This window comes from Terrapene carolina, unplaced genomic scaffold (assembly GCF_002925995.2).
Source record: "Terrapene carolina triunguis isolate 2854851 unplaced genomic scaffold, T_m_triunguis-2.0 Scaffold238, whole genome shotgun sequence".
Taxonomy (NCBI): Eukaryota; Metazoa; Chordata; order Testudines; family Emydidae; genus Terrapene; species Terrapene triunguis.
The window spans coordinates 18,093,572-18,336,856 of NW_020664589.1; the positions used below are offsets into that span (position 1 = coordinate 18,093,572).

Sequence of the window (243,285 nt, forward strand, 5' to 3'; positions counted from 1 at the left end):
CTTCCTCCATCCCTGCACACCCTCCTCCCTACCCCACCGCCATCCCCCTCCCTTCATCCCTACCCCCCCTCCTCCCTACCCCACCGCCATCCCCCTCCCCACCCCCTTCCTCCATGCCTGCACACCCCCTCCTCCCTACCCCACCGTCACCCCCCCTTCTCCATCCCTACACCCCCTCCTCCCTACCCCACCGCCATCCCCCCTCCTTCCTCCATCCCTGCACACCCCCTCCTCCTCCCACACCTGGGGGGCGGGGCAGCACAGTTCAGTGCAGGGCCTCCACCGCCGGGGCTGGAGAGAGTGGCGGGTGGGATCTCCGCACACTGGGGGGCGGAGGGGGGCAGGAGGGAGCCTGATCTGATGGGGCCGCAGAGGTAGGAAGTGGCCGGGGAGCAGCTCTGCTGCACGCGCCTCTCCCTGGGGAAAGCAGCGGCCCCCAGCTCCCCACGCTCCGGGGCCCCACTTCAACCACCCGCACTGCCCCAGCGCTGCCCGGTGGGGCTGGATGTCCGGGGAGAAGGCAAAGGGGTCAGACTGGCTGAGCTGAGGCACTAGCTAGAGCCGCGTGGCCAGAACCAGAGGCGGGTGGCGCTGGGCATCTGCTGCGGAGGGTTTCTGGGCTCGGCGCTTTGCATTCTGCCCTAATCTACCCAGCGCAGCCTTTCTAGCCGGCTGTTGCACATGGTTGCTGAGCCCCAGAGGAGGTTCCAGAGGAGGAAAGGGGCCTTATTTCCTGCAGCCAATGTCCTAGCTCAGTGGCTCTCAACCTCGCCACACTCCTGCCCTTTCAGGGCTCCGGTTTGTCTTGCAGACTCCAGGTTTCACCTCACTTTAAAACGACTTGCTTACAAAATCAGACAAAACCATACGGAAGTGTCACTGCCGCCCGGGCACGGGGAAATTGCTGACTCATTTTGTCTGTGTGAAAGTGTAGTTTGTCCTGAGTTCGCTAGTGCTCCTTATGTAGCCGGCTGTAAAACGAGGCAAATCTCCAGAGGAGCTGATGTACCCCCGGAAGACCTCGGCCTGCCCCTGGTTGAGAACCGCTCTTCTCGCCTGCCCTCCCCTCGATGGATTGATGAGTCTGGAGGCAGAGCTGGGCAGAGGAGCCAGGTGAGGTAAAGCGGAATGAGGTACAATTACCTCAGTGCTTGAGAGGCAGAAAACAAAGCGTAGGAATAAAGGCTCGATCTCCTCACGGCAAAAGGCGAGCGGCTCTGGGGCCTGGCACTGCCCTGCTGGACCCTGCCTTGCTTAACAGCGTTACCGGGTGTCTGGCAAAGAGGGTGAATAGTGAGGGGGCAACACCTGCAGCTTCCACAGAATGTCCCGTTCGCGGAGCTCTGGCCTGGTGCGATTCACGGTGGCGGGCGGGATTCGGAGCGGACACGGGCAGCGCAAGGCCCCACTGGACAGATGAATTTGAATGAATCCTACGAGGTTTCTGGGAACTCGCTCCGGAGAAGCCCCTGGGTGTCAGGGTGGAAAGCGCAGCGCCAACAGCAGCTGAATGGACAGCGGGGGCCAGGACAAAGGTTAGGGTGTAAAAGGGGTGAGACGGGAAAGTAGCGCTGAACACATGACAACAGCATTGTAGAGTCAATGGTACATCCCCCCCCCGGATATTGCGAGCAGTTATGGCTACGCCGTCTCAATACGCAGAGCAGAAACAGGAGGGTTGCCGGGATTGGGAACAAACACGCCCCAGTGCAGACCTGGGTTCGAAATTCATTAGGGGACACTGGAAAAATAGGCCTGACTAGAGAGCGGAGAGCTAAGAGGGGAAACCAAACATGATCTCGAAAAGGTCCGGGCTCTGCTGCCCTTTCTCATCACACAAGAACAAGGGGGACAGCCAATGAAAATAAGAAGGGATGTTTTAAAAACTGATGAATGGAAGGGCTTTTCGAAACAATGCACACTTCGTTAGCCTGTGGAACTCCTTGCCACCACAAGCCACTGAAGCCCAGGCTTTAGAAGGATTTAGCGGAGAATTCGTTTATAGCCCCTACATGTTTTATCCCATCGAATATAACAGGTTCTCCTGAGCCGCGGACGTGACTGTCGTGCTTGGGGCAAAAGGCGTCGCAGCCTGGGCCTAGGGAGGAACTAGGGGGCGGCGATTCATTAACTGCTCTCGAAGGGGTCCTGGCCGCTGGCGGAGGTAGGATTTGGCCAGCAGAGGAGCGGGTCCCTGTTTTCCTAGGAGAGCTCGGTTGTGAGGCGTGCGCCCTTCTGGCGATGCCCAGCCCACCAGTGCGGCAGGTCACTGGTGTCCGGCTGCCCCTGGGGAGGTGGCGGGGCCAAGCCGCGCCCCGCCGCGCCCTCTGTGCGCACCGGCCTTGCGGCGCTAGGCGGAGCCTGCCCGGAGAGCGATGGGGGGTGATCCCAGCCCAAACAGGCGGCGTCCCGCTGCCCTGCGGCTCCCCGGCGCGGTCCGGGTGCCTGCGGGGCGCTGGCCCGAAAGCAGCTGCTCTCCGGGGAGGCGATGCTGCGCTCAGGAGATTCTGCGGGTTTGCGCCCAGCAGCTCTAAGCCTTTAACCACAGCAATGGAGTCGTTCCTCCAGCCCCCCGGACAGCGACACAGCCCGGCGCAGCCGGGGCGCCCGGGAGTCACTCGGCGCCGCCCCGGGGTTTCTGGCGCTCCCCCGGGAAGCTCCGACGGGCCTGGCGAGGCTGCGTTCCTGCCCCGGAGCGGCTGCGGTGCCGCAGGAAGCGCGCACAGAGATAGCATCGCTCCGGTGTGTCAACGCGCCCCCGCCTTCATTAAAACACTGTCTGTCGAGCGCTCGCCCGCGCGGCCTGGTTTCATGCGGCAGTGCCCGGCCTTGGCCTCGGCGTGTCCCTCGGGCCCGCTTCTCTTCCCGTTCAAGCCAGCGGGAGTTTCGCCATTAGCTTTGGGCCTGATCCCAGCGAAGACTTCGCTGGTCTTCGAACTAGTTCCTCTGGTGGGGGAGGATTGGCATGTAGCGTGCCAGCTCCTCTGGCACGGATCTGGCCCTTGACTGGCACTGGCAGACTTCCCCTCCCCTGCAGAGCCATGGCCAGGGCTGGAATTATCCAGTAACGGACCAGGAGTGTTTGTAGCCTGGTTGTGAGCTCCTGGTCACGCTGCCTCCCCAGGAAACCAGCGCCGCTGGGATGCGAGCGATGTCCCGTCCGAGGGGGGCAGATCCTCTGGCGGTGTAAGCTGGTGGAGCTCCATAGCCTACTGAGAGGATTCAAGGGTTTGGCTGCTGGCTCTCTGCATAGGGAGAGTTTCCCCAGGGGCCTAGCCTGGCGCCTCCCTCGCTCCTGACCCCAACTTCAGCAAGCTCTGCCTGAGAAAGGCCCTCGATATAACACCAGGTGTCTTGTAACTCCCGGGGAGGGGGGTGCCTGATGGGGTGCCCGGGCGGCACCTCAGGGCCCACCCTGTGCCCTTCGGCCTGGCCAGGACCCACTGGGCCAGCGCACGGAGGGTGGGGCAGTCCAGGTCAGACCTGGCGCTGGCCGGGAGGCAGGACGGGCAGGAGGGAGCAGGACAGAATCACAGAAGATCAGGGTTGGAAGGGACCTCAGGAGGTCATCTAGTCCCACCCCCTGCTCAAAGCAGGACCAAGCCCCAACCAAATCATCCCAGCCAGGGCTTTGTCAAGCCGGGCCTTAAAAACCTCTAAGGAAGGAGATTCCACCACCTCCCTCGGGAACCCATTCCAGTGCTTCACCACCCTCCTAGAACAAGGAGCAATGGTTTTAAGTTGTAGTGTGGGGGGGTCTAGGTTGGATACTAGGAAACACTGTCCTCTGCTCCCCTAGGACCCTTCACATGACCGCTCCATCCCCCAACTCGCAGGAGCCGGGGCCGGTGGGGTTTGCGGAGCAGGCGCCAGGGGCTTCACCGGCCCCAGTCCCTCTAATTAGCCAAACGCCGTGTCCCCGGAGTCAGGGGCCGCTGCCAACCCCTGCCCTCGGCTCTAACCCTGCGCGGTGTCCGGGCCCGAGCCCCGGGCTCGCTGCGAACGGGCGCTGCTCGGCCGGACCCAGGCCCTCGTTTTGTTCACAACCATCATTTGCGTAGAGGAGCGAGTGACTCTAGGGCTCGGGCATTGGTAACGGCAGCTTCGCGGCTTGTTTACACGTGTCCCTCAGTCGGAGGGAAACCGGAGCTGGCGGATTATTCGTTGCCAATGACGGAGCTCGTTTCGGGTCAGAATTTACCGCAGCAGATTTTAATTGGTAGGAAACGTAACCCTGAAGATCCCTATTTACTCGGCAAACCGTTTCACACCTTTCAGCTAGGGCTGTCCCGGCCCGGTGAGGTGTGAGTGGGCACCTATGGCCCATGGCCCGGTTTCTTCTGCGTGATTGGGTGACAGCTGTTTTCTATGTGCTCATTTGTAAAATGTAGTGGTCTGTGGCCTGAGCACTGGGTCGTGCAGCCGTGGGCTCGGTTCCGCGTGGGTAGGGGCAGTGTCGGAGGGCCGGGCGGTGAGAATTAGTCACAGCGAGGTGCACGAAAGGGAGCTGGAAGGAAGGTTGCAGCCTGGGAGAAGATCGCGGGATTGGGGCTGTCGAGGCGCTGCTGGGCTTTAGAGCGCCGGGGAAGTTTGGAGCAATGTCCAGTGAAAAGGGAATGGAAATACCCTCCAGCGCCATTGTTAACAGGAGCTGGGGGAGGGTCCGACTCACGTCTGGGGAGTGAAGGGAGCTTGTCTCTGGTCTCTAATGGGACTTGTCCGCTTGCACCGGGCCGGGTGGCCGCCCAGGAGAAATGCTCCGCAGGGTGCAGGGTGCAGAGCGGAGCAGGGGCGGACACAGAGGTTTGGGTCAGAGGCCCCCGTCAGAAAGCCCGGGGGAGCCGTAGCAACACCTGGTCTGGTGCCGGGTCAGAGGCTTTCTCGGTTTCCACAAAAATCCCCTTTTCTTGAAGGTTTCATAACTCAACAGGGAGGGACAGCCCCGTCGGTCGGGTCCCGGGCACTGGCGGGACGGATTTCCGACGTGTCTGGCGGAGTGCTAGACGGAGTCTTACCGCGTTTACACGTAGGCGGCTGGCCGCCAGAGCTCCGGCAGTTCGCTTTGTGTGAGGGTTTTCCCAGGCAGCGCCGCTCCCGGTTCCCTGTCACTGTTCCGTGTGAATTACTGAAGCGTCTGCAGGGAGAAAGTGGGAGCCCAAACTCTGTATCTTCCTTTCTCCAGCGCAGACAATGGGTGTGGACGCCGAGCAAAGGGGGGAGCTGGGGTGGGTCCAGGACCCAGACACGGAGCTGACACGGCCCCGTGCAATCCGTATCGGGTCGGGCTGCGCGAGCAGCGGACTCGGCCAGGGGACAGCAAGGAGCACTAAAGGAAGCTATTGGACAGGGAAATGAAATAGGACGAAAAGTTAAAGTAACTCGACGGGTCCGATGGAGCCGGACAGCGCCGACGTGCGCTGCCCGGCCCCAGGCCCTGGGGGGCGGAGGCGGGAGGAGCTCGGCCCAGCGGAGCCCCTGGTTCTGCTCAGTTCAGGACGGAGCCGTGGCATTGCTAATGCTGCAGTTAGTGCCCTGGCATGCTCGGTCCCTGCTCCCTTCGGCACTTGCCTCTGCCTTGGAAAGGCCGGAAGGACCTGCAGCGCCGCAGCAGCATCTAACGACAGCCGGTTCAATCAGCCCGTGGCTGCCCACCCCGCCCGCCAGACTCCGAGTGGAAATGCGGAGTCACCCCAGATAACAATGAGCCCGGCCCCAGAACCAGGTAAAGGCTCCCCAGCCAGGCCTATCCTGCAGCCGGCCAGGAGAGGGCAGAGTGCACACAAGTCAGCCCACACCGGGGCCCAGAGGGTTAGACAACTACAAAGGCAACAACCAGAGCGGAGGCTAATAACACACACACAGAGCAGAGACTAATAACACACACACACACACACACACCAGAGACTAATACACACACACACACACACACAGCAGAGACTAATGGCACACACACACACAGCAGGAAGCTCATAGTAGACCCAAAGCAAGAAACTAATGGCACAAACACAGAGAGGAGGAAGCTAATGTACACAGAGAGAGAGAGAGCAGGAAGCTAATGTGTACACACACACACACACAGAGCAGGAAGCTAATGCACACACAGAGAGAGAGAGAGAGCAGGAAGCTAATGGCGCACCCACACAAACCCACATAGTAGGAGGCTCATGGCGTATACACAACACACACAGAGATGTAAGAGGCTAATGGCGCACCCACACACCACACAGACACACGCGTGCAGCAGGCTCATGGCGCACCCACATATGCACAAGTTTCACTCGCCACGAAGGCTCCTGCGGCACAGCCCGGGTCGGTAACACGGGCCCGGGTCGGTAACACGGGCCCGGGTCGGTAACACGGGCCCAGACCGGTCTCACTCGTTCTTGTCTTAGCGGCCTCGGGAAAGATGCTCCGAATTGTGTGTTTCTCGCCCAACTCCCAGCAGAGCGGCGAGCCCTGCCCGGTCCCTACACACAGCGCCGGGGCGCACACACAGCGGCTTGGGCCAGGCTTCCTTTGGTTTTAATTCGATGATGGATTTTTGTGTTTTAATGGTTTGATTTTAGTTACAGACTTTGAATGAACCGCCTTCGAATCCAGGCGGCCGGCCGGGCAGAACACGGCCTGTGTAATAGTCACACGCGGGGAGACGGTAACAATTACAGAATTTGGTCTGATTTCTGTCGGAAAAGTGACCCCGACCAGAGCCGGAATTAACTGGACGGCTGCGAGCCGGACCGGGGAGGTTCCCCTTTCCCTCTGACCTCTCCCGCCGCCCAGTTGCGGAGTTTTAATTCGAAGTTAGGGAAACTCTTGGAGTGAGGCGAGACCGGCTTTAGTTTTCCTCGCCATTGTAGGAGATAATTGTGGCTGGAGTCGGGCGAGCAGCCCCCGGCAGGATGGGAACCGTAAACAATTAATGCCAACGAATAGCTCTTTCTGCGCGGCGGAGCTCTGAAATCCAAGCAGCTTCCAGAGTTAAATAACCCAGGATTAGCTGCAGCGGGTTCCAGCGTTAAATTGTCCAAGCCAAAACCCAACGAGCCCAAACCCCTTCCCGAAAGACTGAGCTAAACCATAATCGTGCATTCCGGCGCGAAACCGGCGTGCGAAGGGCTTTGCCTGCAGAGGCCCAAACGGAGCAGCCAGTGGCGGCCCTTAGCACTTGTCCTGCTCACTAAATACCGGCGTGTTGGGAACCCGACAGACCAGCGCTCGGGCCCTTCCCTCGCCGCCACCGCAACCCCCAGCACGGGAACAAACCCATCGAATTGTCGCCGCCGGGCCCGGCTCGCCCCGGGGACGGGAGGGGGTCGCTTGCCGCGCAAAGCAAGGGGGGCTGGGGCGGCAGCCGACCCTGACACCCGCACGACGCCGCAGCATTATTTTGTCTTGTATTGTTTGCGCGTTTCCCGTTCAAACAGTGGCCACACGCCCGTGATTCAGAGCAGCCCGGTGTCCAGGCGAGCCCGGCGCAGCACGGGCCGCGCTCCCTGGTTCCGACGCTGCCCCGGGGAGCCGGCACTGCGGGGCCGTGTGGCCGCGCTCGGCCATTCCCAACGTGCGGAAATAAAGACCCGAAAATATCCGCCGGCCGCGCCAAGCACGGCTCGCGGGGAAGGTGTAAACGCGCCCGAATCGGCCCCTGGATTCGCCGCGCCGCAGCCCGCGGGCCGGGCTCCCCGGCGATCGAGGCGGGGAAGGGCCGCAGGGAACTAACGCCTCTCCCCTGCCCTAGTGACTCCGCTCCCCACGAACGCGCAGGGCACCCCGCAGCTCCCCGGCCCCGAGGTGACTAGCTCCGCCTGCGGCCCGTCGCCAGGCCCTCGGGCCTCCTGCTCCGGCAGCTGCGGCTCTCCAGCTGCATTAGCCCGGGACCCTGAATCCCTCTGAAGCCAGGCAGCGCAGGGCCGAGCCCCAGCCGGTGCCGGCTGGGCTAAGGCCACGGGAGGGGCGCAGAGCCCTGGTCCCCAGCAACCCAGCCCAGCGCTGCGTCGGCTGCAGAGGGATGCGCTCGGGTTCCTCTCCAAAGGCGGCCCAGGCGGGCAGGAGCCCGGCTCGCCGCGCAGGCCAGGCCGTGCGGGATCTGCTGGCATTTCAGCTGGCAGCCCGGGCCGGGGGACGCAGGTTCCCGGGCACGGGGCTCTGGGGTCGATCGGGGTCAGCCCGGCCTCCGACTGTGGCGCGGGGAGAGCCCCGCGGGAGCTGTGTCTGTGTCTCCTGCCAGGCCCCCAGCCCGGCTCTGCCCGCAGCCAGCCGCACAGCCACCGCTCCCCGGCGCACAGCCAGGGCTCCTTAGCGGGCGGCCGTCCGTGCTGCGCTCCGGCAGGGTCCGCGGGGAGGTGCGGCTCTCTGCCAGCGCCTCTCGGCCGGGCCCGCCGCCAAGGGACCGCGGCTCAGGTGCCAGGACAGGGCAGGGGCGCCTGTGTCCGGCAAGGAGCAGCCAGCGCCAGCCCGCCGCGGCTCTGTTGGGGGCAGGCCCCGCTGTTAACACCTCCCCAGCCAGCGTCCCCCCCGGCACAGCTGCTCCCCACACGGGTGCCAGCCCCGGGGGAGAGCCGGGGGCGTGGGCCCCTGGCCGGGCTGCGGAGGGCTGAGGCAGGCCCGGGGTCCCGGACACGCGTGGGGGGAGAGGCTCCTGCAGCCGGTGCCTCTGGGACACGCGCGCTCGGGCTGGCCGTGGGGCAAACCCAAGCCCAGTCCCAAGCCGCGAGGCGCAGCTACATACCCCAGGACAGGCGGGAGAGCCCGGGGCGCGCTGCCCGCGCGGGGCGCTAACTCGAGTGGGACGCTCCAGGCAGCTCTGGTCACTCTGCCCCCGGGGGGGTGGGAAGTCGCAGGGCCACTAGCCCCGGCCGGGGCGCTCCCGAGAGCGCAGTCCCGGAGTGACGCGGCCCCGGCCCTGGCCACCCCGAGCCCGCGCACCTGGGCGCCCGCGGGGGGCTGCGGGGGCTCGCTCCGCGACGGCACTATTTGACGTCGAGGAGACGGATCACCGCGGCGCAGCGATACCAGGAGCGCCAATGGAGTTCAAATGTCAGCAAGTTTGAGGAGGGGTGAGGCGGCTGCACGGGTGGGTGTGTTCCTCCGCCGCAGCCCCGCTCTAAACGGAGCGGCTCCTCGGGACGCGGCTGGGCACAGTGACTGGGGAGCGCCCGGGGAGCCCGGCCGCCTCTGCCCTGGATCTCCCGCGGCGCCCGCCGGCCCCTGCCCCGGGGAGGGCCCCGCCCCGGCCCCGGCCCCGGCCCGCCGGCAGGTGACCCCCGGCCGCCGGCTGGAGCAGGACCTGACCCGATGGGCAGCAGCCTCCGCTCCGGCCCCTGCCCCGCGTCTGCGCCCGGGAACGCGCCGCGTGTCCCCCCGCTCAGCTCCCGCCTCCCCGCTGCAGCGGGTCCCGCAGCCCGGCCCGCCCCGGCCGCCTGACGCCCGCCCGGGCCGCCCATGGATGTCGCCGCCGGCCCCGAGTCCCTGGACCGCTGCTTCGGCCGGGGCCCGCCGGACCGCGCCGAGATGCTGGACGGCATCAAAATGGAAGATCACCCGCTGCGCTCGGGCGCTGCCACCCTGGGCGTGCTGCTGGGTGAGTCGGGCTGTGCCCGGGGCCGGGCTGCGGGGCGCAGCTGCGGGGCGCTGGGGAACAGCCTCTCCCCCCGCACGGGCGGGCGCGGGGCTTCACTCGTGGCTTTGGCGGGAGGCTGGTTTTTAAATGACCGAAAACAAACTATTGCTTCAAAGCGAATGCGGAGCCGAGCGCGGATTGCCGGGGCGTTGCGGGGCGGCCCGGGCGGGCTGCGACTCGCCGCACGCACTTTGCGGGCTGTGCGGTGACCCCGCGTAATGTGTTTGCAACTTCCCGGGGCGGGTTTGGGTGGAGAAGCGAGTCGCGAGCAGGGAAGCGGGGCCGCGAGCCGAGCCTGCCCGGCGCAAACGAAATCGCGTCGATTGAAGTTCGCTTCGCGCTGCTGTTTCATGGGAGCCGGTCCTGGGGAAGGGGGGATCCCGGACCCCCGGGCCGAGCTGCGGCAGCGCCCCGCTTGGCAGAGCCCGTGCTGGGGCGTTTCGGGGGCCATCTCCGCATGCCGCTCACATCCCTCTTTGCTGTTTCCTAGGGTCAGAGTGTCAGAACCAGGCGGTTTGCGAGGGCTGCCAGCGGCCGATCTCAGACCGTTTTCTGATGAGAGTGAACGAATCTTCCTGGCACGAAGAGTGTTTGCAGTGTGCAGTGTGTCAACAAGCCCTCACCACCAGCTGCTACTTCCGGGATCGAAAACTGTACTGCAAACAGGACTACCAACAGTAAGGCACCCTTCTCCCTTGCCCCGCACGCCTGCCCCCCGGGCGCCCGGGCCCCGTGCTCGCCGGGCCATACGCGCCTGCCGGGCCTTGCACTGGGCAGAGGGGACGGAACAGGCTGCCCAGGGTCCCCGGGAGCCTCTCACCGAGCTCTGCCGCCTTGTTGGGAAACGCCAAAAAGTTTTCAAACGAAAACCAGAAAAAGCCCCTAATGGTGCGGTGATCCGAGAGCGCCCCGCCACGGACCGCGCGCCCGGACCCCAGAGCGATTCGTTACGGGTTCAAATGGCCACGCTAGAAATGCGGGTTACTAGCCACGGATAAGAAGTTAAATACTCCGCTGCCATTTAGCAAAGGGAGTTTGAATCGGGTGGTTTTATAAATGTTAAATAACACCTCGGTTGGTGTCCGAGTGACAAGGGGGTTATTTAGCTAGCGCCCCAGCTAAATTCGAGCTCAAATCGTTTGAAATTTGTGCCGGTAATTCGTAGCGTTTTTATTGAAATGCGCCGCGGGTAAATAATTCTAGGATTTAAAAACAGAAATGCCCTTTCAGTAAAACATTTCCCGCACGGCAGTTTTGGGTATTTGGAAGAATTTAATCTTGGTTCTAAAATCAGTTTGTTCCAAACGTTATTAACAAAACTCGAAATAAATCAGACCGCGGGCCGCTAAAGTTGGGAAGGTGCAAAACGCCCGGGAGAGCCCGGGGCACGGGGCTTGCTCTGGGAGCGGTGTCATCTCGGGGAGGCGTTTAACAAACGGGATTTGTGGTTGGATTTTTAACACAGGAATTAAACCCGAGTAATCGGGCTGTTGGGTGAAGTGTTAGTTGGATTTTTAACTGGCCTTTTGTTGCGAGATAACGAAAAATCGTTCCTAAGAAACCGTGCGAAGTATCAGCAGCCCCGTGTTGTCATTAGAGAAAAACAAGCAAACTCCGGGGAAGGCTGCACGGGCAGAGCCGGCGCTGAGTGCAGGGGGCTGCCGAGCGAGCCCGTCGGTGCAGAGAGACCCAAGCGTGTTTGCTCACCTGGCTAAAGGGACAGAAAGTGGCTGGTCTCCAGCCCTGCCTCCCTGGACGTTACCGGGGGAATCGCCCCGGTGCCCTCGGCCGCCCAGCACAACCCCCCCGAGGGACCGCAGCGGCGGATCGGCTCAAACACACAGACCCGCAGGCAGCGGCCCCTGCCCGAGGGCAGGTTCCTGCCAAGCTCCCACCTGCTGCGCTCCGCCCGGGGCAGCGCGGCCCGCGGGCCGGTCCCCGCTAGCGCGGGAATGAGCAGCGGGCCGGGGCAGCGGACGGGCCGGTGTTCACAGCCCCCAGCTCGACCCGACTCCTGCCCGGGCTCGGTAGGCCTGGCTCCCGCCTGCCGGCCGGCTTCGCCCCTCTGGGCCGGGCCACGGAGCGGGCGGGCGGGCTGCAGGGTCCCCCGGCCCCCGGGGACAGCGCTAGGCCCCAGGCCGACCCTTCATAGCGCCCGGTGCGGCGGCTCAGCCCGAGCCCCCGGGCCCCGGGGACAGACCCGGGCGCAGCTGGGCCGGGCTCGGGTCACTGCCGCTGTCTGGGCGCTCGCTCGCCCCGCTGCGTATGGGCCCTGCCCGCCGGGCGGTCCTGCCAGCCTCCCGCAAAGGCCGTCGCCGAGCCCCCGATGTGCTGCGGACAGGGCGCAGGGGGACTCGGCCCCTCGGAGCCAGTCCCGGCCGCCCCAGCCGGGGCCAGAGGCTCTAGAGACGCCTCCCTGCACCCACTCCCGCCTCCCGAGAGACTTGACTTTATTGATACTTTTATTCCCCAAATGTCGGGCTTTGTATGAAAACCAGCCCGCTCCAACCGCGATGCCCTTCTGCCAGGCAGAGCTCCTGCCCCGCTTAGCTGTTTGGCCTCCCCTGCAAAAGCCCACTTCATGCTTGTCACTAAAATTTAGGGTCCTTTTTGTGTCGGGAGGGGGGTGAACATGGGCACTTCAATCACTAGGACATAATATGGCTCTGCTAGAAGTCTGGCAACAAACAAAGAACAACAACTATTGGTTTGCATCAACTTTTGTCAGGCATTCAGCAGGCTTCCAGAAAGGGCCTGAAGTGGCTTAGTGGCAACAATGTGCATTTCATAGCTACAGCATGAAAATCCATCTCCATGGAAACTAGTAGTAAATGCTAACATGACATGCTGAGTATAAATATTGTTAGGGTTATAACTCTTGTATGAATGGCCTAGATAGATGTCCCCCTATTTAGGAGTTACAATAGAATGTGTAATTTCATACTGCAGCCTTAACCGATGTGTTATTAAAGAAGCTTCAACAGACCCAGATACTGCTATATGAAAAACAATAGCTGCCTACGTGTTTTCTTACTGAACTGCACTGATTCGTTTTGAGGGTTTTGGTTTTAACAAGTATTAATATTTTCACATATTCCCGTTTGTAACAGTTACAGAGAATTTAGTTTTAATAGATATGTCAGATCCATGAAACATCTGACTGTATAAATAAACAAGATACTTCTCAAGATTTTTTTTAAATTAAGAAACGCTCCATTGCATACCGACACACAATTCTTTGAAATGTAAAAGTGTTAGGAACAGCATGCAGGAGATGATTCCCTTTGCAGTCTGTAAAATAACAGAGTTTCGCAAAAAGACAATATCTTAGAAAACAAAACAATGGACTGTCCCTTTGTGAAAAAAATTCTTTGTTAGAATAGAAATAAATCCTCTTTAGAATTTTAGATATTATCAAAGGCTTCTAATTGTATAGGGGGAAATGGGGTGTCCAGGCTGACTAGCAATAAAAAGATATCAACATGTTAGCCTTTGTTGAATCACAGCACCTAGTGTGACATTACATGGTAACCTGCTGTGTGTGCCCCCAAGGACTGACAGCAGAAGTAGTTAATAGTAAAGAGGGGTGGGGGGAAGACATGGTAAATCAAAATTATTTCCCCCTGAAATTGTATTAAATTTGAAAGATAAAGCATGTGAAACTAAACTGATATTGTTTCCATTCTTCCTCTGGCAGCTGTATTTTAGGCTGTTGGAAATCTTCTCTTATTAGTAATTCTTGTTAATTAAAGTATAAAAATAACTACACACTCCTCCTTGGTCATGTGGTGTGTGTACAAGTTTTATCAGCAAGAGTGTGGAGGGTTGCGTTGCCCATATGTGGTGAAGCTGTGAGTGAGTTGTGCCGTCATCTCAAATGCAAGCTGCTACAAACCTTTACATCCCACCAGAACGTGTCATGATGTATATGCACATGTTATTAAGAGATGCTTTTTTAAAAAAAAATTACAGCTTGAGGGATATGAAGAATAGTATCAGTAAAGTCAGATGTTTGTGTTACCTTAAATCCCATGTACATACATGGCTCAGAGAAAAAAAGAAAGACTTCCAAAATTTTCTTAATCACTAAAAGTTACTGAAAATAGCTTTTCTGTATGTAGTAATGTAATTGAAAGACCAGATTTCTCCAGAACTCCCAGGACTATAATCAAGTGCTATGTGTATCTTTGGAAAACTCGGGTCTCTTCTTTCCAAAGAAAGCAAGCTTCTGAAGGGTCAGATATCAGACCTTAAACCTTCCACAGGGTCAGGAATTATTATTGCCTGTCCTCTGTAATTTGGGGTTTGGGGGGAAAGGAGAAAACTTTTTTTTTTTTTTTTGGTGGGTTGATTTTCTCTTTTTAAAATAAAAATGGTGTCTGTTTGCAGCTGTACTTGGCTTTGAAATGTTAGAATAAATACTGAGGGAGATGGATTAGTGGCCAGGGTGCAGAATGAAGTGGTCAAAGGTGCATGATAAATGCAACGTATTACATGAATATCTCCACTACATCACCGGGCTGCATGTCTGTGACTTTGTGTATTTCAGCATCTTGGTCATATGTTCAATTCTATAAATATTTACACGAAGTGGATAGTACAGACTGATCTTTTGATTTTGACATTAAATATTTATTTTGCAAAAATGTTACATTACTGTTGGGGCAGGAGTGCATTTGATTGCAAGTAGTTTAAGTGAAGACAACGCAGTGCTACAGCAGACACTGAGAGCAGGATCTTGCTAGCCTAACTCAAGCAAAACTGTTGACTTCATTGTGAGCTTTGTCAAAGTAAGAGTGACAGGATTGGGCCCAAAGGTGATACTTTGAACTTGGAAAAAATTAGTTATCCTGCTGACATACAGAAACCTACTGAATGAAAACTTATCAATAATAAAAAACCAAAAACAATGTTTCAGCTTTTGCAGCAGTAAAATCTAGTGCAGGTTATTTGCTCTATTGAAATTACTAATTGTGGTATTTACAGCAGTGTTTTCTGCTACAAAAACATTGGTAATTATAAACAGCATAATGTTTTCCCATTTATGCTCTCCTCCCGTCATTTAATTGTGGTTATATTTTTCTGCTTTGCTGTGATCTAAGTGTTCGGGGTTACATAAATGTTGTCTTATTTCTTGCTGCTTGGTAATGTTCTGTAATTGTACATCCAGTTTTAATCTTTTAAGGTATGGTGGTTGATTTAGCTTAGTTGCTATTCTTTGTAGAACAACACTTACTCTGATTGTAGCTTTGAAAATAAAGGTAGTGAAGGAATTCATTTAGTCAAGGAATACAGTTGTAAACGGAGTTCAGACATAAGAGCAGCCAAACAGCCACATTGGTTAATATTCCATATTTTTCACTAATTGGTTTTGCATTTTGTTTAGGGAAAGAAAGGGAAATATTTAGATTTTTATCAAAAGTACCAAGACATATCAGGCATTGTATTAGCATTCTTATTCAGTCCCGGAAAAGAAACATTGCCGCCTATTTCTGGCATGTATTGATGCTGTTCTAAATCTCTGGGCCTTTCTTTGTCAGTGATTATGCTGATTTTTTTTATGTGAAATCAACAAGGGTCAGTGCATGACTAAGAGGCAAAAGGAGTGCAATGGGATATAATTGCTACACTAAATTTTAGCCTTTCCGGATTCTGGAAATTCTCTCCGGTGAGTGAGACAGTCAAACTGGTATTTTCCAGTTAAAATATTTTTTAAATTGAAAGCAAACTAAAGTAGCAAATGTTTCCCATTTTTGAAAATGTTGTTTTATTTTCCAGAGAGAAAACGTGTGTATCCTGAGAGCAGTTTGTGATATGTAGACAAAATTCAGGGCACAAGAGGTGACTTGGGCTCTCGGATTCAGCTACACATAGTAGGGATCCTAACCATTTACTAACAGAAAGGTTCTGTTTGTTTTCAGTTTCACATTCTTTTAATCGGTGCACTCATCAGTACAGATTTTCAGAATCTGAACAAGCTAAAATTGGGCAGAGCAATGCCATCCAAGTCTATTTCATTTACCTCTTCTGGTAGATTGGCAGTACTCCTTGTTAGGTTGTTGTTAAGAAACAGCATAAATGCTGATCAAAGCTCAGCGATCAGGAGCAGTATATGCATATGTCCAGAATATCAGATAATGATTAATTTATGGCATCCATTAAAATGCTAAAGTGTTTTAAATGCTCTGGTACTTTTGCTGAAAATCTAAACATTCCTGTATATCAGATCAGTCAGCCACATTAAACATGTTTTGCAAAACTAGTTTTTAATAATACCTCTAAACAATTCCACTCCTAAAGCTGCATGAAACAAAGGCACTAGGCATCCGGAGCTTTTAGGAAATGTTACTGTTATTTCTCCCAATGACGTCACCTGAATAGCCAGAGACCAGGCAGAAAAACCTCAACTTGCTGCTGTGTCAGCAGGAATTCATCCCCATGTAACATGTATAAAAGGTTACAGAGAAGATAATTCCACAGGCTCTGAGAAAGCATGGTACCGGCAGAGCCAACGAGGAGACTAAGTTTTGGTTTAGAGGATATTTTTAGTAAATGTTATCGCAGAAATGGATTTCAACAGGATTTATTAATCTGAGTGGACAATTCTGTTTTTTAAAATATTCATTGAAACTTTTCTGGAGTTTTAAATTAATAATAACAACATAATTATACTCACCTATGGTAGAAAAAATTAAGGAAGACCTTTATATAATGTGGGTTATGTACAATTATATGAATTAGGAGTAATTGATAATTTCTAAGGTTTAACTGTTAATTATATACAGAAGAATAACCAATAAATAGGACATCCATTGTGAAAATATTCTTCTTTGAATATTGTTGATATGGATAGTTCATACTCTGTTAAGAGAGCAGGTGATTTTTATTTTTATTTTTTTGGGGGGCCCAAAATTTGAAACAGGTCAAAAATATACATGACATTATTTCAACAATAAATAACATATCATGGTCATGGTAAAATATATGAATACTATTGTATTTTCTCAGATTAACTATGTTATTGGTTTATTTCCATACCAACTGTGTGACCCGTCCATATTCATCTCCACATTGATCAGCATATAACGATTTATGAAGCTTAAAATGCTTGCTGCCATGGGGACTTGAAATATAGAGGGATAGTTAATAATAATTAAATACTTCTAAATATAGCAGGGGTGAAATGTCCATGAGAAAAATATTTTTTTACATTCTACAATTATGATTCAAATTTAAGTGAAGAGTAATTTTCTTTACAAGATATGGTTTTATGAATTTTTGTCTAGGAAGTGTTTGCTTTTCATTGCTTACCGTATCTCATGTCATAACAAGGTGAAGCAAAACATTAGTGTACTTAATATTTGCCCTTCTATTTGAATGAAGTATACAGTGTGTTCATTCTGAGCTTAAGCCTGCATTCCCGGCACACTTACCGTGCATGCAGTGGGAATTTTGAGTATACAAGGAATGAGGATTGGGCCCTCAGTAGGTGTAATGAAATATCGATATATAAATATAAACATTCTCTCTCTCTCTCTCTCTCTCTCTGTAATGTGTATAAATGTGCATAGACCCCCCCCACACACACACACACACACATATACATCTCTGCTGATTTGCCAAAGGAAGTAATTTTGGGAGCTGGTAAAATATTCTTTTATGCTTTAGCATTATCATGCTAAAGGGCAGGCAAGTAGATTTTGCGTCTCAAAATCTTATGCTGTTCAGTTTTCATGACAGTTTTGCAGGGCTTGTAAATGTCTGTATAGCTATCAATAATGTTTCATAATTTTATTAGTGAGTGATTTTGTGCTACTTGGCCTGAATTAGATCATTGTGTAGAGGAAGTAAAATCACAAGTGGGCTGTCGATTTTAACCCCTAATGAATGACAATAAAAAGCATATAACGTTGGCTTCCACTATATAGTTATACCAAACCAAAAGGGGTGTCTGCAAAATAACTACAGATAAACTGTTTCATATACTTAAATTTTCCTCCTCTGATTTGTGTGATATATCATGCTATTTATTAAGTAGTATAAAATAAACAGTGAGCAATGAATTATGCAGTAATTTCTAGTAAAAAAACAAACAAACCATGTATTTCTTTTGAATGGTGAGGTATAAAGGTTTTCTTGGCATGTTTTTGAGATGACTGCTATACTCTCAAAGCAAAGTTTGACTCCTAATGAAATGACAGTCTCTTCTTCCCTATGAAATATAAAAAGAAGCACACGTTTATTCTGACACCAAGGAAAAGGTTAGTTATGCATAGTGTGAAACCTGACAGCTGAGTTAGCTAGAGGCCAAATTCTGAAGTCAGTGAAGTTGTTTGGGATTTATACTGGTGTAACAGGGTAGTTTCTGCTTTCTATCTCTGTAGCTGACTTGAAATATAATAAGTAGGCAGCTAACTATGATAAAATCTATTTGTAGGACAGGACTCTGAAACTCTACAATGCTGGTATCAGATGCCTAAACCTATTACTTAAAATGCATTTTTTTAAAAAAGGATAGTATGAGAATCTTATGGAAGCCGGAAGTGGTCTCTGAATTAAGACATTTTAAAAAATGTAACAGTGAACCATGCAGAAGTTGGCTCCCAACAACAGGCGTTACGGCAGCATTGGTAACATTTGGGAAATGAACTCAGGTTTTTCTCTGTGAGAAATTGAGTAAAAATACATTTGACTTGCAACTAGCAATATAAGGTAAATGCTGAAAGTGGCCATGCTAGGCCTCTGAGCTGAGGGAGCAGAACATAGGAGATAAGAAGGCAGATCACTTTAGGTCAGAACTAGCTGACTTTTGGTTTTCAGTAAAAATCTCTGTGGTGTTTATATTCTGTGTACTAATAGGCAAAATTCTGCTTGCCTTATTCAGGCACATTGTCCCATAATTCCTAGATGCTTCTTTAAATTCAGGATCAGTTTGAGGCAGATACTTGATAATATGTTTCGTTTAAAGCTAGCAACCCTGGTTTTGGTTTTTCGTTCCTGGAATTATTTTGGCTAGACTGATATTTCTCAAATGCAATATAGGGTCTGGTTTTGGGGTGTTTTTGGTTTGACTGGTTTTGGGTTGGGTATGTCTGAAATTGCTTAGAGCATTGCACCTTGCCCAATTGGTGTGACTTAACGCAGTCAAGGAGATTTGGCCCAGGCATTGGCATCAGGAGGTCTTATGATGAATAAAGATAATTTATGATTGTAAAAATGATGGTGGCAGGGGAATGAGGATGTTTGCTCTCTGAAAGAAATGAACAAGCTGTTTTCAAAACAGATTTGCAAAATAAACACCACTTGCTACTGAACATATTTATATTTTGAAAAATTATTTTTTCTTTTATACAGATACAAAGAAAATTTGCCTTTTACCTGACAGTTACTGTACTTGCAAAACACCTTGTAATTAGAAGGTATTATTTATAGCAAGTTATGCAGTTTAATATACAGTATGTAGAAGTAACCCATCTTATAATAAAATATAGTTCATATAGTATGATACTTGCAATATCTTTTCAAGAGATAAAAGATTATTTCGCAAAGAGCTAAGGGTGTATTAGAGCAGCCTTGCAAAATTGTAATGGAAATTTACCAACCTCAGTTCAAAACCTACTTGCTTCCCTTTTATCATGACTGACAAAATTTAGAGTATGTTACTTACCCATCAAAAATAGCTATTTGCCGTGGGCAAGTGAGTAGACATTTGCAAGGCTGTATTACAGAAAATTGTTAATATAATTATTCCTAGATTGTTACTTTGTTAGTGTGATTCATTCTTGAGCTTGTACAGCGATCTGAGTACAGAACTTGCTGATGGCTAAAAAATAATTTAAGAAAGTAGCAAAACTGAATACCTTAGTTCTTAGGGACTTTATAATGCTTGACACTCTGGCATTTCTATCAGAAGCTTCATATATTTTATGAAGAATATAGTCTCATCATCAAGGTTATTATACACCCTTTTCCCCCTCACCTAGACAATATCTTTTCCTACAGATTTTGAGACGAAATTGCATGCATGGAACTCCCATAGACTTCAACAGGAGCCATTCCTGTGTATCTGGCTCTTGATTTCACTGTAACCAATGTATTATTTATAATGTACTAGAGCACACATGTACTCTCTGTTAGAGCTAATGGAATTTATATGCATATGTTGAGGACCAAATCCGTCTTGTAAATGACTTCAGTTAAGAAGTTTGCTTGAGTAAAGCAAATAGTATGTGTCCTTTAGTATAATCAGGAGCATCACTTACTTTGGATAAGAAAAATCTTTCTATAATTGATTCTCTTGATAATGTCTTTGCAATTGTTACATTAGTAGTTGGGATAGTAAATATGCAAATCGGAGGCTGCATCAGGAAACGATAATATTCTTTTAAAGCTTCTCCTACCAGATCTAGAAGTTGCTAATTATTTTCTCAGACTGACAGAAAGAAAACTTTCCTTGTGTTTCTATTTACTTGCAGCTTGAATACAAATGCACTCCCTACTATTTCTGAAGATCAGTGACAAAATATGATTCTTGTGAGTCATATATGGCTGTGAATCGCAACCAGTAATGATAAGGAAGCTGTGACCAGGAATAGCATGTCATTGAAGTAACAAAAGTGTGTCAATGAGAAACATTTGTTCTTTCAGGGCTTGATCCTTCAATGAGAGTTGAGAGTGCTCAGTACCTCAAAGTCAATGGGAGCTGAGGGCATGGAGCCCTTTGCAGGGCTGAGCCCTAAGGCTGCAGCATTGTACCTGCCAAAATTCATTACTGAGAGAAAGGTTATAGTTCTCATTAACGTCCACCCCAAAACACAGTTGTTTTCAACCCGCGGGACCCTATCTCTTGACATAATGGCTTGCCTACAGCTAACATTTTATACCACTTGGTACTTTCTATTCCTGCAGCTCCCCGTGGGAGCATAAGTTAGCAGATTTTCTGATTCAAACTTTTCCTCAGTGTGTCATAATTTCAATCCATTTCCAGAGAGTTTTTCTGTTTGCTGGAGTTTCCTTTTGGTATTATGTATGTATGATAAGTAATGCATCCTAGGCCACACAAAGACATATTTTTCTTAACAAATCAAAATAAAGTACTGTAGGAAACTATGAAATTACAGTGAGTAGCAAAAAAAAAAAGAGAGAGAGAGAAAGAAATGAATACAGAATAGTGAAACTATTTTGACTCCCACTTTGGGGCAACTCCCAAACTTTGTTATAATGAAGTACAACCATTTCTGATACATACCAGTGTCCCGAGCGACATCCACAAATACTCAAGCTCTTCTGCATACATTTAAATGTAGTAAGTGATCTGTGGTAATCAGTTATTAATTCAGCAGCCATACCACATTTTGATTGTATGCCCTCAAATCCATGCTGGATCTAGATGGATTTATGGGGACCCACGGGCATAGGCATAGGGCTTTTAATTTCTATTACTAACGTGTTCATTTGGGGTTATAGCCATCATCTGCTGATTTTTCAGAAATTCTCAGAAGTAATTTTTCTGTTGGCATCATGAGTATTCAGGGCCACCCAGAGGATTCAGGGGGCCTGGGGCAAAGCAATTTCGGGGGCCCCTTCCATAAAAAAAAGTTGCAATATTGTAGAATACTATATTCTCGTGGGGGGCCCTGTGGGGCCCAGGGCCTGGGGCAAATTGCCCCACTTGCCCCCCCCCACCCCTCACCCCGGGCGGCCCTGTGAGTATTGCATTTGCATCTCTGCATGTGAGAAAACATTTGGTTTTCAGAGATGGTAATAATCATGCAGTGTATAGTCTGTCTGTGCTGGTTTGCACATACAGATGGGCTTGCAATCAAACATCTATTTGCAATCATTTTAGAGAGCAGTCTTCAGGTTGTTGGTGTGCGTTCTGGGCTGTGTGTTCCCCCTGAGGTTAGTGGCACATTCCGTATATGGTAATCATCAGCATATGAAAACACTCGCTGTTTAGAGCCATTTGTGCTACCAGTTCATTGGACCAAGTTAGGGTCTGACTGAGCCTGTAAATCCTTATTCACATGACTCCTGTGAGTAGTGCCGCTGAAGCCAGTTTCTCTGGTATGCAGTGGCTTGCAGTATCATGCAAGGTCTATTTACATACAGGATATAAATGCCTAGAGAGAAGTGAGTGGGGCTGCTAGGGGCATAAAGGATTGGGTTCTTTGTAAGGTAAAACACCTAATATTAATTACAACTTTAACCTTGTGAGCCATGCTCTACCCTCAGTGTTGGCACAGAGCTTCCTCAGAAGACAAGAGAAGTTCCACATGTGGAGTATGATCCTGCGGGCCTGCTCCTGCTTGTGTTGAAGACAATGGAAGTTTTGCCACTGACTTCAATAGGGAAAACAGGATCAGGCCCCATAGGGGTATGTGAATACTAGCAATTTAGGCTGTAAAGCTTCTTTTTTCATTCATATTGTTTCTCATTTGTCTTCCTATAGTTTGCTTCCAAACAGTGTTATCTGCTGTGTGCCCAGGCTCATGGCTAAAGCACAGGGATGGGGATCAGGAAACATGGATCTGTCCCCAGCTCTGCCACTGACTGTATGGCCCTGAGCAAGACACTTCATCTCGGTGTGCCTAGTTCTGTGGAGGTACAGTGGGAATGCTGATCATTGGGACCCATCTCACAGTGGGGTTCACTGAGTCTTAGTTTGTTAATGTTTCTAAAACATTACAGTCGGCCTGATGGTGAGCACATGATAAAACCTAGATAGAGAGAGAGATGAAGCCCTCTGGGTGCAAGTTCCCTCTGTGCACAGGGTCAGCACAAAGCCAGTGCCCCACTTAACTCCCACTTAAGCCATGATAAGTGAGACTTAAGTATTGCATTGGTCTTGTGTTGGCTCACTTTGGAGATCTTTTGATAGAAGGCTCTATAGAAACACAAGGTGCATATTATGATGATGCTGATGATTATTATACATCAGATTCTCTTAATTTTATTTAACAATGTCACTTTATGTCCCAGATGATCAGCACTCAAGAAAATAAATGCTGCTTGCTTTTTGTCAATGATTTATTTTTGATTTTCAGATTTTAGTTTTCCAGGTGTGTAGTTTCTAACAGTGGTGAAAGATGATTAAGGCTCAATAAAAGCCAATCAACCAACACAACAGAACAGAACAAACAAAGCAAATAACTATATTCCAAACACCTGAAAAGGGGGAAGTGCCAAAGATTCCAGGAAATCCACTAGGGACTTTGCTGTCGATTCTACGGGGAAGATGCTTAGATTCTGCTGTGCTGGGTGGCAGTCTGAAACCCTGACAGCTAGGGGGATGGAACGAACAGCATGGATGGGCTGATATTGTAGGTGCACATCTAAAGGAAAGAAAGGTTGGGCCTAATTCTCCTCTCTCGCCACTGTGCAATACCAGTGACTGCAATGGCGTTTCAGTGGTGTAAATTGCTCTGAGAGGAGAAGCAGGTTCATAGTAACCTTGAGTTCGTCTAAGCATTATGGGCTTGATTTTCACTGTGCCCAGGTGGCAGGGTCCAGTTAGGCTGGTGGGGATTCTCAGCCTTCTGGCCCTGGTGTAAATTAAAGCTGCACGGAAACAACTTTAACTTACGCCACTGATGTAGTGTCCCTCAGGAGCTTTACGCCGGGGAGAACTGGGTATAACAGACCCTCGCTCCTCCAGGCCCTTTCCCTCCTTGAGGCCAGAAGAGGGGTTCAGGCTCCTTGACCAGCTTTACACAGCAGGGCCCTGGCTGCTGCACCTTCACCTGCAGCGAGAACCCAGTGGACTGGAGACTCCAGCCCTACAGCTCCACGTCACCGCTTAGAACAAGCCTGTTGCTGAGTAGATGGCAAACAATGACGAAATGTGGGTGGCATGAGCCGAATCCATTGCTGCGTTATCGGTAAAGCCAAGCTCCTGTCTGTTTGGATCTCTGGGATGAGGCAGAAACAGTTGCCCTGGGCTTTATTTTCATAGAGTGTGTTTCTCCCTGAGGTCTAGAAAGGAACTGCCTCTGTATTCCTAGATATCGCTTTGCCCCCAGGGGCTGGTTCTTTCTTCTTCTTCTAAAGATTCACTTTCTTCTAATCCAAACACTTGGAGGTATTGTAATGTCTGGAGACATTCTTGCTTTTATTTATACACATATATAAGAAATGACTTAGCTGATGATTTCATTTATCACCATTTGCCTGGGCTGTAAGAGAAGTGCCCACACATTTTCCTTTGAAAATTACAAATGTGTGACAGTAACAGTGTTACGGCCACATGCTCTCCAGCCATGAGTGTTTATTTTTGCATTTATGTGACCACGGGTATTTGCACCAGTTTTTACAATGTCCTACATCTGCATCTCAGTTGGTGAGTGTCTGGTCTTGCATGCGTGCAGCAGTGCCGTGGTGTTGGACATGGAGGCTGGGATGAGCTGGGATTAGTGCCAGTTATGAAATGATGCAAAGTTTGAAATAAAATTAAACTTTTTTTCTGAGAGAAAATTGGCTAGAGAGAGGTGCACAGACAGAGAACTTGAAGTGCTCTGCTGATATCATTCCTTACTCCTCATGTAGACCATTTATGTAAATCTGCAAGCCCCTGTGTTTGTGGCAGGTAACAATTAGTGCTGTCAGCTCATAGTGCCAAGGATTTATGCATTGTATGTGATACATGTAGAGATAAATGTAATTATTTCATTGGTAATAATAGGAAACTCCCCTTATGGAATGACTTAAAGAACTGTTAAGGACAGTGAGTCTCTAATCATTCTGCCAGGCCTGGCTCCTTGTTGCAGACCCACACCCTACTGTGCCATGCAAGAGCTACAAGAGGGTTATCGTTTGGGGGGCAGGAACACAACATTACGGCTGCACAGTTACGACTGAGTCATGCAGTGAGGGGTGATGGTGAAGTGGATTTGGCCACTGGCCAGGGACCTCTTAACCCCTGAATGGATATTGTGGGATCCTAGGGAAATCCCACAGAACTTGATGCATATTCCTCCCATGTCAGCATGGTCCCATAAGAGTCCATCATCTGTGCCTGGGCCAGTTCCCCAGGGGATTTTGGGGGTGTGGAGTAAATTAACATTGATGTAGCCCACATTAATTTACTTGGGGAAAGTCCCCAGAGATTCCAGGAGGATGTCCTGGAGAGTAGACTTTACCCATTTCTGCCTTCTCCCAGCCCAGCTATCTCCCTCCAGACTGATCAAGGGGGTCAGCAGGATTAGTGCGTGGTGCCAGTCTGTCTCAAGCAGCAATCTGCCCCTGTAGATTGTAGCCCAAATGAGCGGGGTTTCTGCTCCGTTCATTCCCTCTGAAGGAAATACCAGGGCGATGGAGTGCATAGACATTTAAGATAATACTTCATGTCTCTAGTCTGATGACACTTACTAGTATTTAGCTGCTGAACTCACTGAGCTGCTATTTACTTTACAACCTAGCTGTAAGACAAGCCCAAAGTCAGCAAACTCTCTTTATTTCATACCCATCTTAAGAATCCTGGTTGTTGAGGGTAATTGAAGCCTGCTACATTTGTGGCTTTCCTCCCCCCCAAAACTTAAAAAATCAGCTCCTATTTTGGCATTGGTTTGTCAGAGTGCACAGCGGATACATTCAATGACATGAGCTACAACATGCAATTTGTTGGATGCCACAATTAAACCTCAGGTTTTTTCACCCAGCCATTTAAAAGCCAATTGCAAGTTGTCACTCAAGCAAGAATACATATAAACAAGGGCAATGCATAGCCCCAATTCCTAACAATGTGATTTTCATCACCCTACCCGTCTTTGGGGAGTCTTCAGCTTCCATCTGGAAGTTCCTTCAACTCTTTCCAGCTACAGCTCTTGAAATAACTAGAACAGAGAGAAAACCAAAATGACATTGAGTTTATTGCCATTTCAGAGAGAAAAAAGTGTTTGAAAAAGTTGATTCAGGAAGCCAGGGGAAGTTAAGTGGGAGACATTTGCCATTTCATCAGTCGGTTGGTGATAGCCATTCATGTCATAAATGGCTTGTGTCATTTGATGCCAAAAATAACACAATTTTCCTCCCCAAAGGCCTATAGGGTTTTTTGGCAATAAATGTTTATTTGTTAATAATATACTTTAAACAGCCCTGTCTTGACCTCAAGTCTCCAAAAGAATCTATCTTCTCTCAGAAAAATCCTACAAAGTTTGTGTAATTTTTCTGGGAATGTGTAATTGACGGGGCAGTGAAGGGTAGTGTGTTTGCTTTAACTACTGCAGCTGCGTGGATTAACTGTTTATAAGGGCCTACTGTGCTTTGAATGGCTACTTTCTTAGATTTCAAACCCTGGTTGACAGCACTTCCTAATGGTTTCATGGATTTGCTTAGGTTTGAACAGTAAAAATAAATTTCTGTATTAGGTCTTCCATTGTTCTTTCCTCCTCGCTCCTGCACTGAGATCCTTTAAACCTTGATTTACAGTAATGACATTTCATTGATTAGCGTGCTAAGTGCAGCAACTTGAATGGAGGATGGACAATATAATCACTTTAAATAGCTGATTTGGATCTCGCTCCTGAAAACGCTTGTCCCAAATCTTACATGGATTTCAGTGAGAATTTTGAGTGTGCAGGGAACAGTCTGTTTTCAAATGGTTTTCAACCTACTTTTTCAATTTACTAATTGAAAACTCTAATCTAACACAAAACTACAGATTTGAAACCTTTTTCTGCTGACTTTGTGCCATTAGAGTGTTGCCAAAAAAATCAGATATTGTGCAAAGATACACAAGAGATGGAAGAGAAGAAAAGTACTTTTATTATTAAAGTAACATCATTGGTATTTTTCTCTAGAAGAAGTGCAGAAATAATATTTAATTTGAAATATATTACAATGCCTTAAAGTTGCCTTTGAGTTAGATTTCTTCTGTTTTGGCATTGATGGAATGTTAGTGAATGTGATTAGCAATCTAAAGATTTCTTCCCCTCCAATTTATTGGCTACTGGTGGCTTGGTTAATGTTACGTGATAATTTTCAGCAGTTTTGTTCTAACATCAGCCAGCCTGCTCCTCCCAGTTGTGTTAAAAAGCAAAGAACTAAGACATTTGCTGGAAATTTTTGTTAGTCCTTAAAACAATCACGGAAAGTACAGTACAAGATTCTACAATGCAAACTGCAGCTTTTTGAATAAATGATGTAGGATTTTTTTTAATCTGTGAGCATATGTGAATTCATTTGAGAATTGAACTAACTTCTCAAGCCATTTCAGATTATTATTTTATACTCCAGGAGAAAGTTCACAGTCAATCGTGCATTTAGGTAAAATGAGACAGCTGTATGTATGAAATGAATGGAATTCACTTTCTCTTTAAACATTTCACATGTGAGGGGCTAAATTATTTGGATAATTTGCATACTTGTGCAACTCCCTTAAAACTCATTTTCTTTCAATAACAATAATAGTTTATTGAGAATATCAGTCTGCATGTAATTAATGAGGACTTTTCTATGATCTCACTTTTTATTTCAGGAACCATAATTTCTAGTTTGGGCCCTGATCCTGCATGTGCTTAACTTTACTCCTGTGAGAAGGTCCCTTCAATGGGACTGTTTGCATGGGTAATGTTACTCACATGTACAAGTGGTTACAGGATTGAGTGCAAATGCCAGTCTACCTTCCAGAGAAATTTTCTGCAATAATCGGAGCATTTGTAACCTGTATGACTCTTCTCTGCAAGATTAGTTTGAGTGATGAAGGCTTAACTTTTCTATACATCCATTTTAGTTTCCTAGAGACCGCTCTTGCTTTTCAGTTTAGGGGAGGGTGAATCAGTCCAGTTAAAATAAGAATACAAACTTCATCCTGATATTGAAAATCTTCAGATAAGTTTCAAAATGGTTTTAAATCTTCATGCATTTCTGCACTTTCTGATTCCCATTGAAAGATCGATCTGGAGCAAATAGATCAGCATATTGAGGTCCGCTAATAATATTGGCCTGATCCTGTATAGGGCTAAGGGCCCCCAGTTCCTGTTAACATCACAGAATTTGAGGTTATTCAGCATCTCACAGGGCCCAACCCTGTCTGCTGTTGTCCCTTGTATTGGCCTTGCTAATGTTTAACTATCAGCTGAGAAAGTTACAAAGACAGCTGCACACAGCATACCACGGTGTAACACAGGCACACCGCACACAACGTAACAGTGTAGCTCTGTGTGCACGCGCACTGCAGGTCATCACCCTTGAGAGGGTTTACAATCAGTTCTTACTAAACACATTTACATTTTGTGCACCATATAACTCATGAACCCAGTAGGTGCAGAGACGTGGGGGACGGAGAAGATGGCCACTGGAGCTGTGCTCAAATGGACTCTCTGAATGTGGGTTTGCTACTGGCCCCAGGCAGCTGTGGCACCAAGCTAACACCAGGGACTTGTGGAGGGAGTGTCCTAGGCAGATCTGGGGTAGTATGGGCAGCTCTCCCCCAACAGCCAGCAGCATATCCCTGCACGAGATAACAGTCCCATGTGGGGGTGGGAGGTTGTCCGGGAGAAGCAATACTGGAACCGGGCCCTTTACATCATGACTGTGTGTGTATCTGTAGGGACTGGGGTGGAACACGCTGCCTGCTCCCGCTTTCCTCAGCAGACTCCACGTGTCTCATCCCTCAGGCTTCCTCCCAGGCCTGGGAGATCTCCCTGCGGTAAGAGCTGGAATGCTCACACTCTGTCTTTGACACAAGAGCTGCGTCTTCACTAGAACCCTTCCCTACCCCCGCCCATGATCCATTGACTAGGCCCCTGAGACACACCGAGGGTCTGATCTTCCTCTGACTCCCGCTTGTGAACCCCACTCGACCCCAGTGGAGTTACTCCTGATTTGCGCGAGAGGCGAATCGTCCCCAGCGGCTCTGCTGGCGTTTCTGCTGATTCACAGCAGGGTGTGAGAGTGGCAAATCTGGACCTAAGGATCTGCTGCCCTTTTGTGAAGCAGAAAAGGACCTGAAATTAGCTGAAAGCGAAGTAGTCAAATGTGAAAGGTTAATATTGGATTGATCCTTTACCAGGAAATTAAAACTCATCCTTCTGCTCATTGCTTAGATGCTTCCATTTCTTCCGTAGCTTGTCTTGCTGTTTAACCCACTGGCATAACACCCAACTTCATCCTGGTGCAGGAGTTCCTCTGCTAATGTATTGGATAACACTTCACACCCACAATAGGGCCTGGGCTTTATGCCGCCGTAGAGCCATTTACTGGTGTGAAAAGGGGCCGTAGCTTGGATGGTTTATCAGCTAGTTTGTATCTTTGTGCCTGCTGCACTCTTGTAATATCCAACATTAACATAGTTAAATGGCCAAATGAACAGGAGGAAGAGAAGAAAGGCAAAGGAGCAATTAAATGTAACTTTTCATCATGAAAAGGATTTCACTGGTTTATCTTCTAATAAGATTATGTCACGAACACAAGTCCCTAGAAAACCCTTGATTGACAGGCTCCTGTACTTTTATCAGGCAGTGTGACACTAAACCTCAGGGCCTTTTGTTCGATAGAGTGAGCTAACGGAAACTTGCCATCCTAATCCCCTTATTCATGTCAAGCACAGAAAAGAAGTCCTGCTCAGATGGCACCTTACAACAGAGTCACCTCCACCCCCTAGTAGCTGGATGAACATGGGACATCTTCTGCTTTGTGCAGTATTTGTGCCCTGCACCGTTAGAGCAGAGTGTTGTCTGGTGTATACACATTCCACTCCTGAGCATTGTATGCTGTAATTTCCACATCCCTTTGATGTATCTTGTTTTGTGTCACTGGGAAATAACTTGTATTGACTATCCTGTTCAAGCCAGTGGGAGTTGTACAGTTACTGCAGCGCATACCCCAGAATGGTGTGGAAGTATCAATTTATTCATTTCTTAAAGTTTTCTTTCTTTAGAGAAAACAGGTTTTTAAAAACAGAGGCTTCCCTCTGTTCCATGCATGTTAGAACCATGTAGCGAGAGGCTGCATTGTACTGCCTTAAATCCCCCATCCAGAAAAGGATTCCATGAGTGGAAATCAGAGCAAATGATCTTTTCAGCAGCATAGACTCCGAGAGAATTGCAGAACATTACTGTTGTTTACAGTAATTATTAATGGGTTTATCATTTAAAAATCTCAGTGCAGAGTTTATCACTTAGTGCTAAAAGAGCAGATACCTATAGAATTTACTTCGAGTGTCATGGAAGTCAACAATTCATCCCAATAGTTGGTATTATAGTTTCATAGCTCCAGTCTTTTCTCAGTAGAGGGAATTCCTTTGTGCGTATCCCTGTGGTAACCTATTTCAACTAGCGGTTCCCTGTGGTGCTTTATTTACTTGTCCAACTGTTTGGAAGTCTGTTAGTCTAAAGATCAGATGCACTGAAACAAATCTTATTACTTTAACCAGCCCTGCAAATTCTTCTTTCTCCATTTTTATTGACTTCTCTTCAGCTAGAACTAATACACATGCAGCAGGTGGGCGAATATGTCTCTCAAAGTTTAGCCTCTCAGATTTAACGTGAGCAACTATAAATCTTTTTGTTTTTCTTGGAAAATGTGGGAAACCACAGGTATTTGAAAAGTTGCTTCTCAGTAGGTTTGCATAATTTATGTTGTTTGTCCTTGGTTTTTTTTTTTTTTTTTTTTTTTTTAAAGGAAATCAGGAAAATATTAAAAGAATTCTGCATTTGGGAGGATTTACTTATTTAATTTTTCCTTTTTGTTTTAATTTTTTTAAGTGATAATCAGAAAAGGAGGAAAGGGAGGGAGCTTTGAGGTTTGGATTTTTTCTTTGTTTTTTTTTTTTCAATCCAGCATCATCCCCAGACAGACAGAGGCTGAAATTTAATAAAAAGAATTTGCTAAAAGCACTAACCAACACACCTGCTTTTGGAGGGTGCTTTTATTTTCTGCTCTTTGGTTTTAGGCCAACTCCTGTTAATTTTTAGGAAGAAAAATCAGTTGGCCATCAGTATTTAAGAAACGGGTGGGGTTTTTTTTAGGAATTCCTCTAAAAAACTTGCCACCTCAGTGCCTTGTGCTCCCCGGTCTGTGCTCCTACTTGGCATAATCGTAACAATTCCTAGCTCTCCTAGAGGAATTCAGTGTACTATCCACTGCCTAGCACTGTCTCCCCACATGGTAGAAGGCTCTCCAATGCCCACAGGCCCCTAGGCAAACAATCAAATGCTGCAGAAATGGTGAATTTGTTGGATTTATAAAAACTTTTTCTCCAACATTTCCTTTTGTTTTATCAGGATTTATTTGTTTTAACTTAAATAGCAGCAGCTGCAGTCAGATCATACAGATAAATGAACATACAAACAATCTGAACACTTCGCTAAATAACACAAGTAAAGGAATCCACTGAATAACGATGCATCATTTGAACCTAGCTTGTATTTTTGAAATGTCTTCGCCTTGGCCAAATCTCACTTTCCGAATAATCTTGTGCAGGATTATACAAGCACGTAACTCAGGGCAGAATTTGGTCAAGTGGGTAGAAGACAATAAAATAAAAAGTATCTGAGTTATCAGTGAGGTTAGTGAGAAAATCTGTACAAATTTCTGATGTAAACTGCAAGGCAAACTTAGTGTAATGAATATTTGAATTGTGACACATAAAATAACATCCAAGCATGATTATGAAAGATGTTTGGAAATCTGTAAATGACAAAGAAACCATCAGATTTTGTAGCAAAGTCCCAGGATAATACAAGGTTAGGGCTGTAATCAATATTCTGCCATGTCAGAGATTTAAAAAAACAGCAAGAGGCTGTGAATATTTCAGCAAAAATTCACTCTGGACAACAATCAGAGAAACACTGTTAGTCCCATTAATCTATGGGGTTTAACATTTGAAACTTCTGGGCTCTATACCATTCCCCTTCATGCCTAAAAGGCAGTAACTCATTTTTAAAAAGGACCACAAGCAGGATGTCACATAGTAAAAACTAACAGGTCTGTTTTATTAGAAACTAGATGATGCAGTATGTTCTGCATCTATCAAAGGCAACCAAACCTTATACTCAGGGGAATGTCATGAACCTTTACACAGCAGCATGTCAGATACTCTTGACATGTTCTGCCCCTCTCTGAACAAGAGGGTCAATAAACAAGAGAAACAACAATCCACCTACAGTGAACTTGGTGTGGTGTCTTCTGCTTTCGGAGTACTTGATACTAACTTGTACTTCTTGAAAGAAAAATAACCTTTGGCTGGACCAAAAAAAAAAAAAAAAAAACTTTGGGGATTAAATTTCAGAGCCTCCCAGCCTCTGTCCCAACCCCCCACCAAAAGTTGAAATGATTTGTGTTCAAGGGTCTGTGACCCACGGAGGCATCTAGCAGCAGAGAAAGGAAACATTTGGAGTTCAGAGGGACAGTGGGTATAGATGACCAGCGTAAGACAATGCAGATGTTTCAGATCATGAGTTCTCTGGCAATGACAGGAAAATGCCCTCCAAAGACCTGCTGAGTTGGCTCTCATCTTGGTTGGGTGGTTTTGTTTTGGTAAGTCTTCCCCCTCCCCCCTCCTTAAATATACTGATACCAGGTCCTGGTTTTTATCAGGAGGAATCCATCTTATTTGCTGGATTTGAGAAGTAAAGTGAGCTTTTAAAATCCTCTTGACATGTCTCCTATTAAATACACCCAACTGTTGGCTGTAATGATGTAGACGGGCTGATCCTGTTTCCACTGGAGTCAATGGCAAAACTCCCATTGTGTGTGCCTGATCCTGCCTCATAGTTCAGCCGGGGGCATTGCTGCTAGAAGGTTCTAATCTAGCCCTGTTTAAAAAGGATGGGGCACTGTTCCTAGCATGGAGGGGGACCCAGTGGAAAGAAGTGTCTTTCTGCCTGTATTTGAGATAAAACTGCCATTTAGAAAATGCTTCTCAGGTTTGAAATTTTTTTCTTCTTCCTCATGATGAAATGGAAACCATGCCAATGAAATGTCCCAGGGAAAGAGGGTAACAATTGCTACTCTGCAGTGAAAGAGCCCAGCTAATGTTTTACAAATACATTCATAACACAATGCTATTTTTATTTACTTTATTTATGGGATATCCTTTATTGCAGCCCTCTGTCCAGCTTTGGGGGAGAGGACAGGCGGGTACAACATGGTCATCTGCAAAGTTCTTTCACCTGGCTGGCAAAACTCCAATCAGCAGGGTCACAGGCCAGTTTGGCACGCCAGGGCTACAGCGGGAGTTTGAGGAGCCAGTGAGGGAGTGAACTGCAGCTCAACTTTCAGAAAGCTGAATTGTTCCAGGTAAAAGTCTCTTCTCATGCAGTGCTTCATCCAAGTCCGTGAGGGTCTGCTTGTGACCTGGCTCCAGGATCCGCCCCAGGAGACATATGAGGTTGCCCTGTTGCTTATTATTTGTAGGCCGTGTTTGGGGGTGGGGGACAAGGCAGCCGTGAGAGGGGAAGGTAGAACTGACAGCTGTATGCTCACCCTGCACGAGCAGTGCTCCTGGCCGGAACAGAGGAGCCTGTCTGTCTTTCCCTCCTTAGCCCAGTGACCAAGTTTACAAACCTTTATACCTAAGAGAGAACAAAAGAAACAAGACCCCTGATTCCCCAGAGAAACTGATCCATATTATTCAAAACTCATTGGGCCTTTCCATGCTTTCCCCTGGCCTCATAACAGTCTGTCACATTACGAAGCACATGGTGCATTTGAGATGTAAACCCCTCAGTACATGCCCCCAATAACTAGGCAGTCCTGCAATAAAAACAAATGCTAACCCACCAAACCCCCAGATCCCTAGTGGTTTGTTGCTGGGTCTTCACACCAAATGGCATGTTTGACTTTTGCAGCCCTGCAACTGCTATATTGGCAATAAGCTAGTCCTGCCACAATGCTCCGCTTTGCCAATGTTTAATTCACGTTGGGGGCTCTCTCTCTGAAATGATCCCTGCTTTGACGCTGTGATCGGTATTCATATGAGGGAGGTAGACCCTCACTTGTAGCAACTGAGATGTGTTGAGCAAAACAATCAGCTAGAACAAAGAGCTGTTTGTTCCACAGCGAATTCTGCCATTTCCACAGCAGAAATTGCCAGGTGTTTCCCCAGCACCAGCCAAACCTCCAGGGCACGACCCTACCGGCAAGATGAGGTTCTTTAGCCACTGGCCGCATTGGGGATGGCGCGCAGCATTTGACAGCAGCTGTGACACCCTCCCTGCTGCCATGCTGGTGGGGTGCTAGGCTGATATAGTTCTTATGCTGAGAGCAAAGCCTGCTGTTGTTCCAATCACAGGGTGCGAGGCCCCCCCCTTCACCCACACAGGCCTGGGCCCGGCCTTGATTTATTTCAGTGGGGGTGGAGAGGGTTTGCTCAGCTCTAGCCATGACCAGTCACGTGACCAGTCTGGAAAAACACTTCCTCTTCCACCTCCCATCCTTTCCCTTTTGTCTGTTAGAGAGAGAAACTGCATTTGTAAAGCGGATGGATTCCAGTGCAAGGAAAGGAGGCCACTGGGAGAAAGGGTGTGAGGGACCGCGCAGTATCCTGAACAGCGGAGCTGTTAAATCCACGGGACAGCTCCGCATGCCACACTAGCCCCTCACCTGGTCTGGTGCCAAAGAAGCACCTGCTTTGTGCTCCTCTGTTTGGCATGTGTGGAAACCGCATTCAGAACCGAAGTAATCAATCTTGGGTTGGAAGGCTCTGGGTGGGGGGGCACCTCTCCCCGGTTTGGGCCTGGGCTACAGCCGCTGACAAAGCCCCCACAGACAAGTTTTTAAAAAGCGGCACGTTGTACGGACAGCAAAGCGGCACAGGCTGCCGATGGGATGAGCAGGAAAGCAAATCCAGATCCTGAATTTATCTAGGTTAAATCTTAAGACCAATAATAAAACTCAGGTGCATATTCTAGGGTCTCTTTTAGCGATGTGGGTGGGAATTGGGTATCGGTTATTCCCTTCTCATGCACATGAGCCAGCAACGCCGCCATCCCCTCTCAGAGCTCCAGGGCATTCTGCCAGGCTCAGAGTTGGTGGTGGAAGAATCGTTTTGTGATGAAGCAGTTACAGCTGACACCCAGGAGCCAGGCATCTCACAAGAGCAACCTACCTCATTGCATTAGCCACCGTCATCATTCTTGTCAGTTGTGTGAGCTCCTTCTCCAGAAGACTAGCACCTCCGTGCTCTCAGCAAGGGAGTTCCAAGGCACAGGCCCAGCAGAGGTGGGCTTAGCAGCTTACATGGCTGGTCAGCCCAGCACCTTGCCCAGGCAGCATGTTACAACATTTCATAATTTGACATGATTTCAGTACGGTTTCCCTAAATGCTAGGAGGAAAAGTGCCCAGCCATCTGCAGAGTGACAGGGTGAGGTGACAGGCTAGGTTGTGTCGCTGGAATTGGATTTCGCAGGACTGCAGAATTCAGGAGGAGCAGGCCTGTCCCGTGCAGCTCGGAGACTCGCCCCTGAGCTGGGCAGAGGGGGGAATGATTGGTTCCAGGGACTGTAAATGCCAGCCCGGCTCTTCCCTGCAGCTCACTGGAAAGGCAAGGGTGTCTCAGTTCCTGAGTGAGTTGCACAATTATAAAACAAGGGGCTGTGTAATTACAGCAGCCAGCTAGCTCCTCTTGCTGTGCACACATCGCACTTCAGTGTAATACACCTCAGGTGACACCCGGGGCCAGATCCTGCCCTTGGTTGCGCTTTGCAGCCCCACTCACTCCACTAAGGGCACGGTGTGGCCAGTAGCCTTCTCACATATAGCATTTGCTCTTCGGGTGCAACCTTCTCTGAATGCCACTTCTGCCCCGCCAAGAGTGGCATCAAGCAGTCCTCCAGCCTGGCATTGCTGCTCAGTTGAATTTAATTTGGTTGTCTCCCACCATCTGTTCCCAGAGTCTTGCAGAGAAGCGTTAGAATCTTCTAACAGTGACAAATGTCTTCTTTTTTAAAAATGTGTCAGTTTACAAACTGCTTGTCCAATTAGCTTCCCGTTTTGATAGAAAATTTCTCCTTCCCTCCCTTGTGATCAAGTTATTCTCTGAGCTCTGGCTCTGCTAGGAAAAGGGCTAGAAAATTGCTTTTCCTTTAAAGGAAAGTGGTAACCCTCCACTGATGGGGTGCCCAGCTTTTAAGCCCATAATTGCTAATGAGCTATTCTGATATTACTATTTAAAATGCTAACTTTTGACGTGAGCTTTGGCCCTGTGCACTAGCTTTAAACTGGATGAGTCCCGTAAGCTTTCTCTCTCACTTTACAGCTTTCATTGATTGGTTGGTTGGTTTGTTTTAATGCCAGAAAGAGTCAAAAAAAAGTTAGAAGACCATGTGGTTTCTGGTGAACACCTCTATCTTTAAGACGTCATAATTAAGAAAACCTATGTCTGATTTACTTCTATTTTGGTAAATAATTCTACCTCCACCTCTGATTTTGTCTGTCGTTGTTAGAACCCAACATGGGGCTCACAATGGTAACTGAGATATGGCCAGACATCTGTCAGCCTCTGGATAGTTATGGTTGGAAGGAAGAGCATTAAAAAGAAACAAGCTGGGTAACTCTATGCTGGAAGCTTTGCTTTAACCTTTTTAAAGCAAAGTTTTTCAATGACTATTATGTTTAGAAACAAATGATCCCAGTTTTCCATTTCTGGGCTGTTCTGTTTGAAGCCAAGCTGCAGTCTGGGTTCCCTGGGTACAGTCCGTGCAATGTTCCACTGGGGCTCTGAGACCTGAGGGAAACAAACTGGCTGCTTCTAAAATGCTGCTGAGTTAGCAGCAACGCTCCTGAGCCCAACATGGCCTCCGAGTACCATCTCTGGCAATCAGCTGATTCTTTAGGTTGTATGCAAATTAAAAACGCATCTGCCTTCCATATGTCCCAGATACACTGCTTACATATGTTTTTTGGATGTATTATCTTAATCATACTTATTGGCCAATCCAAAAAAATTGGAAGTTTAAAATGTTTTCAGATTCATAATAATATAAAACTAACAGCTACAAAGCAAATGAGCCATGTGCCTCAGTCCAGTTGTAGTGTGCAATTATGATGTGCATTTAGCGGTTCTATTTCTCAAATGGAGTGAAATCTGTAGACAACAACTCCTATCTCCGGTATTTTTCTCTAACAGAGATCTAAAGAAAAATTAATTACACTTCTTTGACTGATTGTTATTCTGCTGAAGTATGGTTCTAATCCTTATTAACATTCTCTAAAGTCATGCATGAAATATGACTTTTGCACCACACTCTGTGGCATATGTTTTCTCTTTCCAGTGTATTTTTCAAACTATCTTCAACCCTCACTGCTGTTCATTATTTTAAGATAGGTTTAAAGTTTGCCACAGTCTCAAAACTGATCCAGTGCAGAGCATTGCAAGGAAAAAAATGACACATCATTCTGGTCATGAACACAAATTGCTTCTGATTATTTAGCTTTGAATGTTCTCCCCATACTGTTTTTATTAAAAGTCCCAGTATATTTACTCTTGATAGTGTCTTCAATTAAGTTAAAAAGGGTCCCTTTTCTATAGCAGTATGTAAAGAAAATAGTTGTTACAACCACAAAATTACCGTAAAAACCTGGTTCTAGTAAAATACTACTTCAGTTCAACAACCACAGCACGAAGTTTGCTGTTTTCTTGTAAACTTTCCAACCCTTAGATAAACAGACTCGGTATCTTCACAAAGGAAGAAGCATCCTCTCTTTGTCTGAGGATGGTTTTACAGCCCTCTGCAAAATACAAGCTCCCTTAACAAGAAATTCCGTTTTTAAACCTTGTTAATTATGATCTGAAATTTAATTTCTTGACCCTTTGGTTGCACTGAACTTCACTGCATGAAAAATGTTGATAACAAATTGATAAGTATCTTTGGGAGAGCTCTTCAGTTCTGAACGTTTGCTTCCTTATGAGCATAGTTAATTGAAATTGCAATACTCGGAAGGAAAGTCATTAAGGGATACTGTGACTTCAGCGAACAGATTGGCGGGAATGTTTTAATTTTCCTTTTAAGGATGAATGCTGTAGGAAATGCTGTAAGTTTACAAGTTTTGGAAGTTTCTCTTCTGCTCTTTTCAAAATAACTAATTCCTCTTTTGAAAATATTGTCTACAGAAGGTGTGATGTCAGAGGTTTGTATAGTACAAGGGCATGACTGGATCTAACGTGTCTGGAACTCAGGAGATTCCAACTTTCCACAAATTACTTAAACTCCTTGGGAAAGCCCACAAGCTCCTCAGTCATTTTCCAGTTCAAAGAAGTTTTTACCTGATGCTTAGGAGTCAAAATGCTGACCAGGGTTGTTTTTTGGCTACTATATTTCTTGGTAGGAGTCTTTGTTTCCATCAGTCCGTGAGCTCAGAAACAGCAACCACAAGGAAGGCACTTGCAGAAACAGAATGGTCAAAATCAAAGAAAGAAGCAGGGCCATGGACCAGGCTTGTCGAAAAACAAGTTAATCCCCTTTTTAAAAAAATCATAAAACCAGGCAGGATACTAATATATTTGTAACGCTGTAGCCATTCTTCAGCTAACAGCAATTACAAAGTGTCCCTGAATGAATATTTCACATGGCAGAGGCTATAAAGCTGTTTGTACTTTGAAGGCAATGGGGTATGGAGTGAAGGACTGTTTGAAACATGTCACTTTGAACTGCGATTGAGGGTCCCATGGAGTTGACCACCTCCATCTCCTCCCATGTTCCCTCAGAAATCTGGTTCCAGTCTGCAAGCCCTGGAGCCAGTTTGAGAGTCTGGTCGAGTGGCCCCACTGTGAGATGTCAGGCTGATAAGTGAAAGTAGAGACTTACTAGTGAAGATCAAGAGTTAACTGCTTGAACTGAATCTCTTAATATGTGGCAGTAGTTCAGTATGATAACAAAGGGGGTTTCCTGCCTGGAGAGACAGATGCTGCCTTTTCAGAGAGCTGCCTTACATTTGAAGTCCCAGCATATGCTCTAATGAAGGCCATTCTGAGGCTTCAGTAGACTGAATCGCAGAGAAATTCAGAGGGGCAAAAAAACCCAAGTTGCATTTGCAGGATTTTTATGAACTAATGTTTTTATGTAATCCACAAATAGCAAAGCTATCAGTGAGAGAGGGAAGTTTTATAGCACCCTTTCTGTTCCAAATCAGAGCAGTCTTGTGGTTTAAGGTTTAGTAAAATTCCTGGCAAGATGACCAGATAGGTAACGATCCTGGCAGAGCTGAGAAGGGGACATTGTGGAAACACTGTAATTATTCATGGAAAATATTTAGACTTCACTACTGTCTGAAGGCTTTGATGTTGTTATTGCTATTAGCATGTATATGGGTATAGTGCTAGGTACTGTACCAACATAGAGAAAATGAGGGACTCTCTGCTCCAAATAATTTGTGTATTTACCTTCAGATTATTGAGAGTTTTGATGTGAACTAATGGACATAATTCTCTGCAGTGTTGCCCCTTCTCTCTGTGTGTGTGTGTGTGTGTGTGTGTGTGTGTCTCTCTCTCTCTCTCTCTCTCTCTGTTCCTCTGGAAAAGAAGGCAACTTTGGAATGAGAAAGAGAGACCAAGCAATCAAGGTGTTCAGACAACACGGTGATGGGAAAAGAGTAAAATTGTACACTGCACGTTCTGAGCAGAGAAGACGGGGGGAGTAGAAAACGTTTCTCATGGCTTTTCACTTTAATTGTGCTTTCATGATGCTTTTGCATTTTCTTGCTCCAGACGTCCAGTGGTTTTACTAGAACAAGCACTTGCAAAATGCAATTTTTAAATTTTAATCCTAGAATATTAATCAAAAGCAAATGACAAATTGTGCATTCAGGTCTGATCATTTCAGTTCCAGCTGTGCTGGTTAGTGACACAAGTTATCCAATCAGGGAATGGACACAGTGCTTTGTAACTCTCGTAGTTGTGAGTTAGAATAAACGAATATTTACAGGGAGATGCTGGGGAGTAATTCTGATAGGGAAACAGATTTTATGAAGACATTTGTGAATAATTTAAAATAATAAATTGAGAACCCGTGACCAGCTCCTGGGCACTTTGTAACAGAAGGGGAGGTGAAATTTGTCAAATAAATGATTTGTCTTGAGTGATGTGCTCAGTGACAGGCTTGACGAGAGCGGAGTGCACATTTCTCAGTTGGTTTTAATTTGGGTGCCAACAGTAGGTAGCAGTGCTATGCTGGCAGGCAGCTAAAAGCTAATATATGGAGATATACCTATCTCATAGAACTGGAAGGTCATTGAGTCCAGCCCCCTGCCTTCACTAGCAGGACAAAGTACTGATTTTGCCCCAGATGGCCCCCTCAAGGATTGAGCTTACAACCCTGGGTTTAGCAGGCCAATGCTCAAACCACTGAGCTATCCCTCCCCCCTTATGTGGATTGGAATAAATTGGAGCTTAAAATGCCAGGTTTTTCCTAAGTAAAGGCTTAAAAATATTTTGCTTCTTGTTTTGAATTTGGGTCACCTAATGCTGGGAGTTTATACAGGTTAGATTCATAATTTTAAATTTCATGGCCAAATTTTTCTCTGACATCTCCAGTAATTCCACTGAAGCCATGTAAAGCCCATGTAAAGTTTGTGCATCTTTATCTAACCTAGGCCTTTCAGAAGGAAGCTGCTAGAAGAGCGTGAACTCTTCAAACTCATGATAAAAGTGGTGTTATTAAGGATAAATACAGAGCAGCGTTTAATAGCTATAATTAACATATGCGGTTGTTTTAAAGGAATAGGAACTGGCAGTGTGTCCCATTTTGAGGGAAAAAAGAGCTTTTAACTTGATTTATCTGAAGAACTTTGTCCTGTACGTTTACTTATTTGAAAGGGGGAATTCAAAACCTCAGGGCCATTTCATGCTCGGGCTGAACACGACATCAGAACAGGCCTGATGCATGCAGCCAGTACATGTTGCTAAGTGTCCTGTTATGAGTAATGGAGCTAAACTGTCATGTGAGCTATGAGCTCGGGCTGTGGGCTGTGTCCATGCATCCATCCATCTTTCCAGAGAGAGGAAGACAGGGACAGAGAGGTGCTCATTGATGTCTGTTTCACAGAGTTGCACCTTCCTGCAGTGCAAATTCCAGGCTCCTTTTCTGTGACAGACAGAGAAATGCTGACACTTCAGTATTGTTGTTTTAATCAGGTATTAATGATCAAATATTTTATTCTGGGTAAAAATTCTGCATAATGGGATTTGTCATCGTACCTTGATGAAGTGAAAGTAAATGCTGTTGCTTCTGAAAGTGAAACTCACTTCTAGTAACTACAGCCAGGTATTCGACTCTTACTGTCTGTCTTTGGTGTTCTGTACAGCAAGAGGACTGTACTGCTGCATGGTACTCAGCCTCCAGAGCTCTTCACACCTTGGGCAGGAGCGTCTGTGTAGGAGGCATTTAGCCAAATGTACCATTTAGTGCAGGCTTCAAATAATGGGAAAACATCCTTATGATCTCGTACAGTGCCAGCACACGTCACATGCATCTGCACGGTCTGTAGAAGGGCATGAGGAAGCTGGAGCATATCCTCACTGTGGCATCCTGAAAGAGCCCTGCAAGATGGCTGCTCCTAATGCAGTTGCTCCTCCTGTTTTGCCAGGAGAAAACACCGCTTTGACACGCCGCCGGGCCTGTGCCAGGTGATGGACAAGCTCTAGAGAGCCATCAGGCTGAGGAGAAAACCCAGTCCCCTGCCCCAGGAAACGGGCCCGAGGTGCTGGATGTCACTTGCGGTTACAATGTACTCAGTTGCTCTGGAGCATTGAACAGGGAATCCTGCAAACCAATCAATATTGGTATTGTGTGTCCTGTGGCCATCTGATCCTTTGCCCTAAGAGTTTCTTTGGCACTATTAGAAAATTGTAAGGGGAGGTCATGTATTAGTGGAGAGATCTTTGGCGGTACAGTTTTGCTACCTCATCTTTCTGTTCAGCAATCTGCAAACCCTGCTGAAGGAGAAGCATCCCTTGCTATGCCTTCAGTAGAGAGGTTGTGACAGAGAGTGGCTCACACAAGCTCTGAAAGGTGAATGCACCAAAAAGAACTCGTTGCAGTGCAGTTTACAGCGACATTGACTGCTGGACAGCTAGAATGTGTTGTGTGTTTGTGTCAGTCATTTCATGCTATTGGGTCTGTTAAGCACACAGAATAGGAAAGTATCCAATGAGATAATCCATCCCTTACCTGTTCTGGTTTTATAGCAGTGAGAGGAGAATCAGGCCTTTAAACTTTTAGGATTAAGTCATCCTCAGATAGCAACTGGACTCCACTGAAATCTTTTCGAAGCCATGGCCATGTGATACAGTGCAAAGACTGCAGGAAAAATGCAATCTTCAGAGATCCCTATCTTCATTCTTTCTAATGCAGCAGTGTCCCCATAGCACTAAGTACGTTGCATCAAACAGGCATGAATTTCAGGAAGACTTGCTGTCTATCTGCGGTCCTTACATGGCATGTTACCTGGGTCTCTGGGCACCTCACAACACCCTGCTGAGGTAGGGCAGTGCTGTTATCCCTGCTTGGCGATACAGATCTGAGGCACAGAGAGGCTAACCAAGGTCACACAGGGAGTGTGTGGTAGAGCAGGGAATTGAATCCAGGTCTCCCAAGCCCTAGGCTGGTCTCTTAACCACTGGACCATCCCTCTTTTCCTGCTTCCCCTTAGCCAGGGGGGATGAAGACAAGCCCTTTCCTTCCCCCCTCCTCTCCGATGCTCTTGCTTCTCACATCCTCCAGCAGCCCAGCCAAGCTTAGCTTCATGCCAGCTGCAAATCCCTCTGCAGGCTCCACAAATAAGGTTGCTTCATGCACACTTTGTTCAGGGAGCCTCTCTGCTACGTGCAGCTGCTGGGAACACAAAGGAACCTCTGGGTCTTGGTTTACCAGCAGCGCTTGCTGGGTCTAAAGACGGTTATCTTCTGACACATGAGCCTTCAGGTGCCCACCAAGAGGCCTCTGGCAAGGGCAGCCCCAAGAGGAAAGAGATTACATCATTCTGCGTCAAATGCACGGGTGCTGAGATAGAGACCCTAGGAACAGGCTCTGCAGGAGGAAGCCAGCTGGAAAGTGGAAGCCTCATTTGTGTGTGTCTGCCTCACATCTTCTCCATAACAGAGTTGTCTGCTGTGCTGTATCTCGCACACTGAAATACTTCGGCCTGCCCTCTACTGAAGGTACAGGAAAGCCACCTGACTCATTAAGAGGTGAGATATCTGGGGCGGAAAGAGAGCAAAACCAGGCGTGGCTTAGGCTATGCAGAACCAAATGGTTGGAGTTCGTTGCAAACCCAGGGTTTGGTTTTTGGCCCATCTCTAATCTCAGGCTGGTGCACTCAGAGATGCAGAGAGCAGAACTTGGGAGCAGAAGAGGATGCAGAAGCTTTCTTCTCCTGCAGTCAGTTCCCAATAGCATGGCAGCTGAGCTGTTAATTCCTGGGCAGGCTCTGCAGGGACAGGTCGGGGATGTCTCTGAGCAGGGGGAGTTCGTTGAGGATTTCATACTGTCATCATTTCATAATCTGGTTCTTTAGGTTTACATTTAATAGAAAATGTATTTATAGCTTAACTGCCCATGCTGCGAAGTGTGTTTGAGCCTGACTTGGCCCAACTTCTGTGAGCATCACCCCGGGCATAGGGCAGGTGCAACCACTGTTCTCCCAAGGGGCCTGGGACTGGCCAGCACAGCTCCCAGTGGCATAGCGGGGTTGCTTGGGGATATGCTGAGCCAGTGACTCCCTGGACACTGACACTGGCAGGACTTTCGTGGAGCCCTTGTGGCAAATTAAAGCTTCCTCCTGCAGCAGAAACACCATCTGTGCTTCCCTTTGGTAACTCTGCACTGGGCACTGCAGCCTCCAGCAGGGGTAGGAAGGGGAGTGCATTTTGCTTGAGCACATGCATGTATGTGCACACACACACACACACACACACACACACACACACACACACACACACACACACACACATGAATACCTCTAAGAAGATAGAACTTAGTTACCTAAAAGTGAGGCCCTGCTTAACTGGCGATATTGCGGATTCTGTAGTATTCGGCTTCCACCACAATTTTGACAGTAGAAGCCCTGGCTGCCCTGGAGCTGAGAGTCAGAGCCCCCGATTTCGGCCCTGGGCTCTCTGCTCTCTGCCCCAGGTGGCTGACAGCGGAAAATCCCAGAAAAGTATTAATGGACTTTATTCCCGTGAAGAATAAGATCCGTTATTACTTCTCTACAATTTTCCATGGCTTGTCCACAACTCAGCCACAATTTTTTGACAATCATCCCGCAATTCAAGCAGGACCTTACCTATAAGGGAAAAGTTCCAGACTGAGTGTGCTGAGCGTCACCCCTTGCAGCTGTTTATGTTGCCGTGTCCTGCTTCTTTTCATGACACATCTCTGCTGGGGCTGGATCGTCTGTAAGAGAGAGAGAAGACTCCTTTAAAGCCCAGCCAACACCCAGCACACTGTCCTCGGGGCAAGTTGGCATCTGATCCTTGTCCTGAATCAGCATTTCACTGGGAAGGCTTCCATGGGCGCAGTGTTTGACAGGTGTTGCCAGTATGCTGCATGGGGATGAAAGGAACCGTGTACACGTGTGTGAACCTGCAGGGCTGAGTGCAGAGGGATGCTGGCCTGGGTTCGTGCACTCAGAGCGCTTGGCCATAGAGGCTGAATGTCAGGCAGTTCATGACAATCTCTCTCTTGCCTACAGAAACTGTTGAGCGAATTAGTATCACTGCTTTTACGTTCTGGCATGTCCAGAGCACACGAGGCACTGCCCTGACCCATGGGAGGAGTTCACATCTGAGAAGACAAGAGCATGCAGAAAGGGAGACAATCCCAATAGCTACACTTATGTAACTGTGTGTGCTTTTGAATATTCATTTAGACATCTGCTGTCTTTGTGATGCCCTGGCTGCACACGCCCTGTCCTGGTGTAAGTTAAAATGGTGCAGCCCTCGCTAGTGTGGACGCAGTTATTCCTGTGTAAAGATGTTCACACCAGTTTAGCTCACTCCTGTTCGGGAAGGGGAATAAATTGTACGAGTATAAAGCTCTTTTATAGAGATGTAACTGTACCCGCATTAGCCATTGTACCAATAGAACGCTACTGGTATAAAATCATACCCTAACCCAGGGGCTCTCACAACACAACTCTTGCTGGTGGCTGCTCTGCCAAAGTTTCCTAAAATACTTAATTAACTTTAGGAAAAACAAATAAATAGGCATGTATACACATCCAAATCACTGTCATTGATTTATGTTGGGTTTTTTTTTTCAAACTCAATAATAAAAATAATTTACAGCTGTATTTTAGTGCCCCTGGCTCCCACTGCCCCCCAGCCCCACCCTATTGCCAGGCTCCCTTCCATGGCCTCGCAGTCCAGGCTCACCCCACTCCTTGCCTCTTGACCATGGAGCCCAGTAAGGCTGGCCCTGCTGAAGCCCAGAGCCAGAGTCCCACAGCTGGAGACGGGAGGAGGTGGCTGGAACCCTGCCAGCCCGGGGGGCTGAAACCCAGAGCCCGGAGCCCTGCAGCTGAAGCTGGGAGGGGTGGGGTGGGGTGGGGTGGGGTGGAGGGCTGAAGCACACCACTGGAGTCCCATGGCTGAACCAGGGGGGAGTGGGGCAGAAGCCTGCCCCTGGAGCCCCTGGGTGCAGTAGGGAGGGGCTGCTGCTTTGCCACCTCCCCCATCTCTGCACAAGAGGCTGTCGTGGCCACCGGAAAAACCCCTGGTGGCTGCATGTGGCCACGGTGGCAGCATTTGAGAAACACTGCCCTAACCAACATAGTTATACCAGTCCCTGTGTGAGAACAGCCCTACCTGTCTGTCCCAGACAGCATAGACAGCCAGGAACACACTGTACAGGCTGCATCCAGCCTTTTACAAATGGTTCTCAGGTTGGCATTTGTGCATGGTTAGAATAGGCTCCCGTTTGAACTGGATTCTCCCCCCTTTCTAAAGCTCCGTCCCTTTTTCAGACTTGCTCCTGGACTCTTGTGCCAGCTGCACAGAGTTTGAGGGGATGATGCACATTTCTCATGCCACTACAGTTCTGGTTAAATGGTGTAAAAAATCTAAGATACTGTATGCAAGTTCTCAGGTTGGGGGTATTAAAGTATGTATTCAAACTGCTCTGGTATCAAAATCATTAGCAAAATGCAAAGTTGTGACTCAGCCTAATGTAATCTCACTATTCCATTGCCCTGTCAGTGGAGTGTTTTACCAGAGGGTAGCATAAGCATCTTTTAAACTAAGTATTCATTCAAGGTGGAAATAAACTGAACTGAAAATGACTGAGGAGTGAGCAATGAGCAGTCCCCATAGGCCGGATCACAGTAGGAGAAAACACTTAAAGTTTCTTTAGTGCTTGCAGGTTCAAAAGTCATGGCTGGATTCAATTAGCCTGGGAGAGTCTCCGTGATAAACAATTCCTGTGGTCTTGAAGCAAAGGGGCTAGCTGCATGCAGCCGCTCTAACTACTTGGGCTCGCCCTTTTCCCTTTGCGTTGGGAGGAACTGTCTCTCTGAGTGAAGGCTTGCCACAGTGTGTACACGAACTCTGCCGAGTGAAAGGAAAATACAAATAGATATTCTTTCTGGTTAATGCATTTTTGGTTAGAAGATTCCCCAGAGCATCAGTTTAAAATAGACATGATGTTAGTGCAATTCCTTATTTTCTTTGATAAGGAACTGGAACATGTGGGTCTGTGTGTGCCCGTATCTGTGTGGTTGTGTGTGCAGCCTTGTGGATAATGTACACGTGGGGGTGAGGATGGGTGTTGCTGAAGTACCTGGCCTACCCACAGCCAGCGCAGAACCAGACAGGTGAAAGGCTACTGGCTGCCACATTTTGTGTGGTGCCCTCCCTTGGGTATACCAGTCTCTGGAATCCTACTTCCAAGAATGCTACCACAGTCCATCACCATGGTTCAGTTCGGTAATAACCACCCAAGTCCAAGAGAGGAGGAAGGACCCAGGCTATGTGTGTGAAATGGAGGCCCATTCTCCGCTCCCTGAGCACCCCCATGTTTCGCTGTTTCTCCCACTGACAAAGCGCATTGTCTCAGTACTCCTGAGAAAGGTGCAGAAGCCCCAGGGTGGCTGGATCATTTTGTAGTGCTTTCAGTTTGTCAATCAGACCCTGTTTTGGTAAGAAAAATGCCTTTTCATGCTACACCTTTTTCATGTAGATAGTGACTATAAAAGGTGGCATTTCAAAGCCTGAGGACACCATGAGTCATATTTAAGAGGATTCCTCTTCTTAAATGATGTGGGGCCAGCACCTCACCTACCTGATAGCTGCCCTGTGTGTTACTTCAGGCTTCAGGACTGGTCTCAGAGCTGCTTCTTTCCAGGCCAGCTGGGCCCATGGTAACTTGATGAACCTTTAGCCTTTGTGTTTGCACTTTATTTTCACATGGGTCAGTGCATTTAGAAAATAACTTTCCCAATATCAGCTATCCCACTAGCATTTCTTCATCCAGCAAGTTCTAAAAGAAACTCCCCCATTCGGAGCCCCCACAAGCAATCATTTCTTGTGATGAACACGTTTTGCTGGCATTAATTCACCTTTGCAGCTTTGTAGTTTTAAATGCTCTAAATGAAGTCTTAATAGTGAAGTCCAACAAACGACTCCTATTACACATCCAGCTATCTAGTTGGATTTCTAGACACGTTTTATAGCCAACTGTTTTGCATGTAGAGTCATAAGTCATAAAGGTTGTTGAAATATCTCATCTTCAGGATCTCAGTTATCCTTCTGCATGCTTATCTAATGCTGAAGATTTATGCTAACATGCTTAGGGATAGGTTGCAGAGTATCTGTACAGTAATTGTAGAACACCAGATGCTTCCAGTATATACAACTCTTTTATTTATAGCAAAACTTATTAACACTGATAAGCTTCCTTTTGCAGCACATAAAGGAAATACTAACATCTCCCCAGAATGTGTCCAGCTCAATAGAGCCCACTCAAACCAATGTGAGTGAAAGATATGAAGCTTTGAGAAATATGTTTTCTATGCAACAAAACAAACTGTGTAGGAGAGTTCAGTGACCCTTCTTAGATCATGTATAGTATTGTACCTCTAGCATATGAAGAGTTATTTTTATCATGAGAGTTTCCATAGCAGGCCCTGATTTAACTCTTTACGGTGAAGTTCATTTTAATGCATGTCTCTGTGAGTACTCAAACCCCACTTAACACAGAGATGTAGGCCCTGCAGAAATCTTGCATTTTGAGGGGAGAGCAGATGTGGCGCTCTCCAGGCACAAATTTGCAGGCTCCATCTACTTCAGCTTATGGAACCTTTTCATAAATACATCTCAGTACCGGCACCAGCAGTGGCTGGTGACCAATCAGAATCTAGAATTTCCAAATGCCATTTTTTGATGTTGCTGCAGTTAACAAAGCAGGGGCTACACGTACATGTGAGGAAGTGCATGAGGAAGCACTAATTTGTCATTGAAATGTCGACTCTTCAGATAATTGTGACTGTGCCATCCGCTGGTCGGGAGCAGCAAAAGAAGGTTGGGCCGCTTCATTCAAAATGTTTGTGCAGCAGACTTTGTCCTTCTCCCTCCACCTTCTGTGGCACCCTCAGTGACAAGCCTGCATGTGCCGCCTTTGCCAAAGCTAATGCTCCCCTGCATGTGGATCTGGCAATGTGACACACACCTTGTCATACTTATTGCTTAGATATGTTACTGTAATGAAGCAGTCTCTAGAACAACAGCACTTGGATGGATTGCTAACGATTATACACGCTCAGGAGGAACTGTTATAATAACACACAGTCATTTACAATGGAAACATCACACGTCTGACGTCAGTGGTTAATTGATTATTAAACCAACAAACCCTGAAACAAATCAACCTTGAAAAATAAACAGTAAATGTAAATCAATACACTTAAAAACAGAACAAGAACCCTGCCCCAGGCAGAGATTTTGACTGCCCAAAAGGAGACGAGTCAGAGACTCTGAGATCTGCTAGCGACTTCGCTATCATCGTGGAGTTTCCATGGAAGCTAGTGATGAGCAGCGGTCGAAAACCCATAGATAGATTATAGTAATTTTTCCATCAGCGTGCCCATATTTCTTCTGTTAGCTCTTAATTTTTGAGAGGAAATGAGCAACATGCAAATATATCTATATTGAGCAGGCACCTAAAGTGTCCTGCATTTTCAAATTGATACAGTATTTTTCACTTCTGTCCTTCTAAAGGGCTGCTATGTTTCACCCCAGAGATGGCTGAATTTCAGGGGTGATCCTCACATATATTCTAGTCTCTTTAATTATCTTTCATCTCAAAGAATCCCGAACTGCCTTATAAACAATGAATATTGTGTATTATTATTTCATTGATTTATTACTGTGCCCATGATCTGTTGCAGCCATATCAATCAACACATCTGCCAGAGACAGCATCGCTCCTACATATATCGGTGTCTAGCACAGTAACCCAGATGCACTCCTTGGGCATTGGGCTCTCAGACTAGCTTAGGCAGGCTAAGTTGTTACAAAGGACTGCTAAAGTTGTGTTATTCATACTCTTGATGATCACGAAGGGTTTCTAACAAATAATTACCTCTAAAAATAATATTTACAATTAAGAATTCTGCCTTGGCATTAGAAATCTAACCATTTTGATTCACTCTCCCTCGTTGTTTTCCATAAAGCACTGGCACTGGGGTTATCTAAAGGAAAACTGGAGCTCAATGTTGACCTCTTTAAATATTTGTCTTGCACTTCTCCTTTTAGAATGTGTCGCCTTCCTTAGCGATCCCAGATAACACTGAACTGCAGTGGTTGGGTGACACTGGATCTTTGTTGGTGTGAGAACCAGATAACCCTACAGAGCAAACACAATGGTAGTTCAGTAAAAGCAAAGAGCCTTTATTCAGTGCAGTTCCGAGCAGCATATCTTGCATGGAACCATTTAGGAACTTTTCTGTGGAAACAAACTTGCATACATTTTATAGTTCAGCACAATTCCTAAAGTGCTGGAGGGGTTCAGCCGTAGTCATGGAGAAAAGAACACCTGTTCTCCCCCTGCTAGTCAATGCTGGGATAGACATCAGCAACAGATAACCTGCTATAATCAATGGCTGTCTTGTGCCATTTGTGTCCAGTATGTTAAGGGAAGGAAGGACCTCTTCTGTGCCACAATCCATCATCCCTTGGTGGGCTTGAGCAGCCAGGCATTCTGTACAGGAGCCTTTTCCCATAGATCTCCTTTATGAAGCAAGAGAACATGCACACAAAGATGTTGGCCCTGTTTCTGCTCTCAATGAAACATGCACAATCCATATGTGTCCAGAGCAGAATTCACTCACAGCTTCTGCTTCCTCTTGAAAGAAATTTGCATTTCAAGATGGGCCTCTCTCCAGCTCAGCTTCTGATCTGCAGTGAAGTCAGAATTCCAGGCTGTTTCTATGGCAGTGACTGTGATGTCATAGATGCAGAATAATGACTTCACTACAACAGCAGGTGGGTTGGCAGGGGAAGAACTCTGGGCTAACCTGGAAGCGTTACGACAACAAGCAGCATATGAAAAATTGTTCAATGTAGGACTTGGCTTCTGTGTACAGAGGGCAAAGGCCTTGCAGCTGTGGCACTGACCTGGAACTCAGGATACCTGGATTCTAGTCCCACTTCTGCCACAGAAGCCCAGTCTGACCTTGGGCAAAGCACTTACTCTCTTCCCTCCTCTCCTGGACCAGTGGCAGCCACTCCTAAAGAGCCAAATTGTGCTCCATGCCATATGCAGCTCTTCCCTGCAGGGTAACGCGTCATCTCTAGGATGCAGCTGAGCTCAGTTCATGGGGAGAACAGAGGCTGGGTCTTGCATGGTACAACTCAGTGTTTGAGCAGTGCCACAGGAACGGCCTCATTTGCACTGGCCTGGAAGGGGCTGATCATCACAGAAGGAAACGAGATCTGCAGTTGTAGCCAGCAAAAAATTGGCCAAAAATCAACAGAAGCATGAAATCATAAATGAGGTTTATTTTGGTATGATCTGGCCTGTCTTCATAGCACTGGTTCTGGTTACAGCAGCAGTTCTCAACCAGGAGTCCAAGGCCCCCTGGGGGGCTGCGTGCAGATTTCAAGGGGTCTGCCATGCAGGGCTGGCATTAGATTCCCTGGGGCCCAGGACAGAAAGTGAAGCCCCACCATCGGGGCTGAAGCCAAAGCCTGAGCAATTTAGCTTCACGGAGCCCCCTGTGGTGTGGGGTCCAGGGCAATTGCCCCGCTTGCTACTTCCTAACGCCTACCCTGGCTTTGATATGCAGAAATCCAGTTGTTGTGGCACAGGGAGGCTGTGGTATTTTGATAGCCTAGTGGGGGGGGTTCAGAAAGAAAAAGGTTGAGAACCCCCGGATTACAGGATCCATTTGCGAGCCTAGATTTAGTTTTTCTCAGTGTGATTTTAAGAGAATTCCTTCTTCTGCTAAACACTAAGTAATATTTATCTGTGCCAGTGCTCGGAAGGGCAGGGAAGCAGAGCATGCAGGAACTAGCTCTGTGTGAACCCAGCAGCCATGAGGTGGCAGAGTGGGTTTAAACTCCGCTGTTTTGGAATCACCACTGACTAATGTTTGAAACCTCAGTGTTCACTTTTACCTGATGTTCAGTTTATTTCCGCTTCAGTTGCTTTTTAAACCTGACATTCTTTGCTGTTTTCAGCTTTACATACTTCCCTTGGCAACCCAAACTGTAACCCACTTTGGCTGTTTCAAATATTTCCCCCTTAACTTCCATCTGCACAGGTGAAAGATGAATTTGGCCGTTTAAAGCACATTCAGCAATATCTTACACTAGAGATTCCCTGAGCTGATGACAAGGACATTGATTTTAAGGAACCATGGAGCAAATCCATTTCCAATGTAACTGCTAGTGACTTAGTGGAGCATACTCGGGCTGAACTTGGCTCATTGTGTTTTTTCCTAAAAGCTCTAGCAGCTGCATTGATGGTGCAAAGGACAGATCTGTTTCCACCAATATAGTTTGTTGGCTCAGTCTTCCTGAAACAATGTAATGTAAACTCTTACCAGCAGGGCCGGCTCCAGGCACCAGCCTGGCAAGCAGGTGCTTGGGGCGGCCGATCTGGAGAGGGGCGGCACGTCCAGGTATTGGGCGGCAATTCGGCGGACGGTCCCTCACTCCTGCTTGGAGCGAAGGACCTCCCGCCGATCGCTGCTTTTTTTTTTTTTTTGGGCTGCTTGGGGCGGCCAAAACCCTGGAGCCGGCCCTGCTTACCAGGCCTCAATGTCCCACTTACAAAAAGAGCTGATTAGGGAAAAGCATAACACTGGTGCTTTATGTTCTCCCCATCCAGCTTTCACACACTCACAATTCACAGTGAAAATAAAGACTGAACTGTGATATATTTATTCAGATTCAAAAGTTTAAAATAAAACAACAACCTTGTAACTAAGCAAACAAATTCAGATCAATGTTCTTTGTGGCATAAGGACTGATTCTGTACTTCTTCCTCACGCTAAACTTCCATTGACTTCAGTCTGCAGAACTCCAAAGGGAACTTTGTCTAAAATCAGGCCCAAAACACAAGCAATGAAAAAAAATCACTGGGCTTAATTCTGTGATCTTCAATCAAGCAAGATTTCCACTGACTTCAGTGCAAGTGCTATTCAGTTAAGACCCCCACAGAATTCAGCCCACTTTCAGGAATCTGACTTGCAATGTACAGATGAGAGTCTACAATGAAGTTACTGTATGTTGTGGATTGTGCAAGCCCTGTATTTAAGATGACTTGGAGTGTCAGTGTTGAGTTGTGGTGAGTCCTTAAATCATATGGATATGTGATACAAGGACTAATACCTGGGGATTTGTTGATATGATTATAGCATGCTGCTCCGCTCACTTAGTTCATTTCACATCTGCCTCCGGAGCAACCTCAGGAGGAGTTTCCTTTGATTATTTTCCCTCACAACAGCCAACACCGTTTAAATAAAACAGGCTATGCATAATTAAAGGTGTCATTGCTTTCTCACTCAAAATAGTAGAAGGGCAGTGGACATAATTTCCTACTTAGCACTTAAAAGCTGCTCTTATTAACTATTACTATGATTAGTATTTACTAACCTCATTTTCATACTGGCATGCTGTCTGCAAGCCCTAAAGCCATTCTGTGTCTAATGTAACACACGCAGCACAGCAGGGTATGCACCAGGTCTAAAGAGAGGGTGTAGACTGCATACAGAAATGCATGGGGTGCAATAGGGATGCACAGTGCCTAAAGAGGCTATATAGAAATACAGGAGGAGGTTCCTCTGACCCCGGGACAGTTCTAGGAGAGACATGCAGGGAAGCTAAGCCCATCTCGCTGCCCAGCGTGTGCAGCCTCCCGCATCGTTCCCCATCCAGGCTTTCCCAGGTTGGGCCATTCACCTGCTTGAAACTCTTTAAACGCAAGAGTAACGGAAAGCATCTGGAGTGATTTCCTCCTTTCAAGAGAGCGCTTTGGACCCAGTGCATTGTGGGCACTATGCTGTCATCACACCCCAACACAATCATGTTGGAACCATGCTCATGTGGTGGACAGCTGTGGTTCCTGGACAATGCACTGGTTCCAGGGTAGGAGGTGCCCACATTCAGAGCTAGCCTTGTATCTCCTTCCACAGGGGGAGAGGTTGTTAGCACTGCCCCCAACCCTGGCTTGCATGCTGCACAAGTCTGGTGTGTGCTTATTTCATTAGGATAACAGAATCTGCACCTCCTAGTTTATTCCCCTGAGAACTGGAGGCATGAATAAAGAGATCATGCCCTGCTACTGACCATACTTTTGCCATTAAAGAGTGAAATCATGAAGAATCCTATGATAGGGCTTGTGCTGATTACAGAGAGAAGCAGCAGATACAGTCTGATGTCAGGCAGCCACACGCCCCGTCACAGACTCCAGGCCCTGGCAGCAGCAGATGTTTGCACTGTAACCCTGAGATTACTCAGTGTCAGGCCCCAAATGATCAACTCATCCACGGTCAATTTAGAAAGTTAAAAGATCTGACAATGACAGGGTTCGTCCTCTCACCATTCATAGGAATTAGCACCAAACTGCCAATGAAGCAGTGGACTGCTAGGTCTTGTCTGAACCTAGCCGGACAAGGCAGGCATGAGTGGAGACTACTGATTGTATCCCTCCTGTGGTCTCGCCACCCTTATCTCATCCTCCTATCGCCTTGCTCCGCCCTTTTGTCTCTCTTCCAACTTTTGCATCCTACATAATGCTAGACGGGGAGCAGTCTGGTCGGGCAGGGCCTGTCTGCAGAACTCAACACAACGGAGGCTAATAATAATAATAATTGCCCCTGGTGTATGGTCATTTGTACACATGCTCATCTGTTGAAATAGTTCAGCTGTCACAGGGAAATAGACACCCATACTGGCAGCATGTGCCCTGATGTGTGGAGCTACGTCTCACCGTCAAATCTTTAAAAAACCCACCTCGCTAATAACAAACCAGCAGGTAATACCCCTGGTTGGCCAGACTCAGCCGGCTGTACCAGATTCCAGGCCGGGTCAGAACATTTCCCTCAAAACATGAAGGAGAAGAAATTCACAGAAATGCTCACTCCAGATCTACCCTCCATATCCCTGCTCACTCGTCCCCAGGAGAGTCACGCTGTCTTGTCACCTGTGTAGGTGCAGATGGCATCTGCCGGCGGATGGGTGCGGCAGATATGGCAGTTCTGTCCCATCCCTCACCCTTCTTTCATAGTGGGCTCTGACCTGACATCCCCTCCTTTTGACAGTTGCTGAGTGGCCCCTGTGTGAATTGACTGGGGTGGGTCTCAGTTGACGCTATCTGGCCACCTTTGGGGCAGTCTCAGCAGAGGCTGTTTTGGCTGTGGAAACTGAACTTCCCTGTCAGTAGAACTGGTCTCCAGGGCCAAGCTGGGGCACTTGGACAGGGAGGGGACGATGCAGAGAAGAGCCTCGGCTATATCTGTTCTGATGGCTTTCAGGCCCTCACCTTTCTCAAAGGCTAAATTCATTCAAGACATTCTTATGCAGAGTCTCTGCTGGCTCTGCGATTGCTCTGGAGTAGAGTGGCACTATTCATTGGGAGGCTTTTCAGTCCTCCACACCCGATGTGAAAACAGAACCGGAACCAGAGCGAACAGGAGTCTTGGGTCCTTTGAGTAGCTGTGAAATGAGGCAGTATGAAATGGTGAACAAATGAGAGGGCAGCCACTTAGCATCACGTTTCTAACTTTGTCCAACCCAAATTAAAAGGAAAGCAGCAAACCTTGGCTGCCACTAAGTCACAACCTCGGCTCATTCCGTGGGCTGTTAAATATCTGACAAACCTCTGGTTAACTTTAGCCAGGGCCAGTGACAAGGGGCTTATTGCCATTGTAAATTGTAGGTAACAGTTTAATAGTTGTAATACCTGGAATGTTCGTTTTAATCATGTGTTTGGGGTGTTGCAGAGCAGGAAAAGCATCTGGATCTGCAGTGGCTGAAGTAGAAAGTTGTTTTTCTGTTTACCGTATGCCCCTTTGCCTGTCAGAATGCTGTCCGAGTGTGTTGCGTGTGCACGTTGTGTATGTGTCGTTAGTGGGTGAGTGTGCAGTCTGGGTGTGAACGTGGCTTGTTAAGGTTACATCGAGCTGTTCACCAGAGATTCAGAACCCGTCTTGTTCTCGCTGGGAAAGGTCCACATGGCTTGGGAGGTTCCAGAATCCCATTGCTACTGAGCTAGGGGCTGGCTTCCGACATGGAACTCAGGCCAGGCCAGCTGTGTCTAACTGCTGCAGCCTAACATGTGTCTAGCCGATGTGCATGTAACTTACCCCTGCTCACGGTCTGAGAGCTGCCAGGTCAGACTCCCACTTGGGGTGTGAGTAGGTCTAGGAGTGGCTAAGGGTCTGTCTACGCTGCAGTGAAAAACCCTTGGCTGGCCCATGCCAGCTGACTCGGGCTCACGGGGCTCAGGCTGCAGGGCTGTTTAACTGTGGTGTGACCATTCAGGCTCTGGCTCTAGGACCCTGCAAGGTGGGAGGGTCCCAGAACATCAACCCCGCAGTTAAACAGCTCCATAGCCCGAGCTCTCGAGTCTGAGTCGGCCGGCATAGCCAGCTGCGGGTGTCTCGCTGCAGTGTGGTAAGGGAGAGTGGACATGGCTGCCCTGTCTCTGAGTTTGCTTCTCATTCTGGGGGGGGGCCTTACGCAAAAAGCACTTTTTAGAGGCAGGAAACGTTCCCGTTAACCTGTGAATAATGGCCAGGTAATAAATGGGGCTTTGCAGAGCTCAGCATGGCAGGTCTGTTGTTTCTCTCTGTGAGACCAGCCCTGGGATGGATGGGGAGGGGAAGGGAGAAGGGGAGTGGATTTCGTATCCTGAGTGAGAAGAGAAACTAGGGGCTTTCAGCCACTGGGCTGGGCTGTGCCTTAGTCTCTGTCCTGAGCATGTGGCGGTGTATGTGCTGCATTCCCCCGGGGTAGTCCTGTGCTGCCTCGAGCCTCACACACCTTGAAGCGCCATGTCTGCCCTGTGTCCCTCTGGCTGTGGGGTGTGAGTGGAGGAGTGAGTTATTGCAGGTCTGGAGAGAGGGCAGCTCACTATTACACTGTCCCTGGCCATCGCTGCCCCTTTCCAGTTCTCTAATCCCATTCCCTGCCCACCTCCCGGGCGCGCACACCCACAACATAGAGCTCAGAGCGTACCAGAAACGTACAAAATGGGGCAAAGAAAAAACAGTCCATTCTTGACGTTGTAACAAAGGGCACCTACAGCTTTTACAAATAATTTGCCTCTTGATTTCCCACCCCAGTTCCCCGGGGTCTCCTCTCTGCCTACAGCTTTCCAAGGGTGCACTGTCCCATCCGCCATGTGGATGTCCTCTTGCCTCCAACAGCCTGTTGTGTTTTAGGATCAGGAAGCTCAAACCTGGATTCTCTGCCCCACTTCTTAGGTAATGAAGCTGTCTGTGTGCATAACCCATTGGCAGGGCTGAATGTGCATGGCAGGATGCTGGTAGAGTGTGCATTGTTCGTTAAGATGGTAGCTAAGACTCATTTCTGGTATTTACCCAGAGGAGGAGGCCAAGGTGCAGGGACACAAGTGTTTGATGTTTTGGGATGCAGGAGACTATGCAGCCAGTGGCCATTCCTTACTGCATAACCCATCCTTTGTGGGGGGGGGAACCAATACCTTCATTTAAAGAAGAAAACCCAGAACCAAGTTCAGAGTCCAACGCCCTGTGAAATGCTTCACAAGCCTGTCGACAGTCAACCTGGAAACTGGATGTTTTGGAAGGAGAAGTGGCAGTGGATGTTTTGCTGCATACGGCAACTCTTTTTAAGATTTAGCGAAAGAAGTCTCCTTGCTCTGTTCAGTTTGATCCCAGCCAGTCACCAAGGTTCTGTTTGGCAGGTTGTCTCCTCCCTGCATCAAAGGGAATGGGAGTATAAATGCTTGTGATAACAAGAAAGTGTTCACTCTCTTGGCCAATGTACAGTAGGGAAAAAAAGGCCATGAGTGATCTCACCCTCTGCTGGGGTCTGGAGAGCTCAATCCAGGCTCCAGACTTGCCATTTATTCGGGCTAAAAAATAACTATTTTCTTCTCATTATAAAGTTGGGTTCCATTCCAGTTAGACTTACAGACAAAGGGGCAGAGGTGAGCAGTTGTTTCTTTTAAGTACTGGCTCTTGCACAATGATTTCACTTCATTGTAATGTTACAGGATAAAAAATACAGTCACCCAGAGGTAGTGAGGCACCTCTCCTTGAGCCCTCTCTGTCCTCTCCCAGTGTGGTGCTTCAAGACCCGAGATTGTAGGACATTCAATACTTCTGCCAGTCAGCCCAGCCACAGGTTCTTTCCAACTGAGCAGTGCTCGTGGATTAAGTTAACTCAGTGAGAAGCAGTGTCAGGAGCTCTCTCTAACCTAGCAGAACCATCCCCCACATTCCAGAAGATGGTTACTCCGCCTAAGCTGCATCAAGCCCTACAATTGTGCTGAAACTCCAATGAAGTAGAACTGACTCAAGAAAAAGACTCCTGGCCTATGTAAATAGGAACTGATTTTCTCAGCAGCTCTGATTTGTGTTGTTGAACACACGTTCAGTGGCAAACCATTTATAGCTGCAGATACCTGCACAATTGCTTGTGAAGAGCAGCAGTGTGTGAAGCCTACGCTCAGTGCGCAGCCACACTGCTTTATGCTACCCCAGCTCTCCAGCTCACAAAAGAAAAAATCACTGAGATTTGTCTTGTCGTGAGCTGACAGTATAGCCAAGTGATTGCCAGTCCAATTTGGCAGTTTTTAATCATTTTATCTCTGTTCTCTGCTCTCCGGGGAGACAGTCAGTGTTTAGCAGTCTGCTCAGAAAGACCTTGGGGCTAGTTTCAGCGGCAGCGGCTCAGAGCTCCGATTATTAGCTCTGCTCTTAGGAGCACACTCCGATCTTTCCCAAGGGAGTGGTGTGAAAAATTAACACAGGCGTAGAGCAGCAGTGCAGCAGCAAGCTATGTAACTGTAATTACTCCATTGATATTCCTCACACAAGAACACTGTCATCAGTCATTTACATAAACTTTTTCTCCATGAAGAGGGAATGGCTGCTTATAACCCTATTGGGTGCTTCCAGAGCATGCATTATACATTGTATTTGCTCTAATTTCAGACTCAGGCCTCTAGGAACAGGGAAGGGAGATGTGCAAAGACTTTTGTTTCTTCCAGAGTAGCAATAAGTATGATGCTCTCTCCAGAATGGGCACATGAGCAGGCTAGAGCGTTCTGATGAGCTGACAGAGGAGGAGTTTCTCTGATTTAAAATGTTCATTGTAACTTTAAAAGAGATGTCATTATGTTTATAAATAAATGTATCTGGTTATCGAAACCTTATTTGCAGACTTGATTCCTTGTGCTTTGCAAGGCCTTATCCATTAATGGTAAATACAATTAGCAGAGTATTCTCCTGATTGCAGTAACGAGGACACAGTAGGGTCATTTGCTTTTGTGACAAGGAGCTGCTTTCCAAAAGACATGTTTTAAAAGCACTGAAAATAAAGGCTCAGACTCCTCCTTTGTGTATCTAACTGCACTGACTTTTCTGGATGCTCGGGCACTCAGCCTCTCACAGGATTGGGTCACTTTTGAACTAAAGAAGTGCCTGCTGCCTTCTTCAGACAGCCCTTCGAACCCCACTCCTTCCCCAGTGCTCAGGAACAATCGTCTGCTAAGTCAAAGGCCTTCTCTCTTCCTGACAGCGGAGAGCCATGGGCAGGAGAAAGAGAGGAGGTTTATAAAATTCCCATTTAGCACTTTCCTCTGAGCCTCCCAAGGACTCCTGTCTCCTCTAGGTCTGTAAACGGTGTAGGACGGGGACTGTCTCTCTTTTTAAGCATCGATGTGCAATCCCCCATCCACCCAGAAGCCACATTCTGATCACAATATGCAGCTTTTCAGTGCCATTTCCAAAATCAGCACACAGCGTGCATACACAACGATGAGCAGTTCAACTAGTTGAACATTGCTGGTCCCTTTCCTTCCTCAGTGGTATGTGCTGTTACATACCTACTGTCCTCTCACTGAGGCAGAAGAATGGACCTAGGAGATTATGTAGTGCTGAAAATTCAACCAAGTGGGGCCTGGTTAGGGAAGGAGAAGTGCACATCCTCACAGGCAAAGAGTTAAACTTCACTGGAAATCATACTTTAATGATCTAATTAAAGACTTTGGAGTCACATATTCCTGGGGCCAAGGCTAATACCACATGCAGAACAATAATAATCCTGTTTGAGCTCCAGCATGTTTACTGATGGAGTTCGTACCTGACAGGCGGTGGCCATCTCCTGCCTTTGCTCCTTCTCTGCCACTCTGCACTACACAGGCCTGCAGGGCAAAGCATCATTTATTGCTGTCACAGTAGAAATTCTAAGCACTGCAGCAGGAAGCATCTAGTGGGGGGGGGGGTGCATGATAGTCAAATTTCAGTTGCTGAATATTTAATGAAGCCTGCCGTGTTTATTTGGTTAGCCTGTCGATTTTTATCGTTCTGTCAATAGCTTCTCATATGTGGCATGGTGATGATCTTTAGCAGCCTGTCCCCTGGGAACCCAAGCGCTAAATGCAATTATGGATTTTATACTGCAATGTGTTTGATATTTCCACTGATCTAATTTGCAGTCTGGTAGTTTATTGTTTGGCATTTTAATGGTGTTCAAATGCTATGGAAAATTTGATTTCTCTTTATAATTCTCCCTAACATCATTAATGCTGGTAGCAGAATGGCATATATTTTAGAAGGCCAAATGTATAGGAAAATCATTTTTTAATATGAACCAAAACACCTTGAATTTTAACTAACAGGAAGTTTGTGTTCTTTTTTTAATACTTCCCCTTTGTCGTTTTCCATTAAACATTAAAATTACTGTTGGGGAAATGGTAACACAAATCCTGGATCTTGCCAAACCAAACGCAAACAAAATATTTCTTCTGCTGTATAGAATACCAAGTCTCCAGGGATTCAAAACTGGGGTCATGTATAAGAAAAGCCTTATTTGTCTTTTCTTCCCCATTCTGTTGCAGGCCACTGTTACTTGATAATTACTTCAATGTATATTTTCTTCTGTGACATTATTGGCAGAGATCCTGAGCAGCCACCTCACCAGATCATCCATTACTCTTTGGAAAAAATACATTTCTGCAGAATTTTTAGGTTTTCAGTGTTGGCACAGACAGCAGACACATGGGGGTTCCACAGGACTGGCTCGGATAATTAAGCATGGGTGTTATTTTACACATCTACACCACTTTTATTGTGCAGTAACTCCTGGGTTACAGGAGTCCTCTGCAAAGGCAAAATAAATCCTTTAATTAACCACCTAGTCAGAAACAATTTAACTTCCTCAATCTATCTCTTAAACTACATTAGCCCCAGATTTATATAGAACAGCATTGTGTAATCATGATCTATTTACATTAAGGAGAATATGCCCTTCATTAACATTAGTGTACTGAGTCAAGGAAACACAAGTCTGTTTTATTGGGTATCATCCATGGCTTTTAATGTTTTTATTGAATGTCTCCTGAATAAAAGCAAATGTATCCTCCTGGTAAGCAATGCAGGAGATTGCCAACAGAACGGCAATTTCACAAATACAGGTAGCTTCAAATTTCCCTATTCATTGCTTCCCCCTAAGCAGTGATATTTTAATGACAACAGCGTTAAACAGAAACCTTACCCTCTCTGAAGCCCAGTAAAAGTCAAACTCTGTAATGACATGTTGGCAAGCAAAGATTCCACTTCTTTGAATGCTGAAGAATTTGTTTCCGTCTTTCAACAGAGGTGTGAACACAGGGCCAGTCAGTGTAATAAATCTTACAAAATGCCAGAAATGGTGCGCATTCTTCGTGGTTTATGCGTTCAGGAACCTTAAATAGGTTCAAGAGGGTTTCCTTGTCGAATGTAACCAAGTAGAAAAGCTGACAAAAATAAGAAGTCATAAAGGAAATGACAATAGGTGCTAAAATCCCCAGTGGATGAATAAGAAACAATAGAGCAGTAGACTTGGTGCTTCAGCTCTACCTTCAACAGTTACACTCCTTGTCTTTACAATTAGTTTTCTGGACACACACGCATTCTGCACATTCTCAAAGCATCTCCAGTGTCTAATGTGATGCTCCACACCACATCCAAACCTCCTAGAACCAGGGCCGGCGCAACCCATTATGCAACCTAGGTGGTCGCCTAGGGCACTACAATTTGGGGGGCGGCGACCGCGGTGGTATTTCGGCGGCGGGACCTTCCGCCGCCTCTGTGGGGGGCGGTATTTCGGCGGCGGGACCTTCCGCCGCCTAGGGCAGCAGAAAAGCTGGCGGCGCTCCTGCCTAGAACAGCAACGAACATGGCCTGTGCTTATCTGGGCATCACAAACTTTTATGCTGCTCCAGGACAAAATAAGAAAGTGTTGCTCAAAAAGATCCCCCCTGACTTGGCAGATGGAGAGCACGGTGATGAAAATCTGGGGGGTAATATTGTAACTACTGCATGGCATTTCTGTCCATGGAGCAAGTGCCTTATCAATACTCTCTTCATCTCTGTTTAATATTCCGGTATATAAACATTCTGTTCAAATACTCCCCAGGCTGGGGCTCAGTCTGACAGGCTCTTAGGAAGGCTGCAGGCCTGGTAAGATACGCCTCCAGAAATCAGTGAGCTAGGCGGGAAATCCAGTGGGGTGAAAGTCATCCTTGTGCAGAGGGCTTACGGGGGATGTAATGCGCGAGAGGCTTCATGCTGTTCCTTTGCGCGGAGGTGACTTTCCCCTTTGGAAAACAGGCTCTCAGAAGGGTTCTGTTAGTCCTGAAAATAGGAGGGAACAGGTTGTCTCTTGGCATCTCTGCTTTGGTCCCAGCTGGAACCTGGAAGAGAAGCACCAAGCAAAATGTATTTTTTAAAGGACCAACCAGATTTGTTTGACCCTTGAAGAAGGTCCCATTCGGTTTGAGTTTGGCCGCAAAGTTCCTGATTGTTCCTATTTTATCTGTTCTGATCCACTCAGCCCCTGCTCCCTAGCTCATGAGAGAAGCTCACGTAGCAACTGTTACCTGGCTGCTTTAGGGCCTGATTTAAAGCCCATCAATGAGAACAGCCTGCCCCTTTGTCAGTTTGTGCAATGGTTGCAGTGTTAGCTGCCTTCCTTGGATCCTCCACTGGCAAACCTGCAGCTGAAGTCAACCAACCTCAGTCATGCTCACCAGGCCTTGGTGGGGTAAGGACTTGCAAGTCGGCCCTGTGTTTGGATCCTGTTTGGTTATTACTAGCAGATCCAAGCAGATCCTTGTGTTATCTGGAACTGGATCAGATCCCAAAGTGACCTTCTCGTTTCACAGGATTTCTCTGACTTTAAAATGCTCTACGAGACCTCTGCTCACATTTAGTCAGGAAGTAGGTGTAGCTGCCATGGGGCTGGGTCACAGCCTAGATCTCCACTGAACTGAGAGCCTGCAGTCTGTATTTCAGCCCAAAATAACCTTTTCCACTGAGTTCAGTACTGAACATAGGAGATTATAACAAACACCCATCATAGTATTGTGTTCCCAACGCTACTGCAGTCATGAGACACTTTCCTGCGTTGAAAGTACTGCAGCATTAGTGGTGGTGTGCCCAGTGCTGTCGGCGGGAGAGCTACCACCACGCGTGGAGGTAGTTTTATGATGTTGACGGGAGAGCTCTCTCCCATCGGCATAGAGCGGCTACACGAGCGATCTTACAGCGGCGCAGCTGCATCGGTACAGCCGTGCCACTGTAAGCTCGCTAGTGTAGACATGGCCTGAGTCAATTTAAACTTCAGGGTCTCACAGATTCCCCTGCTATCCAGCAGAAATATCACAAATTGGGGCAGGGGGGGGGAGAAGGATTAAGCCCTACCCTATGAGGAAGCCAGACACATGCTTCTTTGCTGATATGTGGGTTTGCAGGAGTTAAGGCAAACACCCTTTGTAAAAACTTTCCCGAAACCTAGTTAGCAGGCATTAAGAAAGCCACCAAGTTCTAGAGGGAAGCAGGCTAATAACATAAGGTCTGAACCTCCTAGTGATCTGTTAGCAGATGATAGATGAATGTGCATCTCACTCAGCAGTGCCACCAGCCTTGCTCCATTCTTGAATATCTGTTAAGGTGTTAAGTGGACGACCGCAATCAGCAGTGAAATAAGATCTGTGTAATCTGATGTTCCACTTAGAAAAGAAAACAAAATTCCTACCACCTAATATGAGACTACACCGGTCACCACAAGAAGTGCTTTCAAGGAGCACTAGGTGTGTGATAAAATCTTTACAGCTCATTATCATTTATAATTTAGAGATGCGTGTGGAGCGGGAACCACAAACAGCCTGCAACAGCATTTCCAGGGACTTTTATTTGTGGTTGTTCCCAGTGAATAGACTCAAATAATAGTGATAATAGTGACAATTAATAATGCCAAGCTCTGATATGCTGCTTTGCATTCATTTCAGTTTGTTCTTGCGCTCAGCTCTTCACTCACTGGTGAGGAAAGCCTGCCTGCAAACACTCCACCGATCTCTGGTTCTGTGCATTGGGGAAATGGTTTTGGTGAATTCAGTGTAGTACGAAGTTATTCTGTGTGAGAATGAGTAGGGGAGAATTTGGTCTCTACAGTCCCCGGGGCTGCAGAATGTTGTGGGGACCCTGATGGAAGCAAGCAATGGCGTGACCATTAGAGGAAGTGCCCATCTAAATGAACAGCTGGGACAGGCCAACCCAGAAACAGCATTGCACACTGCTGCCTTTTCACCTGTCCCCATCTGATTGCGTTCATCCAGGTCGATAGGAGTACAGAGGCTTAGCAAGTTGTAACAGAATGCACTGCACGGTTTGAAGAGAAGGCAGAACTCAGCATGGCCCCATCAGCACTATTTCCAGTGCTGGATGTAGAGGTCCAGGAACGCAGAGCTGGGGGATTAATGACGTGTCTGAATATAAGAATGTACTGGATGAAGTAGAAATGCTCTTACAGCTAAACCCTGACATTAAAGGGCCAGCTGGCATCTGATTGCGTTGGGACAGCAGGATTTGGCCCCTCTGATTTTGTTGGCCCCCTGTTTCCATTAAGCTGGTGTTTTCATCACGTCTTCACACAGGGCAGGGGAGTACAGCCCTTTGCTAGCATTGTAGGCGGTCAGCATTTTCTTAGCTCATAACCCAACTCCTCTGCCTCCCCCCTAGCACCAGAGCAGTGACTAAATCTGTGCCCATTTTGCTCATTCCTCAGATTAACGCTTTTATGCAGGGTCAGCAGTTCGGGGAATTATGAATCATCCCGGGCAGGAAGTGGCACAAGTTACCAAGTCCCTGCTACATGGTTCCACCCCACAGTCACCACACGCTGCTCTGGAAGCCTCTTACCCAGAGGTTGACTTGTCCCCTGTCTCTGTGGTATCTGAGCACCTGGAGAAAGCTAGTAAATGTCCCCTCTGAGCCACCCGGGAGCAAGGAGGTATTGTCACCCCGGTATCGATGGAGACCTGTGGCACAGACAGGGGAAATGATTGGCCTATGGTCACATGAGAAGTCTGTGACAGAAATGAGAACTGAACTGAGTTGCTGTGAGCCCCAGCATCAGACAATACATGCATGTACAGCTCCCATGAACTGCTGGGACAGGAGCATTGAGAGCAGATACATTCCCAGGAGTAAGGCTGCCTCATTTCACACATCTAACACAAAGGGGGGACCAGGAACCGAGAACCATTGTTGTCTGCCTCTTTCGTTCGCAAGGAATAAATTCTGTGGCTATGCCTGCAGGATGAGCCAGGCTCCAGAAAGCGTCCTTCTCTCCGTCTAGATCAGGGCTAGGCAACCTATGGCACGTGTGCCGAAGGCGGCACGCGAGCTGATTTTCAGTGGCACTCACACTGCCCGGGTCCTGGACACCAGTCCGGGGGGCTCTGCATTTTAATTTAATTTTAAATGAAGCTTCTTAAACCTTTTAAAAATGTTATTTACTTTACATAAAACAATAGTTTAGTTCTATATTATAGACTTATAGAAAGAGACCTTCTAAAAATGTTAAAATGTATTACTGGCACGCGAAACCTTAAATTAGAGTGAATAAATGAAGACTCGGCACACCACTTCTGAAAGGTTGCCGACCCCTGGTCTAGATCCTTGCCAGTGTGCTGTGTGGGGAATGGGGAAATCCCTCCCTGACGCCAGTTCCAGTGAGATGAATCAGAATAATCACAAATCCAGAGTCCCTCCATAGGCCAAGCTAGGGCTGAAGTCTGCCTGAGTCCGATCAGCCCGGGGACCCCTTTGGCACCACAGACAAAGGGTATTTTTATGAAAAGTTCATTTAGTTTGATCTATGAAATTGAATGTAATAGCCAAGAAAAAATATTCCAGTGACAAATGTATCACAATCATTATTAATAATAGCCAGGACATTTTGACACTCTCTATAACAAATGTGAGCTTGCTTTGTTCCAGACTCTCCTTAAAATAGTTGGGTTTTTACTCTCCCAGCATGGGCTCACTGTGATTTTAGGATTATAATTGTAAATATGAAGGAGAGATTGCCAGGAAAGAATTCCATACAGCAATTTCTAAAGCCCTGCGTCCAGTCTCGCTGAACCAGGAGTCTGAGCCAAAGAATGCCACTTGTACCAACCAGCAAAAACTCATACACTGATGATAATAGTGCCTGGTTCCTGCAGACAGAGGCTTTGGAGATAAAAGAGGCCAATGACCACACAATCCTGCTGTCCTGGCTCCAGGCTGCAGCTGTAACTGGAAATGCCCAGAAATGGCTCCACTCCTGCTTTCACCAAACGCAGGAGGCTGTTATCCACAGCGCTCTTGCCTGCCTTGTCCCACAAGGCACAATGTCCTCCCCTCAAACAGCCACGCCGCCAGCCCTCAGTCCCGCACCAGGAGCAGCACCTGGGAGAAGAGGAGCTGGCTGAAGCAGAACCCAGGTGAGGCTGAGGTATTGCCAGCAGGAAGGGAGTCCACTTCCCAGAACTTGTCTCCTGCATGGCATGCCCTGCAATCCTGGGAATCCATAGGGAAGGCCCAGGTTTATTGGGTTCTGCCTCACCCGGGGGGCAGGACGAACTAGATGACCTCTCCAGGTCCCGTCCAGCCTGTAATACATGTGGGCCAGATTCTCCGTTACACCAGGGTCAATACAAAGTGACTCCGATGAAGGCAGGGGTGCTCCTCCACATTTATGCTTGGAGGAGAGATGAGGATCTGGCCAGTTGTGTCAAATTCTTCGGTACAGTTCAGATCAGTCGCATTTCCTACACTCCCCAGTGCTGCTAGATGATCATGACATTTTTAAATGTGGTCACGTGGGCCTGAGGTGAATTGTTTTGTACAAGACACCAATGCTACTTCATAGGAACGGTTTGGTTCTCTTCCAGGCGCTTACAGACGTGTTCCACTTCATATCTGGCCATTTCTACACCCGTTGTGCAATAATGGAGGATAGCAATTAGAGCAAGGGAGGACAAGAATCAAAGATGAAATTCCCTGTGGCAGAACTTTCCCTATCTGAGTGCATGGCCCTCAAGCTGTACGGCTCCTACCAGCATGGGCACTGCCAGCAACTCACCCTTCCTTTGGTGTAACACAGTGAAATTTGGGGATCTAAATGAAGTTGAAAATACTGATTATGATACACAGATAAAGCGCCATGTTCTAACAGGCAGTTCAGGATCGTAACGTTATGAAACTGCTCTGGAATCAGCTTGCTGGTTATTAGCATATGACCAAATAACTGAAATATGAAAAAAAATAGTCTGATAGATATTTTCAGCAGTGTGCCCATATTTCTGCTTTCATCTTTTATTTTTTTTAGCTAGCTAGAACAATAGCTATCTGTCTTTCTATCTAAGAAATAGATATATACAGCTTAGATAGGACATACTGATGATTTTAAAGTCCTGTTCAACTTTGCATAGAATGGATCGCGAGATAATTTTCAAAACTGAAATTCATTTAAAAAATAAATGGTTTTTTAGTCAGAAAGATGTGCAGGATCCCATCGCAGCCTTGCTTGGTGGTGCCGGGGGGGTAGCAGAGTTTGCTGTGTTGGGACCCTGTGGCATAGAGATGACTGTGATTCAAATCTTGCGCCCCGGCGATGCAGCAGAGAAAGTTTGATCCATCGGCAGCACAGTGATCAACAAAGATTCATATTCTTTTGTCATAAGTATGTAGAACCAGCAACCTGAATCCCTGGTGCAGTGCTCCAGCCAATGTACCATAGCTAGGAAGGGACACCTCTTTTGTCATATTAGCAAGTTTATATTGGGTCATTGGGGTTTATTTTATTAGCAGTCTCCTTCCCTAACATGATACTGAAAAGCATGGCTGAAAAGAGTCTATGTTCCCTTTCAGGCAGCATGATACAATTTACTGTGGAAGTGCTTAATGCACTAGAAAATTGCCGATGGAGTAAAACAGAGCCCCTGGAAAAATTAGCTGAAGCCTGTTATACCTTTCTGGGTCCTTTTTGACCCTGTTCACAGGGAGCAGAACTTCTTACAGAGCAACAGGACAGCGTGATCAGAGAGGGAGGCTTGTCTGGATTTGTACCACAGAGGCCCCCTTTTTTGCCATGACCCTTTGTGGTGGGATAGGACCCCAAAAAAACTTTTTCAAGCCATCTCTGGGCCATGGTCCCTGGGCAAAAGGCTGTTTCAAGGGAATCCTCTCCCTTGTGAGAATCTCAGGCCCCAAAATATCAGTGTCCCCTGGCAGATGTGCGGATACCCCGGGTCTGTGGTAGCTCCCAGAGATCTGGGCTCCAAGGGCGGAACCCATCACTACTTTTAACTACACTCCAACCGTCCACAGCGCAACTGGGCACTCTGGAGTTTTCAGGCTCAAACACACGTGGTTTCCAGATGGGGCCGAACATGGCTCAAAGGAAAGATCAAGACATTTGGAAAAGGAATATGGTGCCATTTGTAATTAAGCAGAAATACACAGTTGTGTCAGCAGGTTGCTGGCCCTCATATGGCTTGGCGAAGGACTCTGAATGTGAATTAAATGGAGATAAATTCTTCCTGTGCATAGAACCCTCTGAAATTATGACATGAAACCTGAAAAACCTGCTGATGTGGGGTCTGCAAATGCAATGTTTGCCAAACTGCAAACTGAAAATGATATAAAACCTTCTGCAGTTTAGTGGAGAGAAAAATTATTGACAGTGTGTCCCCACGCTGGTGTGGCTAATTAGTTGAAATTGATGAGTATGTGCAATTGTGAAGCTACTGGACTACAGCTTCAAGTGGCGTGTCAGGCAATAAAAAACTGACATTATGAAAATAGCAGGGTTGGGGCATTGTGTACTTAAAAGAAAAAACAATACATAGTCAAAAATGTGTTCCTTAAATACCCACTAGCCACTAATGGTATAGGCTGGGGACTCTGTATAAGAAGAAGCACTTGAGGAAATCTTCTTAAGGTATTTCGTATTGGAAAAGGAAAGTTCACCGAGACATGCCAGCCCTTGTCAGCAGGCTGGGTGTGATAGCCATAGACACTTAGATGCCACGTTGATTAGATAGATAAACTGTGCAAGCGTGAATACATGGCTAAACGCAGGGAATCGTTAGGAGATTTCCAGGCAAGATGGTAGCTGAGAGACAGTAGCTTTTATAGAGAGGTGAGTCTGATTCTCATGCCTGTTGTGGCAGTGCAAAGGGGCCTTTGCGTGAGTGTAAAGCACATTTAAGTCTAGTGTGGCCCTTTTGCGCTGGATCCCTTTGCCAGCGTGGGGCCAAGGGGCTTTAGTGTAACTGAGACGTTGGGCTCCACCAGAGCGAGGGGAAGCCTGTTCTTGTGCCGAAAGGCCCCAGCCCCACTCCAGTTTCTCTGAAGCCTGTGAATCTCCCTGATTTCGGGGCTCGCCAGCAGAAATATTGGAATTCTTTAGTGCTGGATGAGTGAGTCCAAGTGATTCATTTCTTCACTCCAAAGCATAATTCTAAGCAGCTTCTTTTTAACTGAGAGGATCAAAGTCCCCAAATGAAAATGTGGGGAACTCGATACTTCTCCACAAGCCTGATAGTCATGGACAATATACATTTGTAACTGAAACCTTTTGGGGTTTGCGTAATACAATCTCCTTTCTGTAACCCCCACCCTTTTCTCAGTCCTCATGACCCTGCTGCAGCTAAGGGACCGGACAGTAGAAAAACATGTCAAGCATGAAAAGCAGCAACTTGAGGGCAAACATGACCCCTCAACTGCTAGTTACAGAACTTCTGAAAGTACGTCAAGCAAGCAGAGTCAGCTAAAAAGGGAGGCCAGGGACACCTCATGTTGTGCAAGATGGGAGGTTAGGGCTTTGCTCTTTAGAACTAAAGTGTTTTGTTTTAATCATGGGGAGAGCTGCTGGCTCGACACTGTGTGAAATGGATTTAGAAATCCTGAGGAAGGAGGAATTTCTCAAAACAGTAAGGAAAACAAAAGTCAGCAACAGGGAAGAACTGGACAGCATTTTTACAACAGGAAATGTGGAGGATCCTGAAAAGAGAAAATTAATTACACTGGGAGTTTGATCCTGTTAGCTGTTATTGTTGACACCTCATCATTTCTAAACGGAGATGCCGCTAAGGCAATTGTTTCACTTGACATTGCTTTGGGTCATCTTTGTCTTACACAGAGCAAATACGGCATCAAACAAGCACTTAAGCCAGTATAACAAAAATGGAGCATTTCACGAGCAAACTGTTCACTTTGGGAATCTACATAATCAGCCGCAATATGTCTTCTGCGTAGAATGTGTGCTTTGATTGCACCAAATATTTTGCTGTATTTTACTTTTGAAGGTAGAATAAAGGTTTTGTTTTGTGCACTGGAAAATGCTAGCTATACCTATTTTAAACACAAGTGTAATGTTTTATAGCCCATAGAGGGATAATTACAAAGTACAGAATCACAGATTTCCTAGCAGATTTTCCCAGGGGTACAGTTAGGAAAACAGTATGTGTCATGTAGCCAATTTAGATAATGATTCTGATAAAGATAAACTGAATTGTTTATTATAAGTAATTGGGTCTACAAAGGCCTAAATGACACAGATGAGTGCACTGACTTAGAAACACAGGAAACAATATTCAGCCTCTGACTGTATGTGCTAGCTTGTCTTTGCAAACACTAATGCTTCCCTCAGAGTTCAGTATATGGAGTGCATTTGACATGTTATTAATGCCAAATTTAGCCTTTTTAATGCTGTAAGAGTCTCGGGAACATCTGTGATTAAAAACAATGCGAAGATTTTTCATTGCTGAGATTCCAAGGTGATGACTTTTGTGAGTTTCCACGCAGGAAAAGAATCATTCTTATGTGAGCAAAGTGTCTCATTCACAGGTCTGGCAGCTGAGCTGGAGGAGACACCTGAAAGCCAGAAAATGCAGAAGAAAAAAACGCCAGCCATTTTTACTACTAAGGAAGTCCTAGGGCACATTCATAGCTGAACCATAAAGAAACTGGCTTGTAAATACAGCGTCACTTTACCACAGGCATGAGATTACTTGTTGAGTAGATTATCTCTCTTGAGATAAAACGAAATCCTTCAGACTCGAGTGGAGTATCTTGTCTAGCCTATTAGTATATGACAAGATGCAGTTTGGGCCTAGTAAGCCTCTATCAATCACAGGATGAAGTAAAGCCCTAATTATCATTTAATTGCTGCCTTCAGCGTGAGCTGCCCTTCTTCACAGCTCTCTGCATCCATTTGAGATTAGGTTGCACTAAAATGAGAACCTTAAAGGGCCAGGCAAAGGTGTGAAATTCCCTGGGTAACTAAATTAATGACAGTGTGTTCTTGCTGCTGGGGAGTTTTCTGTTCTCTATGAAGACAGAATGAATGAGGGCAAAGGGAAATAACGGGGAATTGGTAACAATAGCTCTTAGCCATTTGTTCACTAAAAAGAATGACACAGAACATGCTGCTTTGGTCAAACTCAAGGGGAACAAAGAAAATACAACTCATCTACATTTGATTTTATGCTAATATTTGTGGGTTTGCATTGTCAATTATTTTGTTTAATAAGAAAATGCTGTAATACTTACCCAGCATAAGCAGATTACTAAAATAACTTTTATTAACCATAGTTGTCTTTTCTTTGTTATTTTTCTGGGACATTTTGACACCATGTGGGTTTGGGTTTTTTAACATAGCTCTGTGTTTATATTTCATTCTAGCCATTCGACGTGCCAGGTGTATTTTTTTAAGCAAATTGCAGCAGCAGAACTCTTTTTGTCATTATGAATTTCTATCTAGGCAACAACACTGACATTGATCCTTGAGATGCCTTTCTATACTGTATAACTTCCAAATATCAAATCCATTATCTGGGATAATTATTGGCCATTAGCACCTGATGCGGAGAGTTTTATTAATAGAGCCTAGATATTGTGGCGATCGGTACTTTAGAAGTGCACAGCTAACTTAAGAGGGACAGCTTGCCTTCCCTATTTTAAAGAATAGATAAATAAAATAAGAGTCTCTTGGTTTTTAAAAGTGAGCCCCTGAAAACGTGTATTGGCTGGAGTAGAGGCACAGTTTGTACTGGCCACTTAACCATCTTCAGATAAAGAACAAAATTACCACCATCATTTTACCAGTCTGCCTGGCAGACAAATGCTCTTCTCCTTCATGCTGTAGATATCACAGCATGTGTACACAGTGCCATATAATGGGTGAAATGTGCCAAACTCTAACAGGTCCATGTCCCAGGGGGAGATACAATACAGCAGGAAACCTGTATTGACGAGAGTGGAACTCAAAGGGTTAAATATTGAACGGTTAATAAGATGTATTGGTAGGCTCTATAAACGCAAAGTTAAAAAAGGTCTGTTGAGTTATCTAGTATCAAAACTTATCCAATAATATTTAAAATAAAAACATGATCCTGATACATTCTAGTGTCACTTCCTAACAGTAACATTTTAGCCAATGCAATGTACATACATTTAGCCATCTAGTGTTGAGGGGTTCACAGCCATCCACAGCCCGTCTGAACCCCCACCCCACCCCTGTTCTTCCATGATGTATATGTCCTTACGAGTCTATTGGTGCTGCTCTTTAATTAGGGATCATAGACAGAACTCTGTTGGCTCCTGGAGAGAGGCAGAAACTAGGACTCAAGGTCTCCCCAAGATCAGTGCCAAACTATAGCATGCAGGGCATTTCTTTTCTCTCCACGTTTTAGTTAGGAGGCATTTTCAGATGAGCACAGTATAACAGCAATGGGGTCATTGTGCAAGGTCTGTGCGGGACAGCAGTAAATATGAGTATAAAATCAGCGGTGTCCTATACAACAAAGGACAGGGAAGAACAATGTCTTGACTGCTATCTAAGTAGCCGTGTAAACTCTGGTACAGCAGTTATAGATTGGGAAATGGTTGTTTTCCCAATAACTAGCTTTGGATTCTACATTAACATGCACACTGATCAAATACCTCTCCTAGAATCCACTGCAGGCCACATATTTTAAGCATTAGGAAACGTGGATACCAGGCAGATGAATTCACACATGACAGTCTGTGCAGGAGATCAGGTAGCCCCATGGTTGGAGCATATGCACAGGGAACCTGACTAGCAAATATTACAGATGTTCTGAGGCTAAAATTGCTGCACTTTCCCAGGAGTGTGGTGTTAAAGCAAGGTGACTGGCTTGATCTCGTTTAAAAAATAGCAAAGCAGGAAAAGGAAGCTTCACTTTAGAAACAAAACATGCTTGGAGTTAGACAAGTGCAGAGAGCTGTGGTGATGGCTGGAGGTCTCCCTGACGCGAGGTAACAAAGAAAGAATCCTCTTCAGTTTTATCTGTACGTACATTTTATAATCCAGTTAGGGGGAAGATAACTGTTAAAGGCAAGAAAGTGCACATCTCAGTTCTTGCTATCTGCCAGAATCTTCAGTAAAGACTTTGATTTTTGGAATGTCTAATCTCTCCCCGTTTTAACTCGACAAAGCACCTGGCCAATGGGTCTTTTAACATATTTCACAAATACCGAGAGTGCTTCCATGCTGAGACCCTGTATAGCAGGATTTCAGCCAACAACAATTTTTACAACCAAGTTATAAATCTTTGAAAATACCGGTTCACAATAGGCGAGCTGTTGCTGGTTTAACCCTAGCCCTGCAGAGTCATATTAGACTGTTTGCGTAGTTCTACAGTAACTGATCTAAAATTGTGATACATTTATTTCTCCATAGCTATTGCTATGCAATATTTGCTTACAAATTATAGCACGTTCCATCATAGGATCTAAAGGATTTGACCGATAGTAGCATATCAAGCACATCTGCATACCCCTGCAGGTGTTCAGGTAAAATATTATTTATTCCCATTTTACAGGTGGAGAAACAGAAGCACAGAGAAGTTGAGAGACTGCCCCAGAGGAGTGGCAGTTCTGGTAGGAGAATGCAGGTCTCCTGACTCCCAGTTCTGTGCTTAGACCCTCCTTATCCTAAAGGTGTTCTGGGGAAGCACAAACTGTCTGGAAACTCAAACAGAGTGCAGGGAGTTTTCAGGAAACCCCAGTGTCTGCAAATGCAGTATTGACAGGCATATGAGTTCAAAAATCATGAGTTATGCTCCTAAAAATCATGAGATTGATCATTGTTTTTAAATATAATGATTTTTAAGGCAATGTGGATTCTTTTTAGTTGCCTTCTGGTCTCTGAACTTTAGGCTGTACACATGTCATGCGTTCAGGCTTTTCTCTGTACCCATGAGGACAAAAATTTACTTTAAAAAAAATAAATCCTATGGTTCTTGTGCAGTCCGTGGACTCCAGCAGCAAGGAATTTCAGAAAAATGCCAAATATCACAATGATGAAATCGTGAGAGATGCCTACGTTGAAATGCCCAGGAAGTTTGAGAGGCTCAAACGAAAACAAATTTAGAAAGTGGCCGAAGAACAGGACATTTCAGAGGAATTTCTGCAAACGGTCAGGATGAAAAGCTTCCTCTTCCCACCTAACAGATCTCTCTATCGTCTCCATAATGGGGTGCTCTCGGGAAGCTAATCAGAGTATCACCACTTTGGGACAAACATGGCTACAACAACACTGCAAACGACTATGGAAGATACCTCATTTTGCCATTTAAAATGGAAACTTCACAATAGGATGGGACCAACATGGCTACAACAACTCTGCAAGAAACACATTATTACTTACCTTCTAATTGGTCATGTAGGATTCTGCTTGCTCCAAATTCTCCTTGAACCTAATGATCAGGTGGCAGATTTTCATACATCACCTGCAGATTGTGTGCTGCTTTACAAAGTATTACTGTGCTCTGATGATCAGTACATTGGCAGTGTCAACCGTGGTTGGCAAGAATCAAAATCTCTACAATGTGTTTATGGTTTTAAGGCTTCCGACTACAGCTGTAATTCACTGCAGAAAATTTTAATCCAAATTAACTAAGTGTTACCCCAACAAAGCTTCAGACCTTGCATCCACTGACCATTGTGAGCTGTGAAGGCCTATGGGCAGCCCAGTGCCTGCCCACCTGGTGGAGTGACCCCCCTGCCACTTCCACAAGCCCTATTCAGCCTCCTCCTACCAGGAGTTGGGCTGTCCACCTCGTATACTGGAACCATTAACCCCCTTAACTCTCAAGCCCAGCCTGGCACTGTGGGACGCTGGGACAAGACACCCACCATCCTTTTACAAGGATCCTCCACGCCCAACAATGAAACAAACAAGCCTTTCCTAAACTGCCTGTCCTCTGGTTCAAGACTCCATAACAGCCTATACCGGTGCCCTTGGTCATTAGCAACAGCGCAGCATCTGGCGTGCCTTCTGTAGCCCTGCCTACAAATCTCATGTGGGACCCAGGGAAAGGAGAACTGCCCTGGCAGCTTGGCCAGAGTTCCTTCCCCGCTTTGACGTGGTGATTGGCCTAGTACTGTGCATGCCAGTATGCTCCACCAGGCTTTCCCGCTGCCCTGGCTTCTCCAGAACACAGGGACTGCAAATATAGCCAGAGCCTGTGAGGGCCAAGCCCAGGGGGGTCTGCATGGGAAAGAGCCCCTAGAAAGGGAGCTGTCCTTCCTCCCTGACCTTCCCTCCATTCATGGGCCAATCCTCCAGTGGGCTGGGGTGGTTTAAATCCATGAGTTGTGAGTTACTCCAAGCCGCCGGATCTTCTGCATGCTCGAAGGCAGTGACCCACCAAGGACTGGGATGGGAGGCAGCAAAGGAGGGAGCACATCACTCCGGTGCCGCTGTGTTTGCCTCTGGGGCATTGGGAATCTAGAACTAGTGAAATCAAAGCCATGAGCCTGGGTGTGCCCGTCCCCCTACGACACCCAGCTCTCACTGTCATTCACCAGGTACTGCTGCCCACTTGGCTGGCTCAAGCAATTCAGTGCAGCAATGAAACAGTCACTGTGAGCATGTCCTTCAATTAGGATGGAAAATTAACCAGTGTGAACACATGTGCAGCAGATGATGCTGAGCTCTGTTACACAAGCCATTGCACTGGAAGCTGGCAGCTGGATGAGAACTCACACCGGGTAAATGAGCTCTCTTCACAGCATCAGGCTTAGCTCAGTGGGTCATGATTTCTCTTGATCTCATGTGGTCTTCTGCAAAGTAACTTCGGTCCTGGCCGCATTAGCTTTGGGTTTCATTGCTAAATATGCCTTCACTCTGATGTTATGGGCTGGGGTTGGGGGCCATCCAGGTGCCGCAGGCAGAGGTACAGTATTAGCCAGTGCAAGGGCTCAGCAAGAGCACCCTACCAGAGAGAATGTTTTGGGAGGAGGGGCCCAAAAGGTCCTAATGAAGAGGGCTATTTGTATCTTCAGTGGGAGCACATCTGAAAGACTTCTGTAGGCCTTGGGACATTCCCAGGTTTTGGCTGGGCAGATGGGAGGGATGTTTGGGTCTTGGAGACAAAGTTTCACAGATTTTACAGTAGAAAGCTGTTTTATTAAAATGGTGAATTGTTACCCGCTATATTTACAAATGATTGTTAATGCCTCCTTCTCCACCCCCGCAAATCCTCCCGTTTGTGTGCAGGAAAACCTGTGACATTTTGCATGTGGGGCCTAGCATTATGACTGTTTTGTTGTGTTCGTATTGAGCTACTGTCCCAGGGCCTCACTTCGAGTCAAGGTCCCGTTGTGCTAGGCCCTGTACAAACACACTGGAAGGCTGACTTCAGTGGGACTCGCAGGGGTCTGCGCGTGCTGAATCAGAGCTAATTTAGCACCTAATGGGCTAATTTGAGAGGAGGAGAGTCTTTTCCTTTCATAAACTCATAACCATCCCCTTCTGCATACGCTCCAAAAATCAACCTGAGTTCCCCAAGGTCAAAAGAATTCAGACAAAACCCGAATTGCTGATTTACAAAGCAGAATCTAATTTTTCAGAGTGAAAATTCTGTACCAAATATTTACTGGCATTGAAGGGCCCATTAATAGGGGCAGGGGGGAGACAGGGCGTGACCTTAATACTGCAAATAGCAAGCTTCCAAGACAAGAGTATAGCAATTCTTAAAGAATTTGAGTAGCACATTGTTCTTTATTATGAATATATATTGGGTGTCATACGCCCTTATTATTAATTCACAAGATATTTTTATCTTTAAAAAAGCCATTTCATTTTAATAACCCATGTTACTGTTCCATTAAAGGAAAACCTTAAAGTAGATTGAAAAACAACAAAGAAAGAAAGTGCTAAGACACTGGTACATCAGAGATACAGTTCTGGGGTAAAGCAGCGGTTGTGGTATATACGCACAGGCTGTAATCACCAGTGATACATAGGATGGTTTAGGGGATAGTATTTGAAGGAGAATTCATTATAACAACACCTATTAAAATAAAAAAGGTGCTATGCCAAGTACTTCTGCATTTCAGATGTAGCGTTCTAGGTCATGAAGCCCGAGAACCCCTGGGGAAAAGAACAAGCAGTAGCAAAGCAGGACTGTTCAAGTCAGGGACTCACAAGCCAAAATCTACACTCAGGTATGCACATGTAGTTCCCCTGACTCTCATGGGTGCCAGATATGCTTTTGTGAGGGCAGAGTTAGATGAGAGAGGGGGTGGCTTTGTTTTTTGTGTGCTGTTCTTGAGTAAAGAAGATTTATTTGCTACTCCTGGCATTTGCCATCCACATCCCAACCCCCAAGGTGTGGTGGCTCAGTGGTTCAGGCACTCAGCTGCAATCTTGAAAGTCATGGGCTTGAGTCTTGCTCGATCTCATACTGAAAGGCCACTTCCACTTCACCCGGATGCAAAACGGGAAGTAGATCCATTGGGTCAGGGCTGTTAAAGGCGGACAGATGCAATGCTGGCTACGTCACTTCCTCGTGCACTGTTGCCTCTGAAACTGACGTGCCATAACAGCACCAACCTGATGAGCCATTGGTTCAGGGGAACTTTCACTTTGACTGATTCTTGCAACCCACAGTGGATGGGATCGGAAGAGTTGGGATCACTTATTTTTTAGGAATTCTGATGGAAATGTTTCGTAACTCACAGAGTTCTTTCATTTCATTGGGGATTACGTCTTTCACTCCGAGCCTGATTTGCTTCCAACAACAGCAATAATTGCCCATACTTTTACTCAAAAAATAATAAATAGACCATAATGGTGAGTAGAGAGTTTACATTCCCAATGGAAAGAATACATCTGTTAAGATGAGTTTCATTAAAACGTTAACTGAAACAGACGGGTGAATTTTAAAATTGATTCCATCTTTACCCAGCATATTCAGAGCTCAATTGAAGACTGCCGTTATGAAGCATTCTTTATTTAAGATAAACAAAAAACATGGTATAAAGGAGGCCTTCTCTCCCTCCCTCCCTCTCTCTCTTTCTCTCTCTCTCTCTGGGTCAGTATCTCAACCTCTTGATTAGATTTGGGATCTACTAATTAGATATAATTCATTATCTGCAAAAATGAGATCAGAAATCAAGAGCTGCTTTTCAAAATAAGGCGATCTTTCCCCTCATCCATCATGGCTATAAGTAACCAATTTAAAGTCAGACGAATGCATAACCAGCATTATTACCTTGTCATAACTAGTTAGGGAGAAAGACCTGGAATAAGCTGGCATTATAAATGGTTTTTATCACATTATTTTGCAGTTATTTGTCAGCCACTTTGCTTAAGATAAATGCAGAACAAATAATCAAATTATAAAACTAAATAATGGAAAAGATTTTGTGTTAATTGCAAAAGCACTCCTGCAAAAGCAAGTCTCCATATTATAGAGCAGCATTTACAGATTTTCTTTTTTTGAAAATATTTTCAGATATTGGATTCAAAGAACTTGTAGGGCAGGATATAAGAAATTGGGACCCAATCCTCCTGCAGCCTTTACTCACAAAAGTACACCCGTTGCAGCCCATGGAAGCTATTCATGTGATTAAGGACCACTTACTTACACAAGTAACAGTTTAAAGATTGGTCTTTAAATCACCATAACTTTTTTAATCCTACTTTTTTGTTTTGCATCTTGTTTTTATATCTGGCTTTCATTAGCTGTGAGTTCTAATTACAGTAAATAATAGTTAATTTCGCCATTAAAACATGTAGAAAGGATTTAAAAGTCTTAGCCAGCTGTGCTGGGTATCAATCTGATATATGCTGTAACTGGTGGAAGGAAAATTTACAGTACAAGGTAGGAAATAGAACTTTCTTTGATTTCAGAATGTTCATCCATCCACGGCTGATTTCCCTAGTGTGGGTATGTACTCCAAAAGCTGGATTCACATGCTGTCCCAGCTTGGATATGGGGAAGTACACAATTGAAATTAAACAGTGGCCAGGAGTTGATTATGGGTTCAGCCTCATGGAATTATTGTCATTAATAGCTATGTCTGTACTCGCTTTTTTTTTTTTTTAATTTCTTACCAGTAGTAGCAGCAGTGAAAGCACTCCAGTACACAACATGATAGCAGTTTAATGCCCTGGGTGAAATCCTAACTCCTGTGAAGTCAATGGGACCTTTGCTGATGACTTTATTGTGGCCTGGAGTTCGTGATACGTGACATAGACTTTCTCTGAGTGTGGAAACTGTAAGGGTCAGATTCTGCTTCCAGTGACACCGGCATGAATATGGAATAACTCCCTCAGAGTTAATCTTAATTAACACTGTGAGTTACTGCAGATTTACAGCAGTCACTGAGAACTGAATGAAGCCATGAATTCTTAAACTCTATTTTATTTAACATTTGTAACCACTCTTAATAACTTCCCCAGAAACTCCAAAACATCCCAAAGCAAGAGCCCAACCTTTCAGGGGATTGGACCCAAAGAGAGTGAGGAGTTTGTCTCCAGAAATTATTGTTATGTTTTGTTAGAAAAAACTAAGTATAGCTCTGTCTACAAATGTTTTTTTAATTAAAATATATAGTTCTGATGAAGAAAAGTACCTTTTCTGGCATATAAGAAAGAAAAAGTCATTTGACCATGCTGCAATAGTGGATTGCACACACAAATTGGAATGTTTGCTGAGGAGATTAATTACTATTCAAAATTCCAGATTTAAAAAAAATTATGGGTGGGGGGGAGGAGGATTCTGCATTGGCCATGACAGTTAGACCAATGTGATTTCAGCTGCTGGAGTGTAGCAAGTGGGAAGTCAGCAAAAAATAATTATCATATTATTTGCTTTACACCAAACTCTCCTCCAAAAATACATTTTTACACATTTGAGTGACCTTCCCTGGTTCTACTTTAATTTGACATTGCCTTGAGTGACATGTAGGTGCACCCTTTCATGGAGAAAAATCATTTAAAGGTTCCTCAGCTGAGACTCTCTGTTGTTTTGTTTTTCATTAAGCTGCAGCTGATTAAAAGTGTAAACACAGTTGCAGTTTAAAGTGTAGTGGAGCAAGATTCAAAGCAATTGCAGAGGACAAGCCATTATGACTTGCACATTTCTTCCCTCAAAGCCTGAACTATTGCTTGCCAGGGCAGGGAGGTTTTTTCTAGCTTTTCAAACCTAAATGAAAATTTCATGTCTTTTGTCAGCAAGCGACTGCCACCAGCTCGCTTATAGAGAAGATTATTGTATTTTTAAGTGCTGCAGTGGGGTAGAAGTCTGGAAATTGACAAAGGCAGTGATTCCAATCAAACCCTTACTTTACGATGCTGCTTTAGCATTTGCGCCCTTGATGCTGTTGTTGGATTAACTTTGTGTTTCAAAACAAATCATTTTTGAAAGACAAAAAAAAAAGTTTCCACTGAATTTTGCATTCAAGATTCGTTTAAAGGGTTGATCAAATACCAGGTTCGAAACAAGCTTTCTCTTTTCTTGTTAATACAGTTTAGGTGGCTGAAGAGTGAAAAGGCTTGACAAACTGTTAGCATTAATATACTGAGCGTAATGAACACCAACCATACAGCACATGGTGCTTGTCTGCTTATTGGTGAATTTAACTCACTTTAATTGCAGTGTTACTTACGTGATGGAAATGTTGCCCTCAGAGGAACCGTTTGGGTGAGGAATAATGTATTTGTGTAAAATAATAAAAAAACCAGACTAGCAGATAATCTGCTGTAGTAAATTATGGTTTAATAATTATTATCTAGATGGTGTTTGGCTTAGGGTTAAAGCAGAGGCACTTCTGGAAAATAGGATAAAAGCTTGCCTGAAGCACAGCCGTCGGGATTCTCTTTTGCAAGTGATACTGGTGGCAAGACATTCACTAGAGCACCTGGGAATAAATTGAGTCTGCTGGGAGGAGAAAGTATCCGCCCTAAGGGCATGTCAATGAAATAGAAGGTGACAATAAGCCTGAGGCCTGTTTTGACCATATCACATGGGTCTCTTGATTCTATTGAAGGTACAACCTGCCCTCTTAGCAAATCTGACACCTGGGAGGTTTTCTATGCAAGTGGGAGGTGTAAGACCTTTCCCCTCTAGCACAGAGCTGGTGCCGTAGGCAGTGGGACACTGGTGGTGTTAGGACCTCCCTTATGTCTATCGTTTGTACTCTGAACATTGAATATCATCCTCATTATTCATCCTAGCACACTAGAAACAGCTGGTCTTCAAGGGAAATTACCTAATGAATCAACAATAAGACTATTGTGTAGGCGTGACATTTCTGATAATAAATTAATGCTTTCAAGAGATTGACCACACTTGTCTGGGTCTGTAAGTTACAAATTCAGCTGCAGCTCCCTGTGCTGTTTTACATAACTGAGAACTGAAAACCTTGGAGTTTCACAGAAAATAATCCCCCCAATTTCTAAATCTACATCACAGAAATTCCCTCTTCTTTTACTAGGAATAATCCAGGCTAGGTATTTCTGACTGGGGCTTGGAAATGATTTTCATTTGCTTTTGTTTGAATCAATAGTCTTTGTTGTGTCATATTTATCTTTGAATTAAATGTGGAATTTAAATATTTTTATATTGGAAAATGTAAACAGGCTATAAATGCAAGGGTTACATTTTTATTTCATTTAGATGAATTATGCATTTTTATATTTCATGTATGCCTTCACTTGAAGGATTAATTTTTCAGAAACATTTTCATGGCATGGAAAAACAACTAGATAATCTATTCCTAACTTTCCAAAATTATCTGGACATGCCTTATTTATTTAAAAATGCTTGGCCCATGTGAAATATGCTTCCAAGATTTTTATTTTAAAACAGGCTTCTCTTTGCATTTGCAGGTGTTACTTGCCTTTTGCTGTGTGCACATGGACATATATGATATTAGTTAGCAGTTCAAAAAAGTGACTCTTTGCTTCCTCTGAACTGAATGCAAATGATAGTGAAATACGGGCATAATATCTGCTGCAAATTCTGTGTTTTATCTCTATGGAATTCTGTGGAACCAGTTCCTTAGGTTTTAATACTATGAGTCTTTTCATAACCATCCAACAAGTAAAAAGGACAGCACTTTTGTTTTTTGCCAGATTTCTTGGGGCAAAATGCATACTTGCAGGATATGAATAAAGTAGGCTAAGGTAATCCAAGCTGGGAAGGAAGTCTGTATTCTTATGCAAGTAGTCGTGGAAGTTAAAAATGAGATCTAAGGCAGAGAATACATGTTTGAGCAAGTATTTTGAATATAAAGAATAGCTACTATAATAATATTTGTTTCTTTTCTTCTGCTAATGGTTCCTTCATTATATAAATGTCTAGAGAACGTTGCTCCTCTGCCTGCTGATACAGATCATGTTCTCAGGGGCTGCAGTGTATCACGTTAAGAGTCTATATTAGATGGTTCACACCACCAAACCAGCATCAGCAGAGATGATTTTTGTTTGAACAATTCACCTGCTGCCTTAGTTTGATTTGTTGCAGTGCCGGCTCTGAGCAGTGTCTCAGGCTGTGGAAAGCAGTGTGGTTTTGAGAAGCCAGGAGCTGTTTTCTCCAGCCCCCAAGCAGTCCAGAATTACCCGCAGAAAGGTGATTGGCTGACAAACAAGGTGGCCATGCAGGCTGCATCTGGCCCTTTCAGCCTGGGACCAAGGAACCAGTTTGGATACAGTAAGAACCACCCTGAACTACTTCTGAGTGCCCAAAGCTCGGTCTCATTTCAGTAACTTTTTCAGGCACGTGTGTGCGCACACGCACACACACTGACATTAGGAACTGGAAGTGGAACCACCAAACAGCTATGAAAGAAGCTGTCCGTGTGGTATTTTTGACCAAAATATTAGCAACCCCACAACAAGCCTGTTCTTGCAAAAGTCCCCCCGCCCTCTCCCAAGCTGTAGCTGGGTTTGAATGAGCTTTGGAGACGCGTCTGGCAGGAGTGTTGTCTAGTGGTTACAAGCAGGAGGAGAAGGTGGGAGATCTGGACTTTGTTCCCAGCTTTCCCATTGGTTCTGTGACCTTGAGCAGGTCACATTTTCACTAACTTTTGGCCCCTCACTTTTATTGGTGCCAGGGCCGGCTCCAGGCACCAGCTTGTCAAGCAGGTGCTTGGGGCGGCCAAAACCCTGGAGCCGGCCCTGATTGGTGCATGACTTGAGACACCTGGGACTTGATTTGGAGAAGTGCTGAGCGTCCAGCCATCAGAGCTGAGCACAGCAACACTGGAAATCAGGCCCCAGGAGTCCCCAGAATGGAGGCACCCAGAATTAGTGGACACTTGAAAATTTTAGGCCTTTACTTCTCTGTGCTGTAGTTTCTAAATCTGTAAAATGGGACGAATCATTGACTCACCTCACAGGAGTGTTGTGAGCTGAATCAACAGTGCTGTGAGATCTTCCCATGGAAAAAGGGTTAAACAGGACAAGGTATAATTGTTACAACATCAGACCCTTCTGCAAACTTCGAGAACATAAATCTCCAAACCTTCGGCAGTCTGCATCTCTAGGGGAAAAGGGGTTATTTGTTGGTTTTGTCTAATGATATGTTTGTTTTTATAAAGTCAGCTGGTTTTTCACCTTCCTCTGCAGCGTGGGGCATGGGTCACTTGCTGGAGGATTCTCTGCACCTTGAGGTCTTTAAACCACGATTTGAGGACTTCAATAACTCAGACGTAGGTTAGGGGTTTGTTACAGGAGTAGGTGAGTGAGATTCTGTGGCCTGCATTGTGCAGGAGGTCAGACTAGATGATCATAATGGTCCCTTCTGACCTTAAAGTCTATGAGTCTATGAGACAGAAGGGGAATCCTGCTGGCAGGAAAGAAACTGTCGCTTGGTGTCAGAGAACTTTTCGGTTACCACCCAGCATCTCAGTGAGAACTGAGTAAAAAACAGCCTCCCCTGCTGGACAGTGTCCTGGGCCAGGCTTATCTGGGGCGCGGCGCAGAGACAGTATTGGTCAGTCTGGTGGTTGGCCTCCTCCTGCCCATAGATAAGGAGCTGTCCAGCCGTTCTTGTTCTGCTGGCCTCTCTGAAGCATGGGATTCTGCTGATCAGCCTCCAAGAGGCTGCTGGGCTGAGCAGGTGTTAACACCCTGGAATGGCCCAGCCCCTTCCACTCAGACTCCGCCCTGAGGGTGGTGATGGGCCCCTGGCCTGTCCTGTGCCAAGGCTCGGTCCTCCCCCATGTTGTTCAGGGTCTGTAGGAAGCATCTGGAGTGCTGGTGATCAGCACAGGCTGCATGGCCAGCAGAGGGGAGAGGATGTTAAGGGCTTCACATCTCCCTTGCATATGGTGCAAACACCAGGTTCTCACAGCAAATAGGAAAATGCTGAGAACCTCACAAGTCCCTTTGCCAGGCTGAGGTAGGGTAGGTTCAGTGTCCCCAGGCTGGCTGCTCAGAGAGGGGCTGTGTGCCAGGGAATACCCGGAGGAGAGGCCAGATTGATCATGTAGGCTGAGGGAAACCTTCTTATGGGTTGAGTCAAAACCTCGTTCAGGCTGATGTGTGAACGTGCCCTTCAGTGCTTACTTTGTGCCAGGCTGAGCCGCAGCACCGCTGGGCTGGCTGCGTCAGTTATGAATGTAAAAAAACTGCTTGAGCGCCAGCCCCTCTTTCCTTACAGATGAAGCCCTGGCCTCACCTAGAACCAGGCCTAGCCCAGCCTGCCTCGGCACTAGCACCACGTGGGTCGGGAGTTCAGCTGGGTAGTGTGTGACAGGTCTGGGGGAGGTTGGGGTGGGGGAGAGAACAGACAAGCATGGAGCAAGAGGCTGAGGCCAAAAGCAACAAGGCCAAGGAGCAGCCCGTGCGCATGGTGACCCTGGCAAGCACTAGAGAGGGAGATGTGGGTCTATGTTGGCTCCTCCGGTGTCTGAAGCAGGGCGTGAGCCCTACAGAAGGAAGTGCTGGAACGCAGGGCCGTGGCAGGTCCCAGGAGGGAGCAGAGGGGAGCGGCAGGGCAGTGGGGGACGCTGGGGGGGAGATAAGGGCAGTGGCCGAGCTGGGCAAGGCTCTAGGAAGCAGGGGGCGACTCCCACCAGAGCCATCCCATCCCTGCCTCCCCCTACCCGTGCCCAGCTCCCGCTTCCCACAGGGGGCTCAGCTGTCCAGGCAGCCCCACTACCCAGCTCCTGACATCACCTGACTCCAGCTCCACCCTGGGTTTCAGGTGGTTCCACCCCTCCTGCCCCCCCCCTTCCCTACCTGGTCCCAACTGCAGCTTCCCCGGCTCCCTCCATGCTCCCCTGCCGCTGAGCACCCTGGCACCAGCACCTGCTGGCTCGGGGGACAATGCATCCAGGGAGGGAAGAGCTGCCTGACCCAGGACTGGTGCCATCCTGTTGCCCCCAAAAGTGCTGGAACGGCATTCCCGAGCGTTCCCGCATGACCTGAGCGCCAGTTTGGAGAAGCAGGACTTTGTACATTCCTTGTAGAGAAGCAAGATTGCATCAATGAGAAAACCAGACTCCATCAATTTCTTCTTCCAGCCGGAACATCCCAAGGGCCCCGAAATTTGACTAGCTGCTCGGGTCGAAAAGAGGCAACAATACATTACATTGATTGTTCTTTCTATCTGTATGTATGGCTATGGGAGTCCCTCTGCCCTAGATTACAGCTGTGAGAGGAGGGAAACTACCTTCACAGGTTTCCAGGGAGAAAATAATACGTTTTGGCCAGAGCAAAAAGCCATGTTTGCCTGCACAGTGCGTAAGAACTACTCCCTGCATGGAGGCTGTGAGGGGATAGCACAGGGAGCTGAAATCACATCCAGAGCCTTTCATCGGGGTTTACCGGTTTGCATGCTGCGGTGTGAGCAAAAGCTGCTCCTGCTCTGTGTCATGCTGCATACAGAATGAGCTGCTGATCCGCCCAGAGCTCCTTGTCACTCCGTGGCCCGCTTCTGGCACCCTCAGCAGGGAGACTCAGCGCTGAGTGGGTGGATGGAGCGCCACACTTCCTCACTGTTGGGGGAGTGTCCTGGCAGCACAGGGTGGGAGACAATAGCAGAAGCTTGCTCAGCCTGCCCTGATCAGCAGTGGTCACTGGTTCCCAAGGCTGGCTGGCTGCAACGTCTGGGCAATTCATTGTCCCTGCAAAACAAGTTGGATTGGCTGGGTGCTTCTGAGCAGTCAGTGGAGCCTGCTGCCATCCTTCGTCTTCTCTCTTCAGGACATTGCTAGGGGACAGGAAGCTCTGTGTATCTCTGCACTTCACCTGGCTAAAGAGGGAGCCCAGCGCGGGTGAGACGCCTTTGACTGTATTCTTCCTCAAGCACGGTTAGCCTGTGCCAGTGCGGAGCCTTCCCGTCCAACAGTCCCCAAAATCCCACTTGCCAGCAAATTAGATCATTAATTATAAATTCCACTATCAGCCCTGTGGGACTAATCATCCGTTCTGTAAACAAAGGCACAACAGTGCGAGAAAAACTCCAGGAGGCTTTATGGAGTGCTGTGACCTTTGAATGTAGAAGATATTGGTATTAATTGGTTGGTTGGTTGTTGAGTGTGCAGATGGTGATTGCTCAGCTCACTGGCTGAGCAGCTGGTAACTCATAGGTACATCCTGTTTAAAAAGCAGTATCTGAAACTTGGGCCCGGTAACTCCTAGGCCAAAGGTGGAGGTGTTCACAAGAGAGAAACCTGTGGCCTTTAAAAGCCTGGTCTGTGGTTATTACTGACATAACAGTAACGGCCCATGTCCTCATACCCCCATCCCTGCACCCCCTTTATCATCAATCCCTCTGCTCCGCCAGCTCCCCAATTGCATGTCGAGAGCCACACTGCATCCCCTACTCCGAATCCCTGGGTAGCTCCCTGTTGCTCCTTGGCCTTAGCAGGAGGCCTCGTCCCCACTCCCCTGATCAGAACACTTCAAATGCATTTAATACCTGGCGCTGGGTGCATGGCCAGAGGAGGGATAGGGAGCAGTAGCAGCTTGTTTATTTTGAACATAGAGATGAAGCTAATTAGAGGGGGAGGGGTTTATAATTACCAGAGCAGAGATTTGCCTAATCATTTTGATTATTGAAAACAGCCATATAGTGATTTTCCCAATACCTGCCTTCCGATTGGCTAATAATGGCCCTTAAGCCAATCAGAGCACAGGGATTTGCATGTACACAGTATACAGAGAGCCTAGAATGGAATGACTGAGAAATAAGCAGATCAGTAGCTGAACTGCCTCCTGGTGGTCCCTGGCTGAAGCGGCGCCATTCCAGTATAATTAGTTATAATTTAATGAATTATAAATTAAATTAAATTTTCTTGTCCTGCTTTCAACTTTTTCTCCAGATTCATAGAGAGACATGGTGGGGGAGGGAATATCTTTTACTGGACCAAATTCTGTTGGAGAGAGACCAGCTTTGGAGCTTACACCGAGCTCTTCCTCAGGACCCGACACTGCACACATCTCCAGATCCATGTGGTTTCTGGGCTTCCAGCCTGGGAGGCCAAAGCTCTTTCCTGTGTCAGGTAACAGAGATTCAGGTGAAATAAACCAAGATTTTCTAACTCTGTGTCACACTGTCATTTCACCCTCCCAGGCTGATTCCCTGATAAAGATGTGATGTGTTTGGGAGCATAGAGAAGCAGCAGCAGTTCCGTCTCCAAAGTCCGGCTTCAAGGCATAAGGCCTATTGAGTTTCCATGGTGATGGCCACAAATTCCTCACCAGCTCTTCAAAGTGAAAAACATATTTGTTTTGCTAGCGCAACTTTGTAGCACAAAAGCTTTCTCGCTTTCTCTTTTTTTTTTTTTTTCTTCTTTTTTCTACATAACACCTGCTAATCTGCACTTGGTCCCTTTGAAGCCCCCTGCTGATCAGAAATTCAAATACATTTTTGCATGCTAATCTCCCTAGTAATCTGAAGTCTTTGCGTCTTTCATGTTCTGTCCATTAAAAACAGTTTTCTTTATCAGTCAACAGAGAAGGTGGCCCTGTTTGCTCTCCATGAGAGGATGAGCTGATGGGGAAATCGCACCGTCGACTGCTTGGGCTCTCAGCTCTCAAGCTGTAGTACGGACTGGCCAAAGCTATCCACGCAAAGTGTTTTAACCATTTGCTCAGGCGCTGCAAGAGGATTTAATCTTACAGCAAAAAGCGTATTGCTTTCATTAGCTCCTTCGGGAACTTCTCGCTCTCTGCATGGCTGCTCATTGCTTGTACAGATCGTGTGCACAGCATTACACGCTCAGGCTGAGCTTGGAACACAATGCCTCAGCCTCAGCACGTTAGTCACATTATGTTTTATTGTTTTACATTTCTACTCAACCTGAAACAAGTGTGGCTGAGAGAGCCAATGAATGACTGTTTGCTACAGTCCTTTTCTGGCTGTCTGCTGGATAACGGTGCTATGAATGTGGGCTGGCTTTGAAGTGCTCGGAGCTAAGCACCCATAACTCACCGGCTGTTGAGGGCACTCAGCACTGAAGAAGACTGGCCCTGTATGTTTCAGATGCACTGAAACTCCATTGCACCGCACGCACACACGTCAGTCCAGAAACCCGAACATTCGGTGCAAACCCTGCCTGCAATTACTCATGAGAGTGCCTTTCCCAAATAAATGGCAAGATATGACTGTTCATACAGGTCAGTACGTTATGGTGGCTTCCTACCTTACCATCAGCCGTACAGGAAGTATAGCTACCGCAGGAGGGACCCCTTCTTGTCATCCGTTAGAGCTGTGCAGTCAGCCTCTGGAGCACAAGGTATGGCAGAGAGGTATGCCCCTGGGATGGCAGACAGTAACTGCAGACAGCTCTGGGGTGGGGCACAGCAGTTGTTTAACGCTCTGCACCCAGACCAGCAAGCAAGTTAGAAAATCCAACAGAGCCTCTTGTCCAGGTCTTCTCATGTGTGTCTTGGCTGCTGTGCTTCCCTTGTGCAGCCATGGATCTACCAACCCCGTTCCATCCTCCCCTGGGCTTGCTGCCTTTATTCATCCCAAGGGGGTAACCAAACCCTGGCTTGCCAGTGCAGCGGTACTGGGATGTCTCTGCCAGGACCATGGATGAAGAGGGCAAGATTCGCTCTAGGCAAGGAAGAGCAACGTAACCAGCTGAAAACTCAGGGTTATTTTAGGAAGGCAGTGTATAGCCTTCTCCTTTGGAATTTGGCCAGTGTCATTGGAATGGCAGGATATTTTCTCTGATGCAGCCAGTCACTCATTGCCAAGGTCTGCTGAGCTATCCGAGCTAAGAGTGGAGATTCCCGTTTTAGTTATCACCGCAGCTGAATAACCATTTCCTTTTATTAGAACTGAAGCCCTTGACACTGAACCAGCTCCTGCTACATCTCAGCTCTGAGGGAAGCCTAGAGATGAATCTTCCCCCGCTGCCCTGATGTGTACGTGCTCCATTGCTGCACAACAGCATTTCATGCAGATGGCATCTCTGGCCTTTACTCGTTCCTTCAGCATGTTCTGCAGCCATCCTCGTTCACATTCAGCAGACACAAGCTATTCTCTTCCATTGCACTAGCCCAGGCCAAAAATCCAGTGTTAAAGTCTTGATGTTTTAATTTAAGAAAAAAACAATCCACTCCATGTTTTCTGTCTAACCCCATTTCTATTTAAGATGTTTTCCTCTCCGAATGACTACAGCCACATGATAATAGTATAAAGTTCATGCATGGCTTTCCTTGTCTTTTGCACCGTAATATGCCACCCATTTTAAAGCTGAACTCCCCAGGTGAATACAATGGGAGCTCTCTAAAAAAAGCAATGGCCTTTGATTTTTCTCTATTTACAGCCAATTAAGGCCCGAGCCTGTGAGGTAATTAGCGACCCCCATTCCCTTTTGGTCCCAGTTGGAGTTGAGGTTGCTCACAGGATCAGGTCCTTGCCGTTGCCCATTCTCGAGTATGAGAAGTAAGGCCAAACTCTCCTAGCTTTTTTTATTCAGACTCATTTTGAGCAGCGGCTCAGACTGGAGATTTGCTGAGTAAATAGTCTCAACAATAATCTCAGCCTGATTCCAACTAATTAAATCCTGTACAAACATCCCTCTCTGGGCCAATATAGTGAAAGACAACGAAAACACAGAAAACCAGACAGAGCTTTCCTCCAGATTTTGCCCGGCCCTTTAATCCTGTATCTTTTGAAAGATAGTAACGTCCTTAAGATGAGGGGGTCAGCCTGCTTGCCCTCAGCATCAAGCAGTGGAATTTTTCAATAATGAACAGCTGGGTCACCAGCGACACAAAAGCTGCTGTAATATCCTGTAGGCTTACAGGGCACAACAGAAATCCCAAAGCAAATCATGATGTACACAGAATGGGACCATCCTTTTCTATTAAGGAGGCCACTTCAAACCAGCCTCAACTCCACCTTTTCTCCAGCTTTTCGGAGGTGGGATTATCCCCTGCGTATATTTAATCACACGTTGGGGGATGGATTTGATTGCCTTTTTAGAGCTGGAGTAAGTTAAAGAACCTAGACTGGCGCACAGAGAAGAAGAGGCATTCTTAGCTGAGAGATATTTACAAACAAACATTTAGATCAGGAGGAGTTTTAACATTGCTGCAGATACTGAACATAGGCTCTATGCAGTCAAGTGAAATGCAAAGGGTTATAGCTTTATAAACTGTAGGTCCAGACAGAGCAAGTGCCGGGATATTTTTTAAGCTTTTAGCCTTTGTCTTTCTTTTTGTTTTCCATGGAATAGACGACATTCTTCAGGAGAAGATGGATGAATTGCCCTAAATGCCCATTAAGGCAAAAAAGTAAATCAGGGTAACAAAACAAAAAACTAACAAATGGTAAAAACGTTTTTATGTATTTCAAAAGTCAATGTACGATGTACGTGAGATAAGTTAGAGATTCCTGATTAAAAGCAGTTTGTGTCAAGGAAGTTACCACTTGCAACATGGAGAACATCTGACAGTGATTAAATGGAGCTAGCTATTAGATTTTTCCTAAAGAAACAATAGTTAAACATATCTCCACAAGTATGAAACACTTTATGTACTGTATCTGGTACACCTCATTTAAATTGACTTAGATGGAACAGACACACTAAGCCTAACTAGTAGGTTATTAAGAATATAAACCTGGTGCCCAAGAATTTACAATCAGTTATATGGGAGGTATCCTGACTTTCCTCCTTTTCCCAGTGCTTTCATTTACTAAGCATGTGCTGTAAAGATGTCACATTTGCAGCAGGAGACAAGTTTCGGATGTTTCTTACAAACAGTTTTAAGTTACATTGCTGTGGCAAATGTCTCTGTCTGTAAATACAGCATACACACAGCACTGGAGCCTCTAGAGAATAGTTTGGGAAAGTACAGATACATGTATACTTTAGATAGAACCGTCTTCATTTATTTATAGACTTTAATACATTTTGATAGAAAAAAATTAACAGAAAAGTTGTTTTCTACAAGATGATGAACAGTCAAAAAAGTTTTTCAGCTCTGCTAAACCACTTAAAGGTTTGGAAAAATATGTCTTAAATTAAACATATCATACTTTTAATACTAGTGGTTAGCAAAGAAGATTTGGAAATTCATCCAGCTTGAAGTATACAGTAGTTGCAAATCAATGAAGTGTTGCAACTAATAATCATCATTTAATATGGGTCCCCTGAAAGTATCTTTTAATGTCATTGGCTTATAGATCAAGAAACATGTTTAGACAGTTGTTACAGAGCTCTATTTACACTGGCATGCCCTAATTCACATAAAGAGCGAGGAAAGAACAGACGAGTCAGAAAATCTTCAGCATTTCAATATGATTTTAATTATGATTTTTCCTGTTATTTTGTGAGATGAGTGGGCAGAATTTCTAATGCTCCACTGCTGTTAGCTCAGTCAATATGACATTTTTGGAATGCACAAATCATACAGTTGTGTCTATATCATTTTGCACATACTAGTCACATTTAAAGGTTTCTAAAAGGATGCCACTTCCATTAAAAACTGAGGGAGACCCATTTTCTAGTCTGTCTCTTGCAGCATTACATCCATCTCCAGGTCTCTGCAGTGGTCAAGGCAAGATTCACTCAGGGTTATTCCAAAAGTTCCAAACGAGAAATGTGCTGAGGACCTGCTGCTAGTAGGTGGGAGCTTACGCAATCAGTGTCCCAAGGGATTTGGACGCTCCATGTATTGTATTCATATAACAGCATTATGAAATTTAAAAAAAAATGAGAATGAACTATTCATGCAAAGCTCCTCTCCCTTTTATGTAACTCACTGACCGACACAAAATTAACTTGAAAATGTTACTTAGAAAAACAGCAAGAGAGAAATATGTTGCAGGGAAAAGACTTGAGAGCAGGGGAAAGATTTTGCTACTCTTTTGTCCTGTTCAGCTGTGCAGAATTATTTGCTAGGTTAAAAACTATGAGCTGGGTTGCTTCCAAGTAGAAGCCTGCATCATACACAAAACTCGCCAGAATTTGTTCTTTTTATGGGAATCAGAGATTCAGTGGAGTGAAGTGAAGGGACTCATGAGGGTCACTTAGAGAAGCCACTGCGCCATGGGTATGTATCATGGGGTGATACTTAATGGGTGTTCTATATGAAAGGACAGTTTGAAAGGTAGTTGTTTTCTTGTGGCTGGCTTTGTTTGGAGGAATGAGCTCTTGGTTAAGAGTCACCCCTTGGCAAAGCTTCAAGCCGTAATCATTCCAATTAGGTGATAGTTTTGAATGACCTGCTCTGTGAAATGTCAAACACTGAAACGTGGTTAGGGGCCAAGGGAACCAAAGTGCTGAGCACATTTTCTGGGCCATGCTGCCCTCGGGTCCATGGAAGAACTGGGCATTTTTATCCTCTCTGGAAGATTGTGATGAAAGCCTGATTATTTAGCACAGTGTTTGTTGGCTCTCAGCTTAGCCTGCTTTGGGCAGCTTTCAGGGTGGCCTGGTTGAGGGTCAGAGTGAGAGATGCAGCTAGCCATTGGCATAGCTGTGTGAGGACATTAACCAAGCAGCTACCTGCTGGACTGTTGGTTCACCCGTGAGCGCTACATGTTTTTTCAAACATAAAAGTCACAGTCATGTCTTCCCACTCTTGGTTTCACATGCTAGGCACTTGGCTGGTGTTGTTATTCATTGTTATTATGGCTGTGCCTAGGGATGAACCAAGATGAAGCCCTGTTGTACTAGTCACTGTATAAACACAGCATGGTGGACAATCTCTGCCCTGAAGAAGTTACAGTCTAAATAGAAAGGACAGATGAAGGGTTGGGGAAACAAACAAGCAGAGTGAGTAGCGTGATGTCAGCAAATGTCACATTAATTCCGCTCTGTGTGTGTGTGTGTGTGTGTGTGTGAGCTGAGAAAAGCTAAACAGAAAGAGAAGGGATGAGAGCGGGGGCACTGAAGGAAGGGAGTTGGGAGACAGGGCAGGGGAGGATAGAAGAGGGCATGAAGAGCAGGTGTGGAGTTGGATGTGTCTTCTGCCCAGTGCTAATCAGCAAGAAATTTAAAAAAAATACACCCATGCCCTTGCATCTCTCTAGAATTTGGCATATAATCCATCTGTACGGGGACAACAGAGAAATGGCTTCTGTTAGCTTTTAGAAGCCAGAAATTGTTTGGATTCATGGCAAAGTCATAACTATTAATATAGCCACACTCGCTGGCAATGGAGTCATGGGCAAGTGCTCAGTAAAACCCATCCAATTCCAGCCCTTGGGGCCCAATCTCACTCTCATTGAAGGCTGTTGGCAGAAAGTCATGTAATACTGGAAGTTTCATACCAGTGCGTTAGGCCTGCTGTGGGACCAGGTAAAATGATCGTGACTGGAGTTAGACCTTTGGTTTTTACACACCCTTGTTGTAAAAGGGAAACTGAAGCTCCCATGTGGGGAAAATTACACTCCTGTATGGGGAAAACAATACACACCTTTGACGTCATAGAGAGGGGCTCAAAAAAGTGTGATGTGGGGTTTTTCTCCACATTGGCTGCTGGAGTGTGTCCATGTGAACACGGGTGTAGATGTATGTGTAAAGTGCACAATCAAACACTCCATGGAAAAACACAGCCCACAGCCCCGTTGATAACCTGATATGTGACTTCTTTTTATCCCCCCTTATTCATTTACCCTTTCTGGATGGGCTAAGTCCTTGCCTTATCCTCACTCAGAGATGTGAGCTGATGATGTTCAAACTCACTCACTTTGCGGAGTTTGGCACTACTGGTGATTCTAAGACAGTAATGTCACGTAAACTCATCTAAACATCCTCCCTGGACTTGCAAATCCCTAGGGTTCTCTTCCACCATCTCCTCTGTTCTGGCTCCCTATGGCCCAGTGTGATACTCCTGTCCCCCCTTAAATCTTGGGTGCAGTTAGCAAGGCCTGCCTGGAGCTCCTGCAGAGTTCTAACACCTGGCTCCGAGCAGGGGGGATTGACAAAACAATCCTGCATCCCTCCACTACGTCTGGACTTGTGCACGTCTCCCCTCAGGGCACCCTGCACTGCTTGCACTGCGAGAACTCAAACTGCCTTCACTACATAGAGAAACATGCCGGGAGTAACCACGCCAGCCGCTGGCCTAGCTACACCCTGCCCATCCCCTTTTAAACATTGCCAAAACCATTTGGCAGAAAGTCACTTCAGCATCTTTTAGTATTTTAGTGGTTCCTTTCCTGCTATTTGGTAAATGGTTAACTGACATAGGGCACTAGGAACCTAGGACTGGCAGGGACATCTGGGGTCATCGAGTCCAGTCCCCTACTGATATCAGATCACATCATCCTGTTCATAAATTTATCAAGCTCCATTTTAAAACTGAGATTGTTTGCCCCCCACTGTTCCTATTGGAAGGCTGATCCAGAACCTCACGCCTCTGATGGAGTTATTTACTCAGAAACAGAACCTCACTGTCCTTTGGAACGACATGGGGCCCATTATTAACTGGCTTTTTGAACTCTTCCAAAAGCCTGCAGAACACAGAGATTTAGGGCCTGATTCTGATCTTGCTTGAACTGGTTTTAGACCAGTGTGACTCCCTTGACTCCCAGGGAGGTATTCCTGATTTACACCTGCATAGGATCAGAATCAGGCTCTTCCCTTATTAAACTTGGTCCTATGTAGCAAGTTTCCTGCCAGTATTCACCTCATCCTATTGCTTCCCTGTATGTATTATACAATTTAATGTTGTTGCTGATGGATTTGTTGGCACCTTTCGTGCTTTCATGCAAGGGACATAAAGACTCTCTTCTTATTGCCTTTTAAATACATTAGGAGCAAGAGAAAGACAAAGGGAAGCGTAGGTATGTAGTGGGGAAGCAGAGCTAGTAATTGATGACATCAAGAAGACTGAGGTGTTTAATGCCTATTTTGCTTGAGTCTTCACTGAAAAGGTTAATGGTGACCAGAAACTCCACACCATTAATATTAACAAGGGGGAAGCTATCTCGGAACTGTTAGCAATTACCTTTGAGAACTCCTGGAGGATGGGTGAGGTGCCAGAGGACTGGAGAGGAGCTAACATAGAACCTGTCTTTAAGAAGGGAAACAAAGAGAACCCAGGGAATTATAGACCACTCAGCCTGACTTCGGTACCTGGAAAGACACGGAACAAATTATTAAACAATCAGTTTGTAAGCACTTGGGGGTTAATAGGAATAGTCAGCCAGGATTTGTCATGAACAAATCATGCCAAACCAACGGAATGTCCTTCTTTGCCAGGGTTACTGGCTTAGTGCATGGGACAGAAGCAGTAGATGTGACATATCTTGATTGTTACCAAGGCTTGACAAAGTCCAACATGAAGTAAGCTAAGGAAGTGTGGTCTAGATGCATGGGTGCACAACCAGTTGAAAGACTATACTTAAAGAATAGCAATCAATGGTTCATTGTCAAACTGGGAAGGGTTATACAGTGGGGTCCCGCAGGGGTCAGTCCTGGTTCCGGTACTATTCAATATTTTCATTAATGATTTGGATAGTGGAGAGTATTATTATAAAATTTGCATCTGACACCAAGCTGGAAGGGAATGCAAGCACTTTGGAGGACAAATTCAAAATTCTAAACAACCCTGACAAATTAGATAATTGGTCTGAAAGCAACCAGATGAAATTCAATAAAGACAAGTGCAAAGTGCTTCTCTTAGGAAGGAAAAATCAAATGCATAACTAGAAAATGAGGAATAACTGGCTAGATGATAGTACTGCTGAAAAGGATCTGGGAGTTATAATGGACCAGAAATTGAATATGAGTCAACAATGTGATGCAGTTGTGAAAAACGCTGATATCATTTTGGGGTTATTAACAGAAGTATCGTATGTAAGACATGGCAGGTAATTGTCCCGCTCTGCTCAGCACCAGTGAGGCCTCAGCTGGAGTCCTGTGTCCTGTTCGGGTTCCATGCTTTAGGAGAGATGTGGATAAATAGGAAAGAGTCCAGAGGAGAGCGACCAAAATGATAAAAGCTTAGAACACCTGATCTATGAATAAAGGTTAAAATAACTGGACGTGTTTAATCTTCAGAAAAGAAGACTTGGGAGGGGGGAACCTGTTTACAGCCTTCAAATTTGTTAAGAGCTGTTATAAAGAGGACTGCGATCAATTGTTCTCCATGTCCACTGAAGGTAGAACAAGATGTAATCGGTGCAATCTGCAGCAAGGGAGAGTTAGGTTAGATATTAGGGAAGAACTTTATAAGAGTAGTTGAGCCCTGGAACAGGCTTCCAAGGGAGGTTTCTAAGGACAGATGGGGAAAACATGGTCTAGGCTTGTTTGGTCCTGCCTCAGCACAGGGGGCTGGGCTGGACTTGATGACTTCTCGTGGTCCCTTCCAGCCCATCATTTCTATGTTTTTATGATTATTCTCTTTGACTCTCAGACTTTTTTTGACAATTCTCATTGAGTTTTTGTTCCGAAAGGCCCCCTGTGACTCTGTACATACTGTACTTATTCACATAGGGCACTGCACTTCTCTTGGACAGCCCACAAAGCTCCTGGTGATGTGAATGACAGCTGCACATGTGCCTCAAGGAGTGTGTATGCCCCCTCAGCATCTCTCCCAAGCCCTGCCTTGGGATGATGCTGATCTCGTCTCTGCTATTTCACTGGCAACTAAATTTGCAAAATCTTTCCTCACTGGTTCATCCAGTTCCCCCCAGAATTTGCAAATAGAAATGCATGGAAAAGTGTCTTAAAACAGGCTGAAGTTTTAGGTGTTCAGTTGGCCTTTCTTCCCACTTGGAGGTATGGCCCACAAGCTGAGGAATGGCAGGAGATGTGCTCCTAGCACAGCTGCGCCACACTGCTTTCTCGTTGACAGTTTCCTCTAAATGAAATCTGAGGTTTTAATCCATTCTCGTGAATTCAATCTCAGGTGAAACTGCCGCCAGCAAATACAGATTTTCATAGTGGAAAAGCACGGTTTCCATGTCAAATAAATCACACATTTGCTCACGTCGACCCCCCCAGAGAAGTCTGCCTGTTACTGGCAAGGCATCATGTAGGCCAAGGGGTTTGTGTTGGTGGCCATGAGAGCAAAGGGTGAGAGGCACAGTAGTGCTGCAGCAGAGGGATCCCTGCAACTCAATCTGCAGCTGCACCTACCTCAAGCAAAGTAAACTCTCCAGTATCATGAAATCTTCAGGCTGACTTGTCATCAAGCAAATAATCTGCAAGGCACTAATCGATGTTTGCTGGACTAATCCTGCCTCACCTCCACACAGGATGGCTCACACCGCCCCAGGGCCCTAGTTACAGCCACTCCCCTTAGACTCAGAGGACACGAGGAACCAGTGACTGAAGCAAATGTGTGAATGTTGGGGCTCAGAGTGAAAGAGAATGACTAGAAATGAACACAGAGCTCACTCAAAGCCCACCCAGTCTGTTTCCTTAGTGCTGTCGAGTCGCCTATCTCCACGTTTCATTTTCTCCTGCTGCAGAACTCTAGTAAAGCCCATTCGTATCTAGAACATGTTCTTAGTATTTATTAGTATTTGTTTTCAGTAGCTCCAACAATGTGCTAGGTGCTTTCCAGTCACCAAACAACCCCATCCCTGGAGAGCTTGTGCTGTGTATCACATTTACACCAAACTGGAAATCCATGTGTCGCTTTTTTTGTTTTTCTCTCATTGTTCATCCATTATAACCAGCTCCATTGTAAGATAATGGAGGGGGTGAGCTTTCAACGAAAATACCCGTTTGTATTATTCTTTACCAAAAAGAAACCATCTTACTCTTACTTTGCCAGTGCAAAACACACACTGCTGCAGAGGAGATATTAAACAAAAGCACTGGCTTGAAAAGAAAAGTGGAAGCTGCCAGTGGTGATCGGATGACAGATATTTTTGTTAGGAAATAATACCTTTCTCCGATTTCCTGAGGGTTGAATACAAAGCATAAAACAAGGGATGGTGATGAAATCCAAAAGAATTACCTGTGTGTGTTCTGCTGGAACAGAATAAACAAGTGCCTATCTGCAGTCCAGGTACACAGGCACTATTTGGACAGCTGTATTGTCCATTGAAAGGTGCTGCTTGATAGTAGTTTGAGGATAGTAATTCTGGTTTGCTACGAGGTTCACATAAAATTGTATGTCTCTATACAGATACCTGCATTAATAAACCCCACGCGACCTGGAGTTTAGATTTCAGGATGCATCCCAACCATTAATATAAAACACACTCCAGTGAGAATTCCCTGAAAAAGCTGCACTTGCCAGAGCAATAATAGCAAAAGGTCACCTTGGATCAAATTTGCAAAAGGTCAGGCGCTCGTGGAGATATCAGCCTATGCACACAAGCAATCACAGAGCCAAAAGTTGGTAGATTTGTTGTGCTCACATCTACCCCAATACCTGAACCAATTGGGGATATACTTAAAAAGTTTCTTCCATTCTGACAGATTATGTGATGTGAGAGGGATTATCCACACAAGAGGAAATGTCTCTGGGAGTGGTAAAAATGGTCAGAATGGAAGACACATTTTAAATGCACCCATTGAACTGGGCAGGCTCCGTATTTGGTGTTCTCCGGCTGCCTTACTAAGAATGCACCATTGAAAATCACTACTGTATTGCGAGCACAGTCTTCTAGCATAGGCTTGTATGTTTCATGTGCCACAGCATTATATATGTAATGGGACATGGAGCCTTTCAGCTCCAACTCGCTAGTTTGAATCCAGTAGGAATGGAATATTGTCTGATTGCTGTTAAGCAGTCTGCATTAAATGGATTGGAAGTCTCAGTTTACTAATAGTGGTTTATTTTACATTCCTAAAATACATTGTCAAATTACCTCTCTGAAACATTCAGACTCTTACATATTGCTGTGCTTTTCTCTCTGCCCTTGAGCCCCAACACAGGCTGACAAACTTCAAGCACAAAGAAAAAGCGGAGTCATAAGTAAACATTGTTTCACCGGCTATTCTCAACAGACATTCTGAAAACTTCCCAGTTTATTCTCAAAAGTGTAGCTTTCTGGTTTCAAGAAAAGATGCTTCTAGAGATGTTTGCCAATCACTGAAAGAGGCTGAGCGTGGCTCATCATTTAGGGATATGAGGCATATAGCTCTCAGTCCTAGGGACATCAGTGGAAAAACCTGCGCAGAGTGAAGCCAGCATAATCTATGGTCCTATATAAAAAACTCCTGCTATTAGAATAGTTTTCAACTTGTAATATTTCAGTGGGTCAGATTCTGCTCTGAGTTACACTCGCAGCAGTGTAAATTGAGAGTAACTCCAGTGCCAGTAGTACAGTTACTACAGATTTACACTGGTATACAGGATTCCATTGTTGTTATTGATCTGTGTTCTGGCACTGCCCAGAGGCCCCAGTAAAGCCCCACTGAGCTGGTCACTGTGCTGGTTGTACCCCCTAGAGAGTTTACTGAGAGCTGAGACTGCAGATGATGCATTCTCTGGGAAAAGACACACGAGTTGTCATTTTAAAACATAGTTTATTTTGGAAAATAAAAACTCAGGGCCAGATTCTCCCCTGGGATGCCTGTGAGAGGCTTCAGTGAGAGCCCCGGGCACTCGTCCATGTGCAGAATCCAGCCCAACTCTGATCCCATTCCCTAACATGTCCAGTGTAAGCCTTACAATATAAAGATAAAATGTAAAACAGACACTGACAGGGATTACAACTACTGCTTAAACCGGGGCAGATTTTTACCTTGTGCATGGGAGCATTTGCTACAGTGTATTGTCAGACTCCAACGGCTGCACAGTGACCAGCTCTTCTGACAAGGTCCTTTTTCCTTTTTCTGGACGCATACGGCACCCCAGAAAGTGAGATATTAACAGCTCCAGCCAGAGCCAAGCAGACTGCAGCAGACGGTTCACTCTCTTACCCGTGTTTTAGACACGGAAGATAAAATGTGGGACTCAGAAGGTGGTATCCAAATATTTAACACAAACCATTCTGCGCTGTGCCCCTTTTTAGGCTGTCAGCAATATCCAGTAAATTTTCCCAGAGAATCACTGATGTCCGCAGCATGGATTCAGTGTTACTCTTTCCTAACCCTCTTGTTGTGCTCAAGATTTACCTTTGCCTTTGGGACAGCCTGGTGTTGCTAAGCGAGAAGAATAGTTGTCTTTCTGGCATGTTTGGGATACTCGTGCTTGCATTCAGGCTGCTAGGCAGACACTTCAAATAAGTGTCAGAGGCTGAAATGCCAACCAGAGCTGCTAACTCTGGCATTTAGTTAATTTTCTTGTACAAAATGCAGTCGGGGTTCCAAGGAGCAGTCACCAAACATTAAGTTCTGGGGGTTAGAAGAATGAAAGAGGAATTCTTTGTTTGAGCAGCCGTTTCTCTAAGCATCTCAGAGAGCTGTAATCGAGCCAGAGGCTTATAATGGAGGCCCAGGAGAAAGGATCATAGAGTTGAAATGAACCCGCTTCACTACAGGTGTCAGGCTCAAGAGAAAGAGAAACTGGAGCAGAGTCTTAGAACTATGGCCCCAGCTAAGCCCCTGGCACTAGCACAGTTTCAGTAGCCGGCCTCTTTGGCAGCCAGTTGGTTCCATGTAAATAACGTTGAGTCCTCACGTTCTAGGAAGTGGGATCTTGTGTTCATGGGATTCTTTTCCAGGCTGAATTCTGTCTGGGCCAATGGTGAGCAAACTCTGCAAACAACGTAAACGCAACTGTTGTCATCGAACATGCATAATCAAATGGCCTCTCCAAGGCCCTGGTGCTTTAGGCGCATGATTAACTTTAAGCATATCAGTGGTCCTGTTGGTTTTCATGGGAATAATTCATATGCTCAACATTAAGCATGTGTTAACATCTGCATGCTGGGGGCCCAGATAAATAGTTTGGTACCCTGTGCAGGATGAATCGAGATACAGAGGGCTTGCTTCTTATATTCCTATTGACACAGATCAGTTAGGCCTTATCAAGTTTAAAAGTATTTTAGCCACAATATTAATATATTCAGGCTATGAGATGTCTAATTATAATGTAGGGTTCCTTTAAAGGGTTAATGTGGGGTCTTTTTAATTGTCAAAAGAGTTTCAGGCTATTAGTGTTGGCATATTCTTCAATAATCTGTTTTATTTTTACCTGCTGGGAGCTTAATTAAAAAACAAAGAGGCTCAATTTAAAGCCCATTACTATGCTAATTTTGTAAGAACTGGGCGGTGATTAAGAAGCTTTAAAAAGAGGAGTTTAGTTTGCTCTAGGGAATGGGTTGGAGGCAGGTTTTATTTCGTTTCATTAGCTAGCTACAATTATTTATAAACTAAATGGAAATGATGATATTAAAGAGTAATGAAAAAAACAGCATCCATGTATTATTGAGCAGCGGAACTTTTTTTAATTTAGCATTGAAATGTGCAGGGCCTTTATTATTGCAACTCGCAGTTAACGCAGCTAAATGCAGTTGTTAAATATAAGACTCCTTTTAAATATGCCCATAAATACAGAGCTTCTCCTATAGATCATTGGAATAAGTTTATAAAGACATCAATGTGACAATAAAGATGAACCACTGGCTCTTTTTTACAAAGATTTTATGAGGTTTTATGCAGGAAAATGCCTTAACACAGAATAAATTACAAGTATTGTATACTGTATGCATTTCTGTGTATGTTATACACACACACACACACACACACCCCAATTTTCTATTATATTTTGTCTCTCATACAAACCATAACCCAAAATACCATACGGAAATAAATGTTGTAAGACAATATCTGTTCTAACGCACACAGAAAGCAGATGTAGAAGAATGTACATTCCAAGGCAAACAACAGAAAGAGAAAGACACTAAGAGGCACAGGAAAGGGATACAAATATCTTTGAAGATGAGATTTGTTAAACTGTTGGGTAAGGGTGAGATGGAGAGATACCAGTGACATTGTATTCTAGCCCCGCCCAGCCCCAGTCCTCAGCCCCACTCACCAATCTCCTCCCCTTAGCTTCAGCCCTTTTCTGCTTTTACCCTCTTCTCCTCTTCCTCCCCATCTTTCCCTCCCACCTTCCACCCCACCCCATTCTTTTACGCGGCTTCTTGCACCTCCTGTCCTTTCGAGGAGACTGTTAGCTTGAAATCCACTAGTGAAACACTGAACAGGGATTGTATGTGCAGATTTCGATTCAGCACTGGCTCAGAGGGAGGGGTGCAGGGTTGCCCCCCGCTTTTCACCACTGACTGCTGTGTCTCATTGCTTAAATTGTGTGCCTGAAATCCCAGCTCAGTCCTGGGGAGTCAGTGAGAGAGTTTTGCATGCGTAAAGACTGAATCAGGACTCCGGACTGGGTTTAGTGTTCAGTTCCATATGAGATACATTGTGTTTACACAGTTATTAATGCTCTAGTGACCGCTAAGCAATGTGTAACAACACTCTAAACACGATGCTTTGCAGAATCTATTTGACGCCTGGCCCTTTAAAACTAAGAAGCTGTTTAAAAGCTTTGGGACTCAACAATCAGCACAAAGAGAGGGGGAAAGATTTCTTTCACTAGTACCTCAGTGTCAGGTGTTGCTTGTCAGCCTGCAGGCACTGGGGCTGGGGTTAATCATTGCTGGGCCAGGGCATGGGCCTCAGTCAGCAAGTTACAATACAGAAGCCCTGCAAGGTCCATTGTCCTCATCACCCAGGTGCCTGTGCCGGACTGTATCCTGCAGCCTGTTCCCAAGGACAGTGGCCAACATATTGGCTGTCCCACCTGAAGGGCTTCCGTCTCTTCCCTTTGCAGTGGTGCTGGAACAGGTTTTGTAGTGGGGGTGCTGAAGGTGGAAATCATGTACTTGGGTTGTTACTGTTACTTCAAGCCAGAGGGTGCAGCAGCACCCCCAGCACCTCTGCCCCTTTACAGACTCCTGCTGACAGCAAGATCTATTCAGCTTCAGCTAACGAGCAGTTCTTGTCGCAATGTTACCATTTCCGTAATCCAGTAAGGACAGTCATTATATCTGTCATGATCACCATTACAGGGCCGTGGCCCGTAGTACCCTCCTCCATGACCTGCTCCACATGGACTGATGGAGCTCCATGAGGTATGTCTGTGCAAGGCTAACTGACCAGTGAGCAGATGTTTACGTTTACGACCATATCATTACGCACTAGGGCCGCAGCCGGGGCAGGATGGGAATTCTGCGGTGAAGACTCTGGCAAAGTGAGAACTGAACTAGATCACCAGAGTCCCTGTGTGACCTTCAATTAGAGACTCCCCTTGATTTCAGTGGGTTTTGGATCAAGCCGTTAGTGTCTCCAGGCCTCAGTTCCCCAGCTGTCAAACAGAGATCACAGTATTCCTTCCTCCCAGCCTGTCTCTGCCTCATCTCTTTGACTGCAAGCCTCCTGAGCCAGGGCTGCCTCTCACTGGCGGTGTCTCACCCTATGGGCCTTGATCATCACAGTGCTGCACTGGGAAAAGACACTTTTTTCACACTCAGGTCACTTAAACATGTGGCAGCCAAATTTACCAGCCTTCCCCCCACACATCACTGTGGGTTGGGAACAGGCATGAGAGAAATGTCAGAGGATGTCCTGCCCCAATAACTGCAAATGCCTCCTCTCTGGTTGCCCCAACACCCGCATTGCCCCCTCCAACCATTCAGATTGTCCCCATCCCTCTGACCACATCTCCCTCCCCCATGTCTGCATCCTTTGACCATCTCTCTCCTCTCCACCACACTGAGTTCAAACTACATGCGAGAGCTCTGTGTAATTCTACCAGTGGATACTGATAGGCCCTGTCCTGCCCTTCCTGCTTCATCAGTGCTGGTAGCTTCAGCACACACAGTGCCCATTCCTCGCATACTAAACGGCTGCATTTTCTTCCACCTCGCCTGCTGCAGAGACCCTGCCCTCTCCTCGGGCCCTGGCTTCTGAGATACCTTCAAGGAATTTGCTGACTAATCTATTCTATCATTATTTCTCCTCTGAGAGAACCCTTCCTTTTTGTGGAGGGAGGTGGTTGAATGCTAGGAGAGAGGATGTAGGATGCTGGAATCAATGCTGGAAACTGATGTGAGCAGAGACAATGGGGCTGAATTATGGAAGGATGGGGGGAGAAGTGTATTCATCATGTTTAACCTTAGAAAGCCATGTAACTTGCAAGCTGCATGCTTAGCACCTGACCACTTTTCCTTTCAACCCCCTTCTATCTTCTGCAGGGCCGGCTATAGGCACCAGCAAACCAAGCACGTGCTTGGGGCGGCACAATTTCAGGGGTGGCATTTTTTTTATTTATTTATTTATTTATTTTTGCTTGAGGCGGCAAAAAACCTAGAGCCGGCCCTGATCTTCTGTACATTCTTTGGGGCAGGGGCTGCATTTTTGTGTGTTTAGAAAGTTCACGGCATATGGTGGGTGCCACTGCCAGCTAAAAAAATAAGATAAAAAACAGTAATAAAAACAAATGTAACAATAAGTTCAGAAATGCAAAACGCCATGCCAAAGGAGACGTGTTCCCTTGCTTAGGCACCAATCCTGCTCTCGGTTGTTCTGACATAAAACTAGAGTAAGACCACTAAGGGCAATAAAGCAAAGTTTGCTCCTTAAAAAGTATGTTTGCTAAGAAAATGGAACCTATTCACTTTTAGCCAAGGATGGCTGGTCACTTGCAGTTCCATTTTCAAGGGTGCCTGTTATCAGGACAAAGAACAGTCAGGAATTATGTGGTTTATTGACAGACTTTTTTTTTTCTTCCTACTTCTTGCAGATCTCTGGTGTAAGATTGTTTAAAACATCAGAGACATTTTTCAAGTCGACTGTTGCTGAAAGATAATAAAATTGCTGTTGGTTCTCTACTTTATTTGTTTTCAAAACTATTTTCTTTCCACTGTCCCATCTTTTAAATTCTGTTATTGACCTAGACTCATCAGGCCAAAATCCTCCCTGGGAATCCCTCTAACCTAAATGGGAACTACGCCCAGTAAAGTTATTTTTCATTAAAGAAATGAATTATGACCAAGTTTAATACAGAAGTTAGAATTGCTTAAAGCCTCCAGCACATCTGTGACTCAAATGTCTGTAGAAAGCAGCAGGACAAGCACTATCAAAGTCTTGTGTGCTGATCTGGAGTATGTAATGATGTAAGGCATCCTTTACCCGTTCCGTCTCTGTTAAAACAAAATAGCGCGCATGGCTTCCAAACTCATGTCAGGCTCCAGACCTCGTGCTACAGTTCTACCTTACTCCAGCTAGGACTGAGTCTAACCGCAGAGGTGCCTGGTGGGATAAAGGTCATATGGCAAAGAAGCTTCTAAACTGTTTTTGGTTCTAAAAGGCAAATGGGGCTACCCAGGAGCCCTGAGGTCTTTTAAATGTCCCCTGGCCTTCTTCTGACCCTGCATACACCTTACATTCTTCCTTTAATGATTGACACTCAGTGGGTAGGTGCCTCGAGGCACATCGAAGTTGTAGCTGCTTCTTCATCAAAGTGACTGTTTACAGCTGGTTTGAGTTGGATGCCAATAAACAGGATTCTTTTTGTCTCAAAATAAAAAGCAGCTTAAGTCCCTAATGATAAGGATTTTGTGCTTTGTAGAGCAAAAATTCAGCGAGGTTGAGACAGCCAGGCCCTCAGCTTAGCAAGTCAGAGGACTTTATACTTCCAGCTAAACCGCTTTTATCTCCTCAAGTGACTGGGCTATAGATTCTTATCATTGTGGCAGAAGTGATGAGGGTAACATCTTTAGTTGGAAATCATTGGCAACATGTGGTGAAAGCTTAAGATGTTGTCACACTTTAACTTGGTCCTAATCTGTTCAAAGGCAGTTCAGACTTTCTAACTGCACCAGCAGGTAGACAGAGTCAAAGACCATCAGGGCAAAATAGCTCATGCCATTCTTCGGAGAGTTTATGACTTTCATAAAAGTGGTACAAAGAAACTGCAGCAGTAACTGTTATTGTCTAAATGAAGAGCTTATGTTCACCCAACCATATTTCATTAACTTGTACCTTCCAAGCTTCTACATTTCCTGCCTTGTTTGTGCAGTGCTGGAAGCAATGGTAAATGTTTTAATGCCTATTCTAAGTGAAATGAGAACAAGAGAAACGTACAAATTATCCATCCTCATACCTTTGACTTTTTAGTAGCATTTGGCCAACTGACTTACACGTATGAGCATCTGCAATTAGCAGGTAGCACACACAGGCCATACGTGTCTGAGAAACCGGGATCACACGTCCCCAGAATTTCTGACTAATACAATGTGTGTTATGAATTGTGAAATACTATGTTGATGTGGGATCCAAAAATGAATCATTAGCTTCCAACAGCAAAATGACAAACTGTTGGCAACACTTTAAATGTCACAAGTGGAGATTCCTGAGGAGAATGGTAAAAAATAGATTTGGGATTTGCAATGGAATTGGGCATTTTTGAAAATCCAATGATTTGTGAATAAGGGTCCAATCCTGTTCCCATTGATATCAATGGGAGTTTTCCCCTTTAGCTTTATTTGGAGCAGAATTAGACACAGATTTTTCTCTCATGTTTATCATTCACAGATGGACTAAGGACTTCAGGTTTCTTGATGAGCAAACTTCTTGCCATTCAGAAGATACATTTATTTTTAAAATAACTCAGACAACTGCTGCGTATCATGGACTACGAATAAGGGAATCTCAGTCTGAGCAGAATTTATTCTGCCACCTGTTCAGAAAAAAGCATCTAATTTTGGAAATGTTCAATGCAAAACCCAAGAATAGCATTGGTTCCCCCCACCTTGTATAGAGAAATCTAAACAGTCTGAATTGCCATGGCAAAGGAAATTAATGTATTGCCAGAACATGCTGAGGATATTGCTCTCTTATAGTTCCTTTTTCAGACTTGTTAGGCATTATTTACCTGTTTTGATCTTCACATAAGATTTTTTTAAAAATCTAACTCTCAAAATGTTATTTCTATATGTAAAAAGCTAATCATGTGTTTAGACAAATCTAGCATTATTCTCCCAATTGTGTGAATTAAAGGGCAGAAACCCCCTCCCAGTGCTACTGGCTTTGTGGATGTTTGACTCAATTTTCAAACTTTTCAGTATGTGTGGAAATGTCCTGTGCAATGTATGTGCAAGTGGTGGAAATGCTTAAAACCAATATTGAAGCTGTAGGTGCAGGGCTCTCTGGCTTTGCTATGTGGCCTTGCTTATCAGTAAATCTGTATGTACGGGTGTGAAGAGTCTCGTTTACTAGATCCTAAGTACAAACACAGATGTAGATATGGGATGCCTACAGCTAAGTCTGTAGCTTCTGATCATCCTTATCTACCTGTATCGCAATAGGCAGAGTTTGGTGATTGACTCAGTTTCCTGTAACTCAACGACTCTGGGTTGTAGAGCAAATGCTGTGATCACCATGGTAGAATAAACACCCTACTGTTGTTACTACCATAAAGATGATGAATCAGACATTCAGATTCTTCAAATAAATCAGCTTTAAAAGGGCTGTGTATTTTCCCTCACTAGTATTAGTACTGTCTTATTAAACAAGCTCATTAACTTTGACTCCTTATTACAGGAATAAATTAGCATTCCCAGATATTAATGGACACATCTGCAGTTGCTCCTGTGTCTTTTCTCCCTCAGTATTTTTTTATTCATTTTTCATACAAAAAGAAGAGAAAAGGGAAAAATGTATTTTCCCTTTCCTGCTATATCTAGTAATACCTGATAACGTCTCTTCTCTGATCTCTCTGTTGCAGTCTGTGCATTTTTCTAGTTAGGAGGGAAGGGTTGTAAAGAGAAAGTACGTGACATGAACGGAAGAAACAGAAGCTGCTTTCATACATTAAAAGTCAGACTGATAGACAAGGATTCGCAGCAGAATATAGCAGAGCCCTTTGTAAGACAAACAACAAGTTTTCATGCTCAGATGGAGATTCTTGGGTTAAATTGCTATCTTTGAGTTCTGAACTTGGAAAGGTATTAAAGTGGAATTAAACCTTTACACAATCCAGCTCTTGTGTCATTCAGGATTTTTTTTAGGTCTGTTTAATTGTACATAGCAGCAGGGTTCTGAGTGACTGGTGCTCTAAAGAAATAAGGGGTAGGGTTAAGTCTGCAGCCCACAGCTCTCTGCTAATCCTTCTTGTTCCTTGAAGAAGGATTTACTTTTCTGCCAGCTTGTGAAAGACTTTCCTGGTCCACAAGAGATTGTTGTGGCTTTCCTGGGGAGGTGCGGTTGCTATAGCAGGGAGTCACGCCTGGCTATTCTCTCAAACCATACTGAGAATGGGCCAAAAAAGAGCCGAAGAAGAGTAAAACTGGGGATTAGAAAGTGGAACAATGGGAGACAGGAAGATAGGAGTAGGAACAAATAGGAATTACAGCACCAAAAATAATGCAAAGTGACAAAAAGAGGAAATAGAAAAATAATAGCTGACAGTCTGGCTGAAAAGAGAAACTACTACAAAAGAACAATTTATTTTCAACTGACAAAGAAAATAACAGGGCATTTGGGAAATAAGACACAGTCTTGTGTCTTAACATTATTTTGATTCTTATTGGACTGCAAGCACATACTGCAAATATACAATATCTACCCATCTCTGCCATGATCTGTCTATTCCAAACTAAAACAACAGGGTTTGGTTTTTTGTTTTTGGCATATTGCTCGTGGAGTTCCATCTCTGCAGATTAGATCACGGGTAATTCTGGAATTTCCATACACAAGCATTGCTGTTTGGATCATTATTAAAAGAAAAGTGCCAACTCTACACTCTGTTACATTTCTTGAATGATTCCCAAAGTAGTAACTGCTGTTAAGAAAATGCCATCAGTGCTCTCATTTGTTTTCTTTGTTGCTTACAGGACAAATCCTGCAGTCATTACCCACACAAAGATAATGCTTTGCTTTAGCTTTGCCTAGGCAGGGACTGTGGATCCAATCCTGCAGTATGCTGTGAGGCAGTAAGAGGCCTCCAGTCCCAGCATTGATTGGGCTCAGCAGCTTTGGAGAATTACCCCCTGAGTGAAGACAGTGAGATTTCACCCCTCTAGGATTTTCCCTAGATGATACTTTCTTCTTCTAAAAACCTTTCCCATGCAAATCAAATGGGAAAAAGTTGCACAAAGATTTGAACTTTTCCAAGTGAGTGAAGAGAAGCAGAAAGTCTCAGTCAAGTTAAAGAGCTTGCCAAACAACAACAAATTAAGAAAAGTTTCTTAAAAATAATAATAAAAAAGTCATCTCTGCCTCTAACAGCAAATCTCTCTGAATGCCTGTCCGGCACCCTACTGTTTTATATATAGGGGATGCAAAGCGATATAGCAGATGAAACATTTTGTTTATAAAGTGTCTGTGGTTTGTTTTATTTCACATGTTTTTGCAATATAGATAACAGATTACACCATGGAGCTTTCACTGCCTTGTGCAATAATGATACTACAAAGCCTTTGTAGGGGTATTAATAATAGATTGTGTTGATGAGTTTGGAGAAGCTGGCAATAGACCCCCCACTGCAAAGACATTAACACCACAGGACTAAGGTATCTTTTCCTTGCAAATCAGTTGCTAAATTGGCTGTGCTGATGGGTTTGGGCACAAGCTCTTGTACAGCATCCCTGCAGCAGGCACAGGAAGTTATTTTGTTTTATACTGGCATGTACCATTTTTTCTTTTTAATGTTTATAGTTGAGAGGAAAGGACCTGTATAAATTCTTTCCTTAAGTCATTCTTGCCAGCCAAGAAATAATTTATCATTTAAATCTAAATTGCATTGATGGGTGATTTTTTTCTTTACAAGTGAATGCCAAAGCACTGAATCATAAACATATAATTTCTCTGCTTCTCTTTCATACCATGGGATCTAGGGCCCTTATAGTGAATTTCCATATAAAAGTGATATTAGCAGAGAAATTTGCCATGTTGTTAGCAATGGAAATTCACAGGAAATTGTAGTTTCGGAATGCCATGTAGTGTATCAGAGTGATAAGCCTTCTAGTCAGACTCATTAATATTCAATACTTTGGAGGCAAAACAAGCCTTACGTGCAAAGACTGGCTTGTGATGTAATGCACCAAATTCTGCTCAGGGTGTTAGCCATGTAACCACGTGGAATCAGTGGCATTGCACAGGAGGAAAGGGAGGGTGAATGTAGCTCAGTATACATACAAAGTTGAGTACAAGTCCAAAGAAGGGAAAATGGAATAAATGGTGTTTCGGGGGGGGGGGGTAAATCCTCCGTACTCTGCAGAGTTCCTGCAGAAACGCAGATTGCCCATTGTGCACTGTGCTTTCATGGCACCTTGATATGTTTTGGAGTAATACAAAAGGGATAACACCACATGTCTGTGTCTCAAGTATTTTTTTGAATCCATGGACAAAATAATGCTATTTCAGAAAGATTTACACTGCCTGAAAGTATAGTTCTAACAAAATCATCACATCTTGTTAATCCATTAGGCTTTTTAATTGCAGCCATGACTTTATGAATTCAATTGGTGCTCTTAACTTTTATAACACTTTCCACGCTCCAGAACAGATTAGGAGAAAATTGCAGCCATAATCTGTACAGTGCAATTGCCATGCTATAAAGAGGAATGGGAGTAGCTTGGAAGAGCAATTGGATTCCCAAAGGTGGAGCACAGTGGAGCAATATCAGTGACTTTGTAAATGAAAAATTGTTTTAATTCTGTTCTAGCAGCAATAATTTGATTGTTCATAAATTTTTCCATCAAGTGTTGTAAGGAAAAGATGTCATAAAATAAAACTGTGTGACAGTGATGGAAGACAGCAGAACAAAGTGGTCAATTAGGGTGTGAAAATTAAAAAGAGAAAAAAATCCATTTGCCATGTTCTACTTGAAGCAAGAAGCTCCAAAGCACTTTACATTTCCCTGTTACTGTAGAGCTATGGAAAATATAATGAATTAAAAAGTTATATCTGTGATTCAGCATGTGAGTCCTGTTGAAAGCACTGAAACTATTTACAGGCTTAAAATTATGCATGTGCATAAGCACTTTGATAGTGATGCAAGTCAGTTTCCATATATCATATATCATAAGATCCCATGTTCTAAGAGAGTATCTGTATTCGGGGAGCGGAGTCATTGGGTGAACTCATGACTCCATTAAAGTCAATGGCAAACAAAACTCCCATTTACTTCAGTGGGGCCACGATTTCACCCATCATGTGACATCATGCTACCTTTTATTATTATTTTATATAGCCTTTTCCATTAGGTGGCATTGCCAAGCAAATAATAAGGACCTTAAGACAACACAAATAAGATATTCACTGAAGTGTTGGTGAGAAAAAGAACACCAGATTACTGTTAAGATGTGCTACAAACAATTACTCAGATTTACACTTCAAATTCATACTGGAACATAGAATCATAGAACTGGAAGGGACTTCAAGAGGTCATCTAGTCCAGTCACCTGCACTCATGCCAGGACTAATTATCTAGACCATTCCTGACAGGTGTTTGTCTAACCTGCTCTTAAAAATCTCCAGTGATGGAGATTCCACAACCTCCCTGGTCAATTTATTCCAGTGCTTAACCACCCAGACAGTTAGGAAGTTTTTCCTAATGTCCAGCCTAAACCTCCCTTACTGCAATTTAAGCCCATTGCTTCTTGTCCTGTCCTCAGAGGTTAAGAAAAACAATTTTTCTTCCTCCTCCTTATAACAACCTTTTAGATCCTTGAAAACTGTTATCATGTCCCCTCTGTCTTCTCTTTTCCAGACTAAACAAACCCAATTTTTTCAATCTTCCCTCATAGGTCATGTTTTCTAGACTTTAATCATTTTTGTTGCTCTTCTCTGGACTCTCTCCAATTTGCCCACATCTTTCCTGAAATGTAGCACCCAGAACTGGACACAATACTCCAGTTGAGGCCTACTCAGCGCGGAGGAGAGCGGAAGAATTACTTCTCGTGTCTTGCTTTACAACACTCCTGCTAATACATCCCAGAATGATGTTTGCTTTTCTTGCAACAGCGTTACACTGTTGACTCATATTTAGCTTGTGATCCACTATGACCCCCAGATCCCTTTCTGCATTATTCCTTCCTAGGCAGTCATTTTCCATTTTGTATGTGTGCAACTGATTTTTCCTTCCTAAATGGAGTACTGTGCATTTGTCCTTATTGAATTTCATCCTATTTACTTCAAACCATTTCTCCAGTTTGTTCAGATCATTTTGAATTTTAATCCTGTCCTCCAAAGCACTTGCAACCCCTCTCAGCTTGGTATCATCCACAGACTTTATAAGTGTACTCTCTATGCCATTATCTAAATCATTGATGAAGATATTGAACAGAACTGAACCCAGAACTGATCCCTGTGGGACCCCACTCGTTATGCCCTTCCAGCATGACTGTGAACCACTGATGATTGCTCTCTGGGAACGGTTTACCAACCAGTTTTGCACCCACCTTATAGTAGCTCCATCTAGGTTGCATTTCCCTAGTTTATTTATGAGAAGGTCATGGGGGAGAGTATCAAAAACTTTACTAAAATCAAGATATATCATGTCTACTGCTTCCCCCCTATCCACAAGGCTTGTTACCCTGTCAAAGAAAGCTATCAGGTTGGTTGACACCATTTGTTATTAACAAATCCATGCTGATTGTTACTTATCACCTTATTGGGAGGGATAGCTCAGTGGTTTGAGCATTGGCCTGCTAAACCCAGTGTTGTGAGTTCAATCCTTGAGGGGGCCATTTAGGGAACTGGGGTAAAAATATCTGTCTGGGGATTGGTCCTGCTTTGAGCAGGAGGTTGGACTAGATGATCTCCTGAGGTCCCTTCCACCCCTGATATTCTATTATCTGCTAGGTGTTTGCAAATTGATTGCTTAATTATTTGCTCCATTATCTTTCTGGGCACAGAAGTTAAGTTGAGTGGTCTGTAATTCCCTAGGTTGTCCTTATTTCCCTTTTTATAGATGGGCACTCTATTTGCCCTTTTCCAGTCTTCTGGAATCTCTCCCGTCTTCCATGACTCTTCAAAGATAATTGCTAATGGCTCAGATATCTCCTCTGTCAGCTCCTTAAGTATTCTAGGATGCTTTTCATCAGGCCCTGGTGACTTGAAGACATCTTATTTGTCCAAGTAATTTTTAACTTGTTCTTTCCCTATTTTAGCCTCTTCTGATCCCACCTCATTTTCACTGGCATTCACTATGTTAGACGTCCAATCACCACCAACCTTCTTGGTGAAAACCGAAACAAATAAGTCATTGAGCACCTCTGCCATTTCCACGTTTTCTGTTATTATTTCCCCCCCGTCCCCACTGAGTAACAGCCCTATCCTGTCATTGGTCTTCCTCTTGCTTCTAATGTATTTGTAGAATGTTTTCTTGTTACCCTTTATGTCTCTAGTTAGTTTGATCTCGTTTTGTGCCTTGGCCTTTCTAATTTTGTCCCTACATACTTGTGTTATATGTTTATATTCATCCTTTGTAATCTGACCTAGTTTCCACTTTTTGTAGTACTCTTTTTTGAGTTTCAGATCATTGAAGATCTCCTGGTTAAGCCAGGGTGGTCTCTTGCCATACTTCCTATCTTTCCTACGCAGTGGGATAGTTTCCTCTTGTGCCCTTAATAATGTGTCTTTGAAAAACTGCCAACTGTCTTCTATTGTTTTTCCCCTTAGACTTGCTTCCCATGGGATCTTGCCTACCAACTCCCTGAGTTTGCTAAAGTCGCCTTCTTGAAACCCAATGCCTTTATTTTGCTGTTCTCCCTCCTACCATTCCTTAGAATCATGATCACTTTCACCCAAGCTGCCTTCCACTTTCAAATTCTCAACCAGTTCATAGCTTTTAACGTTAGTGTTCATCTACAAGTGGTAGTATTACCTACAATGATAACTAAGGGGGTGGGTTAGCAAATGCTCTTTTCAATTTTTGCTATATAAAAAGATGAATTTTTGTTAGCCTCTTTCAGAAGGGTACTTTTTCATAAACTTTTAATTTTTATGCAGACTTTATTGGTTCTTCAATAAAGTGAAATGGCTTAGTTTTACTGAAACTTCAGCTATGAAATTGCCTTCAGAAAAATAAGTAATTATTTTTTTCTGAAGGGAAATTTGAAATATTCCAATATTTCTTAAAATGAATTGTTAATTTTTTCCCAAGCCATAAACTGAAGCATTTCAGTTTTGCTTTGGTACAATGGGGATATTTTGAATATTTGAATTTAATGTAACCAAGCAACAGTCTTTCCTTTTCTATATGCAGCCATAATCCAGAGGACACAACATTTTTTTGAAGTTCTGCTGAACCATATGTGGTTTTTCCGCCATTCTAAGCTGCATATAATGTACGGCTGAAGTATGAGTAATAGAGCTGAATTATGAAATATCATTAGACATTTAGTTTCTCTCTTAATAAAATTCAGTTGTTGTGAAAAGCCTATCCTACTTCAGTCCTGACATATTTTGTACCATATGATATGAATACCAAGTACATGCTCGGTTGGCATGGATGTATACCCATGATTTCAATGACATACAAAAATCATTGTCAATATACCAAAGTGTCAGAATTAAAGGTTATTTACAATATTTACCAAAACCAGTGACAATAATCTTTGCATAATTATTACATAAACAAAAGCTTAGATATCTGTTACATTTTTTTCTAACAGAGAATGTCAGAACAACACAGAAAGGAGAAAGGAGAAAATGATTTAAAGTCCCTGATAGTCAGACAGCAGCATCTGTCATCTAGTGTACATCAAATATCTTAATACCTTCCTATTTATTGCTTCACTGCAGAAGTCCTGTAAAAAAACAAATTGACTATTTTTATAACTCTATCCTGTTTAAAAAACCTCTTGAACCACACTTAATTTGAACAGCAAATTTTACACTGCACATTGAGATCTCTCAGCTCATAATAAATTAGTTATAATAAAACTATTAAAATCTATTTGCCCACAAACAGAAGGAAATTAAGGGCTCTGGTGAAGCAACAGAAAGGTAAAGGGCAGGTTGTTAGGACGTTATAAGAGTAAACAGCAGAACAGTGATTCTCAGGAGCCGAGCAGGGTCAAATTTAAAGCAAGATAACTACGCTAGAGATAATAAATCAGTTGTACATATTAAACACCAGATGGTTCTGCCCTATGCAGGAAAGCACAATGGATCATATAACTGTGGCTGTGTTTGTAAGGATTACTGAATCAGCCTGACTTCACAGGGATATCCTAACATATAAAATCTTAATGGCCATTTCCGCTGGTGAACATTTTCATCTACTGTTTAAAGATAGGACCACATGTCTCAGACATTTCGTTGTCCCCAGAATGTATATTCCATTAATTTGATAAGTGCAGCCATTTTCAAATGCAGAGTGTATTTTGCTTTCTAATACTGTAAGGTTGTTTCACAGCGATTATTACCAATACTCAAATGAACAAAACCGTCTATTGTTCCAAGCTTTAGGTCAGCTAAATCCCCTAAGTGTTTCAGGCATAGATGCAAAAACACTTACAAAAAAACCAAAACTATTGAGTTGTCTTTCCGAATTGTCCAGGCAACAGAACTTATTTATAAAACTCTTGCAATCATTGATTTAAAACAAGGTTTTCTTGTTCTGCTTTTCTCTTTTGTCTTCTTTGAACAATTTTCTTTGGAATGTTTTCGTTGTGCTTAGGAGTCAGAGATTTCCTGGGGCTTCTAATGAAGGCATTTGATTCCCACTCTCTGCATACTTTAACAAGTCCAAGGATTTTGAGGTTTGATGTTAACTTGAGAGAGCTGGAGATAATCAGCAACGGGGGTAAAAAGTCAGTTATGCAAATTATTTGTAAAATGTATGACAAGGCAAAAGAACCATTTCTCCAAATGTGGTTAGTGTGGGGCATAGTCTTTGTCTCAGCTCAGAACATCCACATGTCGCTCCTCAAATTTATTGCTTTGATTGAAACCTGTATAGGGTGATCTGTAAAGTATTCCTGCTATCCTAGGCTTCTCAACAGGTTTATTACCATTCGTTTATAAAACGAGCAGTCTAATGAGCAGTGTTTTAGATCAGAGATATCAAAGTCTGGTCATTTGTCAAGATTAGTTTCCTGTTGTGAGACTGCCATGTGCAAAATACATACATAACCCTGGGTTACTCTCTGGGAGTTGAAAAACCTATAAATACTCTATCTGATAAATGTAATGAAATTTTCATAATCCCAGAATTAAATGTGATTCACTGCAGTTTGTGTGTATAGATTGCCAAACACGCCTCACAGGTTGAGAATGTCTGAGCGTTGGTGATGGCATTTTTTATATTTCCAAGGGTAAATGTAAGGGAAGGTGTGACATCCACACAGTAATATGAAACAGAAATACAAATCTAATGTAATTGGTAAATTGAATGAATTAGTATTATATTAATCTGTGACTCATTACAATGAAAAGACCACCAGTGATAATGTTACTACAGAAACACTGCCTCTCTGGGTACAGCAAGTTACCTGTAAATAACATTGACTATTTTACATTTACATTATAAAGCGCTCTGCACCCTGAAGAATATCAAACCACTTCACAAGGCATGGAAACACAGAAGGTGGCAGTCAGGTGAACAATGCACTGCAAGTACAACGGGGGGGGAAGGGAAACTCGATCATTTCTATGTACACATTTAGAAAGAATGAAGGTTATTTTATACACGTTCTTATTTACAGTTCACAAACTACAGAGCAAGGGAGCTCTGGAGCCTAAGTGTGTTATTGAGATGCTTTTTTGTACATCAAGTTACATTATTGTTTCTGCTTCCACTGGGTGGTGGTATATTTCATGTCTTTCTAGTGAGTCAATTTCCCATTGGGAGAGAAATTAGTGGCACTACTTGGGGTATTATCTAGTGTGATTTGTTTGTTTACAAAACATGGACCAGTTCTGTTAGCCTTGAATACAAAGGGCCAAAACTACACTCCGACTAGTCCAATCACCAGCTCAAGCCCTGTCAGCAAGGAAAACTCCCTTCTCTGTCCCACTGGGCTCAGTCCCTGTGCCTTTAGCACATGCGGTCACGTCCCCTTTTCCTGCTCATGTCCAGCACTTTTCACCTGGAATCCCCTTAGCCCAGAATTACCATTTTAGCGTTTTATCACAGGATGCTTAGGGACTGTTCTGCAACACGGAGAGGTTTGGCTCAGACAAGTTTGACTAGATTTAGGCTACGTCTACACTACTGGGGGGGATCGATTTCAGATACGCAAATTCAGCTACGGGAATAGCGTAGCTGAATTCGACGTATCTGATCTGACTTACCCTGCTGTGAGGACAGCGGCAAATCGACCGCCGCGGCTCCCCCGTTGACGGCGCTTACTCCTACCTGGGCTGGTGGAGTATGCGCGTCGATTCGGGGATCGATTATCGCGCCCCGACGAGACGTGATAAATCGATCCCTGAGAGATCGATTTCTACCCGCCGATCCGGGCGGGTAGTGAAGACAAGCCCTCAGTGTCTGCTGTAGCTAGCTCCTCTGCTAGTCTCCATCCAGACAAGAAGAGCGTCCCTATCCCCTCAGAGACTGTCTGGGTGCAATTGTTGTGACCTGCCTTCATGGGATCCCTTGGGCCAGGCCCTTTGTGTTTATACTGAAGCTGTCCATAGAAAGGGTTAGAATGCATCAATAATTCAAAACATGTTTAATTAACAGCACAGCCGTCTCACGGAGTTTCATTCTGTATTATCATAGTTGCAGGAGCAGCAAGGAGACTTTTTTAAGGATCCTCCTCCCTGGAGTTACAGGACTATGGCCACTGTCTAAAATACCTTTTAAAGATCACTTTAAACAATAGCGTTGATTTGAAATGCAAATGAAGTCAGGAAGGTTGAGACCGCAGAGGCTGCAATTTCCCCCTTGAGAAGCTGTTCTATCTACAGCCTGTCAGAGGCTGTTCCCACCTGTTGGGCTGGTCCCATCCCTCCTTGTATCCATCCACCTGAGTTGTACTGAAGCGAACACAGGTTCACTGTCACAGTGGTGTGAATGAATGGATGCCAGTGAGAGGAGTCAGATGCCTTCACCCCAGACTTGCTAATCTTCAGCTTCTTTAAGCTTGTTCCATCACAACAACTCTTCAGGCAAAAGATACAAGCTTAATTAAACTGAGCCAAACGGGTTTAAACAGTTAAATAAAAGTGACTTTTTAAAGTGGTTAGAACTGTTTGCTCCTTGTCTTTTAATTAAGGCTGTCAAGCGATTAAAAAAATTAATCACGATTAATCGCACTGTTGATAATAGAATACCATTTATTTAAATATTTTTGGATGTTTTCTACATTTTCAAATATATTGATTTCAATTACAACACAGAATACAAAGTGTACAGTGCTCACTTTATATTTATTTTTATTACAAATATTTGCACTGTAAAAAACTAAAGAAATAGTATTTTTCAATTCACCTAATACAAGTACCGTAGTGCAATGTCTTTATCATGAAAGTTGAACTTACAAACGTAGAATTATGTACAAGAAAACCCTGCATTCAAAAATAAAATAATGTAAAATTTTAGAGCCTGCAAGTCCACTCAGTCCTACTTCTTGTTCAGCCAGTCACTCAGACAAACAAGTTTGGTTACAATTTTCAGGAGATAATGCTGCCCGCTTCTTGTTTACAATGTCACCTGAAAGTGAGAACAGGCGTTCGCATGGCACTGTTGTAGCCGGTGTTGCAAAATATTTACGTGCCAGATGCGCTAAAGATTCATATGTCCCTTCATGCTTCAACCATGCTGATGACGGGTTCTGCTCGATAACAATCCAGTGTCAGATGCCACCAGCTGAAGTTTGATTTTCTTTTTTGGTGGTTCAGGTTCTGTAGTTTCCGCATTGGAGCGTTGCTATTTTAAGACTTCTGAAAGCATGCTCCACACCTCGTCCCTCTCAGATTTTGGAAGGCACTTCGGATTCTTAAACCTTGGGTCAAGTGCTGTGGCTGTCTTTAGAAATCTCACATTGATATCTTCTTTGCGTTTTGTCAAATCGGCTGTTTAAAGTGTTCTTAAAAAGAACATGTGCTGGGTCATCATCCTAGTCTGCTATAACATGAAATATATGGCAGAATGCGGTAAAACAGAACAGGAGACATACAATTCTCCCCCAAGGAGTTCAGTCACAAATTTAATTAACACATTATTTTTTTAAAAAGCATCATCAGCATGGAAGCATGTCCTCTGGAATGGTGGCCGAAGCATGAAGGGGCATACGAATGTTTAGCATATCTGGCACGTAAATACCTTGCAACACCGACTACAAAAGTGCCATGTGAATGCCTGTTCTCACTTTCAGGTGCTGTAATTAAGAAGCAGGCAGCAGTATCTCCCATAAATGTACACAGAGTTGTTTGTCTTAGCAATTGGTGGAACAAGAAGTAGGACTGATTGGACTTGTAGGCTCTAAAGCAGGGGTAGGCAACCTATGGCACGCGTGCCGAAGGCGGCACATGAGCTGATTTTCAGCGGCACTCACACTGCCTGGGTCCTGGCCACTTGTACGGGGGGCTCTGCATTTTCATTTAATTTTAAATGAAGCTTCTTAAACATTTTAAAAATCTTATTTACTTGACATACAACAATAGTTTAGTTATATATTATAGACTTATAGAAAGAGACCTTCTAAAAACATTAACATGTATTACCGGCACGCGAAACCTTAAATTAGAGTGAATAAATGAAGACTCGGCACACTGCTTCTGAAAGGTTGCCGACCCCTGCTCTAAAGTTTTACATTGTTTTGTTTATGAGTGCAGTTATGTAACAAAAAAAATCTACATTTGTAAGTTACACTTTTACAATAAAGAGATTGCACCACAGTACTTGTATGAGATGAAAAATACTATTTCTTTTGTTTATCATTTTTACAGTGCAAATATTTGTAATTAAAAATAATAATATAGAGTGAGCACTGTACACTTTGTTCTGTGTTGTAATTGAAAACAATATATTTGAAAATGTAGAAAAACATCCAAAACTATTTAATAAATTTCAATTGGTATTCTCTATTGTTTAACAGTGCACTTAATCACGATTAATTTTTTTGAGTTAACTGCGATTAATCGACAGCCCTGCTTTTAATCCTTTTAGCTATTTTATTACTCATGTGCACCAAATATTTCCCTTTTAGGGACTGACCAGCTAATGCCTTTTTATACTTTTGTTAACTCAACCAATACAAATTTATGGTCAGATTTTCTCCCTCTGTTAATAGTTTGCATCTACCAGCAAAAATAGCTGTAGGAAAATCCAGTGCATGGTAGGAAATGAAATGGCCTTATTTTCTGGAGGTGTCCCAGAGTCTCCTGGGGCATCAGATTCCATTTAATAGCCTTGGTTCATTATGTATCCAAAGAGGAGCTTGTTGGCTGGTTTGTGAGGCATGTACAATATACAGGCATGTGAAAGTTCTCTCCCACCTTGCCCATACACTCAGCCCACCTTTTCACTAAAGAACTAGTAGCTGCCATTTTGCTGTATTTCCTCAGCTGAGACAAAATGAAGGCCTATGAGGCACATATCTAGCAGCCACGAAAGGACATGCACCCTGTAATGGAGTCCATTTGCCTGTTAACCAAAAGGTGGTCATTTGAAAAACAAAGAGAAAAAAACCTCAGGACATATTTTTCTTTTCCCTGTAAGCAGAGCAGAGCATGTCTACTATACAAATACCTATGTGCTGCTCATTGCCTTGGAAACATGTATATATTACAAGACTTTACCTTGCATTTCTATGTATTGCCATGAAAAGATGCTAAAATCTAGACGCACCGAGCACACTATATGCTACAGGAAATTAATTAATCACTCACCTTTATTTGGAACGGCGCCTTTCCTGCAAGCTCACTAGGGGGCTTCCCAACTGCCATTAGAGAATCAAAATAAAACTAAATGAAATGATTCAAGCGTCACTTTCGAAAATGAACAATTGCTGAGAGTGGGGGAGTTCTGAGAGTTTCATGAACTGTAGTGAGTGTTCTGGAGTGTGTGATGATGGCAATGGTTTAGCGGGTCATACGCTGTGTACCTCTGGAGGAGCCAGAGGGGGTTTCACATCCTTCCAAAAGGTAAACTACCTTCTCTGAAACAGGTTAGTCTGGAAATGACTCGACAGCCCCAGGAACACTTGTGTTCTTCCACATATCTTGCCCAGACAATAGTGCCCCTCCTCCCACACACTAAGGATCCCTTTCTTGTTTCAATGCTCATTTGTTATCCTCCGCAGCAATAATTATACCAGGACAGTATAGTTACAAAATCACTATTGGGTTAGGTATCAGAAAATTAGTTTGGGTAGCCTAAGGTTTGACTCAAATCTTTCTCCAAAAGTTGAACTGAACTGAATTTGTTTAGAGCTTTCCGAGAGATTAAGTAACTTTGTTCCCTTTTTCTCTTGTGCCTCTGGAATTCTTGGTTTCATCCCCTGATGGAGGAACAACAACATTTTGAGACAGAGGCTGCTCTTTGGGTCTTTCCAACCCGACCAAACCAAAGGTTCCCTGGAAATCTTATGAGGAAACTAGAGCTCAGGAGACTTCTAGACCAAAGGGTTTAGAATTCAAATAAGTTGGGTCCCGCTGGAGGTACTGAGGTTCACCAGTCGCTAATGTGCTAAGCCATGTGGCAGGCTGATCTGCAGTGCAATTAAAATCTGAACCTATTTTTCATGTTGAAATAAATATGGTACACGTTCTGACACTTCCCCTTCCTCCCTTTCCTTCTCACAGGCTATTTGCTGCTAAGTGCAGCGGCTGCATGGAAAAGATCGCCCCAACAGAATTTGTGATGAGAGCCTTGGAATGTGTTTACCACTTAAGCTGCTTCAGTTGCTGTGTCTGTGAACGACAGCTGAGGAAAGGAGATGAATTTGTTCTGAAGGAAGGACAATTGCTCTGCAAAAGTGACTATGAAAAAGAAAAAGACTTGCTGAGCTCAGTGAGCCCCGATGACTCAGACTCAGGTGAGCTCTTCTTGCACCTGTTCCAATTGATAGTTATGAACGGGCAAAGTGGGATGGAAAAGTCAGAGCCATCCTGAACCATAGACTCACAGGCAGTGGAAGAAGAGGTCACAGGGCCCAGTCATTCAGTCTGATTTTGAAGACCACCCATAGGTGCCCTTTCTTTCAGACTCCATTGTGCTGGTGCCTTGACCCCTTTGCCCTTGGGAATTATTGCACTGCCCGTTAGGAGCTATCCCCAAATATCTAGTCTAGATCTTTCCTTCCTTAGCTTCAGGCCATTGCTCGTTGTCCTACCATCTTAGTAGAGGACAAGAATAATTTACAAGATGCTGAGATCCAAATAAGATATTGTTGTATAAAACCAGGAATGGGTAAATCTGTCTGGTTTGTGTTACCCAGGGCTTGCCCCAAAGCCTAATGTTGTCAATGGGAGTCTTTCCATCCATTTAAATAACAGATTGGGGTTGTATCATACACCCATATTTCCTACCTGAGTATAGACAACTTGCTGTACATGCACATACATACAGGGTGTGTTATACATGCAGTATGGCATGAGGAATACACAGAGCTGGCTTGCAAAATAGACTTAAAGAAGTGATGTAATTTCCCTGAGTTCTCTGAGATAAGTGTCTCTCTGCCAGTCACAAGTGGGAATGCTAAGAAAAGGCACAAATGCAATATTGAAATGTCAGGGACTTGAAGGAAACTGAACGCTGAGCATGGCATTCCAATTGTGAAATTTGTGTTGCACTGGCAAAAGCAGTGGCTTCGTGTCCGCTAGGTCAGTGGCACTCAAACTTTCCAAATGACTGTATCCCTCTCAGGGCTTTGATTTGTCTTGCGTTCCCCAATTTACACCTCACTTTAAAACTACTTGTTTACAAAATCAGACATACAAATACAAAAGTGTCACAGCTCACTATTCCTGAAACATTGCTTATGTTCTTATTTTTACCATGTAATTATAAAATAAATAATTGGAATATAAATATTGTATTTACATTTCAGTGTGTAGTACATAGAGCAGTATAAACCAGTCATTGTCTGTATGAAATTTGAGTTTGTACTGACTTCGCTAGTGCTTTTTATGTAGCCTGTTGTAAAACTAGGCAAAAATCTAGATGAGCTGATGTACCCTCTGGAAGACCTCTGCGTAGCCCTGGTTGAGAACCACTGTGCTAGTGCTGTCTGAGTAGTTCGCTCTGACACTAAGAAAGTCCTGCAGCAGGTCAAGGCAGGACGGAGGGGTTAACTTAAAAGATACAAAAAAATCATCCAGACTGGGCATTTTGCCACCTAGAGTCATTTTGCCACCAAATATTGCCACCTAGAGTCATAACATTTAATTTAGTAACTTCTGTCACACAGAGCTCACTCACCATGCAGACACTTCCAGAAGCTGCACTTCCTGCCAGTTTTAAAGTTGTAGGAGATAAACACGAGTTACAGGAAAAATAGCATTTACTTGTCTTCCTTTTTATAAAAAAAATTCCTGAGAATTATTCCAACCCTCCTAGGTGGGTAACTGTCACAGGTCAGTTTTTACCAAAGCAGCAGTACTTGAATTGGAATAAAATGAGTGATCCCGTACCCCGTCCTGCTCCGCAGAGCGATGGTGCCCACCCTGCAAAAAGAGAGATTCGGATGTCTCAGTTTCTTCTCATCAGTTCATTGATGTTAAGGCCAGAAGGGACCTTGATGATCACCTGTTCTGAGCTCCTGCATAGCACAGGGCAGAGAACTTCCCCCTGTAATTCCTTCGAGTGAGGGAACCCTCCTTCCCGGCTACACAAGTGACCGTTCTCAAGCCCAGCATTTTGTTGCTGGGCTGATTAGCCCACCTTTTACAAAGACATTTCCATTCTCTCAACTCTGCTTCTGGTATTCCACTAGCAGCAGTGAAATGGGGTAGGTGACATAACGGCCTGGCCTCACCCCCCAAAAACTCGAGCCCTGCCATGAGTAACCGACAAACAACCAAATCTGCACAGAGCATGTTATAATTTTACAAAATCGGGCCTGAGCCCTCTGATGTGGATGTTTGTGATTCAGTGTCCCAATACTTGGGAAATATTCATGCCTTTGACCCCCCCATACTATGAGACTCTGTTCTACTTCCCACAACTGCCTCTGGGGAATCCCTTCCATTTCTGCCTCCCCTTTAGTGGTCCTCTGGAAGAAAAAGCCCAGTGGCTTTCAATGCACAGTCCCCTTGTGATGTCTTTGAGAGCAGCCGATTGGCCTGGCCCCTGCATCTTGAACTACGGTGGGGAGGAGCCCACTCCCCATCAAATTCCCAGGAAAGATTTTCTAGGGAATGAGTACCCTGCCTGCCCTCCATTCTGAGCCGGGGGAGCAGCACCAGACAGTGAGGTGAGTGAGTTAATATGTCATGCTTTGATCCCCACTCAAGCGTTTGCAGCTCTGGTCTCAGCAGAGATCAGGCTCCAAGCCCACTAGCATTTGCAATTCCAGAAGACATGGGATTCCTCTTTGCCTTATCCATTCATCATGATTTGAAAATCCTGCATTGCTGATGTGCCATGTCTGGCTCCCAGGCTCGAGACACGTACAAATCATTGCTAGTAGGCATTGGAACCACTCATCTATTTCTGAGAAAATGTCTAAGAAAAACAGCGATTATCATTCCATTAAATGTACAAGCAACATGGATATTTGCTTCAGTTTTATGGGGAAAATATATTATTCTCAGTCTAACTCGGAGCAGTTTTTAGCCTTGATCTTTGCTTTGAGATCCACATCCTCCACGTTGTTAAAACTTTGTATTTCCATGTCAGGAATGTAGCGAGGCAAAGGTCACTGCTGCCTCAGCAAGATGTGCAGCTCTCAAGCCATTTCTAGAGCTGGGTTTTATTTAGTGCCAGACCATATTTGTAGGCCCTCAGACTCCTCACTCCATAAACCTCAATGTGCAGGTTTCTGGTTCCTAGCAAATATGGCCACTAGAATGTATTGATCCAGTGTATGTGGGTTCCCTACTGCTTTTCAGATAGGATGTCCTCTCTATGTGAAATACTCAGGAATACTCAGGCCTTACTCAGACAAATTCCCATTGAAATCATCAGTCCCTAGTCTTCAGTACACACAAGTTTCTATCTTCATCCACTTTCTGCCAAACAACAGCATTGTGGATGGGTCTCTCCTGTTCTCCCATGCTACGTGTTAGCATCACAGCACACAGGCAGTGGTTGCCAGCTGTCAGCTGGCTTCATTTGACATTTACTTCTGACACTGATGCACACATCCTCCCCAGCCAGAGTCCCCTTGTGTGTCATGATCAAATCAGCAAGGCCCAGGAGGCTATCAGGGAAGCATAATGATGTGCGTTTGAGTTCAGCTTTACTTGCCCACGATACACACAGTAGCATCTCCAGCAGATGAGAAGCATTTTTTTCATTGACAAAGAACCCCAAACCCCAGCCCACTCCATCCCCACAAAATGAGTGTCACAAGACATTTTTCCTTCCATTGTTTAAAACAGTGAAAGCCCAATGCTCGCCATTCCCTCTGTGAGTGCAAATGATTTCACACAGCTCTGGATGAGTGCACCTTCTTCTCCAATCAAATATCCACTGTCCACAAAAATAACTCTTCAATGAGCAACATGAACCTTCACAAACCTTCCCATAGAAACAGCAGTCTGGAAAGTTAATGATGCCACAGTTATTGAAATGACAGAACTGCTCTTTAATCGTTATACAAAAGGCGCCTCTTAAACTGAAATACATGGTAGGTGCATGTGAATCAGCTCCTAAAATGAATTAAAAGTCTAACTTGTTAATTCCCCAAATACGATATTGGAACGTATCAAAATTATAGTTTCTTAATTTTAAAGATCTACAGAATAGTATATTAATGTTTTCTGAATGAAAATCAATGGTCTAGTGAAATTCATATAAAATAGACCTATTTGACTGCTGTGAATGATAAATTTTGGCCACAGATATTGATGTGGCCACAGAAGTTATTTCAATGAGGACAAAAATATGCACTTACTCATAAAGCTTTGGCATGGGAGTTGGGATTTCTCACTACTAATCACTAATGCACACTACAAATATATTTATGCTATAAATGCACATACACAGAGTCTAATATACACTTATATGGACCCATGCCTACACATACTCATAGAGGCACATGCACAGGCCACACATAAAATCATAGAATCATAGGACTGGAAGGGCCCTTGAGAGGTCATCTCGTCCAGTCCCCTGCACTCAAGGCAGGACTAAGTATTATCTGGACCATCCCTGACAAGTGTTTGTCCAACCTGCTCTTAAAAATCTCCAATGATGGAGATTCCACAACTTACGGAGGCAATTTATTCCAGTGCTTAACCACCCTGACAGTTAGGAAGTTTTTCCTAATGTCCAACCTAAACTGCCCTTGCTGCAATTTAAGCCCATTGCTTCTTGTACTGTCCTCAGAGGTTAAGAAAACCAATTTTTCTCCCTCCTCCTTGTACCAATCTTTTATGTACTTGAAAACTGTTATCATGTCCCGCCCTTAGTCTTCTCTTTTCCAGACTAAACAAACCCAGTTTTTTCAATCTTCCCTCGTAGGTCATGTTTTCTAGACCTTTAATCATTTTTGTTGCTCTTCTCTGGACTCTCTCCAATTTGTCCACATCTTTCCTGAAATGTGGCGCCCAGAACTGGACACTATACTCCAGTTGAGGCCTAATCAGTGCAGAGTAGAGTGGAAGAATTACTTCTCATGTCTTGCTTTACAATACTCCTGCTAATACATCCCAGAATTATGTTCGCTTTTTTTGCAACAGCGTTATGCTGTTGACTCATATTTACCTTGTGGACCATTATGACCCCCAGATCCCTTTCCACAGTATTCCTTCCTAGGCAGTCATTTCTCATTTGGTATGTGTGCAACTGATTGTTCTTTCCTAAATGGAGTACTTTGCATTTGTCCTTATTGAATTTCATCCTATTTATTTCAGACCATTTCTCCAGTTTGTCCAGATCATTTTGAATTTTAATCCCATCCTCTAAAGCATTTGCAACCCTTCCCAGCTTGGTATCATCCGCAAACTTTATAAGTGTACTCTCTATGCCTTTATCTAAATTATTGATGAAGATATTGAACAGAACAGAACCCAGAACTGATCCTTTCGGGACCCCACTCGTTACATCCTTCCAGCATGACTGTGAACTGTGTGAACCACTGACAGCTACTCTCTGGGAATGGTTATCCAACCAGTTATGCACCCACCTTATAGTAGCTCCATCTAGGTTGCATTTCCCTAGTTTGTTTATCAGAAGGTCATGCGAGACAATATCAAAAGCTTTACTAAAGTCAAGATATACCACGTCTACCACTTCCCTCCTATCCGTAAGGCTTGTTACCCTGTCAAAGAAAGCTATCAGGTTTGTTTGACACGATTTGTTCTTGACAAATCTATGCTGACTGTTACTTATTACCTTACTATCTTCTAGATGTTTGCAAATTGATTGCTTAATTATTTGCTCCATTATCTTTCTGGGTACAGAAGTTAAGCTGACTGGTCTGTAATTCCCTGGGTTGTCCTTATTTCCCTTTTTATAGATGGGCACTGTTTTTGCCCTTTTCCAGTTTTCTGGAATCTCTCCCTTCTTCCATGACTTTTCAAAGATAATCGCTAATGGCTCAGATATCTCCTCTGTCAGCTTCTTGAGTATTCTAGGATGCATTTCATCAGGCCCTGGTGACTTGAAGACATCTAACTAATTTTTAACTTGTTCTTTCCCTATTTTAGCCTCTTCTGATCCTACCTTATTTTCACTGGCATTCACTATGTTAGACGTCCAATCACCACCAACCTTCTTGGTGAAAACCGAAACAAAGAAGCCATTAAGCACCTCTGCCATTTCCACATTTTCTGTTACTATTTTTCCCCCCTCAATGAGTAAGGGGTCTACACTGTCCTTGGTCTTCCTCTTGCTTCTAATGTATTTGTAGATGTGTAGTGCACTGAGGGCAGGTCTACACTAACCCCCCAAGTCGAACTAAGGTACGCAACTTCAGCTACGTGAATAACGTAGCTGAAGTTCGAAGTACCTTAGTTCGACCTTACCTCCGTCCAAACGCGGCAGGCAGGCTCCCCCGTCGACTTCGCGTACTCCTCTCGTCGAGCTGGAGTACCGCAGTCGACGGCGAGCACTTCCGGGTTCGACTTATCGCGTCCAGACAAGACGCGATAAGTCGAACCCAGAAGTTCGATTTGCTTGCCGCCGAACTACCGGGTAAGTGTAGACCTACCCTGAGAGAGATTATTGAGGTTTTCCATAATATGCAGAAATGCAGAAACAAGTAATATGTTAAAAGTTACCTCTGGGGCTGCAAAAATATTAAAAAAACAACCAATTTTAAACTACATAGATTTGATTAAAAGAACTTTTAGATTTTTAATAACATTTATATTTAAAATTTCTTTCTTTTGCAACCTTAGAGGTAACCACAGTTTTTAAAGTCATATAATGTACAGCATAGAATAATCAACAGGGCCTGATTCTGCAAATGTTTAAGGACACTCACATGAGTAGTCCCATTGACTTCAGTTACAGTTACATGCATACTTAAGTGCTTGCTGGATTTTGGCCTGGCGTTTATGCACAAGGTCCCGTTTAACATGATATCATCCGACTTAGGGTTAATTTTAAGTTTTAAAACAAATGAAGGGTAATAGCTGAGTTCATTATCTTAAGGGGGTGTATTGTTACTCCATGAATATATCCTTTCAAAAGTCCTATTCTCTTAGCAAACCAAAGAGAATGTTCTGATAGTTTTCGTTTCTTGACAGTTAAAAGTGATGATGAGGATGGAGATGTTAAACCAACCAAAGGACAAGCAAACCAAGGAAAAGGGAGTGATGATGGAAAAGACCCAAGGAGACCCAAACGACCAAGGACAATACTTACAACACAGCAGAGAAGAGCATTCAAAGCATCCTTTGAAGTGTCTTCAAAGCCATGTAGGAAGGTAGGCTCTTCAGCAGAGACCCGCAAACAATCTGGTTTTCTGCTGGTAGCCCACAGGACACAATACCAAACTCTGTGGAAAACCCTTACACAAGGGAAATATTTGGTTGCTCAAAAATTTGCTAATAAAACATGAACTGATCATTTACCGTTAGAGTCTCAGGAATCATGTGGCCGCTCCAAAACTGAAGAAGTCACTTTTCCAAGGAGATGAGTGCACATCCCCATTCCTGTAGTTATTGTTCCAGCCCTGGCTTTACAAAATGTAACCAAGATGTTTAGTCATTTATAGCAGATAGGACTGTGGAAAAAACTATTTGCATCACTGGTAAAACTGGTGGAAAATCACCTCTTTGTGAAAGGCAACATACTTTGCCGTTTCTGCTCCATTTTTTTGCTGTCTGAAGTGTGTCTTCACTGTGAAAAAGTGACATTTATCTGCATCTATAGAAAATGTGTCACTTGGGATAAGTGTGATGTGTCTCAGGGTTGCCATTTGCCTTTGTTCGTGGTGACAAATTGTGTTTATTGGCCAAAATATCAAAATTTTATTCTTAGCCAAATTTACAAATCAGTGTTTCATAGGTTAAAAAAAAATAATGACATGATCTCTCTCCTGACCCACCTACTTAGGTGTAAGTTAATTCTTCTTTAAACATTTCCTCCTGTAGGTCAGAGAAACACTAGCAGCTGAAACAGGACTCAGTGTGCGAGTTGTCCAGGTCTGGTTTCAGAACCAAAGAGCAAAGGTAAGTTGTTTGTCCAAATCTCAAAAGTAAGGCCTGAAGCACATGTACAGTACTCCCAGCAGCAATGGCAGCCATGCACAGCTCTTCCCTTTCACTAAAAGGTCTACGTCACTGAGATAACCAGGCAGGAATTAGGTTTTATAAAACCGTTTTGTGACATGTGGGCTCCTCACAAGTGCATATTTCTGCATGTACTGCACAGACTGCGTTCATGTAGGAAGGCCCATTTCCAGACATCTGCACCTAGAGTAGAATGGTCCAAGCAATGCTAGATAAGGACTAGTTTGTATATGCAAATATGGAACTGCAAACCCAAATTTATATGCTCAGGAATGACAGTTGAGCCCCTGGTGGGGTGTACGGGAATATACACACTCTGTATTGATAGGTTTGACATTTGCACAGAGTTTTGTAACTAAACCAGCTCTTTCCATTCAAATCCATGAGATTATCCTGTGTTTCCTATTTTATTCAGATGAAGAAACTAGCACGGAGGCATCAGCAGCAGCAGGAGCAGCAAAATTCTCAGCGACTAGGGCAAGGTAAAGCCATGTTTGTGATGGAAGCAGGGAGAAGGGAAGGGGCTTTGTGGGTTTATCGTAGCGTGTGTGGGAGGGAGCATACAGCCATGTGTACGTCCATACAGAGGACATCTCTTTCTATTGTGCACACAGTGACCTATACGCACAGAGAGAGGTTCTGTTCACACCGGCCAGGCCCTCCGGTTACACCTGTGTCTATCATTGGGCCAAACCCCCTGGGTCCCTACTCAGGTCCCTGCCATCCCCTCCCTGTGGTCAAACCTGCAGGGGGATAGGGGTTTAGGGGAGTCCCCATTTGTGGATCCCTCAAACCAGTTTTCCCCTGCCATAGAAAAGGGTGCTGTGGCCACTCCGAATCTGAGGGATCCACAGGTCATTTGTGAGGCGCAGGACCATCCCTACCATACGCAAAGTACGCAGCTGCGTAGGGCACCAGGAAACTTGGGGCACCACATTGCCTGGTGCCCTGCACAGCTGTGTGCTGCTCCAGCCCTTGCCCCACCTCTTCCCCAGGCCCTCCACCCCCGCCCCTGCCCCAGCCCCACCTCTTCCCGCCCCTGCTCCGCCCCAGCCCTGCCCCCACTCCACCCCTTCCCCAAAGCACCAGCCCTGCCCCACACCCACTCCACCCCTTCCCCAAAGCCCCCACCCTGCTCCACCCACCCCGCCTCTTCCAGCCCCAGCCCTGCCCCCACTCCACCCCTTCCCCAAAGCCCCAGCCCTGCTCTGCCCCAGCCCCACCTCTTCCCGCCCCTGAGGACTACAGCAGGGCCAGGTCTGCACTCACCGGCGGCGGGAAGTGCAGGGACCCGACCCCAGCCACGCCACTGGTGAGTGCTGGGGGGTGGTTCCCCCCTGCCCCCCAAGCCAGCCCCGCCCTGGGGCCGCCCCACACACACACACCACGGGGGGGGGGCTGCATAGGGCCCCAGAATAGCTAGGGACGGCCCTGGGAGGAGGCCCTGTGTCTGTGCAGTGGCCCAGTGTCAGGTGGCTCCTTAGCAGCAGCTGCTCAGGACCCATAGGCAGCAAAGTGCACCGATGCTAATACTGTACAGTCTGGCATTGCGCTGCTCCTCTGGAGATGCTGCATGGGAACGGAAAGGGGAAGCTGTCTGGGCCCCCCAGCCTACTTCTGAGCCATTCCAGTCTCCACATTCTTCCTAGCACAGAATAGAAACTGAGCGAGGACCTCATGGTCTGTGAGCAGGCTATGGGCTGCTGTGCACCATCTAGCTACAGGCAGTGGAAGAAGCTGCCCTACACATTGTTCTCAGGCTGCACCAGTGACCTACAACAGCCGGGACTGTGGGTAATTTTCGTGCATTTACAAGTATCAGGGGGTAGCCGTGTTAGTCTGTATCTACAAAAACAACAAGGAGTCTGGTGGCACCTTAAAGACTAACAGATTTATTTGGGCATAAGCTTTCGTGGGTAAAAACCTCACTTCTTCGGATGCAGGTTTTTACCCACGAAAGCTTATGCCCAAATAAATCTGTTAGTCTTTAAGGTGCCACCAGACTCCTTGGTGCATTTACAAAATCTCATGATTGCAGCCAGTCCTGCCGGCTGTCCATTCCAGTGGGGTTAGAGTGCGCAATAGCGGTGCTAACTGGGCAGCCTTACTCGCTTTGGATTCTCAGCAGCCTATACTCTGAGCTGCTCACTAGTATAATGAAATGCACGGCTTTCATTCCTCTCGAGCACTTTTTCACAATTACTGGTTATTTGCACTGCTGTGGCGTGACAGGCAGCATCAGGGCTCCATTGTGCTGGGCACTGGGCACTTCTCTGCCCCAAAATGCATACAGTGTAATTGGAGAGAAGACGCAACAAGTGATGGAAGATTGAGCAGGAAGTCTAATCATTCTACATCAGCCTCATCAGAGTCAGGGCCAGGGGGTTGGGAGGCACCTCTGATTCCAGGGAGGCATTTGCAGCATTCGTTCTGCTCTCCTGTTCCAGGAGCTAGGAACCTCTGAGCAAGAGATGAAAAAAGATGCCTTTCTGATTGTACCAGACCCCTGTCGTTAAGGGTCCAAGTTTTCACTTGATCTGCATCCACAATCAAGACCAGATTTTCCAAGGAGCTGGTTGGGAAACCTGGCCACTGACTTTGCTGCCTAAATGAGAGTTGAGCTGTTTTGGAAATCTGGCTCTAACTGACCCGCAGGATAAATGCTCCCCTTAACACTGGGATTTCCTACTGGCTGAGTTGCAGCTGAGTATGTGGTAGTTGGGTAGCAGCGATCTGCTGAATGCCTAACTCTGCCTTTGTGAGACAGTGTCCTGGTCTCTCACATTCACCCCCCAGGAGGCAGGTATTTCCAAGCACTGCTGGTTTCTGAACTCTGGGCACAAACAGAACGACTTGGCCATCTCACTGGTGCTCTGGGCTTTCCTGTAGTTCCTTTAAAATCTAACTGAAATGGGTCAGGGCTATTCAATTCTCTCCCACAAAGTGGGATTGAGCTGCTGATTTTTCCCAGGAAGAGTGATGCTGCAGTAGAAGGACCTGGAGAGCTGGACAGTGTGACAAAACCACAGATCTCTGGAGGACACATGGTTTCTAGCAAATGGTGATCACTTACTACACTGTCTTTAACTCCTCAGCTTTAATACCCTCACGCACTGACCCCACGGGGAGCCCGGGGCTGGTTGATCCTAAGAGTGTTTTCACTATAGTAGAAGTTTTAGTAATTCCATCTCACTAGTGGCCTCGCATTCCAGTGTAGCATAGAGTGGGCAGTAAGCAGGGTATAAACCCCATGTGTGCGGCTTCATGGCTAAGCTGCGAACGGATTCTGCTGTTTGTTTTGCAGAAGTAATGTCCAACCGAATGGAAGGGATGATGACATCTTACACACCACTTGCACCACCACAGCAGCAGATTGTAGCAATGGATCAAAGCAGTTATGGCACGGACCCATTCCAGCAAGGTCTTACCCCTCCACAGATGCCAGGAGACCACATGAACCCCTATGGTAAGGCTCTCCACGTACCGCCGCACCGGGAGCAGCACTTATCTGTATGGCAGTTCAGACTGCAAAGGTTCAGCCTAGTGATTTACTTTTTCAATATTTTTTCTGCGATTTGTGCTAGAGCATATATTGAACCAGCATAGTTTTTATTTTTATTTATTTATATGCACAAAAAATGGGTAGGAGAAAACCTGTTCCAGGCTCTAGGCACCCTTAACAAATATTTCAAAATACAGTTCTTAGCAATTACGAATCCAGCAACGTTACATCTCCCCCCACCCCCAACGGAGTCAGCCAAGAGTGACCAAACAGAAAATAAACAGCACCAGAACCCCCCTCCGCCCACCCTCACAGTCCTTCCCTTTCCCCCAAAGCTCAGAGAAAAGCAGGCATTTTGCAGCATGCTCCCAGGGCCACCCAGAGGGAGGGGGGCAAGTGGGGCAATTTGCCCCAGGCCCCACAGGGGCCCCCACAAGAATATAGTATTCTATAGCATTGCAACTTTTTTTTATGGAAGGGGCGCCCGAAATTGCTTTGCCCCAGGCCCCCTGAATCCTCTGGGTGGCCCTGCGTGCTCCAACAGAGGGAATGAATCTTGTGGTCCCCAAATGCAAAAATTACCATCTCCATAAACTCCCTCAAATGGTATGCTCTGACTTGTTAAAGAGCAGCTCTTGTATTGCTGCGAGATGTGCCAGGACAGAATATTCCCTCCCGGACTTATATGATACTCTCTGACCTAAGATAATTACTGGCTTCTACCCATTTCCCACTCACCACATCACATGGCCAGGTGTAACCAAATGGCACCTTTTACATGGTACTGCTAATGCTACACGAATGTAAAAAGCATCATGGCTGTTACAGGACTATTACAGTCTTGGATTTAAATATGATTTAAGAGGATTTTTCAAACTGTGATAGTGACCTTGTAGCCCACCATGGCTCAGTTACGTCACTTTAACTTCTATGAAGTATGGGCACATTGGTATTGAGATGGATACACAGCTCTCTCAGGGCATGTCTTCACTACTCGCCGATCCGGCGGGTAGCAATCGGTCTATCGGGGATCGACTTACCGCGTCTAGTGAAGACGCGGTAAAATCGATCCCTGATCGCTCTGCCGTCGACTCCGGAAATCCACCTCGGCAAGAGGCGGCAGCGGAGTCGGCGGCAGCGCGGCAGCGGTCGACTTTCCCGCGTCCTCACCGCCAGGTAAGCCGACCTAAAATACACAACTTCAGCTACGGTATTCACGTAGGTGAAGTTGCGTATCTTAGGTCGGACCCCCGCTGTAGTGTAGACCCAGCCTCAGTAACACTCACTGGAGTGACGTGCATGCAGCAGGAGGAAAGCAGACTCTGCTGTGTGCAGTTGTGTTTGTTGCAGAGAGGTGCATGCACACTGGGCAGTTTGGTAAATGAAACAGAGGAGTCTGAATTTCAAGTGTATTTCATAAAGAAACTTGAAGCCCAAAGGAACTTTGGAGGAGTCGGGTTTGGTGGCTAACATTTTGCTTGGCTCGCTCAATGAATCCCCACTAGAGAAATGGTCTGTGCCTCAAATCAAACACAAAGAAATACAATGCAACTATTTCAATTGAGTGCCACTGGAGCACTTTCTGGTGCCCTCCCGGTGGTCAGTTGACATTTCAGCCGCGAAAGGAGATAAAAGGCAGTATTGTCTCTGTTCCAAAACAAAACTCCATTGCATTTGCAGATACGACTTTTACTACATTGTGTCTGGGTGAGGAACATTTTTTCCCAAAGAGCCGTTTCCCATTGTCACCACTGGGGGCCTGATCCTGCATTAATTGACTACCCAAAGTTTCTGTTGTGGAATGCAAGGTCCCAGCTCGTGAGGAGCATGTGATCCTCCCTGCTCTCTGTTGGTTGTCTGCTCATGTCAATTAGAGAAGAGTTTTTTATGTGCTGGAGACAGCAACGTAAATGAAGCGCTTGCAGATTTCCTCCTTCTGTGCAGCATCAAAGCCATCGAAACACCTAGAATTTGATCTCCAGTCCCTATTTAAAGAGCAGAGCCTTGCAGACAAGTTATTTTATATTAGCTTAGGAAAAGAAAACAAAATGTATTAGCTTTTACTTTCACTTGTAACAGACATTGTGCCTCAGAGTGCCTGAGAATCCTGAATCTGTATTTCTCTCTCTGCACAGAACCAAGCTTAATTTGTACATTTTGTTTGCAGGAAACGACTCCATTTTTCATGATATCGACAGTGATACCTCTTTGACTAGCTTGAGCGACTGTTTCCTTGCCTCCTCAGAAGTTAACTCCATGCAGGCTAGAGTAGGAAACCCCATTGACAGGCTGTACTCTATGCAGAGCTCATATTTCGCCTCATGAAAATAATAATAATAAAGCAAACGAATAGCTGGCGTATCTTTAGCAAGTGACTTTTTGCAGAGCAGACTCTACAGCCATATGTTGCCCAGCTCTTCCTTCACAGTGACTCCTGCCGCCTCTGGACTGCCACGAGCATTTTTAGGAGGACCATATATTAAATCAATCAATCAACCCACCAACCCCCCTCCCCCACTCACACATAGACATCCTCAGTTATCCAGCGTGGAGCAGGCCACGAGAAAAGCATGGGACGAATGGAACACCCAGCTCTCCAGCAGCCCTGGGTTTGGCTTGAGCGCCGCATTGTAAAGGAAATGACTGTGTGAAAAGCTAGACCCTTTTCCTCCTTCCTTTCTTCCTTTCGTTTGGATATTTAAACTTTTTTTTAAAAGCCACTGATACTGACATCAGTCGACCATATGACGAATAAATCAAAGAAACTGGAGACTCCTCCCCTTTCTTACTGCATGACTCATACTATGTTGTGGATAAATTGCCATTTGAACTGTGAGAAGTTAATGTAAATGTGACGTTCAACATTTGTTTCCTTTCTACACTTTTTCTACATAACCCTCAATCTGCTCCTTAGTTTATAGCCCTTATACTGTATGAGACTTAGAAAAACTGGTTAACAAGAAGCCTTGTGGCGAAGCCAGTGATTTCATAATTGAAAAAGGTCTATGACCCTGGAGAGAAGCTGCATGTTAGGGACAGATGCATTTAGATTAGTATTAATCTTGAATAATTAAAACAAAAGGTGCTTACACGACACAGAGCTTTATTTAATTTTTAATGTGTGAGAATAAACATTTACTTTTATTTGTAAGTAATTTAGTGCCAACTTTCAAGCCTAGACTGTGATTGGCAACCACGTGTTGTTCATTCTGTTCTGTTTATATAGGTTTTGCATGAGACATAAATGTGCTACACTCCATTGTCCATCTGGAACAATTAAGACCTCCTTTAATTAATTTTCTTCCTTTGTCAAGGAAAGCGCAGGATCTAAACTCCTAGCCCAGACCCTGAGACGTGTCCTTGACATGTGCACCAAGTGACAAAGAACCCAGAGAGCATGAGGCTCTGGCACGAGCCTGAGTCTGATCTCACTGATGCAAGTTTCACCCTGATGTGACTCTGTTGCCTCCAGTGGTTACTCCAGACCTACACTAGCGAAATGGGAGGAGACCCAGGCTCATTATGCAGAGATAAAGAGGACTGTCTCAACAGCCCTTGCTGAAGTTTGAGCAGCCATTATAGATTTTTGTAGGGCATAAAACATGATAAATAATAATATTGTAGTTATAAATATTGCCTGCAGACAATAATTATCAGGTGGAGAGCCAGACAAATATGGCCATGTCTCGTAATGGAGAAGACTTAGTGAGGAACAATTTGGCAAGGTAATAGAAGTAATGATAGGGTGTGTTCAAAAACGAATAAAGATGGGTGAGGAGGGAAAAGTTAGGTATGTCAGGCCCATTCTTAAATAAATGTGTTCAAAACGCTGACCATACCAGTGAAAACCAAGTTCAACGTGCTGGTTAATTTAACTCCTGGCGTGTGACCCATGGTGCAGGCTCAGGGGCTGCAGTCACACATAAGACGCAGTGCACTATGCAAAAATTCTTAAGCACTCAGAGGTGTCTGGCATATAGCCATGAGGCCCTCCATGCCACTTTGATGGGCCACAGGCAGCCAAGAATGTAACAGACTCAACAGCCTAGTTACATTCGGGGCAGCGTATGTATGTTCCAGTTTCCTGGGATAGTAGCACTGCCTGCTCAGGATAGGTCCCGGCTGTCATGGGAGCTGCCCATGAAAAGTTAAGCACCCTTTTCTGAACCAGAAAGGGCAACTTCTTGCTTCCCAAAGGGGTGACTACCAAGCAGGGCAAGAAAGAGCCGAGTCAGCCAAAAAAGGACCTGCGTTGCTCTGTGGCAAATGGTATAACTCATCTGGGACACAGATTTAAAACAAAAGAGGGCAAGAGAGCACTTTTTACATCACAGGTGATTATTAACTCTCCCCACTTCACTAAACCTGGGGAAAACAGAGCCACATCCCATCCAGGGGTGGCAAAGCAAACAAAGGTGTTCATTCCAAACAAGCATGGGTGGAGCTCAGAAACCATTTTACGCCTTTCTTAAAACCCAGCTTCCAGGGCCAGGAGAAACACAAGCATTTGCACCTTGGTGAGGTGAGGAAAGGCTCCATTGGGAAAGGAAGTCTTCATATCATGCAGGAGAGATGGCACGGCTGGAGGTCTCCCCTCCGCTCTGCTGCCCACAGCACAGTGTCCCAAGTCAGGCAGAAGGGCTCTCTGGCTTAAACACACAAACACACCCCCGTGTTGCTCCATTCTTTCTAGTCCACTCCAGCCCCGGATGTTCTGGGCTAACAAAGCTCAAGCCATCCCCTTGCTACTGCATGTAGCTCTCCTACCTCGAACAGGAAGTAGCCCAAATTGCAACCTGCCAGTCTCACAGCAGTCACGGGTCAATCAGAACTGCATGCATTCTGCAGAGCCCCTTTTATCTCCTGCGGGGGGGGGGGGGGGAAGGAGCGGCTTTACCAGTTAAAGCAGGGGCTTGTGAGCCCATTGGATATTTTCTGCCAATTGGGAGGAAAAGGCTTTACTACCTTTTTTCTCACCCAGGCATAGGGTGACCAGACAGCAAATGTGAAAAATCGGGACAGGGGGTGGGGGGTAATAGGAGCCTATATAAGAAAAAGACCCAAAAATCGGGACTGTCCCTATAAAATCAGGACATCTGGTCACCCTACCCAGGCATCACCAATTTTTTCCCTTACACTGTACCAAAAAACACCCCTGCTCACAATAGCTGGTATCTGTAAAGAACTCAGGTGACCTGGATATTTACATTGCATTAGGGGCCAGAATTTGAGCATTTCTCATGTGGTACATTGGACACATTTGTAACTACCTGCCTCACAGGATTAATCCAACCCCCAGCAAATATCGCTTTTCTCAGAGCAGGCGTGTCTTCACAAGCTCCAGCCTCTGATGTTTATGGCATCTATACACCATCACAGGATCCCACCAGTCAGACCTCCTCTTTTACCAGTGCAGACTCAAAGGCCATAATTAGTGAATGTTGAGACTTGTCTGAGCACTGTAATGTGCCCCACAGTCTGGAGACTCCCCTGCTCCATGTCTACCTCTGGTTCTGGGCTGGATGTTGAAAAAAATCCACTTCCAAGAAAGGAATCAGCAAGCCCACTTTGGAGCTCAAGTATCGATAACCCTTCTGCTGCTCTTGGGATGGCACTATACCACCTCGGCATGTATTGCAATGTAGGTATAAATATACTCTCGGCGGTGCCTTTGGTGTGTTGTATGGCAATGCTTAGCCGTGTGTTCCCCCATATTATGCTCTAGTTGGTGCCAAGTGCATTGTACATGCGATCTCTTGGCCAACATGGCTAACTATATTTCCAGTGCCAGGGTGCATTGAAGCCAATCAAGAGGGGGATGCACTTTTAAAAGCATGGCCAGTCACTTTGAGCAGGCCAGTGATATCTGGCAAAGGCCAAAGTTCATTAAAGCAAAATAAATGTCATTCTTATTTGTAGTACGAATTATCCCACAGGAGCGTGATCATTGTGGTTTTAACCCAGGACCTGCAGTAAAATATTATAAAGCAACCTCTGACCTTTTTGATTTCTGGTTTACTCTTGTATTGTCAAGGGAAATGTCACTGATCAGGTGAAAGTAAAATGTGTAATGGGCCATACAGCAATAATATCTTACACTGAGTCACATTGATAAATTCTTGCCCAAAACTCTTAGCATCTGGCACTTTCACGGAAACCACAAATAGTGATTGTACATATGGGAGTTTGAAGGGTAGAGGTCATGACAGCAGTTTATTACATGTACCTTACAGTGATAATTCTCTCTAGCAAATTAACCTCTCTCTAGTATAAATACATCAAGTGAGCTCTTCATAGCATTTCAATCATGCTGGTTTGGCTAAAGAAGGAATACTTAGGCTAAAGCAGTGACAAGATGCAATTAACTAAAAGAAGATTGATTAGGTTTGTGTTCACGCAATAATATTTAACAAAAGGTTATCATAATGTGAACATGCTAAATGATAGCTTCCTCAGAAGTCTGTATTGTGCAAATGATCAATTCTGTGCCCAAAAGTGATGCTAGCATACTGCAATATTTTCCTGCCATCAGATGCGGTAACTAATTGATGCAGTATTTAGCCCCTGTACTCACAGACCAGCACATGCTTTTAACCTAGTAACTAGCGTGTTTCCATTTCATAGTGTCACTGCCAATGGAAGAATTCCCCCACAACGTGCAGCTCATCTCAGGCCTATACTAACCATAGTCTCAGTATGACGCTGAGGAGAGGGACTTACTTTCCAAATAATTGGCTTTATGGTGTTAAATGTGTTTCATGCCCACCAAGTAGGAGATAATTATGGTGCTGTCAGTAAAATAATTTTTGGTTGCCATCCAGGGCTGGCTCCAAGCTGTGGGGGGTGGGGGGGAGCCGCAATCGGTGGCACTTCGGCGGCAGCTCCACCGTGCCGCTTTCTTCTTTGGCGGCACTTTGGCTGCAGGTCCTTCCCTCTGAGAGGGACCGAGGGACCCGCCGCTGAAATGCCGCCGAAGAGCCAGACATGCCGCCCCTTCCCCTTGGCCGCCCCAAGAACCTGCTTGCTACGCTGGTGCCTGGAGCCGGCCCTGTTGCCATCTCTAAGCTGAAACATGTCCCACGAATCTTGGTCTTTTTTCTTCTTCAAATGCTTTGTCACCAAATGTGTCTGCATTCTAAAGCCCACTTGCTGCTAGCCATGCACAAGGAGTGAGCTGCAGCACGAACGTGTTTCACTCTGCTCAGTGTGACTATTGCCAGCCTCAGGAGAGGGGTTCTCTGAGAAGGCCAGTGCCTGTCCGTCAGCAGCAACGTGTCCACTCTGCAGCACAGTCACTGGTTAGGGAGGCACCTTCAGCCTGGTAACGCCTTGCAGAGTGGTTGATGTAATTCCACGTCCCTTTCCCTACCCAGAGCAGGATTCCTCTCCACCTTTTCTAATGATCAATGATATTTCAAGCCACACCCCTCATTCCGCCCAGAGCCTCACGGTCTCTCTGCTCCTGACGGCCAGATGGTCCATTCAATTTGTGACATCACCAGAATTTCCATGGTGATGTCACACTAACTCAATAAGACTCCACTACAGGACCCAGGAGAAAGAGACGCTTCATCCAACCACAAGTGTTGGTCACAAGAGCAAAAGGAAAGAGAGGACACATTAGAGATCCCATCACAGCCACAGTACTTGGAGCCAGTTCCAGGTACACAATGTTACAAAGTTCCCATGTGCTTTACATCTCTAGAGCCTGAAGTATTTGGGAGGTGTGTTAATGAGCAGCTGTCATTGTGTGTTTAAGTCCCACTTTAGTGTGCTCTCCTCTCCTAGCACAGTGCCGCTGTGTGGCACAGAGGGCACGAATAGCACATCCACAGCAACTTGAATTCAGAGCAAGTTAAGTACTTAACCTGCCATTCAGCAAGGTACTTCAATACAGGCTTAACTTTAAGCAAGTTCTGAAACCCTGTTGGCTTCAACGGGACTCAATCATGTGTAAGTGCTTTGCTGAATGCAGGGGGATGACTCCATGCTTAACTCCCTTGCTGAATAACTTGGTAACTGCTAAGGATAAGCACAGAATCATAGATTGATTTCCTGATTCTACTGCAGGCCTTCCTAACGGTACAGCATGGCTGCTCTTAGGTCTGCACAATGTTGTTTCATTTAGCAGTGACTGTGAAGGGACTTCCAGCTATTTTGCAGTGGGAACTCTGTTTTTAAGTGGACACCCTTTTTTTAGCTGTGTATGGCTGTATTACTTGTATATTTATATATTCTGTATTTATGTTACCAAAATGTAGTATTTTGTAGCTGTCTGTTACAATTTGTTTAACTTGTACAAAATATGCATATGCTCCCTCATACTTAACCACCTGCCTTTCACAGTAGCTTCCTGCCCCTTGCTCTCTGTGTTGGTAACAAGCCACCAGAATGTGTGTAGATTGGATCTTTTTTATTTAATTACTTGTCATTGTTAAATTATTTATTAGTGTTTTTTAAATTTCATTTCACTGCATTTTTTTCCTGCCACTGTCACCTGGCAGCTAAGGTATATGAGATTCTTATACATTGCGTTTCTGCCCACAAAAAAAAAGAGATTACATTTCAGTATATTTGTAAATAAAAGCAACCTGTAAACAAGCCAGCCATCTCCTCAGTGTGCAGTTTGTGTCTCTTTCGTTGCAGTCGATGTGTGTGCAGCATGCACTGTGTGAGTATGTGTGGTGGACAGGGGCACTGTGGGCTCATGTGGGAATTCATGGGGAACTCGCCACCCTTGGCGTAGCATTTGACTCGTACTCTGAGTGAATGTAGCGCTGTGGAATGTCAGGCACAGCCTGCGTGTCCACGTCCTCCATTTATCCTTGATGCAAATACAGCACAGGCAACGCTAGTGCAAGGTTCCCTCACGCTGCCCTCCACCATCATTTGCACAGCCCACCTGTTGCCGCAGGAGGGGAATGCTCGCTCCATGGATCCTGGTTCTCAGGCTCTCGGATGGGACTGCCCTGGGATGGGGGCACGTGGTGTGGCCGCATCCATTAGGTCACCAGACTGAGCCAACTAATATCCTTGGCATGCGTCCACTGCAACGATGGGGCCTTTTAACACAAACATCCTGGGCAAGGGTGGGATCCGGCTGTCACTTCTGGTGTCTAGGCCCCAAGCGCTGGACGTCACTCAGAAGTCGGTGGTTTTTCTGATGAACGTATGGGAGAGAGGGGAAGGTGGGAGCCCAGCTGGCTGGAGAAGAGGGATTCATTCTGCCCCCTAACGAGAGAAGGAAAAGGTCGAATTGTCCTAGTAGCAGCACAGCGAGGTTCCCTTTTGCCTCCCCCAGTCAGGTACATCCAGCCTCTCCGCAGGATGGGGGCGCCCAGCTCTGGTGCAGCCGCAGCTCTGGCTCCTGAGCTCTCCCAGGCAGACGTGCAGCCTGCGCACTGGGGGGCACCGCGCTCACATGGGCCCGCCAGAACTAACCGATGGAGCCCAGGGAGAGACGGCCTGGCCAGGCTCCACACGGCAGCATTGCAGCTCTGAACAGGGGTTTCCTGGGGAAACCAGCTTTGGCTCCAGGCTGGGAAATGGGGCCGATGGCTGGTGCTGGCGCTGCAAGTGAAGCCGACACACACATTGTGTCTCGCTCACGGGTACCAGCCCACAGGGCAGCCCCTGCTTCCAGCTTTCCAATCCTTAGAGCAGTCGGACGTGAGCCGAGAACGGGAGCCTACCTATCAGCCTAGCAGCTGCCTATTTGGGTTCAGCTGGAAGCCTGACAAGCCGGGATCCCCAGAGGCCTCAGCCAGAGATACAGCAATCGCAGAGCTGGTGGGGAGCTCCCAATTCCCCTCCCCATGTGAACTCTGCTGGAGGGACAGGACATCGACTGGGGCAGTGGAAGCGAATTTAGCCCATATTAATAGGAGCCATCAACATTATTCTACAGAAACTATTTTTGATGGAAAATTTCATTTTCAGTTAAATGCTTTCCACACAAAATTTAGGTTTTTATAGAAAAAAATTGAAAGCCCCCAAATTGAAAACTTTCCAACCAAAACCTTTTGGCTTTGTAATGAAAATGTTCAGTGTGACAACAAAAAGTCACCATTTCCCCTGGAAAACACACCCTGTCTGACCCGCTCCACACGTCAGGACCAGAGGTGGCACAGCAAGCGCAGTCGCTCCAAAGTGACCTCGTTCCAGGCGCAGCACAAAGGGGACTGGCTTTTGGGCCTCCAGTTTGGAATCGCCTCTCCTGATAGCAATGCAAAGTGGGCGGGTGGCGGTTCTGGGACTGTTCCAGCCCATGGCATAGAGCTGCCTTGTTGCAAAATAAAAAGTGATGTTGCCCTGGAACAGGAATGTAACAAGAGAGGCAGAGTCTCTATGAGAGAAAAATTATCCAGCCAATTACTGCCCGGCAGGCTTTGGCCAGCCTCCTAGGTCGAGTCTGCTCCTTGAGCTGCCCTGGAGAGAATTTATTTAGCATGTGCAACTGTATATAATGAGCCAACTTAGCAGCACTCGCCCCACACCCCCTTGGCAGGCCCAGCATGCTGCTGTCAGTCCCTGCGGTGCAGTGCTCATGTTGGAAACAAAGTACCAGTCTTCTCAGTGCCTGGGCACAACAATTCCTCTCTGCTGCCAATTATGCCAGGTCTGTGCAGGTAGCACACACCTCCCAGGCTGCTGGAGAGGTCAGGCAGCTCATAGTTGCACACACCTGTATGTAAAACTGAATGGTCCATTGGGGGTCACTAGAATGGGCTACAGCAGCACACTGCGTAACGTCAGGGACTATCAGCAAAAGGGGCTAAAAGCGGTACTGTTGTACTTGAGTACTCAGAAATGACTCTTTCCATGCATGGTATTTTGCAAGCTCCCCCCAGCATCACTAAATCTGCATTTGGTGTTTGAAAGGAATGAATCACAGCAGAGCTCCCAAGACTGGAAGTCCAGCTCTACACCAGGCAGAAAGGTTTCTCAGCTGGGTTTTGTTAGTTTGTGACCTCTTTGCCCACGTGCAGCAAGTGGATGGACAAGCCAGGTCCATGGGGCTCCCAGCATCATAACTGGTGAAGTGAAGAGGATTGATCCCCGCTTTTTTGAAGTCTTCAAAGTCCACTGGGACATCTGTTGAACTCAAAAGCCTTTCTATTGGCAGTGCCTAGCTGTGGGGTCACATCACTGACAGTACCTGCTCTCAGGAAAGTAACAGTGACTCCAAAGCGATTCTAACGGGCTCATCTTGGGGTATAATTTATTCAAAGAGACCAACATCTTAAGGGCATGGCTATACTATGGGTGCTACAACCACACAGCTACACAGAGCTGCAGCTGTAGCGCTATAATGGAGACACTTCCTGAGAGATGAGGGTTTTCTTTGACGTTGGTAATCCACTTCCCCAAGTGGCGATAGCCATGTCTACACCAGGGGCTAGGACGGCTTAGCTACAGTGCTCAGGGTGTGTGAATCCCCCCCACCCCGACACATAGCTAGGTCAATCTGAATTTTAAGTGTAGACCAGCCCTAAAACAGACAAATATATGCATATGGCCATAAAACAATCAGATTAGATAGATAGATCGATCGATAGATCGATAGATCATGAATCTAATCTATTGATCTATCTATCTGAGTGAGTAAGGTTTGGTTTGCTCACATCTAATTCTCAGTTGCTGATCTCTGGGATGCGGAGGCACCATTTCTTTCATTCTCCATGCACTTTAAGATACAGCTTCAATGTCTTTCTTTCATTTGTATAACTAGGGGGATGTCATTTGAGGGCTGTGAAGCCTTCCCCACTTCAGCTTGGAAATTGTGAATACTTTGCCAGACCCTCTAGTTCTGAGGTAACTAAATATTAATACAATAACATTACATGATCAAACAGTTAATGCTTTCCCCCCCAATATTTCTACCCATATAGATGCCCATATAGCTGCTACACTTTGTCCTGCTTTCCCACCATCTGTATAACTCCCTCTAATGGAGGGCAGGATATGGCCCAGAGTTATGCTGAGAACTCAGCAAATTTACCTTTATTGCTCTGAGTCAAATATCTTTTTTCCTTTTGCTGTTTGGCTCCAAATTGCATCATCTCCTCCCCCAATGCTTGCTATTGGTGGAATGTCATTGAGGAAAAATGAATTGCCATTAGCAATTGGTTTCACCCAAGTCAGAACTAGCTGCTCAAATATTCATGCTTTGTGAGCATCCAATATTTATGAAGGAGAAATACAGTCGCCCTCAGCGGTTTCTGAATCTTCCCAAAAAGATACGTAAAAGAGATTAGCAAAAGGGAAAAAAATGATGATTAATATATTTGGGGCTTGGCGTTCTGCATTGTTTGTGTTGTGTTTTCTCTTTAGTGTCAGTGCGACAGAATGAAGCCTGATTTATATGACACAGCTGTAGCAAACAAAAGGAGAGGAGAGCAGGGAAATGGCTGGAGGTAAAAATGCCGGTGCAAAGGGCTAAAGGCCTGCACCTGGGTCCTGCTTCCTATGCTGCCGACCCCCCTCAGAGCACCTTGGACAATCAGATTATCTTCTGGACAGAGGAGTTCAAATGGCCCTTCAAAAGATTTGTCTTAATAATTGCCGCCTTATCTTAACTCCTCTTTTTTTATCAGCCAACCGCTGCTGTGAGGCAGATCCTGGGGATAAGGTGCTGTCACTCTTCATTATTATTACCTCTTATAATGAAAACACATTTGTTCCTCTTTCTGTAGACTTGGAAATGGTGTCGCCTAATGAACATCTGCTGTTTTATCGATATTTTTAATAAAGTAAAAGTAAAGTGATAGGGATAGGTCCTACTGTCTAAAAATAACCATACAGTCAATGCTGCTAAATAAATAGCATTGCTGCATCTCATTCATTTGTACTCAGCTGTAACCAATTGTTCTAGTGAGAATGAATCACATTTTTACATTTACAGAAAATTCTTCCTTCCTTGATATTGAATTTTTCAGTTATCCCCACAATGTGCTGGTTTCTCATCCATGCGGGAACACGGTAATTATCACTAGTACCAGCAGGTAAATTGTGAAATGAGAACAATGACAAACAATGTACATTTTTCTTTTGCACACCAGAAAACAAAACAATTCTGTTTGAAATCCCATTAGTGAATTTGGATCATGATACTTATCAGACAAAAGCCACAACAATTACTTAATTGCCAAACTTTTCTTTTACATTTTCAGAGCTAATTTTGAACTATTTGCTCCAGATGGAGACCAGTCCCTAATTGTTTATAATGGGGAAAGTGAGGATGCTGCATTGAGAAAGAATTCCATAATTTCTCTCTCTCTCTCTTGCTTATCCCTGCCCGCATGAATCCACACCCTGGCCTGATCCACCCCCACTGCAGTCAACTGAAAGATTCCCATTGACTTCAGTGGGACTTGGAGCTGAGCCTCAAACACCAATATCCCCAGTCAATAAAGAAATAGCACCTGGTCCGTGTGTATCATTCACTGTAACCTTACTCTGGCCTAACCTTCAGCTTCACCATTGCACTGTGTGACGGGGCCTGTGTAAGACGTTTCCTAAGACACTGTGGAGCCCACTGTACATGTTCAGAGCCACAGGTCAGCAGCCATGAGAAGAAAGACAATAACATGCAGGCGGGAGTCATAGCATTGAGGTGATCTACTCAGGTACAGCACCTGCTATGTCTGACCTAGCACCCCCCTACAAGGAGGCATGATGGTATCATGAAGGGAAGACAATGACAAATAGGCCTCACTAGAGAGATGAAAAGTCTCATCTCAACCACAACTCGTATTCCGAGCCGTAATCCCAGGGTGCGACGAGAGTGTTGTTAGAAGCTGTTGGGGAGATTCCCCGGGTCTCCGATTCTCCTCTCTCACTGGTTTTACACTGGGCAAGTTTACACAACAGCGCTATGTCACTGCAGCTGCACCAATGCAGCTGGGCCGCTGTAGCACGTCTGGTAAAGATGCGCTAGGCCGACAGAGCGCGTTCTCCAGTCGGCATAATTACTCCAGCTCAATGAGAAGCTGAAGCTATGTTGGCGGGAGAGCATCTCCCACCAACATAGCACCAATGTGGACAGCGCAAAACTTGTGTCGCTCGGGGGGGGGGGGGGGGGGGGCTTTTTCACACTCCAAGCGATGTAAGTTAACGTGACTTAAGCAGTACAGCATAAATAATAACAAATGAGTTGCCAGTAACCAGGCCAAGGTGGAGTTACTGTCTGCCATTGTCAGATAGACAGACAGAGCACTAGGACGAAGGGGGTTTGAACATTTTTCTAGACGGATCAGAGAACTCAAATGGAAAGCAGCTTCACTTGCCCACCCACTCTGAGAAACCAACAGAAAATCAGAACATTTTACAGACATTAATTAATTAAACCTCATCCCAACCCTGCGAGGGAGAATAGCATATTTATATCTCTCCACCAGGGGCTCACCATACTGTGGGGGTCCAAATTCCAAATGCAGTGTTTGCTCCTCTCACGCCAGCGATTGAACGCTTGTTGTGAGAGCGTGTGTGTCGCTCGTTGTTCCCGTTCACTCCACTGTCCCAGTGGAAGAGATGCTCTCATGTCCTATAGTAACTGAAAGGACATCGCAGCCGCTCAGTCCCACCAAAAGATGGAAATGGAATCAGAGTGCCCAGAAAACTCCCATTGCACCATCCTACCACTTTGCCAAGGACTCATGCTCTAATGAGGCGCATGAAGCCAACTCTCATCCTGCCAGAAGCACAGTGTCAGGAGAGGCCCAGGGGGCCCAGGCTTCCCCTCTCCTGGCCAAGCTCAAGACAGCAGTGCGGTGGCTCCATGGCCAGGGACCTTCTGCCTGCACAGGAGGTAACAGACTGGGGCGTCCACATCCCCGCCCAACAGAGGAGCACTGCCAGAGTCCTGGTGCTGTGGGGTTGGGAGGGGCCTACTGGCACTTTCCTGAGCCCCGTACACTGGGTGGAGCAGGAGTGGGGGAGGGGAGGGGAGGGGAGGGGCAGGGCTGCAGCTCTGCACACAGCAGCCCCAAGTCTGGGAATTTACCCTCCCCCTTTACATGCAAACCTCCTCTCCCTGCACGCTCCTTTGCCACATGTGAGCATCTGGGCCATGCTGTCTAATGCTTTTCCAAGGAGAGCATTTCACAACAGCCGCCTGTATAATTATCATGAGGAACATGGTGTATGAAACACATTTTCCTTTTATACACCCATTTTGTAATTACCATAGACCCATCCCACCCCCCGGGGGGGGTGTGTGCGTGTGTGTGCGTGTGCACGTGCATGTGTGTGTACGTGCACGCATGTTGTGCGATTATTAACTACACTCCTATGGCAGCTACAGACAGCAAGCTCACTTTCACATCCTCCAAATCCTCCTTTGCTATTACATTACCAGTGCTATTCACTCAGGTTTGCTTCTTTTGTTTCATTGTTTAACTTGTTGCAAGTAACTTGGCGTCCCGCACATCAGGATGAGTAATTGCTGATCTGATTAGCCAGCAGTATACACCGTGTGTGACATATTCCCTCACACCTGGGCTGTCAGATTGCTGTTGATAAGGTGCTGATAGGTAGGGCATGAAAGACCCCTGGTGAACGGCAGACATTCTCTTAATCTTCTCTTCACTGCAAGGCATTGGACTAAAACCTTGTGCTCTAGGCCTGACCGGAGAAGTCAGATAACGAGGCTCCCTTTGGCTGCAGCCGTTCCTACAGGATGCAGCAATGGGATCCTGCTTAACGAAGCAGACGAAGCTAGAAACCTCACAAAGGTGAGGGAGATCCCTAAGGCTAAAGAGGGAAAAGGCCCTGAGCACTCTTCACTTGGCCATGGGTAGCAGAACGAGGCAGCCTCCAGGGGCCACACCGAGCATTGATTCGTCCTAATGCAGCTTCCTATGAGTGCAATCCAGACACCTGAATCAGATCTCTTCCTGCACCATCCCTCTAGATTTTCTGTATCACTGGATTTAACGAGGGAGCCTGAATCGACATCCTGGCCATGCTCCATCTACCTGATCTGTCTCAGTTTCCTGAGGCTGGATTAAGGAGGAGCCTTCACATTTACATTTAGGCACCTAAATATATTTGAGGATATGAGCCTAACGCCCATTGATTCCAGTGGGCGTTAGGTGCTTAAATAGCAGGATCACTGCCTTGGCGATCCCCTACATTTCCTCCCTCCTTTTGTTATTCTGCAACATTTAGCAAACAGCATCACTTTCAAGATCTCAGTTCACTCCCACTCGGACCCTGATTATTTCGTGTGCTGGAATTCTTGCAGTTACATGTCTTATTCTTGAGAATATTGCCATCTTCATTTTCTCTCTGCACCTTTCTCTTACTCATTAATGCACCATTAGTTAGTGTTTGCTAAGTGCTTTGAAGATGAAAAGTGTTAAACAGGTACGAAGACTCATTCTGGTTATTAGAAAGGTAAAAGCAGTCTAGGACTCGCCTGTGCCAGCATTTAATTATGTTGGTGCACTTTCGATAAACAGAGTCTGCGTCTGAAGCTGAGCCTAGCCAGACACACTGTAATTTTCAATCTCTCCAACGATGCAATCAACAATAAATACTCTGCACCACAGCACAGACAGGCCCAAGGGCTTCCGGTTCCTGGCTATCTGCATTTGAACTGAATTTCCATGAACCTAACCGATTTTGGTGGAATTTATCACAGAAATTGCCCATTTTGCTTGTTTCTTAATCTTCTGAAACTTTTTAGAGGCCTTTCAAGCTTCAGAAGATTCCTGCAAGACAACTGGACCATGCATAAGAAAGAACAGCTTTTGAAATCTAATCTTCTCCAGCTCAAAATAGAGAGGTAGTGCTGTGCTGTTGACAGTGGGTCTCTGAAGACTTTCAGTATACTTTTTATTCCATAGCTCTGGCACCACATAGGAAATTAATTCAGCGACAATATTTTCATTAGATTATAACCCAAGTTCTCAATCTTAGGCACATTTGTATGCTTGTAATACATTCTAATTACTTGTAAAGAATAAGTCTGTGTGCTGGTTGGTTTATTGAATATATTAAGTTAATGAATAAATAAATTTGTCTCCATGCTGGGAATGCCACTCGACGTCAAAGCTTGCCGCAGAAGGAGGGAACCAGAAACAAGTTTCATTTGCAGTGTTGGTAAATGATATTGTTTGTATTGTAGGTGGATTTGCTGCCCCTCCTATGAGTGATGAGTGAGAAAATCACCCCATTTCTGGCTAACAGCAGATCGACTGTTTGTAAGAGTGCATTATGGCTTTTTGAAGTTAAGTAGGAGTATCTCTCTCTGCACCCCACAACCCCCACACAGATCCCAGGAATGCGCCCTCCCTGGGGAACTGCCTGCTGTTCTGTTCTCCTACGCTGCACAAAGGATGCACAGCAGAAGGCGCCACCAGCAGATAACATGCATCTAAATTCCCACTCTTGGGGAAAAGCCTCTGAATTTTGGACCATGGAACATTTTTTGCTTTCTCCTTAGGGGCTTTTTTTTCTCTTTGAGAGAGAGAGAGAGAGAGAGAGAGAACATCTGTCAGTTTTCATTACAAAATGCTGAATCTCTGAATGAATTTCTGCCTGGGACAAGACCAATAGAACTCCCTGTTTTGCTCAAAGGATGGAAATGAATCATTTTTGCGGGGAAATACTGAGTTTTATCAGTGGAGTTAATAGGATTCCCTCCTCCATCAAATACACACACTCAGCAAGTGAAAGGCAAGAGTTTCAGACCCATCCAGCTGCGATTGCTCAAAGAGTTAGTCCAATAGTGGCTTGTACAAGCACAGGGTTAGAAGGGACCGCAAGGGTTGGATTCCTATACTGGGATTCCCTTTTCTGAAATAAGTCTCTTTTCTGATCCATAAGGGAGAGTACAGGTCTTAGCATGCACTGATAATGACACAGTGTTCTGGCCTAAACGCCATCCACTGCCCTGGAGCACTGGACAGATGGGTGCTTGGGCTCACTGGGAATGGCTGCTAGAACTCTTTCTGCACTATCCCATTGCCCCCAAGGGCTGATGCCTCTGATGAGGCCTCCTCTAAATTCCCAAAAGCTGCTTCAATGTCCCTTCCTGCTTGTGTCATTACTGAGTGAAGAAGAGGACAATAACACAGGAGATTTTACATGAGAATAATCCCTCCAGTGACCCCCTACTGAGAGAAGGCACATGTGACGAGAGCAATACAGACCCATGGTTCTACCCTACTGGAGTCTCAAGGGAGCCCTAGGGGAAAAGGCTCAATACTGTACTCACTGCCTACAGATAGGTGCCAGGCAAGGGACACGACACTGCGACTGAGGTGCAAGGAGGAATGGAAGTCCCTTTCCCAGCCCACTATGAAGGTCCACCATGGAAATAAAATAGGTGAAAGCAGAGGAAGTGGCTGCCTGTGGGGTAAAGGACAGCTGTTCTGTGTGCGATGCCTCATTAAAGAACAGTTCATCTGTACAACATACATAACCCCTGCCAAACTGCCAAGCGATACCCTGAGTGCTCAGCTGCGGAGCTGCTGGTAGCAGAGAGGAAAGCTGCCTGCGGGCTACTTTCGCTTACACGCCCCATTCTTTTAAGGCTTTGGAATATTTGGGAAAGGAGAATCTGCAGAACTTGTTTGTTTGCATCGGCTCATACCCTGTTTTCAAGTTTCTCAACCACCCTTTTGGAGCATGTGACCTTGGCCCTTCCTCTTCCACATCCCTGGCAATGTGCTCAGCATGTGCACCAAACCCTCAGGCGCAGGAGCCTGGAACCGTGTCAGGAGAGTGCTACTGCATGATGAAAACCTGCATGTGATGAGAGCTGGAGCTGGAGCAGGGTTTGGCTTGATGTGACACTCTGCATTCTCAAAGCGTTTTGCAAAGCAGTGAGTTAGATACTGGCACTGCAGTGGTGAGGCAGGCAAGCCCACGGATGCCAATAGGGCTATGGAGGCTGGTGTAGCCAACAGCAGACTTTGGCGCCTAATCTTTCAGTTTTATCAAAAGGTTACTGGAAAAGTGGCCAGGCGCCACAGGGCTTTGGCTGCTATACAAAACAGATGAAAAGAGAAATAGCTGTCTGCCTCCTGTTAAAGAAATGCCAGTGTACATGCTCAATTCCTGTTTGGCCTCCATTTAGGTCAAGCACTGAGACAGTCCTCATAAGAGTTTGCAATGAGCTCAGTGTGTCTACTGGCAGCACCCCTCCTGCTGGACTTTTCAGCAGCCTTTGGACACTGCTGCATCACTGGAGAGGTTTGTCAAGAAGTTGTATAAATCTCACCTTTCTCACCACTTACAAATATACTTTTCCTGGGTCCAGATACTTTAAAGATAGCCCATGACTTTTTCTTTCCTTGCCATTAGTACTTGCGGTCTTCTGGACCATGTGTAGACTGATGTTGACATTTTAGTCTTTGTGGGTTTCTGGATATATCTCTCTCAATGTGGTCTGATGATTCAAGCGACATCAAACTGATTTCTTCACACTTCTCAGGGATGACTTGCAAGTTGGAATTATTATTTGTTGGTCCCCTGAACACCAGATCTAGTCCCATCTTTGATATTTCTCTTCAAAGATGCTTTCCAGACAGCCTCCCCTTAAGGATCTTAGTCTGCAAGTTACATAATTTTTTTAACTTTACAAAACATACTAATTATGACACCAGGTTTTCTTCTAGAGACTTTTTAATGATATACTGTATTAGCAACAAATATAAAGATCTCACTCTCATAGATAAAGGAAGAGCTTTTCAAAAGCACAAATAGGTGTTGGACAGCTAACACTCCTTTTGGTTCTTGAAAACCACCTCTAAACTCCTAAGGGTTCACAATATTTTAAAATAAATTATTTCTTTACAAATATCTGGCCATATTCTTCAACCAGTTCTCACACTTTGTTGTGTAGCCACATTCACTTCAATGGAGCTACTCAGAGAATAAGAAATTACACCATGTGGTTATTGTATTAATTAAGATGACATACATGGACCCAAAGGTGTTAACATGACCCAGTCCTGTCCAACATTACACAATGTTAAACAAGGTCTGGGGTTTGGTATACACAGACCTCGGCCTGCCCATGGCAAAAATGCCATTAAAAATCCTTTAAACCTTTTTCATAAAAATATAGAAAAAAAGAGGAAAAACACATAAAGCATTTGAAATGTACAGTAGTGAGTAAGGATTTCATTTTAGCCACATCCCTTATTCCGTTAGCTGTATAGAGTCTTTAAGGAAAAACCCCGTTTGACAGTCTTTTAGATGGTGTCAAAGATGGTAATTGTCTTTTTTTGGGAAAAGAGGAAAAGTTAGTGGAGATGGGCAGAAGCTGTTGTTGCTATTTTAAAGTCTGACCCTGTTTCCTAGAAGACAAAACAAGACAAACATACAAAAAAATGGGAAAACAGAGAACTGCAAAGATAGAAAATGCAGCTTCTGTCTCTGGTATTGACTCGCAACTTCAGAGGCCCTGCACATGGTCTTATCAGCCACTCCAAGACCTGGCACACTTGGACCAGCACTGGGCTGTTTAGGGCATTGCGGTTAGCTGCCTTTCTGGTCGCAAGCTTACAGCATTGTTGCAAAATATACAGTCTTAGTCAGCTCAGCCACACTCGTCTTAGATAGAAGGGAACAAGAGAGAATAGGAAAAAGAAAAAGAAGGTGGGGAAGGAAAAGGAGACTTTAGGAGGATGGGTGAAAGTCGTGAAATCGGGTGAAATTGCTTGAAAGTCTCACATCCCAGCTGGTGTTTGGGTAGAGCCAGTGGAGATGATGATGTCGTCTGGCTCTCTCACTCTGGCCCAGTCTGGTCAGAACATCTGTCAGGATTCCAGTGAAGAAGGTCCAGGGTCCCAGGAAACAGTGGGGGTGGCAGCCATGCTGGTGAAGCTCACTCCTTCCCCTTCTCCCATCTTTCACTCAGCCCACATGCTAGTAACCAGCTTTTCCCCCAGAGTTGCTTTTTGAGGGCCCCAAAAGTGGAATGATGGGTGGAATAGCCCATCTCCTCAATATTTTGTCTACCAGTTAGGCCTAATTTCCAGTTCCACACTTTTCTTGTTTAACCAGGCATGATCTTGACACAGTCGTTGAGTTGTATCAGTAGGTCTTTTTGTTCACACTAAGTCTATCTTTCTGTCTCCCTTTTTCACCTTTTCCCATCAACATTTATTATTACAGGTTATTCAGACACTTTATGAACTTTCACTCACTTTTCACAGTTGAGCTTACAACTAAAATAAATTTGTAGGCCAAATTATCACAACACTAATGGCATCAGAATCTGACTCACAGATAAAAAATGTCAAGAATTTGCTACTACTACTACTAATAATGATGATACAAAAATATATAATAGCTACCTCAACTAGCAATCAAACAGAAATTTCCAAAAGTGGACAATAGTAGCTACAAATCTGGAAGATACACGTAAATTAATTTATATCATCACCAAAAATATCTGATTATACCCATTAGTTTTTACCTAGTAAGCCTAGGTTGATAATTATGCTAAAGAAGTAACATCAAAGTAACAAAACAATATTTTACACAATTCACCATTACCATAATTGGTCAAGGTAACTGTTTTATATAGCTGACTGGAAAACAAAATTTTCATTTCATTTTCATTCGGACATTTGAAAATTTGTTTAAGTTCCAAATCAGAACAAAAGGAACAAAATTCTTGTGGAACAAAAATTCTGAAAAAATGTGATTCAGAGACAATGAAATGTTTGATTTTGATAATGTCAAGCCATTTAATTTCAATACAGTAAAATGTTTTGTTTTGATTTTCTCACTTTGATTCACTTAATTTTGAGTGATAATATAAAATAAATTCAACATTATCAAACAAAACATTTTACCTTATCAAAACAAAGAGAATAAAAATGATTAATTTCAACTTTCCCATTGAAAATTTTGTTGAAATCAACACATTGCCATGAAATGCTTCAATTTCAATGAAACTTCATTTTCTTATGAAAAAAAATTGTTGAAATTTTTTTTACTAGCTCCAAGGATTGGTGAGCAAAGATAGAGTAATTTTGTTTTGGAAGAAAGCTTCATCGCTTCTTTTGAGTTGCCTCCGTCAAACTGGGGCTTATCAGTACCATATTTCCCCCAAAATACCTTATATTTTGCTGAATTAAAGACAGAACCAGATCCTTATCCTCAGCAAAATGGAAGACTGGATGTATTATATGGTTTTTAACTAAAAAGTCTTAAATAAGAGCTAAGGTTTGCTGGTATATTTAGCTCCTAATGATGATGTAATTATTACACAGAAACGATGGCCCCTAAAAATAAAATGTACAAAAATATATTGTATAAGTTGTATAACCACCTTACAGGCTAATCAGCGTTTTCATCACCCCCTTTTCCCAATGCCATGGTTGGCCAGGGCTGAGGTTGTGAGCAGATTCCATCCATATTTTGAGCTGTCATTTGAGCCCTTTGGGGGGAGGAGGGGAGTTTACACACCATATTATACCACTGTCTCCTTAGATGTCCATGGCCTCTTTCACCACGCACTCCACAGCGAACGGTTCTAGGTAACTGGTATGGGTCATTCTAGCGACCTGGCCAACTCACTGTTGTTGGTGCCTTTTGATGACTGCAGTCACACACTCCACTTTAAGTCTTCTGTGGAAGTCGTCATTTCTTAGTCTAGCTAGCCTTGTCATGCCTAGGGCACAGCACAGGCACCTCATTTCAAATGTTTGCAGCTTTTGCTCCGGGTGCTTTTTCAGTACCCGTGTTTCACAACCACAAAGTAATGTGGGTACATTGAGCCAAATTAAGCACAGTATATAATCACATTTTAGTTGTAATGGACACAGATTTAAGGTTCCAAACATTCTGTTGGCAATATCCACTTGTCAATGTCATCTTCACACTAGTTGTCATATGTCATGAAGGAACCCAAGTAGAAGAAACGAGCTATTTGTTTGATGTCTACACTGTTAATGACTAGTTTAACCTGTTTCTTGAGTTTTGATGTTACCATTAATTTAATCTTTTGTTGACTCACTTTTAATCCCCGTTCTCTGGCTGCTGGGTACAGGTTAGTTGCTGTTGCTTGGTTGTATTCCTCTGTAGCATTATCATTTTCAAGGTGATTGATAATGTGCCCTGATATCCTGCAGACTCCATCAATGATACTAGTTTTCCAAGTGTAGAGCAAAGATGTTTTTTAAGTATAGAGCAAAAAATATTGGACTGAGTATTTAACCCTGTTTGACTCACTGGTGAGCTGACAGAGTGGTTAATGGGTTAATGGCACCTCCAAATCTTGTGTATGTATTCTTAGGATGGCCACATCAGCTACATGTTAACTCTATGCAGGGTAAGAGAGAACTCTCATATGCTATCCCTGAGACCCTGCAGGGAGGTAAACTCTGCCGCAACTTTCTAAGAACTAGTCTCTCTGAGCTACATGGCAGGATGGGTCAGAAAGGTCATTTACAGTCACAACAGTTCAGGGGGGAAATTATTTTTAGAAACGCTGCCAAAGGGTAGAGCTGATGGTTTCAATCAGGTAGAAAGGGAGGAACAATGTTTAATGAATGAAAAGGACTCTTGTTTGAAGGAAGTTCACATTTAATGGACAGATGGAGTGTAAGAGAAAAAATAAATATGGGTTAAACATGGAATAACATTTTATCTGCCTGAGTTTGGAATGGCCATGACTTTTAAGTTTAAGCATAAGCACAGTCTTAAATATCTGAAAATTGAAAAGTTTTGCATCTGAGAATCAAGATACACGTCTCGCTACGTTAGGGGATTTTCTGCTATTCCTTTCTCAGATGGGTTATTGCTGGTAATAGCACAGAAAGCAACATGACTCTAATACCTGCAATTCAGGCATGTGCCTGCTCACACATGAAGAGCAGTGCCAGGCTGGGTTGGTCATTATCTATCCTTACTGAAGAGGAGACAGAGTTGACTAGCACAGCCATATCCTTGCCAGATGCAGGGAACTTCCAGGCAAACTCTCCAGCTTGACTGATAGCAGCAGGGCTGACAAGATTCTGGCTTCGAGTAGGGCAGAGAACAGTTGATTATAAATGTAGAAAATATGGAGTAATCACTATAATAAAAATGGGCCAGTCCAACTTACTTAGGGTAAAATATACACAGTGTCTACATGGTGGGAAGCCAGTTTCTGTGTAAGGCACATTTAAAACTGTCCCAAGTGCTCCACTCATGGGATAGCCAAGAAATAGCATGGCCTAGGGTACTCAGCATCTTCCAGGAAACAAATGTGGTGCAAGGACAAGCCAGAAACTTTGGGCAAAGGGCAGTGCAGATTCAGACTGACAGAGTTCACTACGTCCATACAGGGAGGAAAACGCCCAACGTTTTTTTCAGATGCACAAGTTACACTCTCTGCGCCAGGAAGTTTAACCTGCGGACTGGCACTGAAATGGCAGATAACCCGTGCACACACTGATCTTGGCAGCATTTCAGGAGTAAGATTTTCACAAGGATTAACTGTTCTGGAACAATTTCTCCAATGTACTAGGCACAAATATTCTTTTCTTCTCAATCAGACATGCAAGTCTTCTTGTTCGGCCTCTACTTTCTTGTACAAACACTGTGGCCAATGAAAGGAAAATCCCACTCTCCAGTTATGTTTAGCTTCCCTAGCGACCTCTCAGTTGGTTTCCAAGGGTGCTGATGGAGTGCAGGGTCACACACCACACTTGTTCCACACAAAGACTCCAGTACTGACAGCTCTTCCACTTCGGCAGCCGTGTCTTTGGGGCAGAAGTTCACTTTCCTCCCCTTTACCATGGAAAGATCCAGCATGAGTCTTTTACTGTATTGCCCAGGGGCAAGAGGTACGTACATGTGTGTCTGGCTGCTGAGGGCCAGACACTGACATTTGCAGAGTGCTCTATCCAGTAGCTAGCGGCTAGCCAGCTGAGCTAGACCCAGGCAATACTGAGAGAGGCAGGCTAACTAGACCCAGGCAAATTGCTGCCCTCATGGTGTGTTTTAGCCTGTCTCTCATTAAAATCTTCTTCAGTGTGGTTACTTGTGGCATCTCCCATTTCTATTAAGCACAGGGACTCTCTCTCTCCAGTCCCATTCCATGTGCTCCCCACCTTCACCTTCACTGCTGATAGCAGCTAATACCATATGCAGAGAGGTGGAAATTCTTTTAGGTTTTAGAAGCTGCAGAAGCAGGAGCATCGACAGGAAAATCTGCTACATTTCCGACTCTTTGGCCTTCTCTGAGGGATGCTAATGGCAGTTTACATGCTTAGCCCCCAGGAAAAGCATTCAGCTGCTGCTTACAGCACTCCTGTAACTTTCTGTGTTCAGACAAATGGAAGTGGATGGGGTGGAGAGGATAGGACCAGACAGCAAGTGTGAAAAATCGGGACGGGGGTGGGGGGGGCTAATAGGATCCTATATAAGAAAAAGCCCCAAATATCGGGAGTGTCCATATAAAATCGGGACATCTGGTCACCCTAGGAGAGGCGGCCTAATGATTCAGCTTGTGAGTGTCTCTAAATCCTGGCCCTTTTGGGTAGGGTCATATGAGCTCCAAAGTCCTGGTTTTGCCCAGAAAGGATGCCTTTGGGGACTGGACAGGAAATCTGCTCAATGAACAGGAACATAGGAATCACCAGACTGGATCGGAACCAGGGTCCAACTAGTACAGTGTCCTGTCTCCAACTGGGGCCAGCACCAACTGCTTCTGAGGCAAGTGCAAGAAACCTTATAACTGAGCATTATGAAATAATCTATCCATAGGGGAAGGTTCTTTCTAATCCCATCAGTTAGGGACTGGTTTATGCCCTGAAGCCTGCGGGTTTAAATCCCTTTTTTTTAATCCTATCTAATGTAACAGGATGTTCTTGATTTGCATATAAAATCGTATTCTTCTTTGAACTCGGCTAAACTCTTGCCTCAGCGATGTCTTGTTGCAGGAAGTCTCACTGGGTTCGTTATGGGTTGTATACGAATTGTCAGATTTAAATTTGTCTTTCAATTGCACTGAATGTCCCCTTCTTCTTGTATTGTGGGAAAGAATAAAGAGGAGTGGCTGAGTGACCTTCTCCATCCATTCATTATTTTATATGCCTCTACCATGGCCCTCAGTACTTGTCTCCTCTCTAACCAGTCCCAGTCTTTTCAATCTCCTCTCATAAGGAAGTATTTCAAAGCATTTATTTTCAACAGCCACCCCTGCAGCCCTCCCATTTCCACAATATATTCCTTGAGATGGAGTGTCCAGAATGTAACATGGTGTTTGAGGGGCATAAGCACCCCATTACTTTCTATAATTGCATAACAATAATTTCAGTTTTACTTTTCCATATTCTTTACGCATCCTAACATCTGGTTTTGTTTTTGACTGTCTCTATGCATTGAACTGAGATTTTAATTGAGCTGTATAAAGTGATGCCCTGATCTTTTCCCATAAGGATAACATTTAATTTAGAGTCCAGTAAGATGTGTGAGTAGGCATGAATGAGACATCCCCTCCAGTGTCCATTACTTTGCATGTGTCAACCATGAATTCCACTTGCCACTGTGCTACCCATTCACCAGGCTGGTTAGGGTCCCTCCAGAGCACCTCACAGTTTCTTTAGTCATAACTGACCTAAATTATTTTGTATCTTCTGCAAATTTGGTCATTTGATCCCCTATTCCAGATGATTAATGAATACACTAAACACCAATCCTAGCACAAAGCCATGTGGCATCTTTTGCCATGATGAAAATCAACAATTTGTTCTTATTCTGTTTTCTGTTTCTTGCCCAATTTCTGATCCATGACAACACATTGTTTCTTAACCCAGATTACTTAGGTTACTTAATAGCTTCTTGTGTGTTACACTGATAAAGGCTTGGGATGGTCAGAATAAAGATGAACATGTGGATAATTTATCTACTATTTTGCTGAAACACTTAAATGGTTCTAGTAGTGTAAAGTGGCACAATTTTCCTTTGTACCCTAACATATCAGGTTAATCTAGTGGTTTTATAACTCTGCCTTTAATAACCTTTAGTTTGGAAAGAAGAGGAACAAGAAGGGCCATGATAAAAATATATAGAAAAATGAATGGTCTGGAGAAGGTAGATCAAGAACTTCTGTTCTCCCTGTCTCTTAACACAAGAACAAGGGACCACTCAACTGAACAGAAAAGTGGCAAACTGAAAACTGATAAAAGAAAATACATTTTCTTAAAACATGTAATTAGACTGTGTAACTCATTGCCACATGATGTGGTTGACATTTTCATGGATGACAAGAATATCCAGAATTATAATAGTTAATGCTAATGAAGAAATTGAGACGGAGATAACCCCTAATAGTTAAGAGATTGGTTTAAACTCCAAAGTAGGAGGTTTTAAGATGAGACATTCATGGAGACAGAATATCAAACATCTTATACTGCAGGGTTTCTTATACCCTACCATGTTGCATCTGGTGCTGACCACTGTAGGACACAGGATACTGGACTAGATGGACCTCAGGTCTGATCCTGTCTTGCAGTCCCTACATTCCTATCATTTCAGCCAATTGACCTTCTCTGGAAGGGAGGCTCAGTGGCCTGCAATTCCCCGGCACACACATAGCACTGTTTTTGAAGATATGTACAACATTTGCTCATCTCCAGGCCTCTGGTATTATAGCTTTCATCAGCATCTTCCCAGATGTTTGAGCACTGCGGTTCTCATTAGGGAACAGTACTCACCAGTAAGACAAAGTGCTGTTCCTGCCAATGCCATTGTTCTGCTTGCTAGTGCCTCTGAAATACAGCTGCTGACAGTGATGCCTAGGATGCTGCCTCCTCAGGCTGGAGCGCTTGCAAGAAGTCCACTTGCTTTGGTTTGTACTCAGGACTCCAGGCCAGAAAGAGATGGGGCATGTCATAGGAGTGACCATTGAGTTCCAAAGTGCTGAAACTCCACTGCCCCATGCTGCCTTCCCAGAGGACTGAGCAGACATCATGGAGTAATCAGCAGGTACTTATACCAATAATTAGCTGGGGGTAGCTCCGACTTTGGGCCCAGCCCACTCCAATGGGGCCCCTTTGAGACACCAACATGTAACAAAAAGACAGCCCCTGCCCAGTCTGACATGCTGTATCGTCAGTGGCACAGTCTGTGATGCACGGCTCCTTGGTGAACAACTCACACTCGAGTTTTCACACGAAGGGCCTGGCTTTCCAGAGGCATCAGCCTGGTCTCTAATCTGAAGCTCAGAAATTGTCACTTGAAGATGCAAACACATGCATTTCTACATCTGACTCCCTGATTTGGGAGTGAAAGTTCAGAGACCAATTTTGAGTATAGCTCATGATATCTCACAAAGCCAAACAACGGGCACGGCTCACATGAGACCTTCCTTGAAGAAGAAACACAAGGGCCCAATCCTGCAACACTTCCTCAGGTGGAGTTCAGTGGGACCATGCATGTGAGCGGCTGTTACTCTGCGAGTTAAATTCTCTGCTAAGTCTGGGCAGACTAGAGGCATGTAAGTGGTGCACAGGATTTGGGCTGGCCCCTCATGCCAGAGTGAATATGAGTGAGGGTCACCAAATCAGGCTCAGAGTATGTTTTCATTTCTAGTACTGCTGACAAATTCATTTACCTGTGAGAGACTGAGCATCCAAGTACAAAAGTGTTGTCTTATTTGTTTTCTAATAACGAACCCTAGAAGAATGCTTGACTTGTACAAGGAAACATGCAGGAGTGGAAAGGTGCATAGCTCAGCTGCAGGCTCTGATATAATTATTAGCAATATTAATAGCAAAAACTTCCAATTAAAATAGTTTTCAAATGATTTAATAAGTTATGGCTAGATAGCAATTTGTTCTTTAGCAGCTTGTAATAAAGTATTGTATAAAATCCACTAGCAATAAAGGCGTACCATGTGATGCTGCAGACAAGTGTAAATTTTTCCCCCTTCAAAGAGTGTATGTAGCTTTTAAATACAGGTTTTTAAGTTGCTATAAAAAAAATCTATAAAACACCATATTATTTAATAAATGATTGTGAAGTTTTTTTTATATATGGAACTTTAATATAGAATGTTACCAAGGCATTAATTACATATTGTTGTCTGTGATCCAGCTTAGAAGTTAAACAGGATAAAGTGTCCGAAAACCACTTGCCATGTGGCAAACAAACAAACAGAATACAACACGCAGGTAAAGGGCTCAGCCACAGGAATGCTTTGAGTCTAAAAATATTATGTTCCTTTTAATCAGCAAAATGAAGCTTTGAAATGTGGCACTTAATTCTGGTCACAATGAAACCCAACTTGGATTTTTGCTTGTGCGGAGAAAATATTTTCCTTTCTTCTAATATGGGCAAACTCCCCCCCCCCCCCGACTTTGGTGAAACCTGGAATAGTTTTCAATGAACTCTTAGTTATTTGTGAATTTAATGGCAGACCAGGGAGTGCTGTACACTAGTCAGAGAGAGAAAATGAGAGAGAGAAGCAAAGAGGATTGCTTTTTAAAAATCAATTTGTTGTGGATATCAGTGTGAATACAAATTAAAACAACAAAAAGAGCAAAGTAGTCCAAAAATTAAAGCAAAGACAGTTGTCACACAGGGATAGAAAACATAATGTAATGCCCCAGGGAAGTGACTACAAATAAATTCTCAGGCACTTGGAAAGCTAGTGCAGGGAAGAGTTGGCCTTATTCTTAGCTCTTCTCATTGTTGGTTCCCTGTCTGAATAATCAGTAAAGGACCAAGTGACCAGGTGTTGGGCATATGAGTCTAAGACATCCCAGAGTTTTGCAGCCCCTCCACTCACTGCTGTTCATCAAGGGTTCACATTTCTGCAGCTATGACAATTCTGGCCACTCTGCGTAAAGGTTGTAATGTCATGGAATGTAATGCTCACCTTGACCCAGGAAGGCACAGAACGGGACTACAGGCTGGGATCGTCAAAGGGATGTGAGAAGTGAGAGTCCGTTCACTTAGGGTTGGGCACCCTACTCCTTTAGGACCCTCTGGAAATCCCAGCCAGAGCCAGCTGATGTCCCCCCCCCCCCATTTCTGCGCTGTGTTCAGTGATTTGTGACGTAAGGGCACTCCCACCATCCATCTCGGGTGTTACCCAGAGAGTCACAGCCCCAGTCAGACACCATCTTTTTCATCTTATGAGTGGTAAGATGAGCTCCGAAAAGATTTTGGTGGTGAGGCAAGTGATGAAATTCTGTGGTGTTTGATTTCATCAGGCTGGACTTGTTCTGATGCCTGACGTATTTAATTGCCACATACTGTTAGATGAGCATCTTCTGGGGAGGGAGCAAGCACAGATAGCAGACCCTAACTCTAGGAATAATTCATTTGCCATCAGACGAGTTATGAATGTAGTATTTCAAATTAGTTAATGGCCTACGAGCCACCCAGACCGTAACTATTAGATGGCAAATCATTTAAACTGTATCTATTAGAGAAGTGAGAACAACTATTTCCCAGAAGTTTGATTAATTTGTTTAAGGGAAAATGACTTCCCTTTCCATGTGAAATGCAGCCCTTGGAGATGGCTATCAGCCTCTGCTACCTCCTGCACTGAAGGAGTCAATATCACGTGATTAGAGCATAGGGACAAGGGAACCATTAGAATTCAGGAGCTGACCATTTCTCTTCCAGACAGGAACTGTATGTATTATGCTGCCTGGGTTTCCTACTCTGTGGGTTAGCAGAAAGGAACACGTGTTCATCTGGCCCACAGCACAGAGGACTGTACCATAAACATGCAGTGCAGCCAGGAACACAGATCGTTTTTAAAGGCAAGGTGCAGTATGGCTGAGAGGCCAGTTGTGTTGTCTGACAGATCGCACAAGAGGTAATTGCTGCCAGGGCTGGTGGGCTGTGGGACATCTGTGGCAGCAACATGCTCAAAGTGGAGGGGCATGTGTACTTCACCTTGCTTTGCAGCGCCCTTGCTCTCGGGTCTGTTGGGCTGGCTGTGCTAGGGAAGTAGCCAGTTCAGGTGGGAGCACCTCACACGTCTCTGTGGCTCTACCTCTGCCTGATATTGGTGGGGCTGAGCGCTTCTGAAAAGAGCTGCCGGCCACCCTCCTCTGCTGTAGAATGGGTTACTACAGCAAGGTCACTCGGAGAATGCAGGAGTAAAGGGGAAAATATCTCTGGCTACTGTGTCTACCACTAACCGTAATGCACCGCGACAGGAGTATCTGGTGAAGCAGTGGGCTCCAAGAGTTCATCCCCTCCTGGGAAATAAAGAGAGAAGCTATTTTCTGAGCAGTGCAGTTTGTCCATCTGAACCTGGGGCAGACCTGGCTACTCTGGCTTCACCCTGCAGCAGGCCAGGATGAAATCACCCAGACTCTGAATCTCCTGCACTGGAGCGGTTTGTGCTGTCCAAGCACGTGGGGTTTCCGTGGTTTGTGAATAAAATTCAGTGTGACAAAGAGCTCCCAGTGGCCTCAGCCCAGCCTTGTGTAATAGGCTCTCCCCGTGGGCAGACAAAGATCTCACATCCAAAATGTTTCTCCTCCTGGTTCCCTTTTTGTCACTGTGTGTCTGTCTCTCTAACCGGGCCAGAATGTTCCCTCTTCGCATCTCCGAGCAACGCAAACAGGAGTGCACAAAGGGGGGTAAGACCCTCAGTGGAGAGGGAGAGGCTACATACAAATCGTTGGGCTGACCAAATTACAGCCCCAACAGCCTGAAACATAACAAACATTGTTTTTCTATTCTCCAGGATGCACCAGCTGAGCCCAGCTGAGCGGCACGGGGCGGGGGTGGGGGGATCAGCTGTGGGCCTGATCCCATCTGCATCAAACCATCTTTGTTACATGCAACAAAGAGAAGAAGAAAGGACTTTTGTCCTTTAGTGCAAGACCAAGCAACCTGCATCTGACTGGCCAGGGCAACAATGAACCGGATGGGATTCATCTGTTGTTTGGCACTTGAGATCACGCCGCAGTGTTGAAATAATGGGCGGTGCCTTGTTTTTGTTATGACTCAGTCTCGCTTTGGCTTTGTCTGTGCCAGACCTCACAGCCGAGAAGAGCCGCTGGCAGGGTTAGATCTTGCTGAGAGATGGCTACGGAATAAAGATAGAGAAAGGGTGTGAAAAAAATTGCAGTGACAGGCTGGAGTGGGGACTGAGGTCTCTTTCCTGGGGAACTGGAAAATACAAAGAGCCTGGGGGCTCTGCACTGGGCACTTACCAACACCTTTCTGAGACTCCCATGCCCACTGTAGAAATGCCCTTCCTGCAAATCAACCATAGAGGCCCTCTATGCTAAGTTTCAGCTTGGAGCGAGGTTTATGGCTGAGCTTTCTCGCTCTGAAAATAGAGCATAACATTAGAATAGAAATACAAAAGCCTTAACCGTAGCCATGTGAACATTGTGCCACAAGAGCAAAAGCTTCCTACCCATACAGCAGGGGAAGAATGCATTCCATTCAGGGGTTCAAAGGCTCCTATCGGAGTGAGGCATGCTACCGTACACCCTTTCCTGATGCTAATCCTATTCTGCTGGAGATCAAGTCATTTTTGTGTGAGTATTTTTCCTTGGCTACAGAAAAAAGATACTTAACCACAACAAACCCATTGCCAGCAAATGTCAATCTTAGCTACTTGGGTCTATATTATATGCGCCAGCTACCAATTTCTGACAGTCATTTACTTTTTACTGCAGAGGTACCTCACACATTGACAGAGAACTCTTGGCAATCAGGGCTTCTTGGCATTCTTTTGGAAGCAAGCATATGCAGTACTCCAAGACATGAAAGCAACTTAATTAGATTTAGAGCTAGAAGGCACTTACAGTTCCTTGTTAAATCTTCTCTTGCAACACTTGCTTGGGAGTGCAAGGAAATTCTCCTTCCAAAGGAATTATTTTGTTAGTTTGGAGAAGAGGCAAATGCAATATGTAGGAAATAAACTTATTTGGTTACCAAAAAAACAAACAAACAAAAAAAACCCACCAACACCCAAGTAGCTGATCATTCTAACTTTGTGACACACATGACGTGAGGCATGGAGACAAATCCTTCATATTAACGCGGACTGGAAAGGAAGCAGATTGTGTTTTTAGTTAGTACAAACCTGAAATATGCTTTTTGCTTTGAACCCAAACCTGCAGGTGTTTCACAAACAGTGGGAAGGAGCACTTGCGGTTAGGTCATTTCATGTAGTGCTAGTGAAGATTCCTGTTTATTATTTCTATTGTGGTAGCACCTGTGGGCCCCAGACAGGGATCAGGGCCCTAAAGACTGTATCCACCGCAGAGACCCCACCATCTAGGATTTAGACTGCACCACAGGAAATGGAGACACATGGAGAAGGACAAGGTAACAGCAGGAAGTCACTGGCCCGTAATCACAAGTGGCTAGCAGCTAATCAGTATTTATTGCCCAGGTGAGCACAACATGGAGACTTCTCCCCACCTCAACATGAAAAGGGAGTTCAGTGCCCTGAGTCTCTTTGCTGGGACAGCCAGTTACAGGGGGCGTGCTGCTTTTGTGACATAGCTAGCTGCAAAGAAACAGACTGAACTCCCCAACTCATTTCACGTTCTCCTACAGCCAGCACTTGGTATCAGTGTTTGGTCATTATCAGCCTGAATTAGAACTGGGGACCCAGAGGTGAGAGGGGCTATAACAATTACTAGGCCCTGTCTGCTCCACATTCCCTTTCATACATGGCTCAGCTCTGAGGCAGGACCTCATTCCTTGCTGGTGTTTCTAGCCCCAACCTAATACTCAGTCATTAATTTTCCAATGTCAGTATCTTGGCTTACTGAAAAATCTTTTCAAAAATACTAAACTGATACAAGACTCTACATGAAAGACTTCCAAAATTGCATCCCTTCTAGCAGAAATATATTTTACTCTGATATGCTATTGCTATAAATAGCAAATGTTCACTCTTGCAATGTCAGTTGATTTGCATGGAAAAGTCAAGAGGAGCAGACAAGGAGAGTAAGTTAATGTAGCTAAAGGAGCCAGGGGCAGTAAGGAGGGTCTTTGCAAGGTGCAAAAGAAAACAGCAATACGAGTACTAAGCTCGCCATAGATGATGAATATGGTATCAAGGATGGTTCTAAAGTAGGCGAGTTACTGAAGTGCAGCTCGAATTAGTCTTTAACATTCAAATAAACAAAAATAGTGAAAAAAACAGATGTGATCACAAAGTAATGAAACCTTGTATAATAAATACAATACTTTGCAAACAAAGAGTGTTTGTCACTCATAATGATTTTCACCCATGACTCTCAAAGCATTTTGCAAACATTAATTAACTAAGACAGAGGATAGCCTGGAGGCAAGTATTATCATTTCTCTGATCCTGCTAAGAAGCAGGTTATTATTTATTATACACTTTTCACAGATGGATAAACTGAGGCACTTGATGTTAGTCAATATTTTTACTAATGATCTAGAAAAGGGGATAAAGAACGTGCTAATTCAATTTACATGTGAAACTAACTTGGGAGGAGCCGAACTAGGAGGACAGAAAGGAACTACAAATTGATGTAGAGATGTTAGAAATACGAGTAGGAAATAACAAGCAAAATTAAATCTGAAAAACTAGAAGCTACTGTAATGTATACATGAGGCATGCATGGGATGTGCATGGGGAATATTACCGTCAAAATATCAAATAGCAGGGAGTAACTTGCAAAGCAACGATGCCAAAAACAATGCAGAGCTGACAGCAGACAGCAAATTAGGTCCTCAACTTCACGGGACCATCTCAAGTGTGCAAAGCTAAGCATCGGCAAGAGCCTTTGCAGGATCAAGGCCTAAATATTTGTTTTATTCAATGCATTTGCGATGGGTGGCAGTGGTTAATCACAGAACTAGTCTGGCTTTCATCTCTTTTGGATGGGCTCATCTATTTTTATAGTTGCTTAGGCAACAACACTTCACTTAAGTTCCTGTATGAAGGATACTTACAGCAGTGCTTAAATACATCCTCCAGCTCAGCGTCTGCAATGCAAGTCCACAGGCTTCCCTGTACTTCCTTGGCGTTGGGAGCTCCCATTGTCCTTAGTGGCAGCAGCATTCTCATAGCTCAGTCAGCTCAGGTGACTGTAAATGTCATAGACCCATAACAATGGCATTGGAACCAAAGCAAACCACACAAAGCCCATGGTGGTTAGAAGCTTCTTCTATTGAGAAACAAACGTCAGCCTTGCTGCCCTGAAGGTACAGTCACTGTTTGTCCTGCAGAAAACAGACAGACCCTGTACAGCTTAATTTATTGCCCAGAGCCCATTGCATTCTAGTTTATTTTCCTTCAGTTTCTTTCTTGGCTTCTCTCATGCTCCCTCTTCCATCCCAGGCTACCTGCCATGAGGCAGCTTCCCTCATTGGTGACACAGTGTTCCCAATCAGACACGTTCCCAACCAGACCGGTCAGGCCTTCTCTCTTTGTGTCCCAGCTGCTGACACTGCTTGTTGAGCAGACCTGCCTCATCTACAGAGGGTAGAATGGACTTTCAGGACACACAGCCCAGACAAATGGAGCAGCAAGAGGATTTGTTATTGTAGTACAATTTGAGAGAGAAAATTTCCTACTCAGTTCTTTAAAAATCTAAGGGAGCTAGCCATTCCTTCCAACACCTGCACATCCTGGAACTTCAGCAAGACTCTTTTGAAAATGACAGAAGAAAAAATGTAAAAGTTGCTTCTGAGAGGTAGCTGCATCTAAGTGTTTAGAGCAGGTGAACTGATGTCAGGACTCCTGGGTTCCATTCCCAGATCTGCCAATGACTCGTCGTGTGACCTTGAGCAATTTTTACTTTGTCTGCAACTGAAAGATAATATCAGCCTCCAAGAGGCATTATGATCAAAGCATTTTCCTGTCCTCCCATGAAAGGTGAAAGTTATTATTATCCTTTAAAAATATTAGAGTCAAATTGTTAGCTTTGCGATATAAGAGTTAGGGATGACAGAATCTGTTTATTTAAGAACCCTTCAGTTGGCAACAGTATTGCTAATTCATTTTTCCCTTTTAATAATAACTACATATCTTGTATATTTATTGGAGTAATTAATTACAACAGACTGAATTACCAACCAAGTGGAAGGGGAACTGGAACCAATGAGCAGCAGTTCTTGGCCACTGACTATGGCATGTAAGAGGCAGCACGCTTTCTTGGCTAGCTCTACTGTTCAGAAGGAGCTACACTGCATAGGAGCTGATATTTAGCCCTCCTACAAATGGTCCTGGCTTCTGCTGCTCCAGATTTCAGGCTCTTGAATCAGATTTCCAAGACTCTGCTTCCTATTCGTAGTAATTCCCGCCATACATCCAAGCAACACACATCTTTTTTCAAGAATGCCTAAACCCTGGCTTCCATCCCTCAGAAAGGATGCAGTACAACGGAGAGCAGCATTTTCCTCATTTACTAGGCCCCTCCCAGTGGAAGATTTTGCATCCTGCTAATGCCAAGAAAAACGATATTTCACAAACTTTCAGGATTTTGTTTTACTTTTGCTGTGTGTGTGTCCTTGGCACACTCGTCAGTTCAAAGTGTAGAATTAGCTGAAAATGAGTTACAGATGGGCACACAGCGCACCAGAACACTGCCATTTATTTAAGACCCTTTATGTACATGTCCCTTACCCAAAATGCAAAACATAACAAGAGTTGGCAAGAGAAAGAAGTCTCTGCTGCTTGTTTTTACAAATGCTTTAATAAAATGATCTAGGCACAGATTTGCCATTTTCACTTAATAATTGTGCCTTTTTCACCTGCCTTGGCAGAAGAGCTGCCAAACATGGAAATAAATCAAAGAGCAGGGAGGAGGATGGGTTTGATGTTGTGCCTCTGCTATCCTGCTACCCCACAGTAGCACACACTGCACAGTCTCAGGTTCAGAATTCTGTTTCCCATCAGAACCTCAGGAATATGCCCTGCCTGCCCACTGGATCACATAGCAATGGCGTTCCATGGCCAGTAAAGGATGGTGTCTAGTGCCAGGCCACAGCCTGGTTTCTGGGAGCACTTTACTTGAGGCACCCTAGACCTGCCAGGATTTTGATTGTATCACAAACCTGAATGTCATCAAAAGCAAAGTTTGTACAGCACTTTGAAGATGGTAAGTATTGTTATTTATTTCTTGAGCCCTTTAACTGAGATACGCATTAATACTGGTTACAGCTCCATGAGAGAAATATGCCTGCATGAGGACAGTTCTCTTCCCTTTAAACACAAATCAATGGCAATGCAAAACTTCCAATGGGAATAAAGCAGCATTAAATACCAGAGAGGTCACACTTTTACTGCAAATTCCTTTGTTAGCCTTGAGGGCCATGATACAATATCAGTATTAGCAGGAGTGTTCTATGTAAGACATGGCAGGTAATTGTCCGGCTCTACTCAGCACTGGTGAGGCCTCAGCTGGAGTCCTGTGTCCAGTTCTGGGCACCGCACTTTAAAAAAGAGGTGGACAAATTGGAGAGGGAGTCTAGAGAAGAGCAGCAAAAATGATAAAAGGTTTAGAAAGCCTGACCTATGAGGAAAGGTTAAAAAACTGGGCATGTGTAGTTGTGAGAAACGAAGACCAAGGAGGGGACCAGATAATAGTCTTCAACTATGTGAAGGGCTGTTACAAAGAAGACGGTAATAGTTGTTCTCCATGTCCACTGAGGATAGGACAAGGAGTAAAGGGCTTATCTGCAGCAAGGGAGATTAGGTTTGATATTAGGAAAAACTCTCTAACTCTAGGGGGAGTTCAGCTCTGGAACAGGCGTCCAAGGGAGGCTGTAGAATCCCTGTCACTGGAGGCTTTTAAAAACAGGCTGGACAAACGCCTGTCAGGGATGCCCTAGGTTTACATGTCCTGCCTCAGCACAGGGGGCTGGACTAGATGATTTCTCGAGGGCCCTTCCAGCCGGACAGTTCTAGGATTCTATTGTACTGGGTCAGTGCGAGTACCTTTAATGTGTCTAGTGTGGGATACGCGATAGTGTACCATGACATGACCGGACAAGCACTTAGCTCGTTGGTGAGCACTACAAAATAATGGCAACAGCACATGGAAATAATCATTTCAGGAAGTATCTCAGACTGGGTTTTTGATGCTCTGCCTCATAGAAGATACAGTCATGTGACTTGGCCTGGGTGGAAGAGACCTGGCTGCGTGGACTAATGTTTAGAGAGTTTTTGTTTCTTCCCTTTGACTTGACTCTTTTACGTCTAACTAGAGAAGCTCTTTTTCCTCTTCTAAAGGGCTTGTCATTAATCAGTTCCTGCTGCTAACACTGGCTGTGAGTAGCCTGCAGGCTTCTTGGGATCCCATCAGAGAAATTATCCACCAAGTTCACACAGAAACATGATAAAACTTTTCATTACGAGTTGCACTAATTCCTTACTTCACCAGCCCATCCCCAGTCCTCCCTTACACACCCTAGCCCACTGCAGTGTGGGTGTTTGTTTCACACACAGATACATGCTTGTTACAGAGAGAAATATACACATGATGTCTTTAAAATGCCCACCGGGAGCCCACATTCCCTGGGTCTGTTCATCCCTGGCAAAAAATTAATGCTTCTCCCCTACCCACAAACCAACTTCTCCTCCATGATCCACCAGTAAAGTCATACAGTTAAATAGATGATCTCAGCATTATTTCCATGGCAACCAAATGTGATGTCACTAGCAGATGATAATGATTAATTGACTTCAGGCTCCAGGGGAGGGAAAAGCTCCTATTCAAAACACAAACATGTCTGATAACAGCAGGAGATAAAGACAAGATCAGAGGAGCATTCTGGGGTAAATTTCTCTCTGGCCAAGTTTTCCCCAATGTGACTGTACCATTGTAAAGGGTAAGGGGAGACTTGATTTTACAACCTTAATAACACATTAATATTAACCTTTTGCATTAAATTACTTGTCTCATTCTGCAGGAGCAAATGCATATTATTAATTATTATTAATATTTATTAGGCACCAACAGTGTAATCAACACAAAAAGGCTCTGCTCCAAGGATTTTAAATCTAAATTAATGACACATTATCTTCTTACCTGGAGAGTCATAAATACAGTGGGTCTGATTCTCCATTGCCCTGTATCTTGAGTTATCATTTACACCTGTTCTCCCAAACTAAACCTCTCCACTCATTCAGGCAGGTGTTGTGTTTGACACTGTGCACATGACACAAGATGGCAGGCAGTTGGGCATCAGGCCATTTGCGGCTTGCTACAAAGGTCCCTCTGTGCCTTTGTTTGGAGGCCCTTTCAGAGATCTGCAATCGGGACATGTACATGATTCCATTAATGGGCCGCATACAAGTATCTGCAGCTAGAGAGGATCTCATGTTCTACAGGAAAAATTATTCTGACACCTGGAAATTTTTATAAGCACCTTAAATGGGCCTTCCAGTCACCTTAGAATGCCATATTTAGATTAGACAGACAGATCAGATCAAAACAGAAAGGAAAGGCAAACCCATTCTGATCAACTAGTGAGCCCATCCTGCACCTGATTATTTTCTGAAGGTTAGGGTAACATTTTTGCTGCTGTTGCCTCGGCACCTTCTGCTTCTGGCAGTGAGCAGAGGTGCAAAAAAAGAGAAAAACCCCTCTCTCTTACCTGGCTTCTGCATTCTGGTTTCTGTTGGGCCAAAAATTCCTTAAAGAAGCCAGTTTCAGAAAGACTTTCAGCCCAGATTTACAAACCCAAGAGCTTTGAAGAATTTGCATAAAGCTTGGTTAAGCATCTGAACATCTGAGTGTTTTGACTTCCAGACCATTTGAAGGTTGGACTTTCCCCTTAGGACTAGGGACAAGCTCTGGGAAGAGTGAACCACTCACATGGTTATTATTTATGCAGCACTACAGATGTGTAAGATGCTTTGCAGACACACAGAAAATTATAAGAACCTGCCATGAGGACTTTACAAACCACAATAGACACAACACAAGAAAATAATATAAAAGGGTGTGTACATGGGTAAGTATGACAATGATACCACAGTTAGAGATCAAGAGTTATTCTCATTGCTACTTACACATCTTGCAAGCTCCTTTGTAAAAGTTATGAACATCTGGGGACATGGTTCAGAATGAAGGGCAGGAACTGGAGGTGAGCAGTGCAAAACAGGTAGGTCATCAGCACCAGGAGGCTATGATTATGATTGTCGTTACTGTTATTATTTCTATTACAGTAGCACCTAGAGGCACCAACTGAGGCCAGGTCTCTGTTGTGCAAGCACTCTACTAGCATACAGTAAGTAAGAGTCAGTCCCTATACTACAAAATAGGGACTAGTGCTTTTGGGGGATCAACATGATCCACCTTGCAGGGGTCTGATTCCCAGAGGGCTCAGTGCTTTTTGAAAGTCAGGCCTTTTAAGTATATCTACTTGGATGTTCAAAGTCACTAGTCACTTTTGAATTCTTGGCCTTAGTTTGCAATGGCCTGCATGTTGTATTTTTACAGTTCTGCACCAGTATTTGCAGCACTGTAACTGAGATCAGAATCCGGGTCAAGGTGCTTGCTCCCAAATTAGTTTGAAAGTTTCATACATACAAACCCAGTGTTCAGTCTGTACACAGATATTAATAACTGTGGGGACAGAGGAGATGCTGCTGTGGACACTAGAGTATAGATTGCAGCACAACAAAAGGATTTTGCAGCCTGTCTTTTCCATAACATTTTGTTAAATATATTGTGGCTTCATCATCACTTACAGTTGATTTTGGCAAGCACATCACATCACAGTTCTCAAAGCCGTTTGTCCCTCAGTAAATCCATGCACCACTCTGGCATATTCCAAGCCATGCATGTTTGGAACAGAAAATAAATAAAACGAGATAAACTGTGCATAATTGGTAGCAGTTTCCTGCCACTCCCGACTAATAGAGAAAAAAAACTCAATTGCTGTTGGCAAAAGGCCCATCCAAGGTAGAGATTGTATAACCCCCCCCTTAGGAGACACAGGAAATGGATGGCTTTTTTTCATACAAATAGAAACAGCCTTTGATTGTGTTTTTAGAAGGTCTATGCAAAGCAGGAAGAAGGCGCCAGATTCACCACTGTATGACGCCACTGCCAACTGGAGTAAATGCACTGATAAATCCAGCTGTTTTTCCTGCTCTGCACAGGGTTCATTGATTTCATTGGGGTTACACTGGTGTCAATCTGGATTAATGCAGTGGTGGATTAGGCCCAAATAAAGTAAAATGAGGGTGATGGAGGAGGAGGAGGAGGAGGAAGAGGAAGTGTTGAGTTGGGAGGATGGTACTTCATGGAATGGTTCAGGCATTTACTCTCATCTGTAAGAAATCCATCCCACTTTATATAATCATGCATAGTCAGACAGTGTCGTGGCACATCGATCACACAATCATGCTTGCTTATGGACCAGCCACTTGTCTCTTTGTTATAAATTTATCTTATTGAAGGGCAATGATCTGAACGCCAAGTGGCAAATCCAGGCTGCCTCCTCTTGTTCCTTGCCCTGAAAAGGTACAGGTTTAATTCGTTCAACAAATTACCTTAAATTCCTCCAGCAAAATCCTTCTAATCAAAGTGTCCCATCCTAGAGATACCCCCTCCTGACTCTTAGGGTCATGTGCCAAAAAACACAGTATCCATAATTCTCTAGCATTACTATCTACAAATATTTTCCCTGAGCTATCAATGCCGGGGCATATTGTTATCAGCCCATGAACCAGGCACAATAATGCATGGGCACTTTGTACCACTGTGTTCATCTACGACTCCTCCTTTGTTACTGAGCTAAATAGGTCATGGGGCACGTCTGAAACACTAAGAAACGGAGACAGCAATCTATGATTTTCTCTGCCATTAATACTGGATATCACCAATTGCTTGCTGCTGTAACCAGAGGCTGTGGAGCACCATTTAAAGATGGAGGGCATAGATTGGCTTCCTGTACACACCCTCTAACCCTCTTCTCTCAGGCACCCACCATCACCACCAGCCTAACCACCATGGCCCATGACCCCCGATACCCCTCCACTTCCAAATCTGAATTGTGACCTGGTGCATGGGGTCACAGCACCACTCAGGTTTGGCCCAGCCAAAAAAGTAGTCGGGCCATGGCCCAGGTGCCTCACCCCACTCCCTAGCACCTCGGCCTATGCCTGTAACTGCTCCTTTTGTGCTGCCCTACAGTATAGAAGATATTATATAAGGTCCTACTGTGCTTGTGGATGTGCGATTGTTGTCTCTCTCCAATTGGCACCCAGCAATCCTGAATCCTTCACCCCTACTGCTAAGCAGCATTTAGCACAGCATTTCCTACAGTCTGTTACTCCTGTTTGTGGCCCAATATGGCCATGCAAGTTGTGCCAAAGAGCAGTTGTTCCAAGCTGGCTGTTGACTGGAGTAGAACGTTGACAAACATGCTTCGGAACTGGCCGACTGTGTACGTGAATAATGGGCAGGGCATGTACGTATGTCTTATTGCGTCAGTGCGTCATACCGTCTTCACTGGAGACCCGTGTGAATTGAATTGAGTCCTACTGGTTAGGCTGGTGGTGGTGGTGGGTGCCTGAGAGGAGACGGGGAGGGTTAGAGGGTGTGTGCAGGATGCAAGGTCCTTCCTGAACAGTTCACCTAGCACAGTTTTCACTAGAAAATGTGTATGGGCAGCTGACAGAACTAGAAGAGTCCCCCAGTGACTTGCCATCAGGAGAGCAACCTGGGCCCCACTCCAGCACGCAGTGTTATGATGGAGAAGAGGTGAGTAAGAAACAAGCTAATTTGCTCATGCACATGATGGCCTTAGAAGGTAATGTTCATTTCCAGGACCTACCTTTCATTAACTGGCTTGCAAAGCGCTCTGCTTATCTCTGACAGATCCCATGTTGCTCAAATCTCTATTAACTATTTTAAGGAGCAGCTGTGCCCCAGTTCAGGAAGCAGCAGGAGCCGGCAGAGCAGGCAGAGGTGTAAGGCCAGGCTGTTTAAAGACAGCCAGGCAGACTGTTAGGTTGTAGCTTTCCCACATTTTAACTGTCATGCCACAGTGAAAACAATCAGAATTGAACTGCTGCAGAATGGAGAACAGTTTTGTAGTTACAAGAATGGTATAAAGTTTTATAAAATCTTCAATGAAAGTGGCTTGTTAGAATTTACAGTAATTTAAGGTGCTTATTATTCCTCCAGGCATGGAACTCATAAATATTACTTAGTGCTATTTGTCATTGGCTGCCCTGTCTTGCATAAGGTAAAATTAGATACTTATCTCTATATTGTTAATGTATTAAACATTAGGATTTATGGGTTTTGAGAACTCACTTGCTCGGAGAACATTAACTTCCTTGATGAAAGATCTTAATGCAAATACGAGGAGTGTCAGTGTGCACTGTAACACAATTATGGGTTCTGAGGTGTGAAGAAGCCCCAGGCACATGAGTAGGCAGTTTCCTTACCACTTCATAGTATTGCAGGTCTTCTGCACCATATTTCTGTCTGTCCCCCTGTAGTAATCTCGTTTTTCTCCACTAGAGCCATCAGGTGAGGAGGATACCTGCACATGGTATCTAAGTGCAATTATTACTTGGATCATCCATGGCAAACAGTGCCATCAGCTTGACCCTTTCCCTTGCTATCCCCCAGGAAACCAAGTTGAAGGCATTGCTGCTGAGATGCAGGGAATCACATATGAACCTCTAGGTATGGAGATGGGCTTGTTTCACAGCTTCACTGATTTTTTTTGGTACTAAAAGACTGTTGGAAATAACAAGGGACATGCATGATCTTTGAACAACTCTTAAATGAGCCTATGTTCCCATTGTACAGTAGAAATACACCATCTTACGGAAAGTACATCGTGGAGTCTCTCTAGACAAAGCTGCATACCATATTATCCAGTCAGTGCAGAAGACTGACCAGAATCAAAGTACAGATTTACTACCTCCACATATGAAAAAGTTGAGTCACAATTGGCCAAACTTAGATGTAATGAGAAATTCCTTCCTTGGACTGCATTTTTCTGTGGAAATGCCAAAAAGGGAGCATGCCTCTGAGAAGACTAAAAGGATATGAATGTCCCTGTCATTCTGGAAGAGCAGGAGCAACAAACAAGCTCTCAGGGCAAGAACTGGTGCAACATGGAGCCTTATTTGCAAAGAAAGCTTTGAAATTCTTCATCCAACCTCTAAGAATAATGCCTTCTTGTTATACTGGGCTCCAAGTTCAGAACTATGCAGTACACATAAACCTCCAATTTATTTCTCTCTAGCTGCATCTTTTCTAAATCAACCTGTGTGATACTCCATTAAGAAATATTTACAGCTCCTTCTATACATTGCCATTCTGCCATTCAAAAGGAACAAAATGTTCTCAGTGGAGTATTTGAACAACATTTTGTTTTCAACAACATCTGTTATTGTTATTAGAACATGAACTGCTTCCATTCCTGGTGCCAGAGTGTTTGAATATAGGATTGGTTCCCCCATATCTTATTTAAAAAAAATAATCAGGCCACTTTTGCATTTTGAAGAAGACATTTTTCTTTGTTGTGGTTTCAATTTCCAAAGAACTCACTGGTAAGTTATTCATCGATGATGTCTATGACAGAAATAAATGATGCTGTCTTTCTTTGAGCTGTATCATGCTAGCGGGTGCCATAGGAAATGCTGTAGTTCTCTCTCCCTTTTTTTCCACTCACATTATTTTGCAGTGAGTCAGACATTCACTTTGCAGTTGGAAAATGGCCCATTCTTAATCCATTTTTCTAGTGCATCTTCTAACACTAGATACAGACAGACCAACAGAGACACCACCCACTCTGTATTTGAAAGGATGACCTTTGTTTTGTGCCTAATGTCTTGCGACCTGTATCGAATAAGGATCTCCTAATAACCATTTAAAAATAGGGGTCAAATTCTCCACTTACATAACATCATTGAAGGCAATGGCTTTTCACCAGCAGGGAGTTTAGCCCTGGATTTTCAAACACTCATTATTGAGAAGATAAGGTAACGTGGTAATTTTATGCAATGAATTATATGTCTTGTGGGAGGAGTGCCTTTCCTCACATTTCCCATAGTGCCCTTTGCTTCCCTCAGACAGTGATGGTCACTCTACATACACATTTCTGTTCATGTTCTTGTACCATGCCCATGGTACCACCTGTGGTATCATAGCATCTTGCCGTGCTCTGCTCCGGGCTTTTCACAGTTTGGGATTGAGAGACAGACTTCACAAGCCAGGGCAGCCACATGATGGTAAACTCCTTTCTGTGACTTTGTTGTGCTTAATGGACATTATATTACTCCTTTACAGAGATGCTGCTCTCCAACTCAGGCAGCATAAGAAAAGAGTAAAGCACAGGGGGGACTAATGTGTGACTATGGAGTTCATAGGCCCACTCTTCATTTGTGTCATGTTCTAGGCTAATTTTAGGCAGCAGAAAAGATATGTTTCCTGGATAAAGCCAGAAGTGTAAAGAACAGATCTGGTTCAGCTCACATGCTCTCACAGCAGGTGGCCATTACAGAAAGTTAGAATGAGCTCCCACACCAAGGAAGCCTGCTGCCTAAGGACTATGACTTCCAGCATGCCACAGTCAGCTGTTCACTTTTTTCACCTCAACTCAAGAGAGAAACTCAGAGAGGATCATTTTAGACTCCATTTGGAACATCACAATAACTCTCCACCTGGTGGAACTTCTCTCTCCACAGATGTGCTGACCCATCATGCAGGAACCCATGGATTCCTGGGATACCCTTTCTCAGCTGTCTGGTGCTGATGAGCCTGACCTCCCTAAAGCAGTTGCCTGTCTGCATATTTTCTGCAGCTGGGGCCACTTCATGAGCCTAAGAGGTGAGTCAGTTTCAGAGTCTAGATCTTAAAATAGGAAGATGAAACTAATAAACCATATAGCGGGTTCGCAACCTACAGCAAAGGAAAGCTCTATCAGGTCTCACCAGTCAATCTCCTGGGGCTGTGTCAGGTTCCTCCCCCCACCCCCCCCACACACAGGACATTTTTTCTGCCTTACCTTGTCCAGGGTAGATTTAAATGTTGAGGGTCTCCACCCCTCCCCTGGGAGTCTGTTCCACAGCCCAGTAGAGGTCACTGCTAGCCTAAGCTTCCTGTTAGTCATTTCTCCCACTATCCCGCCTTTTCCCATCCTTCCTCTTCACATATCTGTAGATTGTTGCCATCTCCTCCTGAGCTCAGCTAACTTCTCCCACTTCTCTAATCTCGCTCGCACCACTTGTATTATTTTTCTGTCTCCGCTAATATTTGCAACACTTTCCATTTTAACACAATTAATGAATCTCATAATCTTGCTGTTTATTCCCACTCCCAGATCATTGATGAAAACTAATTAAAATAATGAGACTGGACCTAACCGATTCCTGGGGAGCCCCCTGGACATCTCCCATTAATATGATACATGGCTGTTTACCATTGCCCTGTTTAACCACCCAACAGCTAATTTTCAGTCCACAGGACTGTGTTCCTATCCCTGTCCATTTGCATGTATTATTCAGTACAGGTGCAATGAGACATTGAAGCCAATGACTTACTCAAATCTAAATATTTAACAGTTCCTTCAGTCCCATCATCTACTAGGTTAGTAATACTATCAAAAACAGCCATGCGGTTTGTCAGTCAGGATAACCTCAGGACTCCATCTGCCTACCCCCAGGCCCAGAACTACCAATACAAAACCATAGGGCATCATCACTTAGCAGTGTAATCATAAAGAAAAGTTGTGTTGTCTCCTTTTAACATAAATGGACTACAGCTACACAAACTTGTGTGTGTGACAGAACCGCCAGCTGCATTCCACGAGTGTGCACTGAAAAGCCATGGTCACCGGTGCTCAGATACTATGGTGATGAGCACAGTATAAAATATTTGATAGGCATCTCTCTTTCCGCCTACCTAGTGTTAACCACTGAAATATAATTTTGGTGAAGTTGAACAGCTTATATAAGTTAATTAAACCTGTCCCAAGGAGTGCCTCACCATCAGATTTCAAATATGTTAGGTTATGACCTTGAAAATTAATTTTGCCAATCAATTCATCTTCTTTAACCCACACATTTGCCAGCTAAGGGTTAGATTACTGCAATAGGCTGTACCTGGGGCAGCACTTTAAATCAACCTGGAAACTGATGCTTGTGCACAACAAGGCTGCTGAGTAAATGGAGTAGCTGGAGCACATGACACCACTGCTCTGGGATCTGCACAGGTTGCCTGTTGGTTTCTGGGTGGAGTTTAAGGTGCTGGTTTTAATATACTGCATGGCAGATCACCATTTTCCCCATGCTATCCTGCCAGATCTGTGGTCAGTGGAACCCTTCATACAACAGAGAGGGAGCTGTCAGCAGAAAATTTTCAAAGAGGGGTCCTAAACGTTGGAATTTACTATGCCCAGTTGCTCCAAAATAGCCCAGATTTGTTAAGGATGAAAAGTTCTTCTCTTTACCCAGACTTCTGTAAAGGGAGCATATGAGGAGGGCTGAGATTTGTGGAAGAGACAAGGTATGGTTTGGGATTGATTTAATCTCTGGTTAGCCATTTTATTATTTTCTGTTTTGGGGGAGGGATAAATGTCAGTTTTACTTTTGACGTCATTATATTTTTAATTATATCAAAGCACAGGCTAGGCATTGTATGTAAATCCAAATAAATACAATCATAGAAGAATACTAGGATATGCACAATTTAACAGATTTGTAAACTTTTTTGGGGGAAAAGAAAGCATTTGGGGGAAAGAGTGGAGAATCTGGTATTTGTACTGAAACTGCAGCATCAAATCAGAAAAGAGAAAACTTTCATATATTGAAAACGATGTTTGCTTGCATTTTAGTCCACCTTTGCATTCATTTAACATAGGTTCTTTCTTATTGCATGCATTAGGGATGTTTAATTGAAAGGTTACATACAGGGTTATCAACGTGGCACACAATGACTCTAGCCTTACAATACACTTTCAACTTCAAAGGGATTGGCAGCATTCCTGAACCTTGTACCAATAAGCACTAATAACACTGAAAAATGAAAACCAAAACAGATGTCTCCAATAGCATTGGTTCGTATTAGCCGTTCACAGCTATTCTTGCACCTCTAGGCATAATGAAGTGAAGTCTTCTCAAGTTGTGTGCAAAGTTGCATTACACCACAGTAATGCCATTGGAATGTTCACCTTCATTTTCGCTTATTTCACTCTTGACAGACTGTCGCCATTGTAATCTTAAGAAAAGTTGTTTAAAATGTCATTTTAAAATGCCCTAAAATATGTAAACTCTGATAACTGTATGTATTGCTTGAAATTCGTTGTTGACAAATGCACTATAATGTTCATTGGAAGGAATAATCTGAACTACACGTATACATTGCTGAGTTCTAAATTAACTCGCAGCACTGAGGAAAAAGACTTAGGCATCACTGTGCAGCTCATTGGAAACCTCTCATTGCCCAGTGATGGTCAAAAGGCATGCAAGAGGTTAGTTTTAGTATTATCTTTTCTCTCATTCATTATACATTCTACTATATTGACATTATGTAAATCAAAGGTACGCTCTCACCTGGAAGTCTGTATTCATTTCTAATCAATTGAGCTCAAAGAAGAGATTACAGTAAAAAAGGGGTCAATGATGTGTGACAACAATTAGAGAGATGGAAAGATTTTTATATGAGGTGAGATTGAAAAGATAGAGACAGTTTACAAAGGGAATGAAATAGGGTAATACAAAATAATGAGTGCTCTAGAGAAGTTAAATCAGACACTTCTATTTACCCGCTTTCATAATACAAGAAAGGGCACATTCAATGTAATACATTCAATGACATTGAAAGACAACATATTTAAAACTGATAAAAGGAAATACTTTTTCTTACATGGTGCATAATTAACCTGTGGAACTTCCTATCACATGATAACAAAGATCTGGGGGTTTAGTAGGATGTCAAAAAACAGCCCCAGTTACATTATATAGGGATTTTTTTAAAATTTAGAAGGGATCTAAATACTCATGATTCAAGGCATAAAGAAATTGCTAAATGACGGGGGGTTACAAGAAACTTCCCCTATGGGCAGATTATCCCAAAATTGTCCATTACAGGATTTCTTGCACTTTCGAGGCACTGGGCAGTGGTCCTGTGAAGGACAGGATACTGTATTAGATGGACTACTGGTCTGATTGCATATTGCAATTTCTATGTTGTCATTGTGGAAGTAATGCATCTTTGACTGCTTGAAATAGCCCATCAAAAATTAAAAATAAAAAAATTAGCAGGAATCCATCCATTAAGAAAACATTTTCACTGTAACACAAGATCATGGGTTTGTATCAGAATAATATTTAGACTATCAAACCCTAAAATATCTATTTGTCCTTGGTTTGCAAAGCTTTCTTCTCCATGTGATTTAGTCTAGTTTTCTACAATATGCCCAATGAGTCTGATTCTCCCACTTTGAGAGAACAAGGAGGAGAGGTGACAGAATAATGAATGGCCTACAGAAGGCAGATCAAGGACTTCTTTCCTGTCTCACAACACAAAACAATGGAACATTCAAAGGTGGCAAATTCAGAACTGATAAAAAGAAATATTTTTCCATACAATGCACAATTGACCTGTGGAACTCATTGCCATGGGATATCACTGAGGGCAAAATCTTGGCAGAATTCAGAAAAGGATTTGACATTTGTATGGATAACATGAACATACAGTGTCATAATAGTAAATATTAAAAAATAAGCAACTATCCCATGCCTGTCTACTGCAGGGCTGATTTGCATCTTCTTCTGAAGCTTCTAGCACTGGTCACACTGTCAGAGACAGGACACTAGAAATGGACCTCTGGTCTGACCCAGTCCGACATCTGTGTTTCTAGACTGAGTCAAGCCTTTCTCACCAAACAGTCCCAGTGATTTCAGGGGTTCAATAGGACAGGCATTTACAGACCAATATATGCATTTAAGCAGAAGTTTAGAATTTAACAGCAGTTTAATGCCTTTCAATAGGTGACAACATACTGAACATTTATTCATTAGTTTAAATATTGAGAGTCATAGGTACAACATCCTGGGTACTTGGCTAAAACCCTCATGTTCTAATCAGAAGAGCTAATATAATGAAGACCCTACTATATTTTATTGTGGATTTCTTTGATAGATTGATTTTCTTAGAGATCAATATCAGGTTCAGAGAACAGACGTTCTTAATTTAGCATCATATGAAGCACCCTCCCTCTTCTCCATCTCTTCCTCCCCCTATGCCTGCACAGACACCCAAAGACTCTTTATACCTTGAAAATGCTAAATCTGACTCTAGGCTGCCATCTCATGCCTACCTCTGAAGTTAAGTCGGAAAAGCCCAGTGCTTTCTTAGCACTGACAGTAAGAATGCAAATTGGTAAGAAAGGAAACTACTAATTGCCACTTCTGTGCAAATGAAAATAAGAGAAAGCAGATGATCTACCAGATGAACCATCTCGGTACACATTGGTTGGCGAATAACTTGTGTATCTTGTTATGCTGAGGAAGGGAAATGGAAATCTATTACAGTAAACAAGAGGGTCTTTTAGGGTATTTTGAGATTTCTGGGCAGGTCTCCCAGGTTTCCAGACATGCTGAAGTAACTGAGTACCCATCTCTGCCTATTGCATTATCATCACATAGTATCACTATACAACTCAGCACATTACATTGAACAATTCCAGCAATTCTCCACCCTCCTACAATGCCTCTTCTCTCAGGCAGTGTAAAAAGTGTAAAGACGCAATCAAATAAAGACTTTCTGATCTGTAAGAGACATTGGTTTTCCCTGCAGTCATTGTCTGACTGTTCCTTAGTGCATTCTTCCTCTCAGATGAAGAATGCTATCGCACAGCATACCATGCAACCAGATCAATTATACTAGGCACTTTTGGAATATTAAGAATGGGCTTTTGATGCCTGCACGGATCTGCAGGGACCCTTCAGCTTGCTGGAGGGAAAGTGTTTAAGGCATTTATTGTGTGCTGTACCACGTAGACTGCATAATTTGACTTTACAAAGGAGAATAACCCTGAAGGGAGACATCATTCAAAAAAGGAAAAAGAGAGGGAGGGGGCATTAGCTAGGGAGGGTGTGCTCAAGTGGCAGGCTCAGATGTACTGCAACAGCAGCAAAGCAGCTGTGCAAGGGATTTCCTCCAGGTGGAAATTCACCACTTTTTTGAAGGGGAAAAAAGCTCAGTTTCTACTGCAGTAACATGGCTGCTCAGCTTCTCATCTGTGAAAATTTCTCTGTTGTCATGTGTCACAATCCTGGGGTTCCTACAACCTGATCTTGGTTACCTACTGCTACCATCAAGCTTCCCGCTTGGAAATTTTACCTCCGGGCACCCCTCCCTCTGCTCTTTTGTTACCAGAACCATGTCCCCAGGAGTGGAGATCCCCTGACTGGTATGGCAAGAGTTCTTTGAAGGCCACTGAAGAAATCCCCATTCACCCCCAGTTCCACTCCAGACTGCATTAACAAATTGGTAGTTTATTATTTACAGTTAAAATCCATGAGTGGCCACCAGCAGTGATCATCTGGCAGCGACAACATTCCTTTCCAAGCCCTGGAAAACTTATTTTATATCCCAGTTCAGCTTTCCTTTTCATCAGCCAGGGACTCACATGTTCTCCCACCCTGGTCTCACCACCACCCTCTCGGCAGCCCAGACCTCTGTCATCCCTGATGGACCAGTCTCTGGAGACTGGAGAAACCTTTCTTGGCAATTTCAGCCAGCCTGGACCATGCCATCTCCAGCCGGCCAGTCTCTGCACTCCTTCCTCCCAAATTTCCTCTCACTGCTGACCAGCCAACGGACATCCCAGCATGGCTCCTAGCCACCCAATAGGCCCTCTCAGAGTCCTTAGGTTTCAAACCACTATCTCCCTTCCTCCCACATATTTTATCTCCCACAAACCTCATACCTAAAATGATATAGAACCATAGACTCACAGGACTGGAAGGGACCTCGAGAGGTCATCTAGTCCGGTCCCCTGCAGCACTAAAGTATATAAACACAGCACAAACCCTAACATTCTCCACACCATTAAAAAGGGCTTTGCTTTCGAGTGACCCAGCAGAAACATGATTTTGTTGTTGTTCTCGCTGGTTTGCCCAGAAGTGATTGTGTCCAGCAGTCAACTACTCTCAGATCTTGTCTACAGCTAGATTTGTCTCTCTTGCTCCTGTCTGAGTCTCGGTGAGAATTCACTACCTAGTGAGGCCTAGAAAGTCCTTCCTGCTGAATCAACGGGCAGAAAGTGAAGAGGAAAATGAATCCAAATGACTCAGATGGCAATGATGAATCCAAATGTCTAGTGACTTGGATGGCAACCAGTTTGTCTCTGCCTCTGCTAGACTTAATGCGATCATTGTGAGCCGTCTGAAAGATCTGGAGCAAACCGATCACTACCAGCCGATTTGCTGTTTTCTTTTAGCTGCCATCCCAAAATACTTCACAGCAGTAAAGGCTCCACAATGAGGTGCATCCAGATGCTTCATCCAGATGATACATAAAGTTCAGGAAATTCAAACACACATCTGGGTACTAAAAAAAAACAGCAATAAAAACTAAATTTTTATTAATAAAATGAAAAGAAAACCTTTTTCCAGATTAATCTAAAGATGGGCTGATTCAGGTAGCATTAAAATCCCTGGGGATAATGGGGTAACCTGCTTTGCATAGCACACCCAGCAATCCAGGTTGGGTAACAATGAGACTCATAGAGCTGCTGCTGGCCCTAAGAAAGACTGGGATAAAGTTTAACTTCTACTTTTGTTAAGGGCACAGCCACGCTAGCTGAACTGACCACCAGCCTGAGGGCCTGGCTGACAGTTCCCCAGCCAGTACAGAATGTTGTTTTAAACATAAGTAAAATAACTCAGAGGAAAATGGCACTAGCAGGTCTATGTGCATTAGGTAAGAGAAATGCACATCAAATCCAGGGTTAATTCTCTCCTACAGTGACAACTGGGTCAGAAAGCCAAGGCTCAGTTCTGGGCCTTTGTTCAGTGCCTAGTGCCTTAGCCCTTTGCCCTTTATTTGGGCAGGATCATTACTTTCATAGAGTCTGTGGAATCAAGAGAAGATTGCACCATTCAGGGGTGGTTGAAGTGCCAATGGCCCTGAAGGCCAAAATGCTAGAGATGGGCAGAGTACATGAGGCGGGCATGTATAAATGTGAGAACAAGCCAGTCAGCACACAGGTATGCCCACCTCCTCTCAATGCCATTCCTCTTGTATCACAGGATTCTCCGGGCATCATATCCAGAGTGGTTACTGCACTGGTATAAGTCACTTAGCCTTTGTTTGGCCTTGTTCTTCAGACTGCTACAAGCCCACAATAATCCCCAGAAATGCACTGCCCATCCGCTGCTTAAATGTGTGGTACAGTACATCTAAAATCCATTGTGAACATGGTGGTAATGTCTAGCCTGTATCCTGGGGCAGGGAAAGGTAGTGAATCCATTTTTCTGTACTGAATAGGCTGTATAGATGGTTTTGGTCAGGCTGCTACGATAATTGGTACTTGAAATAAAGTTAACGCCACTGCTTCATGGCTATCTAGAGAGATGAAATACTGATAATCTAATGTCCCTTCTGTTTGTGGCAAGAACAAAGGATGTAAAATGGCTGCATTCCTTTAAGTTCAAACCCCGCTGCTTCCTACTGCAACTGAGGGCGTCTTGCTAAAATACTACAAGCAAAAAAAATGGCCCAAATCTCCTTGCCTGCGAAGGTGCTGAGTGCCTCTCTTCCAGTCCTGGCCCTCAGACATGGAAAGAGAGCGCAGCCTGCAATGCAGAGACAAATGAAAGAGAAAAACTCGGAAAGAAAGGTGGAAGGGCCTGTGGATCAGCATTTAGAACAATGTGGTACAGATGAGAAGCTGCTGGCGCCCACAAGGAGAAAGCATGAAAAATTCCTTGAAATTTTAAAGATAATCCTTCCCACCGCCTCCATCTAGTGTTTTAGATTGTAAGCTGTCCAGAGCACAAACGTATCCTCATTTCAGGTCTAGTAAAGCACTGAGCTGAACTACTAAATACACAAATAGCAGCTCAAGCTACTGCTGCACTGAAAGTGGGGGGGTATAAAATGGAGCCCAACTGGGGTCATGCCTCCCCCCAATCCCTCGCCAGAACCAGAAGTACAGGGGGCGACACCACACGCATTCTGGAAGCAGTAGTGCCAAGGTGAAATTCTCCCTTCCTCCACCAAGCAGCCTTTGGGAAAGAAATTCCAGGAATGAGCTAGATTGAAGGACAACTCAAGGGCTTGTGATGGATTTGGTTACAGTTGTGTGTCTGTGTAAAAGAAAGCAGGAGAAAGCAGCAAGTAAACCAGGAAACAACAAGAGAAGCACAAGTAGTGTGGCCCTGCCAAGAGAGCAAGCTTTTTGTGCAGAGTGCTAGCTAGATAGGCAGGCTTGGAATTGTGCACAAGGAAAGTGCTTCCTGTTGTTTGATCCTAATATGTTTAGGGAAGCAGGACTTTCTCTAATGCTTTGTAAATAAACAGGATTGCATCAAAAATACCAGACTCTATTATCATTTCTCCTAACAAAAACAACCCAGAAAACGGTGAAAACCCCCAATATTGGCCAACTTTGGGGATCAAAAGGGGTAAAAAAAGTCAGATTGCATTCTGCCATGTTCACTCTGAACATTCTCTCCCTGTGCTGATTGTCTTTTTGCTCCAGCCTCTATTGTACCTCCCTCACTGTCTCTAACCCCTCCTGCCTCATCCCTTCCTTTGTTTTTCCATCCAGCTAAAACCCTCCTAACATAACCTCACTGAAAGGATTTAAACAACAATAAAAGGGGGAATCACAGAAAGAACATGACATTTGCAACCATCGCATTGTTCACTCTGCTTGTATGTTCTCTCCCACTCCCTACTCTTTGTCCACCTTGTCTAATTGGACTGTAAGCTCTCTGGGGCAGGCACTGTCTTTTGTCCTATGCTTGTGCAGTGCCTAGCACAGGAAGGCCCTGTTCTCAGCTGTCCCCTGCATATTACTATAATGAATCCAGTAAATAAAACAAACAAATAAATGCACAGTGATGAGGATGGCAAAGGGAAGACCAGAAGGGTGAGAAAAAGTTAAACCTGAATCCCAGTGCCACGCCACCAGATGCAAAGCAACAAGGGAATTAGTGTTGAGCCTGAACCTTGCGTCTTGTGCTTGGAAGTAAAGTCAAATGCTGCATTGTTTTGTCCTTTTCTTTCTTCTCTAAAAAGTCAAGTCTGAGCCACTACGTGGAGGAGACAATTTGCTGGGAAGAAAGGGCTGGAGTGACAGGCTGGAATCTGGTCTCCTTTCCCTACAGACCCAGTACAGCCTGGGCCACAGCAGAGCAGACTCTCTCTGACACAAACACCTTCCCAGTCCCAGCCCTGCCCAGGCAGGATCCCCAATGAGATGACAGTGTATTCTAGTGTGCAGGTCCCATTCCATCACAAGCACCACTGATATGATTGGGAAACAGTGAATGTCAAAGACAGTGGTGGGTTTTGTGCTGGGGCCTTTTGTCTACTAGGAACTGGACTTGGGCCTGGTCCACACTACCCCCCCACTTCGGACTAAGGTACGCAAATTCAGCTACGTTAATAACGTAGCTGAATTCGAATTACCTTAGTCCGAACTTACCGCGGGTCCAGACGCTGCAGGCAGGCTCCCCCATCGATGCCACGTACTCCTCTCGCCGAGCTGGAGTACCGGCGTCGACGGCGAGCACTTCCGGGATCGATCCGGGATCAATTTATCGCGTCTAGACAAGACGCGATAAATCGATCCCAGAACATCGATTGCCTGCCGTCGGACCCGGAGGTAAGTGTAGACGTACCCTTGGAATCACCAGCACGTTTCAGATAGGCCACTGGACAAAATGTGCAAGGCTCTGAAGGTTTGTCCCCTGATATCTCTACCCAGTCCTCAGAGCCCACCCACATGCCCATCAGCCATCAAATCCTCTTTGAAATAATAAACATGCAAATAACCATTTGATCCACTTCCTCCAACCACATTAGAAAAGCATGGATTGTTACTCTATTACCAGGGACCATTATCCAAACTGAGCATGTGAACTCTGCCAAGTGAAATGTAAAAATATAATTAGGAAAGCCAAAAAAATAATTTGAAGAACAGCTAGTCAAAGACTCAAAAAGTAATAGCAATTTTTTTTTTAAGTACTTCAGAAGCAAGAAGCCTGCTAAACAACCAGTGGGACCACTGGACGATCGAGATGCTAAAGGAGCACTCAAGGACAATAAGGCCATTGCAGAGAAACTAAATGAATTATTTGCATCGGTCTTCATGGCTGAGGATGTGAGGGAGATTCCCAAACCTGAGCCATTCATTTTAGGTGACAAATCTGAGGAACTATCCCAGACTGAGGTGTCATTAGAGGAGGTTTTGGAACAAATTGATAAACTAAACAGGAATAAGTCACCAGGACCAGTAGGAACTCAAATGTGAAATTTCAGAACTGTTAACTGTAATCTGTAACCTATCATTTAAATGAGCTTCTGTACCAAATGACTGGAGGATAGCTAATTTTAAATATTACAGGCTGGTAAGCCTGACTTCAGTACCGGGCAAACTGATTGAAACTCTAGTAAAAAACAAAATTGTCAGATACATAGATGAACATAATTTGCTGGGGAAGAGTCAACATGGTTTTTGTAAAGGAAGATCATGCCTCACCAATCTACTAGAATTCTTTGAGGGGGGTGTCACCATGCCTTCGTGGGTCACAACTGAGAATACCAAATTCAGGACAAACTTCTGAGAAATAGGGCAGACACCCCAAAACTAGTGGTTATTCTCCCATAAAATATACCAAACCAGCAACAAAAGTAAACTTCTGTTTCACCACACTGGCTAACAAGAAGTCAGAAAAGCAGTTTTCTTAAGCATTCCAGTCCTTGTATCACCACCAAAAACACTAGACTTAAAGCTGAGTGGTTGTTTAAAACCAATTTCATCAAATAAAAATTTCTTCTGATCCCAAAGGACCAGCTACACACCCAGGTCAATATGCAACTTGGATCATACCCAATAATCATGCTGATGCCAATCCTTTAGTATCTAAAATCTAAAGATTTGTTTATAGAAAGAAAGAAAAGAGTTAAAATTGGTTAAAGGAATCAAATACATACAGTAATTGCAAAGTTCTCGGTTCAGGCTTATAGCACTGATGGAATAAACTGCTGGCTTATTAAGTCTCTGGTTGCTTCCAAATCACTGGAAGTCCTCAGTCCCTTGGATAGAATGCTCCCCTTTGTGTAAATCCATAATCCAGAGGTTTGAGCAGGAAAGAGGCATAATAGAGATATTTCCAGGGCCTTTTATAGCTTCTTCCATGTGGAGGGAAATCCATTGTTTCAAACCAAGCCCTCAGCGTAGCTAGTGGAAAATCACATGTAACAAGATGGTGTTTGGAGTCACAAGGGCAAGTCACATGTCCATGCATGATTTTGCTTAGTCACAGCAAAGGCCATTACCTATACTCTAGTTGTTCATATGAAAGTCCATCAAGCATGGATGGGCGTCTTCCATGGTCCATTGTGAGTTAAGTGTCCCTTGATGGGCCACTTAACTTGAATAGTCCCTTCAAGATGTGCAGGCTAAATACCTTGTGGGCATTACCACAGCAGCAAACATATTTGAAATACTCGTATAGAGCCAGTACTCATAACTTCAAATACAAAAATGATACATGCATACAGATAGCATAATCATATTCAGCCAGTCATAACTTTCCATAGACACCTTACTTGACATACTTTGTATAAGATTTGTTGCAATTATATAACAGTGGTAGCAACAGTCATCTGCATTATCATATTTTAATCAGATAATTTCACAGGGGGTCAACAAGCATGTGGACAAGGGGGATCCAGTGGATATAGTCTACTTAGATTTTCAGAAAGTCTTGGACAAGGTCCCTCACCAAAGGCTCTTAAGCAAAGTAAGCAGTCATAGGATAATAGGGAAGGTTCTCTCATGGATTGGTAACTGGTTAAAAGATAGGAAACAAAGGGTAGGAATAAATGGTCGGTTTTCAAAATGGAGATAGATAAATAGTGCTGTCCCCCAGGGGTCTCTACTGGGGCCAGTCCTATTCAACATATTCATAAATGATCTTGAAAAGGGGTTAAACAGTGAGGTGGCAAAATTTGCAGATGATACAAAACTACTCAAGATAGTTAAGTCCAGGCAGATTCCAAAGAGCTACAAAAGGATCTCACAAAACTGGGTCATTGGGCAACAAAATGGCAGATGAAACTCAATGTTAATAAATGCAAAGTAATGCACATTGGAAAACATAATCCCAACTATGCATAGAAAATGATGGGGTCTAAATTAGCTGTTACCACTCAAGAAAGAGATCTTGGAGTCATTGTGGATAGTTCTCTGAAAACATCCACTCAATGTGCAGCGGCAGTCAAAAAAGCAAACTCAGTGTTGGGAATCATTAAGAAAGGGATAGAGAATAAGACAGAAAATATCATATTGCCTCTATATAAATCCATGGTACGCCCACATCTTGAATACTGCGTGCAGATGTGGTTGTCCCATCTCAAAAAAAAATATTGGAATTGGAAAAGGTTCAGAAAAGGGCAACAAAAATTATTAGGGGTATGGAACAGCTGCCATATGAGGAGAGATTAATAAGGCTGGGACATTTCAGCTTGGAAAAAGAGACAACTAAGGGGGGGAATATGATAGAGGTCTATAAAATCATGACTGGTGTGGAGAAAGTAAATAAAGAAGTGGCATTTAGTCCTTTTCATAACACAAGAACTAGAGGTCAACAAATGAAATTAATAGGCAGCGGATTTAAAACAAAGAAAAGGAAGTATTTTTTCACACACACAATGCAGTTAGTCTGTGGAACTCTTTGCCAGAGAATGTTGTGAAGACCAAGACTATAACAAGGTTCAAAAAAGAACTATTTAAGTTCATGGAGGATAGGTCCATCAATGGCTATTAGCCAGGATAGGCAGGTATGATGTCCCTAGCCTCTGTTTGCCAGAAGCTGGGAATGGGCGACAGGGGATGGATCACTTGATGATTACCTGTTCTGTTCATTCCTTCTGGGGCACTTGGCATTGGCCACTACTGGAGGACAGGATACTGGGCTAGATGGACCTTGGGTCTGACCCAGTGTGGCCGTTCTTATGTTCTTATGAGCAAAAATTCTTCAGGTAACAGTATTTATTTGGACCTGTCAGACAGTTTGACAGCGCTAAACAGTATTGCAATGGTAATGCACTGGACATAACTCAAGTGAGACAGAGAGACTTAAAGAGAGAACAGAAGGAAGAAAAGTTGCCTCCACTTGCTACAGGTGCCAGTCAGCCCCACTTTTGTCTGTAAAGTTCATTAATGAAGCTCTGTAGCGAATCATACACTGGGTAAGATTACTTTACACACAGCCATATTTAATTTGCAATAAGGGGAACACCTTGTTTTATTTTACTTCCATGTGCCCATTTAATTGGGCTTGTGATTATTTAGTATCATGGCTGTGGAGCTCTTTTATGGGGGACAAAAGAAAATTTAATGAAAATTATTCACAAGCCCAACTTCTGACTAGTAAAACTGAGAGTTTAATGTAAAAGGCAAAGTCCCCATCTGGTACTTCTCTTTGAAAAGAACAGCCCATGTGAAGGATTTATTGTGACATTACAATGCTTGATGTCAAATAATCTAGCTGGAGGAACATTATTGCCCTAAAGAGAGCCATCAGGCTCTGTGTGACATGGATATTTGAAAGGATTAACTACACTTAAATCAATATGGGCAATGAAAACAGAAATAACCAATCTTTTGGCCACTCAATTATTTAAGAGTGTCTGTATTCCCCACAGAATGGAATTAAACGCATGTTTAAGAAGACTGACAATTAAATCTGTTTCTTTAATGCTGAGACAAGGACACAAGGATCCCAGATCTCTCTCCATAGTAAGGACTCAAGGTTCAAAAATTGAAACATTCTGAAATGACTATTTATTTTGTGTACATTGTAGGTCATGTTTTTACTTTGCAGTGGAATTCATAATTACCCTGGTAAACTCTCTGTAACACAATCATAGCCATGTACAGTGATTTCCATTCACAAGTAAATGCCAAGTCAACACAAACAGAGTTCTAGGTGAATCTCAGAACTACAGACATAACATCATTTGGCCACTATTCCCTTTGGGCCCTGGGTAGATATGATTGCAGGATCAGGGCATATACTAGACACATACAGCACTAGGTGGGACAGAAACATTTGCAACAAGTGATCACTACCCATATTATACTGCCTCACGATTGGATGTGAACATCATGGTCTGTACATAAGACTGGCAGCTGCATGCTGACAAAACTTGCCAGCTCCCCCTCCCTCTTCCCCTCAGTTTTATACTGCAAGAACATGAGATGCTGGCTCTAAAATTCTCAGACTATTAACACTAAGTGTATTTTCTGCTGACTGAATTTAAATAAGATGAAGGTTGTTACATCCTTTCCACTCTAGGGAAGTTTGTCTTATTGGTCTAAGGCTTTTAAAATCAGGATAATATTTTACAGAGTAAATGCTCCTCTCTTTCGGTTGGTGGTTACACCATTTCCCCTTAGGTGTTTTTCATCCCAAGTACGATGAGGAGTGATTCCTGGTTTGGAAACACATTCATAGGACATTTCTATTTTCAGATGGTGCATAAAGTACCAGGCGAAGCAGGAAGCATTCACAGTCTGGAACAATCACCCATCATATTGCAAATACCATAGGTGACAGGAGAACATCAGCTGCCTCCTTACCTTCTGTTTGGCTTCCTGGCCTGGAAAACTGAAAGATGTCCTTAAAGTTGGACATAGTCTGATACACTAAGATCTCTTGTACAGTAAGTCTCACAGTTGGCCATGCAGAATATTGTCAATTTAGAAAAAGCTTTTGTGAACTCATAGGTGGCTAAGGATTTCAATTCTTGATCTACATGCCACTGCATGGCACGGCGGCGAAGAGTTCCTCTAAGCACAAAGAACGCACAAGACTAGTGCTGCATCTAGTGGAAGATGGACTTGGAGCTCTAATAAACCCTGACCCCACTTTGGACCGGACAGTGCATCTGGCTACATGCAGAGGAAGAAGATGCTGTAGAAGCCATACTCTTCCTGCCCACCCCAGAGCTCCTCGAGATGTCCAGCATGAGGCTCCCATGGCTCCCAAAGTAGGGCTGTTCCTTAAAGGCACTACTAGGCCCTGTGTGTCTGGTTACGGGTTTGTTCAGCCTCTGAAATGAAGTCTGGAGCCATCATAAAATCCCACCTCATGAGTGGAGCAAGAAGAACTGATGCCCTGCAGTGGAGTGTAACGTGTTCAGGGTCCCCAGCCTCAGTGCAAGTCTTTAGGAATATTGCCACACCACCAGGGTCTCAGGGAATGTTGGTGTGAGAACTGAAAGGAACCAGATTTGTTCTGTGAGCAACTCACATGGTTATTGTTGCCAGGGAAATTGCTTCCTAGGTCTCCCTCACTTGCTCTCACACATCCCCTTATGCAGTATCACCCTGCTCTATACAGAATCTATTTCTCCTTTAGCAAAGTCCAAAGGCTTCCAACTTTTTCTTTAATCTCACCCAAACGCTGACTTTTCCATCCCACTGCAACATGCACCCACTCAGCACTCCTGAATTAGTGTGTGTACATGTGAGAGACACAGAAGGACCAGCTGCCCAACAATGAGGCTTGATGGGAATGAGTGGCTTTCAGAGGAAAGTTTCTCTGGTCCATTGTTAATCTCTAGAGCCACTCAGTTCCCCCACACCACCCCAGAGCCTTCGTTGGATCCCAGACATGTTGGATCCTTGTTTTCAGTATGCTGCCGTCTCTGTCCTTGAACACCTGTTGAAATAACATGCTTCCCCTTATTCTACTTAATTCCACGAGTGGGAATCACACTGACAACACCATGTTGAGAAACAGGTTACATCACAATAATAGCTGCTGTTTCACCAAAACTCTATTGTTTTCCCTAATGATCCATGTTTAGGCTACAGTGGAAGTTCCATGCAATCAGAATCATTGCTAAAACAATCACGTTTGTGACTCTCAGCCAACTTAATATTTAGGCAGAAGAGAGACGTTTCAATGTGTCAACAATATGTTTTTAACCACAGAAATGGAAAGAAGTAATTGTCTCTCTAAAGGTTACAGGAAGCAAGGAGCCATCTATTGATTTTGATTTCAGGGTAAGCATTTCCACACTGCATCCCGTCCTTTATCGGTTCAATGAAGACAGACAGACAGTGAGCCACTTGTCACCAGAATAAATTGGATGCACAAGGGTCTGACCTTTTTCAATGGGGGTTCAACCAAAATTCATTCAAAGTGTGAGATTTTCCTCAAGAAAACTAAACAGATAAACCAGCATGCTCGTCAATGACATTGCAGCAGAAAACATTTCTTTTAAAAACACAAAAAGAAGAACATTACAGAAAAAAAGAAAGAAAAATCTGCTAGGGCCATCTAGCTGATGCTGCCAAGTCAACCTATTGGGACAATGCTTTCCATTAGAGCTGGTCAAACGTTTTTATGTCAAAAATACCCTTTTAACTGAATGGAAATTTTTCCCAAGAAAACTTCAGTTTTTGTTTAAATTTAAATACTGAGAATGAAAATATTAAGCTATGCCATTGGTTCATGGTGTCATTCTTAGGAATGATGTTCCAAGGTAGTGATTTCCATGCCGAGGGCTTGGTTAAGCTCCCACAGTAAGATGGAGATAGACTCATAGGAGTTAGAAGTGAAAATGGCTGTGTAGATGATTCCATCGATTGCAAAGCTAAGGCATAATTTCAGTAAGAGAGACACACAAAGGGGAGTTTTTCCAGCATGGGATTCACTGTGACTCCAGTTATCAGGAGCTTTTCATAGCTCTGCCCTCACACACCTTGCCCTAGAGCAGCATGCCGAGGTGGAACCTGAATTATTGTGTGGAGCTCAGGTCTTGTTAGAGTACAGGAGGTGGGAAAATGAATATCTCTGAAACACAGTCATTGTTATCGCCGTTACCTAGAGACTGGAATCCAGGAATCCACCAAGCCCATCACTTGGATACTCACAGTCACAGTGATCTGGAAGAGGCTGAAGTAACAAAGTCCCCACTTCATACCCCTTTAGACCGTTCTCTGCAGGGCTCTCGGGTCACCTACTACTTTCCAGTAGAAGTTAAAGCAACAACAAAGTCTCCCAAACATTTTCAGACCTCAAGTTCAGCTGTGGTTTGGTTTGAGGGGCAGGCCTCGGGTGCACTCAGATTGGGGAATGGGCAAAGGTTTATCTGTCTGCACCAGTTCATCCCACTTTACTTTTCTTCATTGCCCTGCCCAGCTTGGGCATTGCTGTTACTATCTGTATTGCAGTAGTTTCTGCAGCCTCCCTAGTGTCCTATGTCAATGCTATTTGCTATCACATAGGGGATCATTGCCTAAAGCTAGTATTAAAGAAAACTATTTAGACCTGAAACCTATTTAGACCTGAAAGCCCAATTGTCCTGCTTGGGAGATACAAGCCTCAGCAGGATTCTTTCCACTAAGCTGAGGAAGAATTATTCCATTTGCATACATGACCAGCTCCCTTGAGCTCTACCTTAGTAGATTTGACGGGGCTAGTCACTGCATACCTCTTGCCACTCAAGAAAGAAGAAAAGGAGCTGCACACTGATCTGCTGCTTCTCTAAACTTGACTTGTGATTGGCCTGACATGACTCCTATCACTCACTTTAATCCATGTAACCAGGGGCCGCTCCAGGCACCAGCGCTCCAAGCGTGTGCCTGGGGCGGCAAGCCGCGGGGGGCGCCCTACCGTTCGCCATGAGGGCGGCAGTCAGGCAGCCTTCGGCGGCTTGCCTGCGGGAGGTCAGCCGATCCCGCGGATTCGGCGGCAATTCGGCGGCAGGTACGCCGAAGCCACAGGACCGGGGTCCTCCCGCAGACGCGCCGCCGAAGGCAGTCTGCCTGCCGTGCTTGGGGCGGCAAAAAAGCTAGAGCTGCCCCTGCATGTAACAAGCAGCTCCCTTGCCTCCTCTCAGTACCAAAACAAATTAAATAGCAAACTGCAAGCACATGGATCAGAGAGAGAGGAAAATACTGTGTGTGTGAGCATGCATATGCGTATGGTAAGGGCCACGGTGTGTGATTTGACAAGACACCCACATGCCCCTAGTATGTTGTAAGTCATGAGAATGAAGTCTACGTTCCTATCAGCACTTCCCGTGCAGCTGAGAAATGCTGGGGCCCAGTATGAGTGCAGCTTTAAAGCATTAGGACTCACTTTACCCATTACCTTCCTAACCCCCCGTTGATAGCGACCTATATTTCACAGCCTGCAAGGGTACAACCCCACAGACTTCAGCAAAGTTATGCCTATTTTACGCCAGGACCAAATTTGGTTCACGGCATCCATTTCAAACCCTGCTTTATTTCAGGCAGAGCTGATAATGTTGCCTATTATTAAGGTTGCCTAACACTTTCCATTATAAGACCTGTTTTCAGTTGGTTTTACCTTTGCCAAACTTTAAATGTCCAGACTGAAATACCGGGTGTCTGCCTCAGACTGAATTTTTTTTTTTTTTTTTTTTTAATTTCAGCAAAAGAGTTACAGCCTTTACCAGACAGGGTGTTAAGCTTGTTTTCCCAGGGTACAATTTTTTTACTACCATTAAAGCTACAGCGTCTCCATGCTTTAGAGCAGAGAGAGGCCATTTTGCAGGAGGTGTCAGAGACTGATCTCTTCTCCATCCCCACAGAGCTCTATGCCAAGGATACTGCGTAAGCTTCACCGCCACAGAACTCACTGAGCATTTTCCAGCCGGGGGCTGAGCAGGACTTTCCCTGCAATTGCTCCTCTGAGATGTCAGAAGATGCTCTGTGGCCAGGGTCCAGGGCTGAGAGCTGGGAGACTCTGTCTGATACGCTCCGTGCACCACCAGGCAGTGAGGAGGAGGAAGAAGCAGCCTGATTGGGATGCAGAGAAGCAGAGGGGACAGCAAGAAAGGTCGGGAAAGAAGTTTGTAAAAGTGAGAGAAAATGGGTTTTTCCAACTTTCTCTCGGTTTTGTGCCTTTCTCCATTGAAAACAAAAATGAGAAAAGAGAAAAAATAGAGAGAGAACGTGGGAATACATGCAAATTGAAAAATTTAAAACCAAAATGTTTCAGTTTTTGAAACCCAAATAAAAACAAAAATTTCAATTTGAATCAAATGAAATTTTCTGTTCAACTCTCAGGGAAACTAACTCACAAGGCTCTCCCCACCCCCCTCCAGGGGAAACGGCAGCGGGGCTCCGGGCTATCAGCCCTGATGGCGGAGTTGTCAGTGCCTCACAGTGCCCCACACTATCTGTTATGTCGGTAGAAGGATGCACCATGCTGACAGAAGGAGCTAGTGTGGACGTGAAAAACCGCAGTAATTACTGCACTGGCTGTACGTTGACCTAACAATTTTGTAGTGTAGACAAGGCCTTTATGTGCCTAGTTTTTTTAACCATTCCTCACAGATCAGGTTTTTTTTAAACCTTGTATAATTTTTGTTGCCTCACCATGTCTGAAAGGAGACTAGCTCCAAATCTGGGCTTTTAAATCTTTTCCAAGATGTCTTTATTAATGACTAATAAAGCTGATTCTATAATAAATGATTCCCTTACAATTATTATATGTCAAAGTACCGAGTACAGAAGCTTTACTCTATTCATTGACTCAATTGTAGGGTGACAGGAGGACCTGCAGCTCTGGATCTCTGCACAAGGATCTGTACTGGACTCTGATGTTATTTTTAATCACAGTTATTACAATGGTGCCTAGAGATCAAGCAAGCATGCAGTGCCATTGTGCCAAGGGCTGTACAATCACTGTAGCACACAGTCCCTGCCCCAAAGAGCTGTCAGTCTCTATAGAGAAGCCAGACCCAGGGTATATAATATACATCTCCAGTATAACACAGACAATAACCAGGGCCCCAGCTCAGAATTTGAATAGAATCATAGACTATCAGGGTTGGAAGGGACCTCAGGAGGTCATCTAGTCCAACCCCCTGCTCAAAGCAGGACCAATTCCCAACTAAATCATCCCAGCCAGGGCTTTGTCAATTTAAAGCACCTGGGGACTGATTTGCAGAAGTGCTGAGCGCTCAGTCAATGGGAACTCTGCTCTGAATAAATATAGTGCTATTTAAACAGAAAGTGATGCTCAACCTTTACTATAGCAGAGCAAGTGCTCTGCAATAATACGTTAAGTACTCGGAACATTTAGGCCCTAGGCTTCTCAAATGGGGCACCCAGATTAGTTGAAATTCCCTATGTGTAAAATGGGGGTTGTAAGACCCCCTAGAGCTGAGCAGGCAATGGACATTCTGGTTTATGATGGTTCTGGAGATTTTGAAATCTGGCTTTGTTCTAATTTGAACAAAACCCACAATTTTGAAATCCTTCAGGAAAGAAAATTCAGGGGGAGGGAATTCATTTTGGAGTGATCAAAATGTTTTGTTTCAATTGTGACTTTTTTCTTTTATATATATATAATGCACAATTTTAAAATTATGTAACTAAAAGTAATTTCAAAATGAAAAATCAAAATTATTCATTCCAAAAATGCTGAAATGGGATGTTTTGACATTTTTGGAACTTTTCCCTCCCCGCCAGTTTCGCTCTGAAATGAAATTTCAGTGAAATTGACCCAATTTCATTAAGCATTTCCATTTTGATAGATGATTCTATCAAAGTTTTTCCAACCAACTCTACACCTAACTTCACCAGAGTACTATGAAGATAAATTAATTCATGTTTTTAAATCATTTAAATACAATGAAAACACTATAGAAAAAGCCCATGAGGAAATTAATAATTCTATATTCAGTGTATTCAGTGCAGGGGTTGGCTGTTGCACAAAAATAATTATTGGAGTTATATGCTGAATGAGGATAAAAAATATTAACTAGTCACCCATGCAGTGAGCCCCATTCATCATGTGCACCAAACAGGCCATTGGCAGCACCTTGTGAAGATGTTCCCAGCACTTCCTGCAGCCTGACTGGGTCCCCTGCTCACATCCAGGAGGAAATGCAGGCGATTCTCTCAAACCAGCAGGCAGAGAGGACACTCGCTCTTTTCTTACCCACATTTCAGGTGTGAGTGTGCGGGGAGAAATCTCAAAAGGTCTCAGTTTACCTGCCGCTCAGGTCTGAGTCCAACCTGCCCATGGATTTAAGCTTTTCCCAAGCAGGTCTGGAGGCAAGAGTGTAGAGCAGTGGCTCTCAACCTTTCCAGATGACTGTACCCCTTTCAGGGCTCTGATTTGTCTTGTGTACCCCAAAGTTACACCTCACTTAAAAACTACTTGTTTACAAAATCAGACATACAAATACAAAAGTGTCACAGCTCACTATTCCTGAAACATTGCTTATGTTCTCATTTTTACCATGTAGTTATAAAATAAATTGATTGGAATATAAATATTGTACTTACATTTCAGCGTATAGTATCTAGAGCAGTATAAACAAGTCATTGTATGAAATTTTAGTTTGTACTGACTTCACTGGTGCTTTTTATGTAGCCTGTTATAAAACTAGGCAAATAGCTAGAGGAGTTGATGTAGCCCCTGGAAGACCCCTGCGGACCCCCAGGGGTACACGTACCCCTGGTTGAGAATCACTGGTGTAGAGGAATACATCACTGTAGAAGGGATTCACACAAGCACTATCAGCAGTAACTAATATTGATGTAAGACTTCCAACTGGGACAAGCACAACCAGGCTCCCCCTGGTTCTGTCAAGGGGGAAAATCCCTCTTGCTGCCTAGGGATCACCAGGGCTCTGGTTCAGCTCTCAGCTGTGGTATGCTGGGAACACACTCCGCAAGTCCAGCTGCCAGAGGGCAAACCCTAGCTCGGATTAAATCCACTGCAGCGGCGTCTAGCCCCTTGGCAGCATCTGGGATCAGACCGATTAGGGAGCACCCCAGTGTATGTGACACCTGCCCTACCACATGTTTATAGAGTTCTCAGTCAGGCCAGAAGGGACTCTTGCATTCTGCTCATTCCTCCCAGTGGCAAAGTATAGGAAATGACCACGAGGAAGCCATTTTTATATTCATTTTAGGAAACAATTCACCCATATGATGAGTGCTTCACATAGATTCGATGTGTCACTGGTTTATCACCAAAAATCAGAGTAATTTAATCTTTGCTTAATACTATTTCTTGGTTTCCTCGTTTCTGAGAGGCACTGTGTACAGGGCTAAAGCTGTGTACTTGGCGGCAGAACTCCTGGGTTCCATTTGTGGCTGTGAGGAACCATTTGGCCTAGCGATGCAATGGGGGATTCTCTTATGCTGACTCATTCTGTCACTTTAGCCAAGTCATGGCCTCTCTCAGTGCTTCCTCATCCATAAATGGGCACAACGTCCTGAACTTTCACAATATGAAAAGTCACCATTTATCAAGTTACCGCACTGCCATTAACATATTCTTTCCTGTTCTAAGGATAGAGGAAAGCTGTGATTACCCCAAGCACTCTCCACTGCGGGAAAGGGGGAGAATGGACTCTCTTAAATAATGACATTTTGATTAAAAGTTTGGCTTTCCAACTGGAAAGGAAGTAAAACTGAAGCCAGTGCAGTTCCACAGAAAGAATACTGCCCCTCTCCAGAGCTGGGTCAGAAGCTGTTTCAGAGGAATTTATGAAGGCATTTTTATATGTGAAATGCAGAGCAGTGATGCCTGAGCCAGACAAATCCCATTACTTTCTGAGAACTTGAACACAGACCATCTATATCCTCAATGGTTGCCCCAGGGGCTTTCCCCCTTTTTATAGGAAGAGTCTCCTCCGCCTTTTAAAAAACTTATTTTTAAGACTCTCTTGACTTTGGAAATTCAACATAATCCATACTATTGAATTACAGAAGGAAAAGATTCCCTAACATTGCAACCCCTTGAGTTTAGGTAACTGGTGTCTCAGCCCAGCACTGCTGTACTTAGAAAGCATGAAATAAATTAAGGCAGAGATGGGCCTGAACGAAAACCCTAGAGTCTGGATTGGGGTTTGTACTGCAACACATCGAGACACAAGGCCGGTCCAGTCACACTTGCACTAGTTCATTTCACTAGGGCTGCTCCTGATTTACAGCCACCTGCACGAGGTCTTCAGAGTCAGGCCCATAAAATTTGGATCCACATCTAAGATTTGGTTCTGACTTTCTCTAGAGCTGCTGTCAATCAAGGGGACAAACCTCTGAAAATCCATTTGGGGGCACGTGTGCATGGCAGCACTTATCTTTCTCCGGTGTTGTGCAAGGACTTGTGGAAACTCCATAGGTTTCTAGTGAAAGGAAACAGTCAAAGGGAAGACTAGCTAGCTAGCAGGCAGAGTTTCATTTTGAATAATGACAATAAATATAATACCTTACACGAATAGGGATAACGACTGTCATTTTCTCCTTGTGTTCTATATAATCTTATGATGAGCAATAGCTCCTGCTGCAAGTTGTAACAGGGAACATTTATATTTGAAATGAGCCCTTTTGCTAATTGCTAACAGATGGACAGTTTGATAAAAATTACAAGTCAAAGAATTCATCCAGCCCTACTGCCTGTTGCTTGTCTTGGTACCACTGGGCCCTCCCTGAATCCATGAGCGTGGTGCCACACTGGCTGTGATCGCTGAAGGAAGTGGAAGTGAGCAGACAGAGAAGTCTAGCTCTCCCTAACCCTAGGCCAGTAACAGTCACTGACCTGGCGTGTCCCGGGGACTGGGGAGAACTCCCCCGCCAAGGAACGGGGACAGTAAATCCGCTCTCCTGGCAGGGACAGTGCCTGGGCAAGCCAGGCCCGGAGCGCGCAGGCTGCTCGGCTCCTCCCGGGCCCGCACTGCGCCCTGGCTGACCCCCTGGGTGCGAAGAGCAGGAACAGACCCAGCTCCCGGGCAGCCAGGGGCCAGGGCACTGCCCCGCTGGGGCGGGCAGGGAAGCGGCCCCGCCTGTCTGGGAGACCCTGCGGGGGGGGACGGGGACTAGCCCCCAAACACACTGGAAACCCGGCGGGGGGGGGGATGTGTGGGCCGATCCGGCCCCTGTGCTGGCGGCAGCGCCCAGCCCCTCCAGCCGACCGGGGAGCCCATCAGCTACCCCGCCCCGTGACCGCCCCCAGCCCGCGTCTCCCCCGGGGCCATGCCAGGCACATTCCCCGCTGCTCAGCGACCCACCGAGCTGGGCTCTGCCGGGCCCGACTCCCCGCCCTGGGTCCGGCCAGCCCACGCTGCTCCCCGCCAGGCAGCGTCCAGCCCGCGGGCTGAGATGCAGCCACCTCTGGGGCGGGGCTCGCTCCGCTGCTGTAGGGAACCGGGGCTCCGGGCTAGCCGGAGTCCCCGGCTGGCTCATTTCTAAGCCCTGTGCCCCCGCGGAGCGGCCCGGGGCGGGACCCTGCAGGCTGGGGAAGCGCCCCCGGGCACCCGGCAGCGGTTCCTAAGCTGCAAACTCCTCCCCGCAACTCCGGGGCGAGGCGAACCGCACCGCGGCGCGAGGGTCACTGGGCGCGGAGCCGGGTGCGGCGGCCCCAGGAGCTTTTCCCCTCGAACCGGGGGCGGGACCTTAGGACTTGCTCAGCAAGGGCCCGGCGAGCCCGGGGTGTTCCCAACTCTCCCGCGCATTTCCAGCCTTTGAACTAAAGCCACTGGTCAGAGCGGACTAGATCCGAACTCTGTCCCCCGCCCCGCCGCACTCATGGACTGGGACCGTCTAGGAGATCCCGCTTTCCTTCGTTGTTATAGGCTGTCAATAGCTAAAAACAGGTGATCATTATGCACACGACAGATTTGTAGGAGAAAACCAGGCAATGAGTGGAATAACTCAGCACTCTGTCTAGACTGGCAAATAAATCTCGGATCTTACTTTCTTACAGCACATGGTGCATTCAGGTCTCCAAGCACCACTGGGCACCAACTCTGGCTTCCTAATGCACTGAGTCTTATTTCAGCGCCAACAGCCCCAGCTGCACACACTGATATGCTGATAAATCCTCCCGTGTAGGTTTTCATATTATACTGGATTTAGGTACCTTTATTTGCCTAAGGCTCCACATGTGATCCAAGGGTCTATCCCCATGGATGCACCTGGAGGAACAGGGCCTAAAAGAGGACACCCCTCATTGGAAATGTCTTGATAGTAAATTCCGTCTGAGGTTAATATAACTGCCGACCAAATTAATAGAATCACAGAATATCAGGGTTGGAAGGGACCTCAGGAGGCCACCTAGTCCAACCCCCTGCTCAAAGCAGGACCAATCCCCAGACAGATCCCCAAATGGCCCCCTCAAGGATTGAACTCACGACCCTGGGTTTAGCAGGTACCAGTGGATGTCATCATCATGGCTTCACTGGGAACAATTGACATATGCTGATTTTGACTAGCTGAGGATCTGGCCCAATAATGTTCACAATCCAGGCAGGCCCCTTGATGCCCTGTAATAATAGTGATAATTACCAGTTTGCACCTGAGGCTAACATAGCTTCCTCCGAAGGCAGGTTACTGCTGGTACCATTATTTGTAAGGCTGAAGAGAATAGAGATACAGATATTTTAGATGATTTGGCTAAGGTCTGACAGCGAGCCAGCAGCAGAGTCAGAAACAGAACCTGGGTCTCCTGGCTCCTGCTCCAGCCACTGCACAACACTTGTCAACATCAGAGGGTTTCATGGTGTGTGGGGATCCCTGGTGCTGGCTTAGCGGTTAAAATCAAATAAGTTATAATCTTAATACTCCAAGCAAAGAGGGAAAGGTGTGGGCTGGTGGCCTAAGCATGTGACCAGGCACCAGGATCTCCTGAGCCCTAATCAGGGCACTATGATGCAATCTGTGACCTTAACCAAATCACAAAACCTCTCTCCCTCAGTTTTCCCCATCATAAAATGAGGCGAGTTATATTGCCCCTTCCCAGGGTGCTGTGAGGATTAATTTGTTAACCTTTGTAAGGAGTTTGGACCGATGGAAAGTCCACTAGGAATGTTAATGAACACATCACAGCAAAACATGAGGAAGCTAATCTAATCATTGGCATCATCAGAGCAGACTTCCATTTTAAACTCTAGCTGTCTCTTACAGTTCTCAGCATCCAACATGAAAGGGTACTTAGTGCTCACTAATACACAATAAACACAGCTCCTTAGGATATTGTGTGCTAAATACCAACCAATTGGGGAGCAATTACAGACTCTTCCAATTGCACGGGGAGAGCTGAGAACCATTTAATGGCAGAACGTCCCTTCCCCAGTTTGAATACAAGTGACTGTGTGTGCGTTTCACCAGGCAGCAACATGGCAGGTATATAAGGAACAACCTTTATTTGATTTTACACCTGTTCTTCTTCAAAGGGAAAACAAATGGCCTATGGCAATTGCAGCAAGCCCTGGCTGCTCTCAGCTCCTTCAGGTCACAGGGCTGCAGCTATGGAGATGTCCCTTTGAAGCAGTGTCTAGCTGTGATACATATAGTTGCTTCCTTCCCTTCATTGTGCTTGGAGCTGTTGTGTTGTAAATGCACTATGGAAACAATACGGCAAATCTTCAGCAGAACTGAGGGGAGAGGGAAGGGCAGTCCAGCTCCCAAACAATGACATCTCAGAACCATGCGTTCCTCCCAGAGAAGGTGATTTTTTTTAACCAGTTTCAGATTTCTAGATGTTTGAATATCCATTAGCGAGAGCTTTAAAACAGGGTATCATTTTCTTATAAGGACCCATTTAACTATGAATCTGCTGTGTAATTAGAGAGTGTCAGCAGTGATGGTACCTGGGGAGCTTCTGACTATTATTTTCAACAGAAGATAAAACAGTAGCACAACAAGTCCCCTGAATTTCAAGTTAAGAAATAAGTTGTGCATCTGAATCTCTGAGCTCTTAGAACCGGGATTTCATCTTTGCCTGTTACAGCCGAGGAATGAAGGAAAACGTTCTAAGATATGGTCAAGGAAGTGAAGCCAGGTTCTCTCAGAGCCATGTAATCTGGGGATGGAGACAGAATCACAAGACCAAGGCAATGGGAAATTAAGGGCAAGGCAGGTCAGCTTGTACATTATTACCAGCCTAAATTTCAAGGGAAACTGGGCTATGATACACTTGATGAAAGCCAGTCAGAGCCTCACATACCACATCACAAAGCTATCAGTACATAAAGGGATGAACTTTTTATTAACTGCTTCATGCCAACTGCAGATAAAAACCTAACATTAGTTCTGGAAGGGAGGGGGGGGCGCACTTTAAACTCTTGCATTTTCTCTCTCTTCCTTTTTATCTTTTCCCACTTTTCTAGGAATGTCTCATCATACAGAAATGATTACTATCTCTAGAATTTCAGGAGTTACCAATAACAATAATAAATAATAGATGTCTGAAGAAATGGCATAAAAACAGAGCATAAAATCCAAATCTGAAACATCTGCCAGTGGCACTGAGCATTAGCACAGCAACACACATTTGGGAATTGGGAATACACTCTGACATTTGTGGTTATACTTGTATGAATCCCCCTTAATATATTTACAGTAACGATGAAGACAAAAATCCCAGTATCAGTCTCTATTAGCCTGGTGTGCTCACTCCATGGCCCGACATTCAAAAAGTTAGAGCCAAATATTCTGATGAATAATCACTGCTCTTCTCCCTACAGCACCAGGATTCAATCCTTCCTCCTCTCATCAAAATAGTTAGTTGAATAAATTGTCTCCTCTAAGAAGAGACATTTCCCACACCCTTGTCTAAGTCCATGTGGTAGTCTGGTGTCAAAATAAAACCTACGGTATAAACTCCCCAGTTTTGTTTAAATTTAAAGGAGTCACATTTCCTCCTTCCTCTAGTGGTACCTCTGGAGAGTTTCCTTAGGGCCTTTGCAGGTATGCTGGGGGAGAAGGTGAACTTTTGATTAGATCTGAAAGTGAGCAGCAGTGGCAACGAGAATACCAAAACCAGTGTCTCCCCGGGGACACATGGGCCAATAAACTCTGCTGATTCTTTGGAGGACATTTTCTATTACAATGCAGTTTGCTCTAACATTTGCCAAACAGAGGCAAGTTATCTTCCCCAGCTCTGAGGTCAGACACAGAGCTGAAAGTGGCAGTAATGCAACTGGGCTTCTTTTCTGATTTCCTAGAGACTCTTCTACCACTGAGTTTCTTCACAGCTCAGCCCCTAGTTCATGTTAACAAACTATTTCAAACTTAACCCAACTTTGTGTATTAATCTGAATGTGTATTCAAGTGTCACTCAGAAATTTCAGAGGCTGAGTGGTCATTAATAGGACGACACATTCCATTGTGTAGATCCATAATAGGAAAGGGCTTAACCATATTTTGTCTCATTCACTGCCTACGCTATGCAGCCATGGATCATAATGCTGCAGATGTACATTAGAAGTTCACACTATTACTGCCCTGTTTTGTGAAACTGGCCACTGTGTTTTGGTGCTGATATAGCAATCTGAATGCTGTTTGTTAGGGATGAGCTAACTGACTTGGGTTAAATATTGGAGCAAAGCATCATGGGCAACAATTTGCACAAATCTGAACTCAAAACTTTTATGAAGTTTCAAAAGAATCAGGTTAGAACTGTATTCGAGTGCTTCAGATGGTTTGCTCTCATCCCTGTCATCTGACTGTTAACAACATTCAAAGCCATTGTGCTGTGCGTCAGCTAGCCTCAGTAATCACCTGGTCCTATTACTAATATACACTGATCCTCCCTCCCCATTCCTCCTATTGCTTATTACTCACTTGTCTTCTATTAAACTGTAAGCTCTTCAGGGAAGGGCCATGTCCTGCTGAGAGTGTGCAGGGCTCAGCATAATGTAGCCCGGATCCTGGCTGGGGTCTCTAGGTGCTCCTGCAAGACAAATAAATAAAAAGAAGAAGAAAAAGAACATTGCTTCCTGATTTACCTACGATTGTAAGTGGATACAGTGCATGGATAAAATTCCCTTCTCTGCAGAGGGCCAGCCTGTGCACTGTTTAAATCCTACCTAAGCTCAAGGACAAGAGCTGGTCAAAAAAATTCTTCAAATAATTTTTTATCTAAACATGATTTGGGGTTTGGGGTTTTTTTGGACAAAACAAAATTTTTCATTTTGGTTGAAATTTTCAATTTTTCAATGAAGAAACAGAAATGGATTTTTTTTTCAGTAAAATAATTCAGTTTTCAGTAGAAATGTTCAGGTTTTGTTAAACATTTCATTTTTCAGTATATATTTTTGGGCCTTTTTAGCTTCTAAAAATTGAAGAGTTTTACTGAAAAAATATGATGATTAATGAGGATTTACTGAAAGTAGTTTGTGAAAACCAAACATTTTTGGCTTTGCAGTGGTTGAAAAGTTGTTGAAAAGACAATCAATTTGCACAGGAAATTTTTAAAACATCTCAAAATATCTTGTGAAAAATAACTGCCTTGTGCTGGCCTCCTCAGAGAGGTGAATTTCACTGTAGCAGGGTGAATATCACCCACTCCAACCTACATGAAGCCAGGAAATTGAGGTAGTTTCACAACAAAGCCTGACCTCATGAGAGGTCCAGCCCAATTCTCTGACCAAAGTGGCTCAGGATGATTCAGACAGGCACCTGAACTTATGAATATTTATCTGAACCTCCAAACCTTTTGAGATGTACACACACTTCATCACTTTGGAGCTGTAAACAGCACACAAAGCTTGACAGGAAGAAATAGCTGAGTTAGATCAAAGGCCACCAATGTATTTTCAGTTAGCAGCTATCGTTTTTCTCCAAAACATTGTCAAAAGTTCCTATTGGCCAGCCAAAAATGGCCTTTTGCTTAAGGTCCTGTATTGCACAAACCCAGCGAAAGACTTCACATTTGCCCAAATTGTTTTAAATGTGGGGCTTCTTGTGCAGCTCATAAGGCATTTGCTGACAACATATCAATAAGATGTAGATGTGCTGATTGCTAAAAACTCTCCTCCTGATAATCCCCCAATTACTTTTCATTGCTCTGTCCTCCTCCTCCCAAGATCAGTTTCCTCATAGTGGGTAACATGAAATGTTTATCATGCTCTATTGCAGCCCCTCCTGTTCTCCGACACATCACTTGACATGATAATTATTTTTTGCAAAGCTCCCATTCTAATACACACCTTTGTAATGGCATCTAAGTTTGAAATTCAGATGTGTTAATTTTAGGGAGTAGTTGAAACTGGGACAAGACCAATTAACCCTACAAATATTGTTTGCGCCATTAAATATAAATACCTTATTTGACTGATATAGGATTACCAGATCTTCAATACTGGAAGAATCTGGACATGCAGTCTGCACAGAAATGGTTGCTTCTTACACAATGCCCTTGCAATCCTTTTTTATTGTCTTTTCTGCTCTGGAAAGCTCATTTTCCTTTGAGAATTTAATGTGTGGGTTTCAGTGGCGATTGAATAAATCAGTAAAGGGTTTGGTTTTTCTAAATGTCATGTTGAGTAATGTTGGATCCAATGCTATGATTTAGTTTCTTTCATCTATTTTTGTTTCATTTAATCTTTAAATTTCTGCATATTCATCCATCCTGGCTTACTTTACATTTTGTCCACTCGAATTTGAAAGTATTTCAAGACTTGGAAGAGACAAAGAGGAACCACTGGGCAAGTCTGGCATTGCCAGTTATGACCTGCACAAAACATCCAGCCCAGGATTTCTGAAGGAGGCTCTGGATGAATTTGAGGGGCTACAGAATGGTGGCAAGAGGTTTCCATTAAAATGGGCAAACCAGTGTCAATAAAGTAGCTGACCTAAACTGCCAGAATCCTGAACCTTACTCCAAAGTTCAAACTAAATCCTGCTTTTAAATTTTCACATGCTTTGGGATTCCTCGTTTCAGCTGGGAATGAAAGCATCGTGATATCAGTAGAATAAATCTGCTCCCACAAGATTCACAGTGTAAGTCCAAACTAAAGAGATTTCAATTAGTGTTTTAATTGAAGGTGCTCATCTGAACCTGAACGAACCTTACACTAAGAGTCACTAATGAATGCAACCTTATGAAAGGTGAGATACAATATCTTAACAGACAGCAGGGAGTCTGCTTTAATGACAACCCTTTTATCTTCTCAGAATAACTAGGGCATGGCCTCCAGGTATGGAGCAGTGAGGCTAAGCAGACAGGTTGCTCAGGAAATGCTTGTGGAACATGTAACTCTCCTGTACACATTTAGTAAGAGGTAGGCCATTCAAAGTCCCTAGGCAGGAGGTAACTCGGCCATTAGCAGTTTGGTCACTTGCAGCAGAAATACTGGTGGGACCCAAGACTTGGTCAGTAACCACTAGAACTATTCTGGTAATAAAAAGGCAAAACAACTGGTGAAAGCAGCAAGCAAGCAGCACAGAGGGAATTCCAGTGAGAAAAAAAGACAATAAGCAAGAACAATAACATGTGGCATGTTTGCACCGCAGGTAAAACGGTGAGGAACACAAGTGGTAGAAACAGAGTGTCTGGGGATTCGTCTCTGAGTCATTTCTGGCTGAAAATGCAATAGGCCTATACTTATTCAGCAGATAGACACTATTCCTTTCTGATCTGGGCTAGTCCATAGGTGTCCTTAAACCCACTACTTGCTTGCTCAATGAATCCCAGCTGTGGTAGTAGGGGCAGGATGTCAGTGGAGAAAACTTCCCCTAGATGATCTGACAAAACATACATTGATTCCCTTCAGGACATGGTGAAGAGCTCTCTCTTTTTGCCTGAGGATTAATTACAGTTAAATCTATGGAGGAGTTCATGATAGCTGTCATATTTTCTGTATATTGTCCCTGGAACTTGAGATTTGATGGTGGGGCCATTTTTATAACTCTATCAATAAATCTATAAAATATGATATATTGTAGATATACAGAAACATAGCAAGGCAGAAATGCACTATTAGGGCATATGAGACTGTTCCTGTAAAATACAGACTTATATTAAACATCTAATTCTGAACTGTATGTATTGGCTCCTCTGTTCTTAGCTGCATCCTTGCCTTCACAAACTGAACACTGGTATTCCTGCCAATCAAAGTGTTGGGTCTTTATTTTTTTTCTACATCCAATAAAGAAAAATGGATCTGCTGTATAAATCCTATTGATCTAGCCTTTGAAGCCTCATTTGTGCAAATATTTCAGATTCGAACTTTCATTTCATTATGCAAGGCAGCCTTGAATAATGTTGCAGGCACGTGCGCTATATCCAGTGATCGTGACGGGGTCCCTGGATATGGATATTTGTGATGATCTGGTCTGTAATGTTTGTGGACCCAGCTCTGTGAGCTCATTGATATGGTGGGCGTCAGGCCCCCGGAGGGCTTGCAGAATGGGGTTTAGTCTGCCAGACACATTTACAGAGCTTCAGTAGGGGGCACCCTTGTGTTCTTGAGGAAGAACCAGGACCCCTTCTACAAGGAAAGTGGGTGATCTGTGCACAGCGGGTCCCTCCCCATATGGACTGGGAAGGCCCAACTGGCCCTTTTTCTCTACCTTGCAAACATTAGTTTTGCCCTTCAAGAGAAGCAAAAACCTGCAGAAGCAGCAAGTTGGTGGCAAGACTGAAGTGTCCCAGCCCTGGCTGGTTGGGAAAGCTGGGAAATTCACCACTGCTGAGGGGCCCAAAATCTTCACTCTACAAACAGCTACTATCCCTCTATTGATCTCCTGGGAAACACAACGGTGCTATCTGGGAGCCAGCCCAACCTAGGAGCTAAGCCCGCAACAGCATGAGGTGCTTCCCTTTTACCTGTCTTGGACATTTCTCCACTGATTTTAATTAAAGCTTTGTTCAGCCGTGCTCTCTTGGAATGATGATGTGTGCGTGCATGCGTGTGTGTATGGGTGCATGCATGTGTACGTGTGCATGTATATATAGTCATACATAATAGGATGGATTTTTTCAAACTTGCCCAGAGCTGACATTCACTTTTCACCTCCCCATATGTCTTTGCATCCAGGCGATTTTTAAAGTACATCAGCACAAATGCAATTATGATTCTACACAATGACGTCTCCATTCTTAGGGAATAACTTAGGGATGTTACTGTAGCATATAAAAGGAACAGAAATGCCGTTAAAGCTTGTAACTAGCAGGAGACAAAGAGAAGCCCTTGCTATTCTAACTTAAGTGCTCCCCAAAAACTGGAAAAGCCAAACATTAAAAGTAGCAAACCAGACATTTTTCAAGCTGGGAAATTCACCACTTCTGGGAAATTCACCATTTTTCAAGGTAAACATCTAAGATGTTTTTCTTTAAACTGCAGCTACTCATTGTATGGATACAGGATTCAGTTGAGATCCAGCTACGGATCTGGAGAACCACAGGCAACAAATATAAACAGAGACTGGGAGAGAAATATAGGAAGAATTGCTTGTAACAGAAAAAACTTCTTTGTAAAGACAGCCCATAAATAAGAAAGAAGAGTAGTATTTACAGAGCAGGCTGAATGTATCCAGCTACTAGGATAGACAAATTTGTTTGGACCCATTCCTGGAGGTTTCATCACATGCTATAATCTTTAATTCAAGCTTAATCTTTAATTCCTGGAGACTTCAGGACAATCCTGGAGGGTTGGCAACCCTACCAGCTACTTTCTGTTCTTAACCCCAAAATACAGGTGACAAATAATTTTAGTTGAAACTGAAGAACAAATCGTTCCGGCTTATGGCATGTGCCTACATGACTAGTAAATACTGTAATGCCTCCCTACACCCCCTTATGTGGTCTCTCAACACTGAGAGAACCAGCCAATGGCTTGAGTTTAGTGGCTTCAGGATCAGGCCCCACAGGTTCAGACCCTTCCTTTCTGTGTCACCACCCATTCAAATACAGCCCACCTCACCACTGACCCACCTGTTGGCTGTGTGCTGATGGGTGTTGCCAGGCCAGCTCCCACGGAATGAGTGTCCATGTCATATGTGAGGCACACCCTTGATCTGTATTCTTCTCCTGCTGAAAGCAAAGGGGCTTGTGGCATAGACTCTGCGAGCAGGAGCAGACTTCCTTGCTGTCAGGCTTAGGAGAGAAGCGGAGGAGTCAATGGTCATAGACACTGAAGTCTCCTCTGCCTCGTTCTAGAACTAGTTCATCCAGGACAGGGTTGAGGCACACCAGTGAGGAGGGTTGGAGGAAGCTTTAGCTATTGCTGCCCATAATGTACAACTTAAATGGATCAGCTGGAGGTCTTTGGTTTCCATGGCTGTCAGTTCATGAGCACTAAGTCCTAAGGTACAAGCCTATCAAACACAATGTAGGTTGCATACAAAGCACTTGTTGGGGTATCACCAAGACTTTGCTTGTTTCATCAATAGAAATGCATAGACAGATACTAGAGAGAGATAAGGTGCGGGAGGTAATATCTTTTATTGGAACAACTTCTGCTGGTGAGAGAGACAAGCTTTTGAGCCACACAGAGCTCTATGAAAGCTCAAAAGTGTGTCTCTCTCACCAACAGAATTTGGTCCAATAAAAGAGATCAGTCATGATCAGTCATCAGTTTTAAAAATTCATGAAAAAATGGTCAAATGATTTCTAATAAATGGGATGGAACCATCAGCTGCCCATGGGCATTCCACAAGCAGAAAAAGAGGCCATGTTCATGTGATAAATTATTTTTGTGTTGACTCACCCAGTATACACAGAAATAAAGCCCAGATACCCAGCCACCACCCAGGTTACTCTGTGCCTTGGTAATTTCAGTTGGTGCTCTCCCCATGCTGTGGTATTTCATTAGCAAAATCAATTAGATAGGTGTGTTCTTATTATTTATCTGAGCAGAGCAGCAATAACTGCTTAGATCAAGGGTCAAACATTTTTTTTCTACTACCTTGTAAATGAGTTGGGCCCAAAATTAGGCTCGAAAATTCCATTGTCCAAAAAGTGAATTAGCCAGGGATACTAGTGAACAGGAAAAAATAATTCTGTTTACTGGTACTGCATGTAAGTACTAGTAATGAACAACAGGGGATGGATCACTTGATGATTCCCTGTTCTATTCATTCCCTCTGGGGCACCTGGCATTGGCCACTGTTGAAAGAGAGGATACTGGGCTAGATGGACCTTTGATCTGACCCAGTTGGCCGTTCTTATCGTCTTATGATTTTCTAGCAACACCCTTTTGGCAATACCCCAGAGGCAAAGCCATCCTGTTTTGAATTGTATGGACACTCTTTTGTCCAAGATTCTCAATGTAAGCAAACAAATTATAAAATGTTCCAGCTATAATCTTCACCATTTGCTTTATAAAAGAAGTATCACAATAAACTCATTCTGGCAATCATTCTTTGAATTAAAAGGCCCATTTAAGCATTAAAATCAACTTTCCTACCTGCTATACATGCAACTGTATTAGTATAAATTAGTTTAGAAAGAAAATGCAAATATTTCCTACTTAAAGATGTATTTGCAAACAGGAGCACATTGACATCAGTTCAAGTACAGAACTAAGGGGCCAATACAGAACCCCACTGACACCTGAGGCAGCCCAGCTTGCATGAGAAAGGGCGCAGAATCAGGCCCTAAAATAGCATCTGCACCTCGATTTAGAGACGATGCATTTCTTAAAGATGGCTGAGTATTCTGACAAAGAAAAAGACAATGAGAAAAATCCTTCCAGTGATTGCTAGCTGATATTTATCAAAGGCTTTGGCATGAATATGGTGATGGTGATGGTGGAAGGTTTCAGCTGTTTTATGTCTCAGCAATAGTTTAAACAATAACGTTCATATCACAGAATGGTGTAGATAATATCTGCAATAAAACTGGGTCTTTTATGTTCAGAAGCAGACAAAGCCAGGAGAGCACATTGATAAATGAAACTGAACCTTTCTATTTCGTTGTGGTGGAGCTCCCTCTAGCTTATGGCATTAAACCTGTATCTGTAAATCATATTTGCTTAGACCCATCTCTCCACTTGCAGGATAGAAAAGGCTTCAGATTCTAAATTCTTAAAAGCGTTTGTGACATTTATAATCCAGCTGACTAAAACCCTTAAGACCCAGTTGCTGGCTGAGTGGCATCAGCAGGTCTGATAATAATAAATTTCCCACTTTTAAAAGGACAGTATAGGGAAAAATACTCTGGCATTCAGGGGATGTATCACTAGCAGCACCTTCTGCCTTTTCCAGCTTTACGATCGTTTATTAATATTCAAGGGAAAGATTAATACAGTTCTACGCACTTAGCTGAAAGAATTGGCCTGCCTGGACTGGAAATGCAATAGAGTTAATGTCCAAGCCATGTCCATTTTACAATGTAAATTTGTTTGTAAACGTACAATAACACACTGAATAAATAAATTAGTTTATAAATCCCAATTCAGGATAAATGTACGTAATCAAGAGGGGGAGTTATTATTTCTGAGGAGCAAGTTGTGAAAGGTGACTAAGAAAGATCACATTAGACTTGAAATGTCTGGATAACAATCAGATAAGAAACTACCTTCATTTCCCTTGTTTAGAATACGGATATTCACGGGTTTAATTCCAGTGTCCATACAGTAGCCTATCTATAGGATCCTGCTGCTGTTCAAGTCACAACTGATGGTGGTAAATATTAACTGTACCTTTAAAAACTGCTGATTTAATGGTGTGTTATGGAAACAATGTTTTGCTGAAATGCTAATTTGGGGAGATTAAGAAGACATTTCTGAAGAATAATATCCCAAATCTGATGCAAAGCTTAAATAACCAGTGAAATGATAAGCAGGCAAGAGCTACAGGAGAAGAGTTAATTAAAAATCTCCAAGGCAACTTATATTCCTTTGTCACAAAATAAATGCCATGCTAGAGATACAGTACCTGTAAACTGAAAAATCACCAGCTGTCCTAGCTAGCCAGAGAGCTAAAAAGGATTTACAGTCTTGCAGTGTCTTAAATATTCTATGTTTTAAATGTATTTGGGCACATTTTTTCATAAATATTGCTCTCTGAATTTTCTATTTATCTTCAGAGTCACCTAGCTAGCATAATCTCCATAGTTGTCGGTACTGTACAGTTAAAATAAAGTTTACTTGTATAATTATTTAAAATGAACAACAACAAAAATAACCTTATTGCAGAGTTTGGAAAATCTGAATCAGTAGAAATGAATATTAAATTCAGAGTGCAGAATGAAAGACAAAATAAACTATTTATGAGCCCAGTCTGAGAAATTAAAACCTGCTGGAAAATGCACCTATAAAAATCTTTAGAACTGAAAATGTCATTATTTTATGGCTCTTCTTAATGAATTATTTCTTATGAAATTACAGCATGAGACTTCTGGCTGAGCATGGTTTAAAAGGAATTGTTCCTATTGCTTAGATGTGATTCTGAGATTTTAGAAACTAAATTACACTGTAAACTGACTAATCAGAAGACATTACCTGCTCTCAGAGACAAAACTACACATGTATTTAGAGTTATGATTACCAAATAGCTATTTACTGAAGCTTACCATTTATTAACTAGTGCAAAGTCATAAATCAAATTGCATTTCAATATGTTTTTGAGAAGTGAAAACTGAATAATCTCCTTATTATCAATGTAAGGCTAGCAGGAGATTTCTAAATTCAGTTATTTTGTTCCAGAAGCTGAGGTTTAGATGGCACTTTACAAAACACATAGTTTAGATAGGTACCACTCCCTAGGAGCTCACAGTCTAAACTGGACAGTCTAAATGTAATTACTAGTGAGGCATGAGTGTAGAAGCAGATAGAGTCATAGTTGATCAGGGATGGAAAGTTAAAGGAAATAAGTGTGTTTTAATGTGGAATTTGTCACCAATGTTCTGAGTACTTTGTACTGTGATAGTGCAAGTGATCCTATCTAGAGGATCAGAGCTGAAAGAGACCATGTCACAAAGACCTCATTTGATTTATTGCTCAAAGTCTATATTAAAAAATTATTGCTCTTGAATAATCAATTGTCACAGCCCCGCATCCAGTTGAACAAGCTCTTTGTATAAAATCTCTCAAATGCATTTCTGCTGCATGCTCAACCCAGACTGTGTAATTTAAAACAATTATTTTAAATATGCCACATTTGGGTTCAGTTTGAATCTTTGCCATCCGTGATAATCCAGGAGAATGCTCTGAAAGTGGAGCACCTTGTCTGCATCTGATCAAGTCAGACTCTTACCTGCTTTCCCTTTTAAGTGTAACATACAAACAACACATAAAGCTGAGTGACGATCATAGTGGATAAATATAAATGAGTTTGAAATTTATTTTAGCAATTCAAATAGAACCTTGAGTGAAAATAAATGATTGTTCCCATTAACAATGTGACTAGAGCCTTTTTTCATTAAATGTAGTAATAGTGAGGACCCTGTTCCTTAAATAAAATAAAATAATTATTATGGATCAAGTTTGCAGTAATTTTCACTTCCTCAGTGCTAGCCTTTCTTCTAAGAAGTTATCTTAATTACAACAGGAATTTTTTTCATGCATTAAATCCTGAATACAAATCTTATTTCAAACAATAATGATTTTAATAAAATATAAATAATTCAGTTATACACTTTGAATACATAAAATAAAATACAATTTAAAACACCCACAAACTCCTAGCAACAGAAACAAAACCCAAGTGTATTGCTGCAGTATGGTTTGGAGTGTTTGCTTCCAGTATAATTATATACTTTGTGGATACCCTAATTCTGAATTCTTGCTGCAATAAACATTCATTGCAGATGACCTGATTAGGCAAACAATTCATTTACTTTGCATGCTGTGTGGAATGGGGAAACTCTCTCCATACATATTCAGCTAAGTAGAATTCTTTGAGAGTATCAACAAACATGTGGATAAGGATGATCCAGTGGCTATTGTGTACTTGGACTTTCAGAAAACCTTTGACAAGGTCCTTCACCAAAGGTTCTTAAGCAAAGTAGGCAATCATGGAATAAGAGGAAGGTCCTCTCTTGGATCAGTAATTCGTTAAAAGATAGGAAACAAAGGGTAGGAATAAATGGTAAGGTTTTACAGTGGAGAGAGGTGAATAGCGGCATCCTCCACTTGGTACCTATGGTATTTAACGTATTCATAAATGATCTGGAAAAAGGGGTAAACAGTGAGGTGGCAAAATTTGCAGATGATACAAAATTACTCAAAATAGTTAAGTCCAAAGCTGACTTAGAAGCTTTACAAAGAGCTCTCACAAAACTGGGTGACTGGGCAACAAGATGGCAGATGAAAATTAATGCTGATAAATTAAAAATAATGCACATTGCAAAACAATCACAACTATACATACAAAATCATGTGGTCTAAATTAGTTATTACCACTCAAGAAAGAAATCTTGGCATTGTTATAAATAGCTCTCTGAAAACACCTGCTCAGTGTGCAGCAGCAGTCAAAAAAGCTAACAGAACATTAGGAACCATTAGGAAAGGGATAGATATTAAGACAGACAATATCATATTGCCTCTATATAAATTCATGGTACACCCACATCTTGAATACTGCATGAAGTTCTGGTCATCCCATCTCAAAAAAAGATATATTAGAATTGGAAAAAGTACAGAGAAGGGTAACAAAAATAATTAGGGGTATGGAACAGCTTCCATCTCAGAAGAGATTAAAACTGAGAGTGTTCATCTTAGAAAAGAGATGACCAAGGGGGAATATGATAGAGGTCTATAAAATTATGAACGGTGTGGAGAAAATGAATACAGAAGTGTTATTTACCCCTTCACATAACATAGAAACCCAATGAAATTAATAGGGTGCAGGATTAAAACAAACATAAGGAAGTACTTCTTCACAAAATGCACAGTCAACCTGTGGAACTCATTGTCCGGATATTGAGAATGCCAAAAGTATAACTAAGTTCAAAAAACAAGTAGATAAGTTCTGGAGGATAGATCCATCAATGGCTACTAGTCATGATAGTCAAGGACAGAACCCCATGCTCTGAGTGTCCCTAAACCTCTTACTGCCAGAAGCTCGAACTGGACAACAGGGGATGGATCACTCGATAATTGCCCTGTCTTCTTCTTTCCCTCGGAAGCATCTGGCATTGGCCGCTGTCAGAAGAGAGGATCCTGGGTTAAATGGACCATTGGTCTGATCCAGTATGGCCATTCTTACGTTTATGTTATTGAGAGTAAAAAGTGATGTGTACATCAGAAAATTAGCACATAAGGGTGATAATAAAGTCCAAAACTGTTGCAGCTAACAGTAAAGTGATGTGCATGAGAGCCACTTAACACCATGCAGATGCATTTATTCATTTGAGTTTTTTACACTCAACATAGGTTATGCACACTGGAATTTATATTTTGAATTTCATTATAAAAACGGATCTTTTTTGTGCATAAAACAAAAGACACCATTATGAAAGCATTCTCTAGCCTAATCAGTCTTTTAAAAGGTAATTGTTCTTATAGAAAGTAACTATTGCTTTATATAGTATTTTCATTACAAGGCTTTCTCCTTCTTTTTTAATATTCTGTCAGTACAAACCTGCAATTCTCTGGTTCATAACTATAGGTCGATTTCATCATTACAAACACACTATTACTGTGATTGAAAATGCTATGGAGAAATGCAAATTGTATTTACTGCTGCTGTATTCTGCAAGCACTTTATGTGATAGGAAGTGTTTTCTGTAGCTGTGACATGTGAGAGAATTCCAGAGAGCAGTGAAAAGGAATCAGGCAAATTGAAGGGCTCAGAACACTGGGTAATGAAAGGAATCTACCTGTGCAGAGACTTCGATTCTCACTCATGCTCTTTCCAATTTTTCTGCTTTACATGTCATTTTATGTATAGAATTAATAAACTACATTTGACTTTCCAGATGAAATTATCCCTTAACTTCATCACTGACATTCTTAAAGACTCCACTTAGGCAAATGTTTCCTATTTTAATATTGCTCAGAAGATAAACCAAATCAGGGCAGTACGTGGTATCTGAGCAGGAAGAATTTGCCTGAGCACAGTCCTTCAAAAATATTACTCGGAGATCAAATGAAACACACACACAAACGTGTGTGCAAACAACAGGAGAGAGGAAACACAAAAACTCCCCGTGAAGTCAAAGGCAAAGCTCCCATTGCCTTCAGTGCAAGATGGAGTGCCTGATTTTTAATACTCCAGACTCCTCTCTGCTTATCCACTCTCTTCATATTTTATCTATTGTAAATAAGGATAAACTGTAACCAGTTAGAGTAAAGAATAAGAATCTTTCTTTGGCCCCATTAGCAATTTGACTCTCATTCTTAAATAATTGTCTAATATAAATTTTAAAATTCAAGTTGAGTGCAGTAAAAGAACAGAGATTGCCAGACAGGATAAAACCAGGGGTGCAACTACCCTACCATCCTGTATCTGACAGAAGAAGGTGCAAGAAACTCCCTAATGAACAATTGTGAAATAACCTGCCCCAGGGAAAGTTTCTGCTTATCCCCCAGCAATTAGTGTTTGGCTTACAGCATTTTTATCCTTTGTAAAAAATATTGCTCATCCTGTTTAATGTAACTGAATGTTCCAATTACCCATACAATTATCTAATCCGTCTCTGAATCCTGCTAAACCTCTGCTTCAATATCTGGTAGCCATAAGTTCCCCATGTCAGTTATGTGTTGTGTACAAAAGTAGCTCCTTTTATCCATTTTCAATTTTTTGCCTTTAATTTCATTGAACCTCTCCTTATTCTTATTGAGGGGAAGAGCAAAGGATTTCTTCAGACACCTCTCTCAAGTCCCTCTTATTCATCTCTTCTCTAACCTGAACAGTCCCCGACTTTTCAGTCTCTCCTCATCAGAAGGTCCCTTCCAGCCCCTCAGCATTTTCATTGCCAGACCTATTTAGAGACAGTGTGAGCAGAAAAGGTGGTTTACACAAAATGATATGCAGATTTCTCCCTCCCTCCTAGGTGCAGTGACTTCCCTGCCCTGCTTTTGGCTGTGGTGGAGAGACATGATGAGAAGAAACTTGGCAGAATGTTTAACTCTTAAGCCCTTGGGCTGTTTTGCTCATGATCTCGTCTGACAGCTTAGACTGAAGTAGTGATCATTGTATTGCTCTCTTACCAGACAAAAATGGCATCATAAAAGAAACCTGCCAGGTTCTAGCTACTCCAGCCTCTGCTCCCTGCTCCCAGACTGAGCCAGGGCAACCCTTGTTTAGATCCAACATTGCCTCCCTCCCACCTAAACCTGAGGTTATTTCACTTGTGACAGTACAAATTATGCACACCCAAATTGTAATTATTTTCTATTTTAAGCTGTTGTTCTCTAATCCTCATCTATATTGATACTGAAGGCCAAAGATGTGGGAAGTTTAACAGGTTGTTTATTAGACTAATCCACATTGTTTATGGTATGGGGGGGGATTCTGAAGGAATTAATTCAGAAAAAGCAAGAGGCAGATTTCTTTCCTGCTCACAGCGGTCATTCTTCCATTCAGGGCTTCCCCTCCTCGCTGGAGTGCAGCAGTGAGAGAGTGGGGACCTTTCCAGAACAGAAGAGAAATCCAGCAAAAAGAGCTCTACCCTGCTTACTGATAAAGGACTTTTAAAGGACATAAAGGCGCCTGCATAAAAATACATGACTCTGGATTTATACATTACTCTGCAACCAGCAAACACTGTCAGAACTATGGTTGCGTAATACCTGAGACTGGTGTTACTTGTAATACACAGTGCATGTGCCCTCAGACAAACATGACATTGCATTGAATCCTATCACACATTTTTAAAAAGAACCCTGCAATATTTTTTCCTAATCCAAGAGTTTGTTTGTTTGGTAGGTCAGTTCACATACCATATCATCTCTGTAGGGGGAAATGCACACTGCTAGTGAAACTGTCAGTGCAGTGCATCATGTGTTCTTGCGTATTACCAAAAGTAACACATCTTGTGCTTTTGCCTTGAGCATTTTGCTGTGGTTGTTGGAAATGAAAAAAACATTTTCATCCTGGAAAGAGTTAATTCTTCCCCGGGGCAACACTTGCAAATCCATGAGTTGTTCCTGGTTTGAAATGAAGTTTTAAGAGGTTTGCCTTTGAGTGAATTTTAAAAATTCTGCAAAACCAGGCCAACATCTCAGTTTCCTGCCATCCACACTGGCAAGCTTTGTTCTCTGTTGTTCTATAATAATTTGATTCCTTGGGGTTCTTTAACTAAAGGAGATAATGTAAGTAAAGGGCTATTCAAGGGATAGGAGTCTTCTTTTTCTTTAGAAAATGCTCCTTTTTACAGATAATAGGAGTTGAATCTAATGCTAGCAAGAGGAGAGTAGGGCCTGGGATGAACATGACAGAGTCGTTTCTCTAACACCATTGTGCTTAGTGAAATCATTTGCTGACCAAAGATATTGGGATATTTTATTGACTGACAATTACTAGTGAACATCAGCTCTGAACGTGTTTTCAGTCCCTTTCCAGGCTGATTGTGTGGTTCCCTTTTCTCATAATGGGTCTCTTTGCTGACTCGGGCATTTAATCCAAGCATTAATGTATCTTCAACAAAATCCCATTGGTCAGCATGTTCAAAAGTTAGGCACCTAAATCTCTAACTTCCAACCCTGAAAACGTGGCCTGCTTGTCAGCAATGCTGAGCACTGGAGCTGCCTGTGTCTGAATGTGGAGTTAGTCCACAATTTGGTTACAGTGCCACGTGTGTACATTTGAGCCCTGCTTGGTTTTTCTCAGGGCCATGAAATTAATTTTTCTTCAAAGCCACCCAAAGTCGAGATAAAACCAGAAGTTTTCTTTGAATAAAGTGAACAAAAAGCATGGTCCTGGGGGCTGGTCATTGAGCTCCAGAGCCAAGTCCTGCTGGCTGGGAAATTGTTAACAAATTGGCTTTTCATTAAAAAATGCTTGTTGGTCAGAACCTGAACGGTTGGCAAAACAGGTGGCGGTTTGACGCATTTCCTGACTTGAAAAAATGGAGAGAAGAAAGTTTTGAAGTTGTCAAACTTTTCATTTTGGCATATTCAAAGCAATTCCAGTTTTTTGCTTCAAAATGACATTTTATTTAGAAATGTAAGTTAGACTGAAAAAAGGGATTTTGTTTTTAAAAAAGGTCAAAATCTAAACAAAATGTTTAGAAAATTATTGAAACAATGTTTTGATTGACCCAAAACAAAAAAACATTTTGGTTTTTCTGAGTCTCAAATATTCTTGAGATTTCAACTTTTTGTACCAATTTGAGATAGGAAACATTTCTGACCTCTTGAAAATATTTGCAGAAGAGGAAAACAGATTCCTGGCCAGCTCAACTGCAGGTGCCTTGTGTAAGGAGACTCCTTAGCTTCATGGGATTTCTGTGCCAGACTGGGCCCCTTATATAGATTGGGATTTGAAACTGGAAAGAAAGCAGCATGCTGTTGGGAACACAGGAGGCACAGCCAGCCCCGAGGACAGCAAGAGCCAGCAAGGCCAGGTTTGGGCTCCGAGGGTTACTGCTCAGACACTTCAGAAAGCCTTTGAAGATTTGGAAGCTCTCCTTTCTCAGCTTGTTGCAGGTTCTGACATGATCTGCATGGGCCATTACTTCACCTTTTCTACACAGATGCATTTTTGTGCCCTCTGCCGATGTCCTACGCTCAGCACTACTAGCAGGATTGTCATGTGCTACACTATGCAGAATTCACATACAGCCATAAGGAATGTTTCTGGCACCTCAGGGAAAAACTTTGATCTTGGCTCTTCTTTTGCCCCATTTAATTCTCAGCTCTCCTGTTATCCAAGAGATTCTGTATGTTAATTAGGCAAGTCAGGGAGAAGCACCCTTAAAACCTGCCTGCATGTGCAGCCACCCCAGTTCATATACCCCAGCACCCTTCCACCCCCACTCTCTTCAAAAGACTCTGGGGTCTGTTTGCCAACATGAAATATATTAGCACTCAGCTTATGCACAACACACAGCATGTATTAACCCACACGTGGAAAGATCTGGGGGCTAACGACCAGGTACCCGAAGTCTCAGAGTTTATGCCAGAAGGGACTACCAGCCATCTAGTCTGACTTCCTGTATGTCTATGCTCTGGGATCCAGCCCAACCCCAGCATCTACACTACAATTAAACAGCTCCACAGCCTGAGCTCCACAAGCCCAACTCAACTCACGGGCCAGCGGTGGGTTCTGATTGCAGTGTAGACATACCCTAAGAGAGCGAGACCAGAGGTGCAACCTAGGGGTTCTGCCACTGCTGAAAAGTCCCGGTGGCTGAGCACCCGTTGCTGAGCTGGGCTGTTGCAAAGTACTTGCCTCAATCTCCCTGATCACTAATTCCTTCACAAAGAGGAGGTTAAAAAAAGTCTACAAACTTTGTGTAACTGGCCACAGCCCTCCGGCTCTCAGTACCTGCTCCTCAAGGCCCACACCTCCAGATGGCAGGGGGCTCATTAAGACTTTGTACTTATTCACTTCCATTCCAGTATTGTCCCTGAGAACAGCATGCTAGCAGCGTGGCAAGCAAGCCCCTCACGTATTTGGCTGCTGCTCAGAGCAGAACCAGGTTTCAGCTGCAAACCCTGGGCTTGGAGAATTATCACGAAAAAGGCAACCTGAAAATCAGACTTACTGAAATCTGATGACAAACCTGAGCAACTGTGAGCAACATCAGCAGCCATGTGCCTTGTTTGTGGCTCTCTGATTTGAGCCAAGAGGCAGAGGCTGACAAACCCAAGCATCTCCCCTTTCACTCTATGTACTTTTCTGCTATTCTCCATCAAGCACCTGAGGGGAGGTTCAACCGTCGCTTAACTGAAAGATTACTGTGAGGAACAAGACACAGGCTGTCATTTCTTTAATGTCACTGAGCTTTTAAGCTTGTCAGCATTTGTTGGTAGCAACTCTTTATTCTTCCTATATTATTGAATTCCAGCTAAAGCTAATGACCTGGGCCTAGATCCATTTTACGCTACAAATTTTCCCTTGATTTTTGGCCAAGATTCTAGGTATTCTGTGGAGGTGAGGAGCTGCTGGCACTCTGAAATGGACAGCATAGTTGTATTGCAACTATCAGATAAAACTCCCGGTCAGGACTGGTCAAACAAATTGTGGTGCTATTTGTACTGTTATTTAGCATGGATATTGTGGTAGTGCCTGAGGCCACAAGAAGGTCCCATTGTGCAAGGCACTGTACAGACATATACAGCACGCTTCATGGTAGAACCAGGACTACAGTACAGAGTCTAACGAACTAAAATGGATGGAAGTTGAACTTGGGGAGGATTCTTTTCCTGTCTACATACAGACTGATCACACCCTGCTGTGGGACAGTTTGAGGATGCTGCTGCTGAGTAGAACAGCCAGAAAAATCACATCTTGCTGCAAAATGGTGAATTTTAACTGGGGCCTGTGAGAAAATGTCCCACTTCCCATCTGCCCCTCCCCCTCTCGGCACTCCGCACTTCCTGGAGGGAACTGTGACCATTCCATCCTTCAGCCTCCTTCACAGGAACTGGTGGGATTCCGGGTTCTTTCCACAGGTAAAAAAAATCACAAAGCAAAGAGCACGGTGGTGCCCATTGTCCCTCAAAGTCACTGCAGCAAAATAACAGCACTGCCCCCACTGCACTAACCCCACGACGTTATGGGGTGCCAGTCATTAGCTATGGGTCCCAGCCCGTGTGCAAAGGCTCAGGAGGGCTGTTCCATGCACTCTGCCCTCCCACCCAGCAGTAAGCACATGCTCTGGCAGAGTGAGTCTGGGGGTGCCAGCGCAGCCGTGCAGAGTCAGGAGCATATGAGATTGAGATTTGAGTTCAGTTCCTCGCGCCAAGGCCAGAGGTGCTGCGAGAGCTGCCAAGGGAGAGTGCTCAGGTCGAAAGGAGCTCACTGGCCTGCTCTGGATCCTCTACGGGGCTGGGAAATGGTGTTGATGAGCTAGGAAGGAAGTAGGGTGACCAGACAGCAAGTGTGAAAAATCGGGACAGGGGGTGGGGGGTAATAGGAGCCTATATAAGAAAAAGACCCAAAAATCAGGACTGTCCCTGTAAAATCGGGACATCTGGTCACCCTAGAAGGATGTAGCATCTTGCCCTGCTCAGAAGGGAGGCCTTGGGACACAGGGCAGGGGAGCAAAGGGGATGCTTGGAGAGGTGACGAACTCAGTCCAAAGCTCTCAGCTAAACACCCAGCCGCATAGATGTTTATCCGGCCCTTAGGAGTAGGCACAAGTGGACTGGAACGCACAGGACAGGCTTCCTGCTGAGACTTTCGTTACTTGCTGCTTCCAACAGGGGTTGAAATAGCCCTAAAACATTTCATAACAATACCTTACTCTGTGTTCAGCAGCTCCCAAAGCCTCTTCCACAGAGATACAAATTATAAATAGAGACCACCTCATCCACCTCTGAAATGCAACCACTTCTGGGGTAGAACATAAAGCTCTTCACCAACACAAGAGCAATACTACACTACAGTTAACATGCAGGCAGAGCCAGTGCTAGGCATAAGCAGACTAAGCTATTGCTTAGGGCCCCGCGCAGCTCAAGGGGACCCCCATTCGCTTTTTGTTGTGTGTTGTGCATGGACGGGAGCCCCAAAATATTCCTGCTTAGGGCCCGCAATGGGCTAGCACCACTCTGCTTGCAGGCAGGCCTGCCAACACAGGGAGGGAGGGGGGCAAAGGGGTCAATTGCCCTGGGGCCCCGGGTGATTTAAAAGGGCCTGGGCGCCCTCAGCCGCCACTGCTGCTGTCACGGTAGCAGCAGCGGTGGCCGGGAGCCCCAGGCCCTTTTAAATCGCCTGGGCAGGGCGCAGGGCTCCAAGGCACACGCGACCACTCTGGGCCCCGTGCTTTGGGGGGCCCCACGGGCTGCCGTGATTGGCCAGCGCAGTTGTTCCCGGAAGTGACGGATTAGTCACTTCCGTCCCAGGGCCCGCACCGCCCAAGAGACGGCCTTGACCCTGGGGCCCGGAATTGCTGTCGGCAGGCCTGCTTGCAGGGAGTGAAGAAGCATACCGTAGCCAGTTGAAACTACTGCTACCACAGGAACAATCTCTCTCTGAGCCTGCCAGGGCCCAGAAGTGCAGAGATTTGTGAAAATAAACAGCAACTTTTCAAAAAAATTAATCCAAAAATGGTTACCACGCCCAAAAGCTTTGTTCCAGGGTTTCTTCAGGCTTTAGGGGAAGTTTAAAACTATCCTTAATTTACTGAAACTGGCTCACGGATCTATATGGAAAAAATATTTTTTAATATAAATGATAGACTAGAGTATATTGTTACTATACGCAGTATGATATTTGTTAATGTGCACAGTACGATATTAGTATATAGCTGGTGATATTCATCTATATAGTACGTTATAAGGAAATACAGTAGATTGCTAGTACACTTTAGATGACCTTTGCTAAAAAGCAGTGAGACCAAAGGTAGAAATGCAGACAGAATGAGACAGTGATGTTGGAGAGTGGATTATAGTTTTCTGCGCCCTTGCAGATCTGTTTCAGCTAAATGATGAACAGGACAGTACCAAACACGGCTTCATAGAAAGTACCGAGCCCATGACAGACTCCTGAGTCCTCACCTTGTGACTCCACACACAAGCAAATAGAAGGCAGCTGAATGCAGATGATTGCAGGGCTGCACAGAGTTCATGGTTATAATCATTGGTAGAACCTTAAAATCATATTGGGGTGTTAATTTTTAAGGGGAAAACCAGGAAGAATGCGTGCAAATTCAGAGACCATTAGCACTGCTGAAGCTAGGAGACATTCTGATGTGCGATTTAAAGAGCTCATAAAAAGCAGCCGGCTGGCCTTAGAATCAATGGAAAGCAATAAAGCAGTTAAAAATTCTCCCAGTTGTAGGCCCTATAGATTTCCTTATCTTAAATTCTTTGGCTAAACCCCTGGAGCAAATCACAGGGTGCATTGTGGGAGTTTTGTCTTTCAGCCTGGGAGTTCCAGAGACAGTTTCATGGCCTGTCTCTCCGACCCCCCTTCAGCGCATGGTGTCTCCACTATAGGGAAGCTTGTCTTGGCCAGAGTCTAGACATTCCCAGCTACTGCCCTTCTGATATTCTCAGGCCAGTGGTAATTTAAAAATTGTTTGGGATAGGCTGAGCCTCTTAGACACAGGGAGCCAATAATAAGCCTCAGTTCAGTGACCCCTGTCGGAGCATCAAAAAGACAGTAGAGGCTCCCTCAGTTCAGCACTGGGTCAGGAATCACGACCTCTTCTGACCTTTCTTGTAGATTTAAAATTGTTTTGAGAAAGAGGAGAATAAAACAGATACCACTCCAGGCAATTTTGAAAAGCAGCCCAGCCTCCCGTACTGTACAAATGTATATAGGTAACATGTTTAAACAGATGCAGCCCTGGCAGCCCTGGAAAATTAGGATTTGGATACTCTGTATTTTTTAATGGAATGCATATTGCTTTTATTTACTCTGAGAACTTTAAAGTGGAAGGAAAACTTTGCTTCCACAACATTTAGCAAAGACAGTGGACAGAGAGACACGTAGTGCTACTAAAAATTAAGAGACTGAGCTAAGCAAAAATGTAGATTATGTTTATTTTCAATTGGCTTGCAAAATTCATCATTATGTATTTTAGCTGCATACACAAATTGAAAAAATTAACACCCAGATTACTAGACAAATTGCCTAGTAAGAATCAGCTGCATACAATCATTTGCTTGCATTTCAAAGAATTCCTTTGTGCACACAGTACATGCAATCGCAACCAATCAAACAAAATAGACTAGCTTTATTTGTGGTTTTTGGTTTTGGAACTGCATAATGGTGACTTGCGTTTTTCTCAAACGCTACTTTATAGGCTTTACTTAGCCGGATTTACATGCACTACCTGGAAAGTATGATTAGCACCCAAATGAAATGTAATGTGTGTGTTGCCAAAGGGCTCTGAAGACTCAGGAAGAGGTTTACCAGTTTATGGGAAGAGAGTTGAGAGCATTTCTTCTTTGTAGCTTTTACATGAGCTGGTACAGGTCAGAGACTTGAACTGGAAGAGAGAAGGAAAGAGCAGAAAGGGAGGACGTTCACGGAAAGAAGAATAAAACACAGCAGGCAGATGAATTATGAACCCACGGTAAAGGCACAGGCATAGCTCGGAATTTCACAGAGGAGTCTAGCTTAGCTACAACAAGGAATCAACACTGTTCCTACTATATACTGGCATTACAGAAACCCACTGTCAGCAGTGCCCAGGGCTCAGGCATTACACAGGGGAACTTGGCCCCATCCTGGACCCTCCCCAGAAGTAATAGCAAGATCCCCTCTCTCCCTGCCTCCAGTACTTATCCCAGAAGCTGAGAGGCATCAGCGTGCAGCAGAGGGCTGAGCTCTCTGCCCTTTTCTCCTCTGCTGGAGTGGTGACAGTGAGTTCTCTCGAGCAGCCTCTCGAGAGGCATGGGGCAGCTCCTGTTCTCCGAGCTATTGTTTCAGGCCGTCTGCAGACGCAGGCAGACATCTCTGCACTCAGGTCAAATTTCCAAACCTATCCCCACAACCACAAGGGCTGTATATTTTTAAATAAAAGCGTAAAGTCTGATGTAAGCATATGACTCCAGGAGCTTGGGCCCAAGGCACAGGTGTGTGATGCCTTATTCCCGCCCTGGCAATGCCATGTCCTTTGTGGCCTAGAGCATCGGTAGTATTGTCCTCGCTGTGCATACCTTATTGAACTAGCAATAAAAGGTTGTTTGCACTCTCCTGACCACAGAGCCCCTGACCCCAAGTTTAGAGCTGGAGCCAAACAATCCTTAGGTAAATGGTTACAACAACTCACTAAGGCCTTGGCTACACTTGCGAGTTACAGCGCTGTAAAGGCTCCCCCAGCGCTGTAACTCACTCCTCGTCCACACTGGCAAGGCATTTGCAGCGCTGTATCTCCGTGGTTGCAGCGCTGCATGTACTCCACCTCCCCGAGAGGAATAGCGAGTATTGCGCTGCCGCTGCAGTGCTGCGGCGCCAGTGTGGCCACCCAATGCGCTGTGAATGGCCTCCAGAATTATTCGGCAGTATCCCACAATGCCTGTTCTAGCCACTCTGGTCATCAGTTCAAACTCTACTGCCCTGGCCTCAGGTAACCAACCATGTGACCCACCCTTTACATTCCCCGGGAATTTTAAAAATCCCCTTCCTGTTTGCTCAGCCCAGCGTGGTGTGGAGTGCTATCAGCGAATCTTTCCAGGTGACCATGCCTCCACGCGCCAAGCGAGCCCCAGCATGGAGCAATGGCGAGTTGCTGGACCTCATCAGTGTTTGGGGGGAGGAAGCTGTACAGTCCCAGCTGCGTTCCAGCTGTAGGAATTACGATACCTTCGGGAAGGTATCAAAGGACATGATGGAAAGGGGCCATGACTGGGACGCCCTGCAGTGCAGGATTAAAGTGAAGGAGCTGCGGAGTGCCTACCGCAAAGCCCGCGACTCAAACGGCCGCTCGGGTGCTCCCCCCGCGACCTGCTGATTCTACAAAGAGCTGGATGCGATACTTGGGGTTAACCCCACCTCCACTCCGAGCACCACCATGGACACTTCAGAGCCGGTGTGGGGGGGGGAGGAGGAAGAGGAGGAAAACGGGAGTGATGGTGGTGGGCCGGATGGAGACACCCCGGAATCCCTGGAGCCATGCAGCCAGGAGCTCTTCTCGAGCCAGGAGGAAGGTAGCCAGTCGCAGCGGCCGGTACTTGGTGGAGGACAAACAGAAGAGCAGATTCCTGGTAAGCGTTTTTTTTTTTCGGGAAGGAATTTTTTCAGTGCGGGCTCTTTGGGAGAGGAGGGTTAGGCATGCATGCCTAGATGCGGAATAGTGCATTGATGTGGTTTATCACATCGCGGTAATCGGCCTCAGTAATCTCGAATGTCTCATCCAGAACGTGTGCAATGCGCTTGCGCAGGTTTATCGGGAGAGCCACCGTGGTCCTTGTCCCAGCCAGGCTAACGTGTCTGCGCCACTGTGCCGCGAGGGGTGGGGGGACCATTGCTGCACACAGGCAAGCTGCATATGGGCCAGGGCGGAAGCCGCATTGCAGTAGAAGACCCTCCCTTGCTTCCCAGGTCACCCTCAGCAGCGAGATATCGTCCAGGACGAACTCCTGTGGAAAATGTTGGGACAGTGCTCAGTGTAGGTGCCCCCTGAAGCTGTTGGCTCTCCCCAAGGCACAGAAACCCAGAGGACAGTGCAGCCCTGAAACAATCAGTCCCCCTTACTCACCATTTTGAGGCTCCCGTGGGATATGTGTGCTCTGTTTCGGACGGGAAAATTATGCTATTGTGTAGACCCTGTGTGTCTTCTACTCCTTAAGTGCGGGGGGAATCATTACTCTGTCTGGTATAAACAACGCTGCCTCTGTTAAATGTTGCATTTTGCCTATACAGCTGCATCAACCTTGAGACCTCAGCCGTCCCTCTTATCGCCTGCTCAGAGACTGCAAAGACTTAGGAAGAGACCGCGAAAAAGCAAAGAAGACATGCTGCAAGAAGTGATGCGGCAATCTATTAAAGAGAATGAGAAAGCACAGGACTGGAGGGAGAGAGAAAGCAGGATCCGCCAGGAAAACGCAGCGCACCGGCGGCAAAGCACCGCGCACCGGCAGCAAAGCACTGATAGGCTCATAAGCATCCTGGAGCGCCAAGCAGACGCTATCCAGGAGCTGGTAGCCATGCAGAAAGAGGAGCAGTACCGCAAACGCAAACGCCACCCCCCCTACAGCCCTTGTCCCAAAACTCTTTCCGTTGTGCCCCACTGTCCCCTCCAACCCACTTTCCCCAACTTCCGTGTTCTTCACGCCACCCGCTGCCTCCAACACCAGTATCTTCACCACCCAGCCCTGAAAACCACGACCCTTACCCTCTGCACTCAACCCCCATCACCATGCAGTATAGCTATCCTGAAGTGCAGCACTCACTGCACAGCACACCAGACAGGACATAGGCGAATCTGTGATTGTACCGTTCCCCACTCCACCCCCTTGTTTCTTTTCAATAAATAATTTTTTTTTCTTTTCAATAAATGGATTTTTTGGCTTTGAAAACATTCTTTATTATTGCATAAAGTAAAAGACTCCTTAGCCCAGGAAATAAACAGGCACTGCAAGTCTGCTTGTCTGCTTAGCAAACACTGATTCCTAAAGATTGGAACTCCTGCACTTCACTCCCGTGCAGGGCACCAGATATCACTGCTGGTTTTCAGCCTCAAATTGCTCCCTCAAGACATCCCTAATCCTTGCAGCCTCGCGCTGGGCCCCTGTAATAGCCCTGCTCTCTGGCTGTGCAAATTCAGCCTCCAGGTGTTGAACCTCAGAGGTCCATGCCTGAGTGAAGCTTTCACCCTTCCCTTCACAAATATTATGGAGGGCACAGCATGCGGATATAACCGCGGGGATGCTGTTTTCGGCCAAGTCCAGCTTCCCATACAGAGATCGCCAGCAGCCCTTTAAACGGCCAAAGGCACACTCCACAGTCATTCGGCACCGGCTCAGCCTGTAGTTGAACCGTTCCTTGCTGCTGTCAAGGCTCCCTGTGTAGGGTTTCATGAGCCACGGCAGTAACGGGTAAGCGGGATCTCCAAGGATCACAATGGGCATTTCAACTTCCCCTATCGTGATCTTCCGCTCTGGGAAAAAAGTCCCGGCCTGCATCTTCCTGAACAGCCAAGTGTTCCGAAAGATGTGTGCATCATGCACCTTTCCGGGCCAGCCTGTGTTAATGTCAATGAAATGCTCACGGTGATCCACAAGCGCCTGGAGAACCATAGAGAAATGCCCCTTCTGATTAACGTACTCGGATCCTAAGTGGGGTGGTGCCAGAATAGGAATGTGCGTCCCATCTATCGCCCCTCCACAGTTAGGGAACCCCATTTGTGCAAAGCCATCCACTATTTCCTGCACGTTACCCAGAGTCACGGTTCTTCTGAGTAGGATGCGATTAATGGCCTTGCAAACTTGCATCAACACGATTCCAACGGTTGACTTTCCCACTCCAAATTGGTTTGCGACCGACCGGTAGCTGTCTGGAGTTGCCAGCTTCCAGATTGCAATAGTCACCCGCTTCTCCACTGGCAGGGCAGCTCTCAATCTCGTGTCCTTGCGCCGCAGGGTGGGGGCGAGCTCCTCACACAGTCCCATGAAAGTGGCTTTTCTCATCCGAAAGTTCTGCAGCCACTGCTCGTCATCCCAGACTTCTATGACGATGTGATCCCACCACTCGGTGCTTGTTTCCCAAGCCCAAAAGCGGCGTTCCACAGTGCTGAGCATGTCCATGAATGCCACAAGCAATTTCGTGTCATACGCGTTACGCGGCTCGATAGCATCGTCGGACTCCTGACCCTCACTCTCACTGTTACTTTGGATCTTAAGGAATAGTTCGACAGCCAAACGTGACGTGCTGGCGAGACTCGTCAGCATACGCCTCAGCAATTCGGACTCCATTTCCCGCAGACAGATCGCGCTGCACAGAAACCGTTGAAAGATGGCGCCAAAGGTGGACGGAAACAAAGGGATTTCTGGGATGCGAAGCGATGCATCACGGGGCATTGGGACAGGACCCAGAATCCCCCGCACCCACGCCCCCTTCCCACAACCCGCGGCGCCAGAATGGGAAAAGGTGCTCTGTGGGATAGCTGCCCATAATGCACCACTTCCAATAGCGCTGCAATTGCCGCAAATGTAGCCATGACAGTGCGCTGGGCAGCTGTCAGTGTGGACAGACTGCAGCGCTTTCCCTACTCAGCTGCATGAAGTCAGGTTTAACTCACAGCGCTGTACATCTGCAAGTGTAGCCAAGGCCTTAGATCCAGTTTCTGGTGTTCTTATTCCAGAACACACTCATTGCCTTCCTGTTCGCCTCCTGTCCGGACAGCGTAAGGACTGTTGGACGTGGCCCACACTGAAAGTGAGCGACAGTGTTATATAAGAACATAATAGCGACCATATTGGGTCAGACCAAAGGTCCATCTAGCCCAGTATCCTGTCTTCTGACAGTGGCCAATACCAGGTACCCCAGAGGGAATGGACAGAACAGGTAATCATCAAGTGATTCATTTCCTGTTGCTCATTCCCAGCTTCTGGCAAACAGACGTTAGGGACACCATTCCTGCCCATCCTGGCTAATAGCCATTGATGGACCTATCCTCTATGAACTTATCTAGTTCTTTTTGGAACCCTTTTATAGTCTTGGGTTTCACAACATCCTCTGGCAAGGAGTTCCACAGGTTGACTGTGCGTTGTGTGAAGAAATACTTCCTTTTGTTTATTTTAAACCTGCTGCCTATTAATTTCATTTGGTGACCTCTAGTTCTTGTGTTATGAGAAGGAGTAAATAACACTTCCTTTATAACTTTCTCAACACCAGTCATGATTTTATAGACCTCTATCATATCCCCCCTTAGTTGTCTCTTTTCCAAGCTGAAAAATCCCAACCTTATTAATCTCTCCTCATATGGCAGCTGTTCCATACCCCTAATCATTTTTGTTGCCCTTTTCTGAACCTTTTCCAATTCCAATATATCTTTTTTGAGATGGGGTGACCACATCTGCATGCAGTCTTCAAGATGTGGGCATACCATGGATTTATATAGAGGCAATATGATGTTTTCTGTCTTATTCTCTATCCCTTTCTTAATGATTCCCAACATTCTGTTCACTTTTTTGACTGCTACTGCACATCGCGTGGATGTTTTCAGAGAACTATCCACAATGACTCCATCTCTTTCTTGAGTGGGAACAGCTAATTTAGATCCCATCATTTTATATGTATAGTTGAGATTATGTTTTCCAATGTGCATTACTTTGCATTTATCAACACTGAATTTCATCTGCCATTTTGTTGCCCAGTTTTCTGAGATCCCTTTGTAGCTCTTCGCAGTCTGCCTGGGACTTAACTATCTTAAGTAGTTTTGTGTCATCTTCAAATTTTGCCACCTCACCTTTTACCTCTTTTTCCAGATCATTTATGAATATGTTGAACAGGACTGGTCCCAGTACAGACCTCTCAGGGACACCACTATTTACCTCTCTCCATTCCGAAAACTGACCATTTATTCCTACCCTTTGTTTCCTATCTTTTAACCAATTACCAGTCCATGAGAGGATCTTCCCTCTTATCCCGTGACAGCTTACTTTGCCTAAGAGCCTTTGGTGAGGGATCTTGCCAAAGGATTTCTGAAAGTCTAAGTACACTATATCCACTGGATTCCCCTAGTCCACATGCTTGTTGACTCCCTCAAAGAGTTCTAGTAGATTGGTGAGGCAATTTGGTTTGTCAGAATCCATTTGTGTGGCAAGTGCCTGATAGTCTCTTCCCAGCCTTCCTACAGAGCAGCACTCAAGGGGACCATGGTTGCTAGAAATGCAACTAAAGAAACAACGTGCGACGGTGATAACCTCTATTTCTCTCCAAATCGCCAGATGCCGGAGGTCCTTTGCATACAGCATCAGGTGCTGTTCATAGAGTCATAGAACTGTAGGGCTGCAAGGGACCTCACAACGTCATCAAGTTCAGCCCCCTGCACTGTGGCAGAACCAAGTAAACCTAGGCCATCCCTAGGTTTTGTCAAACCTGTTCTTGAAAACCTCCAACAACGGAGATTCTTGGAAGCCTATTCCAGACCTTAACTACCTTAACATCTAAACTAACTCTCCTTTGCTGTATTAAGCCCATTGCTTCTCGTCCTACTTTCAGTGGAGATGGAGAACAATTGATCACAGTCCTCTTTATAACAGCCCTTAACATATTCGAAGACTGTCATCAAATCCCCCCTCAGTCTTCTTTTCTCAACACTAAACATGCCCAGTACTTTTAAGCATTCCTCAGAGGTCAGGTTTTCTAAACCTATTATAATTTTGGTTGCTCTCCTCTGGACTCTCTCCAATTTATCCACGTCTTTCCTAAAGTGTGGTACCCAGACTTTGACACAGGACTCCAGCTGAGGCCTCACTAGTGATGAGTAGAGGGGAACAATTACCTCCCATGTCTAACATACCACACTACTGTTAATACATCCCAGAATGAGATTAGCCTTTTTTGCAACTGCGTCACACTGTTGACTCGTATTCAATTTGTGATCCACTATAACCCCCAGGTCCTTTTCAGCAGCACTACCACCTAGCCACTTATTCCCCATTTTGAAGTTGAGTATTTGATTTTTTTTCTTCCTAAGTGTAGTACTTTGCACTTATCTTTGTTGAATTTAATCTTGTAGAATTCAGACCAATTCTCCAATTTATCAACGTTATTTTGAATGCTAATCCTGTTGTTCAACGTGTTTGCAACCCCTCCCAGCTTGGTGTCATCTGCAAATTTTATAAGCATATTCTCCACTTCATTATAAATATATAATTAATGAAAATATTGAATAGTACCATCCCAGAACTGACCCCTGCAGGACCCTACTAGATATGCTCTCCCAGTCTGAAAGCAAGTCATTGATAACTATTCTTTGAGTCCGGTCTTCCAACCAGTTGTGCACCCACCTTATAGTAATTCCATCTAGACCACATTTCCTTATTTTAGTTTGCTCCTGAGAATGCCATGTGGGGCTGTGGCAAAAGCCTAACTAAAATCAAGTACTTCACGATCCAGAAGGCAGCCCAGCACAGCTCACTGGTATCTCTTTGTAATTTGGCAGTGGCAATTTAAAACAATGACTATTTTTTTCTTGCACCCTGTCTGAGGTAGCTCAACACGAGCTTGCTCTTTGATGCCAGAATGTGTGTTCACCAGGCTGTGCAATGTCAGTAAGCCGATCCAAGCACTGGTATTTATAGAGACTGAATGAAACAAAAAGCTTTGGTTCCCATGGATGCCTCAGAGCTGCAAATTATTAAAGATTACCTGAAATTACTGTTCTCTAAGCGCCCAATTATAAAGTCACGCTTCCTGGCTGCGAGAAGCCCCGGATGGATGGCACTCACCAGCACTACTTTATTAAAGGTCCTTTCACTCCCTTGGGATCTGCAGATGCTGCCATTCTTAAAAGGGGTGGGGGGAGAAAATCATGGAATTATCCAGGTTAAAGTGATCATGCTAAGGAGCTTGTAACTGAACTGTACTGGGGAGCACTGCTTTGTGGAAGGGAAACGCTTCACTAGAAAAGAAGTCAGTGTCTCACAAACACTTGGTGCAAGAAGGAAACTACAAGGGAAAAAGCAGCAGCCTTGATTCACACACTTCAGAATGAGGCCCACAGTGCAGCTTCACTCTGGGCTGAGCCAGGGATGCGTGGGGCTGGGAAATAATAAAGGCCAAAGTCTGCGGCCGACAAGAAATGTGACTGACTGTAACATAACCAAGCAATCATGGCTGTGCAGGGTCTCCTACTGAGATGCACATTCCTTCCCAGGACTCACTGAGCCTCCTCGCCTGACCGCCTGTGAAGGGCTCAGTGACGTTTGCTCAGGCTCACACCTTGTGTCTCATGTTTAAAGGTTTCCTTCCACGGCTGCTTCAGCTTTGATTGAAACAAGAATCCAGCCATTCAGGCAACAGTGCAGCAACAATAGTAATCCTGGGAGTACCAGTGGTTCTAGTAACCATGGATGTTACTATCAACTGGTGCTAATAATTAGTTGCAGTAATGTTAATACCGTATTAATAGTGTAAATCATTAAGTGTATGCGGGAGAATCCAGCAGGAAGCCCAGGCAACCGAAAAGAAAATTACTTCTAAAAGTTAACATCAAATTGATTAATTTTTGAGGCCTGTATTTCTGCTTCCCATGGGGGCTGAAAGGGGAGAGAGAGAGGTTAAACTCAACTGGATGCTATTGTGTTTCTATGGCAACACGGTGTTTCAAGTAGTCTTTGCCATTACCTAATGATTGGTAAAAACACAAGACAGAGTGTAAAGTGGCCAAGAGAAGCAGCAGCCAATAAATGCAGAAAATCTTTAAATCACAGAAACGCAGAAATAAGAGATGGAAACAACCTGTTAGATCATCTCTCTCCTTCACCAGGGCCCTGCACCAGTTTATTAACAGTCTCGAGAATCTCAACAATCCTAAAAATTCCAACCAAGACACTAGTAAAAACTTACTGACGAGAGTGATTTCTCCGAAGCTGTAAAGAGCCTTCCTAATCCCCTTTCTGCAAGTCTGAGCGCATTGCGTGGTATATGCATGTACATTGCATTTTCCATCATCAGGAAAATGGGGGTAAATGAAAGGTAGTATAGGGTGTTACTCTAAAAATAAGTACACAGTAATATCCATAATAAGGCATTCATCATCATCATTCATCCCCCATTCAGATCCCTGCCCCAAAAACAGCTTTCTGTACCCCAAAAAGGAGAAGAGCCAGACACTCCCAGAAGCCCACAAGGGACTTCACTGTTCCCCACCCTCCTGGAGACAGTGGGACTCACGCTTCAGCCCTGGAGTGGTGGGCGGCAGGCTCTGGCCATGTGGTGGGCTCCATCCCTCAGCCACGGGGCTTCAGGCTCTGGCCCCAGACTCACCCCCCAATGTCACCTCCACCCCTATTGCCCCGACCCTCATTGTCTCCTCCAACCCTTCATCCAGCCACTCCCATTGCCCCGTTCTGCCCCCCCCACAGCCACCTACCCATCCAGGGCTTAATCTGTCCCCCAGCTTGCCAGGGGTGAGTAAGTCTGCTGTGAAAAGTGATATTAACAAATATCCAAATACCACTTTTCACAGTAGGGGTCATAACAGTTAGCAAGTCTAAAAAAATAAAAAACAACAACCAAAAAAAGCAAAACATGCTAAGCACCTTATTTGTATTTCTGTTCTGTTTAGGTCCAGTAAAGAACAGAGACAACTGGACTGTCTGCAAAAAAACCCTACATAAATAAATCAAAATGATTTGGACATGGATATGTGCATATTTATTTATTTTTCCTACATTTAATTAAATATTTTAGAAAAAATTGTCAGAGTGGCCACCAGCAAGAGTTGGTGGCTGCATTCTGAGGCCACCAAAAAATTTGTTGTGAGAATCCCGGCATCTTGAAATACAGAAACCTTGTGGGTGGCTTTTGTTTAGGTGGGATGCAACAGCTATGCATAACTAATGGCAGCCATGCATGTACCATTTTCTGGGTAGCTCCTGACTGTTGCAGCATGGTCTTTGGTAAGTATATATAAATTTAAAGGCCTCTTTGGGTATTTTACTATGGTAAGACAGCAGTTGTAAGATTTAATTTTCAGGGTTACCTTAGCAAAAATCAGTAAAGACAGAAAGCCCTTGAAAGGCATAAGTTACAACCTCTGGTGCATACACACGAGCTACCATGCTCACTGCTCCACTTGGGGCTAAGCCATCCCGGCACCTGCAGTGCTTTTGTGGTGATTTTGAAGCCATCCTGCCAACAGAAACGAGTTTCTCTGTCACCCACACACCTCACCCTGGCCATTAATTATCATCTAAAATACAAGGTAGAGTCCCAGCGCCATTGCACAAATCTGGAGACTGTATTACACCCTGTGCATGAGATAGTCCCAGAAGCCATCTCCCTAGAGGCCAAGAGAATTTAATGACAGTGACTAATGCTTTGCTTTTGTGCAAAGCTGTTTTAATGTTGCAACAGCCACACCTACATGGACTAGTTTTACAAGTGGCAAATGGACCTTATGAAAAGTGAATGCCCGTCTTCAGCACGGGGAGCCCTCAATTCCAAAGGATCTGGCCTCTTTCCCTGACCAGAAGAAGGAGGCATGAATTTCCCTCCCTCCTCTGCTCTTTATATGCTTTCTAAAAGCCCCAGTTTAGTCCCAGCCCCAGATCTTCACTCTAGGTAGGAGAGCACGGGCGGGGGAGAATGGGGGCAGCAGGAAGCCCGAATGGTTTTGCAGGTTTGAGGCAAATCCACAAACATGTTTTGGCAGGTCACTGTACCTCAAATCTCTTGGGTCACATTAAAAAGCTTCTGCGTGAGGCGTGGCAGAATGTTCTCAGCCAGCCTCATCCGACAAAGAAGCATAAGTCGCTGTAATCGCAGAAATTCTCCTTTTTGATAGTCTAGGGCAAGCTTGCATAACTGGCAGGCTATTTGCGTTGCCTGATGCAACGTGCATTTTATCTGCCTGTGCATTGACAATACACCCGTCAACTTCGGATCTAGGGCCACATACAACATCAAGGCACAGTTTGCAAATTCAGTGATCTAAATATTTAAATACACCTCTACCCCAATATAACGTGACCCGATATAACACAAATTCAGATATAACACGGTAAAGCAGCACTCCGGGGGGGGGGGAGGGGGGTTGCGCGCTCCGGCGGATCAAAGCAAGTTCGATATAATGCGGTTTCACCTATAACACGGTAAGATTTTTTGGTTCCCGAGGACAGCGTTAAATCAGGGTAGACGTGTATATAAAATAAGAAGCAAAGCAACACTCTCAATGGCATAAAACACAGAGGCAGCAAATAGAGCATTTTTCAGAATCTCCCTCAATCCCTAGTTGACAGTTATGCTTTTAATGTACTGACTCCCCACTATCCTTCACTCTTGTAATAAGAACAGTCAGTTCCAAGAGGAGAAGCATGGGAAAGCTGAATTGCAGGAAAGGAGGGGAAGAGAAGGACTAAGGGGGGAGGGATAGCTCAGTGGTTTGAGCATTGGTTTCCTAAACTCAGGGTTGTGAGTTCAATCCTTGAGGGGGCCACTTAGGGATCTGAGGCAAAATCAGTACTTGGTCCTGCTAGTGAAGGGAGGGGGCTGGACTCGACTCAACTCAATGACCTTTCAAGGTCCCTTCTAGAAGATAGGATATCTCCATTTATTATTATAAAGAAAAGAGCAATGTCTGAGATCTTTATTAGGACAGTTCTGCTCTTAGCTACAGCAGGATGAGTAACTCCATTGACTTCAGTGCGTTACTCTAGAGTTGCATGCATTGCACCGAGTGCCTGCTAGCCCTATTCTCCTGTACACTGGAGTTGTTTTAATATTCAGAAAGTTGTTATTTGTATCATGGTAGCGCCCAAAAATCCCAGTCAGGACCAGGACCCTATTGTTCTGGGTGCTGCACACACACCCAGGAAGACATGGTCCCCACCCCACCCCAAAGAGCTTACAATCCAAGGTTCCTTTCACACATTCTGTCTGATTGTTACAGCAGGGCTGGAAGGGAGTTATACTTGTTGTTGGTTTTAGTGCTGGGAGGCCTTCAAAGACTTCATTAATGGGAGCCAGGTTAAGAACTTAGACAGATATAAAAACCTGGATAATTTAAGTCAATATATAAGCTCCTTGAAAGATGTTATCAGCACTGTACATAGAAGCCAGCCATTAATTATGGGTGTGGATTTCATCATTGGTACAAAGGAGTATTATATTATTATGATACATTTATCTGTGGCACCAAACTATTAACAACATAATAATATAATAAAATAAAGTTATGTAATGAACCACACTTTGCATGTCGCCAGCACCTTCCACTTGAGAATCCTAAGGCTTTTTACACATATTTATATATTATGTGTCACAACAGCTCTGGGAGGCAGCTGAATTGGAAGGAGCCTGAGTCTAGTCTCATATAAACTGGTTTTCTGTGGTCTAACTTGATCAGACCTGGTGACTGGCCCAAGGTCTTCTGGCGTTCTGCTAGTTCTGTGGTGTTCATGGTGGTGACTCATGATATTCACTTGGGCACTGCAGCATGGATGGCTATAGGTCCGCATGACATGTCGCATTGGCCATGGTAACCAGAAAGCCGGATTTCCATTAAAAACACAGTATGGAGGTTCTGAGGCACTAACCAACCCACCTCATTCCTTCCAAGTCTCCCAGACGATGGGGAAAGGAATGCCTCCTCATCTTGCCCTGGGCCCAGACAGCCTGGGTCCTGCTGTCATCACTGCCAAGCTGAATGCAACATGGGCTCAACCAAGCTGAAGAGGGCACTGTAGATGAAGGCACATGACAGGTGTGTCACAATTATAGAGGTGTGCAAGGAGTCAGAATATACCCCTGACATGCAGAGAGCAGCTACATCGGCATAAGTACAGCCAGGCTGTACTATGGATTGTCTGTGAAAAACTCGCTTAGAAACCCAGCTCTCACCAAGACCAATTAATTCAACTCAGCTCCCCTTGGAGGTTGGCTTGATCAGTTGAGTTAATATTTGCTCCTATGGCAAACTATACATCTATGGAAAATGTTAACAAACTACTTATCTTGCTCTTTATTTGTACTGAATTTTGTTTTGCTAGCAAAAATTATGGCCAAGTTGTTCAGTATCACACACGGACATCAATCATTTCCCCCAGCATCCTCCTGCCATTACCTACTCACTCAGATATGGACAGAAATGATCCACCAAAAAGGAGTTATGGGCAGAAGGAAGCCGCCTGCTAGGGGCTGTACTAATGCTGAGAGGGGAGTCAGTCCTGATCCAGTACAAATTCCAGACTGGATCCTCTCACAGTTTGTGAACAGTCTCTGACAAGTGACTGCATTCTGTCTTTCCTCTCTTTATGAGCCACTTCTGTCCTCGTTTCATCATGGTGGTTATTCTAACACAGCTCCTGTTCCACTGATGAACTTTACCATCTAGAACAGGCCTGCACAACTCGTAAAGCAGCGAGGGCCATATTACTCCAAAGAAAACAGCTGAGGGCCAAAACCCCCCGGCCCCGCCGAACCCTCCCCAGCACCGCCCACCCCACAGAAACAACCCTCCCAGCGCTGCCGAAACACGCCCCCAACCCCGCCCAGCCCCCCCGGGAACCCTCCCCCAGCGCCGCCCGCCCCGTGGAAAAAAACCCTCCTTCCCCAGTGCCGCCCTGCTGAAACAGCAGTATTGAACCTTGGTAATATGTTATAGCTGGCTCTAAGGTAGTATAATTAAGGTAAAAGAAAAATGTCTTTTTGCAAGAAGTAGAATAAGATCTTCCCCCCACTTTGTAATCAATTGCCCTGTTGAATGAATGAGGTGTGAATGAGGAAGGCATG

General features: G+C 44.7%; 1 protein-coding gene across 1 annotated transcript; it reads left to right on the plus strand.

Annotated features, from left to right (window-relative positions):
- The first annotated feature begins 9,441 nt into the window (after positions 1-9,441).
- On the plus strand, positions 9,442-136,763 carry LMX1B (LIM homeobox transcription factor 1 beta). Its single transcript, XM_024201199.1, has 8 exons — positions 9,442-9,580; positions 10,110-10,296; positions 121,944-122,176; positions 129,000-129,178; positions 129,849-129,926; positions 130,402-130,468; positions 133,291-133,452; positions 135,656-136,763. Exons 1-8 carry the CDS (start codon positions 9,442-9,444, stop codon positions 135,811-135,813), a joined length of 1,203 nt encoding a protein of 400 aa, XP_024056967.1. The 3' UTR covers positions 135,814-136,763.
- Positions 136,764-243,285: the final 106,522 nt, after the last annotated feature.

Coding starts and splice junctions, on each gene's coding strand:
- LMX1B (XM_024201199.1), top strand. CDS start 9,442: ATGGATGTCGCCGCCGGCCCCGAGTCCCTGGACCGCTGCTTCGGCCGG. Junction 122,177..128,999: donor CCCCGATGACTCAGACTCAG/GTGAGCTCTTCT, acceptor GTTTCTTGACAG/TTAAAAGTGATGATGAGGAT. Junction 129,179..129,848: donor CTTCAAAGCCATGTAGGAAG/GTAGGCTCTTCA, acceptor TTCCTCCTGTAG/GTCAGAGAAACACTAGCAGC.